Source organism: Hippoglossus hippoglossus, chromosome 4, assembly GCF_009819705.1.
Source record: "Hippoglossus hippoglossus isolate fHipHip1 chromosome 4, fHipHip1.pri, whole genome shotgun sequence".
Classification (NCBI taxonomy): Eukaryota; Metazoa; Chordata; class Actinopteri; order Pleuronectiformes; family Pleuronectidae; genus Hippoglossus; species Hippoglossus hippoglossus.
The window spans coordinates 12,231,733-12,444,032 of NC_047154.1; the positions used below are offsets into that span (position 1 = coordinate 12,231,733).

The 212,300-nt window shown below is 42.9% G+C and overlaps 9 protein-coding genes across 16 annotated transcripts; 5 read left to right on the forward strand and 4 right to left on the reverse strand.

Annotated features, from left to right (window-relative positions):
- Positions 1-82,975: 82,975 nt before the first annotated feature.
- On the reverse strand, positions 82,976-85,445 carry foxd2 (forkhead box D2). Its single transcript, XM_034583677.1, has one exon. It carries the CDS (start codon positions 84,971-84,973, stop codon positions 83,870-83,872), a length of 1,104 nt encoding a protein of 367 aa, XP_034439568.1. The 5' UTR covers positions 84,974-85,445; the 3' UTR covers positions 82,976-83,869.
- A 5,317-nt stretch (positions 85,446-90,762) lies between these two features.
- On the reverse strand, positions 90,763-114,078 carry foxe3 (forkhead box E3). Of its 4 annotated transcripts, none has more exons than XM_034584020.1 (2): positions 113,953-114,065; positions 90,763-92,345 (listed from the first exon to the last, which is right to left on the reverse strand). In XM_034584020.1, the coding sequence occupies exon 2, from the start codon at positions 92,141-92,143 to the stop codon at positions 90,875-90,877; it is 1,269 nt and encodes a 422-aa protein (XP_034439911.1). In that variant the 5' UTR covers positions 92,144-92,345; positions 113,953-114,065; the 3' UTR covers positions 90,763-90,874. The 4 variants fall into 4 exon arrangements, 1 of the variants encoding a protein (XP_034439911.1); XR_004613719.1 differs by lacking the exon at positions 90,763-92,345 and adding an exon at positions 95,604-95,800 and having other exon boundaries at positions 113,953-114,078; XR_004613721.1 differs by lacking the exons at positions 90,763-92,345; positions 113,953-114,065 and adding exons at positions 95,604-95,800; positions 100,204-100,433.
- On the forward strand, positions 109,287-114,284 carry haus8 (HAUS augmin like complex subunit 8). Its single transcript, XM_034584024.1, has 10 exons — positions 109,287-109,557; positions 109,857-109,921; positions 110,627-110,688; positions 110,876-111,002; positions 111,243-111,353; positions 111,437-111,540; positions 111,676-111,834; positions 112,279-112,420; positions 112,926-113,067; positions 113,982-114,284. Exons 1-10 carry the CDS (start codon positions 109,499-109,501, stop codon positions 114,106-114,108), a joined length of 1,098 nt encoding a protein of 365 aa, XP_034439915.1. The 5' UTR covers positions 109,287-109,498; the 3' UTR covers positions 114,109-114,284.
- A 1,181-nt stretch (positions 114,285-115,465) lies between these two features.
- sac3d1 (SAC3 domain containing 1) lies at positions 115,466-119,573 on the forward strand. The gene is given in 10 exon segments (XM_034584023.1): positions 115,466-115,582; positions 116,815-117,040; positions 117,042-117,233; positions 117,696-117,710; positions 117,712-117,778; positions 117,781-117,845; positions 117,847-117,979; positions 118,206-118,297; positions 118,300-118,497; positions 118,499-119,573. Coding segments are annotated over 10 exon segments (1,197 nt in total). The 5' UTR covers positions 115,466-115,553; the 3' UTR covers positions 118,679-119,573.
- A 172-nt stretch (positions 119,574-119,745) lies between these two features.
- Positions 119,746-165,898, forward strand: cpamd8 (C3 and PZP like alpha-2-macroglobulin domain containing 8). The gene is given in 46 exon segments (XM_034584012.1): positions 119,746-120,568; positions 120,570-120,610; positions 124,279-124,430; positions 124,925-124,947; positions 125,628-125,793; positions 126,850-126,902; positions 127,476-127,493; positions 127,981-128,035; positions 128,166-128,279; positions 128,512-128,596; positions 128,787-128,895; positions 129,050-129,277; positions 129,383-129,553; positions 129,659-129,787; positions 129,887-130,085; positions 130,197-130,372; positions 131,869-131,976; positions 131,978-132,019; positions 132,259-132,420; positions 132,519-132,661; positions 133,519-133,581; positions 134,632-134,863; positions 136,447-136,600; positions 138,670-138,800; positions 138,977-139,028; positions 139,445-139,743; positions 140,923-140,991; positions 141,078-141,234; positions 141,345-141,521; positions 143,900-143,981; positions 147,728-147,884; positions 148,757-148,831; positions 150,495-150,660; positions 151,172-151,258; positions 151,361-151,497; positions 151,837-151,992; positions 152,716-152,778; positions 155,626-155,882; positions 155,972-156,059; positions 158,840-158,914; positions 159,217-159,322; positions 159,542-159,652; positions 159,732-159,944; positions 161,802-161,876; positions 163,821-164,022; positions 164,767-165,898. Coding segments are annotated over 46 exon segments (5,604 nt in total). The 5' UTR covers positions 119,746-120,523; the 3' UTR covers positions 164,768-165,898.
- A 1,360-nt stretch (positions 165,899-167,258) lies between these two features.
- odf3l2b (outer dense fiber of sperm tails 3-like 2b) lies at positions 167,259-170,116 on the forward strand. The gene is made up of 5 exons (XM_034584026.1): positions 167,259-167,719; positions 167,807-167,899; positions 168,648-168,758; positions 169,203-169,316; positions 169,572-170,116. Exons 2-5 carry the CDS (start codon positions 167,860-167,862, stop codon positions 170,060-170,062), a joined length of 756 nt encoding a protein of 251 aa, XP_034439917.1. The 5' UTR covers positions 167,259-167,719; positions 167,807-167,859; the 3' UTR covers positions 170,063-170,116.
- Positions 170,117-170,135: 19 nt separating this feature from the next.
- Positions 170,136-172,142, reverse strand: cks2 (CDC28 protein kinase regulatory subunit 2). The gene is made up of 3 exons (XM_034584025.1): positions 171,964-172,142; positions 171,395-171,522; positions 170,136-170,652 (listed from the first exon to the last, which is right to left on the reverse strand). Exons 1-3 carry the CDS (start codon positions 172,098-172,100, stop codon positions 170,609-170,611), a joined length of 309 nt encoding a protein of 102 aa, XP_034439916.1. The 5' UTR covers positions 172,101-172,142; the 3' UTR covers positions 170,136-170,608.
- A 3,096-nt stretch (positions 172,143-175,238) lies between these two features.
- shc2 (SHC (Src homology 2 domain containing) transforming protein 2) lies at positions 175,239-193,009 on the forward strand. Of its 2 annotated transcripts, none has more exons than XM_034584018.1 (14): positions 175,239-175,494; positions 177,125-177,916; positions 181,876-181,946; positions 184,727-184,787; positions 185,079-185,198; positions 186,142-186,195; positions 186,395-186,446; positions 186,672-186,798; positions 188,520-188,697; positions 189,726-189,819; positions 191,017-191,187; positions 191,312-191,649; positions 192,081-192,231; positions 192,973-193,009. In XM_034584018.1, the coding sequence occupies exons 2-13, from the start codon at positions 177,152-177,154 to the stop codon at positions 192,207-192,209; spliced, it is 2,160 nt and encodes a 719-aa protein (XP_034439909.1). In that variant the 5' UTR covers positions 175,239-175,494; positions 177,125-177,151; the 3' UTR covers positions 192,210-192,231; positions 192,973-193,009. The 2 variants fall into 2 exon arrangements, with proteins under 2 accessions (XP_034439909.1, XP_034439910.1); XM_034584019.1 differs by having other exon boundaries at positions 177,656-177,916.
- Positions 193,010-194,759: 1,750 nt separating this feature from the next.
- On the reverse strand, positions 194,760-210,986 carry ankrd24 (ankyrin repeat domain 24). Of its 4 annotated transcripts, XM_034584015.1 has the most exons (23): positions 210,611-210,986; positions 210,240-210,308; positions 208,201-208,331; positions 207,417-207,505; positions 207,246-207,310; positions 207,102-207,159; positions 206,805-206,875; positions 206,586-206,692; positions 205,874-206,046; positions 205,279-205,301; positions 204,947-205,039; positions 204,574-204,654; positions 204,342-204,461; positions 204,087-204,216; positions 203,762-203,925; positions 202,123-202,286; positions 199,885-200,675; positions 199,468-199,784; positions 198,419-198,652; positions 196,951-197,127; positions 196,712-196,873; positions 196,524-196,589; positions 194,760-195,214 (listed from the first exon to the last, which is right to left on the reverse strand). In XM_034584015.1, exons 2-23 carry the CDS (start codon positions 210,273-210,275, stop codon positions 195,152-195,154), a joined length of 3,315 nt encoding a protein of 1,104 aa, XP_034439906.1. In that variant the 5' UTR covers positions 210,276-210,308; positions 210,611-210,986; the 3' UTR covers positions 194,760-195,151. The 4 variants fall into 4 exon arrangements, with proteins under 4 accessions (XP_034439906.1, XP_034439907.1, XP_034439905.1 ...); XM_034584016.1 differs by lacking the exons at positions 210,240-210,308; positions 210,611-210,986 and adding an exon at positions 208,627-209,239 and having other exon boundaries at positions 198,488-198,652; XM_034584014.1 differs by lacking the exons at positions 210,240-210,308; positions 210,611-210,986 and adding an exon at positions 208,627-209,239.
- Positions 210,987-212,300: the final 1,314 nt, after the last annotated feature.

Consider the following 212,300-nt stretch of genomic DNA (forward strand, 5'->3'; position numbering starts at 1 on the left):
TTATACAATTGTGTAAAGTGTAAAAAACTTATATAAACAACTCTTATGTTGAGGTGATAACCAGAAATTATATATTTATAAAACATAACTGGTTAAAGGTCCAGAAGGGTTTTTGAAGAGACAGCAGGTGATGTCATTCTGCCATCTGCTGGTTGAAACTGAGACAGGGATGAATAACGTCACCCTGGGCCTGCAGCACCAGTGTTAGGGCTGAATCAGATGGCAACAGAGACAGCTCTGATTAACTCTATAAACACAAGTCTTAAGATCAATGCACCAAACAATTAAAATCACTTAGTCAGAAAAGGTTCTAAGAAAAAAAAACTGAATAACGATGGGTTGATGGGGAACACGTACAGAAAGTTGAGAAGGTAATGATGACAACAGTTTCTATCTGATTAGAAAACAATATGAGTCACTAATATCAATCATGTTTGCATTATTTGGCATCGATTGATTGGAGTTTGCAATGACAACAATCTGATGACACTATCATTAGTTCAGGACAAGATGGTTCTCCTTATATATGAGTTATATGAAAATACGATGATCCCAGTTTATCACTATTCACAGAAAATGGGGATGGATAATGGTGTCTGGTTGTAAAGGTCAGAGCAGGAGTCACTGCTTTAGATGTGTCAGTAAAAGAAAGATGAATGCTCTCCTAACATACGTCATTTAACAAGAATCCTCTAGCTTTTATTATAACAGACAATTCCACTCTGGTTCTGCAAATTAAATGAATCAGTTTGATGAACTGATAAATCACCTTTGTACAATTATAGTGTTCCTCTCACCTCTTATACAATTTGAATATTTATTAGATATAAGTTTTCCTGTGTTATTCGACACTGGTCAAATGATGGCGGTACTACACTTCTATAGTTCAACCACCTAGTGGCGCTAGAGTCACAGTTTCTGCATCAACACATACGGCTGAAGGCGCTGCTGGTGAGATCCTGTGTAAAGGCCCTGATCCGACAGGCTGAAGACCTGCACAGAGACAGGTAGCCACAACTTTCTGGATATTAACTTTGGTTCATAATGAATTTATAGAGACATCTCAACCGAAACTTTTAGAATAAACGATTGAGTGATTATTCATCACATGAAAATATTTAATTGATCATTTGAAGACAATGAAAAAAACTCAACCAGTTATTCTGGTTCAAGATTCAAGAGACAATCATTACAAAAATATAGACAATAGTATGTTACCAAATATTACAAAATTTTAATATTTACATAAAAAAACTATATATAACTATATATGTACTAATATTTCTGTCCCTGTTTTGTTTAGCTTTTATCACATTACCATATCCTTTTGCATTTCCAAAAACTGAAATGATGTATAAAATATTATATATTGTGTTTTGTAAGTAGTTTACATACCTGAAAATTATATTTTTTCTTTTTTGATCAAATATACATTTACGTTATAACACATTGTAAAATGTATGTGTAACACTATGGCTGAATTAGTTACTTTTATTATGAGTAGATATATTTACTTTTGTTTAACTAAATTTTTTTCAATTTGATTGATATTTTGATCCGTAAATTAAGGAATTAATGTTAAAAGGTTAAATTATATGTATTTTTTTATTCATATATCAATATATATATATGAATGTGTATATTTACACCATTTACATAGATTTTATACTTCTTATCTATTGGTGTGTCAAGATTTATTCACAACAAATAAAGTAAATTAAGGCAAATTTACAGTGGAGTGAGATTAATTTGGATAAAGTGGAAATGGCAAGTTGCTGCCTAAACCTACACTCTTGAATTTTTTTAATTAAATGCTTCTAATCAAAATTAATTGAACAGTTTTAATAATTACTGAGCAAATTTCAATTTTACACTCAGCTCTCTGAAGAGCCTTCCCCTCTTAAACAGTTGCCTCTTAAATGGTGGAAAAAAAGAAAAGTGAAGAGCAAGTTTTTTAGAACAAACTGCTTTTTCGCCCCTTAAGCCAAGACAGGACAATATTTGCCTTAGCTGGAATACCATTTTCCCTGGGCTTTGGGCTGTTGTTTGAGGGAGTGGGGGCCTTGACAGGGCGCTCTGAGGGCTGACCCTCACTCTGCCGGGGACATGCCGCCAGCTGCATATAAATAAAAGATTACAGTGGAAAATCAATTTCTGAGCAAACTCATTAAAAATGCCCCTCACCTTAAATGATTCCCATTTCCTTCCATTCAACCTGTTAACGGCTAGCTGTCCCTGAGACCGACCACCCTACCCCCACATCCCTGCCGTCACCCTCCTATCCCTTCCCTCCCACCCCTCGTCCCTCCATCCTTCCTCTGCCCTGTTGCTCTCCCCTGGTGGTAATTACTTGCACAAGTCGTTTTTTGCCCTTTGATTTGCACCGTTTCACAAATGAAGGTTAAGTTTGTTTAACCGTGGTGGATTTGCCAGTCATGTTAAAGCATATAATGTGGCAGGTCCCTGGTTTCTCCACACTGCTGCTGCACCCCCTGGCCTGCCCCCACTCCCTCCATCTCCTTCCCTGTTGGCCTGCACCTCCTGCGGGAGGTGGGGGGGGGGGGGGGGGGGGCTCCAAGGTTAAGGCTTACCGGGCCTGAGAAAGCCTACAGTGGATCAGGCTTCAGACCCATTAACTTGACTGAAAAGGGACCAGGAAGTTGTTAAAAATAAACTCTGGTAAGGAGGATTAAGAATCAAACTGTCGTCTTTGCCCTGAGAGGACGTTAGCGTGATCCCAGCAAGTTGCTAAAAAAAATGGGGGGGGGGGGAAGAAACAGGAGAAAGAAAGGTGATAATTTGTTTTAAAGATCTCAAGGTCCAGGACCTGAAAACTCCCCTATGGACATCAGTATTCTTCTAATAGAAAAAAAAAGAAGAAATGCACATTGGCACACACACACACGTGTTGCAGTGTTTTCAGCCGCAGCCCCATCTTTGATCAATACCTCACACAGAGTGAAAGTCACCGGAGCCAAGGTGAACATCGATCTCTGGCTGCTGGAGCCGTTAAGAGCATTTCAAGTGTGTGTTGCTTTGATTGTTGAGCCTCGGCTCACACGCTGATCACAGCAATAACACACGGAAGAGTTTTGTTATCGCTCAGCCAACACACCCGATGACTCCAATATTAAAAGCCAGGCCTCGTTGTCTCTCTGTTAATCAGATGTACACATGTGCCCCCCCCCCCCCCGAAAAGCCACCAAAGGAGCAGTGGTTCTGTCTGGTTGTTGCCGAAAGATGTTTACAAAATGTTTTTTTTTTTTTACATTGGATCTGTAATTATGCGTTGCAGGGGACATCTGTCTACACCAACCATGTCCTGTGTGGTGAACGTTATCCCATATTTCACTGAGCTTTGATTCTCTGTCTAGCCGAGGGCAGCCATAAAGCTTTGGGAAAACAAAAGTGTGTTTAGCCCCGCGGCAGATAGCTCTTCTTCCTTCAGATAATCCTGCTGATAGCGGAGGCTGAGCGGTGCTGTTTGGTGAGCTTTGCTAACATCGCAGCTCATCTCTGTTTGTGCTGGTTGAGACATTATTCTTCCCCCTATTGTCTGAGGCCCCTTGAAGATGTGCGTGTTTGGCCCGTGTGGCCTTGAGGTGTCTCAACGCAGGTCACGTGCAAGTCTCCGAGACAGAACAGTGGTGACGGTGTGCTAATGCTCAGTGGGTCAGACTGTGCCGTGCAGTTTTCAGCTTCATTCCTTTTCATTCATTGCTTCAGCTTCGGACATGTTTTCCCCACCATGTCTGCTGTTTGTTGGTTGGTTTGTAAGTCTGCTTTTATGCAAGATTACACAAAGAAATTAATGGATTGGTGGAAGGATGTGGTATTGGTCAGGAAATAATCCATTGAATTTTGGTGCAGATCCGTAGCTCCAAGGGGGCATTTTCCAACATTTTCACAGGGAATGATTAGTGGATCTTGATTTAAAAAATCTGGCACATTTAGAGGATTGCCATGAGTGTGTGAAATTTGACGCAGCCTTATTGACTTTTTTTGGCCTTGGCGGTTGAATGCGCTCCACTGAGTTCAATTCTGGATCAAACTGAAACACATGACAATAAAGGAAAACACAGTTTTCATTTCATTTCTTTTATTTTTCACACTCCCAGAAAACACAAAATCCAACGATTCATTTCTGTTATTTATTTGACCATGTAGGCTATTCTTCGTACAAGATCTATATTAAAAACTTCCTATCATAGAGCTCCATTGAAACCCACAGACTAAAATATCACATTAAAAAGGCAGATTCTGAAAGAAGTCAACGACTGCATGTGTGATCCCTGATAGACATCCGAGTCAGGGACACAGTTCCATGTTTATTCTGCTTCGGAGCTGAGAGAAATAAACTATGGGCTTAGTCTTTGTATCAAAGGAATAATATATCAGCCAATGTAACAATAATGTCTGTGTGTGTGTGTGTGTGTGTGTGTGTGTGTGTGTGTGTGTGTGTGTGTGTGTGTGTGTGTGTGTGTGTGTGTGTGTGTGTGTGTCTAGTATTATATGGACAACAGCAGGCTTCTGTGGCATTGAAGCGATATGAGAAGATATAAGGGAGAGATGACAACAATTCAAAATGCTGTGATGACTTTATTAAATCTACGAAACGTAGCAAATAAAAGCATATTATGGTCGACATTAAAGTTTGTGATTAATAAACACTGGCTTTACTGGTTCTATATTCCAATGTGCAGTAAGGCAAAAATAGTTTGTTTTTGAGTGCAGAGGTAGAAGGAGTGAATGTGTACCAAGGAGAGTAAAGTAGGTACAAAGGAGACAGGAACACAATGCGTGCTTGTGTCTCTGTGTGTCTATGTGCGTGCTTGTCCGTGTGTGTTCATTGAAGGATGCTGGTGAGAGTGTTGTGTTTCACAGTTTTTTGCCATGATGCACTACTTTATTATTCTGCACAAGGGGCACTTCACATGCGGAATGGGTTCTCTTTGATATCGACAGCAGCTTGAGGGAGAGAGTGCACTCAAAAACAGGCGCGGGCGAATTTATTCTGGGAAAAAAACAGATAGTTGTGTACTTCCCTGGCAGTGGTTGCCGCACATGCGAAGAGCCAACCGCTTTGATGCTCCAGCAGTGTCACTCCATACGCTAATGAAATATGGTAATTACAGCCACATGAAAGCCCTCCTAGGCAGAGCTGGAGAAAGGATATAAAAAACAAATATGACTTTATCCAAAGACACCCACTGTGATTAATTCTCCTTTTCATAAACATGTATTTTATGCCGTTCACTTGCGACAAAGAAGCGTAGGCCATCAGTTGACCCAGGAACTGGGGAGGGGGAAAGGTCTGCTGATTAAGAATACTATTGTTCCCTTTTAGCTCAAGACCCATGTTTGGAGAGAGAGAGAGAGAGAGAGAGAGAGAGAGAGAGAGAGAGAGAGAGAGAGAGAGAGAGAGAGAGAGAGAGAGAGAGAGAGATCTCTGTGGTGCTCTAACTTTGGCCCTTTTCTTTGCAGCACAAGATGTTTTTTTCCTGAATTGACAATCACCCAATCTGGACGGTAAAACTAAGTCGACAGCACCGACACTCGGCCCTCAGATGTCTCCTCGGTGAAAAATAAAAGTTGAGGTGAAAGATTTAAAGGAAAGTATTATGTTTAAAGTTTACACAATGGAAATCTGAGCAATGTGCCTGTATTTTCCAGTCAAACTCCAGCAGTCTCAGATATTAGTCAGGGAAACAAATCTGAGTTTACAAGGGGAGGACCACGACTTCATATAACGTCAGCTAGACATGTGAAAATGGAAATGGTTGTGTGATTGTGCTGGAAGCTTGTGAGTAAGGGCAGATTTAGGTGGAGGGAATTTGACAGTAGCTCTGTTGAAGATGATTGGGGGACTTTTTCCCTACAATGGAGAGACAGCAGAGAGGAACAACGAGAAGAAACAGATCAGGAATGGAGGAAACACACAAAACTAGAAAGGGGCACTAAATAGAGACAATACTTTGCCATGCATTTCAGTAAAATGACCTTCCATCACAAACTACTTTGAAATACCCTGAATATTTGAGGCTGTATCAGAGTGGTGTTGATGCCACTAAGGTTGTGACAGCATGCCTGGTATTGTATTGGCCTGTTCTGAATCTTGAAATGGTCATCGCTCTGTACCTATAGAGTGCTTTTCTCATCCTGATGACCCCCCAAAGCACTTGACAGTACAGTTTTGTCATTCATCCATTCACACACACACATGTATAAAGTGCAGCTATGTGCAGCACGTTCACTACCACACATCACACACACACTCGCAGCACAGATGTCAGTAGAAATTTGGGGTTCAGTATCTAGCCCAAGGACACTTTGGTATATGTGGAATGAAGCAGCCTGGGTTCAAACCAGCGACCAGTTAGTGGACAGCCCGCTCTGTGTTTAGATGGCGAGTGAGTCTCAGGGTGGATGTAGCATGACCCACGACTAGCCACTACTACGCTATAATGGAATTGCGACTACTCGTGCTCATGGGTGGAAATGTCAACAAGTTGATGGGTAATATTCAAATTCTGATCAAACACTGACATTTTGTAAACTTGAAATGTTTTTGACAATTAGCTGGAGTGACACAAACAGCTTCATGTCACCGAGGAGGAGGATGAAGGCAGAAACAGAGAGGATGGACAGAAGGGGTGGAGGAGGCTGTGTGTTTGACCATCACTGTTTGCTCACAGTCAGACAGGGGAGGCCGCCCCCCACTCTGTCACACACACACACACACACTCACACACACTTTCGCCTCGCTGACCCGCACTCCCAAGGGACGGAGCTAGAGGTCAGGGAGAAGGTGGAGGTCAAATGGGCTCTGATAAGTTCTGCTAATAGGACAGTGTGTGTGTGAGTGTGTGTGTGTAGGTTTCTAAATAGGGTTTGTGGGGGTCTGACCCGCTAACCGCTGCTAAAAGCTACGCGAACAAACAGCTTTGCACTGTGCTGATCCACAAGAGCACAAAACACACACACACACACACGAACCAACACAAACCATTGCACGCTCTATGCATGCATGCACACTCTTTAAGGTCAGAGCATGGGGTGAGAATGTTAAATGGCCGAGCTGGGGACATCAAATATTTTCCTACCCATCACTATCACCAAATCACCTGCCTGAAATCCTGAGCTGTGTGTGTGTACATGGAGGGGAGGCTGGCCGAGCCACATATAGGCTTAGCTGATGAAACTACCGAGACGACTCTGCTTTATTAGAGCACACACCGAGACAGACAGAGAGATATAACCAGGGTGTGTGTGGGCGCCAGCAGCCATGGCACCTGCAGACAGACAGATGGGGTTTTGGGTGCACACGGCGGCCACTCAGATAGGAACTCATTCCCAACCCTGCGTTTTCTAACACCCCCAGCTCCTTTTATCGCTCTCCTCCAGGTGTATCTAGGTAACTCCAAGGCCAGGCCGCTCTTAAAACCCACGACAGTCAAGGTAACAGGTAATTGCGGAATGACACTCGTAAAACGGCGTGTTTGCTCACAGCTTGGCTCCGCCCCCGCTCGTTTTAGATGCCAAACTTGGAGGGACAGGAAGCGAAAGCTTATAGGATGAGGTGACATGGCGTGGTATCTCTTGCTTGTTCTCTGTTTACATGACTTATTCCTCACCTTTATCCAAGTTAAATCCTCTCTTCATACTAATTCTCCTTCTGCCTATTTCTCTTCTTCAACTCCTTGTCCTCGTTTTCACTTCCCAGCCTTTAATTTGAGTCAATCCATTCCTTTTAATTCCTCTTTTCTGTTTTCTCAGTATCTTTATCTCTCTTCCTCCCCCTTTATGAGTAACTCTGGCTCCCTCCCTCTTTTAATGTTTGATTCCCGGTGATAAGAGAAGACGGAGAGATGAGTCTGACTGCGCCGGGTTGATGTGGTCAAAGGGCAGAGGCTGTGTGGGGGGAGTGGGGGGCCGACTCGTTGTCAGCCGGTCCGAGCCGAGACCGGACCGGCGCTCAGCTTTCGGGCTCGTGAGTTGTGGATGGTGGCCCCTCGCCAAGGCTGTCTGCACACAAGCCAGGAAAACATACATATTGAAGCAATTGTCCATATCTGCCTGAAGAGTCATTATCTGACAATCTATCAAGATATTGATCAAGAGTTTGTATATATCTACTGTCACATGTACTTACCCTCTGAGGAGCGATAAGATTACTTCTTCTCTTTGCACACGGGCCAATAAACACAAACATGCATGCACACACGCACGCACGCACGCACATAAACGCAATGCATGTGAACTGTTGCACGTCTTCTGTGTGTACATTTGGACATTTAGTCAAATAAAAATATTGCATGAAGGCGATCATGTACAGCACACTCGAATGGATGTGACCTCCGTTACACATATACTGCATATACAGTTTACCGTCAAACACAGTCACAGTTCATCTCCTCACTTTCAACAATCCCTTGTTTGTTTCAGACCACAAACAAACAACACACACTCCCCTACACATAGTGGTCATTGACACAGAGTGAACTCTCCTCTCGCTCTTTGCTTTGCCCTCTCTTATGCTCTCCATCTCTTGTCCTCCGCAACCTCTCTCCCTCCCTTTCTCTCAGTTTTCATCTGATTTCACTCCTCGCCTGGCTCTGGCCATTATAAATTCATCGTATGCTGTCGTGGCTGATTGAAGTGATGGGCTGATTCCTCAGAGCTTTGCTGCCTGATGGAGGGTGCTATAGCAAATAGCCCAATGGGTCTGTTTAGATAACACTGACCTCTTGCAAACCGTCGCCGCGTCTGCTGCGAGCAAGCTTTGTGGGACTCTCTGTCGTCCCTGAGTGGAAGGATCAACATAAAGGAGAAGGGGCAATGAAAAAGGGCGAAACAGATTAAATAAAAAAACCAACAACAACAACAGTGACAGAGTTACAGAAGGAGGGAATATGTTGGAAAGATGAAATGAAGGAAAAGAGAGGGATTGGCGAGTGGGTGAGATTAAAGGGGGAGATCTCGGGTGCGGGGCGATGATTTGAAGCGTATTGTAACTCCCACCTGCCCTCTCCATGAACAAAAGTGTTAGTCATCATCAGGGCGAATTGTGAGGGGAGACAAGGGGGCCGCTTCGTTGCCCCCCCCCCCCCCCCCTGATCTGCATTATGCCCATGAGGTTACCAGGGTAACTAGTACAGTACACGGTGGGGTGAGGAGGGTGAGGGGGGCATGGAGAGGGCACTCACCCTTTTCCTTGGAAATGGATATTCATGCCTTTGTTCTGCAGGGGTTACAATCATGTTGATTAGGAATAGAAAAAAAACGCATTTAAACGGCCCCGCTTTCACCGCGGGCCCCAGACATCACGGGGGCCGACAGGGCTTCACCTGCGGCCAGCAGATCAGCATTCAAACGGCAGCGTCAAGTAAACACAATGAATGCAAACCATATATTTATCCTGGTAAAATAATACTGAAGAGGTGATGTTAAGGGGGTGGCTGGATTTCTCCCAACAGGCCATTGACCTTGTCTGTCTGTTTGTCCACTCTCTGTGCACTCACATCTGTTAGCACATCCTTAAATCTGAAGATGCAGCATTCCCTGCTTCTCAAAGACACCCCAAATATTTCTTCAGTCTGTAACTCTCTGCTCTGTATAAATTCATTCGTTTTCATGCAAATGTGTGAATGTGCTGGTAGTCACCCGAGTGTGTTCAGGCGTATGTGTGAAACATGCATCTCTGTCCGTCCGCTCCTCTGCGGCCTTGTGTTTAAGCACCCACTTTATGATCCACATCAGAACACACATAGTCCATCTTTAAGTGTGCACTGAAAAGAATGGCCCCTGGCGCTTACGCAACTCTTTGCACACACTGTTTTGAAAGTTATGGGGGGGTTGGCGGTGATATTACGGCTCATCTTTGAAAGCTGTGGGTCGTAAAACGTCATTGTAACTCCCTCATATGACAAGATGTTTTACAATCGCGCCATTAAAAGCAAATGGGAGAGCAAGGAACATATAGGAGGAGGGTAAACGGCAGTGACATGCACTCTCTCTCTCTCTCTCTCTCTCTCTCTCTCTCTCTCTCTCTCTCTCTCTCTCTCTCTCCTGACGCAGCACTGAAATCAGGGCATTCCTCATGGAGAGGGGTGCAGCCGTCCTAAAATAATGTTGTTCTTTAATTAAACTATCTGTTGCTGTGCAGTGTGAAGGAGCGGGGGAGAGGGCACAAAGCTATGGTAACCTTGGGTAAAATGGCTCAATGTGAACACATGCAAACAATGCATTGTGGGTGCATAAGCGGTAGCAGTGGTGTGTGTGTGTGTGTGTGTGTGTGTGTGTGTGTGTGTGTGTGTGTGTGTGTGTGTGTGTGTGTGTGTGTGTGTGTGTGTGTGTGTGTGTGTGTGTGTGTGTGTGTGTGTGTATGCATTTGGAAAAACTAGAAATGAGTGTGTCGTGTGTGTGTGTGTGCACTTTCCGGACTCGTTGCCAATTACAACAACCTTCCACTCAGTCAAAACATGAAACTGAATCTTGCAATCACAGTTATGAATCGACCATCACAGCTCATTATAGGAATCAGGTGATCGCCCTCTGAAGCCGCTTCAATGCACCAGATTAAAAATCTGGAGCTGAATGTTGTCCTGATTGTGTGTAACCCGGCACTGAGGTCTCGCCACAATGTGAAATAACACCAACACACTGTATACGCATTATTATGCATCACTTAAACAATCACACATGTGATTTTAGATATTTTAAAATGTGATTTTATTGTCTTTATAGTGTAGAACGATTGTTTTGTTTTAAACAGGATATCCACTCCCTGCAAGAAGCTTGAGCATTGAACCCACAAAAAGTCCACACAACAATTAGTCTACAATTAGAGTTTTTATCTGCACTAATTTAGCTGATAAAACTGGCTTCTATTCATCGCTTATAATTGGTGTTAATATTATGGTTTGTGTATTAACCTGCATATAAATGAATATGTCAATCTTGCAGAAATGAGCTTAAATCACTGAATGCATCATTGGTGCATGTTGAGCCACTGGCTTATTGTGGTAACAGTGACTTCCTAAACCCAGAATGCTAAGGTCAGTCAAATGTAAACATAAGAGACAAGATTTATTGGGACTGTTAGTTGGAGCTGGTGTCAGTGTGATCGCCTGATACAGCACTGTAACTTCAGCCTCAGCCTTCTGCCGTCTATAATTTCTCTCAGCTCCAGTAGCGGTAGGTCAGACGGACTCCCGCTGAGAACTGGAGAGGAATAATTCCGCTATCTCCATGTTGATCCGAGTCCTGTGGTTTCGTCCGCCCGGCCCCAGGCATCTGTTGCCTGACAGAAAGTTGGCTCGCACAACAGAGTCCGGTTTAACACTGAGAAACACTGAGACAAAAGGAAGGGCCACCGAGAGTGGAGCGAGGTTCTCTGTCCCGGATCAAACAACAGCCTGTGATTCACGGTCATTTGGAAGCAGAATGTGCATAAAATATCACTGAGAATCACCGTGCTACCGTTCATTCAAGCAGGTTTAAAATGCAATGGTTCAGTTATTGTCGTTTTAAATAAATGCAGATGCTATTTCTGATGGAGTTCAGCATATAGGAGGCTGCTGACCCTGCAGTTCACCCTGCAGTCACTAGGAGGAGATATGAATGAAGACAGACAAGTGTGATCTGCAGGGGGACTGAGCTGCTGCAGCCTGAGCTTTGGACTGTTACAGGCTCCATTAAACTAACAATATATATGCACACATACACACATACACATACCATTACATAAATGGATAGATCTAGGACAGATACTGAAATAAAGAAAAAAAATTCTGCACTTTCTTTTTTCATCTATTCTAATCATAGACTTCTTATTGGATTTCTTTTTTCTTTTATTCTAGATAGAGATAGATAGAGATACAGAGAGGTAGAGAAATATAGATATCTGTATCTATGTATCTCTATCCATCTATAAGATAGATAGATAGATAGATAGATAGATAGATAGATAGATAGATAGATAGATAGATAGATAGATAGATAGATAGATAGATAGAAGCCGTAACCTCCAGGGTTCAGACGGTGAGAAAATAAATGTGGAGAGTGGATTTTAGAGAAAGGTCTGAGAGAGAAAAAATGTCATTTAGGATTCAAAGATTTTCCATTTGCCAGCCTGAAAGAGCCTTCACACTGATTGTCCGGCTGGTCATCTCACTCGATAGGATGCAAATGTGGAGGTCTATAGGGCCCGGTGCGGGAAAGCCATTGATTTGAGATGAATGCAGTGGCTACTCTGAGGCCCTTCACAGTTATTAGGACTAATAGAGAAACATAAAATAGTGAGAGAGAGAAACACAGATCCGCACAAATGCTCTAAATAGCTGGCTACTCCACAGGCCTCTCGGAGAGTTTGGCTTGCAATTTGCATTCCTTTGTGTGACAACTTGTAATCCTCTCCTCAGCATGCCAAGAAACACACAACAGATTTATTGTCCCAGTCAACTAATCGTTTAGGTCATCCCAAACCTATTACTGCCTAATGCAGCGGGAGCCCCCCAAGCCCCCATGTAACGCCTCGGCTCAACCACCGGAGGCTTGCAAACATATAGACACTGAGCGGCCAGGGGCCCCACGGCTCCACCGCTTTGTTGGCCCCCGGTCTATTCAGACGCGATGCACTTCTGGAGCTCTATACCTTCTCCTCTGAGCAGCCTGGGAGGTTGGGAGGGACAGAAACCGTGGCTGGGGTTCAGACAGTTTGGTGTCGGGACAGTGGAGCTAAGTGGACATGAGGTTTTTCACCACGGCAGGCCCACACAAGCTGCGCAGAGAGTTCACACATTTCAAGTGCAAGTTTGTGAAAAACACATGTTTATTGCGGGAACTTCAAATCAGCAACTGTGTCACATCCAACCCCAGTTTGAAATTGATTTTACCCTGAAGTTATGAAAGTACTAAAACTTGCATCTAAATTCTAAATATAGGCTAAATAAAAAGAGAAAAATAACACAAATCACTATTTAACTGAATTCTCAAACTTCATAAAACATCTGTGGGATACCAAATATTGTCTAAACTTCCCTCCTTTAAATTTACTTCTACCTTTGTCTTGTTGTTTTTTCTAATATAGATATATATTTTTTTATTCTTATACAACAAGTATTTTAAATAAATCATGACGTGTCACATTGTTTTTGGACAACATATTTAACACCTGAGTATGACACCTAAGTATGACAGATGTTTGGTCTTGTCATTATATTTGATGGAGCACAAATCACATCCTCAGGTGTGTGTGCAGGGAAACCATAACAACAGACTATTTTTTACTTGTCTGGGACTCACTGACTGCTGTTTGTTGTGGGGCAGACAGATGATTTCATCTTTTTTTGTTTTTATTCTAGATAGATAGATAGATAGATAGACAGACAGACAGACAGACAGACAGACAGACAGACAGATAGATAGACAGACAGACAGACAGACAGACAGATAGATAGATAGATAGATAGATAGATAGATAGATAGATAGATAGATAGATAGATAGATAGATAGATAGATAGATAGATAGATAGATAGATAGATAGATAGACGGATGAATGGATGGATGGACGGATGGATGGATGGATGGATGGATGGATGGATGGATGGATGATAGACAGATTAAATCGAGTTTTTGTGTTGAATTAAACTGGACTGAATTGATATGAATACAAGTGGGACTGAAAGACAGATAATGAAAGAGTGAAAGGATAGACAGAGAGAGAGAGGAGAGAGAGAGACTGCAGCCCATCTGTGTGTCTGGACCTCGCACCGCAGGACTCAAACAGGGGGTCATAGCAGAGAGAGAAAGAGAGAGAGACGGGGGGGGGGGGGGGGGGGATGAGGCTCTCTCTCTCTCTCTCTCTCTTTCTCTCTCTCTCCCCTATCCAGTCATCTTCCCACAAAACTCGACGGGCCTTTGATTCGTTTGTTTGGACACACACATTCATGTCTAATTGTTGTTTTTCTTCTTCAGTCGCCCCACAAGGCGCACATCACGCATGGTGCGGGACAGGCAGCGCATATGGCACCGGCGCTCCTCTGGAAACCGCAGCACACAGGCCCGCCTGAGCAGGGGCCGCGCACCGCTCCCCACGTTGCATGCGGAGCTTGTGGTCCAACGAGAAAAAAAGGAAAAGAAAAGAAGAAGAAGACGAAGAAGAAGAAGAAGAAGAAGCGTCATTCGTTTTCTATGGGGATCAACACATACATAATTATCACGGAAGTCAGTGACTGTTTTAGTATCAGCGAGGAAGAGGCCTGTAAACACGTCCCGCATCCAAGAAGTCACGCATTCGTTCTTACAATTTTTTAGTTTAGAATTGAAAAAGCAGGATATCTGATTTAATTTATTATTGCCTTGATTATTTATTTCGATTTTTCATAGGCTGATTTTCATAACACTAATCCAACGTATTATATGTATTTAATGTGTTTGTTGCTGGGGATTAAGTAAGTGGGAGTAACATATCCACACAGGTTTATTGTTTTATTCATAGGAATTCAGAATGAAGTCAAATAGCTGAATAATGGAAATGAATTAAAGCAATCAGTTAAGTTAGCTTTTTTTTTTATTTCTAGGCCTCAGAATGAAGTAATTTAGCCTGTTTATATGAACAAGTATTCAATAGTGAATCACAGTGATCAGGATCAGGCTGCTGTTCTGCTGCTCCCTCGCTCATTCCACCTCCTCCCACACACTCCCTCATCCGTCATAACTTCACTCACTCAGTGTTTCTCCCGCAAACAAAGGCTGATCTGACCAGCCCCACATTTAACACAGATTCCCAGAGTCCAGCCAGAGGCCACATTTATTTTATTCATTTGCTCTGGATATTTTGTTCTGTCCTAATCCGTCGTTGTCCCCAGTTTCCCCGTCATTCATTGTGTTTTAGGGGGAGAAGAAAAGACGAACATTATGCAGGTGAATGAAGGGGTTAAAAAAATTATTATCATGTATCAAAGCTGCTACACGTGTTCTCCATTAACACACTGCTGCTGATTCACTCACCAATGACATCATTCTTATACATACTATAATAACTTGTTTATTTGATATTCATTTGATTGGCCTGATTATATTTCTTATGTTGACTTTTTGTTATATATTTAAATTTTGATACATGTTTATTTTTTTATATTTCATATTACGTATATGCATTTCCTATTCAATAAAAGAGTATTTGATATAAACGGGGTATACTTTTTATTAACCAAATGAATTGTAAAACATAAAAATAAATATTTAATAAACAATACTAGTCTATAATTGTTGTGGAAATAAATATACAAAATAATAATAATAATAACAATAATAATAATAATATTTCTTGCTCTATTTTCAGTATGAAAACAATAAAATAAAAAAATGCCACCAACTCCATGGTTAAAAAAGCAGAGGAAAAGTATTTTAGCCAACACATCTTACTAATATTTAACATCCATCAGAGTTGAGCCTCACGAGCTCAGTTGAAGTGTTGCGCTGGTATTAATTTATTTTGTCAAATTTGATTTTGTCTCGGAGTGAGTCCGGGCCACTGACGCCTGGCTCTGGTGTTTGTAGTTGTGCTTGGCAGAGGAAACTCGCGCTCGTTTCATCACAGCACCACCTCGAGTTTCAAAGACGACATTTATGACTTTATTTCATTGTTGAATGAAAAATGTCTCGGCTCCTGAGCTTGGCAGAAATCCCCACAATGTGGAGACGGTTGCTATAAACACCCCTGTCGTTATTAAAATGAAATAGTCCATATAGTTTCAGAACTATTTCACGAGGAAAGATGTGCCTTGCATTTTTTATTTTTCTATATGACATATTTGTGAAACTAAATATGTTTAAATTATGTATAAACGTAAACCATCACTGTTCAACTCAACATGATCAGCGAGGCCAGAGATAAGAGGAAGGATCGAAATGGTGTTTGAATCGGGAAGGAGTGTGTGTAAATTAAATATGTTTCCCTGAAGGCACATGTGAAGCCAGAATGACCAAAGCGACATGAATTCATTTGTCTGTCCACACATGCACACATGCCCTTGGTTAGGTCGTCTCCTTCTTTAGCGAGACTTCCCACAGATTCTCCACGTAACTCAATCTGTCGACAATCAACACGCAGCCCAGAGCCTATTGAATAAATACATTATTCAGTTATTTGGAATAGTCTGCAGAGCACAGCCTCTTTTCAAGTCTTTTAACATTCAGCAGGCTTGTGGCACAATTTGGCATCCTCTCCAATCCTGGAAACCGTTTTACTTTCTGCAGACTTTTGCATCATCTCGGGATTAATCCAGGAAGTGTTTTCACATTCAGCAGACTTGTGGCACAATAGTCATCCTCTCAGAGATTAATCCTGGAAACCTTTTTACTTTCAGCAGACTTTTGCATCATCTCGAGATTAATCCAGGAAGACGTTTTACTTTTAGCAGACTTTTGGCACTACTTGGCATCCTCTCAGAGATCAACTCAGAAGTGTTTTTACTTTTAGCAGACTTTTGGGGAAATTTCACATCATATTAGAAAACAATCCCGGTTGTCTTTTTATAATCAGCAGACTTTTAGCACTATTTGGCATCCTGATCAGCAGACTTCCAGAGGAGTGGTCCAGTGCAGACTCATTGTGGTGGTAGCAGAGAAGCAGGTGTATTTTCTTGCTTGTTGGACGGTTCCACCACAGGCTTAAGAACACCACTATCCCGGCCCAGGATCCCTCCACCCTGCAGCCCACGCTTCACCTCTATCCTCTCTCCTGGACAGGCCTGCTGCTGCTCTCCCCTCCCTCCCTTCCTCCCTCCCTCCCTCCCTCCCTCCCCCCCCTGTTCCTGGGCTTTTGATCAAAGCTGGCCTCTCTGCCACAGCTGCCCATCAGGGGGCTCCTCACCCTCACCTACAACAACACAGCCTGCTGGGCGTCCCTCTCTGATGCACACACATGGGTGCAAACACAGGAACCCACACACAGATCGAGCCCCCCCACATTGCCCTGAAATCTATCTTTAATCTTCAAGATGACTTGTTAAATCACGAAATGTAAAATGTGTTTTTTTTTTTTTTGCATGTGAGTGAGCAACAGATAAAAAAATCAATGTGAAAAGAATGTGCATGCGGCAACAGTCCTTCGTGCGTGCTCCACTGTTTGTGTGAATATGTCAGTGTTCAGCAGGTTTGCACATGGGGCCGCAGATTCACACCGGTTCATACGTGTTTTTGCCAAGTGAAAGAGACAGGGAATATTATCCAGAGTACATGCTATGCTTCAACTGAGCAAACACATTATGCACTGGGAGCCGCATTTTCGACATACAAACAGACACCAGAACAAACAAGAGGCACAGCTTGCTTACACATGTACGACTGTACTTATTTCCACCTGTGAGCTTTTATCTGAAAGCCTGGTGCCCAAGTTACTTCCTCTTCTGTACTTGACCTCAGAACCTTACTCATTTGGCATGTGTAGCCCCAATTACAGGCAACAACACTTTTGTGCGCCTTCCAGAGGCACCGCGAGCTCTACGGAATTTTACAAAATCCCATGTTTCACTCAAATGCTGACTCCTCGTCTTTCTTTTGTCTTTCTTGATGGAGAGTCGATGGTTTTCTCTTTCAAAGTCTGCTCGTCTCCTCCAAAACTGGAAGCAATCCTGTTGAAACATCTGGTGATGACTCAGGCCTCATATCAGATACACATCACATGTGATTCATTATCCTGAGGTTGGCCTGTCCCGGGCAAATTGGACTTTGTATATTTTCAGACAGTCCCATACATATACATGGGACCCGGCTGTGATGACACATCGGCCCGATGAAAGTGTTTCCAGTGTTTGTGTCCCGGTTCAAAGGGGCTGATGGGTACCTCCGCCGGTGATGTGACACAGGAAGCACCTTGGGCCAATCCTCTCCACTCTCACCTGTGCCCCCAAACCCCCATCACCCCTCTGCCCCCCCTCCACCCTACAACACTGGGGTCAATTAACTAATTAAGTGCCAATTAAAGCATTAGCTGCTTCCCGGAGGTTGTGAGGTAGCACTGGGGAGGGACACGGAGCAAGTGGCCACGGGGCTGAACCAGAACAAGTTCAAAAGGGTTTTATTTCCTAAAAACACAATGACGAAGAGGAAGGTTGGCGGCCGAGTGGAGAGTGGATGACTTCAGTATATTTAATCGTCGCTGCATGGTCTCAGGATATAAAACACATCTTTTCCAGACATTATATGGAGCATTGTGTTTGCACATATGAGTCATGTACTAATTATGACTTGGGATTTATTTTCTCTATGAATAAAGGAATTAAGTGTTATTTATTTTTTGTTACACAATTAGAATTTAATCAGGAGAGACTTACATGAGAATAAATAAATGAGAATGAAAATAAATAACAAGATGAATAGACGTTGCTGCTTAGACAACAGCAGGAAGTAAAACATGCACCATGAAGCTGTTCCTAAGAATAAGGTACTTTGTATAAAAGCATTATATTATGTTATTATATTATGTATAAGAAGGACTTTCCCCTCGGAGCATTGACACTGGTGGTGGTGATGAAAATGGACCACAAAGTTGGGACGTCTCATGAGGGGCTTCCGATTGGACGGTTTGAAGGGAGATGACCCGGAGACCATGAGGTGGTGCAGGGGTGGAGGTGGGTCGCTCATCGATCATATTACTGAGCTGACAGCTGGATGAAAGGAGAGGGAGAGAAAAAACATTTTCAACTTTGACAGGTGATTGGCTCAAGGCAAGCGTGTCAGGCTGTGATTGGTTGAGAAGAGAGAACGAGCTGGTGGAGTGTAGAGATAGCAAAAAACTGTGCACGTGAGTAAGGAAGCTTGTGCAAGACCAAACTGTCCTTTAGCTCCATTTTAATTAATTATACAATATTGATTACACAGTACAAACATTGCATGGTGTTCATATATCAGTCTGCATGGATCTATTGTGGCAGGTGCAGGTTTGTGGATATTACCAAACAGGACGGAGGAAAAAGTTTAGATTAAGTCTTTGAAAGTATCATCTGAGGTAACTGAGTAAACCCCCCGGCCCACCTGGCTCTTCAACACAGGTTAAATAATGCAATAGAAATCATTTCTGAATATTTGACCCGAGTCTGGCGGAGTTATCCCTCGCATAGACACAACTACTGTTAACACCTCTGGCTCCGCGCTGAATACAGTGTTCTCTCTGTGTGTTTTTTCTCCCACAAACCCCCCGCTGCTCGCCTGGACCGCGCTTTAAAACGTTCGGCGGTCAAAGTTGAAGGGGGAACAGGGAGTCAGCGAGGTAAAAAAGCACAGAGAGCGATATCGATATCATCTTCAGACGGGACGGACTTGCAGGCTGGAGGACGGACAGCAGTGCGTGTCGGTGTAAAGCTCGAATGTCTTCCTCGTAGAGTTGAGGTCAATTTGCTCTCAGTTAGCTCAACATGTAATTTAAAACTGCAGCTGATTAACTGACTTAATCCTGAATCACCTTCTTATGAGGTTATTGCAGCAATTTCATGGTTATTTTTAAGCTTATATTTAAAAATATCGACTTATTAGGTTGAATTATAAGTGAAGAAAACCTCCCTGCCTTGCACGTCAGACACTGTCCCATAGAAAAGTACTTCCTCTATGCAAGACCCACGTCCAAATCCTATCCGTTACCTATACGTCCCTCAGAGCAGCTGTGATCCAACGTTGCTCCCAGTGAGCACGTGTAAGGGTTAGCCTTGGCCCCGCTCGCTCCCCACAGGCCCAGTTATTGGACGTTTTTCCTGCACATTTAAGACCAACAGGCTGTGTCCCTGGCTTCCCCCCTCACAAACGTGTTTACCCAGGCCGAACGCCACCTCCTTTTGCGCAGGTTCACACGGAGTTCTGGGGTTTTGACTGGCCCGTGTCGAGAAATCACATCATCACGACGCGGCAGAGGAGGGTATAGCGTGGAGCAACGCTGATCCTTTAACTTTTTTTCTCACACAGTTTTGCTGGGAGGAATGCTGGGAGAGCGAGGAAAAGAGCAGATGAAAAGGATCAGAGTGAAACATTTTGAATTATGCAATTCTTGCCGAGCGAATAGGTTAAGCTTTAAGATGTAATCTATCTCACCTTTTGGGCATTTTAGCAGGACGGGGGATAATTAATGTGCGGCAAAAGTTTTCATAAGCTCTGTGGCTTCCAAGGCATTCAGACAGGCGTTATATGAGACACGAGGAGAGAGTAAAAGACACCATGGGAGTGAAGACTTGTGAGGAGGAGTGACACAGAAAGGAGGGTGGAATGTCCAAGAAGACACAAGACACAAGTGACTCCAACTGTTATCGTCCCTTTGCGTGGCCAGAGATCCCTGCAATGCACACAAGCACGCTAAAGCACATATACATGCACAGGCATACACAAATGGACAATCCGAGGAATGCTGACAGCAACTGCTCTTTATGCTCCGTCAGTGTTGAGGTGGAATCCGAGGAATGGTACCGTTAAGAATTTCAGATATCTAAAGCAATCTTTCACTTTCCTCCTAGTGAGGGAATTAGAGCTCTCACTGTCTTTTGAAAGCACTCAACATCTGAGAGTCATTCATCAACCAACACCGGCTGTGTGCTGTGCTGAGCCCGTGCGACGACCAAAGCAAGGACGAAAGCCTCTCGCTGCAACGTGCACACATGCAGCAGGTTGCAGGTTAAAACTTAAACTAGGAGCCTCTTTTTATGACACGTCGCCCTCCTGCCCCCCAATCCCACTCTCTCCCTCTCCCGATGTCCCATCTCTCCTCTGCTGCATGTTTCTTCTGGCACTCGGCTCCCCTGTCTGTGTGCATCAACAAACACGAGAGGAGGAACCGGCAACTGTATTAACAGATGGCCAGAGTCAATAAAACACACACAAATCAAGTGTTGGACACATCTGTTGTACGCAGAGCAGACTAATCTTCTCTGTGCCGCTCGACAGGAGTGATGGAATCACAGCAGCTCGGGCCAGATTAGAGGGGACGGGGCAGATCACCCAGGGGGGACACGCAGGCGGCCTTGTAATGGATTTTAGGAACAGAGATAAAGAGCGACAAGAGGTCGTTGGGGGGGGGGGCATGTTTTAGTCAGATAAAAGTGAGCAGCGTGTATACGAGACAGAAATAAATGTCCTGTCATGTGTCCATTAGCTCACTGATAAACTGCTTATTGAGCCTTTATTTAACCAACTCTGTCACCTTGTATTTATTAGACAATGACAACTGAGGAAGACGGCAGCAACACTGAACGTTACAGGTGACATCTGAACTTATAATACTAAAGGAAAGCTAATGAGTTGATAATGTTTACATAGCTTGTTTCAAACGACTGGGTTTCCACGGTTCAGTGGTTCATAAATGTCCAGGTCACGTACCCGGCCATTGGTAAACTGAACGTGGGCTTCCAGAGATTTAAAATCATGACACTGATTTGCGATATTTGCGCTCTCACCACAGACGACATAGCTAGAAAAAAATCTGGAAACATCCGAGGTGGTAAGGCGACAGCGTCTGGAATCTTTTGTGCCTTCAGTATATCATGGGGATCCTGATTTCAAATTAATTCGATTTAGTTGTTTATTAAATCTATTTTCTTTTCAACTATTTTTAAGTATACCTTAATACTGTGGGACGTACAAGATTTATTCATTAGTTGTTATGCAAGTAAGTTGTTATGCAGTCAACTTTCTGAAAATTCACATAAACTTAATAATATGTTGATTTGGCAAATGTATTGAACCGAGAACTTGATACATTTATTTTCTTACTTTGACAACCACATAAATCCAGGTTTGTCTGCTATTTAATTACTTTTCATGCTGCTCCAATCAGTTACCACACTATAAGTCAACCAGTCTAACTGATGACGGATTTCTATTGTGTCACATTATAAATAATCCATCATCTAAATACATAAAAACATGAAACCAGTGGTGCTAAACCGTGATACTTAGAAAATATAGCAGCAATGTCATGTTTAAAAAACCCCAACAAAATTTAAAGTGGCAGATCAGTTAGGCTCATACAGTCCTGTAACTGCTCTGCCAAGTTTGTGGCAACCACCTCGCAAATAAGAGTGTGAAGTATTGTAGCTGCTGGTTGCAGCTAATAAAATATACAAGAGAGACAGTGATTAAGAGAGAGAGAGAAAAATCAGGGATATGGTAAAAGTAAAAAAAAGGAAGGAAAAAAGAAAAGAGAGAGACATGGAAAGAATTGAGAATATTCCTGGTTTGTCTTTCTTCACTATGACAGGATGCATCAAATACTGATGAATGTTTCATCCATTTATGAGCTGTTTCTGTGTGTTTTATACGATAACATCCTCAAGATTATTCCTTGAAAAGTTAAAGGTTGAATCTGTTAATTTGCCATTGTTGCTGGCATGTCAACTGCAACATTTCCTGTGAGATTTAATTGGGTGTAAAGTTGTGACAGGGGAGATGTGACGGGTGAATGCTGTACATTATCAATCCTTCCATTTTCCTGTACAGCAAAAACTGACCAGGCTGAAAAACAATGAAAGTTTGGAAGGGGAAAAAAAGGTAGAAAACATCAAACAGATGTAATCAGATGAGGTCGATAAGCATCCGAGCTCGGTTAATTCCCAACAAATTATCTAATCCAGATGTTGCACTCTTAGTGTAAACACTGTGCCCTGCAGAATCATAAAACAAATAAGCATGAAAAAGGTTTAAAGTTTCAAACAGAGCCTAACCCCCGGACCAGGACCTTTCCACTGACAAAAAAAAGAAAAGAAAAACCAACACCATACATCCCCCGCCCCCCTCGCTGCCTTCTTGAAACAGGAAAATGTAAATATGGTAATATTTAGCACGTGTTTTAAAACAGATCGGTTTTCTCAAGCAGGGAGAAGCACAGAGGGAGAAGGAGAGCGAGGCAGCAGACGGGGAGGAACAGAAATGAAAAGGAGAAAAAAAATGGCCCACACACGATAGAAGGCCTCCCCAGATTTGTGTGTGTTCCAGTCGGTGCGATGTGGACAGGCTGCGGCTTCCTCTGTTTGCACACAGCTCCACCAAGAGCTCCGGCCCCGGCGCAGTTCCGAAACACCAAAACTGGATCTGTCACACTGTGAGTCTAGAGAGTCAACAACAACTTAACAATAGGAAAACACCACTCCGACGGGTCACCTCATCCGTCTGTGCGCCGCGGCCATTTTTCATGGAGCGAAAATAGGGGGATGGAGGGAGGGCAAAGGAGGAGGGAAGAAAGAGAGAGAGAGGGAGCAGTGGGAGGAGCAGAAATGGAAACATGCTGGACATATGGATGTGTTTAAGGACCACCAGGGAAGGGAAACTTGTGCATTTTCGCATAAACCCCGATAAACTCCAAATATGTAATTACACGGGGTTTAGGGCTTGTCTGTTGCCGATTCATTCAGGAATTTCTGGTTACGTCTCTCGGAGAGTTCGGGTGTAACAGGGCTCTTTATCGTTCTCAAGTGGAGGATCTGCTCAGCTTTAGTGCGGCCAAGCCTTCCACACCACACACACTCACACACACACACACACACACACACACACACACACACACACACACACACACTCTCAGCCCTGGACCTGCTCAGTGTGAGAGTGCCATTGTCCCCCCCCCACTCCCACCTATTTAACAAGGCGGTATGTGAAAGAAGAAAGCAGTCAAAAGAAATACCTCCAACTACATAAAAAAAAAGCCAAAGGAGCGGGACCCTCATAAAGTACCTGCAGCACGTTTAAAGATTTCATCACGTCGCAATATTTATAGTTCTTCGATTCCTTGTCAGTGTTTGTAGCCAATTTGTTGTGCTCCAATAAATAGAGTGGTCTATTTATCAGCAGACCACATGGCAGCCATTTATGGCACCTAACAAGAGGCAGATGTGTTTTGTATATGTTTTCACATTCAGGTTTGACGCGCTGACAGGCCGAGACAGATAGCTGAGATGTACAACCCCTGTCCAGGCGGCAGTGTCGGCTGTAAACATCAGCTCTGATTAGACCATGGAAAACACAAACATGCCTCTATGGCCGTCCCTGAGTCGTATTTGTCCTCCCATGACAAAGGCCTTTGATTCATGCACGCGCTGTGTCACTTTGACTGCGAGCGAGACGTGCACTGACAGGGTGAGCAACTTTTCTGCAGCTTGTGAGGCCTGTGCATGTCTCTCCCGGAGTGTAAACACAAACTGTGCCTTATGTGCGTACATTTAAAAGTGTCTATTTCTTTGTACTTCCTTGCATTGTGTGTCTGTGTGTGTGTGTGTGTGTGTGTGTGTGTGTGTGTGTGTGTGTGTGTGTGTGTGTGTGTGTGTGTGTGTGTGTGTGTGTGTGTGTGTGTGTGTCTGAGTGTTGCCAATTATCCCAGCTATAAATACAAGATCCCCATCCGTCACTGAGTTTCTGGGTGGCTGCAGCGCCGCCATAATTGGTTTCAGATGGTCGCCCAGATCTTTCTCTCTCTCTGCTGCTGCAGCGCCATCACACTGCCTGTGTGTGAGAGAAAGCCGCAGGGGAGAGCGAGGTGGAGAGAGAGAGGGGGAGAAAAAAAGATGAGTGACAGGAGTGAATAAATACAGAGTGAGCACAGGAATAAACAAGCGCACGCTAAATGTTTCTTTTGTCCTGGAAGTCTCCCGCAGCCTGCGAGCGGTGAGCCGGGAGGGGAAGGAGAATTTAACTTGTTAACTCAATAAGTGCTCATGGTTTTCTAACTGGTGTTTTCATTTTAATGTGATTTATTAAAATCAGGTGAGGTTTGAGACGCAGGATTTTTGGGTCGGATGTGATATAAATGTTGACACAATCTTTGTCCATTGTCAATATATGTGGAAAAACTAAATGATATTTATTCCAGTTTTAAATGAACACAAAATTTAGCATTAATACTAGTGACACATGGTTCATCATTCTTTATTCTTTTTATCTCTTTTCTCATCATGATGGGATGTTTCCAAAGGATTTAGTTGAACTGGGCTTAGTTGCCCTATCCGGTCCCAGAGGACTCCTGATCAATGGCCATATTAACAATAAATTAGCCGACTAGGCCTATCGATCAACAGAGCAGAGGACACAGTGGCAAGCTGTTAAGTAGCTCGCTCTGAAAAGGTTGGATCAAAGAGGAATTACAGGCAACCAAAGCCATGAATTGTGCCTCTACAATTCAAAGGCCTATTGGCAGAAATATAAATTAAGACGAGGTAGTGTCAAATAAAAGGGAGTGGGTGAGTGAGTGACCTTCAGTTGGCATTACAACGACATTCATCAATATAGAAAAAAATCGATTTGATGAGAGCAAATACATTTCCTTCTTCTTTTATTCAATTAAGGATCCATTCAAAATATAAAACATGAAAACGCACACTATACTGGCCACGTGATCTGCAAAAGATCTGCACTTTAATTGCTAAATTTACATGTTTGAGACCATTGATAAAGTAATAATGTTAGAGATTTTAACAAAAAAAAGATTAGTACACTATATTAGCTTCCGTCTATTAGCATGTAAACAGATTGGTACTTTTTAGTCAGGGGCAGAAAAAAGGTGAAAAAATTACGTTAATTATGAATCTTCATGAAGTGAATCTTCTTCTGGACTACAGATTTTCACACACACATTTTCACACTACTCCCACAACCGACTTCTCACTGCTCAGAATCCGTGTTGGCCTAGGCTACCTGTTTTCATCATGGCCGTGGGAAAGCAGTCAAGGCGAAGCAGTTTTTTTTTCCTCTCCCTCTTTGCTACGTGTTAATGTGGAGGCGGCTCACCAATTATTACAGACGTTTCTAGTCGGCGAAGCCAAGAGCCTGCGGACGTTCAGGAATCCTCCGCCGCTATAAATCCATTAAATCCCTCTCATTAGAGCGACGAGCTTCATGGCTGCAAGGCGGGACGCAGAGCGGGAGCACGTGCTGCTTCTCACACCGGGTATCGCCCTGCCCAAGTGCGCTCCCCCCGCACCACTGTCATTACTGGATTACTGGGGCTCTAATTGCCTCACTTTGTTGACAACAACAACAACGGTATGACGTCAGCACAACAACAACAACAACGCTCTTCTCAGTGCCTGTGCAGCTCAGAGCGGTGGAGGAAGTGATGAGATATCTTGCATTGGTAAATGTAGTGATATCACACAGTAAAACTCGAAAGTGTTACTGCAGTAAAAGCATTCAAGTGTTTAGGAGGTTCAGGCGATCGAATCACCAGTAAACATAAAAGCATCATTTTATCATTAGATTAAAATTAATACTGATGTGCCTCACCATATACCATTTTGCTGTTGTCCAGGTGTTATATTTGAACTTAACTAGAATTCAGGGTCCAACAGTTCCCTCATCTAAATTCATTAGATCCAGATTTTTATTTGGATCTGCACCACACTTGTAAATATCAGTACCCTAGTGACGCCAGATATTTTAGATCAAGATCCATTAATTATTCTCTGAGAAATCAGGAAATATTTTGAAAAACATGTTCACAATGTCAAAGGAAGAGAAATACAATCCTGGATCCACCTCTTGATCCAGATTCACATGGTTGAGTAGTTTTTAAAAAATTCTGCTAACAAACAAAGACGGACAAAAACATAACCTCCTTGGGAAATGTAACTGCAATTTCTACAATGTTTTGTTCTTCGTTAAAATGAACCAAGTTTTCTGTGCTGCGTTAGATCTTTTTGATTGAACACTACATACAAAAAATGGTTTACCAACTTAAAAAACACAAATGAATTAAGTCTTTTCAAATAAAAAAGGATCAATTGTGTTAATATAAGTTTATAACTTTAAGTTGAAGAAACGTATCCTATTAGTGTGTTCCCAACTGAAGTCCTTTTTTAAGTAGGTATAACAATTTTCTTTTTTCAGGAAATAAAAAGACATGCAGTGCAGTATATCAAAGTATAGGCTTGGACATAAATACAGCACGTAACACATACACCACTGCTCAAAGAAACTGGTTAATGTCTTTGCGTACATTTCGCAGCATGGGTTCAGAGAGACAATCACAGCAGTTATTTTTATTAATTTGATAAATACTGTACCTCTCCAACTGTGGGCTGGAGGACGCATCCAGGGACCCATAAACAAAGGTATTTCTTTACAAGCAGCAATCTTAGCGAGGTCCAATTCAGTGGAAAGCTATTTTACAATATTATTCTCTTTCCTGTAATATAGTGTGACACACTCTTATTTTTTATTGTTGGCCTGGAAAGCAAGTGAAAGAGGAAGCTGAAATAACAAACTCTGTATTTTTGCCAGGGCAAATTTATTGCAATCCGAAACATCCAACAGGATCAGTACCCCGTTTTAAAAAGGAAAAGTAAGTTGTTTCTAGAATACATAGCAGCCTCGGACTTGATTTATACACGGGTCCATAAATCACTGTGACATTTTCTTCTGTGTCAGCTGAATCCTGTTTTTCATGGTGCGCTCCACACTCTCTGTCAACAAGAGGATACATCTGTGTCAGGGGGGATTAAGACATCGGAGCCACGCAAGTTGGTCTTTGTGTCGAATATTTAGGATTTTTGCATTCAACAACTGGAGGAGACGGAGAAAGAGCGCAGACTGTAGAGACAGTGGGAGTTCAAGTAGAGGAGAGAGAGAGAGAGAGAAGATGGAGAGGTGGTGAGGAACGTGAAAGGAGGAAGACGGGGAGGTGAAGGAGAGGACAGCAGGCACTCATCAGGAGGAGAGCTGAGAGGCTGCGGGGGCCACAGCGTGGAGAGCGGGCCCTTCTGTAAATGGAGATGCACTAAACCTTAGTTAACCTGGATCACCCAAGATAAAATATTTATATATGCTATTGTGTGACGGAGCGCCGGACTGAGTAGCACCTTAATTTGTTTTTCTCCAGGGTAAATTAATTCCCTCCCCATCATCAGCAGAGTGAACCCATAGTGATTACTGCTCGGTGTCTCTCTGGCCCCTCGCGCAGCAACTTGAGAGATTTTAATGGTCAAAGACCGCGGCACAATTATACTTCATCTGCTCCATACATTTCCACGGATTAAAGGTGAAGCCGAGACGTCGGAGGCAGATGAACGTTGATCCCTCGCGGCCCCGTCTCCTCTCCTTTCTTCTCTTCCATCAATCATTACTTCCTTAACCCATCGCCTCCATCTCATCTTTGGTGTCGATCGTGAAAACGATTCAAAACAACACACTCACCAATGAAACGAGACTGATTTGACAAGTGCAGACAGTCAATTGTTTGCCCTTTGGATGTAGGCTACCATATTGTTGCCAATTGGGTATTTATATGGAAAAATGTAGATCATTATTAACAGCGTATATGTACGCAGTGTACAACTTCTCGTAGACGTATAAAAAAGGATCACGGACTGTAGACGAGACAACGTCTGTGTATGCTAACAATATGTAAAACACGTAGTCAGAGGACAGACAGTGTAAACGACATTTGAAGGCCAGCACAGATTGACACTGATTGTCATGCTATTACAGGCAAATAGCAACACTTGGTCAGCAGTCGACAGGGCATAATCATGTGTGACTAACAGTGATGTAGAGAGCGCAACAAAGGGAAGTCGAGACGGTGGAGGTGCAGGCTCTTTGTCTCCCCTGCCATCTTCCTCGTCTCTGAGTAGCCTGGAGGGGCGAGCTGAACGCGAGATGATAAAAAGATGGAAGCCACTCAGAGTTCAAGGCAGAGATGCCCTTTCATCTATTTCAAGACAATCACGCTTCTACATGTACATTACTCCAAACTACCAATCTGGGCTTCTCACAGGAGGCAAAAAGCAGCGAGTGGTGAAGAGGTGGTGGCAGAACTAACTCCTGTGCATTGTTCTCTTGCGACTTTTTTTGCAGAGGGAAAATATGTCCCCCCCCCAAAAAAAGTCCAACAGCACATTGTCCTCATGTCATTTCAACCCTGTGACCTATAGGAAGTAGGCCTATATGCTAATAATTTGCAACAATTAATGCATATTGACAAAATTGTAAGGATTTAAACCACTTGTTGAAGGAAACATGTTCCTTGGTTGAATACTAAATAAGTTAAAAGTAATTTGAAGCGTGAGACAGGAGATTTTAACTTCATTGATATTTAAGTGAAACCATGGACATGAGTGCTTGTGTTGCCTAAACCACATAATGGATGCAAGACATAAACCCTGTTATCTGATATGTTAAAAAAAAAATAGAAAAGAAAGCTCAGGAAAGAATTAAATTGACCCAAATTCCTAAAATAAATTCTGGTAAACAATCATTTCACATCTAAATTTGAATTTGTTTTTTACTTTTGTAGTATGACTTCCTAATTTGGAGTGATGTCTTTCTATTAGGCCTTTAAAGGGACGATTTTTCAGTCTGTCCATTATACTCTTGACTGGTGACTTTGGAATGGGCTGTTTGCTTGGCCCTTGTTTTCTTTCCAAAACTGTAAAAGTGACCTGCAGTAACTGAACCGCGACAAGTAAAGACCAGTTACGGGAGTCGGGCCGCAGAAACCTGAGGCTGCACCAATGCTGCTGCACAAAGAGCTGTTCACCTGTTTATTCAAAGTTCAGTGAAGCTCGACTCCATACGCAGACCCTCGAACTGGAGAATCAGTTGTTGCTGCTGCTGTCATGAATGTGTCCGTTTGTGAACGCGCTGTTGTCGCGATTGACAGCGCTACGGAACACTGGTCGCCTGTTTATTCAATGATTATTAATATTGAACATATCCAAATTGTACGAAATTCGACACTGCAGCTAACAACACACAAGAAAAAGTGGGAAGCCGATAACATAATGGTTCTCAGGAAATGAAAACCAGTACTAGTGTATGTATGGCATACCTTCTAACAAGCAGTGAAGTAATCTATTTACTTATATACCTGAGACAAAAGAGCCAGTCCCTCCGTCAGTCCATCAGTCAGGCAGTCAGGCAGCAGATAAGTCAGGAAGCCGGTTGGTCCACCACAGCCGACGTGTCTTGTCATTCAGCATTTCTTCAGCACTGGTGGGCCACCGCAGCAAGAAAATTACCAGCGCTAAGCCCAATTTCCTCTGATATGGCAAGTAAGTACAGGGCCACCGTAAAGAACTGTTTTGATGCTGCTACATGCAGCAGAACCACAACTGGAACTGATGGACAATTAACCCTAACTGTAATTAACCCCAGCTAGCACTGCTGCTGAGCTGTCATTGGAGAAGTATTGTTGTCCTGTGTTGCTCATGCTGATGAAAGCCTAGTAGACGTCTATTTTCAACGCTGGAAGAGAAATTGTATTTTTGGCTCGGAGCAAGGTTCGTGTCTTTTGATCTCTCGGCTCGTCACCGGGCTCATCGGATAATCAGTCGGATGCAAGTCGACCAGAAGGCAGGGCGTCAACAGACCGGCGGTCAGACAGGACGCAGAGTTAAGTGCAAAACTGTTCCTGCCACGCAGTCTGATAACGTGTGCATTACACCCTTACAGTGCAGCAGCAGCCCGTGGTTTAATGACGGTAACCTGAGCTCCCTGTTAAACAAACAAGCTGAACCTGTGAAGCAAACCTCCACATCGCCCTTTCTTCATCTCTCATTAAAATCACTCGGACCCACCGTCAGACCAGACGCGATGGCCGCCTTCCATTTCTTTAATCTTTCAATTATAGTTACTGTTGCTATTCTGCATATTTTCATAAGGAAACATTAGACGTCGTTGCTGATGTGTTTTGCCCTTAGCGAGTACGTGGATGAATGAGCTAACTGATTTATCTCGACACCGATACGGAAGGAAAAGACTGTCTGATATAAAGATTGCAGATAAAAGACGTGCACTTTTTCACTTTGCGTCTGTCTGCATCACAATCGTCTAACCTTGCCCAGTTTACTACGCCCTCTGCTGCTCGGACATTAGAGAAAATTCTTCCGGTTCTGGGCCTTTAAAATAAAAAACACTAACATAACTTAGGTAACACTGCCTTTAAACTACAACATTTCCAAAATCTTGAATTTTTAAAGTTGCCTGGAAAAAGAGGGAAGATTTTACAGGAATACAAGACAGACCCTAACCCTTACAGTTCTAAGTACAGAGGGAGAGGGGAGTGATAGTCTAGCTCTGTGGCCTTTAATGGGAAAAAGTAGGACACGCTCTGCCCCCCTCACCCGCCCTCGCACTGTGTGCTTTGCCCCAGCTGCCTATCAAAAACTAATATCCTCAAATTTGACGCTGGTGTTGTCCTTTGAAATTAAAAAGAATCTGTGTCTAATGCAATAAGCCAAACCTGGCTGCTGTGAACTCTATCCTCCGCCCCATGATCTCCATCTCCCCCGTCCTCCTCCTCTTTGCGCTTCATCCTCCTTTGCTTCCCTCCCTGTCCCGTCTGCGGTGCCGAGGCAGAGAGGGAGAAAGGGGATTTAGAGACCAACACAAACCCATTTTCATCCCGTGCCTTTCATGCTGCACAAATCCCTCCAGCACAGCCTCTCCTTCTCCCTCTCTGATTCTCTTCCTCCATCCATCTTGCCTCTGACCCCCACCCGCACCCTCACACATCCACCCTCCTGGTCCAATCGCCAGTCTTTCTTTTTTTTCAAATACAGTAACACAATCTTAGGGAAAGCTGATATAATCTTTTCTGAACTATAAAAGTCAGTCACCCAGAGAAACATCTGCATGGTCAAATTTAAAACAAACTGTCAGGGAGTCCAATGTCCCCATAAAGAGGGAGCGGAGCGGGAAGAGCGGCGGGGGAGAGAGGGGTGAGTGATGGAAAATAGGGAATGATTTTTAGGAGGGCGATTTTAGTGCTTTCCACTTGGCCTTAAGTTAAACAAAAACCTCCCGGAGGCCATCCGGACGCTCGCAGGGTAAAGCTAACTCACCAGCAACGCTACCAGTCTTTTTTTTTATTTTTATGACTGTTAGAATTACAAAGTGATTGTCACTGTTTTTACAGTCTGCTGACACCTGAGACAGCCAAATATGTGAAAGTCCTTATGGCTGACGTCTTAACAGGCCGACATCGGGGCAGAACACATGTTTACACGTGGCTGTGTGGTGGCCAGTGGTGAGAAAAGTGTTCAGACCACATTCACAAAGTAGCGGCATTGAAGTATTTCAAAGAACTAGATCATATTCATGTTAAGTCAAAGTAACTCAAAACTGTATTCAAAGTTGGGGTTGGTAAGTTGTTTCTAAAACACCTTTTATCTTCTTTGTTAAAAGCATCAATAAATAAAGTCGTCTGAAAAAAAAACACAACCAGTCAATTCATTCAGACTGAAAGAAATGATTGACTTACCGACCCGCCTGCCTGCACCCGACCAGAGGTCTCACTGCACATGATGGGAGTCTTCAGCCAGAGACACATACGCAACCGAAGCAGGGACGATAATCAGAAGTTAGCGAGCCAGTGTAGTTTGATTTACAGTAACTAAACATGTGCTCATCGCCACCGATAAACCCAAACTGATCTCAGCTGCTCTAATGAATACACCCTATGCTAGACCGTAATATTTACACACGCAAAGAGAAGCAGTGGCCTACTTCGCCTATAGTGGTAAAAAAAAACAGCCCATTTAAATTGTCCCCACACCTTTATACAATATGGTCACTGACAAAAGTGTTATTCACATCATTTAAACGACTTAATTCATGATTTACACCGCTTATCCTGGTCACAGAGGCATAGAGCCAACCCCAGCTGACATTGGGCGAGAGATGGGGTACAGACTCAACAGTCAATATTAGAGACTCCGGTTAATTTTCAATTAACTGCATGTCCTTGGACTGTGGGAGGAAGCCAGAGTAGGCTACCTGAAAAAAATTCACAGAGAATGGCCCCTGGCTCGAACCAAGAACAGCTGTTACAGTGTTACTCACTTCCCACTGTGCTGTGCAATTAACTAACCCTAACCATAAAGTATGCAGTCTTATGCAGTCATAGTTTAGAGCAGACCAAATGAAGTCTAGGCAGTTCACATCATCTGTGCACATCGAACATTTTGGACTGACCATGCTGGTGTTAAAAAAAATAAAACTCAGAATGGACATATTGTTATTCATCTCAAGGCCTCAAATGAAAACGGCCTCTACCGAAGGCATTATATCCTGGAGTGAGTATAGCTAAACAATCCAACACACTTCAGTCCAATTCCCATGGGTTTTAGGTTAGAATGCCACTGAAGTACACGTTGAGCAGGGAGGCACAGCGCCTGCTCTGCCAGTCTGTTTTGAGCCGAGTGTTGGATTGGTTTAATTAATTTAATGGGAGAGCATGGAGTCACAGTGGGAGATGGGGAACACAGGATGCTTTAGAGAAGTCAAGTGTGTTGCACCACCTCAACTCGATCTTAGACAGCCTGTGTCAGGTGGCAGGAACAGCCAATAGTGATGATACATGATGATAGCAAAAACAAAAAAAAACTCAAAAAAAACGGTACACACAAGCGCGCAGAGAGCTATTTCTCTTGCACACATAAACACACAGAAATTCACACACACTTGTTCCCAGCCTGGAACACCATGCTCCCTGCTAATGGCTTGAATAACACCCAGAGTGGCGTGATAAAGCCTCAGCGAGATGCGTGCATTTGTGTGAGTATTCACACCAGGCAGGGGGACACAGTGGCAGCAGCCCGAGCTAATGCCACCCTGAATGGTGTGTCTAATTACTTGGCCCAGAGATAGCTTTTAGCTAAATCACCCCGCCTCCTGAAGAGCCTATATCAACAGTGACAAGGGCCTGGACAATTACATTAGCCCTCTCCCCATCCACTGGGTCCAGCACTAACAATCAGTGTGATTTGCTGCCGCTTCATTGTTGTCATCCCTCTCTCCATGACAATGATGTTTTCCCTGCTGGAGAGACAGGAGTGAGAAGGACGGAGAGTCAAAGAGAGACGGGGAACAAGAGAGAGAGAGAGATTGCAAAAAGAGAATAAGGCAAAGAGGAAATGTGTAAAAGAGGGTGATATGAGAGGAGAGAGAAATGGAGAGGGGGGAGAGTTGTCAGTAGAGGGCTTAGTTATGTTAATGTTTTCCCTGCTGGTGTGACGGCCGCTGCAGGGGACTGGGTAAACCTGGGTGACAGCAGCAAGCGGAGAGAGCTGGTGACTTTAAATGATACATGGAGACGTGTCTTCTCACAGGTCTCACACACACACACACAGACACACACATCTAATCTTAACCACAACTACGTAACTTTGACCCATCCCTGTCACTTTAAATAATTATTTGGGCCAACATTCACTCACACACACACACACACAAACAGTAGTCACCAGCAAAACACACATAAGCGCCAAAGCTCCAAATCACATTAGAGCCACAAGCAGAAAATTCATTCAGCTCTGCTCAGCAGCTCTTACATTTGCCAACTATAATGTGAGTGTGAGCAGAATGAATCTCCCAAAGTGGCCTTTTACCTCAGATTGCTGTACATTCCTCCTTTTTATATTCTCGCCGCTCGTCTTTCTCACTTACACTTTACATTGCGCACATGTGAGGGGAACACAGACACAGAAAATAAAGCGAACATGATAGTCACCAGGGAGTAACTTCATGGTGTCTGAAAAGGAAAAGTCAGAGGTTCCAGGGTCACAAGATGACCTTTGAACTCGCGGCCAAGCCTCATGCACCAGGAGCCTATGGGGAGAGTTGTGGGGAATGCTGTAATACCTCTGAGAGACACTAAACATCGGCAAGACGTTTAAAGAAATACAAAGACAGGCAGGGATTTACTGTTAGTGGAAGAGAGGGGTGAACACTTTAAAATAATCCTTAACATCACAGTCCTGGTTTATTCAGCACCATTTGTGGTTCCTGGTGGTTATCAGAGGCTGTGGTGTGATACTGCAGCAAAAACTCATAGAGCAGCTATTTTTTTTAAAGAAATACAGCAGCTCACTGTGGCTGTTCCCTGTTATACCTCTACTCTGTGCAGTATACCAAATCCACTGTGAGAATAAAATACAGAATATTATCATTATTTGTTTGTCCGCTTGTTTGTTGGCAAGATTACACCAAAACTCAAGAAATGACTGACACAAAATTGAAGGAAGGATGCAATACAGGTCAGGAAGGAATCAATTCAATTTTGGTGCGAATCCAGATGAGGCTGCGGACCGAGTTTTTTTCTCAACTTTCTCTAGATTTCAAGTTTTTCAACATTTTCATTGATTTCTGTGAGAATGATGGTTTAATCATCTGACTTTCACAATAAAGACAATTAGCCAGAAAGAGAGTGACAGTATGGAGGCCGGTATCAATGAGATATAATTGCTCTGGATCACATATATGCATTGTTTTCTATGTATTGCAGGACAATAGTGACCGAATATACATTGAGGTAATTACTGAATGTAGATACATTACAGTGAATTGTTGTGCAAATAAATGCAGAACACAGACAAAATCAAAAACAGGATTATGTATCACAAACACCATGATACAGAAGTGGTGAAGGCACCCAGAGAAACAGCAAAAAGAAATGGATACATCTTCTCTAATGAACCTGAGAGTGAAGTGAGAAGACACGTCAGAGGCACGTGAAGAATCCTGAGTGGGATACGGACACTATGGGGAGCAGAGTGGTGCCAAGTGGGGTTGGATCACTCGACAACTGCCTGTCCCACCCTATTACCCTCCGAGCTACCCCACCTCCACCCTCTCCAAAACCCCCACCCTCACCACCACCTCGTCCCCCTGCTCTGTGGGGTCACACCACCAGTGAGACTACAATGACACCATCACCGGCTCTTACTGGCTGAATGGAAAGAGAGGGACTGAGAGAAAGAGAGAGGGGACGGTGGGGTGCTCTTCATGTGGAGGACTTTGTAATCACTGTGCATATTTTATGGGTGCACAGTGTCATTGTAGCAGACTCCTGTGGGTTTCTACTGCTCAGGACATCAAGCTTTAATTTTTAAGGAGTTCAACACAGACAAAGCAGGTTTCTTAGATGTTGTAGTTCATGTCTTGCATTGCAAGTATACTCAGGTGATAACTGGCCTGCAGCAACATTCAACAATCATCATGGCTACATCCATACTACTGTGTTTTTGTTTGAAAATGCTTCAACTCTACTACTGCATCTACACCACTCTGCAGTTTTAGAGCCGCTGAAACAGAGAAGTTTGGAAAAGCTGATGGCCCCATTTTAGTTTGTTTAGCTTCTGCTTTAGTCTAAGCGGACAGCAACAGAGACGTTTGGAAACAATGACATAGACACTCACAACCGCTTGCTGTTTGTGTCTTTTGGGTCATAATGTAGCCTTGGCTGTCACACAACCCCCTTCTGGAGGAAACCAACACACATTAACCTCATCTACCAGTGTAGAATGCATCATGGATAATCAGTAACAAACGATGCCGACCCTGTTGTCTCTGCTAACAGCTGAGCAGTTAAATTCTGCACTTACAACAACACAACTGCTTGCATTCTTAGGACACAGTTTATTACTCACATGTACAGTGTACGTTAGTGGTCATGTGTTTTCAGACGTCTGAGTGTGACGGAGCAAATACTGATACGGAGTACACTCAAGTGGATCATTTTAGTTTTCAAACTAAAACGGAGAAGTAGGGATGTAACCTATAGAGAACAACATTATGAAAGAGGCAGAAACAGCAACTTGTTTTATGCTCCCAATGTTAATTGAGACCAACCTGCTGGAAGCAAAGGTAAAATCAAGAGACTGAGTAACGATGGGATTAAAAAAATCCAAAGCAACATCTCATCACCAGATAACTTCAGCCGGGATGGTGTTGGGGTTGGCGGTGAGGTTGAGGAGGCCAAGAGGAGAGGGGAGAGGAGTGAAAAGTGGAGCGCTTTTGGAAGCACCCCGGATCTCCTGATGTTAAGGACGTGCTCCCAGAGGTCCAAGACAATAGTACCAGTCAACAACAGGAGCAGCCCCCCCCCCCCCCATCTCTCTCTCTCTCTCTCTCTCTCTCTCTCTCTCTCTTTCTATCTCTCTCTCTCTCTCACTCTGCTTCGGTGCCTCTTCTCTGTGCCATACAAAAGGTTTGTTGGGGGTATAGCAGAGTAGAAGGGTCGAGAGAGCAGCATGGCATTTTAATGGTGGTGAAGAGAGTGAGAGAGGAGTGGAGGTGGCGGGGCTGGATGGGGGTATAGAGGCAGAGAAGACCCCCACCCAATCCTTCCCTCCTCTTATACACACACAAGCACGCACACACAAATATGTACGTACACAAACATGTGCATACACGCAGGGAAGCAGCATCATTATCGGGGGCTTTTTATCTAAATGATTGCCCTCAATTAGATCTGTGCTCAGATGAGGTGAGAAGAGACAGCAATCTGGAGAGGAGGGGTCGGGGGGTTCAAACCAGCAGAAGGAAAGAACGGAGAGATTGGGGGTTGGAAGAAGAGAAACTGTAAGCCCCTGATGGTGGAAGAGAAAAAGAAGAGCCGACTGGGATGATGTGTCAATGGATACAAATTGATTTAAATCATTTTTTTATTTCAAAATAATATTTTTAATTATTATGATTTTTAAAAGATATTTTTTGAGGGGAATTTCTGTGTGTGACAAGGCAGATCAAGCATCTAAGGGGGAGAGAGACACGGTAGAGTCACAGCAGAGGGGAACAAGTTGGAATTGAATATTTCATTTGTTTTAATATTAATATAAAGTTTAAGGGTGGTCTTTCTTTTAAGCCATAGCCATCTCACTGTGTGTTTTTCATATAATATACCAGTGGAATTTGAAGATTCATAATTTATAATAAAAAACCTGTTTAACGATCCATAGCTTTAAGAGGCGAGTTGTATGGAGCCAAATACAGGCCAATAGTTTTGATTATTTGAAAACTGAAAGCTCAAATTTGGATCTTTCACTTTGAAAAATACAACAATGTATTCAAAAGTTTTTTTGGGTTAAATATAAATTTGATTCACTTCTGGAATAGTTTTGAATAAAATATTTATTTAAATTTTTCACTTTCATATATATTTTGATATTTGGGGTCTTATAGTTTTCAGTTGCAGATTATATATTTTCAGAATGAGATCTTGTTTTTTTGAGTTTAAGATCTTTTTTCACTTTCAAATCGTATTTTTTTTGGTTTCAGACTTATGTCCTTGATCTGGCGTGGGGGCGTGGTATCAACTGAAAGGGGCGTGTCATCTTGAGTGGCAGCATAGATCAAAACTTGAACTTTCAGTTTCAATCATTTTTTTGAAATGATCAAAACTATTGGCTTTGATCTGGCTCCATAGACTTGGCTGCCCGTGTTACATTTTGTTATCAGAGACTGATCACCGACAATAGTGGCGCACTGTCACACACACACACACACAAGCAAACACACGCATACACAGAAACACACACAGGATACAAAGCATTCCGCCATTCCCCTGCTGCCCACTAAAGCCCAATGTTTATTCAGTTTTGTTTTTAATCACAGCAGGCCTCAACTCTAGATGTAATTGTCCACTCTGCATACACCTAAACACAAACACAGACACATAGAAAGATACGCATACACATTCACACGCACCTACACACTAACACATACAGTACAGTACACTCAGCGCTACAATTACCCCTCAATTACAGATAATAACATGACCACTTCCTGACCAATCACCTGCAGCCTTGCTATGACTCACTCACACACACACACACACAGGGTCAGATGGTTTATAAAGTTAGTGGTGGATGTAGAAATTGTCGGTTATTTCGTCCGACCGCCGTGCTTTGTGATTTTCTCTGTATCAGGCAGGTGGAGCAAAACCTTTCCCTCATTTTATGGAGATAAATGTTAGCTTTCTGTGGTTTCCTGTATATACTGACTGCTGTCAAGGCACACACACACACACACACACACACATAGGTACAGATACACTTCCTGACAAAGCTTACATAGCCTTTCTGTCTGTCTCTCTCATGGATGAGTGACAGAATACTGTATTTTCCCACATATGGCACAGCAGGCATTACAAACACTGAAGTTCTTCTCTGTACTTCTGTTTGCCTTAACTCGCCCTCTTCATTGCACCTGAGGTGGGTTTTGTTTTCCCAGACAAAGACGTCAGAGCTTCTATAGTTACCACAACCTTGACCAGACCTCTGAATGTGGAGGCTGCTACCAGGAGGACTGAAACTGGTATTTAATAACTTAACTTATTCCCACTGCAGCCATTTTCAACTTAAATCCTGCTCAGGCTGGGAAACCTGACCCAGAGGCAAAACCAACATTACAGCAGAAAATTTCACTTTGATTTGCCAGTTATTAAAAGTTCCAGAAATACTGGGAATGGCAAACCACTTGTTTCTACACTTATAATACAACGTTATCAGAGGAGAATATGTGAAATGCATGACGACAATTCCTCTGGGTGTAAACTTGCAGACGTGCAAAATTAGAAAGAAAACACCTAAAACGGTTCTGTAGCCTCCTACATTAGATAATTTCATTTGGGGGTTTTAAAACTGGCAATATAATGTTAGACGTTATGGCAGAGTGGACGTAATAGCATGAGTCATAATCGAGCCAATGTTCTGTAACATGTAAATGGAAATATGCACGAAACATTTTATGAGCAACTCATGTAAACACTGAAATAATGTCTTATATATTGGAGTATTGTTGTAAATGTTAGCGTAACCAGTGTCAGGCTTTTACCACAAATAGTTAAAGTGATTCTCTGGCATATTATTGTCTCTAATTTAACTTTATTAACCACAATGGAATAAAAAAGTAAACTAACACTAACAAATGTGAGACAATAATGCAAACACCCACACACACACACACACACACACACACACACACACACACACACACACACACACACACACACACACACACACACACATACACACATACACACACACACACACACACACACACACACACACACACACACACTTACACGCCAACTGTGACAGAATATTGCCACAAATCCTCAAGGAGCCCTCCCCCCTCATAAGGTCATATAGTCCATCCCATACAAAACATTAGCGGATTGACACTATCACACCGGCTATCCGACAGAGCCCCTTTCACACATAATTACAGGCTCTCATTCCCCCACCAAGGGAACAGGTGCAGGGGGAGAGGGAGAATAGTTCAGGCCCACTGTCTCCTTGGGCTTATGGCCTTTCCCCGGCTCTGAGAGGCTTGTATTGACAGAGACAGAGAGGGGACGCCAGCGCCAATAAATCACTGCGAACGTGTAAATGCCAGTGCGCCGCATTCCGCTAAAGAACAGGAGGCCAAACGGCTACAAGTTCCTTTCTCTTTCTGTTGTTTTAAGGCCTGTCTCTTCCTCCTACCAACACACACACACACACACACACACACACACACACACACACACACACACACACACACACACACACACACACACACACACACACACACACTGTCCACGCCTGTTTTTCTTCCTCTCCCTCCATCTCTCTCTCTCTCTGCTCCCCCAAGCAGCTAATAGCATAATTTGAGGAAGAATGTTCCTGGAGTTTCCTGCGAATTCTGCCATTAGTCATCCAAATGACCTCTGTGTTCCTCCCCTTTCCCTTCCGTGTCACTAGCACAGCGCTGCTTTGGAGCAATGGCTGCCTGGGGAGGAGGGAGGCAAATAGGAACCAGAGGTGAACTGAGTGTGTCAGTGTGTGTGAAGCATGTCTTCAAACTGTACATACTGTATGTGGTGCAGCTTTTCAGTTTATTATTGCATGTCTGCATTTGTGTCCGCAAGACTTAGCTTATTTGTATGTGTGCATATGAAAATCTAAGTATGACTGCATGTGTGTGTGTGTGTGTGTGTGTGTGTGTGTGTGTGTGTGTGTGTGTGTGTGTGTGTGTGTGTGTGTGTGTGTGTGTGTGTGTGAGCTCTGCCACTCAATGGGGTGCAGAGGTAGGGCCCCAGTACTTACCCCCTGACACTGAGCTGTTAACTGCGAAAAGCCGAAGAGATGTGCAGGGTGGGGTGTGTGTGTGTGTGTGTGTGTGTGTGTGTGTGTGTGAGTGTGTGTGTGTGTGTGTGTGTGTGTGTGTGTGTGTGTGTGTGTGTGTGTGTGTGTGTGTGTGTGTGTGTAAGCAAGAGAGAGAAAGAATATTTGTGTCACCACCACCAAATTACTTGTTTATGTTCCTTTCAGCTCTAATAACCGAAGCAATTATTTGCTTTCACAGTGCAGTTACTACTTTGGCTGCGTGTCTGTATAAGATTTATTTGGATTGATTAGACAACAAGACAGAGGGAGAACGAGGCCGTTGTTCTGCGAAGTTACGAGACTTACAAATACATAAACATCATTGTCTGGGATAAGATGGCCTTTGCTGTGGGGAGGGTGCAATTAGTTTTGGGGGAGTGAAAGCGAGGGGTTGAAGTCAAAAAGCAAACAGGCATCCACAAATTTAACTCAAGATGATGCAACGTTCGCTGGATCTGGAAATAGATTTGAGAATCTGAAACCAATTATTTACAAGGGAAATTCTGAGAGATTGAGAGTTAGCTTTATAACAGATGTTTTGTTAACTGGTGATTGACTCTGGATAGGATTATTATTAGCAGCTCCGCTCAGGTTTTCTCAACTTAATCCTCAGTGGAACAGGTAATTGGCAGACCTTGTTCCTTTTACTGCAAAACATTTATGTTAAAATCCTCGGTTCATTTGTCTCATCCGGTAGCAGACGATAAAGACGTATAAATTGTGTTCATATTGACACAATAGGGGTATAGATGATATGGATGAGGATTCTTCAAATGCATCGCAGCCACTAACCCAGTAGTGGAATGTAACTAAGTATATTTACTTTGATATTGTACTTAAGTATAATTTCTGGTAATTTTCACATTAACTTAGCAAATATCTGTACTTTATACTCCACTGCATTTTTAAAAAGCATTGTGTTACATGTTCACATAGTTTTTGATATTTTTAAAAGTAATCCATAAAGAGAGGGGCATTGGTCGACTGATCCAATCAGAGTGGGAAGGGAAACATTAGACCCCGCCTCCTGCAGCAGCAGCATCACTGGTGAAGAAGAATCACCAGAAAAGGATTCAGGTGACATCCACATTAATACATTTTCATTTAAAATCAGCGTTTTCACTTGATAGGAGCCTGATGAATCAGCGAAGGCTACGTCGTGACCAAAACTATATTTTCTAGTATTGATTGAGGTTGTGTTGTGAGTGTGAGTGTCTACATCATTGCTTTTGAACATCTCAGTTTCTGCCCTTCCAGAAAAAAATGAGTTGTCAAACTAGGCGGTGACCAGCAGCATTTCCAAACTTTGGAAAATACCGTTTTAACGACTCTAAAACTTCAGAGTAGTGTGGTTGTTGTGTGGATGTAGCATCAGAAGACGCCTCCGCCATAATGATATATTTGCATAAGGGAATAGGCTACACCCAGCATGTATTTTGGGTTTTAATTCTTTACTTACTTTTACTCAAGTGAAAAAGTTAATGTGGCACTAAATCTTAAGTAAAATGTTTGAGTATTTCATCCACTGCTGCAGTAACCTCAACATTTCAAACACGTGACTCACCTCTCAACTGCAGCAACCGTACACTGTGCACCAGAACCTCTGGGCCCCACGGTGGCACTAAACCGGGGTCTTTACCTATCCACGCACTCCTCCTGTCCTCCATCCCTGCACCCGGAGCCTGTGCACCTCCAAACCCAAACCCACCCTTAACCCCCCCACATCAAAGACCATCAATCTCCCACAGTACAGGGGGAAAGGCAAATATTTAGAGAAGGACTGAGCCCCCATAAATCTGTAGTAGGGGAGAGAGAGAGAACATGATACCCACCCTACTCTTCCAAGCCTCCACCCCCCTACCACCATCGTCCCAGTGCCTCAGCGGTGTTATGTCTTGACGGGTAGAGGAAGCCCTGGGAGGCCACAGGAACCGGAGAGGAAGCGAGAGGGAGGTCTGTGCCAACACCAGCGAGGAAGACAATGGAGATTAAGAAGAAGAAAAAAAAAGAGAGGGGGAGAGAGCGAACAACCTCCGACACTTAGTAGAGACATACACACTTAGTCAGTCAAACAAAAACACACTCTCATACACAAAAAAAGCGAGCTCCCACACACAAACTCAGCACACATGCACACAGTGGTGGGACTCCTCTTCGTGGCCTTTGATTTAGTACGGCTCACAGTTCCACTCGACTGAGACTCTAGAATATTAGCGAGTATTTATGTCCTTTTTCATTTGAAAACAATATGGCTTTCAGTAATAAAGAAAGGAACGCTGCACTGACAGGTCAGGGTTGGGAGGTCACCGCGAGAGTAAATTGGGGGCAGATGAGATCCTGAACAAAGCAAGGCAAACTCAGACAAAAAAACTCCCCGGGTGGAAGATGGAGGCTGCGGCAGCTTGAACAGCTTGAAGGGAGGCTGTGCGTACAGAGAGACAAAGCTATTAGTCTATTATCTAAGAAATGAGGTTTCTATAGCGTTGTTCCGCACAAAGCTTAATGTTTCTACAAGAGAATCAAATAACAACAAACAGAGAAAAGAGTTTGAAGCATCAACTATTCTCTCAGGGTCTTTGTTTCAAAGGTTATCCCTTATCCTACTCTGTGACTCATGTTGTAAAACAAATGGGGATCCTTTTTCCTATCCAACCACAATATCCTCTGCGAGCATTAGTCCTGAACACATGTATCATCTCCCTAATGCAATGACTGGACCTGCTTCTGTTTGACAAGGTGTCTGATGTCAGATGGTAGTGATGATGTAACGTTCCTCCTTTGTCTTCGTGTCCATGTTTTTTTATTTGTCGATGATAAGTCTTTTTATATATTGCAGTAAGTGTACATTTTATCAATGAAGATGAATGTGTGATGAATGAATGTATTTGTTGTTTTATAATTGTGATTTTTATACTCCATACACTGTAATGTCCAAGACAAATTCCCCAATAAATAAAGTCAATCATTCAGTCAAACATTATTTGGATATTAGGGCTTAACAAAGTGCAACTTCTGCTGCGCTCAACCTTCAACAAGAGTAAAGAAAAACTCCCCCCCCCCCAAAAAAATATATATTCACAGGGAAAAAACGTAGAAACCTGAGAGAGAGCCACATGTGAGGGATCCTCTCCCAGGACGGACAGAAGTGCAATAGATGCCACGTGTAGCTGAACACATCGACAAAATTACAATATTTACAACATTGATTAAAAGAAACCGTTTTAAGCATAATTGAAAGGTGTGTTGGTTTGTTATTTTTTCTTCATCACAAATAAAGAAAATAATTATTTAAAGTTTTTTTTAAATCTCTGTTGTTGTTTTTTTTAGTTTGTACATAGCCTGTATGAATGTTCTTACCCCTGGCCTTAACAGATGCACACATACCCCATTCACTACGGGAGAAATACATACATACACATATGCTGAAACATGCAGTCTCACACACACACACAAAAGAATGTATATGCACACATAAATCCTGACAAAATAATAATAAAAAAAAATATTAATGAAAGTAACTGCAACTGTGGTTTTTTCCTCTAACAAAAGGACACCTGCACACATGTTGGCATGCACACTAACACACACACACACTCAGAGGTGACTCATGCAGTCAGCTGTCAGAGCCGTGCGAGGGATTTAAGGAGCTTTGTGGGGCTCGGGATGCCCCCACTGACTAAGCAAGAGTCCCAGGGGTGAAGGGCATTGATCCCTGGGCAGAGTGTGCCTCCTGCTCCCCTGACAGACTCGTTGATTGACTTTTCAGCCCCACTGGGAGACAGCAGAGGCAGATAGAGACACACAAATGCCTTAACACCAGTGGGCTTGGTGTAGTAATACATGCACAAAAGCACGGAGAAAGCAGGCGAGAGCGAGGACTTGCATAATTTTAATTTAAAATTCCTCAGACACAAAAGCAAACCTGCGAAGTGAGATACTTTAAACACTATGTATGCAACGCACACAGACGCGGATCCACCTTTACCACAGTCAGCACCACAACTGCCATATTCATGAGTGGGATCTGCACTGAGCTGCATTATCATGGCCCAGCCACGCTGCCTTTGTGCTGGCCTTTGTTGGCTTTGCATCCTGTCTCTGCCTCTGTCAAATGTCATGTCTCTGCAGACTCTGCTTTTTGAGCATCAATGTCAATAACCAGACGCACAGTGTTATGGAGGCCTGTCGACCCCTTAGCACAAGACATTTCATACATTCATACATCTGTGGTTTGTGTTATTTGTTTCTTTCTTTCTTTACATATCCCAAAACACATCTTCACATCTACATTTTTTTTCAGTGGCTGCTTCAGTGTGACACTTTTTTCAAATCTTAAAGGTCTAGTGTGTAAGATTTAGGTGAAAGGGATCTATTGGCAGAAATTAAACATAACAGTTTTGTTTCTTAATTTGTTCACAGAATTACACAGTAACGACTCCACTGATTCCTATGACATGTTGTGGAGAGGTGGTGCACAATCAAAGGAAGAACCCATGAAATTTTGGTGTGAATTTGGATCAGTGAACGGATCCAGGACTATAAGATAAGAGAATACAAATATAAAAAGGCAATAGAATAAAAATACAAAATTTAAATATAAAATGCAGAGTTTCTACATAACATACAACTTTCACTTTAGAAGTGGTTTGTATATAAATGTTATTGAGCTAAGTGCAGTGGCTCAGGATGTTTGCACGAGCAAGTGAAAAATCATGCTGTACCAAGCGCCATGCCAGTCTTTTCAATTAGGTCATGCATCGCTGCTTAGATCTAGTTAACATATAACTGAAGTAATATACTGGTAGTGTAAGAATGAATGGTTTTATTTGTAGGAGGAAATGAAAAAAGCTTTTATTTGAACTGTAAAAAAATATCTTTGACATTAAATTCAGTTTTTGAACCGACCACATCTGGTCAAGTCACCTGTCATCTGCTTTGGTCACTGGCCCCTGGCTCATGACTGCACTCTGCCATTCTTATTCATTCTTTAAACACAAACGCACACACGCACACACGCGCACACACACACACACACACACACACACACACACACACACACACACACACACACACACACACACACACACACACACACACACACACACACGCGCGCGCACACACACACACACACACACACACACACTAGATGTGCCTGGGGAAGGATAAGGGTTTGGGATGTGCTGGGAATGGGCACCTAATTGCTTCTTGTTGATCCAAATAGCACATCAGAGGCAACGGCACTTCAGTGGACCGCCGAAGAGATCTGCTACGTTGGGCCTGTTCATTACCCTCCTAAACCCCCGGCTCGACCCCTCACTCACACACATATTTCACACACACCTCCGCCCCTCACCTACCCCAGTTTATTGTCCCTGGGGTTTAATTGGAGCGATGTTCTCCATTGTGAGAAGGCTCAATGGCAGTGGAGGGCTCCATTGTCAGGTTGAATGAGGGCAGGAGTGTTCATTAGGTGAGTCTCTGAATAAGGCCTTCTGGAGGTAGGCCACTGAGAGCGGGGGGCTGCCGGGGTACCTCCGGGGTGGGTGAAACTGCATGCTCCTCTCTTCCCTCCTGATCGCTTCTCTTCTTTCTCTCATCTCCTCCTCTCTTCTCCGTCCACACAGCTCCCCTGTTCCTCTCCCGCTGTCTTCTTTCCTCAACAGCCTGACGCTTGGCCCTGAAAGGCAGCGGCCGTATTTGTTGGGAGTGCAGGCTTTGTCTGCGGCAGGAGGATGAATCGCAGGAGAAGAAGGGAGACGGGGATCAAAGACGGCCCACAGAAAAAGCAAGGACCCTCTCCTCTGATGGAGGGAGAAAGGGAACCGATGAGCCTTGGCCTGAGAGATGTTTCATCATTCGTCCGTGTGCATTTGGACCCTGCTCCTCACTGGTGGTCCCACCAAACACTGCCGTAAAAAGTGATACTTCATTGATCCCTGTTGGAAATACTCTTTACACTTGCCCTCACCCAGAGCAACAAACCCCAAAACTCCAGGGCTGGCCCTTTCTCCTGGATACTGATGGGCCACCCTGCCAAACTGCAAAATCTATAGGAGCAGAAAAAAACTTGGCAGCGAAAGAAAAAGAGATGACTGTCTGGCCTGTGATTCAACTGACAGGATTAAAAAAAGTTTAAAAATTTCATACTCGAAAAAACTGATACGCGTGCAAAATGAGGCGTCATCACAGTGACGTCTGGTGCTAATAAATATAAAAACGGACAGAGAGGAAACAGGTGGGCATTTCCGTATGTCCCACAGCTGGAATTGGCAACATCCACCCTGGCACACTGCCAGGTCTATACTGCTGTTCTCCAGACAGAATATGTCACAGATTACAGAGATTTACCACTCAAACATATTTCTGTTTCTCTTTTGCTTCCTTTTGGGAATGGACTTGTTTGAGATTAAATTAAACCCATTTAAAATCTATTTAAAAAGAGAAATTTCCAATCAGCTCCTTCTTAATTGACCTTAAAATGTGTAATTTAGCGTAGAAAAGTACACACCATTTACTTTCAGCGCGGCCGTGAAGCTGAGATGGAAAGCTTTTAATGTAGGGATCCGGTGCCAGCGCTCGCTGTGACTGCTACATTTCTCATTCCAGACTGCTGGGCCGAAACATTTAAGCTTCCACAGAGCTGACAGCTTCTGGCAGACCACCGCCGGCCGGCCCTCAAGCCGCTGCCAGTGGCTGAGTGCTCTGTTGTGAGCGTGGCGTGCAGTTGGACGACGTCTGTGTGACAGACTCGACTTTCACACTGACCAGAGCCCCTTTCGCCCACTCCCTGCCCAGCCGCTGATGTCATCATCCCGTCGCCACACACACACACACACACACATGCATACACACAAACACACGCAAGGAACGTCTCTGCTCCTCCATTCTCCCTTAGCCACTACCTTCCGCTGTTTACATTTCTGTTACGGCCCAAAAACAATACCAGACATCTTGTTCACCACACACACACACACACACACGTTCTCACACACAGGCCCAACCTCACGCTTAATGCTAATCTGACATCATCAGTGGAGTGTGTAGGGTTACACAGGCTCATGTGTACACACAGAGCCAAGTCTCGGAACTGTGTTATTGCTGCCACACACAAACACATATTACTGCTGCTTAACAAGGGTGCGTTCAGGTTTCTGAAACAGGATGATTCATCTGTCTTTCAGCTCGGCTCTGCAGCTCCCTGACTTCAAACAGGCTCCCTTTCCTCTGCTCTCCTTCTCTGACACTATTTATTTTTCTGTCTGAACGGCTCACATGACGCCCCTGCATGGACAGTGTAGCGTCTCCCTCCTGCCCAGGTTGTCACAACGCTGCACAGGCGCAGGCACACGTCAACACGCACACACAGAATCTGTAATGCAGGTGTGAATACAAATGCACTCGCAGCAGCACACTGACGCATTGGTCCACCACCCACAGAGCTCGGGACTATATGCGGTCACTTAAAGGTGTTTGGCCGATGGTAATGTTTGCGATATTCATTTAAACACACCAATCCGCAGCGAGGCGGCCTGTGGGTGTGGGTCTGTGTTCTGAGTCCCCGGTGATGGTCTCCTGACCCTTCCTGTTTAGCCTGGGTGCCTGGCCGCACATAAACACTCCCCTGCACCAGGATATGTGGACGTATGGTGGTGTGGGGAGGGGGGCAATGGTCATGGCTTCAATCCCACTGGAAGGCCACCTCCGAGCAGGCCAGTGTCCGGACTGAGAGAGAGACAGGGTGGAGCTGTGTGGAGGGAAGATCCTTAACCGAAACTCACCCCGAAACTAAACTCACACTTTCCTCTCTGTGCGTAAAGATACCATATGGATTTTTGGTGTAAACAAACAAAGTCACACTCTGTTTACATTCAGTGTTTCCTGCATGTCTGTGTGTGTGTGTGTGTGTGTGTGTGTGTGTGTGTGTGTGTGTGTGTGTGTGTGTGTGTGTGTGTGTGTGTGTGTGTGTGTAGCATATATTTCTGTGCCATACACCTATATGTTGTCCACAATAAGTGACATGAGTCAAAATAGGTAACAAATAAGTAACATGCAATGCTTAAATGTAAGGAATATAAAAATATATAAAAACATGAATGGAATTAAACTAATATAAACAGTATAAAGAATGTGCAATAGGTGACATTTTATGTCTTAAATTGTTTTGATTCAATCATAGATACACTGTCTATAAATACTCACGAGCAAAATAATTTATTCACGCTATCTTTGTTTGAATAACTTTAGATTGGAATAAAAAGATTTACTTTAAAGACAGTATATATTTATGAAATAGCTCTTTAGTTGGTTGGTCTCTTCCTGCACTTTAATAAGAAATATTAATATACTTGTTTTTTTTATGTTTTACCTTTTTTATGCTTTTATGCTAAAGCACCATGAATGACATCTGTATATGAAAATGCTTTATACCAATAAATGTGTCTTGTCTTTCCTTCTCATATCATTTATATGGATATTTACTTTGCTTTTGCTCAGTCAACAGTAATTACATAACCTATGTGCTCATTACGTTGTGTCCTTGTGTGCACACCAGAGGAGCAGGAGATACTTACAAACAGGGAACTAAAGGGTAGTTTTGAGTTTGTTTATCATTTCCGAAAAGTAGTTGTGTTTGTCCTTCTTTAAGACACACGGATGTGCCACCTGTTGTTTGTGATTGTATACTTTCAAATTAAATAGACAAAAATAATGATGTTGTTGCAGTTTTTAAAAGTGCAATTTGATGATAGTGATATTTGATCAGGAAGGAAGTGCAATAAGGGGAAGCTAGATGCAAGGGTAGGTGTGTGTGTGTGTGTGTGTGTGTGTGTGTGTGTGTGTGTGTGTGTGTGTGTGTGTGTGTGTGTGTGTGTGTGTGTGTGTGTGTGTGTGTGTGTGTGTAATTGGTTGATTGTTCTTGTTTTAAATAACGCTTTTTCTTGATGTCTTTTACAATACAGTTTTGCCATTCACCCATTCACACACACATTCATACAGTGCATCTATGTGCATCTATCACATATCACACAGTCCTGGCACAGCCATCAAGAGCAACTTGGGGTTCTGTGTCTTGCCTGGGGACACGTTAGCTCAACCCTTTGGTCAGTGGACAATCTGCGCTATCCCCTGAGCCACAGCCGCCCATGTGTGCATGCGTGCGCGAGGGCACCACAGACTGTACAGTTTACAAAGATGAACAGGAAGAACAACTTCCCTGCCCTGCTCTGCCACCATCCTCACTCCGGCTCTGATCACAGGGGCGGATTTGGTCGGAGATAATGAATTCAAGAGCACAAACCCAGCGTCGCCGCGCCCAGCTCTCTCTCATCTCTGACATGGAGGGAAACCACTGTGACACCATGTGCAGGGGCCACAGAGGGACCACACAGCGGAGGCTCAACCAATCCTCAGCGTGAACATCTAGTTATGGTCTGAGAATGATAAGATGTTATGGTAAAGTGCACACTATGGGCTGTGTGTTCCCAGATTGATCATAGTAAAAGTCCCACTCTTGCTGCAGCAATGGACACATCAATGTATCGTTGGCCTTCCTGCCAGGGTTTGAATCCACGCAAGCACATTATCCCAGTAGTTGTCTTTCTGAAGTTTAACATATTTACTGTCAAAAACAATGTACGATTAAGAACCCAAACATGTTTCCAGATCACTGCCACTGTGAATAAGGGATGCAAGACTGTCATTAACTCCTGTGTATGGCAGTCATGTCAAATGTGCTGAAAGGAACACCGGCTCTGGTATGTATGTGTGCGCAGGAGCGTGTGTGCGAATCACTCGCGCATTGGCTTTCATGTCAACGCGTTTCCATGTGTTCGAGTTACAAACTGAGGGGACTTGGCAACACTTGTCCCCTGTAGCACTGTGAGAACGTTTCGCTGGCTGTTGCGTAAAATTCTCCAGTTTGTTTGTTTGCTCATGCCTCGGTACCATAAAAACTCTGGGATGGGCAATTGGCACCGCCCTGTTTACATGCCGAGGCTGCGACCCGAAAGAGAGATGAAGCAGAGCAAAGTCTGGGGAACAAATGTTTCCCCACGCTACCTCACCACAGAAGGGCACTGATTAGGGCCGCCATGGGGAGTCTGACGTGTGAACGACTGGCTGTGGTGGGACTGGGGAAGGGGGGGTAGAGAGGCTGCAGGGATCCCAGTGTGTCATGTCAGGGTCTGCTGTATGACAAGACAACTTCATCCCTCATCTTCTCTCTTCCTCCTCCTCCTCCTGAATCCTGAGCTTAGCCACATCACACAGCCGGCCGTACAGGAAGTACAGGAGAATCTTGAAAGACTGTGACAAGAAAAGAAGAAGAGAGAAAGACGGGGAGGCGGGAAAGAGGAAATAAAAAAGAGAAGGATAAATGCATCCTCCAGCAGCGAATATCCTGTCTGAAGGAGTGCCATCTGGGGACGAACGTTGAAAGGGAGAGGGTAGAAAAGAGAGCAGAGAGCCGAGGCTGGGGTCCGCAAGAGAGGGAAGGTGGGAGTCCAGCTGGGTCCCATTAGAGCTGGACCACATGCGCCTGCGGGGTTGTAGTGGTGGACCGAAGGGGCAGGAGGGAGCAGAGAGGGCAGCGGGGAGGAAGTGCTGAGAGCGATGGGCCTAGACCCTGTGCTGCTTTATTAGGCCTGTCGTCTGCTCTCCTCAGCGGGGCCGCTCACACCCCCCTGCAACACCCGCCGTCCTACCTTAACCCCCTCCTCCCAACCCTCCCCTGCCCTCCAGCACCGCCAGAGCAGAACAGTATAAAACTATTAGAAGGAGGGAGACGGGACTAGACCACCCAGACACACACACACACACACACACACACACACACACACACACACACACAAACACACACACACACACACACACACACACACATAATGGCTACCAGGAGGAGGCCCCAGCATGAGAGTAGTAGCTGGAAAAGGAGAGGGACATTTAGATAGACACACACACACACTACTGTGACACATACTAAAGTGGGGTGCATGTGTTACAGCGACCGATCAGTCTCCCATTCAAATGTCACCCACAGATGTGGATGTTTGTGTCTTTAATTTGAGACAATTTGGTATAAACTCTTACATATTTGCATTGTGTGTGTGTGTGTGTGTGTGTGTGTGTGTGTGTGTGTGTGTGTGTGTGTGTGTGTGTGTGTGTGTGTGTGTGTGTGTGTGTGTGTGTGTGTGTGTGTCTGCCATGACCACCTGTGGGTCTCTCTCCCCTTGTGGATGAGAGAGGTGCAGATGTTCAAGGCTGTGTGTGTGAGAGAGAGAGAGAGAGAGAGAGAGAGAGAGAGAGAGAGAGAGAGAGAGAGAGAGAGAGAGAGAGAGAGAGAGAGAGAGAGAGACATTATTTGCATTTGTATTCTGGTTACACTTCACAGTCTCTCTGCATATCTGACATGCCTGCATCCGCCCCCTGGTTTCCTACCACCCATCCCTCCATCGCTCCATCCCCCCTATCCATCCATCCATCGCCCCCAAGGGGACGTGTGAGAAAAGCCCGTCTGGAATCTGAGCGCTTCCTGAGATGCTGACCGGCACCGTGGATGGATGTGTGGGCTTTGTTGGATGAGGGTGATCATCCTCCGGGGTCGCAGACGGATAATGAGCCTTAAGACGGAGAGCTGTTGGTCTTGCATGTCAACATTAGCATACTGCGCTCAAATTGTCTGAGGGCTGCAGGAAATCTCTGGTTCAACTGCAGGTGTAGTGATCAGAGAAACTGATGGTGCTCCACAGTGGCTGCTCATCAAAAGCTCCTGAAGAAGATAATTATGTTCTCTGCTCATACATGAGAACAAAAGCAAGAAAATATAAGTAAAGATAAATTATAATAGTGTAAATGATGAATTGCACATAATCAAGAATATGTAAAAGCTAAAGAAAATGTCATTATAAAACATGAGCAATAACTTTTAACGTTTAAAATAAAGAAAAATAAGAGTTTTTCTCACATATTTGTTGTTTTTAAAAGGAAGATTTCATTAAAATGGAATTATTTATCCACAACATTGCCTTTATAAAGATCTACTGAGCAACTCCTCTGCCACACTAAGTGTGAGGTGCGTCACACCATATTTGCTTGTTGATGTGTGTGTACACTTAGATTTTCACACTGCACTCAAGTGCCTTTGCCTCTCCCCCGATCCACGTCAGGACACCAGAGCCGATGTTACAAGGGTTAATGTTTTAGCCATTCAATCATTAAGGTGTTTTATGCAGCCAGTCCCTGGACCTCTCTCTCTCTCTCTCTCCCTCTCTCTCTCTCTCTCTCTCTCTCTCTCTCTCTCTCTCTCTCTCTCTCTCTCTCTCTCTCTCTCTCACATAAAAAAAATAATATTTGTCTTTCCAACTGTACTGTGGACCTCAAAGTCCTCATGTTTTATTTCAGTCAGAGCAGTAAAACCCTGCTCTTCCTGCCAACCTACTTCCACCATGAGCTGTTCTGTAACTGCGCATGTGTTTGTGTGGTCAGGGTATATTGTTTTGGGGAACACCAATTTATGAAGTTACATTATGGTTTTCCTCATGGGGAACAAAATGTCTGCATAATCAATAAATTGTAAGGTAAAGAAATGTTTAAATATTAGGGTCAGAAAAGTCTAGCTCTCAGGGTTAGGCACATAGTGATTATGGCAAAGGTAAGTCTCCAGGGAATTCATGTATAGCGTAAATGTAATGATGTGATGTCCTCTGAAGTCCTCTTTGTGCGTCTATTCTTAAATTAAATCTATTCATCTATAAATCTTTATACAGTTCAAGGAGAGGAGAGAAGACTATGCAACAACATGAAGAGAACTGAAAATAATGAGAGTGTGTGTGTGTGTGTGTGTGTGTGTGTGTGTGTGTGTGTGTGTGTGTGTGTGTGTGTGTGTGTGTGTGTGTGTGTGTGTGTGTGTGTGTGTGTGTGTGTGTGTGTGTGTGTGTGTTTGTGTGTGTTGCGAGTAACAAGAACTTAGCTCTGTCTCCTCCAGAGCTGCTGAGTCACAACATCACCAACATTAAAAGTCCTTGTGTTTTGTTGAGGGTTAACAGAGTCAAACCAGGCGATGCGATTCATAGTCGGAAACCTGAATCCCCAGTGTACCCCGTTCTGCTTTACATTCTCCAGGATGAAAGCTTACTTGGTTGTGCTGATTCTCACCAGATTCATTTTTTAATTATGTGGGGTTTTGCATTAATTTACATCCAGTTAGAGTGTCACTGAATCTGTTTAAAAATAAAATGGATTTGAGCAGTTATACATTTTCCAGAGTCCAAAGAAAATCATTGAGGGTAATGTACAGTCATCTCTAATGAGGGGCACGCAGCTGCTCTCTCGCCTTTATTCCCCAAAGCTATAGAGGGGAGATGTTGCAGCTGAACTGGGCTGGACTGAATGAGATATACAGGCTACTGTGTGTGTTATAGAGTAATGCACTCAGCCTGGGCTGAATGAGCTGAGGAGGAGAAGGGAGAAAGTTTCTTTGAAGCAGCTGTGAATGAAGACTCTGAACCCACAGCTGAGATCGACGTGGTGATAGAGAGAAATTGGCCTCCTACCACCGATAATCACGGCTTTGACTGAGACACTGCTGAGCTGAGAGACCCCACGGCTAAAACCTTGTTATTTCTTTGTCACTCACACCTGACTGTGTAAATACAGCGTGTGTTCTTTTCATTATAGTGACAAACTGGTTCCAGGCAACACAATGAAGATAGCTCAACATTATATGTTCTGTTTTTAAGTAAAATGTTTTTACATAGCCAATTATTTTTTTAAATATATAAATGTAGATAATCTTGTTTCATCGTGACTACTCAACAAAATGAAATCTCATGCTATTTGGAATCTCACTCCATAGATTAAATTATCTGTATTTCCAAAGGACTAACTAGCTTTTCCTCAGCTTCCTCTGAGTGTTTATGCACGAGACCACGACATTATCCACAAGAGCATCCTTAACGCCGCCTCATTAACTAATCACAGACATACGAGGGGAGATGCCTCATAGAGACGACAAGATGAGAGAAGAGCCATCTTGTGGATAACTTAAACTGCCGTGTAGTTACGTCTTCGTCCCTGTGCAACAACACAGACTTCAACTGGATGAGTGATCGGGATCCTTATTTATAAAAGTTTCTCATGAGTAAAGTTGCTCAATGTCAAAGTTCGGATTTACAAGAGATTTAAAGAAGTGCTGATGTCTAAATCAACACTTACAAACTGAAAACTACAAATACCGCTCCGTGGTTGTATGCCTCTGCCAAACAGTTTCAGTCTGCATACATCTTTTCTCCAGACTCATATGAGGTCACCGTGACCTTTGACCTATGACCACTGAAATCGAATCAGTTCATCTTTGAGTCCGAGAGACAACGGCTCAACATTTGAGGAAATTCCCTAAAAGGCAGTCTTGAGATATCTGATTCAAGAGACCAAAAACATGTTCTGTGAGTCCACTGTGACCTTGACCTTAGACCTTTGACCACTTAAACTAATCAGTTAATCTTTGAATCTATCTGGGCATTTGTGCAATATTTGATGGGATTCTCTTCAGAAGAAACACGTTCACGAAGCAAGTTTTGTGAGGTCACAGTGGCCTTGACCTATGACCTCCGAAATCTAATCAGGTCATTCTTGTGAACAAATTCCCTATAGGTGTTCCTGATACATCCCATTCAGACATGACGTTATCATGACCTTGACCTACCACCACCAAAATGTAATCAATTCATCTTTGAGTCCAAGTGAAGGTTATTACTACTTTTGAAGACATTTCTGAAAAGTGTTCCTGAAATGTTGCAATCACAAAACCAAACCAAAAATGTGTTTAGTAAGGTCACCGTGACCTTGATCCTTCTTCTTTGAACATCAAAATCGAATCCATTTGTGTCAAATTTAAAGAAATTCCCTCAACGGTTTCTTGAGCTATTGTGTTTCCAAGAGAGGGGCCGACAGACAATCAAAACAAGATGATGCCTCCAGCATTGAGGCATAAAATGGTGACCTCGAAGTTGACCTTTTTGTGCTAGATTAGTTGAATTTTTGTGTTGATTTATTTAATTTATGTGTTAATTATTCTAAAAGAAACTCAAACAGATGACATAAATAACAGCGTTTCATTTTATGGTGAGATTGAGAGGCAGGTTGATGGAGTGTGTCAGGGGTCTGCTTTGTTATGGGTATGGATTTGAGAGCGCTGGCGAACATTAATGACCAATGTGTCATCCACTTGTGCGCTCAAGCATTAAAGTACAGTCACATAATGGAGGAACTCAAGTGTTTGTATCAGGATTTTTCTTCAGAGTAGCTGCTGGTGAATGGGGGCATTTTTGGGTGCAACCAATAGCATTACTTCATCACTTATACCTGCAGAGAGCAGAGTTACATTGTGAGAAAGGTAAATGTTATGCAGCATGTTTGGTGGTTTTATTGTCTGTGGGTTCTTTATAACGATGATGAAATCCAAGACAAACAGCAACTCTCTGGGCATTTTTCTGTTAAACATAAACTCATGACTTGGCTCTTTGCTTTTACCACCCGGATCACATATGTCTGTTTTAGTCTCGTTAGTCTCTCTGTCTTCCCCTAAATCCTCATTACACACAGATCGTTCCTCTGTCTGATCACCTCTTTTAATCTACTTCCACTTCTTCTTCCTTCGTACAGTAACTTTTATCTGGTAAATTGCAGTGTTGGAGGAAGTACTCAAACATTTGACTTCATTAAAAGTACAAATAAATAGACAGAAATGTGCTCTATTAAAATTGAAAATCCACTTTCCTACTTGAGTAAAAGTAAAATAAAAGTACTTGCAGGGTGTAGCCTATTCTCTCACGCAACAGCCGACAAACATCATTAACTATACTATTAAGTACTATTCTGCATATTCTGTTTAATACAAGAATAATTAAGACTTTGATAATAATAAAGAATGCTGCAGGTGATGCTACTGAAAACACTTATAAATTAATCTCTGAGTCTCTTCCTCTTCTGAATCCATTTCACGTGATTTCTTCACCAGTAAGGCTGCTGCTGCACGAGGTGGGGTCTAATGTTACCTGTATGCTCTGATTGGATCATTGGACCAGTTCCACTCTAAATATTGATAAATTTTAAAAGTGTAAAAAAACAACATGAAGATGAAGTGCATTGCATTGTTAAAATCTAGTGGAGTAGAAAGTACAGATATTAGAGTAAAAGTGAAACGTACCCGATAATAATCTACTCAAGTAAAGTACAGACAGAAATTGTGCTTAAAACTGAAATATAGTTGTGTAATTATTTATGTAATGTGTTCAGTGGACGGGCGTCTCCGCTGACAGCAAGACATCGGGTGACAGCTGTCTCCTGAACAGCTCCATCGTCGGTTAACCGTGGTAATACTAAGCTCAGGCAGACTTCAGCTGACACACACACACACACACACACACACACACACACACACACACACACACACACACACACACACACACACACACACACACACACGGAGACTGAAACATGTCTAACCGTGATATGAGCTGTTATATTTCACACCTTATCAGATTTAGATTCTTTGAACAACAGCCATCTGCAGCTACTGCAGAATGAGATGCCAGGCCTGGCTCTCCCTTATCAGCTGTTTTACAGCCAGTAAACATAAATGCCGGCCACCATTTCTACTCTTACATCAATCACCATCATCTCCATCTCACCTCAGAGCTCAGAGCGTTACTCCACAGGTGCTGGTGACAGAGCAGGACCCAGTGCAGCTGGTTAGGACTCACCAACCTGTCCAAGTCTGTGATGGCTCTCTGTACCATGCTGCTGCCCTTTAAAGTCACTGTACTGTATGTTCGCTGTATGCGTCTCTGTGGGTGTCATTTCCTTGTCTCCTCTCTGAGGGACCATACATCTGTGTGGACTAGAATTAGGAGCAAGTGAAGTGATGACTGTGGAGTCGTATGTCAAACCGTTTGTTAAATCCATAGAGCCTATATATAACTCAGACCGGCCAGCAAGGCTAAGCAAACACACGTCCAAATAGACACACACAAGTTAAGAAATCCACAGAAATGCATCTCTGCCGATGGCAAATATCATGCTGTAACTTTTTATGGTTCAGTGAGTCGAGGTTACGCAGCATTCATGCAGTTTTATGATGGTGCAATCTGCTGAGGAAGCACAGGGGCAACAGACAGTAAGGGACCATGGCAGAAGAAGCAAAGGTACAAGAGGGAGTGTTGCCGGCACATCCATTCTGCCGCTGTTCATCAGTCCAACACAGTGTGTGTGTGTGTGTGTGTGTGTGTGTGTGTGTGTGTGTGTGTGTGTGCAGTGGCAAATTCACTTTTTGAGGTTGGCGCCCATGTGAGCAAGATATGATAATATGATATGAGAAAGTAAGAACTATTTTTACTAGTTTCTGCATATTTGTGCACATGAAATAAACTTTTTGTGATTATCTTTCGAGGCTCGATCAGATAGATTACCATGAAACTGTAAGGGTGCAAGATGGTATGGGACAAAACGTATCATATTTTGGAGGAGATCTGGATCCGGGGTGGATTCAGAATTATTATTATTGTAATTTTTTCAACATTGTGAACAATATTTTTTGTTTTCATTGATTGACTGGCATTTATCTGTGTGTTTGAAATCAGGATCTGATGAATTGAGATGTGGTCTCATATGGGAATAGTTAATCATGTGCCCTTCTAGTAGAGAAATTGAATATTATTCAATATAATTACAAGCATATGCCTATTATGTCAGCACTTTGTTAACACCGAGATGATTCAAAAAATGCTGGCAAATCAGTTTTTAAAAAATCCTGGGGAAACAGACAGTTAAGTGGTTATAAAAAAAAGAAAGAAAGAAAGCAAACAAAACAAGAAGAAAGAAGATAAATCATCTCATGCAAGTAAGAGCCACTTGGGGAATTCGGTTGAATTCAGCATTTATTGTCTTCAAACTGAATCCATCAGTATCTATGAAAACTTAAAGCCTGAGCCCAAAAACAACTTTTAAAACAAACAAAGAGACAAAGAGTGAGAGGAGAGGACAGACAGCCAGGGAGGGGGTTGATGTTTGTGAAGGGGAACATAAAGTGGCAGGCTGAGTATTCAGTGTCAGAGCCGGGTTAGGTTTCCAGCTTCAGCGTTGTCAACACTTTCACTCCTTTGCCCGGCTCTGCGTCACTCTGTGGCCCACCACGCACCGGGGCAGGAGTGGGTTCGCCCTAAGAACAGGAGCTGGCGCACAGACCCCGTGCCAAAACCACTCCAACTTTACAGCACATGGAACCTGCGAACATGACACCGGCACTTGGTGGAAAACAGCATGCAGGACCAATTCTGTCACGGCCCAGGCCATCTGAAATGAATGTTCTCGCCCCACATCGCTTGATCTTGTTGATCCGTCCCTTCACTCCTGCCAGGTTTGGATTTCCCTCCTCACAAACACATTTCGTCACACATGAAGTCTCTGGATCAAAGCCTAATAAATTTACAACACTTCACTTCTGACTATGTTTAGCTGATGTAGGACTACTTACCATGTGTGCATGTGACAGAGATATCCGCTGGAGAGACGCGGAGGGATCGAAAGGATCAAAGGTGTGGGGTGTGGATGGAATGAGAGACAGAGCTGGGAGGGAAGATATGAAAAAAATGTTTCTGAGAGTAATACCGAAGGAGCGAGAACATGTGTGCTAGTTTAATATTGGTGTGGGAAGGCGATAGGAGGGTGGTAACAGGATGAGAGGGAATGGTGTCTGTGGCTGCCCGTGTTTAGATTCAGCAGCGTCTGATGACGTGTAGCTGCTCTTGATTGTGGCTACAAGCTGCCCTCACTGCCGCTACAGCCTGAATAATGATTTTCATATAAAGACTGATGGACGGATGGATTGATGGATGGAGGAAAATGTGAATTTCATCTTTAATACTCATTTAATACCACCAAAAAACTGTCTGCTTGCTAAACCACAATATCTCATTTTGTATTTCTGGAGGTTATATACAGATTGAGTCATGTGGGGGTGGGGTCTTTGGAGATGTAATATGTAATTAGTAACTTATTCCATAAATCAGTGGTTAGTGAGAGGATTGGTGATTAATGAGTTTATTTCGACATTAATACTATGTCATCCACGTTTTAGCTTGATATGAAAAGTAATCTCTGCCCATACTAACCATAGACTGTAAATAAAGATGGACGACATTTCTCCTCTTCGTCCCATTATCCAGAAATGAAGCCAAAATATCCTCGATACAAACACAGCCATCTTGGACATTTGGAGCCTTTGCCGTAGCGATCGTAGAATGGTGCTGTGGTAGCAAGGTCCAGCTGTCTCAGCTGTCAATCATGATGTTTCACTCCATTTTTATTGCATCAAATAACTAGTTAAAACCAAACATACTGGTAAAGGTTACACTTGAATGTCAGTGTGCTAAGAACTACCTAAACTGACTGAAACCATCTTTGAGAAAAATGTATTCGAGATGTACTTTGACTTTTTAGCTTGGTCTATGTCCAATCCACTAACATGGAGGAGGCAGGTTTTAGGACCTATACACCAGCCAGCCACCAGGTGGGGATTGAGACTCCTTGGCTTCATTTTTGGGGAGCTGTCAAGTGATCATCTTTATACACAGTCTATGATACAAACACTTATCACATGACCATTCGTGTACACTGGACAGGGAGCAGATTGTCGACTCTGCAGTTGGTTGCTTGGTTACAGAAAATACGACGGACGAGAAATGGTGAAAAGTCCTAGCAGGGATTTCTTTTCTTGGACCAATGATGAGGTCGAACTGTTACTGACGATAAGTGCTGGAAACACTTAGCATTTAATCGTTGTCTAAAGCTTCTTACTTATGACACATGAAAGTGACATCAGTCCTTTTATCGAACACTCAGCAAGAAAGTGAAAACAGAGAAAATGTCAAACTAGACCTTAAACGGTATCATCCCACATCCCTAAACTGAATATAAGTCTCCGCTCGCTGTGTTTTTCTAAGCAAGAGTCTATATGAAGTGAAGCACTTAAGCTTTCAATGCTTGATGCCTTTTTTATTAAGCCTGGGTATTTTATGGTCAAGAGGAATGAATTATATTGGCTAAACGCAGTCTGTTGTTTTAGGACCCGTGTGGCTACGCGATTAGAGTAGTCATTTTGGTCTACACCTCATTCTGCAGCCCATAAAGAGCAAAACCTCAGAGAATGTGCATGTCTAAGCGCTGTGTGGAATAACAATGACACAAGAATAGAAGCAGAAGGCTGCGGGAAAAGAAAACTGATTGAAAAACATGTACAGAAAAAAAAAAAAAAAAAAAGAACGGATCCGACGGCCTTGAGGGGAATATGAGATGCTTTTGATTATTCCCACGGTCAAATACTTAGCATACGGAACCCTCCCTGACTTTCTTATATGCACACACAGCCATTAACACGCACATAAACACACACACAGGTTGCCGATCATGTTGACCACCCAGCCAGTGCCCCCTGGCCCCCACCTCTCACCTCGCTCAGGGGCGCTATAGCTGAGAAAAACTACACCGTTCACTTCCTCTCGCTGCCTCCCCCTCCTCCTCCACTTTTCCTCTCGATACCTAGTTCCTCATTCGCTCCCTCCCTCCCTCTCTCAGTGCTCCCATTCATGTTGTAACAACTCGTAAAGGAAGGAGACTTTGACCCCCCTCAGTAAAAAGTTCTCAATCCCCTCCGTTTATCTGCTGCTTGTAGGAGGGTTAGGCAAACTCAGGCCCGAGATGACTTCCTGTTCAAAGTTCCATCGTAAATGTCCAAACTGTGAGAAGAGGTTTTAGTGAAATAAACTACAGACTTGTACCATAACACTTAAAAACTGTGAAGGACCCTATGGCCGATTGCTATAAAGGAGGGTAAAATTAAGACGCCACAAAAAGTAAATGATCCCAATTTCTAGAAAATAAAATCAACATGACAATGACTAGGTTTACATTAACACCAATATTTCAACTGTTGACCTTATTCTCAACAAGACATTATTTGAATTATGGTGTTGACCTGAGTTGCAAATAGAATATTCACATACATAGAATATATACACGTTACAGAGTATGATTATGACTCATGCTTTACGTTCACAACGCCGTTAGGTCAAATGTTTTTCTGAAAGTTGTATAACCCCAAACTGAAACATATATATATATAGAACATTTTATTTACTTTTCCATCTTATTTACACCCAGGGCGAGCATCATCAAGCATTCAACCGTATGCTGGTGTTACAAAATGCTGTAAAAGCTCCACTAGGACATTAAGACGTATTCATGGCTACATAATGTAAGTTCAGAGTATTCCACGTCTTAATTCGATAAATGTTTATTCGGGTATGACCTTATTCTAGCTAAGGTCATCCAGAAAATGCTGTTTACATGGCATTGTCTTATTGAGACTATTTTCCTGATCGGCTTATATTGGAATAACATGATCAAAGACAACTCTGAAATCAATTTCTAATTTCGTGTATGATGTGTATAATGTGTAATTGTGCAATTATTTTGTATTGACCCTGTGATGTTTTAAGTCCTGGTGATCAAAATGGTTTAAACTGCTTTTCTAAAGAACTGTAACATACTAGTACATCACTGTGCATATTGAGTATATTCTACCTGATAAAAACAGTAAAACCACAACAACCTTAAAAATATGTAAATTTCACATTTGTCCTGATCTGCTATTTTTTTCTAAAGTGATCGGTTGATCCTCTCTTCACTTGTTTAACAAGGTCACTTTCATATTTTACTGCAAATATCTCATGTCAACTTCAGCTCTTAAAAGAGGCTGCATCATAACCTCGCAGTCTGGTGATGCATGTGGTGAGGCAGAGTACGCCTGCCTCGACATTCAACCTGGATGTTTTTCAATTGAGGCGGCGGATGAGGCCGTGTGTGTGTGTTCGGTTTACGTCGTTGTGGTGTGCTGTCGAGATGAGATTTCACTCTTCAGCCTACAGCGGGTGAAGTGCCAAACCCAAAGTGCCTGCCATCGGCCGCGCATGAACGGAGAAGATTTGATGATGCGCATCCAAGTTTAGCCACAGCTCTGTATCAATATTCTCCCTTTTTTAAAGAGCTGTACAGTGCATCCATTTAAGGGGGAGCAGTGCAATGTAACCCACAAAGAGCTGTCTGTCAAGAGTTCAAACTCATCTGAGAGTAAACTTTTCTGTATGGGATGAAGATATATGATCATTGTGTTGTTTAACATCCACCTGGGTTTGCATGCTGAGAATTCCTTAGGTTGCTGGATTTGTTTTGTTGGTGACAGAGGTGTGTCACTTTTAAGAAGAAAATATGTAATAATTATTTATTAAAATGTCATAAAACAACAAGACCTATGTTATCTATTTTGTTGACTTGTGTTCTCACATCATCCAGAGATATCCCAGATTTTATATCTCATTTTGGTCGCCTTTTTATTGCATCATATCCTCTTTACCTGTGGCTTTGACCATCTCTGCTAAAACTTCCGTGGCAAACGACGCATGAGCCATTTAGCCAGTCGGCTGTTTGTAACAGGGACTCATCGTTTGCTGCGTAACGTGTCTAAAACTTTAACTCATGACCACAACTCCCATGATCCCACGCTGTTTCACGTCATCATCAAACTAAGTTTTTTTGTTATGTTTTGATTGACAGACCCCGAGCAGCCAAAGTTACATATTGTGTTTTTAAAGACTCTCGACCTCTCTGTGGATGTCACTAATAAAAACATTGTTTTTGTTGAAATGCTAAAATCTATGAAAGATTTTCTTTCAACATATGGAACAAATAAAAATGTGGATGTTTGCAATGTCTTGATGCTTTTCTCCGCACACATGCACGTAAAGACAAGCTACTAACCCCTCAACAAAGAACACACACATTACTCTCATGAGAAACGATAGTTACTATGACACAATGAAATATGATGGATCTGCTTAACGTAGTTTTTTAACTTTGGATAGAATTTCTTCAGCTTTCAGCCATAGCACTAATCACTTAATGGTTATTCATCCTGGTTCAACTTTGACCTGTACTTCCTGCAGCTGTGTGTTCATGCCGATTTTGTCAGTGCAGTGTTAAGTTATAACAGTTATAATGCATGCATTCAGTTTGGTTCATCTTCAGCTGATAACATATAATGGAAAATTATGTTTTCATTATTGTCCGAGTCATTTCGGTCGGACAGCAAGACGGACGAGCACGGAGAGAGAGGTGCGTGAAGAGAAAGAAAACCCTGCACAAAGAGAGTGAGGCAGACAAGACAAGTCAGACAGTCTTAGTAAAGGCAGCCAGAGCCACATGTGAGAGCAGCAACAGTGGAACCAAACACAGGTCAGAGGTCAGCTGAGATTTGGATTTCCGGCTTCCAGGCCCCAGAGGAGCTCAAACACGCCTCCGTCGCCCCAACGAACCATCGTCTCTGCCTGGATCACTTCTGCACTACGTCCTCTGGTAGAAGCACACCTGTGTTTCTCTGGTTCTTTTTGTATACGTCAGCCAGAGCTGCAACTGCACCAGTTCTGTTTCAGTGACACTGTCTGCATGTTGTTAATAAACTTACTGAGAGTCCGGCCAGAGGGAATTGTTTGTAAGCAAAAAAGTTTTAAAAAAAAGATGTTCAGTTATAAAAGGGTGCATTTTGTATTTTGGGTCAGACAGAACATCATATTGTTAGACATCCACTTAGGATCTGAAATTAATTACTTAAGAAAATAACCTACAGATTCATTGATGATGAAAATAATTAATAGTTGCAGCCTTCATTTTATGCTACTTCTCACCACAAAATAATTCAAATAAAAATAAAGAACCTCTTGTACTTGTACACAAAGTATGCAACGAATCACCTCCTACATTAAAAGGTTTTTTTTCTTTGAGTGACGATGAGAAGGACAGGTATCTGTGTCTCTCTCCTCTCCTGCTGAGTTTCATACAAGCAAACCCTTAAAACATTTAAGGAAAGTGCAAAGACACAGTCTCAACTTTTGCTGTTTTCAGAGATGAACTCCACAGAATGTCGGCACAATGGGGACTCCAGACCTGGTGGGTCTCATTTTGGTCGCGTCATAGAAACGTCATCAACACATTTAATCGCTCTCATGCATCCGCCAGATAATCTCCTGCTATTTTCTCACATGAGCTCACTCGGGCATTATCCACAGTATTTCTAGGGGGCTGGCAGGAAACACTCAGAAGAATGTCTGGAGGCTCTGACTTGGACATTTGCATTCTCACTTTCAGACCCTTCGGAGAATATCAGGAGATTATCCGGAGTTCTGTGAATGTCTGAAAGCAGCTTAGTCTCTATGTATGTTCACACATGTGTGTTATGCATACATGTCATCGTTTGCATGACTTTTGTCTGGATACACGTGTGTGTTTTTGTATGTCCTACGTGTGTGTGTGCGTGTGTGTGTGCGTGTGTTTATGTGGGGGCTGCTCCCACTGCAGCACTCTTTATAAACACATCAGTTGGGCTGACAGTGCACAGTGGGAGGGAGAGCGAGCCTCGAGACAGCCTGGGACAGAGGCCTCATAAAAAATCACTTCTAATTTATTTCCCTCCAAATTGGAAAGTGCACGCTCACACCTGACTAAATCATCACGCGTCAACTGGAGACGGCCCCCCACTGCACGCTGACGAAACCCGATCCCAGTTTTGCCGCGCAGGACCAAGCCAGGCCTGGCAGAGAAAACACAGTGTCACGGTGCATACATACACACTCCGTAATGGCTTCAGCAGATGTGCTGCTCCCGATAGCCCCTCTAAAGCCCTCTCCCCACCACTGCCTCCTTCCTGCGCGCCCGATCCAGCCCCCGCTGGCCAACGGGGCTTTATCAGATTTTTCATTTCACCCCATTTTTTTGTGATGTGCGTGGCCTCCAAATGCCCTCATGCATCTCTCCCACCAACTGTCCCTCCCTTGTCAACCGCCTCGCTCGTCCTTGTAGTCATTTCCCATTTTGATTTCCACCCTGCTTCTTGATCTGTTCTTTTCCTCCTTTGTGTCATCTGTCCATGTGCTTCCAGGACTGAGCTCGGAGTTGAAAACCTCTGTGTCTCTCTCTCTCTCTCTCTCTCTCTCTCTCTCTCTCCTTTTCTCATTATGCACTCCCCTTTCTCTCTCCCTCGTTCTCAAAGGTGGATCCCTCTTGTTCTAATGTGAAACACACGTGTTATTACAGAGCATTAGACATGGCAGTCATAAACTTGATAAACACTAAACAAACAGCAGGGGCCAGTAGTTAGACTGGCGGAGGCCAACACAAGGTGTGTGTGTGTGTGTTTGTGTGTGTGTACACATACACATACAATGTTGTTGCAGCTTCTAGACAGAAATAGTAAGTTTATATCTACCAGTTGATACGAGGACTTTGAATCTGCTAATTTACAAAAAGCTGCCTTTTTTTTTACATTTGGTCTTGTTGGAAAATCCCACAGAAAAAGAGAAGATATGATAAAGGTGGCTGGAAACCATTTTGATACTGGTACCTGATTTAGCTTGAACAATGTTACATGCCCAAATAAAAACCAATGGAAGCACCCTGATGTCTATTTCTTTATAATGGTCCATTTACATGTACAGACTCAATTACTCAGGCAGTGGTAAGATGCTGTTTATTGTGACACAGGACCTGGTGTTACAGAAACTGAAAAGGCACCAAGTCGCACGATAGGGTAAAAATGAGATAAGCTTGGTGTAAGTTGTTGTGAATGGGGGAGAAGACAAGAGCAAGTTATGCTTATTTTGATTCCCCCCCAAAAAAATAGTTGTTTTTTTACTCTCACAGAACAGTGTCAGTCATTTTTGCCTGTTTGGGCTCCATTGTTGTATTAACACAGGTATGAAGGTAAATTAAGGTATGAATGAATGAAAACAGATCTATTTATCTATCTATCTATTGACAGCTGCTGTCTGTATTTTATTGCAGGCAGTGGGGTGATGATGAGATGTTGACGTCACAGGGAAACATATATATCTGGTTGTATTCTTATTTTTAATAATGTGTTTGCATTTATTTCCTGTGGAAGTGTCAGATTATTGAGGATAATCTTAATCTGCACGTCATATTTATGTGTTTTCTTAATTTGAAGAGTGTTGAGCTCTCAGGGCCTTCGTAGTATTTCACATTGCTTGACAAACATTATTGATGATGTCAGTGACGACATCATCAAAAGTCCCGCACAAGCAAAGCTATTTTAGAGCTAAATAGATTTTTAATCCCTGATTTCTACACTGGGACTTGTGCAAATCCACAATAGTGAATTAAATAGATGATAGAATGATAGAAATAATAGAAAACAATGAAATCAAATTAAAGGCTGTGATGCATAAGGTACTTGTGTAGTTAATTATTTAATCAGCAGTGTCCTCTTGATAAATTACATACATTTCTTTAAAGTTGCAATTTATAGTCAAATGTAAATGTTTCCCAGTGACGTCAACATCTGACCATCTGTCTGCTAAACTAATGGGAACTACTGTCATGAGAACATATTGACCTGTTTTTAGGTACAGAGCTCAAATGATATAAAACTCATAACATTAACAAAGAAAGCAGATGCTGACACAGTCTAACTCGCTGATCCTCGAGAAAACACACCGCGGTTGTTTTTGCTGACTCATCAGAGTCCGCATAGCTCAACACGGCTGACCGACCAGTCACACGTGTGTATTCCAAACACTGCTTTGACCTTCGCCTTCCCACCACAAATACTGTTCCCCTTCATTATCTAATGAAGACTGCGGCCGAGGAGTCGCAAAGCAAACACAACAACAAAATCCCAGCACGCCATGTAAAAACAAAAAAGTGGTCAAAGAGAGCGAGAGAGAAGAAAAATCCCTGAACCGTGTCGCGTGCACTCCCAGAAAAGTTCACAAGTAAATATGAGATGATAAATGGAGCAAGGGCTCGCCTGCGTGCACCCACATACACACACACAGCGCCAGGCACGGACCCACACACTGGTCTCCACACAACATAAATTCACCATAAAAATGAGGAAGTACAAACAGTGGTAGACAAGCGAACAGTGGGATAACATACTGTTTTTTAGGAAAGGACTTGTCTGTTGAAGCGGACTCGGCTTGTTGGTCTTGGCTGATGTGGTTGGCTGACGTTGTGAGTGCTGCTGCCTGTGTTTTATTGCAGGTAGGGGACAGAGTGGTCAGATGTTGAGGTCACAGGGAAACATTTTACAAACTCACCCCAAAGCCTGGAGGTCAGGAGCGGAGGGCAGCGAGGGGCCGGGAGGACGGAGCAAAGTCACACATTTGTTTTTTCCACTCTTTTTCTTGCTCTTGTTTTGTTTCCCTCAGTTCTCTTTGTCCCTCTGCTCTCATTTAGTCTTTGTAATGTTCTGGCCAGATAAACTGCAACAATTACACATTACACATTGCACAAAACATTATAGTCACCGTAATGCAAAAACATTTCTTTTGGCAACATTTTGAGAATCTTTCTGTTGGATTTTGATCAAAAACAGTCACTCTTTATAAAGGTTGTGTCAATGCATTGCGTGTTCCCCTAGTGACCCGTAACTATGTTAATTCATGATAATTAATGTTAATTAATAACAATTTAATAGGCACAGTAGTGTTCATTCTCATTTTTAAAAAAACATTGTGTGTGGTGTGTGTGTGTTTTCGACATCAAATGAAACCGTCCTTCACCCCTCGATGTGCTGTGGCTCTCCAGAGGAGTGACCCGGCAACCCACGGACCAATTCCCTGTCCCCTCATATCCTGGTGTTTGTGCACAGAGGCCAGTGGCCATGCAGGCCAGGCCAGGTGAAGCCCTGAACTCCATTACATAACAACTGAGGAAGTCATCCGTCAGTGTAGTGAAGTGGCGTGGCACTCAACTATGTCCCCTTTTTTTCTGCTCTCACTGAGGGAGCTGCCGTTCCCAGCGAGTGAGGATGACAGCGCAGTGAGCCAGAACTGTTTGTGTAAGCCTAAATCTGTGTGTGTGTGTGTGTGTGTGTGTGTGTGTGTGTGTGTGTGTGTGTGTGTGTGTGTGTGTGTGTGTGTGTGTGTGTGTGTCCGCCCCTAATGATTTATTGTGACAAATGATGCAGCCATAAACAAACAACAACCAAGCCACCCGTCTGTCCACACAAACAAGCAAACAAGCAGAGGCGACAGACAAACAGTGTTTCAGATGATCAGTCACAGATCGACAGGAAGAGATCAGTGACGGATTATTCGGCTGTGATCAACAACAGAGAGTGCAATTCTGTGTGTGTGTGTGTGTCTGTCTTTGTGCGTGTATAAGGGTCTGCATGTCCATCTGCGTGCATGAACATGTGAACATGTGTTTTTGTGGGGGGGTATAAATTTGTGGGTGTGTGTATGTGGTTGCCACTTCTCCACTCCTCGTCATATGCGTGTGTTTCTGAGTGAGTAAGCGTGTGTGTGTGGGATGTAACCCAAGCCGGAGCGGCACAACACAGCAGCCTGTTCAAAGGCCTGTTTGTATTATTACAGCTTGTCCAGCTGCTCAGGACAGACAAACAAGACTTAGAGCTCCGAGCAGCAAAACACAGACCTCCCACCCTATCGCAGAATCCCCCATGCGGCCCGGCCCAACCCAGCACTGTGGCCCAGAAATGGACAAACAAACGCCTACAACTAGACAAACTGCCAGACATGAGGGGAAGTTTGGACCGAAATGGATGAAGGATGGGTGCAAATTCAAAGAGAGTGTGTTCCCTTGTCTTTTGTTCTTTCACTCACTGTGAAAAAAATTATCCATCTGGGACGTTTCTCCTGAACTTCAACCAATTTCTGCTCTTTATTTCACACTCAGCTTCCTTTTCTCAATATTTCTTCTAGTCGAATGAATACGGGAGTTTCCATGATGCAAAGCTTTGTTTCCAAATTGATAATGTTCATTTATTTAAAATAGATATGGTATACTTGTGTCAACATTTGTATAGTGAGGGCCAGTAGCCCCTTCCCTGCCTCATGCTCTCCCCATGACCAGTATGGAAAGTGCCTATACATTTCTACAGCACGCTGTAATGAGTAATGTTACCTCTTGTCAAAATATTGAGGCTCTGTTCCACATTTGCTTTTCAAATCTCACATACTACACTGAGCAATGATACTAAAAACAAAATATTGCCTTATACACACAATGATTGACTCAGAGAAGCTGAGGAAAATTAATGCCTGTGTTTTTAGTGCGTACTTTCTGCGGGTAATAACTCTTCTCGGTGTGTATTCAGCGTGCACCTTGCCGCCCTCTGAACAGCTCTCCCCACTTGAGATCTCCCCAAATGGATCTGATGGTGGTGATTAGGATCAGAGTAAGCGAACACTCTCGCCACCTCACACCTTTCACTCTCCCGCCTCCTCTTGTCCTCCACTCTTTCACCTAATCCCATGCCCATTCTTCCTCCCCCCCCCTTCGTCCTCTATCCCTGTCACCCCATCCTCCATCCTCCTCACTCCTCCACTCCCCATCCATCCCTCTCTCCTCCTCCTCCTCGCTCCCCGTGCTCCTGATCCCTCTCCCTCTCCGGGTCCCTGTGTGCCTGTATGTAACATCAGTAAAGCTGTCAGGCAGCCAGGCCAAGGTAAACAGCCCAGCAATGGGTTCAGGGGTGATGGGGGCCGAGATGTTTTTCCTCAGGAACCCGGGGACCCCCAGAGTCTTTTGGCTGGGGCCAGGGAGGGGCAGAGGGGGGAAGACGATCCCCTCAGTTGCCCCCCACACGAACGCACACTGTTGGACAATCTCTCTCTTTTTTCTCCCTCTATCTCCATCTTATCTTTCCCCCTTTTGTCTCCCATTTTCCTCCACATCCCTTTTTCTTTGCGGTTTTCTGCATCTGTGTTACACAAAGCTCTTCAGCAGCATCTCCTCCAGTCATTTGCAGTAACTCATCAGCACTCTCACACACTCCTGCACACACTCTTTCTGACCTAAATCATTGTTGTCACAAAAGGCATATATACACATGTATATGGATTCTAATATATCCCATATGTATAGTCTGCAGTACACTGGAGATGCTGAAAGCATAAATATCCTTTTATTTCCATATACATGCCTCTCATAGCAAAATGACATTTTTAAACGGAACAGCATTCTGGCTTGATGTGCTTCTGGGGGTTTTCAGCAAATCAATTATGTCATTTAGAGAAAATAGGAATAAGAGGGAGGAGAGATGTCAAGAGAGGAGAAGCAGGAGCAAAGAAGGGAGAGAGAGAGATAGAAGAAGAAGAGAGGAAATAAGTTAAAAGGTGAATAAGAAAAGGAGAGAAAGAGATAGGGGGGAAGTGATATCCCTCACCCAGGCATGACCCCTCTCAGCCCAAGCGAGCTGCTCCCTCTGAGGGAGGCAGACGGCCCGGGGAAAGGGAGCAACACAGGGACCATCCAGAGGTTGCAAATCAGATGCAGCACTAAGAACATAGCAACTGGGAGCAAGGGAGAAAGAAAAGGGGGGAGAGAAAAGAGACAGAGACAGCTGGGAGTTGAAGAAGAGTGGGAGAAGAGGCAAACGAATAGGTTTGAAAAAAAAACAGAGTGAAGATGGATTTAATGGAGCAAGCAAGTCAAGTCGGAGAAGAAACGCAGGAAAGAAAGATTATTGAATGAGGACAGGAGCCGGTCAAGCCAAGAAAAGCATGTTGAATTGAATTAGGGGAGGGGGAGCCGTCACCGAGCAAACCGGGGAGGAGAGGGAAGCAGGGGTGCAAGGAGGAAGAGGAGGGCCATTACCCTTCGTACATCAGCCGTTACATCCCTTGGCGGCTGTCGGAGGGGGAAAAAACAGAGGAAACAGCGTAGTGGATGGAAGGATTAGGATAATTGGAGAGGGGTAAGAAAGGGAGAGCAGATCCAGAGGAGACCGGGTTAAGACCAGACTTTATTTGGAAATAATGTTTGTTTTAACCTTCCTGAAGTAGCAGGTGGGAGGAGTTGGGACTGCTGCTGGAGGTTGAAGGGTCTTGGAGGGATTTTTAGAAGAACCAGAGCTGGACAGAGTTTCTAAAACATGTCAGGGATGATATCTGTCAGAACATCTAAACTCCTGGAATAATGACTAGATTTTCTTACGATGGCCGTAGCATTTGTCTTACAATCAGTAGAGTTTATACAGTCCTATGTATTACAGTTATGTCAATAATTCACATAACTTCATCTAATTTGGGATGTTTTTAAAACAGTATGAGTTATAAGCTTGTGTGATTTTTAAAGGGATTTGTCTCCCCATTCGTCGTCCACCACACATGTTCATTTAAGGAAACACATTATTCTCATATTCAGGTTCATTATTTTAATTTGTTTTTTTTTTAATAGCACAAAGTAAAAAGCAAGACAAGAGCTTCACACCAAGAGAACATCAAATTTGTCATTTGATCAATGTCCAGTAGACAATATGTCCCAAAGCAGTTTCCATGTGTTTCTGACGTGACACTTACCCCTCATGATCAAACAGTCATAGCTTGATTCGTTTCTGCGAAGCGTCACATCTATAATTTTGTCTCACTTCATTACATGCAAATTGATTTCTCTTCCTCCTCATCTTCCTCCTCTCACCTCCTCCTCTTCCTGTTGCTGTTTCCCAGCAGCCCCTCAGTCTTCCTGCCGCTGCTCCTCATCAATCGCCCGCTGCCACAATGGTTTGTGGCAGAGCTCTGACAGGCCCGTGACAGGCCTGCCACCCGGGCAGCCTGTCCCAACCAGCCAGCTCACAATACGGGAGAAGACTAACAGACATGAACGTGCACAACTCACTTCCCTCCCTCCCAGAAACATGTTGGCGCCCGGCAGTGTGTCTCTCCACCCAAGAAGCCCCTTTCATTGAGGAGCAGCCACTGCCTGCCTACCTGCCTGCTGGCCAGGATCATGCCTTCCCACATCGCACTGCATATAATCTTAACATGAGTTTAGCCTGGCTCAAAGGATGGCGATGTTTGTCAGTTAGATGGCACGAAGAAGAATTATTATTGTGCTAGCGTGATAAACTAAGCTACCAAATATGGCTAACATGCTGAACATGATGTTAGCATTTAGCTCTGACTACCACTGAGTGTGGCCCATAGACTGTTTATATTGAAGGAAAACACGACGGCTCCCCAAAAGTGAAGCCAAATCGTCTTGATCGCCTCCTGGTGGCTGGCTGCAGGACAGGTCATAAATCCTGCCTCCTCCATGACAGAGATCGGGACATGAAGCAGACAAAGAAGTCAAAGTACGTCACAAAAATTCTCAAATTTTGGTTTCTCTCATTTTAGGTAGTTTTTGTCACATTGATGTATGTCCATTAGTGTATTTCAGTATGTTTTGTTTCAATTAAATGTTTGATGCTACAAAGAACAGGGTGAAATGTCATGATTGGTTTAGTGCGTGTATCAGTGAGAACTCACTGCTGCGCCAAAAACCAATCTCTGATTTGCATGTTCATAATATGCAAGGTAGCAGCGTCCATATTTGGAATATTTTTGCTTCATTTTCAATACTGGGAGGAAGTGGAGACTATTAGTTTTGTTTCAGTGTCATTGTGTTGAACTGTCCCTTTTAGCTGCAGGTTTTTGACAAGAGTCCAATGTATGTTTCCCAATTTGACATTGTTTCAACAAGCTATATTAGCAAGATGCTAACTGTATTACAGCTGTTTTCTCTTCTCTTGTTGTGTTAAATGATTCACCTCTGTTTTACGGTTTACAACAGCAGGTGTTCTACTGTTGGTTAACTTTTAATTTTCAGTGAAGGTTTTAAACTATTATGCCAAACCATAAACGCATCATAAAGTTGTACTTCTAAAACATTATTCTAACCTATCATCTGGTTTTATGGATTCTTACTTAGTTACATTTTCAAATCAGTAAACAATGTAATTACACTTTATAGTAGCATTATGTTCGCCAATTAACATGTGAACTTCGTCTTTGGGCCTTTACTTGTAGGACTTAGATTTTATGGGCATTTGTTAGATAATTAGTTTGCATTTATCAAATCAACGGAATAAAAGTAAATATGATGACTTGAGACTTAACCATGAACCTTCTCTCCCAACTTTGTCATTGACAGATGCAGTTATTGCTCATGAAACAGACCAATATCTGAAGTGAAGTTTACGGGTTGGATTTTTATGGCTGCCACTGAGCAGGAACAATTTTCACATGGCTGACAGGTTCATTGTCGCCCTTCCTCACTTCACTTTTTGACTTGAATAGACTTGTAATAAAAAGTTACGGTGGACACTTTGAGAACACCTTGGTGCCACCGATTGAACACTAATCTTAAATATACTGGCGTGAAATTTATCACAAATACAATATTGATGCTTATTTTGTCTTGCGTGCTCTCTGTATATATAGATATCTCATTCTGCTCTTCCTCCCTTCATCACATGCTCTCTGTCACTCTCGCTCTCTACCTCTCACACACACACACATACACACATGCTCTCCCCCACTCTTGATCTACTTAGATCTGCAACATCTAACTTCCACTTAACCTCACTTTCTGTACTTACCCATCTGCTCACCCCTTCAGCTTCCAATCCATCATCCAGCCGTGCCTCTAGCCTGTGAAATGACTCTACTAGTCACAAGCAGCATTAACCTACTCCCCATCCAAATGCACACACACACACACACACACACACACACGAGCAGATGCCCCTTTAGCTCTACTCAGAGTACAATCTCAGGCTATTTCACCCGTGTAACATGCAGCCTCTCACTCCGGAGGGTGTTTCTCTTCTCTGCTTTCCTTTCTTTATGTTTGACATTTCTCCTCTATAATGAGCCTGAGATTGGCCTTATCATCTTTGGCCTTTTCATTCGGCTCCTCTTTCAACCAGGGTCTTCTGTGAACTCCCTTGTACTCACACACACACACACACACACACACACAAACACAAACACACTCACATACAGACACTCCCAGATGTAAAAATACACTCCATTATGATGCATCAGTTCTAATTGGATTTCGACGCTCAGCCCCCGGTGCAATGAACACACACAGTCACACAGTGAAACACAGTAAGGCGTCTGTCTCTGTCCATTTATTTTGCATGAACTGAGTTTAAGAAAGTGAAATGTAAAAAGAGAAAATAAAATAGAAACGTAAAGGAAGACCTTGCACGTTTTATTCCCTCACAGAGCCAGTTTAATGAGTCTGTGTGTGAGTTGACATGTGTGAGGTATTGGAAGAGCAGCTCTTTGTAGCGGCTGCTATTCATAAGATTTAAATTGTGTTTTGTCTACCTGCGCTGAGCAAGTCGAATATGAGCTGATATGAAAAGCCTTTATTAATCTAAACCTCCTGACACACGTTGAATTTATCAACTAATCCATGTTATAGTAAGGAAAATAGCAGCGTGTGTGTGTGTCTGTGTGTGTGTGTGTGTGTGTGTGTGTGTGTGTGTGTGTGTGTGTGTGTGTGTGTGTGTGTGTGTGTGTGCGTGTGTGTGTGTGCGTGTGTGCTTGTGTGTGTGTCTGCATGTATATTTACAGAATATGAGTGTGTGTGTGTAATATGAAGATAATATTTGTCCTTATAAATAAACTGTTCTGCGCTATAAAAATACCACTTTACACTAAAATAACACACTATAAAATAACATGTATATCTTATTTTAACTTTCTCTTAATCTCTCTTCATCTTCATCCACCTCCCTCCGTGCCTTGACTCTTCCTGTACACTCTGCCTCTCCATGTGAAGTGGCTGCTCGCAGGCTGTGATGCTGCCGACTCTATAACTGCCATTGTGGATCCTCAGGGCTCTTATGTGCTGGGGAATCATATGGGCCTATATTGTGCGCAATTGCTGCAGGCACTTTGACTTGATAACTCACATAGAGGAAGGTGTCCATCTTTGAAAACTGGATACTTCAGTGCTAACCAAGTTTGAGCAAGAGGCTGTTATTACACAATATAAAACCAAATAACAGTTTTTGTTCAAAAGGACCTTTTGACCTTTCATTTTGAACTTTAAATTTACGAGTGGAATTTGCATACATTTCTATTTTAACCCCGTTAGATCCACACAAATATGCTTTGGAATTGTTTGATGTACTGGTTTGATTAAATTTATGGAAGGCTGACCCACACATTCACTCTATGTGGAAAACAACCTTAACCACTTTCAGACAAATCTCTGAGAAAATTTCCAGAAAGAAACAAAGTGGCCTCTGTGATTAACACTGTCACTTGACACACGTTCCTGGGCCTACATGAGATTTCCTGTGTATACACAGGGTACACTGTGTGCACAGTGCGCATGCCCATGATCCACGGGCCTGTTGCACTCCTGTCCAGTCAGTGTGTGTCAGATCATCGTTGGTGGCGGAGTGTGATCTGCCCAGAGGCGGAGAGAAAGTGAGGTGTTGTTGGGGGGGGGGGGGGGGGGGGGGGGGCCTGGAGTGGAGGTGGAAGGTTGGTGCTGTTGGTGGTGGAGGGGGGGCTGTTAGAGAGGAGAGATGGTAGAGATAGAAATGGACGGCAGGCATGGACACAATGTCTAATGGCAGTTCCAGCTGAGAAAACAAAAATACCCGAGGAGCACTAAAACCTGAGGGGTGAAAAATATGCGGCTCTGGCGAGAGGTCAGATTCCCCACCGTATCTAATTCAATTTTACAAACTGTAAGAAAACACGCTGCTGCTCTCCAAGCACCGAGGAAATGCACTGCAAATATGCCCCTTTTTACACTTTATAATCAGACTATTTTCATATTTAAATGCTTTAAAACTGTGGATGTGATGATGAATAACTTTCTTATAAGGGAAATTCAGAAAATTGAACAGTAATATTTGGTTTTTAGGGTAAATTAAATAGAAGATTTTTACTCAATACTATGATGAGGCTTATTTCTGAAAATGATAACAAAAGTACCACCAAAGAAGTTAAAAGGTTTTATCTGGCAGCTTCAAAATGTGAAGGAGCACGGATCAAGCAGAGTTTCTAGAAACTGAATAGAGCTATTTTTAGGAAGATATTTTTGATATTTAATATTATATATAATATTTTTTATGCTGACTTTCCATTGCATTAGATGATTTATTTGTAAAGCAGCTCATCCATGGAGATGTTAAACTATCCACTTAATGACATCCAGCCTGCAGTCTTATGGTTTAGTGAGACTAGTAGGACACAGTAAGCTTATCTTCTATCTACATGATATGCACTGGGTGTAGTGGTGTTTCAGAAAGGCCACAGCATGACTGCAGAGCTGCAGAGAGTCTTACTGGTGGTCTGCTCCGGCCTGGTAAAGACATTAGTGCAGCATTCTGGGAGAACGGGGAGTCCCATAGACAGCGCTCACTTCTCTAAATAAACATTAGTCTTAAAAAGTTTGGCCCCACGACCCCGGCATGATCGCATTTCACTCTGGATAGTAAACTTCAATTTTATAGCAAGGTTTTCCCCCTTACTTTTTCTGAAAACACTTTCACGCTGAAAAAGATTAGATGTCAACTTAAACAAAGTTTCATTTTCATCTTTCTTAGGGGACACAGGAGGCGGAGGAGTGTCCCTGGTATTTCTAATATATATATCACACCCGGAGCTGGCTTTTTGTTCAACTTCACTATAGCATATAATCATTACACCCTTAAAAACCACATCAACACTGGTGCTTATGATAGTTAAAACAGCAGACAAATTGAATTACGCATAATATCTCACATGAAAACGCATCTTGTGCACGATTTGAGAAAAAAAAATGAATAAAAAAGAAATATTTGTGATTGTTCATATAGAATAAGGATTTAACGTCTTACTTTAGAGAAACAAATTATTGTAATATTTTTATATTTTGCACACAAAACGAAAAGCAAATTGTGTCAATGATCCAGTGAGAGCACGTTCAAAGGTTTATTGAGGACATTCAATTCAAACAACTTCTTTTTTCACCTCTGAGACTCCTCTGAGAGATTGATGTCTTATATAAGCACGATCATTTTATTTTGCCCAATATGGGAAGAAATTTGTATAATTTCTCTCAACATTGAAAAAGGAATTGACATGGGATTACCATTTAAATATATTCGATAATTATCAATAATTGTGGAGTATACTAAATGGGTTAGGAAGCTGCCAGTGATCGCAGTGGATCCTGGCTGTGAGTGTAACGCGCTGGCAACAAAAGGTCAAATGGAAGAAGCCTGCAGTGAAAGCGCCCGCATGGCACAAGAGAGAGGAGCCAGCAGCAGCTGCGCCTCTCGATCACAGCCGCAGAGTGAAGCCACTGATCTTCCTTCGTGCGTAAAACCAAACCGACGACACTCGTTGATAAGCGAGAGGCATGGTGCCCAATCTGAGGTCCAAGGACCACCAGGGGACGCTGAAAAGTATTCTGTGGATTCGTAAAATTAGATTTCATTTCATTAGATAGTAGCAGAGAAAGTGAGCATATGATTATATGTTCTCAGTAGTCAAACACGATACGTTGATTTTCACTCACACCCCTGTGAGTTAGACGTTATAACGTGAGCCAGAGGGCGTCTCAAATTCCCTAAATAAAACCACCTGAGCTTCCATCAGTGTAATATAGTTCAAGGGTGAGGGGTCACACAACTAATATTAACCGCTATCATTCCCCTCGCAACGTTATGGAAGACATCTGAGATTGTGTCCAATATATTCTCAGTAAGTGTTTCTGCGCGCTTTAGGTTTATAGCCACTCATGTTGAGGAGCTTTTATTGTTTTCTAATCTGGATGTGTGCGCTGCAACTCTGTGTGTGACCTGCTGACACTTATGCAAATCATCTCGGTTAATGGATCAAGACATGCCTCATGTGTTCTATAGCCTTTATCTGTTATTATGCTGTTGTAGTGTGATAGGTCTACTGTAAAACCCTGTGCGTAATTTGGATCAGGTGGCTGATCTGACTCATGCGTAATCATTCCCGTGCAACTTGTGTGGAAAGTCAGGGTAAGATCGTTCGCATGTGAATATCTGCGTGTTTCTTTGTCAGATAAAAGCACACGCGGATACTACTGCACACACACTGCTGCTGCTGTCTGTCTGATGGAAAAAGGAATTGTTGTCAAAGGGGCAAGTTGTTCCAAAGTGGCGCACAAATCACGCACCTGCACGAGACAGCACCAAAGACAGATTTTATAACTGTTGAATTAAAATGTCATAGTAAATAGATATGCAGTTTTTTTTTTCTCTTTCTTAAAAGGCCTACACGATCCAGACTTTACGGTAAACACACATTCACACCTCTAACTGACGGGTGTAGCATCACCTGCTATCATGTTCTAGTGAACTTTGCAGGATATAACACCAGCAGTCATTAATACCCTTGCATTGATACATTGTGTGTGTGTGTGTGTGTGTGTGTGTGTGTGTGTGTGTGTGTGTGTGTGTGTGTGTGTGTGTGTGTGTGTGTACGCGCGCGCCCTCGTCGCTTTTCTCTCTCTCTCTCTCTCTCTCTCTCTCTGCAGCAGGTGTTCGTTTAGTGCGTCAGAGTCGGCGAGGCGAAGATCTTCCAAAGTTAATATTGTGTTTCCAGAGATGATGGGGAGTTCACTGTCCGCGGTTTATTTACACATTCTAAATTAATTAAGCGAAAGATTCCTCTGTCTGTTGCAAAAACACGGAGGCTGCAGGGAGACAGCGAGCGGCGAGGGGAGGCTGTGATTTATAGCGGCGGTGCAGCCAGGGCCGCGGCTCGCCTCTCCTCTCCTCCAGGCCGGGGAGCCGCGGAACGGGCCAACATTCCTCTGCGGGGGCGCGGAGGCTCGTCTGCCGTGTGCACGGACACAGAGAGAAACACACACACACACACACACACACAGAGAAAATGTTAAGATGTATTCCCTGGGCCATAAAGGTAAAGAAGTGCACAAGCGTTGCAACAGTTTTACAAGCTCAACAAGTTGCAGGTTTATGAGGGGAAATGATCAGAGGGGCTCACAAGGATGTGTGTGTGTGTGTGTGTGTGTGTGTGTGTGTGTGTGTGTGTGTGTGTGTGTGTGTGTGTGTGTGTGTGAGAGAGAGAGAGAGAGAGAGAGAGAGAGAGAGAGAGAGAGAGATGGGTATATGTCCCCACCAAGTAAAATAAGGTTCTGTTTTCAGGAGTGGCAAAACCAAGTCCAAAAACTTGGTCTCTTCGAGTATAGGCCTAATCATCAAAGTCATAACTTAAATCTAGTATATTAATACGGTGTTATTGGCCCTTATGTTAACTTGGGCAACTTGCTTTAGCACCTGCCACCTCCTTTGTCTATATTGTCCACATAATTCTTTAAAATGTAGAATAAAACAGTTTGAAGGGGCCACGGTCAAAGTCAAGTGGAATAAAATGATAGAAATAATAATGATAATAAAAATAATAATGGATGTCCCACAATGTCTATGTGCATAATATAATATAATATAATATAATATAATATAATATAATATAATATAATATAATATTATATTATATTATATTATATACAGTTTGTGAATAATGATTTACTGTTTAATTTGACGAGCGACCTTGAAGACCACCCTGACATCGTGCGCACACACGCACACACACACGCACACATACACATGCATACATACATACACACACATACACACACACGTACGCATGTACAAACAATCTTTCCTCGTGGTGTCAGCACACCTTCTGTCTCCGTGTCCTTCAAGACCCAGAAGTGTATCGATCAACGACCTAACGTTATTGACAATGAAAGATCGAAGCGATTCCATTTAACTTAATTCCCCTTAAATGAGACAGATTAACGAATAATACTACTAATAATAATACTAATACTACTAATAATAATAATAATAATAATAATAAAATAATAATTATAATAATTATAATTATAATAATTATAATAATTATAATCACTTCCTGTCCTTTTTTAGGGAATCCTAAAAGGAGAAAACATTTAGTGTGCAAACACGACAGAAATTTATGTTGACATCTTGGTCTCTAAATAAATGGTCGGCACCAAATACGGCATTAAGGCTGCGCACTGTGTTTACGCCCCAACAGCATATGGAAGCTTTTAAAAAGACATGGTGAATTTATAAATGTGTTTTTGGTGACTCTCGCGTCATTTGGCTGTCACTCCACATATCACTCAGTTTTGAATAATGACAAATGTCTGTGTCTCCTGTAACTAAAGGCGCACTCTCTCTTTGGTGCAAGCTGTGTGTGGTCTCAGTGTGACAGCCCGCCACGGAGGGCAGGGTCTCGGAAGTATATTAATGTGTCGATACATGGGCAGTGATGATATCCCATTAGGACCTGGACGTGAAAAAGTATAGGGAGTTTTTGGAAGATGCGCCTCCGGATGTCTAATGTGTGCACAGTGTTTGTGGTGGTTTGAGGAAGAGCAAGTTCCAGGTCTATTCTGGTCACAGGTCTGTAATCTCACTGCAGACAGGAGACACTATTGAAGATCTACACAAATGTGCTCAGTCTCAAATCGTCCATTTTCAAAGTGTGTATCTTTGGCTGGACCTCTCCTCCGTGGCAGATCCAGTGTGTGTGTGTGTGTGTGTGTGTGTGTGTGTGTGTGTGTGTGTGTGTGTGTGTGTGTGTGTGTGTGTGTGTGTGTGTGTGTGTGTGTGTGTGTGCGCGCGTTATGCTTTGTGTCTAGTGATTTTTATTGGCTTGCTACTCGTTCCTGTCGTTACTTAAATGCTTCTTTAACCACCCCTGCAAACGCTCCATGTGGATTTTAATGGACTGATGCGGTGCGTAATGACTCCCTGTCCGAGCGGCTGCGCTGAGAAAACTTCAAAAGTCTGCTAATGTTTTTTTCTACCTCATTTACTTTGCAAATTATATATGCAGGATATCAATTAACATGGCCGATTGAACAGAGGGAGGACGGGCTTTGATCAAAATTGTTTCTCAAATTTATCAATTGGCCCAATTTGCGCTAACAAGGAGAGAGAAAGGAGGGAAAGAGAGAAAGAAAGGCCGGTTGCGCATAAAGAAAGTAGTCATGTGTTAGTTTTCGTTTTAAAGACTTTCAGTGAGCTGTGCTGAGGGAAAACAGAGGAGTCAGCCCTCCCACCCTTCATCCGTAATAATCATCTGTCAAAACACCCACAAACTAATTTAACCATTTACGCACAGGTCTGGTGAATAAAGGGGGCTTTACACCCTCCTTCTGTCTGGAAACATGTGCTCCAACAACTCTGGAAAAAAGACCAATGGGCCTGTTTTCTGTGGCCGGACGAGTCCCACTGCTTCTTTTATACGTGTCCCGAGACAACACACGATGACATGAAAGCGAGGCAAAAACCGAGGGCCTTTTGAGAAGATTGCTTTTCATGGGGTCTGAAAACGTGTGTGTGTGTGGCTGGGCTCACATGGGGGGACCGCTCGCTGCGCGCACATTCTCTCCCCAGGGCCAGGGGTCCGCGCTGACAACATCAACAAACGGCCCAGAAAGCCGCATTATGGTGGATTAGGGAGACCGGTGAAAAATGCTGCTACAAATTAGCAACGAAAGTCCCAAAAGGACCGTGGGTATATCCTTGTTCACTTTCAATTACGCACCGCCGAGGCCCGCTAACATGCCCCATTCATTTAGGGGGGGGGGGGGGGGGGGGGGGGGGTGACTGTGCTTTACAAAGCGAGCGAGACAAGAGGGATACTTGCGCACTGTTGCGTGATATTCATGATGTTATTTACATCGAGTCGTGTTTGAAATATTCAAACTGAATTTCGTGGTGATCTTTTGATGCTTAACTCACTGCAAGTCTAATCGAGTTTGTCTGATCCTTTTGTTTGCAAGTGGTCACGTCTGCATTTATTATAATGGGGAGCTGATTGGAACAAGAATTAATATTAAGGTTTGGCCTTAATGCGTAAAGAGTAGCCTTCCTCTTCGTGCGCATGTATCCAATGGAAAATGTGCTCAATTGAAATCCTGCAACACTGAAATACATTTCAAAAGAATTCATTTTGAAGGTTAAAACATTAAAAAACAACCAATAATTTGATTTAAGCGAATTTAATTCGTGCTCTTCTGTTTACTCCATTATTTGTTTAACCCTTTTAGAGGAACTACATCTCTTAAGCACCAACTTTTCATGAATTTTTAAAAAAAAAACGATTTTCTCTCTTTTTTCAAATTCACAAACATTTATTATTCTTGTCATTACAACAAAAATGACCTATGAACATTTAGGATTCTCTCTCTCTCTCTCTCTCTCTCTCTCTCTCTCTCTCTCTCTCTCTCTCTCTCTCTCTATTGGCAACACATGACATACGTTATGTTTCACAGATTGAATCGTGAAATAGATAAGAACGAACAACAGTTATAAGGGTTGAGAGAGGTAAAGCGCTCTTTTTTATACCAACAAAAAAAACCACACAGCCTAAGTGTCCAACAACATGAAATGATATTGTCACAAATTCACCATGTAGGAGATATTCAGAGGGGTGGGTGGGAAATGGTCATTGTGTCAGAAGCCCACCCTCCCCTCTTTCATCTCCATGTGCTTTCTAAGAAAACCTGAGTTTGCCGTCTCTTGTCAGCCTAAATATGTCAACAACAACAGTGCCATTTTTTCTCACGATGCACAAAAAGAAAAGGAAAAAAAAGCATAAATCATGATAGAATTCTCAATTATAATTTTTTTTAAATCGTGAATCATCCCCCATATAACCACGGGTGACACCTTTAACTTATAAAATAACAGGATCGTTGTTTTTTTTTGTTTTTTCCTCCCACTGACAAATGAAGGCCACATGGCAGATTGCAGGCCCAGCATTGTTTGAAAAAAGATCCCTCTCCTTCTCTTCCCTTTGTCTCTCCATATTATACACATATTTACAAGCCATAAATAAAACTTTCTCTCCTCTCTTAACATTGTTAGCAAATTTGGAAAAACACTCTTATGTCAGTCAGAATGTTCCGCCTACCTTCACGTGGGACTGTGCCACAGGTGGCTTTTGAATAAAATGTTTTCAACGGGCATTTTGTTGCTTTTGTGTCTCTTTTTTCTTTTTCCTTTTAGAAAGGACAAGTGTTCATGTTCGGGGGTTTGCTGGTAAAAGTCTCACTCTGTGGCCCAGGCTGTAATATGCTGTCCTGTGTTAGGGTCAAGTGACTGGAAGCGGAGGCCAGAGCTGGGGTCAACATGGCCAGGATCTGCGCCTGGCTGCCCGGCTGCGCGCTGTAGGAAGAAGCGGAGGAGTTGGCTGCGCCGATGATATTGTCAATGGAGAACGAAGGCCGGCTCGGGGTGCTGGAGTCCGTCTTGAGAGGCGCAAGAGAAGGGCTTAGTTGGGGGTAAAAGGGTTTTCTTAAATCAGCGCCTAAAAGCGAGGGCAGGGGATGCGGCGCAGGGAACAGTGCGGCTGATGAGGGCAAGGTGCAGGGCGCGTTGGGGAACGGGAAGGAGCCACCTGTGTGGTGTGGGTGATACGGGTTGTGAGCTGCGTGGAAGCTCTGCAGCTGAAGTCCATAGTTGTATCCATACGGGCCGTATCCAAACCCGGGTAGGAAACCACCGACGTCCCTGAGGATTTCGTTAGTTTGATGCCTCTTGAAGCGCTTCCTCCTGCGCAAGAAGCTCCCGTTGTCGAACATGTCTGCGGAATCCGGGTCGAGGGTCCAGTAGTTGCCCTTCCCGGGATTGCCGGGCTCCCGCGGGATCTTCACGAAGCAGTCGTTCAAGGAAAGGTTGTGGCGGATAGAGTTTTGCCACGCAGGGAACTTCTCCCGGTAGTAGGGGAATCTGCTGCTGATGAACTCGCAGATCTCGCTGAGAGTGAGCCGTTTCTTGGGGCTCTGCAGGATGGCCATGGTGATGAGGGCGATGTAAGAGTACGGTGGTTTCACAAGTGCACTTTTTCTGGCTTTGTCCCCGATCACGGTGCCAGCCTCTGCGCTGGACCCCATCTGCTCTGACGGACAGTCGGAGCTGCTGAGCCCGGGAGAGGAAACCCTCTCTGCCGCGTTCTGGGAGTAATTATCGTCGGAGTCATTGTCCAAGTTGAACTCGTGGTGAATGTATTTTCCGTCTTTCCCCACGGATATGTCACCCCCGACCACGTCGATGTCCACATCTTCGGACAGTGCTGAGCTATCGGACATATCCGTCCCTAAAGTCATCCTTGGAGACGCCGCTTCTCTTCCTCCACTCTCCCAGATTTCCTCCTCCTGTGGTCCGGTGAGGCTTCAGAGCGAGAGCGCGCGCACACACACACTCCCCCGTACAACCACACCAGACTTGTGCTGCAGCTTTATCTCCAACTATTGAATGCACACATGGCTAGAATCTATTCAAAAATAGAAATAACTCTTTGACCTGTGGCTTGGGCGATTCCTGGTCGTCCGTGGCTGGTCAAGCGGGGCCGTGCGAGGTCCTCATCCAGCGAACAACTTCTTGGTTTTCACGCGTAAAAAAGACAATCAGAGATCATCGATCTTGCACCGATACACACTTCAGTTGTCTTCAGTCCGCAATTGATTCCGCCCGCGATCGGTTTGTGCTGTAGGTCAATTTATAAAGCTACTTCTGGAAATCCAAGTATCTTTCCAAAATATCGTTTACGCACGGGATTGGGTAGGTATCCAGCCAGACTTGTCACACTATCCTCCTTAGCTCTCAAAAGGTATTTATAGGGCCACGCTGGTCACGTGGTCTTTGAGTCACCGTTACCAGGAACTGGACGCGATTACTTTGCAACAAGTAATATCAGACCATGGTTCTTGAAATCATGTTTGGTTTGAAACAAATGAAGTTAAAAATAAAAACAACAAATCTGTGGATCTCGTCGGTTGTTCGGATGTATATAATAATTTCGAGTTGACATTTATTTGGTATTGTGGAAATCACCTTTACTCTGTACTTGATCAATATATTATCGACCTAGACTGTTCAAAAATAGGAATATGTATAAAAATGCATTTCAAACAAATTATGTCTCACTGACCAAATTATGACACTCATTATTTTTTATTTTTTTATTTTTAGTGTATTAGTGGATGATGATGACTGAGATTTTTATTAAACAGCCAGCAAACACAATACTGAGTATTCAAATCTCGTTTACGTTGATTTGTTTATAGGGATATATTACTAACATACAAGATATTATTATATTATTATTATTATTATTATTATTATTATTATTATTATTATTATTATTATTATTATTATTATTATTATTATTATTATGTCCTTTTCAAACATTATGTATTTGGTAAATTCAGAAATGGATATTTTCTCGTACTTAGTGTATGCATATAAAAAGATATTGCCATATTTGCTTTGTTTGACGTTTAATTGATATGTTTTTACTTTTATTTGCACCCGTTGTGGGTCATTTCTGCGTCTCCTTTGGTCCCTAACAAAATGGTTGATTTAGCTCGTTTTAAATTCCTCCGTATAAAAGATTTTGGCCCGCCGTCTGTTCCCAGATCACTTCTCACGGGTTTTGTATTTTCCTCGTTGAAAAGTCACAACATTATCCATGTGCATTTTCTGCATGGTTCTGCAGGGTGCACGGGGGCACAGTCCGCTGCAACCTGCTCCAATTCGTCTTCGTCAGAAGAGAAAGGCCAGCAGATGACAATGTGTAATGTGTGCGTAATGTGCGCGTAACGTGTGCGGGCTCATTTGGAGCAGGGGGGGACATTCCAGTTCATTACACCGCAGAGTTATTGTACTGGCTTTACATCAGCGCCTTATCTATCTTGCTGCTTGTCATTAAAACACGTTTTTAAACAATAACTACAATCCTCATTGTATTTGCTTTGCTTTTTTTTTTTTTTTATTGAAGAAGACGACTGCTGCACTGAGGAATCCAGTTGAAGTGAAGCACGCCGCACCTTTAATACCCAGCAGAAGCTCCGACTGAGCCGTGTGTCCTCCTCTCTGACCTGCCTGTCACAAGCCTTTTAAAATCTGAAATAGATCCTGACACTTTCCTGTCAACTGCCCCACAGGGAGTACACTCTCTCCACGTCTCACAACAGGCTCATATAATTGCATATTTTTTATTGTAATGCCTTTATGTGGCAGAGGGTTTGTATTGTATTTGTTTACTTGTTTATTTGTTTATTTGTTGATGTGTTATATTGTTTACTTTGCCTCCCACACTGTCTTCTGTTATGCGGCTCACATAATAATGGGATGTCTTCCTTGGATATCAAAGCTGTAATTATTTATGTCTAGACTTGTTGATGTTTTTGCTGTTTTGCAAACCAATATTGTATCTGACAGTAAAACACGGGCTACGTCACCCATTCAAAAATACACGGGCCTATTTTTCTGTCCTAATCAGTCTTTAAACTAGATTATTAAAAAAAAGGATTATGAGTGTTCGTTTACATTTATTCAGGAAAACTGTGTAGTTGCTCAGATTTACTTTTATAATTTCTAATGAATCAAAATCTTCTTATTATTCAAATTTAAAAACGCAAGCAGCTGAATATAGTATTTCAGGTTCTACAAGTTTTCAAAGGCTGACAATTCATGAGCCGTCATCTGCCTTTGAGCAAGGTTTCCTGTCACAGCAGTTTGTGGTGTTGACGCGCCCCCTGGTGTTTGCAAAGTAATAATACTCGAATTGAATGGCATTTGACGCAAGAGTAACTTCCCATGTAAAACTAGAAAAATAGTAAAACTGTTTTGAATGAGGTGGAATAACTAACAGCTGCGGAGATATTCTAAGATAACAAGAAATTGGCAAATCAAAATTAAGTCAAATGGCAGTTATGGGGTCGCTCCATATTAATGTAATCCAGAAAGAAATGTGGAAATATTGTCTCTATTTAATATGATATTGTCTATCAAGGTCAAATATAAAGTACAGCAATTCTTAATTGAATGAAATGCACAAGAATCAGAAATTAAGCAAAGTTTATAGCACTGTTCACAGGCGCTAGTTAAAAAGTGATTCACAATCAAAGTGATAAAATAAGAAAAAAGTTATAAAGACAAACCTTTAAAGGTTCAGTGTTTAGAATTTTGTGACATCTAGTGGTGAAGTTGTAGGTTGCAGCTGAATACCCCTCACCTCACCCTCCCCTTCCAAACATGAATGAAAACCTGTGGTAGCCTTCAGTTGTCATAAAAACTCCAAATGTTTTTAATTTGTCCAGTCTGGGCTATTGTAAACAACATGGTGGCGTCCGTAGAGAAGACCTGCTCCCGATGTAAAAAATTAAGTATTTAAATATAAAGGCCCCATTCTTGGGTAAAGAAAACAACAATTTGTACAATTTAGATGAATCACACAAGTGAAAACATCACTAGGATTACTTAACATTCAATTTCTGCCAATAGATCCCTTTCACCTAAATCTTACATACAGAACCTTTCAGCAGGTTCTTAAATCTATTTAAAACTTATCATAAACTCCACCAGTTCTCCCCAATAAAAGTTTTCTCTCTCTTGCCCTGTGTCTATAACCTTTAACTCTTCATATACGGAACCAACGTTTATTGAACTAACACAACAGAACAACACTGGGAGAAAGATGAAATCATTAATTTAACGATGAGTAGGAAGCAGAAGAAGAGAGTGCTACAACAAACAATAAAACTAAAGTCAAAGATTTAATAGCAATATCATTTCAGGTTAAGACTTTGTTAGAATTGTTGACATATATAGAGCCAACCAACCAGATCCTTCTTACAAAATTAACATTTGGAACATTAATATCTGCTTAGTTGATTGAAAAACTTATTTGCAACAAATGTACAAACTGCAAAGCAAGCCAATATTTTAAGAGTGAAAATTCAACATCTTTTTGCTTTTGCTTCCATCTAGTGGTGGGAACTTCTCACCTGGAGCAGCCGTTTCCTCCAGGTTCTCTGTGCACATAAGGCAGCATGTAGCCCATCGACTGCTTGTGATGTGGCCTCGAGGATTTGATCTGATTCATAACAGTCGTCAGACAAGCAACTTTCAAGCAACCTGTAAACGTGTTGCAACTTACGCATGGAAATGAAAAGTCACATTATGGATTGATGGAAATGCTGATCACCCGCATGTGCAAAATTATATCAGAGGAGTTTTTTTCTTGTTAACAATTGGTCACAATATAATTTCTTTATTGACTTGTTTTTAACAGTTGTGTTTTCTTTTTGTTTTGCTTTACATTTTTGAATTCAGACAAGTACACCAATTTGGAATATGACTTCATGTTGCACATCATCCAGGCTTCACCAATTAACTATGATTAATGTTCAGTTGATATTTTCATTTTCAACAGAAAACTAATTAAAGAAATTCAAATCGGAGTAGTTGTTGATAAATAGATTGATAACCAATGATTTGTCATTGTTTTTTTTTTTTTATTATGGCTCCTCAAAATATTTACATGTGTTTCCACAACCACTAAACCGAAAATTTAAAGATAGGAACTAAAAGTTATGTAAAACATATTTTGGTTGTGGCAAGAACTTCATGTGATCTTATCTTGTCCTGTCCGTGGATGTGCAGTGAAGTGCTGGTGCATTACACAAGTGTGTCATACAAATATTGTAAAAAATACTGTATCAGAAAACCATTTGTCGTATATGACTGTATGTTAGTGAATGATTGTCCTATAACAAAGCTTAGAAATGAGAATTTCTAATACAATGATTATTGCTGAAGTGATCCTGAAAAGAGCAAAAAGACAAATTGAGTTAAATAAGACATTTTTAAGTGGAAAACAAAAACTAATTACAAGGCAAAACTCTTAGCTGTTACCGTTCAACCTGCAAGTTAAACTGTGATAAAGATTATTATTATTATTATTATTATTATTATCTCTGAAGTGATATTAAAAGTGTAAAAGAGAATTTACAGGCTACTTGTGATTCTTTTACATATGTTGTTTGTACTGGCAAGACGATTTCTCCCAGTTTTTAATGACAGGCCTTTATTTCAGGTTTCAAACCAAGTTAAAGCTGAATAGATGGTTTTGTGTTTTACAGTTTGAGAGGTTACAACTCAACAACTACTCCGGTAGTCTGTAATCTGTTTTTTAGTGAGATGATGATGATGATGAATGTTGTTATTTGTTTCTAATTACTGACTCTACTAACTTTTACATCTGTTCTGCTCATAATAGCCTATTTGCTATAAAGGTTTAATATGTTTTTTAATATCAAAATTTATGTGACACACATGCCATGTGTTTACCTTGTGTTAGTGAAACAAGGCTAACATTAAACATGTAATTTGTCTTACCACAGGCCAATATTTAAAGATCGGAAGTTGGGTGCAACACTTAAATAATAATCATAAAAATACCTTATTTGTCTAAATATGATTTTTTATTTTCAGTTCAGATTTGTAGTCCTGTTGCCAAAATCTGAATAAACTTTATACAAATGATAGTTGTTACTGATCAGTGGAGCAATATATAGGAAAAACGATTTGAATCAACCTTCTGGAACGGAATCACTTAGAATTACATTTAAATAGTCAAAAAACAAAGACAACAATTATTTAAAAAATGCATTTATTTTCAGAACACCTGTCTTCACCAATAAAAACACTTGTCTTTTACTAAAGTTTTTATACAAACTATTTACATGAAAAAGAACAACTGACGAATAATATAACGAACTTTTTTTAAAAAAAACTGTAAAACACAGGAAATATGAACGAAATGTGTCACAATAAAAAACATTAAAGTCGACATACAGTCATGGAATGTGTCAAACGGATTTAAATGGCTTTACACCTTTTAAATAGGAATGTATTTGCATGAGGCTCGGTCATTGTGAGTCATTTCGTTTCTACTTTTGGAAAAAGTAAAATTAAGTCTTACAGAAACGTATATTGAGAAGCAATATTCAGCAATTTAAGACATTTTGGAATATATATAATATCCCAATAATATTCTGACAGGGGCCATTTATGTTTTACTATTCACAATTAGGCCTGAATATGGATTCAGGCCTAATTGTGTTTCATTACGCATGGACTCACTGGGCATCTTTTTCAATGTGGGACTATTTAACCCATATTTCTGTGAATAGTTTGGACCTTTTATCGCAGATAAAGTCTCACATGTACCGGTCTAACCCTGATGCAAAGTTGGCTTGTCTCATGTAGGTGTTGTTGTAGGAGTTCATGGGGCTGGAGAGGCCCAGCAGCTGCTCCGTGTGCTCGGCGCAGGAGCCCGGGCGCAGGGCCGGCAGGGAGAGCCGGTTGCCGGAGCAGTAAACCTGGGAGCTCCCCGGGGAGAACCCGGACTGGTTCATGGCGGGCAGGTTTGGAGGAGAGGCCGAGGATGAGTAGGGGTACCCGGCGACCAGATTGGAGCCGATGTTCCCGCTGTTCCTGCCCAGCATGTTCCCCGAGGGGTTGATCGACTGGTTCTGGAAGCACGCAGACGGGTCGGTGCCGGTGACCGAGCAGCTGGAGGTCATGTTGCCCAGGTCACCGCCACCCAGCCCCAGCGCCTGGGAGCTGAGGTCCCCCCCCGGGCCGCTCTGCACCACCGACTGCTGGCTGATGATGTTGTCGATGCTGAACATGCGCGGCTGTCCCTGGCCGACCCCCGCGGAGGTCTGGTAGTGATGCAGCATGGCGGGATGATGCGGGGATGTGGCCGTCAGCTGGGAGCCATAACCAGACCCTATCCCGGCGTACAGGGTGTTGGGGTACGAGGGTCTGCCCATTGGGGTTGGGGTAAAGGCGCTGGAGCTCTGCATGTACCCGGGGTAAGTGCTCACATCTGTGCGCTTGAACCTCTTCCTCCTCCTCAGGAAGCTCCCGTTGTCAAACATGTCCTCGGCGGCGGGGTCCAAGGTCCAGTAGTTTCCTTTACCTGGTCGGCCGGGCTCCCGGGGGATCTTCACGAAGCAGTCGTTGAGGGTGAGGTTGTGGCGGATGGAGTTCTGCCACTTCTTGGAGTTCTCCCTGTAGAAGGGGAACCGCTCCATGATGAACTTGTAGATGCCCCCCAGGGTGAGCTTCCTCTCGGGGGAGTTGGCGATGGCCATGGCGATGAGGGCGATGTAGCTGTAGGGAGGTTTCCCCCTCTGGACGGGCCTCTTCCTCCGGCGGCTCCCGGTGGGCAGGTGCTCCTCGGTCTGGCCCAGGGCGGCTCCGTCCTCCGCGCCGGGGCTGGTCCCTCTGGGCTCGGACTTGATCAGGATGTTGTCCTTGCTGGTCCGGGCCTGCAGCATCAGGGGCGGCGCAGGAGGCAGCGGCGAGTCCAGGCTGACGTTTGGAGACAGGACGACAGGACTGGCCTCGGCGGGCGAGTGCTGCGTCTCTGCGGTCATGTTGCACATGCCAGAGAAGTAAGAATAATTTGCCAGATTCATAAAAGAAATAATGTAAAGGCTCCAAATCTTCAGCTGAGGGGGGGAAATACCCGAATAAAAAGAAAAGTCAGGCACGGACTGGTCCTCTTCTGTCCAGTAATAGCCCGGACTGTCGTGCCCTGGTGTTTGTGTGTGTTAGTCCAGGTGAGAGAAAGGCGTTGACAGCTTTATAAGGCAGGGCAGGAATGACGCCACTGGCTCTCTGGTGACGATGGAGGCAGGAGGACAGAGCCCAGAAGAAAAGTTTAATATTCCCTCTGACTCATAGGAACCTATAAGTTCTACTGTGATATCATGTTAAACTCTAAAGTACATGATTTCGCAGTTATGGAGTAAAATGTTTGAGGTATTATTCATTGTTGTCTTATAGTAGTTAGTTTTCGGTCCTATGGTGTCTTGGGGTTTAATGGGATTTTTAGGAATTAGTTAAAAAAACAACTTTATTTTACAAAAAGGCCTTTTATCATCTCAACAGTCCAGATAAAGAATTATATCCCTCAGCTAAGGGCCCCCTACAAAAGTGGTGCCCAAACTGACCCCCTTGAGGATTGTGAGACACAGAAGGAGGGTGGTGATGATTAGGAGATGATTTCCTAAAATCAAAAACAATTTAAAAACAATGTTAAATATCTTATTTAAACTATTTAACACTCAAATAATCAATAACCCTCTCGAGTTTCTTCATCTCCACGTGGCCCCTGAGGTGATTACGACAGATCGGCGACAGCATCAGTTGCAGCAGGTTCATTTGACAGCACCACAGGAAACATTGAAACGTGTGCACGTAGGTGAATTTTTTATGAACTCGTTCAAATGAACATCCTTTGAGATAATGGGGGTTGCAAGTCTCTGGCACAGTTATTTTGGGGGACGGGGGCAGAAAGGTTCCAGGAAAATATTCCAGGAACCCCCCTCATGTATGTCCCTCAATTTGACATATCATATTTACAATGTAAGATACATGTTTTAGAAAGATATTCGACATGTGTGTATTATAAAGCTTTTCTCACCAGGTCACAACTGAATGTCGAAATATAATAATTTTAGTGGATGAATCTGGAAGCTTTTCACAGACCTTCTACAGGAGTGAGACACAGAGCCCCACATGAGATCCACTGGCCTATATTGCTCATGATAATACCTGCCGTAGTGATGTGGAAAACCACAGTGGTTGCTATTTGGAGCCTTTAATGTTTAACAGAGATCCATCGACGACCTCTTCTATCTCCGACTCTGCCGCGCTGCTGTCCTCTCCGGGCTTTCAGCGGCCGCTCTGTGTCTATCCAGGGCAGAAACAACACCCGCAGAGCTGCTCTGTGCTACTACAACCCAACTGCCAATCCACCAATTGAAAAATAATAACAAGCCACTGAAAACAAGCAATTGAGCTATCAAAGCTTTTGGGGAAGAAAAGTAAATATCCCTTCATTTCAATTTCATTTTTGGAGAGTGATAATCAAACAGCGCCCTGGCCCGGAGAGGAGAGGTGTTATCTTATGGATTTTCGAAGTGAAAACATAGCTCCGCGCACAATTGGTATGCAGACAACAGCCTCCAAACACAAGCATGAGGATGGTGCTTCTAATTGATTATTTAGGCAAATGGAGGGTTGAAGTTAATTACAAAGGGTAAGATACACACAGAGGTGACCTGCTGCCATCACTTTCAACAACACAACACAGGGAGAGGTGCTGAGGATTGTCGTGAGCGATACCACGATGTCTGGGTTGAGTCCAGCAGGCAGCCTCAAGTTGCAGGGACGCTTATGAGCCTAATGACAAATCAGGATAACCTGAAAAACAATGAATTAGGTAGTTTCCATAGACAAAGACGAAAGGGACATTGTAGTTTAATGGGTCTTAAAATGATGTGCATCATATACCACAGCCTTTATAGTCCCCATCAATCTACTTCATTACTTCGAAGAGATTTTAGATCAAGTTATTAGATCAGTTTTTTCATCTGCCATTATCAAAACACCAAAAAAGTGAATATCCTGAGGAAGAATGATGAAGAATCTATGTCAAAGTCCCTTATTTCTTGACAATATAGCATACGTATACTGACCAAACACCTGATTTAAGTTTATGCTGACGTTTCCTTTAATTTATCACCAATTTGAGCCTCTGCATTCATACAGGTTCATTGATTCATGATTGATATTTGAGACGCTATTGTTATCCGTCCCTCTGGCAGGGATGATGCAAAAATGATCCAACCAAAGTCATTAGTCATAACTGCTCACTGTTTCCCCGACACCCTCGCTCCACCAACACAAAGTGCCTGGTAGCCACCCACCCACCCCCCCCTTCCACCTCCACACTCACAGATGACTGGACCCCTCCCCGACCCAGCCGCAGCTCAGACGACACTAAGCCCGGCTAGCTACTCATGGCTAACAGCTTCAGACAGGCGTGGGAGCGGGACTGTATCCAAGCAGGATCTGCCCCCAGAGCTGTCAGGTCAGGCAGGACAAACAGGGGCTCAGGCCAGGAAACAGGCCCTCTGCCTCGGGGCCTGCGGCCTCTTGTTAATCCCCTCCCCTCCCGAACCGCCCCACCACCCGCCCAGAGTCTCCCCTATACACACCTCAACGCTCCCTGTACCCTCGTCCTGTACTGTGGTCAGTGTATGTGTTTACCATTTTTACCCACAGTATTCTACACAACCATGAACCAACATGCACGTGCATATGTTAGTGAATGATTGTCTCCAGTTCCACCAAGTGTTACTGTAAAATAAAGATGTCTGATATCTGCTATTTTACTGCCAAATTATGGGCCTGTTTGTATCCTGTAAGAGCCGAGAGCCAATTACAATGATGGAATGAAAACTCCTTTACTTATCCTCAAATATAAAAAAATATTTCATCCTGTGAGAATCATGGTAAATAGTCACAATTGGGTTTGGTATTGCTGTTATATAATACAGCTGTAATCTTGTAATATTCCTTTATTGCACAAAAACACATATTATTGTCTCAACTGGTGTATTAAGGATTTCTAACTGTTGCCTTAACCCCATTTTAATGTATAAACCTGATCAAAGAATAGAAAATAAAAGGCAATGCCAAAAACATATTTGTCTGAATAAGCGGTTTTGGTATATTGGTATTAATAACAAAATTATCACCTAAATAAATGATGATGCATAGACCAACATATGAATATTTTAAAATCCTGCTCATGTTCTGATGAATTTTGTAGATAAAGAAAATTACATTTAGTAAGTCCTCATTTTCTCAGCCAAGTTCTACACCAAGGATACTTTTAATAAATGACTTCACTCCAAAAAGAGACAGTTTCTATTTGGATTAAATTCTTTATATATTTGCTTGCTCTTATACAGAAAACTAAAAGTGCGAAACAAAAACAGAAGTTTTATCTCAACCATTAGCTTGCAGTTTCTATGACAGACAGAAACCCAGTAAGACATTGTTGCAATAGCAGTTGGATGTTTGTGCTTCTCCTAAACATTGCAACCAACTCTTTCATTGGTGACCCTAAATATTGAGTCTTCTTTCAAAATTGCAGAATGCAGTCTACGTCTGTGCATTTGAAGGCTTGCAGGGATGTGCGTTGCATTCCCTATTCTCCAGTTTTCTGTATGGTTTTCTCTGGTGGTAGTTGGTCTGCAGCTTCTCTTCCCCTTGAAATCCTGAGAAATATAAAGGGACAGAGCGACAAATGGAGTTGCTGAGCAAACACTTGGGCTCCATTCATTCGCAAAGTGGCTCCAGGGGACGGCTGGGGGGGGGCATGAGAAAAACAGGGGGAATAAAAGAGTGACAGACAGAAAGGGAAAGAGAGAGAGAGAGAGAAACACACGAGAGAGTGCAACCTTTTTCTTGCTCAAGCTCATCAAGTACGGGCCAGGGCTCCTGAAAACGTAGGGATTACCAGGGTACAGGGGCTGCGCTGGACAGGGCCGCCTCTGCTCACTCCTGCACTGCACGCTACACTGCCCTGCTAAAGCACCGCACATGGTTCTCACACACACACACACACCAACACCCACACACACACACACCCACACACACACACACACACACACACACACACACACACACACACACACACACACACACACACACAGCCAGTCATGCTTGCTTATAGGGTGCTCATCCTTCATTCGCAAAAATTCACATGGGTGCTAGGCATAGAGATACGAGTACAAAAGACACAGACTCTTATATCACGAAGCAACACGTGCAAGTATCTTTAACTTAATTGTCATTTGAATGCCTCATTTGAATGCCACATGCCACATTTAAGATTAATCAGTGAGAAACTTCTTCGACCTGGTATAGAAAGATGCTGCAGTTTCTTCAATTCTCTCTCCGCTGAGGAACATGAACCTTTGACCTGCACTGATGTAAGGAAATCCCCCAGCATCCAGCACCTCAAGCAGGCATGCTGCAGGGTTCATCCTCAATAGTGAACACCAAGCTGAGGTCACATCCTGAGAAGATAAGCACTGTCTTTAAGCAATTAGGAGGTGAGCGACACACACGCATGAGGTGGAAAACGAGCCTTCGGGACATCTGATGGCTGTGGTGTTTCTTTGAGACTGCTTTCAGCCCTCTATGAGGACATGGGGTGTAAGAAAGAAATTAAGTTCAGAAAGGATACAACAGCATGCACATCCAAACTTGAGGTGCTGGACTGAGGCGAAGAAAAACCAGAAGTTGGGAAAAGTTCGCCCACAAGTTGAAATGTTTTATTTGACCTCCCAGGTGGTAACGTTTCGGGCACAGGCCCTTCCTGACCAATCTACCCAAATGACGATGTTGTAAAATGAGAACAAAGATAAATAAAGTAAGATAAAATTGATGTAATGTTAACAATAAAACATTTCATAAAGGTAAACATTTCTAACTATACTGATTACATACAAATTATAATGATCCAATTATAATATTATACATTATTACAAATATGTATGGTGTCTCTCCTTTGTCCTTATATCTGAAGAAGGGCCTGTGCTGGAAACGTCCTGGGAGGTAAAATGAAAAGTTTGTGAGAGCATCAACTGATATGCAGACATTTCTCATCTTCTAAGAAATACAGAGAATCATCCAACTCTTCTTTACACATGTACTCTTACATCGTTTTCAGAGTGACTATTGGCTATTGTCGTTTGTCCATTCTTATAAAGCTGTTGCTGTGGTCATGTGACCCCCAAAGGAATACAACCAAAGTGTGCAGATTTGGAAATTTGTGTGAAATTAAATGATCAGTAGAACCGCCATTAAGATTTAATGAAGGTAAGAAGTAAACACTGTCCTAATACTCCACTGCTCACCACAGTGAGCTAACACAGAGAAGCTTACTGACTTAACACTGGGAGCTTCAGGCTGGGTGCTTAGATTTCTCCTCAGTTGCTTTCCTGTAGCGAGGGCCACTGGTACAATTAAGATCAAACACATGAAATCGTACACCTGTCTGCTCTTCAGAGGTGAGGTGGCCAAAAATAAAAGGGCACTTCTACACCAGGAAAGGACTGAAGTGTTTTTGCTGCAGAGTAAGAAGAAACAGACCCTCTGTATTTTAGGATCCTGATCAAAATGTTCCTTTTTGATAAAGCTTACATGGAGCTGGCTCAGGTCGGCTTTGGAGCAGTTATGCAGCTGTTTTGAAGTATGACTCCTAGAGAATCAATTGCCCAGATGCTGACTGGCAACCACCACAGCATGTCCTGTAAGAACACTATGAGACAGTGTCCTCTACTAAAGAGGTTTAATGAAACAAGGCAAGTCTACAGTCCTCTTCTCGTTCCATTATAAATGGTAGTTATGTGTGGTTTCTACAGAGAGAACAGGAAATGAATCCAGGAGGTCAACTAGTACACTGAATCCAAAATAACAAAAATCATTTGTAAAGATTTGCTTGCAATTAGCATGACAAATATCTCAGAGAAAGAAGGGGCACTTGACGACATCAGCAATACTCAGCAGTAACTGCAGCTATGCAGCGACTCTACTGGAACTTGCAATGCTACCTCGCACCCTTGGGCCAGAGCTTGTGTGTGCATGCATACGTGAACATGGCTCCAGGCAGGAGAAGATCAGTGGACATTTAGGCTAAAAACATGATGTAAATGTATCCTATCGAGTCGAATTTGAATGTCAGGGCTTACGGACACTTGGATGACACCACAGGAGCAGTATGGAGGCATTTTAGTTTTATTTGTGTGGTCCCCCAGTTCCTTCAATTGTATTGGATTTGGCTGCAACTCATGAATGTTGTAAATATTGTTATTTTGTACATGTGACGCCTATTTCACTTCTGTCCGTCTTGGGAGAGGAATCACTCAGATTCCTCTCCGGAGGTTTCTGCATTTTTCCTTGTTAAAAGTTTTTCCTCACTCTCATCTTAGTACAGATTGTCGAGTCAAATTGTGGATATGGGCTGTAAAAAAAATATTTTAAATACATTATAAGGGTAAACTAGGGTAAATGGTCAGAGGACTAAATGAGATTACAACTATTTCTTACATGTACCCACAAGCAAATGCATAATAATCGGATTTAGAATGATGGGTTTTTTCTCAGATATCCAACTAAATGCTGCAAATACTGTTATTTGGTTTTAACTGTATAAGGCGATGTTTATCCAAGGCATTCCTGGATGCCTATGTGGACCAGACTGCCCGACTGGGTAGTGATGAGTAACAGCTTACCGCAAAGGGAAGAGGGGCTGGTGTGTGGGCTGCACGGCTGGTTCGTGTGAGTGTGCATGTGTGTGTATTCATGTGTTCATACATGTGTTAGGAGAGCGCAACACAAATTTTCTTTCACTTCACCCAGAACACGAGTTAAGCTGTTTCATCTCACATTTTTATCGCCCTGAAATGTGGCAAAATTGAGTATCAGTGAGGTCACAGTGACATAGACGGATCGTTCATCGGACGTCAGAGTTTCGGAGCAGAGAGAGAGGCACGAGAGGTGGGCTCAGAGAGGAGACAAGGACCCTCATTCAGCCTCTCCGTGTCTCTATACTTCTGTCTTTCAGCGTGCACTTCTCACTCTTTCATTTCAGCTCCTCAGCCTTGGACTCGATCTCATCTTTTTACTCCAGAGAAAAGTAAAAGGAAACCACGACGCCAATAAATAGGTTTATACTGTAAAAGCAAAAAAACATCAATATCAAAATAAAGGAGTGAACGCTGCTCGTGTCGGGCTCATCATCAACAGCAGCAGTTGTTCACCTCAGAGCAGCTACTGGTCGGGGCATTGCATGGTGGTGAGAGATGGACAGCCAGCATGCAGTCACGCAGCAGCCTGCCTCAAGGCTTTATTACACTGAGAGAGAGTAGAGCGACGATAGCACCCGGCCTTTACACAGGCTGATAAAGTGGGACGGACACACACACACACACAAAATTACAATTATTGTGCCAAACGTAAATGTTCAACCTTCATCATTCAAGATTCATTAAAGCTGAAAGGTCATGTTATCCAGAGAATAGAAAATCTGATTCATCTAATTAAAAATAATAGCATATGTAAAAAATATTACAAGATAGTGAAGGATGCAGAGTAAAATTCCTGTTAAATTATTACTTTACATTTTCAGCAACCAGTGTTTTCCATCTCTAAACCCCGGAGGTTTAACCATCCAAGTCTGTGGAAGTGACTTGGGACAGAAGTAGTGGACCAGTGTTTACCACCCAGTCCCACACCCACTCTCCGCCTATTGTCCTCCCTGTTGTCCAAGACCAGCTCAGACCGGTGGGATCAGCACCCATTATGTCCTTTAAGACTTGTATACACAGTCACCCAGTAAACTTACAGGTAGGAGAATTTGCTGAGCTGATGTGCACACAAACGGGATGAAGATGCATACATGCAGGTACATGCACATGAGGGGTTATCATCTCCACTGGATGACAGTGATCAAAATCAAGGCTTGAAGTTGCACTTCTCCTCTGTGTCTGTGTGGGTACCCTCAGGGTGCCCCAATTACACACATGTAAGTTAGATGGACAGGGGACAGTATTTCCTGCATGTACTAAATATCAGTCAGTCGTCACTATTATTCCTGTGATGGTCTAGTGACCTGATCAGTGTTTACACAGCTTTCCAAGGACTCACTGGTGAGGACTGGTCTGATCCTGCAGACTCTTACACCCATCTAGTGGTTACTAGGACAACTGTGGGTTTCCACGCCACCTGAAGTCAACGCAGAGCAAATGTTGCATTCTTTCTCTAACATTTATTTTCCAATCATGCAGTAAAATGTCAAATGAACTGTACAACAGAATCCAAAAGCTGTGCGTATATCATATAGCTCCCACGAGCATTTGTTTATTTTGTTTACAACTTGGATGATTAAAAATACATTACTGCAGGAGGAGAGATGACATGTGAAGCTAAAATCGAATTCACTATCTATCCATCTGTCTATCTATCAGCATATTCACTACTTTTGCACAGAATTCTCAGCGTGAAAAGCCCTCACAATCTCACAATGGGGTTAAAACAGTGTATTTGAGTGTATTTCTGTGTCACATCCGAGTTCTGCACTGGGCTGGGTACCTGGAGTTAACCTGCAGACATTAAGTGTAACAGGTCAATTTACATATTCATGTTAATTAATAGTTAATGGTAAAAATTAACTAGGTGTGGCTCAGCTGTGGGTAAAACAAACATGAGAATGATTTTTGTCAGGCAGGTTAAAAAACAGAGAAGTGTAAAGTGTAAAAGACGCATTAATGATATTTAATTTTGTTCCTCTCAGTTGTCTCTTTAAGAGCATGAAGACTCCACTCATCACCACGATGATTCACACACTAATTGATTCACAACGATATGTGAACTCCTATTGTCGACTTGTGATGTATTTAAATATAGAAACTAACAAACAAAACCAACACTATAGTAATATATAAGAATCATGAATCATTTATTTATATTCAGAAAAACACACAGGTAAATGTTATACATATATTATTGTATTATATTATAGTAGGGAGTGGGTGGGTTAAGAAGGGATGAAGGGTACAAGGTTTCAGGGCAAACGTCCTCTCATTCCTCTCTTCTTTGGAGGATAATCTGTCTTCTGTTTCAGGAGTTCATCTTGGTCCTCCACCTTCTTTGTCTCCAGCTGCTCCACCTTGCTCCTCCACTTCCTCTTTACGCTGTCCAGCTCAGAGGCGAAGTACAACTTGGTAGAAGCTTGTCTTTTCCTGAATTCCTTTTTCACCAGCTCCTCCTTATGTCTGACTTCATCCTGGAGCTTTGTGTGTTCACCTTTTAGTTTGTGAACTTGAGTCTCATTTTCTTTTTCGACGGCCTCCACCTCACTGCTGCTCACTCCCTCAGTCTGAGTCATCTCCTGCCGCAGCCTTGCCTCCTGTGTCTCTGCCTGACTTTTGTTCACCTCCTTTTCTTTGACCGTGAGCATGGCCAGGCTGTCAAGGTAGGCATTGGTTTGAATACGCCGTCTCTTGGTTTCGGTGACGATGAGCTCGTCCTTCTTTTTCAGCTCATCTTCAAGCCTCCTCTGTCCGGTCTTGAGCAGGTTGACCTGCTTCTTCAGATCCTCCGCCTCTCTGCTCCAGCTTGTTTCAGGCTGAACCGGCTCCTGGTGCAGACGGGTCTCCAGAGTCTCACATTTGGCCTGATACTCAGTGAGCTGGTTCAGGACGTCCACGAAGGCCCTGAAGCGAGCACGCCGTTTCTTGGTCTCTTTTCGTAAGAGTTCATCTCTTACTTTCAGCTGCTCCTGGAGCTGCTCAACCTGCAGTTCATCTTGCTCCTCCACCTTCACTGTCTCCAGCTGCTCCACCTTTCTCCTCCACTGCCTCTCTACGCTGTCCAGCTCGTTCTCCATGTCACTGAGCTTGTGCTGGGAGGCGAGGTACGACTTAGTAGAAGCTTGTCTTTTGCTGATTTCCTTTTTCACCAGCTCCGCCTTCTGTCTGACTTCATCCTGGAGCTTTGTGTGTTCACCTTTTAGTTTGTGAACTTGCTCCTTCAGAGTCTCATTTTCTTTTTCGACGGCCTCCACCTTACTGCTGCTCACTCCCTCAGTCTGAGTCATCTCCTGCCGCAGCCTTGCCTCCTGTGTCTCTGCCTGACTTTTGTTCACCTCCTTTTCTTTGACCGTGAGCATGGCCAGGCTGTCAAGGTAGGCATTGGTTTGAATACGCCGTCTCTTGGTTGCGGTCACGATGAGCTCGTCCTTCTTTTTCAGCTCATCTTCAAGCGTCCTCTGTCCGGTCTTGAGCAGGTTGACCTGCTTCTTCAGATCCTGTTTTTCCTGGTCGACCTCCACCTCTCTGCTCCAGCTTGTTTCAGGCTGAGCCGGCTCCTGGTGCAGACGGGTCTCCAGAGTCTCACATTTGGCCTGATACTCAGTGAGCTGGTTCAGGACGTCCACGTAGGCCCTGAAGCGAGCACGCCGTTTCTTGGTCTCTTTTCGTAAGAGTCCATCTCTTTCTTTCAGCTGCTCCTGGAGCTGCTCGACCTGCTCCTGCAGAGACGAGTTTCCCTCTTCGAGAACCTTAATCTGACCGTTAGCTTGGAAGAGTTCCGCTCTGAGGCTCGTCACACTGTCTTGGTGCTGCATGGTCGACAAAGAAAAGCACGTCAGAAACTTGGGCTCAAGTTTGGTTGAGGATCGTGTAGAGTTCAAAATGCTTCTGCTTTCTTCAGGATCGTGGGTGCAACTGACGTTTGTCTGCAGCTGATGAAAGTGCAACATTGTTTTTCCGAACATTCTGATTAGTTGTCATAGTAACCTCCTTTGATCTATAGCATCACACTTTTTTATTTCTTTTCAACTGTTTTTATTTGAATTTTCCAATGACATACAATGGTCATAAAAAGTAACTGATACAGCAGGAGTGTACAGTAGTATGTCAGTAATATCCTTGACCCATGCCCCCCACAATATGTGAACTCCTATTGTCGACTTGTGATGTATTTAAATATAGAAACTAACAAACAAAACCAACACTGTAGTAATATATAAGAATCATGAATCATTTATTTATATTCAGAAAAACACACAGGTAAATGTTGTACATATATTATTGTATTATATTATAGTAGGGAGTGGGTGGGTTAAGAAGGGATGAAGGGTACAAGGTTTCAGGGCAAACGTCCTCTCATTCCTCTCTTCTTTGGAGGATAATCTGTCTTCTGTTTCAGGAGTTCATCTTGGTCCTCCACCTTCTTTGTCTCCAGCTGCTCCACTTTGCTCCTCCACTTCCTCTTTACGCTGTCCAGCTCGGAGGCGAAGTACAACTTGGTAGAAGCTTGTCTTTTCCTGAATTCCTTTTTCACCAGCTCCTCCTTATGTCTGACTTCATCCTGGAGCTTTGTGTGTTCACCTTTTAGTTTGTGAACTTGAGTCTCATTTTCTTTTTCGACGGCCTCCATCTGACTGCTGCTCACTCCCTCAGTCTGAGTCATCTCCTGCCGCAGCCTTGCCTCCTGTGTCTCTGCCTGACTTTTGTTCACCTCCTTTTCTTTGACCGTGAGCATGGCCAGGCTGTCAAGGTAGGCATTAATTTGAATACGCCGTCTTTTTGTTTCGGTGACGATGAGCTCGTCCTTCTTTTTCAGCTCATCTTCAAGCCTCCTCTGTCCGGTCTTGAGCAGGTTGACCTGCTTCTTCAGATCCTCCGCCTCTCTGCTCCAGCTTGTTTCAGGCTGAACCGGCTCCTGGTGCAGACGGGTCTCCAGAGTCTCACATTTGGCCTGATACTCAGTGAGCTGGTTCAGGACGTCCACGAAGGCCCTGAAGCGAGCACGCCGTTTCTTGGTCTCTTTTCGTAAGAGTTCATCTCTTACTTTCAGCTGCTCCTGGAGCTGCTCAACCTGCAGTTCATCTTTGTCCTCCACCTTCACTGTCTCCAGCTGCTCCACCTTTCTCCTCCACTGCCTCTCTACGCTGTTCAGCTCGTTCTCCATGTCACTGAGCTTGTGCTGGGAGGCGAGGTACGACTTAGTAGAAGCTTGTCTTTTGCTGATTTCCTTTTTCACCAGCTCCTCCGTATGTCTGACTTCGTCCTGGAGCTTTGTGTGTTCACCTTTTAGTTTGTGAACTTGCTCCTTCAGAGTCTCATTTTCTTTTTCGACGGCCTCCACCTTACTGCTGCTCACTCCCTCAGTCTGAGTCATCTCCTGCCGCAGCCTTGCCTCCTGTGTCTCTGCCTGACTTTTGTTCACCTCCTTTTCTTTGACCGTGAGCATGGCCAGGCTGTCAAGGTAGGCATTGGTTTGAATACGCCGTCTCTTGGTTGCGGTCACGATGAGCTCGTCCTTCTTTTTCAGCTCATCTTCAAGCGTCCTCTGTCCGGTCTTGAGCAGGTTGACCTGCTTCTTCAGATCCTGTTTTTCCTGGTCGACCTCCACCTCTCTGCTCCAGCTTGTTTCAGGCTGAGCCGGCTCCTGGTGCAGACGGGTCTCCAGAGTCTCACATTTGGCCTGATACTCAGTGAGCTGGTTCAGGACGTCCACGTAGGCCCTGAAGCGAGCACGCCGTTTCTTGGTCTCTTTTCGTAAGAGTCCATCTCTTTCTTTCAGCTGCTCCTGGAGCTGCTCGACCTGCTCCTGCAGAGACGAGTTTCCCTCTTCGAGAACCTTAATCTGACCGTTAGCTTGGAAGAGTTCCGCTCTGAGGCTCGTCACACTGTCTTGGTGCTGCATGGTCGACAAAGAAAAGCACGTCAGAAACTTGGGCTCAAGTTTGGTTGAGGATCGTGGAGAGTTCAAAATGCTTCTGCTCTCTTCAGGATCGTGGGTGCAACTGACGTTTGTCTGCAGCTGATGAAAGTGCAACATTGTTTTTCCGAACATTCTGATTAGTTGTCATAGTAACCTCCTTTGATCTATAGCATCACACTTTTTTATTTCTTTTCAACTGTTTTTATTTGAATTTTCCAATGACATACAATGGTCATAAAAAGTAACTGATACAGCAGGAGTGTACAGTAGTATGTCAGTAATATCCTTGACCCATGCCCCCCACAACCCACCCAGCTCAGGTCAGGTCCTGACCGGGACAAACAACACTCCATCAGACGTCCACAAACACACACACACACACACATACAGAACAACGGCTGCCGAGCAGCACAATAAAGGCTTCTTCCAAGTCCGGAGACAGATTAAGGTCGTTAAAAAAGTCCAGGAAAGGGCTCCATGTATCTTGGAATACCTTGGTAGATCCTGAAAGTGAAAATCTAAGTTTTTTCGAGTTTTAAATTACAGAGAACTTCCTTAATCCAGCGGTCGTGTGTGGTGGGACGGGTGAGCTTCCAATTGAGTAAGATCAGTAGCATCACACTTTTAACTGTGCTTTGAAAATGAACTACATGATAAACATACTTTAAACAGCAAGAAAATATAAACATTTTTATCTGAGTTGTTTATTTGCACATATGTAAGTACCTCAAAATGTAGCCAACTCTATCTATCTATCTATCTATCTATCTATCTATCTATCTATCTATCTATCTATCTATCTATCTATCTATCTATCTATCTATCTATCTATCTATCTATCTATCTATCTATCTATCTATCTATCTTTCTGTCTATCTATCAGCATATTCACTACTTTTGCACAGAATTCTCAGCGTGAAAAGCTCTCACAATCTCACAATGGGGTTAAAACAGTGTATTTGAGTGTATTTCTGTGTCACATCCGAGTTCTGCACTGGGCTGGGTACCTGGAGTTAACCTGCAGACATTAAGTGTAACAGGTCAATTTACATATTCATGTTAATTAATAGTTAATGGTAAAAATTAACTAGGTGTGGCTCAGCTGTGGGTAAAACAAACATGAGAATGATTTTTGTCAGGCAGGTTAAAAAACAGAGAAGCAAATTCTTCTGGGAGTCAGTCGCCTCTTCTCAGTGGGTTTGGTGTAAAAGACGCATTAATGATATTTAATTTTGTTCCTCTCAGTTGTCTCTTTAAGAGCATGAAGACTCCACTCATCACCACGATGATTCACACACTAATTGATTCACAACGATATGTGAACTCCTATTGTCGACTTGTGATGTATTTAAATATAGAAACTAACAAACAAAACCAACACTGTAGTAATATATAAGAATCATGAATCATTTATTTATATTCAGAAAAACACACAGGTAAATGTTATACATATATTATTGTATTATATTATAGTAGGGAGTGGGTGGGATAAGAAGGGATGAAGGGTACAAGGTTTCAGGGCAAACGTCCTCTCATTCCTCTCTTCTTTGGAGGATAATCTGTCTCCTGTTTCAGGAGTTCATCTTGGTCCTCCATCTTCGATGTCTCCAGCTGCTCCACCTTGCTCCTCCACTTCCTCTTTACGCTGTCCAGCTCGGAGGCGAAGTACAACTTGGTAGAAGCTTGTCTTTTCCTGAATTCCTTTTTCACCAGCTCCTCCTTATGTCTGACTTCATCCTGGAGCTTTGTGTGTTCACCTTTTAGTTTGTGAACTTGAGTCTCATTTTCTTTTTCAACGGCCTCCATCTGACTGCTGCTCACTCCCTCAGTCTGAGTCATCTCCTGCCGCAGCCTTGCCTCCTGTGTCTCTGCCTGACTTTTGTTCACCTCCTTTTCTTTGACCGTGAGCATGGCCAGGCTGTCAAGGTAGGCATTGGTTTGAATACGCCGTCTCTTGGTTGCGGTGACAATGAGCTCATCCTTCTTTTTCAGCTCATCTTCAAGCCTCCTCTGTCCGGTCTTGAGCAGGTTGACCTGCTTCTTCAGATCCTCCGCCTCTCTGCTCCAGCTTGTTTCAGGCTGAACCGGCTCCTGGTGCAGACAGGTCTCCAGAGTCTCACATTTGGCCTGATACTCAGTGAGCTGGTTCAGGACGTCCACGAAGGCCCTGAAGCGAGCACGCCGTTTCTTGGTCTCTTTTCGTAAGAGTTCATCTCTTACTTTCAGCTGCTCCTGGAGCTGCTCGACCTGCAGTTCATCTTGCTCCTCCACCTTCACTGTCTCCAGCTGCTCCACCTTTCTCCTCCACTTCCTCTCTACGCTGTCCAGCTCGTTCTCCATGTCACTGAGCTTGTGCTGGGAGGCGAGGTACGACTTGGTAGAAGCTTGTCTTTTGCTGATTTCCTTTTTCACCAGCTCCTCCTTATGTCTGACTTCGTCCTGGAGCTTTGTGTGTTCACCTTTTAGTTTGTGAACTTGCTCCTTCAGAGTCTCATTTTCTTTTTCGACGGCCTCCACCTTACTGCTGCTCACTCCCTCAGTCTGAGTCATCTCCTGCCACAGCCTTGCCTCCTGTGTCTCTGCCTGACTTTTGTTCACCTCCTTTTCTTTGACCGTGAGCATGGCCAGGCTGTCAAGGTAGGCATTGGTTTGAATACGCCGTCTCTTGGTTGCGGTCACGATGAGCTCGTCCTTCTTTTTCAGCTCATCTTCAAGCGTCCTCTGTCCGGTCTTGAGCAGGTTGACCTGCTTCTTCAGATCCTGTTTTTCCTGGTCGACCTCCACCTCTCTGCTCCAGCTTGTTTCAGGCTGAGCCGGCACATGGTGCAGACGGGTCTCCAGAGTCTCACATTTGGCCTGATACTCAGTGAGCTGGTTCAGGACGTCCACGTAGGCCCTGAAGCGACCACGCCGTTTCTTGGTCTCTTTTCGTAAGAGTCCATCTCTTTCTTTCAGCTGCTCCTGGAGCTGCTCGACCTGCTCCTGCAGAGACGAGTTTCCCTCTTCGAGAACCTTAATCTGACCGTTAGCTTGGAAGAGTTCCGCTCTGAGGCTCGTCACACTGTCTTGGTGCTGCATGGTCGACAAAGAACAGCACGTCAGAAACTTGGGCTCAAGTTTGGTTGAGGATCGTGAAGAGTTCAAAATGCTTCTGCTCTCTTCAGGATCGTGGGTGCAACTGACGTTTGTCTGCAGCTGATGAAAGTGCAACATTGTTTTTCCGAACATTCTGATTAGTTGTCATAGTAACCTCCTTTGATCTATAGCATCACACTTTTTTATTTCTTTTCAACTGTTTTTATTTGAATTTTCCAATGACATGACATACAATGGTCATAAACAGTGACTGATACAGCAGGAGTGTACAGTAGTAAGTCAGTAATATCCTTGACCCATGCCCCCCACAACCCACCCAAAACCCACCCAGCTCAGGTCGGGCCCCGACCGGGACAAACAACACTCCAACAGACGTCCACAAACACACACACACACACACATACAGAACAACGGCTGCCGAGCAGCACAATAAAGAAAATAAATTAAATTAAATTTTTAAAAAAGGGGGGGGATAATACTAATTACGTATGTATGTATATTGAATAAATGGATAAGTAGAAGGGGGAGGGAGTGGGATTAAGGGGTGAGCAGCTACCACAGTAGTACAGGAGTGTGGGGTGTAGTAGGAGTGAGTGAGAGGCTTCTTCCAAGTCCGGAGACAGATGAAGGGCGTTAAAAAAGTCAAGGAAAGGGCTCCATGTATCTTGGAATACCTTGGTAGATCTTGAAAGTGAAAATCTAAGTTTTTTCGAGTTTTAAATTACAGAGAATTTCCTTAATCCAGCGGTCGTATGTGGGGGGACGGGTGAGCTTCCAATTGAGTAAGATCAGTAGCATCACACTTTTAACTGTGCTTTGAAAATGAACTACATGATAAACACACTTTAAACAGCAAGAAAAATAAACATTTATATCTGAGTTGTTTGTTTGCACATATGTAAGTACCTCAAAATGTAGCCAACTCTATCTATTTATCTATCTATCTATCTATCTATCTATCTATCTATCTATCTATCTATCTATCTATCTATCTATCTATCTATCTATCTATCTATCTATCTATCGACCGTCCATCCATCCATTCATCCATCCATCCATATTTCGTGGATTAGGGGCGGCTGTGGCTGAGGGGAAGAGTGGTCGTCTTCCAACCAGAAGGTTGGCAGTTCGATCTCAGTTTTTCCTATTTGCATGACAAAGTGTCCTTGGGCATGTATTTAAACTGCTGCTTTTCATTAATAAATAATCAGTTCAGCAGACTGGAGCTTGATTTAAAGTTGTATGGGAAATAATAGTATGCATTCATTTATTCATTTGTTTGTTTATTTATAACTTAATGTATGAGTGTGACAGTACACACTCCAGTACACTAGATGTCAGCATTCACTTTCAACATTTGCAGTCCGCCACACAAGTGCAGAGAAGAGGAAGAAGAAGAGCGGAACCAATGTATCACTGTTTGTTTCTGGGGGCTGACTAAGCTGGCGTACAGGCGGGTCTTTCTCAAACCACTCCGTCCTGTGTTTGTCACTCAGCAGCAGAAAGAAGCGCTTCTCATGAAGATGTAGCTTCAGGACAAGTTTCCTTCTCTCCACCGAAATCTTTCAAAACAAAGCATTATGGCGTCGAGAAGAACAACAATAGCACCAAGTGCTTTAAAAAGCACCGACGCTTTAAGGTAGTCATTTGATTTCTCCTTCTTTTAAGCGAGTGCCTTGTAGATTTGTGGTCAGTTTCACTTTAGGAGAAGTTCATATATAGAAACGTCAGCAAAGGCTGCGTCATTTTAATTAAAACATTAGGTTGTACTGTTTTTATTTAGCAGTGAAGTCCCCTTTTATAAATGGTGAACAAGTTGCCTGTCAAAGCAACAGTTCTTTTTGTGAAGTGTAACTTACAGGAAGCGATGCTAACATGTTAGCTTAGCGTTGGGTCGGGACGGTTTCTAACAGTGCGACCGTTTTGTGTCTGTTCCAGCTCGAAAAGTGGGAGCAATGCGAATAAAACCAACACCAGCGGGACCGGGAGGAAAAGTGTCAAGAGTAAGTATTTGTTTTAACTTCATTGTTTTTCTGAGTTTGTCGATTGGTTGAATTAGTTTTGATAATGCTGCCACCTTGCAGATATGACATACACCCCACAAATTCTTAAATCTCTCCACGATTCCTCTTCAAAAACGACTTTATAGTGACACTCATACATCAAATCTGCCTGAATTGTGCAAATTATGATGTTTCATTTGCTCTATGTTGTAACCTTGCCTCAGTGTTTTTGTAAATGTTCTTGGGATGCAAAGGAACTGTGTCTACGATCTGGTATTGTGATATACTGTAGGATGAAACCACTGTGACACTTTAACTCTGACTTGAGACAAGCTATGTGTTTTGTAATCATTATACTTTACACCTTTACTATATTGGTCCATTCCCGATGGAGTGATCAGGCCTGCTGTACAGCCAGTTTAATTTGTTGAAGATGTATAATAATCTTGAGATGGTGGACCCCTGGGCAGTGTAGGAACATTTTGGTTACTCTCCCCCTCCCACCTAAAAAAACAACAGTGGATTTGGAAAATAATTTCACTCAGAAAATGTACACATGTTGAATGTTTTTATTTCCATTAAAGGGGCGTTTGCAGCTCACATGAGACATGACATATTTACTTGATGAATCATAACAGAGCTCTATCAATTTTAATACTGTTTCTTTCTGTCTATTATTGTCAAAATGTCTTCATCAAACTTTAGCAAGTGGAACCATAGTCAAGTCTCGATATATGCAGTCTGCTGAGAAGTCATCACTTTCGAAGGTATTGCTTCTCTTTGTTTTTTGTTGTTGTTTTTTTACAGTTTTCGTATTTTTGCGATGGTTATTTCTCCGTCTGTATGACCTGTTCATATGCAGTTCAAGTGAAGCAATCCCTCTCAGTTTGTCGCTGTCGTACCTTCGATGATACACATCTGTGCTTTATTAAATAATCTCCTAACCATTGACAGAGTAACTCGCTGACCAACGAGTCTATTGCTGTGCCACTGAGGCCTATCTCACCTAAGCCCAGTGGTGTCAGACCAAAGCTGGGCATGTCACCAAGACGCTCCATGGCCCCACAGGCTCTTGCAACATGTAAGTGGTAATAATTATGAATTTGTATACACACATTTTATAACAGATCCTGAGAATTTTTACAGCACATTAACTGCTTTAAAGAATGTGTTTTGTATGTGTAAAGTTATATAAAGGTGTATTATACGATTTGTTAAGAAGTGCATAGTTCTTTTCTGACAACATGTTTCCTCTTAGTTTTGGGACTATGAGATTATCTTTATGATATAGATAACATTTGCATATTCATTTGTCTTATAGCCATCATGTCACGTGAAACAGAACCGTCAATACTCGGGGAAAGTATTCTACAGTCTACTTTCTCAGTTGGATCCTGCTTTCGACCAGAGTTTGATATTTCAGTCATTAAAGGTAAACAGATTTAAACCCTTTAAATTTCAATTACAAAAGGGACAATCCAATACGTTTTCTTTCAAATGTCTCTCTTATCAAAGAGAAAACAGTGATGGAAAATGCAGCAGAACCCGAGAGAAACCCAGAAGAGGAGAAGAGGGACATTGAGTTGCAAACATTACGACTGGCATACCTCACAGCTAAGGTGAATCAGTCATGTGTAAACTGTTTTCAACGTATCTGCTTAAGTCAAGACCACTGTTCCATGGGGAATAGAAATCTTGCCAAGTGTCCCATGCTGTGACTGATTTGCTTCTGTCTCTTTGACATTTGACTGAAGATGGAGAGCAATACTGCAAAACTCAAGGCTGAGGCAGAGGCAAAGATCCTGCAGATAATGGAGGAAGACGAGGCGCTGCATAAGGACGTCCATGAGAAGAAGCGCCAGTACCTGCTAGCAGAGAAGAACAGGGTGATGAATGAGTTGCTGGATTTGCAGGTCAAGAAACGTTTTCTTTCGTACTGCACTGCCTTTTTCATTGTGTTACATTAAACTATATTGTGAATGATTTGTAATGAAAGACATAAAGAGAATGTCACATTTTTGTCAACCAGCAACAATCATACTGATCATAGCTGAATTTGGAACCTACTTCAGAAATGTCTTGTTGCTATAAATCATGATTTTGCTTGTAATATAAATATAAAAGTCCATCTGTACGGCAGAGTGTCTTAATACTATAACTGTATTTATTGCTGGAGACACTTCGCTACATTGTCATACTCATATTGAGGCTTCCTTGGTCACGACTTTGCTGATTGATAATAAACAGCTGGTGAATTGGTGGTTGTATAGTTTTTTTTATGTAAAGATCAGTGTTTGTGTATAAACACTATGAATGTAGGATTCTCCTCCTTCTAATTTTATCATTTTCCATCCCAGATTGCTGCACTGACTCCTGTGGCAGGAGCTGCGCAGCAGTTCACGGAGCACTACAACTCTTTTGCAACCGCGGTTGACACCACCAGACATGAGCTGCCTGTCAAGAACTTCTACATTGATGGAGACCGAAGGGAATTTCTAGGTTGTAGTTACCTTGTTTAAAAGATAAAAAATAAAAACAAAAGATGAAATAGTTAAAAGCTGTAGGTACAAAAAACAACATTGTTAATAGCACAAAAAAAAACTAACATTGGAATCACATTATTTTTACATTGGTAAATGAATTGGTGTATGTTAATGTCTATAAAATTTTACCAACATAGTCATGTTATCTTCAACAGCCGACAGGCGCATAAACCAAAAAATACACTACAATACAAAAATCGTATGGTAAATACCCTGTGTTATTGTCGCTTTGGCAGATACTGGTGTCATATCGGTCACTGATGTTTAGATATTGTTTATTCACTTTTAAACAATGCGCTTCTGGATTCTGACAATTTGTTTCATGTGCTGATTGAAATTGATCTTATTTATTAGTATTATTCCATGTGACCTAACCAGTGTGAGTAACAAGAAATTATGTGATGTGTTACGAACTTATTCTAAATTGTATGATAATCCTTTTGTCCTGTATCTACCCATAGATAAAGCTGAGGTTTGCCTGAAGGAGAGTGAGCAGCTGTTGCTGGGCTGTACAGAGGGAGATTATAAGGACAACAGCACCTCTCTTGAGTGCCTCAGGAACATCAAAATGACATCAAAAGACATCAGCCAGCAGCTTTCAGGGTAGGCACATATGCAGAGGACGCTGTATATACATGGCCTCCCTTGTTAGTGTTTTGATTCATAGCTCTTTTGTTATGTCACAGAGGATTTCACTGTTTGTGTAACTCAGCAACACTTTGCTCTAACTGGCTGGCTCTAACAATTCCTTGCTCTGCTTTGATAATGAAGAACATTATGCTGCCATTTATTATCTTAACAGGAATAGAAAATGTACTGGTTAATTATGCAGTTGGCTTGTAATAGGCAACTGCCACCCAGCACATCCTGGTCCATCTCTCATAAACTGGCAGTGTCCCAATACAGCCAAGTATAACAAATACAAGAATATGTATCTGGCAGAATATGTACTGGTCAGTCATATAATTGGCTCGCAACAGGCAGCTTGCACGTGGCACACTACTAAAGAACGTTATTTTCAGCACATAGGCGAGCAAGCTAACTGAGAAAGTGTAACATGCCTTTATTTGAACATATCAGCGACCCACTCATAACACTTCTTATGATATGTGGTTAACATTTATGTGACTTACAGTGCACATATAATCATATAATGGACACACACATTATTACATACAATCTGTACACGGGGCTGCACTGTGAAATTAACCTTGGGGCCGTCTCATAAACTGGCAGGGGCATTTACCTACTACCTCTAAGGGAGGGCGCCCTTGAGCCAATAATACACACAGATATATGGGTATTACAATAAAAACACTGTTACATACATGTATGCTAGAAGTGCTTGGTTTTGACTGTCCATTCAAAACGTTTTCATTAAATAGCTAAATATTGTAATTCTTTCTAAAAAAGTAAATGTATTTGTAAGGAATTGAACACAGCCAATTAATCAGTAGAACCGAAAGGTTAGATTACACCTGTACTCACACATTGCTGTTGCATCCATTTTTGTCCAGTGCATTTTCAGAGCTGCTGGAGCTGTCTTCATCAGCCTGTCGACATACAATCCTCGTCCAGCAGGCCGTGGAGGAAGAGCAGCTCGGTCCTGCAAGAACCCACGAGCTTTACTGCCCCAAACAGTGAAAGATGCCACACAGCATGGGATACATAGCAAATGCACTTTGATAACCCCAATTGCCTTTGTGCCATTTGTGACATTTTGTGTGCTGTATTATGAATTTGTAAATGTAAATATGAAGTGCAAAAACAATGACTGATACTGTGTATAGATAAAACATTGTTAGTAAATAGAAAACAATATAAAATATCAATTGAACAGTCAACATGGTAAAAAAAATGGTGTCTTACTGCTGGGAGAAAACACATGAGCAGAGTTGTATGTTAGGTTCTAGGCTTAAATGTTTTATGTTGTTTACGTAACATGAAGATGCTTTCAAAGCTGATGTTTTTATTATCAAACTAACTTGACATGAAGTTTTGTTAACAGAAAAACCTTAACCAAATAGTTTGTGTGGCCACCCTTTGCCATTTGTAATGACTGATGTGGAGATCAGGACTCGGTAGGGGCCACACCCACGTTGTCACCCTGTGGAATGAATTTGATACTGATCAGATGCCTTTTGGTATTGTTTAGGAAAAGAACATGTAGTATCACAACATACCTAAACCTGTTGGACAATACTGTGTATTCACTAGATAACTGAAAAGAATCAAAACAAATTGGAAGAAAGATTAATTCCAAATTTATGTATTTCTCTGCCAAATTTTGCCTCGTGTATTAATATTATTCACTCACCTAACCTTTAACTAGGAACACTCCAGTACACCTGATTATTCTATCATGTGACAGTGCAACACAAAACAATAATGCAGCTACTGGTCAGCAGCTAAAGGTAATGTTCACATTAAAAATCACATAGGGGGGAAATGACTTTGATATTATTGATGGTGCCAGAGAGCCTGGTTTTTGGAGAGCTGGATTTTCATGTACAGCACTCAATAGTTTAGTGAAGATAAAACATCAAGTCAGAGGACTGGTTTGAGCTCAGGGAAAGACCATGGTTCATTCCGTAGCCTTGTTAAAAATCCAGGCTGCTGCTGAGGGTTGTAATCAAGAAATGATTCTTGGCAATTCTGGCCCCTTATTACTAATCAATCATGGTTTAAATGTCACTGCCTCTCCTAAACATTGTTGCTGATCATGTGCATCCCTTTATGGGCACAGTTGTAAAAAGACGTCTCAAACTGGTTTCACTAAGATCCCAGTAGGCTCAGTGAACTTCAAGGCCTCCACAGTCACCACGCGTCTTCAGGTGGATTCCCATGTGGTGGAACAGGAGATCTGCATCATGAATGTGCAGCGGATATTTCCAACACCCTTTGAGAGCAAAGAGAAGAACAACCCAACGTTAGTTTGGTGTTCCTAATAAAGTGCTCGGTGATTTGCAGACAGCACACGAGAGGGATAGACAGTCAGCCCACAGACCCGGATATGACGTCACATCAAAACAACACGGGCTCCTTCTTATTGGACGACGCTGGAAAGTGACGTCCTGCCTGAAGGTCCAATGAACCGCAGGAGAGCGCCTCGTCGCGTGTGAGTACAAACATGAGTTTTACTTCGCGTTAACTGGACTTTTCGTAGAAAATACTTTTCTATGCCAGTAGTTGTGTCACATGTTGGCAGTTGGCGTAATGAAACCTACGTAGTGTGATTTGGAGGAAGCGGCATTCACGCGTTATCTGTCTTTGTTAGCTAGCTAGCTAACTGTCGGTTCTGGCTAATGGTTAGACATGAACGGTAGCTAGGTGGTTAGCATCACTATACACTTCCACATACTACACTATACAATACATTTAATGCTAACGGCTGCTAATGAGGAAGCTACTAACCAAGCATGACAGACGTGACAAAATAATTTGCTGTTTAGCTCAATTCAACAGGGATTTCGTTAACTTAGTGTCTCGTGTTTTTTAAAAGTAATTAAAAATAACTATTAGAAGAATGTTAGTGTTGAAAGGTGATTGTTCTCTACACTTCAAGGATTGTCCTTTAAAGGTTTTAGAGTTATCAACTGACCTGAACACAGACTCGTCACTGTTTTAGCTTAAAATGTTTGGAGTATCCCACTATACTGGAAACCATTAACAAAGGGGTGCAATGGTTGTTTGCCATGTGTCTGACCATACACTGATCACTATCTGTTGTTCAACAACATTGTTCACAACTAGTGATGTCACACCATGTTAAAAGCCCTATGAGACAAATTGTGATTTGTGAATATGGGCTATACAAATAAAATTTGATTGATTGATTGATAGTGATGTGGTGACACTTCAGATGAGTGATGAAATCTCCAGGAGCAACTCAAAATCCAAAGATCTTGACATGATAAGCTAACTTTGAACATTGGACCTATTTTATAATGGTTCTTTTCTAATCGCTCATAAGTGCAGCTATTTTTAAGTCCAGGATAACATACTGGTAAGATAAATGTCGAGCTGGAATAGAGCTTTAAAGGATAGGACCACATTTCTCGGTGTGACAGAGTCCCCCCCCCCCCCCCCCCAAAAAAAAAAATTCACACTTTGTTAGCACATCTCCCTTAATTATGATCACAGACACATGAAAATTGACCAAAACGAGCATGAAAACTTTCAATGAGATCTGGTGATGGTGCTGCTCAAAAGTGTCATGATTTAACATGGAAAGACCCCAGGTTTGATGAGGACCATCATAAGATAAGCTGGTGGTCTTTCCCTTTCATAATGGTAGATCTGTGTGTTGTTTAATCCACATGTTCATCTACTTCTTACCTCCTCAAACAGCTCTCACTCACAGAGGAGGGATGCACCGACAGGAGGAGAGTGGAGGCCGAGGAACCAGGAGCAACGGCGAGGCCCGGACAAAGCCTGGGTGAGACGGGAGGAGGGGGGCGAGAGACATGAGCCGCAGGGGAAAGAGACGGTGCCCAGGGGGACCTGCCAGACCATGTGCCCTGCTCATGAGCTGCAGGTTCGTGAGGCACAGAACTGCTTGCACCGTTTCGAGATTTTTAGCAGGTACAGAAACAAATCGACCGCCCTGTGGAGACCCCTTACGCGCTGTCAAGGAGTATTCCAGGACCAGCAGCTGGCAAGACGCAACAACCCCCACTGACCTCCGTCCACCTGCTGTGTTGCTGAAAACTGTTTGTTACCTTATCGATGACATCGCTGCTTCCACCAATCTGCATCCGTGGACTGAGGCTAGTATTATTACACATCTATTTTGCAGTCCCTTCAGTTTAGTATCGTCACCTATATTAATTGAATGTTTACATAGTGTCCAAAAGTTTGGCATCATTTACACAACCTTTTATATCAGTTGAAACTTCAATGAAGTTTGAGTTTACAGGCAGTTTTCCAGCACAGCTTGTTGTAAGCCTCTGCCGAAACATCATGAACCTAGTGGAGATGTCAGCTTTAACACACATAGCTCACAATGGGTTATTGTGTCATCCAATCTTTCCCTGTGTAATCTGCATAATGTGTTGGATGAAAATTATTAATTCTGAATGTGTGGTGGCCATAAAATGTCCTGAAATCAAAAATCTGATTAAAATTGGGTTTCAGCATGCAGGGCTTGTACAATTGATTTTGCTGTAGGTTAATTTTCATTGAAATGATAGATGCATATCTTCTTATTTTTAAATCATTTCATCTTTTAGGTGTACGGCTTTGTTTTTTGATCGGCTGCGTGGTGTGAAGCAGGACATGATTATCCAGCGGGTGTCTGGTTCGGACTGTGTGTTAATTTAGAGCGAACGGTGCGTTTCCTCATCTATGCCTCTTATCGTCTGTGTGGTGAGCCGCTGCGTCCTCTACGACCCACGTATCAACGACACACACTTACAGGAGAATCTAAGCTGGCTGCTGGATTGCTACAAAGCAGGAACAGAACAGCATCCGAACCAGGAGGAGTTTCAAGCTCTTGGTCTTCTCTACAACTTGGGTTAGTTATTATATGCAAAGTTAAATGCTTAACAGGGTTTTTTTGCATTGGTATATTTAAATGTTTGTTGAGGCAATTAATAAAAATGCTAGTGCAAATTCATTATTAATTGCTCCTCTTGTGCACTGCAGATTCATTACTCCTTTGTCCTTTTTTGGATGTTACCTAAAAGTGTGTTTAGAAGCCATGTTTGCTGATCATTTTCTCTTTTCCTCGTCTCTGCCAGGTTTATCTCGTGCCGCGCGCCACATATGGGAGCTCCCTGAACAGCTCCGCAGCAACCCCCGCATCAGCCTCGCTCTGTCTATCAAACCGTGCCTTATCTGGAGCGAAACCCTGTGCGTCTGCTCCGATTGGCTCAGAGGTTTGAACTTCCTGCAGAGCTGCTGCGCTCCACCGGCACCTGGGTGACAAGTCGTAGAGATCTGCTGCACATATTCAGCCACGGATACAGCAGCCGCAACTGTCGCTTTCCTCTCCACAGACTAGCTCAGCTCTTGTTCTTAGACAAGTCGCTCCACAGTCCAGCTCTGCCTGTCTTACGGAGTGGAGGTTACCCAGGACGACCAAGTGGTTTTCTCCAAGACTGCTTTCAATGAGCGGAACAAGGCAAACCTCACTGGTAAACGATATCACAACATAGTGGCTGAGAAACAGAGAGACCTCACTGTCAGGAGTATCATTGATGGTTGTTCTTGAGACAAGGGGGGGGGGGGGGTCAACTAGAATGGTGCAAACCTCCAGTAAGGTCCAACTGTCCCCTTAAATTCAATCAAGCTGAACCAAATTTCACACACTCTCAGATGTGTAGATATTTCATCATGTGTTGTTCCTCTGTTTTAAATCTGTAAAAATGTCAAGAAACGCAATGCTAGAAAGATTTTAAACATTTTGTATTTTACTATGGAGCCCCTAAAGTCCTGATTTGGTGATTTTTTTTTTTTAATCTTGTGCACACAAGATAAAATTTGTCTGCAAAGTTCTAATTGGATTATACTTACAAAACAAAGGTGGTATGTTGCTTTTATATAGCCTTTAAAAGTTTGTTCTTTGCAGATATTCAAAGGTGAAAGCTAGATTAACCTGAGTTCTTCAATCATGGTGGTTGCTTGTGGGAAACTGAAGTAGTTAGAAATGCAATCAATTGTCAATTGTGTGCAACAGATAAAAAAAAAAACATCACAATTTGGTGCTCCATATTTTACTCTTTTCCTTTGGTTGAATTTCAGTCTTGGTGCTCCCTTCGAGGACACTTAATGTTGATTATGTTTTACCAATGAAATTCTCCAGATTATATATGTTCAAGACTAAATTATGGACAGGATTCTGATTGTGCCATGGATTTGCCATATACTTACCAGAGTGGCACCAATCAGAAAATTAAGATCTCTCTTGGTTCTAAATGTTTTTTAGTTTTTTTTTGTATCCTCGTAAAGCACTTGGGGCCCTGAAAGATGTGAATTGTTTTTATCATGTTACTGTGTTATTCAGTATTTCAGTTAACCTACTGGAAACTACTGTGCATCGGCCTTTATTCACTCTTAAAACGCTGTACCTCAGAGTATGTCAATAATTTTGTTATGAAACAGAAAAACGCCTTTTTCCCACTGTAATTTGAACTCGTTCCTCTGCACCTTAGCTTATTCCACCACTTGAGGGCAGCAGATGTCTGTCCGCATTACGGGCGTAATGCAACTAGTGGAGGAATAAGAGGCTAAATCAGACATAATCCTGCTCTGAAACAGTGTTTGTGTTGTGTTGCACTTTTTAGCAGCGGACGTTGGAGGTTGTTTTCCAGTGCAGGAGGAGCCGGCTGCAGCTGGTGGCTCATTGTTTCAGAGATGGCAGCGGAGGACCAGAGAGTATGTGACATGTGCAGGTAAACTTGTGAGGAGCTGCAGGGTCCTGTGCCTCTTACACTGGGGTTAGTCATGCTCCCATGTGCAGAGAGAGGAGGCATTGGAAGAGAATGAATCGCAGCCTGCAGCTGATCGTCTGCTGACTCGCTGCTGCTGCTGCTGCAGGAAGCGGAGGATCGAGAGGAGATCAGCAGGAAGGATCGGACATGTCCAACTTTTCTTTACTGTGATACAGTCTTTTCTTTGGCGCGCTGCAGTGGGAGGACGCTTTTACTCTATTTGTAATGCTGAAATATGATGAGAACGGAACCGGGGCGGGTGAAGAAGGCACATGGGAGAGGACTGTCTGTGTACTCTGGGCTCTAGAAGGAAAAAAAAACACTCACACACACTAAAGGGTTTTTTACTTGGAAGTTTGATTTTGTTTTTTTTGGCGATGATTGCAAAAAGCTGATCTTTGGTTTCCGGGGACTCTGAAACTCTCTCGCTCTCTCTCTCTCTCTCTGCACACCTACAACCAAAACCTCAATGGATACGTAGACGTGAGAGAGCCGCGGACACACCGGTGCTGTTCAAACTTCCATGTAACTTCTCACTCGAGCTCACAGATCCAGCCTCCTCCTGGAGAGCGGAGGACCAGGGAGCCCTCGTACCCGCAGGATCTCGGTCACACTGAGGCCACGACATGTCGCGCTGGTCTCTGACAGCGTTGAGTCTCTGCTGGACTTTGTTTCCTGTGCAACGTGAGCACCAGTTGTGCACAAGAAAGACAGTAAGTATAAGCCAGGTGTGTTGCATGTCCTGCAGTTTGCTTTGCTACAATACTGTAACTACTCCAAGTCTCTCCTGTTCACTGCAGCTCATCCAAACCTGCAGGAAAATACTGTTTGATTCTCTCATTAATCTGACCTGTAGCCATAGCAACCCGATTATCTCATTAAGATACGTGCAGGGAGCTTCTTTGTAGCGGATCTGTGATATTTACTGCATAAAAACACATGCCCCTGTCTGTCACGTTGTCATGTGAGGAGTTTAATGCCATTGCACGTAATGACATTGTACTATCACAACACATTGTCAGGCATGTTTTATTTTTAGACCTCTCATTCCAGTAACATGTTATTGAACTACTGAGCAGATTAGTAAGCAGTCATACATGTTGTTGGACTAGTGATTGGTTATACATGTTGTTGGACTAGTGATCAGTCATACATGTTGTTGGACTAGTGATCAGCCATACATGTTATTGAACTAGTGAGCAGTCATACATGTTATTGAACTAGTGAGCAGTCATACATGTTATTGAACTAGTGAGCAGTCATACATGTTTTCGGACTAGTGAGCAGACTCGTGAGCAGTCATACATGTTGTTGGACTAGTGATTGGTCATACATGTTGTTGGACTAGTGATTGGTCATACATGTTGTTGGACTAGTGATTGGTCATACATGTTGTTGGACTAGTGATTGGTCATACATGTTGTTGGACTAGTGAGCAGTCATACATGTTGTTGGACTAGTGATTGGTCATACATGTTGTTGGACTAGTGATCAGTCATACATATTATTGAACTAGTGATCAGTCATACATGTTGTTGGACTAGTGATCAGTCATACATGTTGTTGAACTAGTGAGCAGTCATACATGTTGTTGGACTAGTGAGCAGTCATACATGTTGTTGGACTAGTGATTGGTCATACATGTTGTTGGACTAGTGATCAGTCATACATGTTGTTGGACTAGTGAGCAGTCATACATGTTGTTGGACTAGTGATTGGTCATACATGTTGTTGGACTAGTGATCAGTCATACATATTATTGAACTAGTGAGCAGTCATACATGTTTTGGACTAGTGAGGCAGACTCGTGAGCAGTCTTACATGTTGTTGGACTAGTGGAGCGGTCTTACATGTTGTTGGACTAGTGATTGGTCATACATGTTGTTGGACTAGTGAGCAGTCATACATGTTGTTGGACTAGTGATTGGTCATACATGTTGTTGGACTAGTGATTGGTCATACATGTTGTTGGACTAGTGATTGGTCATACATGTTGTTGGACTAGTGATTGGTCATACATGTTGTTGGACTAGTGAGCAGTCGTACAGGTTATTGGACCATTGAGCAGTCACACATGGTATTGGATTGGTGAGCACACTTGTGAGCAGTCAGACATTCAAGATTCAAGAGTTTATTGTCAAACTTGAGCTAATGCTACCACTGAAGCAGTCATACATGTATGACTGCTTCAGTGGTAGAAATGGTAACCCTAAACCTAACCAATTCAATATGGCTCATTTAACAGATTTTAATGTTATTGAACCCTACATATGTTATTTAATTAAATAAAAATAATAAGTACAAAATATATGTACAGTAAACGTAGGAATATATAATATATATATATTCTTGATTCAGATAAATTAGTTTTGTGCAACCGCTTTCAAATAATTCTTTTTCAGTGCAGTAAGTTTACTGACATACACTGAATATAAATGATTTGTTGAGATTAACTGCCCACCGACTTGATTATTATTTAAAAAGACAAATATTAACTCAAAATGAACAGGTTGTCTCAGTGTCCCCATTATATTAGGATTATTCCCACAAACCAGATTTAAAAAAAGATTTAGTTTTGTTTCTCCCATGCCGTCTGTGCGGCTGTTGTTTTAATTCTGACCTTGAGAGATGTGTTGCTAATAGTGAAGAATTGTAAAGAATTCTTCCAGGTTGCCCAAGGGGGTAAAGGAGGTAAAGAATGCAGCTCAATGTAGGAAATAAACCCCCAAAATACCAATTTACTCATAAATGCTTGATCTACAAAAGAGAGCTCACATTGTTGTCATGTATTAACCAACTCTCAGCTTAAGGGTGAATTTTGGGCAGAAGGGCTAAGAACATAAAACCATGTGACCGAACTAAAAAAAAAAAGCAAAGAGCTGACTGTTTAGGACTTCACCTACAAAGGAGAACATAAATCCTTCTCAGGCAGCGAGCAGCGGCTCTCAGCTGAGGACAAAAGTTGGGCAAAAACAATGAGAACTTGAGCACATCAGGGCCATGTGACTGAAATAAGCATGGTCTCCACCACCTGATCCGGACTCATCCGAGAGCTGGTTAAACCTCACTGTAGATCAAACGCACAGAGTCAATTTCCTCGTATTATCTTCCTTTTTTTTCCCGAAGCCTTATTTTCCAGGGGATTTTCTCCTGACTCTCTTTCTCTCCCTCTCAGGAACTGCAGTTGCCTCTGGCTGTAATGCAGCACTGCTGTAATGCCAACCACCTGATCTTTCAGGCATGCAATTGGGTTTGTGCTCGAGGCTTTTGCTCACTCCTAATTTGTGTGATCTTCGGTTAAGTTCTTCAGCGGGTGAGCGGGCCTGTTTGCCTTTAAGAAGTGGAGTCGGTGTGACTGGGACAGAAGTGGTTTGATCAAACACAGAGGTACTTAGAGTTAGATTGGTTCAGGTACGCCTGCAACATGTGGGTGGCATAACAGATTTGGTTTTTACTTTAGTCAAATCAGTACATGCTCACAAATAATAGAAGTAAGTGAATGATGATCACTTTTATCATCTACTCCATCAAGCTGGTTGTGCAGCACCATCCCTAACAAGAGCTCCTATTTTTTTACCTCTGTTACCTGAGCTACATGCCGCTCTGTGCCAGATGGCATATTCTTCTTTCCCCCAAATAAAAGTTAAAGTGGGCCTTTTCTCCCCAGACTTTTTTTTTTTTATAATCATCAAAGAATGACCTTTGCTCCGTGACCTCAGTGACAGGCTCCTTCCCTCAATTAAATGTCAGAGCGACTGTGTGGAATCTCAGTCGTTAGTTTTCAAAAACAGACACTGAGGGTTCTGTCAGAGGTGCCAGACCACCCAAAGAAAACACTCGGGGCAGAAAGCTCATTGGCCGACAGGTAACGTGTCCCTGGTAACTGTTGCAATTAAACCTGATCTCCCCACACAGATCCATGTGGTATGTCCCTGTTTGTATGTGCCGTTGTCGTGTGCGTGCATCCTGTTTGCCACAAGTGAGCAATACTGTGTGTCAACCAAAGGTCCCGAATTTGTTTTCTGCTATTCTGGCCATCTTCAACCATTTACCACATGAGCCAATTTAGGTCCACATCCAGATTACACCTCGCCTGGAGTAACACATGTTTGCCAAAAGAAATGCCAAAAAATGTGGCCACAAGAAGGCCAGAAGTCCTGTAGCATTGCCCGAAGTGGCCCACATCCGTATCCTTTCTGGGAAAAAAACCAAAATCCACATCCATCATATGTTTACCCTCTTCCTGTCAAATGTCCTTCTCTGACCGCTGACCTCTCCCTTTTGTTTCTCCTCCTCTGTTCACCCTCGTATCCTCTTCTCTCCTTCCCTTCTTTTTTTGCTTTCTCCATCCTTCTCTCTCCACCTTGCCTTCTTGTTCCAGGGGTTATTTGGTTGCTGCACCCTCTGTGTTTCGAGCAGGCGTGGAGGAGAGTGTGAGCGTAACCATCTTCAATGCAAAGGCAGAAACCCGCGTCCAGGTGCAGCTGTCGGTGAAGGGGCAGACGGTGGCTCACGGCCACGGCTCAGTGCTCGGTGAGAAGAAATTCTGAAGCTACAGCGCGTTATTACTTTTGAAGAGAAAACTTGCACTAACAGGTCGAGCTGTGAGATACCGTGCCTTGTGTGATTTATTCAGAAGGATGTTGAGATCACACAGGCAGGTACGCAGGCAACAAACATATGAGGAACCCACACAATGTCTTCCCCCTACTGTGTGCTCCTGACCAGCCTGAGTTCTCATTCACATTATCTATGATTGGAGGCTTCAGTTATAGCTCGTCCCACCAACCGCTTAGTGTATACAGAGTGTGATTTGTTTGACAGCACCATTAATACATGGTGCTGGCTCTGCCTTAGAGTGGCATGGAGATGGGCTGCAGCTGGATGGCATGCTCACCCAGGACGAGAACCTCCAGGCAAATATTTATAGCATCATACTGGTGATTACACTGATATGGGAGAATAGAGATGTATATTCATGTGGCAAAAATATCCCTCATTAAATAATCTCATTGTTTCTCTTTTAGACAAAGGCACCATCAAACTAAAGGTGAGTCAGCTCCTGCAACTTGGTTTACATTTGCTTCCTGAGCAGTGTCCCACATTACGTGCACGTTGCTGCTCTCAGGGATGTTTCAAATGCACGACGCTGTTTAGCGGTGACAGCTGCACAGTAGTGAGAACCTCTCGAACGCTGTGTGCACATTGCTCAGGCAACATGCAAATCAACACTAACATTATTTGTAATGCAACATCTGTCTCAGCTCATTCATTGGGAGTAAGGTAACAGCCTCAATATAATATGCAACAGCTGTTGACGTGCATGTATGGTCCGCCGCTCCCGAAGGCTGGAATAGATAATCTAGTATGCACGACTCGATTCTTCCCCTCTGCCTCCCTCCTCCTCTCCCCCTTGCTCTCTCCCCCCTGCCTGTTCTCCCCTCCCTGTAACCTCCACCCTCATTCTCGTGAAATAAAGTCATGTGGAGTGAGCAGTGTTATAGCTTGGCATCTTCCTCTGGTGTTTAAATGTAGTTCTCTTGTTGTTCTGTTAGCTTGTGTTCCCTAGAAAAAAATCTTAAATCTTAAGTCCGGTGGAATAATTCCTGATAGAATGCAACCATCTAGAGTAAACACTCAATCCTTTCCCCCACTGACCTAATTAGGTTCTGGTAAATCCAGTCTCGATCCTTCCTCTGTTTGCACTCATGTGTGTGAATGTGCCACCAGGTTCCCTATGGGCTCAGAGGCCAGGCCCACCTGAAGGTATGGGGAAACCGTCACCTCACCGAGGGCGGCTACATCTTCCACAACTACACCACCGTCACCGTGGAGAGCAAGGGCACGACTGTCTTCATCCAGACCGACAAGCCTGTCTACAAACCCAAACATAAAGGTTCCCACACAGTGCATCTGCTAGATAGTCAGTCGAAATTCAGAGAGTTGAGGATCGGTTAGTGGAAATCCGTGACACAGGTCAGATGAAGTAGTGGCCATGCTTTTTTACAGATTTCTTTGAAGATTTCTTTAGTCTTTCTGTCTTTCCTCGGGCTGACACTGAAAACTACAAGAAAACAAACATTTTAAGACGAACATTGTCCTAAAAGTCCAGCGACAAACGCTTACTTTACGACTGCACATCCATTCTCCACTTCCATGCCAATTCTTACCCACAATGCCACAGTCCATCAGTCTTTTTCCAAAGCCGGTCATTTAGCCCAGTAACATTTGTGTCTAAATATAATCCCACAGAAAGCGCACAGGAAATTAAACCAAACAGCAGTTTAAGGACATACATTTTACAACATTTACATCCAATTTACCTCGTTTTAACAGCTTATTTATTACATTTCAAATCACTTGGTCACATTCTAATTGCTCCAAAAGCTGATTCAACTCAAAGAAAAATGTAATATTTCCTATATTTACAACTTAATATGATAAAGTAAAACTGTCACAGCATCCTTGTAACCGCGATATGGGAACTAGAATGGCAGACCCCTGCCAAGGCCCAATAGTCCCCTTAAATTCAAACAAGCTGCACCAAATTGTACATACTGATAAATATCAGTCCCCTAAACAGGACAGATATTTTAAATTAAGACCCATGAATCACTCTTTAAGAAATCAATGACAATGTCTAAAACGCCCTATCTTACAATGTTAAAGAAAACATCCTGGATCTGCCCCCTGATCTTCTTCCCTGACCCATATCACTTTCGACCAATAACTTTTGTGGAAATCAAGTCAATGTTTTTTGTATAATCTTGCTTACAAACAAACATAACCCCCTTGGCAGATATAATAAGCACTGTGATTATGTGTTACTGTAGATATTATGCAGTGTCTTGATTGGGACATAACTTTGCACCAATTTTGTTGATCTGGTTCAAATGCATCAAGGTTCTCGTGTTGAGCTGATGTAAACATTGTGTTCTTTTTCTGCCTTTAGTGCTGATCAACATCTACACAGTCACCCCCGACCTGAGGCCAGTAAATGACAAGGTAAATGGAAGATTATGCTGTGGAAATAAAAATAGAACATGCCTCAAAAACCACTGCAAACATTACTCATCAATCTGGATGAATGTGAGAAGAATTTATTTAAGAAATTCCACAAAAAATTATTTGGATTGTGGCAAAATCTATAATTCTGTAGCTCTTTAGTGCAAAAACAAATACAAATTCTGAATCTGTTATCGTTTAACAACACAGACAAACTTCTCCGTCTCTAATCGGTGAAATTCTGAGGAGAAACTTCGTCCTCTCTGAGCGCGAGCGAGAAATGTACAGTCACCTATTTACAGAAGCTCAGGGAGAGTCATTTCTCCTGGAATGTTAGCAATGGCTCCAAATATACTGTGCAACTGTGCGGACAGATGGTTTATTGATGTTTGCAGCTATAAAGGTCTGCTGCTGGTAAAGGGCAGCGCTCACTTTCACAGATGGATGATTGTTGGATAAGGAATGAGTGGGGAGGTGAAGCAGAGGATCCTCTGGACTTTAAAGATTTTTTTTTTTTTTTTTCAAATCTAATTCATAACATCTTGTGCTTGTCTCTCTCTCCTGTTTTTGCAGATTGAGGCGTATGTTTTGGTGAGTGGAGGCTGGCAGGGACCACCCAGGGTTGGCTGAGCCGTGTCCGGGAGGGGACAGTGGCAATTTGAGTTCTCAGACTAGTTGGAGATTACAGAGCATAAGTCCAGGCAGCTCACCTAGATAACAGGGTGCTCTATGGAACAGTGCAAGGATAAACAACACCAACAGATACTCCTCTTCTCTTCTCTCTCTCTCCCTCTTATGTACTTGCTGACCGTGCTAATTTATCGTCTCTCTTCTCACATTCTGAGACGTCTGTAGGGTTGAATAACAGGTTGTTGTTCACGTAGATGTTTTTGTTTACTACCTTCGTACCTTCAGCGTATTTCTCACTCGAGGACGGTATTTTAACAGTGGTCGGAGACAGGAGCTAAGTCTCCGGGTCAAGTTCAGGTCAATGATTGTTAGGCCTGCCATAGTTCAGCACCTTAATGCAAAATGTAAAACCTGAACAAAGTTTTTGTCTCCCAATTCGATCTTTCAGGATCCAAGAGGATCCAGGATGGTTCAGTGGAAGAATCTGAATTCTGTCTGTTGTGGTAAGACACATCTTCTGAAGTGTGTTGACACCGTCATAGTTTAGCTCCTATGTTCATATTTCATTGTAGATTTCTCTTTGTGTTTCTACTGTTAATAACATGTTTCTCTCCTATCTTCTCTCTGCCATAGGGGTCGTGAACACCAGTTTCCCTCTGTCTGACCAGCCTGTGTTTGGAGAGTGGTTTATCTTTGTGGAGGTGCAGGGCCACACCTATAACAAGTCGTTTGAAGTGCAGAAATATGGTGAGAGCCTGCATGTGTTGTTTTTTTGCACTGTGGGTGCTTTCAGTCATCCTTAGTTGTGTTTTGAACACCTATAAGTGATATGCTAATGATCTATGTTTCGAGAATGTTTTACTATGTTACTATTGTATATAACGGTTGGATTTAATACAATTTTATACATTTAAAAATGCGGGTAGCATGAAAGTAGGTAATGTAACTGGAAAGTAATCTTCTGCTGCCTTGTTCACAGTGATGCCCAAGTTTGAGTTGATGATAGATCCGCCACGTTACATCCGTGACCTGAACTCATGCGAGCAGGCGACTGTCAGGGCCAGGTAAGTCACTTAACATTCATCAGAGAACATATCGCACAGATGTTCTATAACAGCATTTCACAAGGGAGACTTTTGTTTTGCTGACCAACCATAAAATGATGTTACCTGCAGCTCTGTTTTTTATATTTCTTGGTTCACTGACCTTGGCTGTCCTGTAGATGTAGCAGTCTGACATGTCAATGTTGTACAGGTACACCTTTGGGAAGCCGGTGACGGGGAAGTTGACGGTGAATATGACGGTGAATGGAGTGGGCTACTACCGTCATGAGATGGGCCATCCTGTGATTAAAAATATGGAGGTCTGTTCATTTATTTATTCAATGATATCTTAATGCTCTTATTTATTTGAGATCTGGTATTGAAACAAGTTTTTGACTTTAGGTATTTATCGATGATTGGTACTATAACTATGTTCTATAAATTCTAAATATGTGTATCCTGTGCTTTTCTCAGATGAACGGCTCTGCAAACTTCAGCCTGTGCGTTAAGGACATGATGCCCCTGGATGTAGCCGATCACTTCAGGGGCACGGTGAGCATCTGGGCGTCAGTGACCAGTGTAGACGGCAGCAGGCAAACCACGTTCGACGATTCGACGCCCGTCCACAAACAGCTCATCGACATCAAGTACTCGAAGGACACACGTAAACAGTTCAAGCCCGGTCTGCCTTACAAAGGGAAGGTGAGACAGCGAGAACCGCTTTGACTCACTTTTTTTTATCACCTGACAGATAACGATCAATCTCGTCATTATTGATTGTCTATTTGTCTTGTCCGCTCCTTATAGATCGAGGTTACCTACCCTGATGGAAGCCCAGCTGATGGGGTGAGGGTGCGTGTTAAGGCGGAGCTGACCCCCAAGGACAACATCTACACCAGTGAACTGATCTCCAAGGATGGCCAGGCCACCTTTGAGATCCCGTCCATCCCCACTGCTGCCCAGTATGTCTGGCTCGAGGTCAGTGGTCTTTAGATTTATGTAATTTCCACAGGGTGAAGTGAGAAGGTCGTTTTAAGTAAATATTATGAAGAGTTACAACATTTTTTTCTTTTCTTGCCATAGACCAAGGTAACATCTATTGATGGAAAGACAGTAGGAGACCAGTATCTGCCCAGCTACCTGTCCATCAGCAGCTGGTACTCTCCCAGCAGGTGTCACATCCAGATCCAGAGCCCCAGCACCTCCCTCAAGGTAAGTGTTGCCCTCCGAGTGTAGTGTGTTTTGCATCATTGTTACATCACAGGGCCATCAGTGTCATTACAGCACAGTTGTATATTTCTGTGTGTGTAGATCGGCCAAGTGGCAGAAGTGGCTCTCAAATCCACCTGTCCCTGTAACTTCACCCTGCACTACGAGGTGGCGTCCAGGGGCAACATCATCGTGTCGGGCCAACAGCCGGCCAACCTGACGGCCTCTCACAGAGGGAAAAGAGCCACCGTCACCTTTGATAAAAACATTCACACCACCGACCTTCCCCCTTCTGCCTCCAGTAAGCACATGGATCATATCCCATTACGACAATTTTAACTGTATCTTTATTCGCTGGATTGTATTCTCTGGATTTTGGTCACCTTCCTTTAACCTCGCATCTCTCTGCCAGGTGTCGCGGGCTCTTCCTCCCAGGCCGAGGTGGACAGCTGTGTGACGTACCTACGTTTCCCTGTCAGTCACAGCATGGCGCCCCTCAGCCGCCTGCTGGTCTACTACGTCAGGGAAAACGGCGAGGGGGTCACAGACAGCCTGCAGATCCCTATCCAGCCCGAGTTTGAGAACAAGGTTTGGAAACAGTGACACATATTCTGTTTTTATTTACCCAGAAAGTATTAAATCTGTATATTTATTGGTATTTTAACACATGCTGAGATGTTAAACTTAATTATGGCCTTTTTTTTGTTATTGTAAGAATAACTGCCTCATATATTATTTATTAAAACCTGGAGAAAATGGTGCGCACTCTGTATACATTTTGGAGCTGAGCCCAAGTATCCGTGCACCAGCTCTGTGCACAGTGTAATGTCTGTAAACAAACAGCTGTGTCGGCCTGGGAGAGATCCCCCAGTTCCTGCCTGCATTCGGTGGAGTTAACTCCCTGAAGTATTTACAGCTCCCTGGTATGCCATTACAACACCTGTGTGTGTGTGTGTGTGTGTGTGTGTGTGTGTGTGTGTGTGTGTGTGTGTGTGTGTGTGTGTGTGTGTGTGTGTGTGTGTGTGTGTGTGTGTGTGTGTGTGGGTGTGTGTGTGTGTGTGTGTGTGTGTGTGTGGAGGGTGGGGTTGCGAGGGCATGATGAGACAGAGGCCATGCGGGCCGCAGCCAGATGAGTGGGGTCGTGACAGCAGAGGATGACAAGTGACTGAGTGGTGAAAGGAGGGCAGTGGAACCGATTAACGGGGCTAATTTGTGGCCACAGGGCTGTTGAAAAAAGCTTTGATGGGTGAAAGTTTACGGCCGACTCTCACATCCCTCCTCTTTCAAAGGCTGTAGTTTTCCACTCTCTCCGTCCTGTTGTTTTTCCAACCATATCTTACTCAACACTACTGAACTGATGTTGTTCCCGGACGACACGCAAATTGCCTCTCTGCAAACACAAGTGCTGCCAACAAGTGCTGACTTGATTGAGGAAATTAAATGAACGTTTGATCCGCGGAAAATTAATGACGGCAATTTTACAAATTGATCTGTCACTTATGTAATTTATCAGGAAAACTGCAGTGCACTGGTTCCAGCTTCTAAAGGTGGGGATCATTGGACAGTTATTTAGACAAATCAAACTAATTGAACATGTCAACTTGAGCTCTATGAAATTCTGCACAGGCCTTTTAACTCTTTTCTGACATTTTATAGCCAATGAGTAATTTAAGTAATAAAGAAAAACATTTAAAAATAAATAATAGTAGAAAAGTCCCTTTTTTTTAAGCCACTTTTTAACACACTAGATCCAGATTTAATTTGGATCTGCACCAAATTGCACATCAGTCCTATTAACATGTCGGAATGTTTTCATCAAGATCCATGTAATGAAAATGTCCTACCTTCGAGGAAATCCGTCCAAGGGTTTTTTCATAAACTTTCTTAGAAACAAACAAATATGCAATCGTTAAATAATTATTGTTCGCAATAATTGTTCGTAGTAATTGTTCATGTCAACCCTACTCACTGGATTGGTTGAATCTGTTTTTGTGGTTTAGAGAAAGTGATTTTTAAATGAATGCTTGTCTCAAGAAAAAATAAAATGCCCATCAGCTGTGTATGTTGTGTTGTGTGAATTGCAGGTGTCTGTTTCTCTGTCAACTAATGAGTCCATGCCAGGCGACCCAGTGACCCTTCATGTGCGGGGAGAGACGGGCTCATGCGTCTGTGTGGCCACTGTGGATAAAAGTTCTTTACTTGCTGAAGCCCGACTTCCAGCTCAGCATTGAAAAGGTTGGTCGTTTAATAGCTAAATTTCAATTAGATGTAATTAAATAGAATTAAACTACAGTGTAGCTATAGTTAAATTTGACTGTGAAAATGCTCATCGTGAAAGAATGAATGTATGTTTTGTGTCACTTTATCTAAAGGAGTTGACTTTTCTGATATACTGCGTCACTAGGTATACGTAACCATGAGCCGTGACTGTGTGTGTGTGTGTGTCTTGACATGAATATGTTTCCTTTTTGCAGGTGTTTAAGGAGCTGTCAGATTTTGATGTGTCGGATGCCTTCGGAATTCCTAAAGATGACGGACACTTCTGGTGGCCGGGGCTGTCGTCAAAGAGACGCAGGCGGTCCTCCGTGTTTCCATGGCACTGGGACATCACCAAGGACGCACGCTTTGCTTTTACAGTGAGAACAAACACGTAGTTGAAGGACATTCAGCGACGGTACACAGATGAAGAAATTATAATGTTGTGTGTGTGTATTGCTCTGTATGTTCAACGCAGGAATCAGGGCTGGTCGTGATGACAGATGTGGTGAGTTTGAACCATCGGCAGAGCGGAGGAATGTACACAGACGAGGCCGTCCCTGCGTTTCAGCCGCACACCTCCACCTTAGTGGCTGCCATGCACTCTCGCCCTACAACCAGGTAACGCACCTGATATAGAGATGTCATAGCTGCTCTCTGGGCATCAGCTAACCTCGCTGAGAAGCCTTAAAATCCTAATATTGTCCTGTTCTCGGCTAAAGACTAAGGGGGACAGAGCATTTTAGCACCCTGCCTGAGGAAGTACAGCAGATTGAGTCAGTAGCTTCTTTTGAATCAAAGCCTTTTACTTTTTATGTATGTGTTTTTGTTTATTTTTATGTTTCTTATGTACTTTTACTTTGAACTGTCTGACTTATAGCTTTTAGAAAAGTTTATAATAATAAAGTTCATATTAACTGATAAGTAATTTATAGGAAGCAAGATATTTGTTTTTGAATTCATTCAACAAAGGTAACTATGTGTGACTGAATCTCAACAAACAGTGAGCTGGGTTGAGGTTCATTCAGTTGTTGATGTTCACATATTTGCTGTTTAGTCAAGTTATTGATGAACGTTTGCTGTGATCTCAGACTGGACCACACACAGCTCGATGGTCAGTCCTCTTTCTGAAAACGCTGAAATTGAAACCAAGCCCACGAGAGAGCAGTAATTACTTCATGATCCCGACAATTATAAACTGGCTATACACATCTCAGTCCGTGTCATGCTTGGTTTAAATAAGGTTTTAGATTTAAGGAATAATGGGGGGAAAAAAGTTGATTTGTTGCTTTGTCCATATTTTAAGTCGACTTCCCTCAAAGACAATCCTCCTCGTCCGAGTGATGAACGTTAAACACATGACGTGACTCGGAAGATGTCAGCGTGGAATTCAGAAAAATACACTGTCCAATTATGGTGTTGTTTTATTGTGAGCAGCTGAAGCCTTTTATTGATGTCAGCTTGTGTTTTGGTTGCAGAGCCGAGAAGAGGAGGCGTACATTTTTCCCAGAGACTTGGGTGTGGCACTGCCTCAACATCAGGTATTTAAATCTCTATATAAACATTTCTCGTGTGTGTGTGTGTGTGTGTGTGTGTGTGTGTGTGTGTGTGTGTGTGTGTGTGTGTGTGTGTGTGTGTGTGTGTGTGTGTGTGTGTGTGTGTGTGTGTGTGTGTGTGTGTGTGTGTTACATGCCTGTGGCAAGATATATCAGGTGCACGAGAGAAGAGAAGAGGAAACGAGAGAAGAGACGGGAAGAGGAGAGGAGGGAAGAGAAGACTGGTAGAATTAAAAAAAAAAGCGACTCAGAAAAGGAGATAGATTCGTAGAGGGTACGAAAACATGTGAAGTGAGGACAAAAAGAATGTTGGAAAGGAGCGAGTGAAGATAAGATAGATAGTTTTTCGGGAGAAAGAAAGGAGCGAGCAGAGGAAAGGTGCTAGTAAATGTGTTCTTACGAAGACGGATCTTCCATCGTGTAGCGACATCCAAGATTTCCCCCCTCTGGGTGTGAATGTGCCTCATTTAAATTGGGCAATCTTGGAACGGACTGTCGCTTTCTCAACAGCTCCCTCCATTCATTTTCAGCCAATATAAATGAGTCGCCCATAGATTTCCATATGCTTGATTCCTTTGGATGGGGCTTTCGGCCCTTCCCTAATTTCCTGTGAAGTCCGAGGCTCGGATTTCCCTTAAAAGTCTATTAAAGTGGATTTTTGGGCAACTTTGATCAAAAGGAAGGGCGTACATGCAGTTTTTCAAGTTTATTATGCTCTGGGACCATTTGCCAAGACCAACATTAAACGTGTTGCCAATAATGATCTCAGTCCATTCATTCAAAGAAACAAACTGGGTCGGCACCTGACCGTCCCTCACACCTTCCTATCCATTTTACAGTGTTTGCTGTAGTTGCACCGGTGCAGGTGCTGTTGACACAGGTGTTGCTGACATAAAAGTAATCCACAGTGTTTCATCAAGCCCATCTTTGTAGTCTGCACCTTTTTTATTGCTCAAGTCCAACCATGAAAGGATGCTGAGATCATTTTCTTTCTTTCCCTGCCTCTCAACTTGAATCTCTACACGTCACTGGCAGCTCTGAAAGCGGGGAAGCTGAGCTGCGATTGGATGTGCCGGACTCGATCACCACATGGGTGACGGAGGCCATCGGCGTGTCGGAGGACAAGGGGCTGGGCTTGGCGAAGAGCATTGAGCTTCGGACCTTCAAGCGCTTCTTCGTCGACTTCACGTTGCCCTACAGCCTAATCAGAGGGGAGCAGACCAAAGTGCCCCTCACTGTCTACAGCTACCTGCCCACGTGTTCGGAGGTAAGATGATGGATGAGAGGCCAGGTGGACAGGAAGAGAAAATGTGTAATAAGACTTAGTTAGCAGTGGACATAACAAACAAGTCAACCGAGTACCAATAAATCCAGACTTTTATTTATTTCTGTCCAATTGTCCTTCAGTTTTCTCGACGACTGCTCATCCAATCAACTTCAAACGTGCAGCTGTTTTACTGTGTGTGCATATTCATAAAATATACAAAAATTACAAACTTCTCTCAAAAACATTTTGACGGTGTGGTCAAAAGATAAACTAGAATGGCACTTAGTAGAGCACATACCTTCACCAAGGCCCAATAGTCCCCTCAAATTCAATCAAGCTGCACCAAATTTCAGACCCTCATAGATATCAGTCCCCTCAACATGACTTACTTCTTTTATGAAGCTCAATGAATTATTCCATGGGAAATCAGTGAAAATGTCAAAACACTCCCAGTGATAAAAACTATTCCTGAACCCACCCCTTGGTCCGAATCCGTGCCAACATTTTATGGTTTGTTTCGTGGCCCATATCCCATCCCTCCAGCAAGTGTTGTGGAAATCTGTGCAGTAGTTTTTTTAATAATCCTGCTGACAAACAAACAAACAAACGGACAGGGGTGAAAACATAGAAAGAAACAAGGGAGCTCTCTTCCGGGACGGATCGATGAGCTGCATTTACAGAGCAGACGAAAGGATCAGTACTAGAATTACATACGGAAAGATAGAAGTACAATATTAAGTAAATGAAACCCATAATAATAAACATGATAAGTTTAAGAGTTCTTGGCAAAGTGTAAAAATGTTTAAACTGAGTGAATGACTGCAGATCGGAGAGAAATGATGTGCTGTATTAGCTATGGTCCTTTTAGTATATTGAATTCTGTATGAAGTAGAAATGGTGTGATCATAAACTGTGTGATCAACAAGAAAAAGGTGGTGGTTTAGGCTCAGGTGTACAGAGGGTATGGATGTTGTGTCCAAAGGAAGCAAAGGTTCAAAATGTGAACATATGGTATCAGCCCACACAGTAGGTATGTCTCAACACTCTCTTTGACTTCTCAGCTCCACCTTGGCCTCAAATGGGTCCATCATGCGCTCCACATAGATGACATCATGATGTTTGCAGATGAGCCTGTTAAATGGCCTGTGCTCGCGCTCCCCTCATGTCATGTTAGGTGAATACGCAATCCCGAAAATCCCATCGTTTGATATCCAACCCGGCAACATGTGATTCCTATATTTTTCTGCTCCGTTATTTATGACTCGTGGCGTGTGGATGAGAAGCAGTTAAAAGCTCCCTGTGCGTTACCGAGCCCTCTGTGAAAATTGGACGATGAGTGGAACTAAATCCTTCAGGGAGCTGGAGAGGCATGAGTCAGTCAGCATGGAAAATTCACAAAGTGATTTTACAAATTCTCCCTCGCTTTCCGAGCTTTGAGGGGAACACGCTAAATGAGGGAGGGGCATGTCTGGCTGAAATGATGTCACTGGCCTGTCAGAGGAGATCGATTGCCTCTGACTCCTCTCCTCTCCTCTCTCCTCTCCTCTCTCACCTCACCTCTCCTCTCCTCTCCTCTCTCTCAGGTTCATGTTAAAGTATCAGTTCCAAAAGGCATCAAGTTTGTTGGCCATCCTGGACGCCACCACCTTACCAGGAAGAAGTGTGTCGCGCCGGGAGAGGCTACACCCACATCCATAGTGTTGTCTTTCACTGAACTGGGACCTGCTAACATCACAGGTATCCACAGAGCACAGGCACATGTCTCAGGTCACCATGAAGTTCTTGATCTCCACAGCCATTAGTGATTATCCTTGTAAAGTTGATATACTGTAAAACATTTGGAACTGAACAACTTTGTCTTGATGCAATGCCATGAAATAGATTATTGTATAAATTGAGGAAGTGCTATTCCACAGTACAGTGCAGTATGAGTTCTTTGTCACAGGAGCCTTTTTCAGACATGAACACCAAGTTGTTTAAATTTGCATACAATTTTTTGGGGGACTTTTCATATATGAAGAACGCAGCAGGAGATGTCCGGGTCAGACACGTTCACAACAATGCAGCAAAATGTTTTGAACGTTCAGGCGAAGGGTGGCTCCTGGGTGAGGCATGCAGGAGGCAGGCAGACATGTCTTTCAAACTACATACTTTTACTCTTCGTTTGATATTTGTTTTCTTCGAGTTTCACGTTTGTAGCATGTTAGAAACACCATCAACACGCCCATTCGCTCATTGTGAATTTTCTGAAAGTTTTCCTTCCGTATTCTCACATGGGCTCTCTCGGACATTATCTGGACATTTTAAAGGGGGGCTGGCAGGAAAAGTTCCAGAAAATATCTGGAGCAGCTCACCCGGATACGGCCCAGCCTGTCTGAAAGCAACAATATAAAGACAGAAGGAAGTGGATCTGGGCTTGTTGTAAAAGAATGGGTTTTGATGCTCATGTAAACAAAGCAGCCGAGGACATTCTGGATAATGAAATTTACATCATTTGAGTTCTTAAGTGGTCTGTCACTAACCAGGCCGTGGCTCCCCTGTGTGATGCCTCACAAAAAGTCGAGCCTGTGCCTAAGGAGAGCTCTGCCGGCCAAGGAGCGGAGCTGTGTGTGATCTGGTCACCCACCCAGAGTTACAAACAGTCCCCTCCAGAGCGCATGTGAGAACAAAGCAGGCTGGCAGTGGGGGAGCTTTGCTGTGACACTCAGTGGCATGTTGATGAGTTTGCAGGTCACTGGCGGTCAATGGGCCCCCCATGGCCCCACTCCTAGTCCCTTGGCCCCTTGTGTTTCCCTCTCAGTACACACACACAAAGAGACGCTGTTGGCACGGGGCCACATTTCCAATGTGCTCCTCAGCAAGAGAACTGGGAGTCCTCTTACAGACATCTTTGTCCTGTGTAATGTATGTTATGAGCGATGACCACAAATGCGTGAAAGACAGATGGGACAAGGCCTCACCGAGCTAATCGCGATTAGTGACTCACAAACACGTGATCGTGTTTTCCTCGAAACCTTGAATAGTTTGTTATGATTGTTATGATATTTTTTTATGAAAAACACCCATAAAGCAGAGACTGGCTGATATGGATATGTTGGGGTGGCTACAAGTATTAGGGAGTAAAAAATGTCCATTATGATATGAGCTGATATATATATATATATTTAGAAATATTAGAATTGCTGAGATGTCTTTATCAAACTCTGACCAAGAAGTGTAATTGAGGTTTGGTATTTTACAGTTTAACCTAAAAGTTTGTCATAAAGAACTATGAATGAAAAGAGAAGACAAATACATATGGAACTTGAATTAAGAAGATGAACATAATTAATATTTTTATATGTAAATTGAAAATCTTTTCTGCTTTATTGACAGTTTTTTTATCGGCACAGATGTGCCTGTGAAAGGCTCATATCGGCAAATATCAGATATATACAGATATAAGTCGGGCTCTACCATAAATAGTGATTTATACTACTACACACTACAGAATACTACGAGTACTATGACTAGAACTACAGATGAATGTGCCACGGGATTAAAATTGGTGCACATTGAAACAATGTATTCTCTAACGGCAATGTACATGTCCGGTTTTTTTGTTAGGAGTTTTTAGCTTTCAGTAACATTAATGCAGTTTAAAGTGTCAGGACAGCCAAACTGGTTCTGACTCACCGTTGTGCTGCATTATTTGTCAATCATGATTCTACAGCGAGACAGACATCGTAGACAACTGAAATTGGTGATATCGCACTGTGACAGAATTGAAAGACAAAAAGCTGATTCTGTTTTGTGCTGTCCGATAGCTCGTGCCATTGCCTACAGTGAATCAAGCTGCTGTTCAGATGGACTCCAAGCGGGCAAAACAGGCAACGACGTGGACGACAGAAGGACCCCAACTGGCCTGGACTATGTTCGCAGGACTGTCCTGGTGGAGGTATGAGAGCTGATGTTGATCAGTGTCACTTTATAAGAGAAGACTTGCTTAATATTTGTTCGACTTTTATTGATATAATGTGTTCAAATTTGTTCTATTTTCTTAATGTATCCAACTTTTCTTTATTCTTTCTCTTTCCTGTGACCTCGTTCTTCCTCCCCTCATCATTCCTGCAGCCAGAAGGCCTACCCAGAGAATACACCTACAGTGTCTTCTTCTGTCCCAATGGTCAGTGCACACACATTTTCCTCTCTAACATACTGTATCTATATATGATTATATTCAGGAGGTGATTTGGTAACTTTCACCAGCTGGATGGTCTACACCCAGTTGTATCCAGAGAGTTAAAGGGATAGTTCACCTGCAAATTAAAATTCCCTCATTATTAGATAATAAGTGAATTTTCATTTTTGGGTGAATTGTCCCTTTAATGCTTAATCCTGCCCGCTAGCCGAACATGGTAAAATCTTTATAGATGTTTTCATCAACACAGGTAGGATTTCGAGGCCATTCCGTTTCAACTTTTGAAAATATACTGTGTAGCTGTATACATTGTATGCATAATATCTACGCTAGTACACTGTTGATATTGTAAATTTGACAAACCTTAAGGGCCTGAGAGTATTTTGTATTTCCATTGCCAGAGAGGATCCACATCTCCACCCCCAACAAGTACGAGTATCAGTACGTGAAAAAACCGGCCAGGATGAACCAGTTCCAGGTCGCTGTGAAGACCCACAACGACGCCCACTTTGCTCTCTCTGCCAGTCCCCACGACAGCGCAGAGATGTTAGAGATCGTACTTGGGGGAAGGCAAAACACTCGCTCTTGGATCTCACTGGGTAAGATGGGCGAGCCCCTGGTCAGTGCCTCCACGCCCGGCATCCTCTCCTGGGACGAGTTCCGCAGCTTCTGGATCAGCTGGAAGGGAGGCGTCGTACAGGTGAGATAGAGAAGATAAAGAGATAGTTCAGGAAAATATTCTTCTGCACCATCAAGTGCAACAGATTTGTGTTCAGATCACGAGTGGACACTCTGACTCTAAAAGAGGAGGGGGGGAAGACTCGGCAGGCCATGGGGTCTGTGTGTTAGGAGAACTGGCGCCACTTTTACTGGCATGCCTTCAGTAAGGTCACGCTTAACGGGCTAATGTCACCGAGGACACCCTGTGATCCGTGGTGCGGTGCTCGCATGGCCCTCTGCGGCTGGCACACTCGCCCCCCCCAGCCCCAGCCCTGGCATTAGCTTTGCACCGTTCACCAAAGGCAGCAATTAAAAGCCCGCCGACGAGCGAGGCATTTTAAAGTCCAATAGGATTCAATTATTTTCTTAGGGATGATGGCATTTCAGGGTGAGCGAGCTGTGGGGCTTGGCCACGCATGCTCTTTGGTTTAATGTGATTACAAAGTTAAACTCTAGCACCAGAGAGGAAATGCTCTCTACATGGGTCTGTTTGTGTGTTTGTGTTTGGGACTGTGTGTGGGAGGTGAGTGAATCACACTGGCGTCACTAACACTTGGCAGAGGGACATTATGAGTGCTCAGTATGAGGATGTCCAAAAACAGCACCAGCTGCTTTCTAATGTGCCCTCACTGATGTTTTCTTGGTTACTGATGTCAAACTGTATACAGTTATATTCATGTTCTGATTCTTAGAGGAAGGAGTTTTGATGCGATCAGAGTGCAAACAGAGAATATCTCCGCCAAGGCTCATCAGTCCCCTCATGAAACCACATTTAAATTCACTAGATCCACACTCGTGAATATCAGTCCCCTAAACAGGCCTGAATTAAGACCCATGAATTTTCCCTGTGAAACGAAAATGTTAAAAATGTCTCACAATGTTAAAAAAAACGTTTTAAAATATCCTGGATCCACCATCTGATCCAGATCTGCACCAAAATCCAATAGGTTCTTCCCTGACCCATAACACATCATTCCACAACTTCTGTAGTCATCTGTCTTGTAGGTTTTGCATGATTTTGCTTACAAACAAACAAACAAACAAACAAACGTGAAAACAAAACCTCTTTGGCAGAGGTAACAATGTGATGGACTGCTCATAATGAGTGTGTATCGTCTGGCAGTGTTTTACTTTATCCTCTCTGTTTAACTCTCTGCAGGTGGGACATGGTTTACATCCGTCCAATGAATCAGTGATCCTCCACTGGGCGGGACAGTTCCCTGGACAGGTTTGTCTCTTTTGTGACATTTATATACTTCTTAGAGTAATTTTTCTTCAGAGATCATTTAAACAGTAATTTGTTTTTCCCTCCAGGTGCGTCACATAGGCTTCTCAACAGGCTGGGGTTCCGTTGGAGAATTTAAGATCTGGAGGAAGGAAGACTCGGATGAGAACCACAACGAGGCCTTCACTCTGGGCGTCCCTCACAACATGGTGCCTGGATCTGAGAAGGCCACAGCATTTATGATTGGTATGATTGTGTGGCTGATGTATTATTTCCATTATACTCTTGTCTAGTGAAATTGGAATACAGTCTGTTGTGCAGTGTGAATAAGTAATGTATCGATGCACCTGTATCAGGGGACGTCATGGGGCCAACTCTCAACAACCTGGACAAGCTGCTGCGTCTGCCCTTTGGATGTGGGGAGCAGAACATGATCCACTTTGCCCCCAATGTCTTTGTTCTGAAATACCTGCAGAAGACCCGGCAGCTGAGCGCAGAGGTCGAGAATGAAGCCACTGACTACCTGCTGCAAGGTAACAAAACTGAAAACCAACGGCATTCTGGGTAGTGCGGCTTGAGCCACAAGTGTCTGTCTGATTTTTGTTTTATTTAGCTGTGCACAAAGCGGTTTCCTGTTGAGAGGATGTTTTCTAATTGCTGGCAAGTTGTGTACTGTTGGTGGGTTTTCTGGAAAATGTGGGTGTTTCCAGAGTTTTAATTCTCTGGATCATGGAACATGAAGCTGGATGTTTTTACTCAGTTACCCACTTGCCCTTTTCTCCATGTCCTCAATTTCCTCCACTTACCCATCGGAAAGATCACTCACCTTCTCTGTCACCTAACCTTTTCCTGGTGTGCTATACAAGGGGCCGCCCCCTCCTGCAGAGTCGAGCACAATCCTTCAAGTCTAAGAGTCATTTTATACCATCATGACATTGGAAATTAAATTGAGGTTCACATTAAAAATGGACTGAGGTAAAAGTCAGAAATAATGGAGCAAGTTGGGAATTTAGCTAGTGAGCTGTATAATGTACAGGAATAAATTTATAAAGTTATTATTTCCATATGAACCAAAAGTTAATTACTATATTTACTGTTTATATAACCAAGCCAAAGCTAAGACAAGAAATTAAGAGTAAGAAATGGCAGGAGCATCATATAAATCATACATATAGTCTTATCATTCACCACACAGATGATCACAGACAAAATGACTCTTACTTAATTGAGTTATAAATTATAAATTTTAGACAAAAGTCTCGTATCAGGCTGATGTCATCGATATCATGCGCATTCCAGCATTTTATTATTTATTTATCTTTCCTGATTAGTTGAGTAAAGAGGCCTCAAACTACATCTACCTTTTCTCGGATTTCTTTGCTTGGAGCAAACACACATTTATATGAATTTTTTCAGGGTGGGGTGGCAGGACATAATCCTAAAATAAATATTATTGAATCAATGGGTAGTTTAACTTCAAGCATTTTGTGTATTATATGTGAGATTTAGTACCAAAACCCTTCAATCTCTTATTCACAGTTTGTTTATGTGCCTCAACACACATTGAATCTCAGTCATGCAGGGAAATGTACGTCTCCTGCATATCTTCCCTTCAGGCTTGTAGCCGGTCACTCGTTACTCTGTTATACTTGCATAATCACAATGACGTGTGCAATGTGCTTCATCATGTGCGCAACAACAACAAGGGCATGTCCAAGCACACTTGGTATTTCTGTTCATATACTTCAGCGCAGCTGGGTATGTACCAGAAAACAGGGTGAAGTTCACTGAGATTCACATCAGCTCAATTCAATTGTATTTGTATCGCGTCAATTCATAACATACTGTACATCATCTCAGCTTTACACAGTGAGTTTGAGGTCTTAAAGATCATGGAGAAACCCAACAATGCCCACAACAAGGAAGTCTTTGGTGATCGTAGAGAAAAAAGCATCCTCAATTAAATCAGAAAAGGCATCTGGACTTTCATGAACTCTTCCTTGTTGCAGCACAAGATTGATTTTATCTTCACGTCCAATTTAATATGAATGATAATGTCCATCTGACAAGGCAACATATAGACACAAGCAGCCACACTCACTTGCTCGAATCCACCATCCAGGTTTCATTCTTTTACAACTCACATTCCATTCCCAAGCTCAAAATTGCAGATTTAACTTGGGTGGCGTAAAGAAGTGGTTCGACATGAGTCTTCTTTGCAAACCACTGACCTATAACCAGTTGTGTGATGTATGTACCAGTGGTAGTGGGGAAGTGACTAAGGAGGGAATAGGGAAATCATATGATTCTATCTTCACCCATTGTGCTACAGGTTCATGTGAACTGCCATCGACCGCAGATAAGATCAGAATTAGAAAAGAGAATTAAACAGATTTTTTGGAATGAGTACAAGAATGTTCTGAAAAAGATAAAGGAATTTACTGATCTAATATGCCCGGTCACTGATAGTGGTAATGTGCGTCACTGCTCTTTATCTTGTTTGCTTTTCTCAATTAAAGGAGAAAGTTTAAGTTTGTATAAAAGCTCGAGGAATCATGAAACCCCCGTTATTTCCTTGAGTTGTTCCAGTCTGCAGATGTTTTTTTTTTGACAATTATGTTTTTGAATTAATTATGTTTTCAGTGTATTTGTGTGTCAGATGCAAACTTAATTTTTACACTGGCAGACCTCTTCCAACCAAATATTTACGCTCAGGACAAGTTAAGGCTGTTTACTAAGATACCTTTTTCCGGTGGCGAACATTTTCAAGTATCTGCAGTGATGGATAGAAACGCTGGATTTCTTTCAGGCGGGCTCTGTAAAACCTGAAAAAAGCGTGTAAATACTTTGCTAATTCCCCAGTAACTCCGAAGAACTCCCATCACCTGTCTCATTCTTTCTTCTCATCCAGGCTACCAGAGACAGCTGACCTACAAACGGCAGGACGGATCCTACAGCGCCTTCGGAGAGAGGGATTCCTCTGGCAGTATGTGGTAAGCCATCGTAGGGGGAGCTGCTTCAAGCTTACTCAACTCATACCAGCCAAGCTACACCTATAGCTGTAGCTTCATTCCTCCAGAGTAATGAAGTCTTTTTTTTATCAGTAAACTGTGCTCAAATGAATCTATTCCTGTTGGTGTGTTTAAATCACTGCTGGGTTTTCCCTCGGAGTATCTATTTCATGTTTACACTCCTTGGGGCTGAGCAAGCAGGCACGACCATCTCATAATATTTATAAAGATGAAATCAGTGCTCTGGAAGGGGAGCGCCGCCGCTTGCATTTTGAGGCCGATGCACTATACGCGCATACCTGTGGTTCATTTATGAGCTGAGGTGGGTATTATGATATTTAATAGAGCTAACACTGTGAAACAGCAGGTTACATAAACCACAGAGAATCGTAAACAAACTACACAATTGGATCCCTGAGGAAGCCCAAGTTGTCGAGATTTATTTGCAGTTAATCGGGGGTTCATATCCGTCGAGTTGAGCAGACCCAGGCTGCTCTGGCCCCACAGACCAGCTCTTAATGCCCCTATTGGAGACACATTTATAAGTCGTCTGCAGCCACTTCACCATGTCTTGTTTTTTTCGACATGGCCCAGAAAATAGAGGTGGTGCGTCCCTCTTAATGACTCACCACCTGGGTGTATTTGGTAACTGCCACGGAAACCTTGAACTCTTCCCCCGGTTGACTGCGAGAGGATATGAGGATGTAACAAGCAGCGGTCTGGAGGTTTCTTTCCTTGACGCCCCGCGGCGACAAGTGTGGGATTGTGGGCACAACACAGATGGTGAACCCTCAGTAAACCTGCATCAGACACATTATGAATCCGTCAACAGCGACGTCTGCACCCAAAGGCAGGCCCCGGCTTTTGTTTTGGTTCCAGGGTTCACAAGTGTTAATGTACTCCAGCTCGTAAAAAATGGATCTGAGGGGAAATTGACAAGATCCGTTGAAAAGTTTGAACATAATGACAAGAGTTGGCAGTAACAGTTTGTTGTGCAATGTTGGCCATCCCTGCTGCAGAGGCTGTTACCACAGAGTCGAGCAAAAGCTTAATGACTTAATGTCGTTCAGGAGAGAGGAAACAATGACGAGGAATGATGGGGGGTTAGAGTGAAGGTTTTTAACCTCTTGCTGCTTTTTATAATGAACCAAAACTATTTTGGAAACACAGCGACACACACTTTGTTGTTGGGTGTTAGTGCATATATGCATATTTGTGGAGCCATTTCATTTGACCTTTGGGAGAGTGCTGGTTACACGTCCGTTGAATGCTTAACCGCTTGAATGCTTAAATTGTGAAGTATAGACTCATTCTTTGGATTTTATGTTTCATCATATTAAAACCTTCATACACTATTTTGAAATTCCAGTCCCCTCCCTCGATCGTCTCAGAGTGGGACAGTATATATTTCTCTCCTTTTCTCTGAGGTCTCAGTGCTTGGCTCTACATGTTGAGGCTGGCATGGCATTTTGTGTCTGCCCATGGACTGATCTGACAGCGTAAGCAGGGTTCGGGGGCTGAATACCAGAGATTGAAAGAGCTGATATCTGCTGTATTAACCTAATATCCATTTACAGTCTTGTTGCAAAGCAGCAATGTTTTTCTTTTCTTTTTTTGCAATAGCTTCATGGCGACTGAGTCATTGATTGTGGATGTGTTAATTTCTAAAATCAATCGATCACATTTGATTTGTTTAGCCCAATTCATGCTTTGTCTCATAGGGCTTAACAAGGTGCGACGTCCTCTGTCCTAAACCCTCAACAAGAGTAAGGAAAAACTACCCAAAAAAAACTATTAATAGGGAAAAAACTGAGAAACCTCTGAGAGAGTCACATTTGAGGGATTCTCTCCCAGGACGGACAGAAGTGCAATAGATGTCACATGTAACTGAACCGTACAATATTTACAACATTAATTGGAAGGAACAGTTTTTAGCCTAGCGGAAAGGTGTGTCAATGTTTAAAGTATTTATACATACTGTTTACATACTATTTGTACATACAACTGTCTGATAGAGACAAGGGAGGGAGCAGCAATGGTAAATTGAAATGAAGGAGTTATTGCCAGTAATGGTACAATATAGTATAGTATATGGTCCAAGACAGGCCTGAACCAGTGACATCATTGGATGTTCACTATATATTAAGTCATGATATTAAGGCATGTAAGCCCGTCAAAAAGCCTTCAAAGCAAATCCTTAGCATTGAAAATATAGACTTATCCACCAAAGGTAATAGAAAAACCATCAGCTATAAACATTTTACCAATGTCTTGATTTAATTTCCTCAGTTTAGTTGCAGTAGTGGGAGTAGTAGCATCTATTTCATGATGTCAACCCTAACTCTAACCCCTCGTCGGTTGAAGTAATGCATCACTGCAGGAAAACTTTCTCCAAGTCCAACTCATAACATTCCCCTTTAAGCTTATCAACCATGGCTTTATCATGAAGCGTATCAATGTATTGTCTTTAAAAAAGACTTCATATCAACCCTTTTGAAGTGCGGAGCTGGATAAGGGTGGATCATAGAGGGGATCAGAACGGAAGGTAGAAGTAGTGGAGAGGGGAGAATTGGGAGAGGACGGCCCAAGCCAAGGGCTGAGCGGTGGAAGGGAGCCTCTCTAGTGCTTCCTTCCGTCCTTCCTTCCTCAAACTAAATCATATTTACACTTTCTAAAACCTTTCCCTAGGGCTCGACATTTAAAGGCCTGTGACATGATATTTACTTTTATAAAAATTCCATCAGGCTTGTGGCTTCATCCCTACTTTTGTCTCAAGGGAGTAAAATCCTCCAGGTTTGAGCCAGGGAAGATTTCATTGTTTTTGCTTTACGAGAGCAAAGTTCCTTTCCTACTCATCTTTCTTGGATCGTGACGCTCGCTTACGAGCAGCATTGAGAAACCAGAGCGTGACCTGTTTGTTTATTTCCCCATTTCCACCTAGTTTTTCTGTCTTTTTACGGTTCCGCAGCTTGCCTCATCTTGTAAGTCAGTTGCGGTCAGGGGCGCTGTGGTGGAATGTCACTGAGGAGTTGTTGTTCAAAGGCTTGAATCTGTTTCGACCGCTACCAGGAGGTCTGTTGTTTATGGATGAGCGTGTGTTCTTTAGCTCAGCGGCGTCCCTCAGGGCCGAACGGGTTCTTTCTCAGTGAATCCCCTCTGCTCAGTCTCAAACGTGGCCCACTAAAACCACGGCTCATAAACTCTCAGATGCTCTCCCGGGCCTGCCAGATTCACAACCTCCGTCCAAGGGATCCGTGTTTGTATAAGTTGCAAAATGTTTTTAGGGGGAATCTCCGACGCACATGCAGAGACGTACTTGATTGGCCCGCGTGAGATTTCACATTCTTAAGAGCGCAGCTGCCGCATTCTGCAGCGGCGATCAAACCCTGCCGCACCCATTTCCTCCCCTCCTCGCTTCCTTTCTTTCTTTTATTTCATGAGAAACATCCACACGTACCCGTCCTCTTGATAAAAAACATCCCTCCATCCACACTCTTCACTATCAATCCCCCCTCCCTGTCTGCTGACAGACTGAAAGAGTGCAATCCGTTGAAAAGCTTCTTGCTTCCAAAGTCTTGATAGTTAAGTATTTATTGGGATGTGCCAGCACACGTTTTAAAGAATCTTTAATTATCTCTCCTCTCTTATCTCCTTCCCCTCTCCTTTAACCTCACCCGTCTTTATCTGCCTCACCCCTCCACCGCCGCCTCCGTCTCTCCTTCCTCCAGGTTGACGGCGTTTGTGCTGAAGTCCTTCGCTCAGTCCCGGGGTTTCATCTTCATCGACCCTGAAGAGCTTCGGGAAGCCAAGTCCTGGCTCATCAAACACCAGCGGGATGATGGCTCCTTCCCCGCTATGGGACGCATCCTCAACAAAGACCTGCAGGTAGGACCATGTCTAGTTGGATATAGGGCGATAGAAAATCTTGATGAAGAGGAAGTGCTGGTTCTTCCTCCCTGAGACAATGACAATATGGATTGGGACTGGAATTTTATGTTTGGAATTCCTGTTCTTTCTTTGTGTGAGGTGAAAACGTAATTTTCTTTCAGACATCTTTCAACCAAATATTTACAGTCGGGACAAGTGAAGGCAGATCTGCAGTTTTATGTTTTAAGATACCTTAGTCAGAGGTGGACATTTTCAAATTCAATGCTAACTTTAGGTGCTTTAAAGGACACATATTATGCTTTTTTCATTTTTTCTTTCCTCAAGTTTGTTATACAGTTTTTTTGTGTATATAAAATGTTGGCAAAGTAAAAAAGCCCAAAGTCCGCGGTAAAGGGAGCAACTCACAGAAAACACTGCTCCTAAGCTCCTGAAACCCGTCAGTACTGATACTTCTGCATCATTGGGATGTCATGCTCCACATTTGAATAATTCACAAGGCTGACATTTCCTACATGTGCTGGAAGTGGTTGGCCAATCAGAGCAGACTGGGCTCTATTGGGACGGTGGCCTTAAAGAGACAGGAGCTAAAACCAAGTGTTTCAGACAGAGGCTGAAAAGAGGAGCTTTAGCAATGAACAGTATTTTCAGATCATTAGAGCATAAACCCGATTTTTGAAATAATAATCCAGATTGAAGTTATAAACTTGAATATGAGCATGATATGTCTCCTTTAACATGTGCCTGATTAGATGAAATAGATAAAAACAGCTATTCTTCAGATTTAGGGGAATTCGACAAGATGGAGATCTTGTCATTTGAGATCTAGGATGTAAAAGTAACTGAGAGCTTATGTGTGTTTTTGTCCACAGGGAGGGATCCATGGGAAGATCTCACTTACAGCTTACGTGGTAGCAGCTCTCTTGGAGACAGGAATCACCACAGAGGTGAGCAGTCGCACAAAATAGCACATCACTGCTGTCTGATCCTCTCACTCCACAGTCACTCCTCAGAGTGGAACTTTTCCATGAACCAAATAGTGTTTAATCTGGTACTTAAACCCACTGGAAAAGGTCAATTTATGATTTCAGTTGCTAAAAAGGAGAAAGTCTTTAAAACTCCAAGAGCAGCACATAGTGCGCGACCTGTTCCACTTAAACCTCTTACTCCTGTAGCCCGTCCTACCAGGCCGAGTCGTGTGTGGACGTATCGCTGCATTCCTGATAGTTGTGAAGATGGATGTGCTGGCAGTCAGCCTACTCATATTTGTTATGCCCCAGTGCTGCTAATCTCATATCTAATCACATTCAGGCTGATGTGTAAGGACAACTGAGTCCCATAAAAGGCACATAGGCTGCTTTAGTCTCTATATCCTATATACTTTTCTCTCTTTTTGGCTTCATGTTTCTTAATCTAAATAATTTAACAACTTCACCGTATGTGCTACATTCAAAGATATTGGTAAAGGAAGAATTACAATAAAAGTCTGCTGAGATTTTCTTCGGCTTTTATTGGAGATTCATGCAGCATAAAAGCTGCTCAAAATCTTTGCTCTGCGTTTGTCCACATAGTTGACTCTTTACTTAGCATTTCCTGTCCCTGGCTCCTCTCCATCCATCTGTCTCGCTGTGTTTCCTCTGCTATCTATCGCAAAAGACTTCTTCAGAGAGTCTGTCCTTTTACAACTGATAAAAACTGAAGAGGTGTCCTTCACTTCAAAGCAGAGCCCCCCCCCACCCCTTCCAATTTCACTTAATTAAAAGATGACTGCTGCAATTACAGTGAGGGGCTGTGGAGGCCTATCATCTCGTGGATGAGAGGGAAGGTCACATCTGCATGAGATGAAAGTGAACCCTCGACTTTTTAATGGCCGAAATGAATGTTTATTCAACAACTGCATGGGAGTAGAGGAAAGGGTTGTGAGTTTGGACAGGGCAGCTTCTAAACATGATGATAACTATGGCGTGTGTGTGTGTGTGTGTGTGTGTGTGTGTGTGTGTGTGTGGTGTGTGTGTGTGTGTGTGTGTGTGTGGTGTGTGTGTGTGTGTGTGTGTGTGGTGTGTGTGTGTGTGTGTGTGTGTGTGTGTGTGTGTGAGAGAACTTGTACTTATGTCTTTGTGAGGACCATTTTGAGTATAGATCTTACGCAGTGAGGATATTTTGGCCGGTCCTCACTTTTTCAAAGGGCTGTTTGAATGTTAGGACTTGGTTAGGGTGAGGCATTCAGTTGTAATGGTTTTGGTTAGAGAAGGAATGCGTTATGCCAATAAGTATCCTCCCTTAGATAGGGTCAGGGCTTGTGTGTGTGTGTGTTAACCTACAGTTACCTACCATAAACTATAGATTTTGCCATAGAGTTGATGTATATAGCAAATAATTTAGAACTTGCTCAAATAATCTTGTGAGCATTCTTACAAATGTTAATTCAAGAGAAGAAATAAATGTGTCCATGCATGTAAATATATCACTAATATGACCATGAAGTAAATGTGAGTTTGCCATTAATGTTTGTTTTGGATTTCCGTCTCTGACACGTCCTAAAAGCTGTTGATCATTTCTGCTCCCACATGTTCATCTGTGTTTGTTTTGCATGCGGTTCATCTGATCCAGGAAGAGAAGGTGGCTGTGGCCAAAGCCAAGGATTTCCTGGAGAGCAACACCTACTCCGCCGACGACCCTTACACCACGGCCCTGTCCGCATACGCCCTGGCTCTGCTGCGCAGCCCTTACGCCCCCCTGGCCCTGCGCCGCCTCAACCACATGGCCATCACTCAAGGTACCTGCCACACTCATCACTGTGAGTCATTCATTCAGAGCTAAGTACTGGAGAAGAGATGTTTAAACAGGTAACAAGCAAAGACCAGATGTTGAATGAGAGTTACAACAGGATGAATGCACCATTTTAAAAAAAAAAAAAAAAAAAAAAAAATGACAGTGACGAGCTCTGTGCAGTCAGAAAATCAGTCTGTGAAACAGTTGTGCTGTCGTCCTCAGTAGTTCCATCCCCTCCTCCCCTTTCCTTTCTTTTTCTTATCTCACTCTAGGTTTCCTCTGGCCGTTTCCTTCTCTTCCTCTCCACTGCAACTCTCTGCAAGTTTTTGTAGAGTTGAGCGGAATACAAAAAAGTGTTAATCACAATCCTTTTAGTTGCCAAGTGCAATGAAGGCACAGGGTTTGGTTGCATAGTCACTGAAAGATTTAGCAGTTTAGGATAATGATACAATGAGTCATAGGGTGCAGGGTGTTGGACCCTCTCTGTCTTTATCTCACTTTGTTTGTGTCTGCAGATGGACTCACCCACTGGAGCCTGACAGGCAGCACGATGACAGACGAGGACACTTTCATGGGCTTCAGCGATGGCCTCTCCCAGTCAGGTACACTCATCATCCATCGACATCACCTCCCTATTGGAAATACCTGATTTAAAAGCACAGTCCAAATAAGAATCTTCATAATAATTTCTTGTTTTTCCCCAGTGGTGTCAGCGGAGGTGGAGATGACAGCCTACGGTCTTCTGACCTACACTCTCTTGGGGGACGTGGCCTCTGCCTTGCCTGTGGTCAAATGGCTCTCCCAGCAAAGGAATGCCTTGGGCGGCTTCTCATCCACACAGGTTGCTATGGGTCCTATCTTTATTGAAGAGCGTGGTCTTATTGATGTTCAGTTTTGTAGTGCTTTCACTCAAAACCCTGTGCTTGCACTCAAAAAGCCCCTGCTTATGCTTAGATTTGCTCGGCTTGTGCTCTACCTGTGTGCTTGCACTCAGATCATTTGTCGCTCTGACACATTTCCTGCACTCCAGCTTAGGTTTTTTTTCTCACGCTGCTTCTGTGGATGCGTGAAGCTCGGATTTGTCCTCTGCTCTTGGACTTTTTTCTCCTGAGCTTAAATTGTTTTGTGCAAGAATTCTGTCAAAACTGTTGACTTTTCTCATTGCCCCTCTCTGTGCCAGGACACGTGTGTGGCTTTGCAGGCCCTGTCAGAATACGCCATCCTGTCCTATGTGGGAGGGGTCAACCTCACAATCTCGCTGGCCTCCACCAACCTCGACTTCCAGGAAACCTTTGAACTCAACAGGGACAACAAGAAACTGCTCCAGAGCGCCAAGGTATTCACATCCGTGGAAACAGTGAACAGAGTAAATCCTTGGTGATGTTTGTTTAATGGCAGGGCGGCTCCTTGTTGTTTTTGTATGGAGATGAGTTGCACACTTCGGTTGTTTGTGTAGGTCGACAGCAATTTATCAACATTGTCAAGGCTACTGATGAATTCTCACTTAAGAGAAACCCCTGCATTTAAATGCAAGTTTAAGAAAGTTTTCCCTCCTGATTAACAGTGATTGATGAGTAGCTGTGTTTCAGAGCCACAGTCTGGCACCCGACTTAATCTCTATGTTTCCGTGTCCGGCTCTTTAGTAGCCAGAACCTTTCCCACTCTGCCAAACCAAACCAGGCTGGATTTCCCAAGAGCACCTGGCTGATCTGTTGATTTAATAGCTGTGCTTTACTGGCCCGTGTGCTCACACATTACGAACTTACGACAGCGTGACCACAAACTACCTTTGGCCACGGCATCGTGGCGCTAGGTCAGTAAAAGGGCTCCATGAGCTGGAGCAGTTCAGGTGAGAGCGCAGAACGTCCTCTCTGCCAGGCATGTTGCTCCGCTGTGGTGTCAGCTATAATTGGGGGCAATTAAGCCCCGCTGGTTAGTAGCCAGGGACCCACTAGTAGCGGCGCAGCAGCCTCCAGCATTCATTCACTTGATAAATGACTCACTCACCTCTCCTTGCCCCCTATGACTCGCTTTGTTTCTTCTTTTCTTCTTTTTCCAGATCCCCAGTATCCCCACAGGCCTTTTCGTGAGTGCTAAAGGAGAAGGCTGTTGTCTCATGCAGGTATTGTACCCCTGCGACTTTTGTATTCTTGAATGTTGCCCAAAAAGTGGGACTGTAATACTATGCTTACTTCACTGGCTCACAGCGAGAATCTCCCAGCAGGGGAGAGTCAGTTACCGTCACCCAATGAGTCCCAATTTTCCCTCCCACCCCCCATAAATTGGAATAGTCTGGTAGAGTTTAGCCAGTTGTTTTGGAATGTGTTGATCATTCCGGTTGATTCCTGCGGCCCCCGGACGGGATGTTGTTTACGTATACCTTGTGCTACTTCTACCAGAGGCAAACAAAAACCCTTTTCATAAACACCAGAAGTCAGTTTTCCTCGTTGCTGGATGATATTCTGTTCTCTCGTATTATAACCAATGTTTAAACATTTATCCACTTTAAAACCAAACAGGGCATAAATGAAAAAAACAAAAGCATGCGTTATCAAAGTTGTATGTTTACATTCCTGTTTTTAGAAACCTACATGTGAGATAGAACTTGGTTTGACCGAGGCAGAGGCAGACAGCCCCGTGGATGTTGTGTTCACACTGTGCAGTGCCTGAAACGTCTTCCAACTCGTCCACAAACACACAGTTCCTTTCTTCACACCTCTCTCCCCTCCCCTCACACACACACACACACACACACACACACACACACACACACACACACACACACACACACACACACACCACACACACACACACACACACCTCTCTGCGTCAACACACCTCCTTGACAGCCCCTCAGGCCAGCAGCACCTGGGCTCTAATGAAATACAAGAGCGGGGGCCAATCAAAGAGCCCAGCCTGTGTATGTGTTTGTAGACACACTGTAAGTGATGAGTCTACGTCCCGTGCCTCAGGATTATTATTTAGTAGCTTTGCACAGGTCTCAAATCACGACGGATGATTTATTCAGAATTTGAAACAGTTCTGGCAATAATAATCTCCTGTGGAATTAAAAAGAGCGTCAAAGCAGTGACTTGTCCTCAGGCTGAAATAGTCGTCTGCTGAATGCATGTCTTGTGTCCAGTGAATATGATTTGTGGTTTATGCTTCAAAGTTCTGCCTAAGTCTTTTTTTTTCTTGCTTTACTCGACTTTTCAAGGCCGGAGGTCTTAAATATTTGAACTCTTAAGTAGTTTGTTGCCAATGTTTGATGCCAAAACGTGTCTTTCATACTGCTGTCAGCAGCACACACACACACACACACACACACACACACACACACACACACACACACACACACACACACACACACACACACACTCTCTCTCTCACACATTCACACACTCACATACACATCAGCTCGGTGTATAGTCTGTATATAAAAGTGCATGTAGACTCCGGGTCTGGAAAGTGAAGCCAATGCGGAAGGGCTTGAAACCTGTTTTTTCTTGAGTGACCAGCAGAGGGCGACTCCACAGTTTTCAAAAAGATCCAGTTTCTATAGAAGTTTATGAGAAAAATTACCTTATATCTTAATTGATTTATAACAACAGTAAACATTTTCCTGAAAAGAGTTTATGGTCGTCTTCATTGCAACATGTTCAAGTACATTTAGTAAATTATGGCCCCATTTAAAGGGAAATAGATGTTTATGTAGGGATGGGATATTGTGTGATTGACAGTTACTACTATCCAATGGGTGCAGGTCACAGTTATAGGTGGGCATGCAGTGTTCTTTAGCTCTCAGTCAGGCTCCGACTCCACTCCTCAAAGTATGGTTACTTCCTGTTTCAGAAAAGCAAGATGGCGCCGACCAATATTCCAAACTTGAGCCTTCAAAAGGCAGTTCACAAACCAATGGGCGATGTCAAGTGGCTCTGTGTCTCTGGTCATATCCTCATAGTAAAGCTACATCAATTGTAAGGTGAATATTGGGAGCAACAATCCAAGACCTAGGCCTCTATCTTAGTTTATTGGCGCAAATCAGCAACGTGCAAGTCAAGTGTCTTTGCTAGTTTCAGCAACGCAGTTGTTACTTTTCCATTAAGTGCCCATGTTTTTTAATTAGAAATCTGACTGCCCATGGGTGTTTTAGTCTCAAAATGAGGTGTAGTCAGGCATATCTCCAGGTAGTGGGCTAAAGTTAGGGGGGGAGCGATTGACCAAAACCTGGTCTGATGATGTGATGTGGATTATTTTAAGGGTGTATGATGCACACACATATGTGGGTTCACAACATGCATACACTCTGCTTTTTACACACAGATGGTCTACTTGTGTTTCTTACAATATACCAGGCTTTTCAAGGGAATTGGAGATGGCACTCTCTGATTGATTTATTATTTACACTTGGGAAACACACCCATGATTAAATAACAAACTAAGTACAGCTCCTAGTGAATCTGTACACGCCTTAACCATACTTGTGCTTAGATCGTTGAACAGCCTCTGGTGTTCTGATCAATAATTCAACACGACTTACAGTGTTCACCAAATTGTGAAACAGATTTTATGGCAGTTAATCCAATATTATATCCCGATAAACCACAAATATAAACATTGTGGTGCCAGTACAGGAAAAGTCAATAAGATTCATCCTCTGGGAACCATGAATGTCTCAACCAAATTTCATGAAAATCCATCCGGTAGAGATAACTCGTTAAAAGTCAAAAACATCAACCTGTTGGTGGTGACAAAGAAAATCTGAGAATAGGCAAAGTCAATACGTAAGTGTCTCTGTACAAACCTTCATGGTAGTGTGCCAGTGTCTGGCTGTGGCATCGCTAGAGCCATACCAAGAGCAAGGCAGAATAATTCTACCAAAGCGACCAAGACGGTGACAGTAAATGTCAATGTTGATTCTGTGGGTAACTTTCTTTAACACTACACGTCCATTGCTCTCTCTCTGTAGATTGATGTGAGTTACAACGTACCTGACCCAGTATCCAAACCAGCCTTCCAGCTCAAAGTGGACCTGAAAGAACCTTTTCAGGGGCGACACCTGCAGCACCCCTCCTCCTCTTCGCGCCATCCTTCCTCGCGCTCCCGGAGCCGTGCGGACAACCGCTCTGAGCTCAACCGGAAGCGGCGGGCACCCATCGATGATGACGACCCGGCAGCCCACCAGGACAAAATGGACTTTCAAATCTCCCTTGAAGTTTGTGCTCGGTATGACAAACAATCTGTGTACAAATAAGGAGTGGGTCTGCACAGCTCCGATTCTCACACTGTTACCTTCATCCCGACTCTCTGCTTAGGTGGCTCCATTCGGGCTCATCCAACATGGCCGTCATAGAAGTTCCCATGATTTCCGGTTTCCGAGCAGATGTCGAAAGTCTGGAAAGGGTAGGTAATCACATGAACACACCAGAAAATACTTTGTCAAAGGATTAGAGACTGTTCTTCATGGAATTTATCTGATAATCAGTTCAGACAGAGAGAGAGAAAGAGCGAGCGGAGTCAGAAGGGGCTAAATGAATGAATGTGTGCAGCTATGATCAATTTAAGAAAAGTATCAGTCATGTGTTGGTCAGTGCTGATATTGTGGCGGTGGCTACAAACAAATGGACGTATGGACACGGAGAGGCGTACAGAAGTGCATTTAAACTGTAGCGGGTCAGTGGACGTCAGCTGAGTAGGTGGTCCCTTCATATGTGGCTCAGAACACATGAGCAAGACTGGTGCTACATCTGTCCCAGACCACCTCCGAATGTGTCGGAGTGATCTGAACTCAGGATGCATTCAGGAGGCTTTCGAGAGCTGACCACTTGTGATCATATCACTTGGGACGGATGTTAATACCAGAACTGAACAGGGTCTCAGAAACATAGAAGAGCGTAAACAGGATGCCTCCTTAAACAAACACACGCATAGTTTGGATTTGGTTATTCCTGTGGTGCCGTGGACGTTGTTTTGATGTAAACCTGACATTCCTTTCATTGCTGTTTAAAGTTGTTGTTCAGACCAGCTCCTGAAGACTTCCTTCAACTGGGGGACAGTTCCTCTGAAGTGTGTTTTCTACACGGTCAATGTGAAGCTGTGTTTCCGTGTGTCTCCGTGTGTGTCCATGTGTTCGTCACGGTCATGAGAGCGGTCATGAAGATGAAGGTCCTTTTTATGGTGGGTTTTCCAGGTATGATGAGAGGAGAGGACCAGCCAGCTCAGGCCCCGTGGAGTTACAATGTTTCAGGGTCAGAGGTCATTGGGCCTCCCTGGGTCTACAACACCAAACACACTCACCTCACTGGGGCCTCATGAGGCACAGACTCAGAGGAAACTTGTATAGTTTGCAAAGGAGAGAGGAAATGGATGGATTTAATGTAGTTAACATGGAACTGAATGAAAGGAGTAACACTGGATATGGAGGGTGAATTAAAATACGACGACACTGATGGATAATAATAGAAAGTCAGGGTAAATTTCAGGTCTAGATCCAGGTCAGCTCCCCAGCCCCCCATCACAAGCTTGTCCCTCATTACTGTACAGTTATGGGGCCTTGGTCTGCAGGCGTTCACCTCTACAAGAGCCACCTCTCTGGCTACCTGGGGAGATGTTAAACACGCACATTCGCATACAAAAACCTGCACACACACACACACCGCTGTGAGTGTGTCAGTAGAGGCTGACCTGAGCTGCAGTGGCTAACAAGCTCAGTTTACACCCCTGCTGGCCTCCCTCGGAGTTTTACTGCTGCCTGCCCGGCTGCCACTTACATTCCTCAATTTATGGTGGCAAGCTTGGCCGCTACAGTCATGTCTAGTTGCCTTCACGGATGCTGCAGTCATGAATGATTAGCCCGATGACTGACTGGGAACTCCCACGGCTTCTTATCACCCAATATAATGAGCTTTGTTTAACGGCCCAGCGCACGTTGCGACATAACGTCTGAGCTAATGGGAGTTCATTGGCAATTTTTTGTAGATAGATTGTTGATCTTGTGGTTTTTGTGTGTGTGTGTGTGTGTGTGTGTGTGTCTCGGTGGCGCCAGCTCAGGCTGAGCACCTCATAAACCCCTGCTGTCTAAAGGCTGCCACCTTTGACAGAATGAAAAATCTCCCTGTAGGGGGAATTAACTCTGCCGGCTCTCTGTGCACACACTCAACATTTCCTCATTACTCATTGATATACGCTCCTATTTATTAGAAATAGCCATGCACGTTAACCCAACTGTACACTTGGGCACCATGTTCACCAAATACCAGAAACTCACTGATAATAAAACTCTGATCGGGCCTCTCACTGATCCCTTGTTGATTTGTGACTCATATAACCAAGTCCATGATTGGTGCCCTGGTACATTTTCCACCCTCGCCTCGCCCGTCATGACATGGTAGATTGCATATGGTCTGAATTCAGGTTTGTGGACTCATGGAGCACATTGAAATGTAGACCATATGGACTCTGACAGTGTGGTAAGGCCACTGCACTACATAGTGTTATGTACTGTACGGGCAGACAAGGGACATCCACCAGTTAAAGGATCTCTGACAGCTGAGATCCAGGATTGTGCGAAATGAGATGCTCTTCAGTGTGTTCACGTGGTTTGTGAGACCATTGGCACGAGTTAACCAGTCAACACTTTGTATTAATCCTGTTGAACAGTAGACCCTGATTAGCATGAGTGGAGCTGTCCAGTCCACGTGGTGCTGATTAGTGTTCACGTCCATGTCCGTGGCTACTACAAACATTACGCTGGCAGTTTATTTAGGTACACCCAGCTAAAACTAATGCAGTATAGTACAACAGCCGTGCAGTAAGTCCCACCTTTATGAACGTTATAATGTTTTTAGAAAGGTGTTGCTTCAATGTTTCGATCTTTTTCCGAGGCTGCGGTTTTTGTTGCTGTTGTTGGCAAGAGCTCCTATTATTTTGGAATAACCCTCATTTATATAAAGGAGGGTTGGCTCAGCTGGTTTCTGACACCCAGTTCTCAAAAAGTATCATTAAAGACTTGTGTGAGGGATCTCATAAATATTCCTAAAATATTTCCGACCAAACAGATTCAGCAAGGAACCCGATAGCACACACATACTCATGTTTATTTAAAATCCTCAAGTGTACAGCAGATTTGCTTCGGTTCTTTTTGTGTGTTTTCCTACACACTTTACTTGCGTCTCCCTCTACAGCTGCTGATGGATAAGAGAGTGGGTCTGAAGCGATATGAGCTGAATGGGAGGAAAGTGTTGTTCTACTTCGACGAGGTGAGTGGAATCCTCATTGTTGTGTCACATGTCACTTAAGTAAAAGTACAAATAAATAGACAAAAGTAAAAGTACCACTTTAACCCTTCTACTTAAGTAAAAGTGCTATTAAATGAACTTAAAGTATTATAAGTAAAAAGTACTTGCAGACTGTACCCTGTTCCCTAATGTAAATGTTTTCACAATAATTGGAGACTATTGTAAGTGTGTGTGAAAGTATATCAACATCCATATTTGTCTCTATTTGCATGTGTGTCTGTATGTTTTGTGAGTTTATTTTTCTTTTTGCCACCTGACCTTAGATTCCCAGCCAGTGTGTGACGTGTGTGGCCTTTCAAGCTGTCAGGGAATACATTGTGGGCAAGACAGCGCCTGTTCCGGTCAAGATCTATGACTACTACGAACCAGGTGTGCCTCTGATGAATATTTTAAGTGCCGCTCTTTAAAGAGTTACAGAGCAGGAAAAACGTCTAACTGGTCATGATTTACGAAGTGACTTCTATTTTATGGAAATTGGAAATTTTCTTTCTCTACGTTTATGACCTAGTTATGGTGAGCGAGCGTCATCTTTGTTTTGTGTGTGTGGGTGTGTGAATGTGCTGGTGTGGGTCTCTGCTTGTTGTGCAGCCTTCGAGGCCACACGGTTCTACAACGTCAGCGAGAGCAGCCCGCTGGCTCGGGAGCTTTGTGACGGCCCTACCTGCAATGAAGTGGAGAGCTCAACCAATCACTGGATAGGTGAGAGTCATTCTACGCCCCTTCATGATACACAGGCACCGTGTTTCCTTCAGTCACTTCTATTTATTATTTCGTGCAGGTTTTGTGCAGGCCAACCAGTGCAACAATGTGTTCGGCTGCCTGGAGGAGGAGCACTTTGAGCGCTGCACCTGCTACAGGGACTGTGGTTACGACGGCGAGCCGGTTTGTGGGTCAGACGGGCAGCTCTACCAGAACCAGTGTCAGATGGAGGTGTTTGCCTGTCGAAACGGGACACGTATCAAGCAGGTTCCAATGTCCCAGTGTCCTCACAGTAAGAGCTCGCTTATCGCTCACAACGCCTGACATCACCTGGAGTTCAGTCTTTCCATCAGTCACTCATCCTGCTGCTCGTTTTACCAAAGCCTCGGTTCTAGATATCTGAATGTTTACCCATGTAGCCAAGCCAACACAGCTCGACTTATATAAATAAATCTCTCAGTCCATTATCAGTCATGAACTCCGGAAAATGGCCGCACAGTTTGGTCCCGACTCTCCACTGCAGAGATCACGTGTTTTTGTTTACAGCACATCGACACCGGCAATGGCCCGTATCACCAAAAGCTTTCAAATCTTGTTGTGTTTCTGAGTTGACATCTTCTTCTGCGTCTTCTACGTGTATGGCTCCTATTTTTCACCCTGAAATAGTTGTATTTTGTCTGTCGCCTGTTAGAAACGTCATCAACACGCCCACTAGATTTCTGTGAATCCTCAGGAGAATGAGCTCACTCTGACATCACCTGACGAGGAGAAACTCTGGAGATTGTCGGCAGCAACGGATTCACACATTTGCGTCTGCACATGCAGCCCCTCCGGATAGTTTCAGGAGAATATAGAGTTCAGTCTGGAAGCAGCTTATCTAACATGAAGGACATCAGCTCAATAAGTGAAGTGAAATGAAAGTCAGCTAACGTGGCTTGAATTTTGAAACAGCCACAATCTCAACACTAATATTGTTTGTTAGGGCCCGGAAATAAGTCAAAATCGGTAACTATGGCAGTACAATTTTCCTCAATAGCAATACACAAGGGTTCAATATATATCGGATGTATTTCTTATGCACTTGCACAGTGAGAAGGTTTGACACATAGTTGATCTACCTCAGATTTGTAAAGTGTTTGTCATTTTCTGCTCATAAAGAGAAGAGTTTAAAAGGAGCAACAATCAGTCTGTCTACCTAAAGAAATAATAATGTGACACATATCATGATAATTATCAAAATCGACTGATATAAAAATATATTTGTTTATGATATAACTTTTGGCCTCGTCATCCAGCTTTAGGTTTTATCATCTCTTCCTTTATAAGAAACAAGTGTTTGTCTTCTTCCTTGCGTATTTTATTGGATACACATGTTTGACTTTGCTTTGCCATCAGCATCTCCGTGGAACCGTCCATCGCGCATCGCTCATGCATCTGGTACACGTCTGTGTGTGTGTGTGTGTGTGTGTGTTCGCCCCTCCGCTCCTCTGTGTGTGGAAACAGCTGTTCAGGTGTTGAGCTGATTACTGGAAGAGTTTTCTCCCCGTCGCACCCCCTCCGCCCTCTTTTGCTCCCCGCTGTATTACAGGGCTCCGTCCAAATGACAGAGTGCTTTTGTCCAGCCCTTTGAAATCCTTGTCACATTCCTTTCCGACGCACAGCCCAACAACAAAGGAGCCTTCATGTTGTGGAGCGGATTGGGGGAAAAGACATAGACAAAACTTTGGTGGTTAAAGAGCCGCGGTTGTGCCAAGTGGTTTGTGTTGCGTCGATCATCAAAGGAACCGTGGTTTTGTTTGGTGCTCCCTGACCTTGTTTGTTTGTGTACAGTTGCGTGGGGGGGACATTCAATGCCACCATTTCCCCCCTTTTTGAATAGGAAAAAGAGATAATTTGTTTCCACACATGGCCCCCTCGGCCGCGGTTTGGCCCCTGCTATTTTTGGAAAGTCTTTTTTAATGCAGGCTCCTGTTGAGACAGAGTGTACATCAGAGGTGTTGCTCAGTGGGGTGGATAATGCTTCTGGGCAGTATTTAGATTATGCAACACTGAAACTCTGTTTAATTCATAACTACTTTTTTTCTCGTATGTGCCGTGGCCACCGCATAAACGTGAATAATCAAACGTGTGTGTGTGTTTGTCTTTCCAGTGGAGACCACGGTGGAGGACAAGCAACCGACAGCGAACCAGGAAACTGAGCAGCCCTCAGTGCCTGTACACACAGGTAACTTCATCTGCCACTATACTAAACATAGCTTTAGATGAACTCCCGACTCCTACATACAGTACACTCCTCTATATCAGCCCTGTCTTGCTCTCTAACCTTCCCTCCATCTGCCTGCTGAGGTCCAGCAGCAGAGATAGCGTTTACTTCTTCACCAGTTGTTGTTGCTATGCACACGTTGTCTGCAGCATGTTCCATCTGCGGCTTTTAATCTATCTGCTTCTGCATCCACGATGGCTCAGTCTGAGAGTCTGTGTCAGCTAAATGTAAATTTAGAGTCAATATTTCAGACACATTGGTATCTAATGGTGGCGTGTGCAAATAAATGCAATTAGATTGCATGTCAAGTGCACGTTATATTTTAAATATAATGTATTTGTGTGTTTATGTGTGGGGCTTTTTTATCATGCAAAGAATGGGAGTTCAAAAGGGTAGGAGGAAAAAATTGTGAGAAGAAAAAGATGAAAAGATGTGTGGGGTGTAATAAAAAGACAAAATACAGACAGATCAAAAGGTGATGAGAGGAGAGAAATAGAGATGGAGATGGTTTGTGTGGCAGCACATTCCCCTGCTGCCACATCATGTCTACAATCGGTGTGATAAATAGGTGGATAGGTTTCACGCTGCAGGCTTGATTGTTGCTGTGCCATGAGCTTAGATCTGCAGTCACTTCCAGGGAGGCAGCCAGAGAATTCCTGATAGGATGTTTGGCTGCGTGCGGAGGGAGGATGTAGCTGTGTTACATTTGGCAATGAAAACATAAAGAGGCGCTGCAGCCGTTTACAAGCTGCAAGAGTGTGCATGCTGCACATACATGCTGCACACGGATGTGCATGGATTGCATGTGGTATTGTGTGAAATATCAATGATATATCCCACTTTAGTGTGTGTGTCTGTGTCTGTGTATGTGTATGTATGTATGTATGTGTGTGTGTGAGTGATGTGGCGCAGCCTGCACGGACTTGTTTCCCAGCCTGCAGCTCCCAGTAGCTCACAAAGCTGCTCTCAGGGAAAGGTCTCCATAGTAGAAAAACGCTTTACACTCACCACAGGAATTCTGTTATGTACTCACATGCACACACACACGCACACACACACAAATATACCTAAACACACACACCACATTTCTTTATGTGTATATATATATATACGATAATATGAGGATTTGTGCACGAACACGTATGCATACGGAGGCAAACACGCACACAGCCTGACATGCTCACCTCCAGCATGATAACCACAGGGGAGATTAGGTTGAATAAGCACTGTAAAAACACTGTCATTGTAAACCATTAGAAAGTTGACGACATGCCCGCTAAGTGCACCGAGAGTGTAATAGGTGAAGGTGGGTTGTGCCAAGGAACTGACAGTTTCCACTGGAACAGTGGAGGAAGCTGTGGAATTAGCTTCCCTGTGCAGACTTGTCCTATGAGCGAGCTTGTACCAGAGGATACAGTAAACTGGATACACAGACTCACTGGCTTCGGGTTGAGTTTCCTGTCGTGTGCGTGTTTTCAACTCGCGTAAAGTTTACATTTCCCACTTTGTGAATTAAAGGTTTACATTATCTTTTTTGGTTTGCGTGTTAGAACTCACCATGAAGTCGAATGGTCATCACAGTGTTTAAATAAGCTGAATGTGGTTGTAGAAGAGTCATAATAAGTGCAAATCTAATATAAGCATTTAATGAAACCATGCCCTCATCCAAATATAGTGACTTTAAAGTAGAACACGATGGTGTTGCAAAAATATTTTAAAGTAGAAGTAGAAGGACCCCTACTGTCACTGGTGGGGTATTGCTGCTGAAGATGTCCAGGCCACGCAACACTTCAGAATTTAAATCCAGTGGCCGTCATTGCGTATCAGATTTTGTTATCAACATTTCAATTGGCTTTATCTCTTGATGTGTCTGTATCTGTCACTGACTGAAACCGATGTGTCCAGGTGAAGAGGAGCAGGGGTCCATGGCAGAGGTTTCCTACTACTCCTACGAATACGACCCAGATTCGGATCCTTTCCTTGCTGACGCAGAGGCGGGGGAGCATTTCTACCTTCCTGAAGGTGGGGAGGACGTGGAGCAGAAGGTGCTCATCACAGCAGATACCCAGCTACCCACACTGGACACAAAAAACACCCCTGAACGATGGTATGTGCATAGAGGAAAAAATAAACAGCCAATTACACTGGGAATACGTGTTCTCATCACCGGGTTAGAATTTGACTTATTTAAAATGAGAAGAGGGAGATGTTTATTATTACATTTTGCATTTCCAGAATAAAGGCAAAAATATTGAGAATAAAGTCAAACTAAATCAGATAATTTTTTTCATATCCATTATAAAGTTGAAATAAATTTGAAATTTCAAGATTAAAGTGATCTTCAAGAATATATCAAACTACCAACACATGTGTCCGCCTCCACAAAATGCCTTGCGTAGATGAATTGATGAAATTGTATTTCAGAATCTGTTTCAGTAACAAGCTTATTATTATTATTATTTTAGCACACAAATACTTAGTGGTTATCAGTATTAGGTCTTTGAAGGGATTGTGCCTAAACTGTCCGTTCAGGAGAAACCACACAAGTTTGGAATGATGGAATCTCCCACAGCTGTCAGTAGCTCAGCATTTCAACTTTATTCTCGAAATGCAAAAGGAAAAGAAATCTCCCTCCTTTCATTTTTCTTATGCCTGACTCGAACAGTCTTCCGCAATTTTCTTTATCCGTATTTGATCCATGGTTATAATGTTTAACAAAGAACTGTTGCCTGCTGTTGGAAAGTTAAATAACATTGTCACTCCACAGGTTTCTTATTCAGAGAAAGATGTTGTAACTGTGTCTGAGATAATGTGATATTGAAAGTTTTTTTGTTTTTTTGTTCGTCCACAGAAACCTTCAGAGAGCGAAACCATACCTTCCTCCAAATTGTACATTATTTGTGAATATATGTTAGTGAATGGAAAGAGAAGACTTGGGACTCCTGAAAGGAAGAGATGGTGGGGTCTGGAGAACGAGAGTGACTCTGTGAGCGAGTGTGTGTATGTTTGAGCGGATGCATTCATATATGTGTGTTTGTGTGCAATCGGATGTGACTGTGCGTGATTGTTATTAAGCTTGTGTCCTCCAGACTCCTACTGTTCTTCCTCCAGACTCCCGGTCACCAATAGGCACCATAGCGTCTTTGTTATTCACTGTACTGCCTTTATAATCACTAGAAGAAATAATCAAGTATTTATGTTTGTAATTACACCTGACTTTAAGCAAAATATTTTTGTTATATTTTCTATCTGTGGTATTTATTTGTAGCTAGATGTCATATCATTTGTATTTTTTTTTTTTTTTTGTCATTGTCTGCCCACACAGTCGACTTTTTACCCTTGCGGTTCTTTCGGTTCAAACAAAAGATACAGTTTGTGCTATCAGATGCATTTTTTCCTTTCATAGCAAGCTTTAACCCAATAATTGACTTGATTGATGAATATCTGGTGCTGGAAAAAGACATATGTTAACCATATGCTTTACAGAAACATAAGCTGACATGTTTTTCATTCTTGAGATTTTTTTTTTTTTTTTGAAACAGCACATTAGAGATTGACAGGAAACCTGAGGAGTGAGAGACGGGGGGGCTGACTGACATGTAGCGAAGGCCTCTGGCCGACTCACACCGTGGACTTTACAGTTACAAGAGATGCGTCTTTCGACCAGCGGTGCACCAGGACGCGCCGGCTGACATGTTTCTGAAACTATCGTATCAAGACACGACTATCACCTACTCTCAAGTCGCCTTTCACCTTACCTACCTTGAGATTTGATTGTACAGTTCATAAGCTATTGTGTTTTTTTTTTTCTTTGTTAAATTTTGATTTGTGAAGCAATCAACTCAAAAAAAAACCCAATCAAGAATGAAGTTTTAAATTTGTGTAAATGTACCAAATTTGATTAAATGTAGCCCCCCCGAGATTCATATCAAAACTTTGTGCTTTTTAAAACAAACGAGAATAAAATTTGTATACAATCCAGGTGTTTGATTCTGTCGGATTTACACTGTGGTTGATAAGCAGACGAGACCTGATGAGTCGTATGTGTTTCCTGCATTTGAGTCTCTGTTTATTTTGCATGTCCTGATTCACTTTGTAAGTGTAGCAATGAAATACCTTTTACCCTGTTAAAACGGATACGATTTCTGTGGGTTTCTTAATTGTATGACTCAATTTCTGTACTTTTGGTCATTTGAAGATGCTCCGTGAAATGACATCACACAAAGCAGAAAATACCATTGTCACATAGAGTTGAAAGGGTTAACTCGTACTACTTCTCCTCTACCCCTACAGAGTCATTTCTGCAGATGCAGCGCACTACATGCGAGTGTTCCTCCAGCAGAGCAGCTCCAGTGCAGTTGTTTATGAAGACTCCATTTCCTCTGAGGAGCTAGTTAAGTCTGGAGATGATTTCCTGCCTGCAGTGAGCTGCGTTTCAGCCCTGCTGCTTCAGAAGGCCCTTTGCTTTGATAAGTGACTCTGTGACCCCTGGCAAGCTGCTGTGTCAGAGACAGAAAGCATGCACGTGTGTGTGTGTATCAGTTTGTACATACTGTACACACGTCTAGGCTTGAGCGTGCACTGTGTGCGTTTATGTTGCTGCTGACACCAGATTTGTGTTACCAAAGCAGCAGCAGCAGCAGCGGCGGCAAGAGAGTTGGGGCCTGTAAAAGTTTAATGTTTGTTTTCTGCACGTCACTTGTCGACCCTCTTGGTTACCATGGCCTCTGGCGACCGGCTGCTCAGAGGCCTCCAAACCAGTCTTTCAAATCTCAACCCCAAATTATCACTGGGATTGGAGGAGATGAAAGAGGGAACTGTAACTGCATCTAGGTAATCAGTTTGACCTCGAGTTAAAGATGACAAACCAGAGGGTTGCTGGTCCAATTTCCAGCACTGTGTTCCAGCTGTATGTCGGCAATTTATGACCAGATCAATGGGGCCTGCTGAGTGAAGGTAGTAACTGCTCCAGGTGTGCTGCACTGCCTCTGACCCTGCATCTGTGTTGGGGCTTTATGATGTCAGGGGGGAAGACAGTGTCAAGGTAGTGCTGTGCATGCTGGGAAATGAAAATGACCTCTTGTTGTTCTCTGTTTGAGATAAAAGTGATGAAACAGCACAAAAACTTTCCTCCCTCCCTCCATCCTGAGCCCAGACAATGATCTCCCCATCCAGTCCAACTCCTGTTGTGACAACAAGCCAACAGTGCAGGGGACCTGTCTGCAGCAAAGTATCCGCAGCAGTCACCGTGGCAACTGCATGCACGGCTGAGGAGTGATATAGCGTCTCCACACTGCGATGAGCAGAAAGACTGAAAAGAGAAAGGAGGGAGAGAGAGGGGGATCCTGGTTTCATGGTTTGCAGGGGAGCTAGCGTTACATGAGAGTGAATCGGAGTGATGACATTGTTCCTACACAACAGCTGAGTGCACCTATACATGTACCTGTGTGGAGGAAGGGCCCCATTCACCTGTCAGGAGCCACTGTGGATGGAGCATTTGACAAAAGCAAAGGGGCAGAGGCCGCTCCGCTGTTAACACTTTGTGTGTTATAGGTCTCAGGTTTCTTGATTGTTTCAGAGGAAATTAGAGATTGATTCTGGATCATCCAGGGTTCTGGGTTTCAGTGTCAGTGGAGGCACGGGGGATGCTGGATCCTGGATAAACTACACTGTGATAATTGAAGACCACAGAGGTGTTCATGGATCGAGGAGTTTCCTCCAGTGCTCCCCTGATGACTGTTTGGATTTCTGAGGATGAAACCTGCCTCAGGTCTGGCTGAGAGGAGGAATTTCCCTGTGGTAAGGTACAAAAAAAATATTAGCTTCAAAGTTTTTATTTTCTATAGTTCGATTTGTCCTGTTAGGGTCAACGTGTATGAATGTTTCTATAGTTTTGCTGCTATTGAGGGATTCCTGAAGGATCCATCACTTCTTCAAAGAGTCAATGGAGAAGAAATATCCAGCGATTGCAGGAAGAGAAAGAGGTAACTTCATCAAAATAAAGTTTTACCAAAAGCTACTTTTCCTTTTACACCCTGCGTGAAGACATGAACATCATTACCTGAGTTGCAGCCGGTCACTTTGTGTCATATGACGTGTCATCATTTCAAAGGGCAACACTGTGTCAGAGTGGAGGATTTCTCAGAGAGCAGACCTGCCAGGACTCGCTCCTGTCTGTGAAAAATGCTCCAGCTCGCTCTGCGTGTGCACATGCCTCCGAACACTTGTACGCTGATGTAATCCTAATTCTTTTCCCTGCAGCACCGTCCTGCTCTGATCGGATCTGCTCGCTGTTTGTCTGACCCCGTGTGCACAGCAGACAGAAATCAGATGCAGAGGTTTAATCACTAATAGCTGCAGGCTGATTGGCTGACAGACGAGAACAGAATGTTAATGAAGCACATCGGTTTTGCTTCTCACGTTGTAATAAATCTAAATGTTTTTAAGGTTGAGTGAAAGACACTCATTTTGTGACTTTGTAGATATTTATTACTCACGGACTTAGACCTTTGTTTTTCTGGCAACTGATGAAGGTGTAGAAATACTTTACTCTGGCACATGAAGCTTCATACGTGACATTTGCCCTTTCAATGGAAAACTAATTGTTGCCACTCTGAATCCCTTTATGCAAATCTGTCATTTGAGCACTGCAGATGTAATTTGAGGCACCTGATGTTTATGTGAAATAGTAAAGAAGTGTGCAGAGACCCCACAGTGCCCCTCTGTGTTTAGGGCCAGGTCCTGGTCGCTATGGGCTTCCTCCAACCATCGGATTTATTGGCCATGACTTCACCAAAGCAACCAGCCCTGCCTACTCTTTCCATGGCAAGATGAGCGACAACAGTGAGACACATTTTATTTCTTACTTTTAGATTTGGTCGAAACTTAAGTATTTCTTTTTTTGTTACTGTCTTGGTCTGAATGAACTTTAGTGTCAAAGCTGCTCATAACCAAGAGCTAATCTTTACAGGATAATTACTCTGAATCACATAAACTAAGTCAGTGTTATCGCCATGATGGTGCAATATCAAGCTATATCCAGTAGATGGAGACAAAATCTCTTTATTTACCAAGCAAGTCTAATTTGAAGCCATTGCTTGATCAAGTCAAACACAGGATGAGACATTATATTGAGTTTATCAATCAAACTTTATTTGTATAGCCCATATTCACAAATCACAATTTGTCTCATAGGGCTTTAACAAGGTGTGACATCCTCTGCCCTTCACCCTCAACAAGAGTGAGGAGAAACTACTAGTTTATAATATATGTTTACATTCCCTGCAGTGTATTGTGTTGACTCCAGTCCGGGGCCTCGTTACCATGTTGATGCAAAGATCACTCGCTTTGGTAAAGATGGCACGCCCTCGTACTCCATGTTGGGCAGAATGAAAGAACAGAGTAAGTTTCTACCCCTGCATTGTGAAAAATATATATTTTTTAGTGCATATTTTCCTTTATATACTGATATTTTTAAAATTAATGTAACGCTACAACCTTATTCACAGCTCTGTTACAATCAACCGTTATCGAAAAACACTTGTTTCTGACACTTGTTGAGATTCTTTGTCAGCTGCTGAAGCTTAAAATCGGATGCTCCTCAACCGTATGGTTCTGACTTGAAGGTTTTATATTATTCAACTGTTCTCTCTTCATTAGAGGAGCTCTTGCGGACACCAGGACCGGGGGCCTACAGTCCTGAGAAAGCTTCGCCATGCAACGTCCAGCGTAGACCACCGTCCTACACAATGGGCTCCCGCACACTCTACCGCAGCGTCGACTCAGTACCTGCTCCTAACAAGTATTGCCTCCCTCCACTCATGGGCCCTCAAGTCCCAAACAAGCCAGCCAGTGCAAGCTACACACTGTTGGGTACTTACAGCACAGGAGGACCATCTGTGGATTTGGCCAAGACGCCCGGGCCTTGCAGGTACAACAGCACGGACCCAGGTGTGTATTTAAACCGACAGCCTGCGTATTCCATGCTGGGACGACACAGTTTACCCAGAGACACCACCAAGAAGCCTGGTCCTGGAACTTACAACCCAGAGAAAGTGACAGTTCACAAGGCCCGGGCGCCGGCCTTCTCTCTGGGCATCAGACACTCCGAATTTGTCACCCCACTGGTTGTCCACATTTCTGACTGAACATCAATCACTTGGAGGGAATGACAGAAACATCATTATGCATTGGAAGGAGAATATGTTTGAGCAACACATGTAAAGAAAGTACAATTTATTTTGTTCTTTCAAAGTGTATTTTGAATCAATCCTGACTCAGTGTCAAAATGTGTAATACCTAGAAATTAAATATGTACATAACACAAACATTCAAACACCAGGTGTTAACCATAGGCTTAAGAAAAAATAAAACCCTATGTCTGTATGACCACTCAGTAAATAAATCAATCTTAACAAAACGACTTCCGAAGACATTTAAAAACATTAAAAAATGTACAGTTGACAGACAAACGTTCTCCATATCATTAATCATCATTCACAGCAGAATCAAGATAGTTGCCTCTAATTACCTCTAAAAATTGAGGGACTTAGAAAGAAAAAAATAATACAACTAAGGGTTTGCTACACAATACATTTACAACAAATGTAGAGATGTACGCAGGAGCGATGTACGGTCCAAAGACGATACTAAGAAGCAGAGATGATAGCAGGTATTTTACAGATGGTTCCCGTTCAGTCCTGTGGGAGAGGCCTTCTGAAAAGCAGTATGTGGGGCTCTGCAGAGTGAAAGCAAAGGATCAGTGCATCAGTATCATCTGTGGTCTGAGCTTTGACACAGTCCAATGGCACATGCAAGCAGATTTTAAAGCAACATTAGTTTAATGGTCCTGTGATATAAAATGGGAAGAACAGTGCCCGTTCTTGCTAAATGTAACTTTGGTGAGCGGGTACGATCTCCTGTGAGAAGTGTGCAACTGACTAATAGTCTAAACTGCCAGAATCAGCAAGTTGAAGAGTAATGTTGAACTGCAGATCAGTTAAAAAGACTTAGAAGTCATTATAAACCAGCAGTTCTCTCCGATATCTAGAGAGAAAAACCTTTTCAATATCACATATTCTAAACTGTTTTGTGAATTTGTTACAGCAGCAACTCTTCTGGTTCAGGAAACTGGGGATCATGGATAATATCCACCATTCTCTTGTGTTTCAGTTAGACTTTATTTTGCAGTCTTCATGCCATTATTTTGTGACGTAGGTTTTCCTCGAAATTCCTGACATGTCTTCCCTCCCATGAGCACCAGTGGTTTGAGGGACACCAGTAGCGCTGCTGCCACCTCTTTCTAATACATTAACTTTGTTTAAATATTTCTAAATAATTTTTGCTTGTAACTAAGACTGTGGATCTTTTACGATTTCTCTTACACTCTTCGTCTCGACCTGAGGGAATGACCCCAGCTCTCTCTCTCTCTGGTATCATTACAGTGGGAGCCTGTCCTCTGGGCTCCATGTGGGACTCACCTGGCTTGTGGATCATGTAGTGAATCCAGCCCTGGCTCTGTTGCACCCCCATTCCCCTCCACTCGTCCTCGCTCATCAGGTGGGAGGAGGGCACCAGTTTAGACAGCTGCTTCGGGAGCACGACATGCCTGTGAGAGGAAGAGGAGCTCAAGTGTGAGGAAGGACCCACTGGGGCCCAGAGAGTAGCGTTGTGAGGGAAACGACTTCACGTCAATCACAGGTTAATTAAATGCAACGTAAACACTCGGCAACTCCATTTACAACATCAGAAACGGGGCGTTAGCTTGTTTCCTCCCATTTTACCTGCGGCAGCTACGTAACGTTAGCATAACGACTTTACGACACACGTAAGCAATAAGTGGAGCATAGGGTGGTTTCATTAAATAGTATAAACGAGACAATAACCTTACACATTCATATCAAACTAAACACACAGGGAGGGAGTTGCCAACGGGCGTTAACGTTGTGTTTAGCCCCGGAGCTAACCTCGTCTCTCCGAAGTTAGCTAACTATCCGCTGGAGTCAAAACAACGGACATTTGAACACGTTAGCGTCATCGGTAGCCGCACCTGTACTCGAACTCCTCGTCGGTGTACTTGTCAGAGTAGTAGATCTGTTTCTTCGACATGTTGGGTGTGAAGTCCGCAGATGTGTTGTAGAAAAGTCCGTCACTGCCGCTGGAGACCAGGAAACAAGCTTCTGTCATCTGCCGCTGTTTTCTGACCGGGATTCAAACCTCAACGGCTCCGCGCTGTGATTGGTCCACGCAGGAGACCGACCCTTCTAACACAGATCGTCTATTTCATGAGAGATGTGCTTCTGAGGAGGAGGAGGAAACGAGGAAAAAATGATTTTGGAACAGTTAGTGCATTTGCTCAAAATAATTTAAAAACACGTACATTTAGTTTTAATAACACGTTTTATGCCACGTGGGTTAAGTAGATAACGTTTAAATAAGTTTTAGGTGTTAGGTGAAATATATCTGATGTATTTTGAAAGGTTTTCTACGGTGGCTGAGAGAGATCAACGCACTGCAAATTAAGAAAACACATGAAAGTAGAATAAACATGTTAATAGAAAAAAACACATGAAAGTAGAAGAATCATGTTTAAATGGAGAAAAAACACATGCAAATTAAGAAAAAAATAGAAAATAGAAAAAACGTGTAAATAGAAAAAAACATGATTATAAAAAAAACATGTGTAAATGTAAAAAACACGTGCAAATTAAGAAAATAACTTAATCAATATGACGACACATGCGCTGCAACACATGCAAACACAACAACACGCTGCAAATTGCGAAAACGACAACGGAAATGTTTCCAGATGAAAAAGTGATGAACATGGCTGTATTCTGTATTTGCATGTGTTGTGAGTTTTTGCAGCGCATGTGTCGTCAAATTGAGGAAATAGTTTTTTCTATTTGCATGTGTTTTGTTAATTTGCAGTGCGTTGAGCTCTCTCGGCCACCGTAGATTTCTGGTTCTTTTGCAGGAGCTTTTCTGAAAACGACAAACAGGCGCAGTGGGAGCTCTGCATCTCTCCACTCTCTGCACAACACGTACGCCTCCATGATTCTCCGCAGTGAATTAAACTGAACTTGTTTCCCTCTCGACTCAAAGCTCAAACGGAAGTTCACTGAACTCCTCCAGGGGGCAGTGAACACAGCACTGACGTAATCACTCCCCATGTTTGCTTTCAATCATCAATATGTCAAAATAGTATGAAGTGTAAATACATAAATGAATACAGAAATAACTGAATACATGTAGAAATACACAAGTACTCTTTTTCATTGCAAACGTGTATTTTCATTAACACTAACACTCAAGTATTGAGTTATTCATTACTGCATTTTTTTTTTTTTTATACCTATGCTTACTTAAAGGTCCAGTGTGTAAGATTTAGGTGAAAGGGATCTATTGACAGAAATTTAATATAAAATAATCCTAGTGATGTTTTCATAATTTGTTTCATCTAAATTAAACAAATAGTTGTTTAATTTACCCTAGAATGGGCCCTTTATATTGAAATACTTTATATTTACATCGGGGGGGGGGGGGGTCTTCTCTATGGAGGTCGCCATGCTTCTTGTAATAGCCCAAACTGGACAAACTAAACACCCTTTGAGTTTTTATGAAAACTGAAGGTTACCACAGGTTCTCTTTCATGTTTGGAAGGGGAGGGTGAGGTGAGGGGTGTTTAGCTGCAAAAATGCAACTTCACCACTAGATGTCACTAAATTCGACACACTGCAACTTTAAGTAGCCTTAATGTTCATTTGTTTGTACTTCGTAGTCTAACATTACACACAGAATGTGACCACTTATTTGTATATATCATCAAACATCTTCAAATGTTTCAAATATTTCACTTGAATCATATAGTAGGGTATTTGCAATAATCTGTCAATAATTCAGGATTTGGAAAATTTCCCATTTGTCTAATATGAAAGACAAAAACATGACTTGAGTATAAATAAATAAATACATGTACAAATAGAGAAATACATACATTTAGAAATGAATAAATATAGAAAAACAGAAATACCTTTTGTCATCGCAAACTGTATGTTTTAATTTATTTATGTATACTCAATACATCATTGTATTTGACAATACAAAGAAAAAATATTTTAGAAATGATTATAATTAACAATTGGACAGTTACACATTTTCTATTTTTCAGGCTCTGTGCTTCAGCATACTCAATTAAAATAGATAAGGTATATAAGTCATTTACTTACTACCTCATTTGAGTATGTTTACATCAATATAGAAATAACAATGTGGGTTCAAAAGTGAATGGAAAGACCCATAGTGCATGAGAAGATTAGATTTCCCCTGATACATTCAGCCATCAGCTCTTCAGCAGGTGGAATGCCATTCAAACAGATTGAGGTCTTGGGGCGATGTGGAAGGTTCAAACCCCAGCAATGAGCGATGTGGCTCTTTTCACTGTCATTAAAAAACCTTTCTTCAAAAGACATGGTCACAGAATCGACCACATAGTTCAACTCCCGAACCTGAAACTGAATTCCTCATGACCCCCAGCTTCCACAAGCAGAAGTGCTGCCAAACTCTGTTTCTAATTCTTGATAGCTATAATGTATCCCTTAAGATACAAATAAATCACTTTCTTATTTTAATTTTACACAGATTTGACTAAATCATTTTCTTTTGTTGACATTTCAACATTAGTGTTGTGATGTTAAATACAGCCTAAAGTGGTGACTCAGTTCTACACACTGATCTTTTTCTACACTTTCTCTAAGCTTAACTAATACTACTTTTCTCAATCAATGATTTGTAAGTACAAACTCTCTTTTTACATTTTAACCAGACACCATAGTTCAGGGTTTGTGTCCTGCAGCTAACTGGGCTGATGTTGTTCTAAGTTGTAATCGCTGTAACAGCTGCTAATGAGTGGCAGTGTATTCACAGAGTGGTTTGTTCCACTTGTAAATGCAAAGCACCAAAGTCAGAAGGTAAATATGTTAACTCTTCACATACAGAGAAACACTGCTGTGTATCTTCAAGTGCAATTCAATCATAAATATTAGTCTGAAAATTAAACCAAGTACCAAATTATAATGGTTGCTTTTGTATCTATTTCTTTAAAATACTCCATTTAATTAGGTTTGAGTAAATACATTTCACATTTATTTTTGCATGTGTTGACAGTGCAGTTATTTGTCAGGATAAAAAGGACAGAAAGTACAGATGAAGGCCAGCTTCTCGCGCGTCTGTCAACATGTATCGATTACATCTGGTTTATCAGTAACTTCTTATACTGTGTGGAAAACAAACGAGTTTGGCTGTTTGGAGGAAGGTGGGGTAGCAGTGGAGGTGGTGTCACAGGGCTTCTGAGGGTGGTTTGGCTCGGATGCTTCGTTTTATTTTCGTCAATATGTGCGTTTTGTTGTAATATGGTTTCCTGACTAGTGAAATGAAATAGTTTTTATATTCAACCACAGCAACAGTTGTTTTGTGCTCTGATCGTAGGATTATTCACATAGTTTATCTCTGAAAAAAGCCATTGGACATTTACTGGGTTGGATCTCATTCGCCCTTTTTGTCTTCAGACTCAGACATATAGGTAAGCTTTGTTTCTCTGATTTCTCCTGAATTCTAGTGCACCATCTGTACATATTGTTTGGAAAGATTCATTTTATTATCTGAGTTGTTCTTGAGTCACAACAAAAAACAAGACGATACTTTCCAGACTGATTAGCCAACTTAACAAATTGTAATAACTTGCTTGATTGGATTTACACTATTGACAGGAACATAATGAGCCTTTCCTTGTCTGTGTGGGTGGATTATTTATTTAGTGAAACTAATGACCCCTGCCTCAGTTATTTCACAACCATTCTAAATGATGTTTGAAACCACGTTTATATTTCCTCTTCATTTAATATCAGTGGTCTCTTTTTGAATTTTCCAAACAACCTGAAATACGTCTGTGGTCATCGTGGCTCATTCCTGATTCTTGGGTTATTTTTCAACACCTCAGTCTCACTCTTACCCTGTGGCCGTGATCTGACCACCACAAAAAGAAAAAAGAGAAAAGAGAAAAGTTGTGCAGTGTCAATCCCTGCTTAACCAAATGTGTGCTTCACACTCTGAATCTTGCCCGTCGAAGCACATACCTTACATTACCTTTGTGTGATGAGATGGGGAAATACAAGTGTGAGAGGGGTAGAAAAAGACATGAGGCAGGCTGCAAGTGAGGATCGTGCTGAGATGACTGATTGCTCTCCGGGGAAGGAGTATGGGAGAGAAGTTGGGAAGAGAATTCAGACAGATGGAGGAGGGTGGATTTTTTTCAGACGTAGTCGCTCATGAGGCTGCATTGTTTCCTTTGTTACGTTTTTTTGTGTATTACCAGGACAAATGGAATCACACTCACATGACTCGACACGACTCTCACAAGAATCACTTAAAATAATTGGATTTCATTTGTGCCTGTATTGATTCACTCTCAATTATTCTGTTAATATTTCTATTTTGTATTTGAATATATCAGTGGGTACTGTGACAGTATATTATGTTTGTTTTTCTGCATGTTACACCTGAAGAGAAATATTGTTGTTTGTACATTTATGTATTTATCATTTTATTAATCAGTGAAAACTAATGTAACCTTAAATATAACCTCAAGATTTTTGCTTTCTTTTACTTGCTCGGGTTACAGGTTTCTTCGTTTGTGTGTGTGTGTGTGTGTGTGTGTGTGTGTGTGTGTGTGTGTGTGTGTGTGTGTGTGTGTGTGTGTGTGTGTGTGTGTGTGTGTGTGTGTGTGTGTGTGTGTGTGTGTGTGTGTGTGTGTGTGTGTGCGAGGGCAGGGTGGATCAGGCAGATGTGTTTTAGCTAATAGAGTCTGAGAGCAGCTGGGCAGGGCAGGGCTAATAGACCAAATGACATCATCTAGAGAGAGAGAGAGAGCGAGAGACACTGGGAGTATAAGAGCGAGCGAGCCTGAGGCAGTGAAAGGAAGCAGGCCAGCACTGATAGAGAGGAGAGCGGCATGAGAGTGGGACAGTCTGTGTGCGTGAACGGGAGAGGACCAGACGTTTGTTTGACTTTGACCGGAATATAGGCCTCTGTCCGGCAGATTTTTTTCCTTTAGTTTTCTCCCCCTCTTCTGTTACACCTTCCCCTCCTCCCCACCTCCCCTCTCCCCTCTCCCCCATTCATCCTCTTGACAGTTATCCCCCCCCCCCTCTCAGCTCCTGCTTCAGGCGGCTCCTCCGGGCATGCTCCTTAAGCCAAAGTATGACCGCTTTCGCAACGAGTCTGTGACCTCCTCCGACGACCTGATGCAGAGCCTAGCCATGAGCGGCAAAGTCGTGGCCACGCCGGTAGTCCGCTCCTCCGCCCAGAGCCTTCCTCTGCCTCCCCTGCCTACTCTGGATTCCAGCGCCAGGACCTCCTCTGCTGGGGCTACAGCCCTGGCTGACTCCCCTTGCCTGGATGGGGAGCAGGAGGCCACCACAACCTTCTGCATGCTCATCCCGAAGATGCCCCAGTGGAAGTTCTCCAACTCCCTGCTCAGCCGGAGCCCGTCCAACTCCAGCTCCAGCTCCAGCTCTAGCAAGGACTCGGGCAAGGCGGCAGCAGCTCCTTCCCAGGCCTCCAACTCCCCTTCCTCAACATCACACAGGCACAGTGGCGCGACCCCGGCCACTGGCCCAGTGGCAAGTCTTGCGGCAGTGCTTAACTCCTGTGACCCTGTGTGTGTCACCCCCTGTTCCTTACAGGCCATCCGGGGCCAGAGAGCAGTCATGGCAGCAAGCTCTGCCAGTCCAGGGGGTCAAGGATTCGGGGCTACAGAGGCCATGGCGAGCCCGGGTGTTTCCGGCAGCTCCAGGTCAGGAATGAACCGCAGGGCGAGGGTGGAAGGGATGTGGCTTGGGGGAGAAGACTTCAACCAGAAGGGCAGCTTCCTCCACAAACCCTCCCAGGGGTGGTTGCACCCTGACAAGAAGATTGCAGGACCAGGAGCTTCTTACATTGTCAGGGTGAGTCACTGGCCATCTTATAAATGCATGCAGTATATGCATTGTAAGTCAAACATCCAACTATTGTGTGTGTCTTTTTGCTTCAGAAGAAAGAAGGAGAAAAACTTTTCTTTTGCAGAACAACTGCCTTTCCACAGCAACCAGCAAATGCTTTAATATTGATGACCACATTTACTGGTCCCTCTATCTGGGTTAGGAAACAAAAGGACACTACAGTGCCAGACAGTTTCTTATGCAGCTCATGTGGCGAGGGCTGGGGAATACATAATTTAATCCAGATATATGGCTTGGTGTGGCTGGTAGGGGGACTGCGTCAGGATGGCGCACAGGCATCAGGGTGGACAGAGATAAGGTGTGAAATTATGTGTGGTCGGATTGTTATTCTGCTGCAGTTTACTGAAGCTTGTCTGCAGCATACACAGCAGTGTATTAACAGCGCATGTAACCTGTGTGTGATAGTGCGCTGCCGCTGCTGTGGGAGTGGTGCTCTTTGTGCGGTTCTAGGATTGTTTACATCGTGTTTGCAGTGAGACGTTAAGAGTAAAGTGTGATCCACAACCCTCTTCATCGTGAATCCCATTCATTAATATCATTATAATAAGTGTGCATGATGTTTTTAAATATTACACTTAAATTTTTACACAAACTCTTTCTAGTAAATAAGATAAGGCTGCATGAAGAAATTGACGGTTAGTTAGTTGATTAAATGAAATCAAATAGATCACTCTGTGTGGTCTTTATCTGGGTGTGCTTGTGATTTGTGTTTACAAATGGTTACCATCCCGAGCAGACTGCTTCACGTCAATGTCAATGATCTCCCCTCAGCGATCCCCCGGCTCCCGTTCATCTCCCGCCCCTCTTGGCACTGCTCTTCTCCCCTCTGCCCCCCAAACTAATGACATGCTCTTGATTAGCACAGTCTGGGGCCCAAGCATGCTTTCTAATGGCATTATACAGGCACCATTCATTCCTATATTCAATTAGATTTAATCACAGTCATTTGCATCATGTGATGTGGAAGAGGACGGTTGGATCAGTATGGGAGGGGTCCTGCGATAAGTACAGACGAGTCCTCAATTCCCGTGCAGGTCTTTCCTACGAGTACTGCTGTCGTACGCTGGTTAATTGTGAGACTTTTAACTGTTTATTCTTTTTTCTCTGAACGTGCTCTGCAATAAATGTAGATGACCCATGTGAGCTGATGTTGGCAACGCACTGTGAATACAGACGGCGGCTAAAGCAGAGGAATATGTGCAACTCCGCTGCAAATCCATGCAGGGAGGAGTAGTCGCTGCATGTATTAGTGTCAAAGTGACACTAGGTTTCTGCTGTGCTGTGCCATTTTTAATCAGCTCTCTCCCTCCCTCCCTCTGTTTCTCCTCTCTCACTCACTCCTGCACACAACCAAACACGTCCGTCCACAGTCACCCGTCTGCTGGGATGATGCTCAGCATAAGTTTCCTCCTCCTGAACACTTTCTGTGTCCTCGTGGTCGAGTCAGGCTCCGTGTGTCTGGTCTGTGTCTGCCATCTCTGACACAGCAGCAACCATCACACATAGATGTCCAGATGCCAAAGCCGCTATCATTTAGAGAGCTATATTAAAACCAGACTGCTGTCATCTTATTCTGTGCACTCGCAATCTGGTGCATAATATATCCCCCATCAGATTAAATATATCTGTAATATGATTTTGGGATTTTTGCTCTATCTCTCATAACATGAATTGCAAAAAGATGAACTAAAGTTAAAAAAGAGCAGTCGGTCTGCTCTCTGTCAGCTCTTTATTGTGACACACCCCACATGCTTCCTGGTCTGGACCTCTTTGTATACAGTCTAAGGTCTGGACCTGCATTAGTTTGAAAATTAGATATTAGATAATAAAATAATGAAATTTACATTTTCTTCATTGACAAACTAGAAAAATGAACTGACCAATTTCAAAGCCACAGAGAGAGAGAGAGAAAGAAAGAATCAATGACTGAGAGAATGAGAGAAAGAAAGGAAGCGTTATATTTCTGAGGAATGCCTCTTGAGCCCCTTTCACACTGGACAAAAAACCCACTTACACCCACTAACATCTGGCTTCAGTCCTCAGTGTGAAGGGGGACAATCAGCTTTCTTTCCCAAGTGAAATAACTGCAGCCGTCGGCTTTCTGTTCCAACTCTGATCAGTTTTAATGTAAAGATTTAATTTTCAGCCTGTTTCCAAGCTGTGGCATCTTTCATCGCTCACAGTGCACTGTAAACAAACCTGTCACCTGCCCATCGTGTAGCCGATAAACCATCAATACTATTAAAGGTCTTATCATTATTTGTATACAGTCTGTGGGCTACACACAGCCCAGCACAGCCATGCCAATGATGCTAGCCACGATTAGCCCTATGCATGACTGAGAGTGTGCTCTGCTCACTGCTCTCACTCTTGCTGCCCCGACAGCTTGAGTCTTAAAACACACATTTACCGACCTCAGCACCGACCTACACATGAGATGTGACAGATGTGTGCCTGACAGCTACCAGCTCACTGTCACTCAGAACCAGTTGGCCCAAACAGAAAGGCCTGCATATATGTATTCATTTCGGTGTAAACCTGGTTATTGGAAAGTCAGTTTCCCAGTAGTCTCTGGAAGAGTTGGAAAGGATAAAAGTGCAGATAGAGTGATAGAAGAAGGGATGCATTGCATCAGCAGATGAGTGAATGACAATGGAGGCATTGGTTGAGAGAGTGGGAAGGGAAAAAAAGAGACAATTTTCCTGATGGAAACACCCCCGCCTCCCCCGTCCCCCCTCCCATGTCCAAATCTGGTTAGAAAGCTCATTAAGCTCTCAGCTCAAAGGTCTCTCTCTCTCTCTCTCTCTCTCTCTCTCTCTCTCTCTCTCTCTCTCTCTCCTTTCTTGTGTGTGTGTGTTTGTGTGTGAGACTGCGGTGTGGTCTGCCTGCTGTTGGTTGTACTCTGTACAGTAATAACCCTGGACAACACACTGATGGGGCATTGATTGAGCCTGTAGTACTGTAGTGGACAGGACGTCCGTTATGTAGCATCAAGTTAGTTTGACAAAGACTTTACAAATCAGAAAAGTTGTTTCTTTTTCATAAGAAGTCTTTTTAAGCGGGACAAGCACAGAAAAAGAACACTATTGATACATAGATATAAGATGTTTTACAAATAGTGATAAAATGTATTGGATAAATAAACATGTGGTTTCTGTGGGATTGATTTAGTTGTCTATTTTATCCATGTATTGGCTTATTTATTTTTATCAATTACATAAATGCCAGATTGTATTTTGCTGTATAGATAAACAATTTTACTTATGCTATCGGAAAAGTTATTAGTTCAATGTTCAATTATTTACTACATGTTTTCATTTAAACCTGCAGAGATGTACAGAGCATGGCAACATGCAGTGATTGAACACAGGACACGAACACACTCACACCCTCAGCAGCCTCCAGAGGACGAAAGAAGCTGCAGTTTGTCCAGTATTTGAAGCTCTTAGTGCTGACAATCTAGTTAAGGTGCCATTAGCACCTCAACCTGATGACCATTAGGAGGCTGCTCACTACAATCATACACGTTAATGACCAACATGTGGATTTGAGCCAGATTATAGCGTTTCGTTGGAAAAAGCCTTGTTTGCAATAGAAGATTTTCACAAACATTATATAATTTAACATAGTAGGGTTAACACAGTGCTTGCGGTGTATTGTTGTTTGTAGTTAATATTTTCCAAGATGAGGAAGCTGACAATATCAATAACGTTCCATGAGTTTGTGTTCGTCTTTCAATTTAACCTCCAACTTGGAGATAGTCATGCTTTCATTTTTTAATAAAACTCTTCATTTTTATTTGTGTAAACATGGAATTAGACTTACAGTATTTCACATGCTGTTCACTTCTACCCAAATCTGTCGGCCATATTTAATCTTGTTTTGTTGTCTGTTTCTGTTTGCAGTACATGGGCTGTATTGAAGTGTTGAAGTCAATGCGCTCCCTGGACTTCAACACGAGAACTCAGGTGACGAGGTAAGCTGCCGGTAACTGTCTCTGCTGCTAGCGATTAGTCAGGAGAACCTGATCCAACATGTGTTGGAAATAGCTACCAGCCACTATAATATCAAATTGCCATCAGTGGTGTGTCAGTGCCGGGCTGATACATGACTTATTTTCATTTTCTGATCATTGACGTGTCAGTATAACTGAAGGAAAGATCCTAGATACTGTAACAGGTGAATATTAATCCCCAAGCTTTGATGTAAACACTCTAACCCTTTATCAACTGACAGCAGCACAAATCTGAATTTCTTTTAGTTTCTTTCACCAAACCTTGATTGACTAGTTGCAGTAGAAATGTGATGCTGATGCAAGTATTAAAAAAATGTTCTCAAATCTAAAGTGACTAGATTCTGCATGATGGTAGCAACATGGTATCTCGGATGTTAGTATTGTTCACAGTGTGAGTTTAGTGGTGCCCAAGGTTATATGTCTACGTACGAACCTACACCTCAGGTTCTTGGTGTGCTCTTGTTATCAAACCAGGGTTCATCTCAATCCTCACCCACATGGGAGAAGTGCACACTCCCGCTCTCCCTCTCCGTCTCTCACCCTCGTCTCTCTCTCCTCCGCAATCGATCGGTAGTAACCGGAGCCCACAGCTTAAGTGCAAGAGGAGGGAGGGGGTGAACAGCAGAGATGGAGTGATGAAGAGAGGGAGAGAGGGGAGAGAGATCCATTATTTATGATGCTCGCTAATGACAGTGGAAAGCTGCAGTGGTCCCCCTGAACGCACCCTGCTGGATAATGTCTGTGGCTGTAACTTCTTGAGGAGGAGGAGGGATGCGTTCAAAACACAACATTAGCAAAGGGAGGAATCACACTGAGCCTAAGCTGTGTACATCAGGTTTGGTTGTTGCATAATGACATTTTAATCAGGAGTGTTTTTGTGCAATGATGATGAATCAGTTTTGATGGAGCCTTGAGCCTAATTTCCACTGGTCACAAAAACCCACTAACATCTGGCTTTTGTCTGCAATGGGAATGGACACAATCGGCATTCACTCCTGGTTCAAATTGATTCTGCTGTATACACAGGTTTGATCGACAGTGATTCAATTGTGATACACAGGTGAACACACTACTTTGGTTAGGACAGGCGAGGTGAGAGAGCGCCTCAGTTGTCGGTGCATTAGTGATGTCGAAAAAGACACACTGGGGAAAAAACAGAAAGGGAATCAGGAAGGAGTCAATCGCCTTTTTTTAAGCAAGTTTAACCACCTTTAAAGAAAACCTGCATATACCTGCTAATTTTGGTGTAAAAGAGATATTTGTCTCTGAATCAGTGGCGGATCTTGGATTTTAAGAAATCAGGGGCCACAACGGTGTCACAGTTTATTCAGAGGGGCCCCGAGATCCGCCCCTGCTCTGACCATGTTGCGGCTCCTCTGTCATACAAGGCCCAAATTCAAGAATCAAACCAAAAGACATTGTTTTAATGTTATTATTGATTCTGTGTACTTTATAAAGTGCGGCTGCATTTGATTCAAAAGTCAAAGCCTGTATTTCTATAGATAGGGGCCTTTTTCAGCTTCATGACTATACAATTTAACAGAGTCAGAGAAAACTGCAACAATTCATTGAGTGGTCGTCAGAATTTCAAAAATGCCCCTCAGCTCCTGGATTCCAAAAGAGTGCATTTTACAAACAGTACTCACGGTGTCACAGTGTTAAACAGCAACACCAGTGATAATGAAGCCCAGCAGTTTATTGCAGGGAACTTATTGAGCAAAAAAACAAAACAACAACAACAACCCATCTCTCTTCCTCCTTCTCCTCCTCCTCCTCCTCCTCCTCCTCCCTCTGCCCTCTCATCGGCATGAGTCATTCGAACATCGTGCTGTTTGTCCAAAATCCCTGAGAAGACCTTTTACCCGAGATGGGGGCCCGGGATGCTGCTTTTTAAATATTTACGAGCCACTTGATAGGGGCAGCTGGGTTCTTTGAATGCTGTCCCTGCCGTCCCCTGGCAGAGAGAGAAAGAGAGAGAGAGAAAGAGAGGGAGAGAAAGAGAGGGAGAGAAAGAGAGGGAGAGAGAGTATCTAGCTCTCCAGCCTCAAATCCACATTAAGCCTCACTCACCGCTATCGTCCTCACAGGGAAGAGGAGCTTTAAACGCCCATTAAGCAGACGTTCCCAGGAGTTAGAGCAGCTTCAACACAAAATTGTGACAAATCTGCAGAGATAATTGCTCTGTGGAAAGTAAACGTGAATATTGATGCCCTAAAGAAGCAGTAGAAAATTGTTTTTTTAGCAAATTATGTCTCTAATCTAACTGGAATTTAAACACGAGATAGCTAAACAATCACCCATAATAAATGTTGTGTTTTTGTAAGATCTGTGCTTTGGTGCGTTGTTAACAGGCCCTGCTGGGACCTTCTCTTGAGCTTTGAAATGTGACAGGTCTGTGGCCTTTGACTTTAGCCCAAGGCATGAAACACTAAGCTTCTGTTCATGTTTAACCTTAAAATGTTTCCATCATTATGATGCAGCAAAATTGTCTGTAGCCCCCGAGCTGAACAGTTTTCATCTCACCATCAACCCAGCGACCGTTTTATTCATTTGCCCTCAATTAAACCAGGAAGGTCCCATTTCGATACAACATCTCCTCTGCCAGGCAGTCCTGGTTAAGAGTTTATGTGGCTGCACAGTCGCCATAAATCCACATGATTTGGAGATCATGAATATGTCCTTGCACCCAGTATCTCCCCACTTTATTTTCACCTTTGACCTGTTTTCATTTCCCTGATCAGGGAAGCCATCAACAGGCTCTGTGAGGCTGTGCCAGGAGGAAAGGGGCAGTGGAAGAGGAAGGTGAATAGGAAACTTGTAACTCTAATGTGCATGTTTGCAAATAATTCTCTCACACACTGAAATGGTTTTAACCTTGTTGGAGAAGTATATGTGTAGAATTTACCACACAGGGTATAATGTCTGTGGTTTGGTACACATGCAACTTGTGTGACGCTTCCTGAATCATTGAATATGATTGAAGATACCCACCTTTTATTGTACAGGCTTTCTATACTAATATATAAACAATGAATACAGGATGACGTTTTCTGAAATAACCACAGTTTAAAATATGTTTTGTCTCTCATGCAGGCCGTGAACAAAGCTCTGCATTCCGTAATGGGAAAGAGTAACCTGCGATTTGCTGGCATGACCATCGCAGTCAATATTTCCACAGACGGCCTCGGTCTGCTCATCCCTACCACACGACAGGTTAGACGATGCTACATTATGATATGTCCATCTCCTTCAGCTACTCCGGCTTCCTCCCACAGTCCAGAGACATGCAGATTGGGGTTCAGGTTAATTGGAGACTCTAAATTCTCTGTAGGTTTGAATGTGAGTGTGAATGGTTGTTTGTCTCTATTGGCCCTGTGATACGCTGGTGACCAGTCCAGAGTGTAACCCGCCTCCCGCCCATTGTCAGCTGGGATTGGCTCCAGCCTCCCCACGACCCTCAAAGGAGAACTGGTAGAGATGATGAAGGGATGGATTGGAGGGATAAAATTGTCCAAATATACTTTTATTAAATGTTAAAACGACAGCTCATATGACTACAAATCACCATCTGTCACCATAGTCACATTAAAATCCTACAAATGTGTGAACATATTATTTTAGCATTTAATTTATTCCTTCAGTTCTTCAATTAAAATAATGATATGTGTCAATTGAGTAAATTCAATGCTAAATAGCCGAAGTTTAGTTTTTATTTAAAGATTTTTTTGTATCAGTTTCACTTGAGAACAAAATCCAGTGGAAGTCACTGAATTCTTCTTCACATGGAAAATGTTAAGTTTAGTTTAGTCCGTTCATTTCAGGGTAATCCAAAAGCAGAATATACTGTTACACATTCCATGAAAGGAGGAAGAAGAAAAATCTCACATTAAATGCCCCTTTTATATAAATAACAATTATAATAATCAATTATATAATAATCAATAGCTGTCATCATCACATAATGTTTAGGAATATGTATGTCAGTCGTGTATGTGATGTTTTAGTTTGTTTATGTTTTAGTTTTCAAATTGTGTATTGGTCAAACCCTTACCCTTTACTTTAATAGATTTTGGCACCTCATGTCTGTTTGCCGTTTTATGTTGCTGTTTATCACTGTTAGAAAATACAAACCTCCTCCTCTGTGTGTCTCTTCCAGGTGATAGCACATCATCCCATGCAGTCCATCTCCTTTGCCTCAGGGGGAGACACAGTGAGTGCAGTATTTCTCTCCCAGCTCTCTCTTCCACCGGTGTTGTTGCTGCTGGAATGGACATTTTTGGCAGACATCTGACTGGACTGCATTTGACTAGTTTCCAATCTCATGACCCGGGAGTCAATGGCGGCCTTAATGTAGTTACATACATCTAATTTATGTGGTCTAATTGAATTTTTCCTCCTGTCTGTTGCAGGATACGCCTGATTATGTGGCGTACGTGGCCAAAGACCCAGTGAATCAGAGAGGTATGGCCTTCTTTTTCATTAGGAAACTAAATCATTCTCCTACGAAGTTTCGCTGGATGAAAGGGTCGACCTCTCCATGACACTTATTACATTTCTTGCCTCATATCACCCCCATTAGCATAAAAGGTTTGGGGAAATAATGTACATAATAGGATTAATATTAGCTCATGCTCATAAAAAGTATGCGTCAGCTTGGAAAAACCACTTTTTTTCTGTCTCCCTCAGCGTGTCATATCCTGGAGTGCTCCGATGGTTTAGCCCAGGGTGTCATCAGCACCATCGGCCAGGCCTTCGAGCTGCAGTTCAAACAATACCTTCACAGTCCTCCCAAAACCATGGCGTCTATAGAGAGGTAACACACACTCCTGCCAAAATCATGGCGTCGATGCACAGATAAAAACAAGCCCGTGACATCTGTGGAGCGGTGTCACAATATTAAATTATACATCTGCAGGAACAACAAGAACCAAGGTGCTAAGAGATTACGGGGTATACATTCCTTACACAGCAAAATGATGATAGAATACAAATATAATATACAAATTGTAAAGAAAATGTCAATCAGAAAGAGACATTAAAGTTAAATGGTCTGTATTTAACGAGAGCTTTTCTAGTCTTGTCGACCACTCAAAGCTCTTTACAGTACAGTTTTTTCCATTCACACAGCGCATCTACTTTCTAGTCGTTTTTAGTAGTTGATACTTACAAATATCAATACAGACTTCAATAGAGTGTTATCATTGTAGACAAGAAGGGCCCTGAGAGAGAGCATACTTCCACCAAGCCTGATTGGCCACTTTATCACTTGATATTGCATATTAATGACATTTTCTCTGATAAAGTTGAAATTATAGTTCAACAACTAGCAACTAACTTAAAACTCAAGCATGAGTATCAGTATGAACCAGTGAAAATAAACATTAACAGAGACCCATAAATGCAGATATTTTAAAAGCTTAATTTGTTTCCTGACAGTAACTGAATAAAGATCATATGGCTAAGAATGCTTCACAAAATCTGGATTATTGTCCACATCCACACCATATTTCACATGTTCGTAGATGTTAATGCTCTTCATGTGCCGGATCTTTTTCATAACGATCTCTGCATTATTTGTCAAGAAATACACAAAAATGTCCTAATGTTAAAAAGGGTGAAATAACAAATTCCTGAATCCACACCCTCAATCAAATCCGCTCCAAAAGTTGACAGGTTCTTCCTCGGTTCGTACCCCACCCGTCTATCCAGCTCAGATAGATGCTCAGTTGACTGTGTTTTGCATAATCCAAACAGACTAAACACAACCTCTTGGTGGAGCTAGATGTTATTTTAGGAAAGATCGACACAGGACGAGTTAAGATTCTGGACGTTTGCTTCGTGACATAATCAGTCATGCATAGTTTGACAGTATAAATATGAAATGTTCCCTAAAGAGCTCAGTTGCAGTTTCCCCCAGTGAAAACCTGATGTACTGTACAAATCTCAGGTTTCTTGTTGTTTCATTACAGAACGACATGTTAGACTGTGGCTGCATAATCTTTTTTGCAATCTTTTTTTCTTCATAACTGAGTGAAATGACTTGGAAGTATTGAAGTTGCAGCCATGATAAGAGCTTGTTGAATTCTGCAAATCTTTGATCTCCTTTAGAATATGATACGAGTCCATTCTCTACGAAAAGGAACAGAGGTAATGCTGTCCCACAATTCCTTGCAGCAGCAACACGCGACTCACCTTTGTAAATACTGAAAGAACAAAGCACCTTCTTTATGCTTGTGACATGATCCAAAACGTATGGAAGCTCCAGGCTGTTGTTCTCCTCTCTTCTGGTTTCCAGTGATCTATATAAATATCTGGCTGATTTATAGGGATCACTTTCGGATACAGAGATGACATCTGATCTGACACGATCCATCCGAGAACCCAGCTCTCCTGATCGTTATTTTTATGATAAATATCACTCAGCACAATTCTTTTTTTCAATTATAGGAGTAGTTGCGTGGATTATTCATCATATTTTCTTTAATCAAGTAATGCAGCTCCTGTCACTCATACTACATCTATGTTCTTCCTCAGATCTGTCAGGCCAGAGGAGCCAATGTGGGGAGAGGAGGAGGACTTCTCTGAGCACGATTACTACAACAGCATCCCGGGGAAGGAGCCTCCTGTTGGGGGTGTGGTGGATTCCAGGCTCAGGCCCAGTGGGTCTCTGCTGGGTCACATCCACACACAGCCCCAGAGCAAGAACGCACTGGTGAGTGCTTCTGGAAACAATGTTATTCTGGGTCAGCTTCTGGATTCTGGCAACCTGGCAAACGTGCTACTGTAAAAACCATAAAAAATGCCAACATTAGCAGCTCAGTAGTAATCACAAATTTTTTGTTCAGGAAGATGTCAATCTGTTGAATATCAATTAACTTCAAAATCTAAATATTTTTCTAGAGCCTTATTAAAGTAAGTTCATTTGAAAAAAAACAAACATATACATATATATTGCTGTACTTGGACTAGAGTAGCAAAATAAAAGCACATTCATCTCACAGCAGGAGGCTTGTGGGGTTGAATCCTGGATGTGTATTTGTGTGGGTTTTCTCCAGATTCTCCAGCTTCCGCCCACAGTCCAGACATTTTAAATTGTCCGTAGGAGCAAGTGTGTCTCTGTATGTCAGTCCTGCAACACGCTGGCAACCGGGGTCTACCCCCCGCCTCTCATTCAATATCAGCAGGGATTGGCTCCAGCCCCCCTGTGACCCTCACTTATGTACATAGGTAACATAAGCATCTGAACAGTTGTTCCACCACTGCAGTAAACTGTATGTAAATCTGAGGTTGTAACATCACAACATGTCAAGATCTGTTCTTTATCACGTACTGAATAACTCTCCTTTAACAGAGAATGAAGCCAGACTCAAGCTAAACTCCCATATCTCCCTTATGAACTGGTGACTAATGTATTTAATCCTCATTGTTAAGGAATTAAACAAACAACAGGAGCATGACAAATATACTCCATCTCGTCCTGATGTGCCTGCAACATAATTGCTAAAGACAGATTTGATTAGAAGAAGAGCCTGAGCTCCTCTGTTGTTTACCAGGTGAGAGGAAACACTGCTCTCTCTCTGTCTCTCCTTGAAAACATGGCGACACACTGTAGCTAATGTTACAAACAGAGTGCCTCAAAACATTATTATGCGCGGACGAGAGAGGAGAGTTGTCCATTCAGTTACAGAGACAGTAATGTGTTTATCATGTGTTCCTCTGGTGTACGATGTGTGTTTGCAGATGGGTTCCCCAGCGAGGAGGGAGCAGGCGTCCTACCCTCCTGGTCAGCTCTGTTATGAGCTCCACTGGGACACTGAGACCAGCAGCAGCTCAGGTGAGTCCCCCTGTGGCAGTAAGCAGCTATAGCAGGGAGAAACTTCATCACTTGTTTTATTAGAGAGAGGGATTGTTTGTTTAAAATGCCAGTAAACTGCTTTATATTTTGAATCGCCCTCTGGGACAGATAAAGTTGTTTTGAATTTGAATATTTTGGTTCCAATGTTCTATCTTTACTTAGGCCCCTAATCTTTGGGTTCGGGTATTTTTCCATTGGCTTGTTGGATGTTGTTGTTATTGAGTTGCCTGCCCCTCAGCTCTCATGCTGCTGATTTCTATCATGAAATTTGCATACACTCTGGTACAGACAGAAGAGCAGTGTTTGGTCTCTTTACAGAATCACTTGATTGAATCCTTAGGAACTTTAATCAGAACGACCTTTCAGATTAGAGGCTGTAATGTAATGTAAAGGCTGGAGCTTGTGGTTCTTGTTGTTTGTCAGGAGAGACGCTCAGACCGTCCTCAAGATTCTCTGAATTCCATTTAGATTATTACAGTAGTTGATCCTGAGAAATCATTTACATTATCTTTGTGGAAGAATTTAGTGCATGTGAGACCATCCATGACACAATGGTGATGTCATGTCTGTCAGTTGGATAATTTTGTAGAGTTTATATGAATTATTTGTCTTTTTTAAAATGTATTTATATATATATTTTTTGTTTCTTCTCAAGAACCACTCGTACAAAACACGGCACAGTCGTTGTAGTTGTTAGATTCTTTTATTCAGGTTATCGAGTTCAAAGATCTTAATATTAAATGTACAAATCAATAGTCCAGTAACCAGAGAAAGGAAGTTATGACACAGACAGTTCCCGACAACACATTGATATGATGAATATGGTTCAGACCACTTGTTGGAAATCTGTTTTACATTTTGACACTGAAACAATTTTTTTTGTAGCATTATGATAATCAAGACATTATAAACATCCAGTTCACACTGCAAATGCTTTCATCATCTTCATCAGCTTGACTGTGGAAATATTTCAAATTGTGATTTCAACTATTAGAGGTGGACAAAAAGTTTAACCTTTTCACACATATATTCAGATACATAAGCCTACACACACACACACACACACACACACACATACACACATACACACATACATACATACATACATACATACATACATACATACACACACAGTCCTTCGTGTCCCTGAAGTCAGAAAAGCTTTGTCTATTTCAGGCCTGACATCAGATGGTTACCTGTGTGCTGATGGCCAACCACCTGGCAGCAGAGACTATGAGGAGCATCAGTATGTCAACACCCAGAGTCTGGAAAACCTGGAGTCACTGGCACAGGGACAAAGAGGGGGGAGGGTCCCCGAAAGTCCCAAGAAAGATCTCTTTGACATGAGTAAGTCCTGAGATTTTGGCTGACATATTCTGACACATATAGTGAGGATAGTCTCACTTTGTTATAAGAAGAATACATTTATATAAAAATATTTTTTATTTGTGAAACATCGTTGATGCTGTAGGGCCCTTTGAGGACGCCCTGAAGCTCCATGAGGCCAGTGGCGGAGCTGCTGGCTCCAGTATGTCCACCACAGTTGGAGGGGGAGGAGGTGTACGGATCCTGGAGGACCAGTGGCCCAGCCCTCCACGCCGCCGAGCGCCTGTGGCCCCAAATGAGGATCAGCTCCGCAGGGAGAGCTGGTACCACAGCCGGATGAGCCGACGGGACGCGGAGAAACTCCTGGTCAGAGACGGAGATTTCCTCATCCGGGAGAGCACGACCAACCCGGGACAGTATGTGCTCACAGGCATGCACTGTGGCCTGCCCAAACACCTACTGCTAGTGGACCCTGAGGGAGTGGTGAGTCTGATAGCAAGTGATGCAGCTGTCAAAACTATGTCAAAATAATTCATATGAAGCCAGGGAAGGGAAAATAGACTCAAATCAAGCTATTCAATGAAACACTGACCATTGATCATAGGGTCATGTATAATCAGGGATGCTCAGAGTAGGGGGATGCTGGCTCAACTAGGTGAGCTATTTGCCCCCCCCCAAATAATAAGTGATTCTTGAGTTCTCTACAGAAGCAGGTTCGATTCCAACCCAGCCCCTTTGCTGCATGTCTTCCCTGCTCTCTGTCACCCTATCACATTCGAACTCTGTCCTATCAATAAAGGCCAAAGTGCCCAAAAATATATATTTAAAAGAAAAGTGTATTATAAAACGTTTCATGCAGTTTATAGTCGTCATGATTATTTACACCCCCGCTATCTCTTGCTGTCATTGCACAGGTCCGAACCAAAGACATGTTATTTGAGAGCATAAGTCACCTTATCGCGTACCATCTGAAGAATGAGGTGCCTATTGTCGCAGCAGAAAGTGAGCTCCACCTTAAACAGGTGGTCAGGAGGAAGCAGTGAGCCACCTGCCTCTCATGGGACGGTAAGAACATTTATGATGGTTGTGACTGGAAATGCACTTTGTAGTGTCCCTCAGTAACGAAGCCACGTGGCCTCTGCTGCTTATGTCAAGCTTTTTATTCAAGGACACAAAAATCACAAAAGCCAAACTAATCTTTCATGTGCTCTTAGTTAGTATTTCATCCTACTCCCTCCATAGACAGGAAGTATAACAACACTCCCCCTGTCGGCTCTCTGCCAATCACATGCTCACCTAGCTCACAGTCATATCTAGCTGATGTATAACTGATAGGCTTCTGACATGTTCACAGACAACCTGTACACCTCAGTCACAGCAATATCAAATATTTTAAAGTTATTGAACATGAATCTCTAACACAGTAAAACTAAACATAACAGTACATTTCAATATAATCAGGGATCCAGGAAACAGGAAACGTTTTTCAATATTATATATATTTATTTAGAAACTAGATTTTTATATCTGATATAAATTCATATTATTTTATATTGCCATTCTATATTGTAAGGAGAGCTGTGCATATTCAATTTAAATTGTATGTTTTCTAGTCATGATGATCAATCAAAATTTGTAAGTTTGCTCATTAATTATTTGTATTGAATGGGAGCATACAATCCTGCATGAATCATCTCATCTATTGTAACCGACATGTTATAAACATGTTGTGTGACGATTAAATCTCCATCACGTAACTATACTTGTATTGACTTTAAATCTGTGAATCTTTAATTCTTATTCCAGAGTTGGATTATCGTGGGCCCATGCAAAACAATTACAGAAAAAAAACTCTTAAATGGAAATCTTTTATCCCTGATGGATATTCATCTGGAGGCTATCGCTTTCTGTCTTTCCATGACCAACAAGGAGAGAGAGGCGTCTGGATTCTCCTCGTACTTCCTCCACATGTTTGCCGACCAGGATCAACCAACCAATCCCTCGTCTGGTGTAGACTCCTCAGCATGCAGCTATTAAGCTATTAAATCCATCACAATCCAGTTTGACTTGACCTGCAGCTCAATAACTGTCGACCAATGTGATGCTGTTCAGAGTGGACCCAACTTCAGGAAATCACACAAGGATTGGATGCACAGTGAAGAAATGTCCTGCAATGCCTGTAACAGTGAGGAGCTTCCGGCCCGCCATGGTTTGTCCAACCATTCAGCCACAGAACAAAACTCTCACGTCAAAGATTTGATCGCCAGAACAAAACTGTCACTGGTTATGAGGATGTCAGGTTGTGTATCCAGTGGGTTTTCAGTATTTTAAGAGACAATTTAGGAAAAGTCTGTTTCATTGGACTGTGAAGAGAGTTTTTGGTTATGTGTGCAGGACCTGACGCTGACATGGCACAATGGAAATACTGTTATTGTTGGGTGTGTGAAAGAGCCACATGTCCTCCTGTCGTTTTTTGTTTCTTCATAATCCAAGCGCCATATCCCTTAATTTAGTTTTTCAATCCTGCAGTCATAGTATATCTGGCAGACAGAGGTGGACATAAAACACATTCACCATGGATACGAGTTGTTTGTGCTGTGTGTGTGTAAGGGCTGCTCATAATTTGTTAAAGACATATTGTATGTATTGTATAGTCCTGTGGAAACTCTTGTTCAGTACTCCATCCTGGGCTGGAAACACCATCTGTGCATACAAACCTCAGTATAACCACGCCTGTATTTCCTCTCACCCCTCCCACGTCAGTGCCTTAATAACTACTGAGACAGGCATTTGTGTCTTGAGTGTACATAATGTGCATTTCCTGTATGCTCCTAATGCAGAGGACTAGGTTCCTTGCCATGCCAGTGAACGACTGAACAAACATCAGGATGATTAAGCTCTTATACGTGTGAACAGTAACCTAAGCTGCTCTTGTTTTAGATGAATAATGTTTAATACTGTTGTCTAATTGTGCTCATGTTTGTCGTTTTTTAATTGTGTCGCCTGGTTCAATATTTTTGTTTTCTTCGACACAGATAGAACTCCTCTGAATCGATCGACATTAGAGACTTAAGGGGTTTGGACTTGAAATGAAATCCTTTATTTGTCCCGGCTGAGGGAAATTCATCACTTTCTTCCTTATCTCTTTCTACCAATCTAATACTTCATATGTCATATATCTTTTTGTTCTTGCATTCCTCTCTGTGTCTAATGCAACATACTGTATCTCTGCTCTTCTTACTTACGGCCTCATGTATGCACAGTGAGATGAGGTGAGCTGCAACGCCTTCTGGTGACGTCCGAATGATCAGTGTAACTCTGTCAGATGTTTCCCTTTTTGTGTTCTCAGGAATTTCATGGATTGTTTTTCCCCTCCTTTGATTCATTTTATTGGCTTTTTGTCGATAAAATTAATCGGAGTTGATTAAAGATGAATCAAAGAAATCACAATGGCATCTTGTCATATGTGAGTCTGCATATCTGCTGACAGCTGCACAGTGACTTCAGCAGTCGTGCACTCATACTACAGCCAAATCAAATATTTCCATCTCCCAAAAATAGATATGAGACCTTGTCGAAGCTGCTGCTTCAACAGTGTGTGTGTGCATGAAGAACGGGATCAACAAGCGAGCCATTTGTTTTTCTGTTTTATTATAACAATGCCATATAAAATCAGTCATCTTCTCTCACAATCAGTAAACATGATTCTACTAAATCACCACTCTGCTGCATCCACAGTCACCTGCTGCTGCAAACCCCTGACATGTTATAAACTCCACAGGTCTGTTTGTCACTGCTTGGTTTTCAGTCAGTTCTCTGTTGATTAGGTTACTGTATTGTACGCATGCAGCTGTCTGATCACGGATCAGTTGTATTTGGCTTTCTAGAGGAGATCTCTCTTATAATAGTCCCACAGATTGCTGTCCTTTATCCTGAGCTGTAGAGCAACTGGATTGTGTAGAGAGACTTGGTTTAAGGATCAGTTTCACTGTTGCGTCATCCTCAGGATTTGGCGTAGCATGCCCTGCACTTCTTCATCCATTCGACCCTGTTGGGCAGCAGAGAATGATGCAAAGTTGCTGCAGATTAATCCTTGTTGCATATGCACAGGCAGAGTGCCCCTCTATAGGACAGACCCACCAGCAGCACCCAGGTTATTACCTACACAAACAAAACCTCTGATCCAACGCCAGACGCACCAGGTACAGACATCAGACACAGAGTGCTGCCTGTAACAACAGCGCTGCCCCATATCTTTACAAGATAGGCTTGAAAAGTTGAAGCACAAATCATGTACGGGTCTGAATGAAACTGTAATCAAACTGCCAAACACAGCAACTAGAAGCAATTAAGTAGCCAACAGATTTCTTAAAGATGAACATCTAAACAATCTCTCATCACCATGAACATAAAAGGTAATTAGAATGGCACTCAATAGATACTGTACCTTTGCCAAGGCCCAACCATCTGGATCTGCACCAAATTACAGACACTCATAAATATCAGTCCCCTAAACATGTCTAATTTTTAATCTAGATCCATGACTTAGTCCCTAAGAAATCAAGAAAACTCACAATGTTAAAGAGAGTGGGAAAAAATTAACTGGATCTGCACTGAAATTGTATAGATTTTTCCCTTACTCATACCAAAACTTCCAAAGGTTTGTGGTAATCTGTCCCCTAGTTTTGTGAAATCTATCTTAAAAACAAACGAACAAACTAGAATAGCTCTCAGTAGAGCACATACCTCTGTCAAGGCCAGACAATCTTAAATTCAAATCAAGCTGCACCAAATTACACACACTCATAGTTAACAGTTCTTTAAATGTGGCAGATTCTTTTCTCATCCATGAATTATTCCCTGGGAAAACTGTAAAATAAATCTTGGATCTGCATTCAAATTTGGTTTGTTCTTCCCTGACCCAAACAACATCCTTCCACCAAGTTATGTGGAAATCCATTCAGTGATTTTGTGTAATCTTGCTTACAAACAAACAAACCAACCCACACACACACACAGACGGGTGAAAACACACCCTCCTCGGTGGAGGTAATAATTAATGTGTACACCTCTGTGGTGGAACTGTACGATGAAACTGTCTGAGCCCTGCACCTCCTCTGTAATTTCATCCCCTCTGTCTGGTAAACAGAGATGTTGAACTGTAGCTGCCCGCTTTTTATTGTTTGCATTAAAAACTGGAGTGAATTCAGCCGTCAGTGCTATAAGTGGTTGGTCCAGCCAGTCGCACATAAAAGAATGTAACAGATCCAATGTGACACAGCAACCCCCCCCCCCTCCATAAAACTCAGGAAAAGTCTGAATTTGAGCTCTGGCATGTATGTGTGCATTCAACTGACCTGTGCAGCTGCCAGTAAATGTGAGCGGTACACAGTCACCACCTGTTTGTGCTTTCTCTCCCAGTCCTGCAACAAAAGGTCACAGAAAATGTTACTGCCGTGCCATTTTACATATTTGTTGATATTTAATGGTGATGTAGAAAAGAATCATGATCGTGTCAGCAGTCTCGTGTCAGGTCTCTCCTCACCTGGAGCTGCTGGGTGAGTGTAGAGATTCTGTTCTGCAGTGCCACTTGTTGCCCGGGGTTACCGAGATGCGTGGATGAAGAGGAGGACGTGATGCCCAGAGGAAGTGAAAGAGCTCCCAAGGCCTCCTTTAGCCGGAACACCTCCTTGGACAGCTCTGTGATCTGCACAGGGACAGACACACCAGTCAGCGGATAGTTTCCTCATCAGCAGAGATTTGAACAGCCACCCTCCCTCTCACCTTGCGGTCCTTCTCCTTCACCAGGCCCTGGGATTCATGCACGTTGTTGTGGAGCACCTGGATGTGGTTGGACTGCGCCTGTAGCTCGGCGAGCTGCTGCTGCACCGTGGCCAGCTGGGACTCTGCCACCTGCCGCTCACTCTTGTTAAAGAGAGCCTCTCTCTGCACCTGGAACACCTAAACCAGTAAAACCACCAGTGGCATCCTGACATGTTAAAAATGCTGATTGGTTATATGTCCAGTTCAGATGCTTTTCTGCTGATAAACAATCTCCCATTCATTCACAATTATCGCTCACTCTCTATTCACTGTTGGGGTTTACAGTGATGCGCTACGACCCTGCTCCTCCCCAGTCACCTCCAGTCTCCATATCCAATGCCCTGGTCGAGCCCATCTCATTCAAATCCTCCCTCCCTCCATCCCATCAACCTCCACCGGTGTCTTGACCCCGGGGGAGGTTCCCTATACTATGCAACCACACCCGTTTTTAACCTTGATGACATCACAGGGGGTGTGAGCGCCGATGACCTTTCATTTATATCACTTTTTTCTGTGCATGGCAACAAATGTTCTTTTTTCCATTGAAGTCTCCCCTGATTAAACTGAGGACTGACAGACACATTGGCAAAAAAATACACACGAGCAGAAAAACTGTCTTCACCATAAATCTCACGTTATACTTTCTCAGTCAAATCTATTCCTGCAACCATTTTTCTAAATGTTTTGCTCACGGGTATTTCCCATGGTTACAGTTGTCTCTTTCATCTCCCTACAACCACTCTGCAGTGAACCAGTAAATCTACACACCAACCATAAATGTGTTTCTGTTTGGGGCAAGTTTGATTTTACATGCTAAGGTGTGTGTGTGTGTGTGTGTGTGTGTGTGTGTGTGTGTGTGTGTGTGTGTGTGTGTGTGTGTGTGTGTGTGTGTGTGTGTGTGTGTGTGTGTGTGTGTGTGTGTGTGTGTGTGCCTACAAACGCTCAATTGCCAAACAGCCTGTTTTTGTAATAAAGTGACCTATTTTTAGCAGGACTCAGTTTATGAGGTACATAAAAGAAATCCTGCTCATGTGGCCCCCCTGATCAGCCTCTGTGTGTTTGCAAACCTGAGCTGGAAAAGCAGTTACTCAGTTTGCAAAGTGAGAGTATTTATAAATGCCCCGACACACGTGACATGGTCATCAGGATCCTATAGCGCACATACTTCAGTGCATCACCAAGCACATATAGAGAGGGATCAGTGAGACAGACGAGGGCACTGAATAGAGAAAGTAATACACTTATGAATAATGTAGAGGCAGGAAAGAGGCCTTCACGGAACATGGCTCACTTTGTGGCAGACACAAACACATCTAATGTGGCTTTAGACGGCATCAGAAAGGATTTGAGAGAAGCCAGAAACAAGAACACACATGCAAGCATACACACACACACACACACACACACACACACACACACACACACACACCTCGGTGCAAGTCTTCTCATGTTTGCGGGTGAGGTCGTTGAAACGAGCCGTGATGGCGTTGATATCAACCTGCAAAGAGAGCCGCAGGCCCTCGTGGTCCTCCTTGGAGATGAGGCCCTGCTCTGCGGCCTTCTGGGACTTCAGTTCTCTCAGCTCCATCTCTTTCTCAGTCAGGACGTCCTGTGCTGCTGCTGCACTGCTCTCGCTGGCCTGCAGGGAGCGCTGGAGCTCTGCCTGTGAGGCAAGAGGCAGAGATTGACTGACTGAAGCACATGTTCCTGTCTAGTGACAATTTGAAAGTTTGTGATCAAAAGGCTTTTACATTTAGCTATTTACAAGCCTTTTCACATTTCTGTATATACTGTGTATGTACCACAATATGAGTATATCATTTACTTTAGCTTTTTACCACATTTTTACAGTTTTCTAATCCCTAATTAATTTGAAAACAATTATTTTAACAAAAATGGAACCTTAGTGAAACTTTGTATTGGGTTTACTTTTATCGTGCAATTTCTAAATGGTAGATAACTTAGGTTTGACCAATAAACTTTAACTCAGGGTTGGAGTTTAACCCCTCTAGAATCAAGAGTGTGTTTTAAGATGGAATCCAGAAGTGAATCTAAAATATCCTGGATACGAATGCCACCATCTTGCGCATTTGGAGTCAAGCCCCAATACACAAGCTCAACAAATTACAAGTCAGTCTAAAGCTGTCAATCATGATGTTTCTCTCTGTTTAAATTGCTTCAAAAAACTAATTAGAACCAAACTTAATGGAGACACAAACACCTGAACATACATCGCTGTGAGAAGAACTACTTAAAATAGAAATCACAAACCATCTTTGATCTTAACACGTCCTGTTCTGGGGACCCCTCTTACCAGATCCAGAAGCAGTAGCCCAGTGAGAAATGGCCTCAAATCAAGTAAAGGCCAGACTCTATCCAGCCCCTCTAACTTATGTCTGCCCCCCTGCCCCTCTCATTTAAAAATTCTGCCTGAGTTGCTTCATTTAATCATTCTTGTCCTCTCCTGTCCTTGCTGACCTTGATTTTCTCATGCTCCTCTCTTGTTATGGCGTCCTGCATGGGCTTGAGTTTGGCCTCCAGTGTGGCAGCCTGCTCCTCAGCTTTGCAACGGAGGGTCTTCTCCTCCTGGAGCTCCTGCAGCGTCTGGGCCAGCTGTTCCGACACTGCGGAGAGCGCCTCCTTGTGCTTTGAGAGAGGCACCGCATCTTGCAGCTGCAGGGCGTCCAGTGCCCTGGCCTCTCGCTCCGCGCACAGGCAATCCAGAGCCTGGGCTGCTTCCTGTCGTGCCACCTCCAGCTCCTCTGTCACTGCTGCCAAGGTTCGTCTTGAGGGATCTGATTGGAGAGAGTCATGAAAATGGATAAAGAAGTCCCAAACTAACATCTAAATATTATACATATACTTTTTTTTTTTTTTTTAAATGGCACTACACACCTAATATGACTGAGGGCTCCGAGCTCTCCGAGTGTTCCTCCTCATCTTCCTCCTCATCATCACCACCACGTGGAGGAGGCCTGAGTCTCTCCAGCTCCAGCAGGGCATCGTTGAGCCGTCTGGCCACTGATACCCTCTCCCTGGCCAGCTGCTCACACTGGAGCCCCAGATTCACCTGCACCTCCTCCAGCTCAGAGCGTGGCACACACTTCCGCAGCTCCCCCTCTAGCTCTCCCAAACGCTCCTGCAGACGACGGACCTTATCTCCATCTCTCCCTGCTCCTCCCTCTCTGCCTGATACGCTGCTCTCTGCCAGGGCTGCCTCCAACTCAGCCACTTTGTCACGAAGGCCCTTCACCGTTTCCGTTTCTTTCCTTTCTCCGTCTTTCGCCACTTCTTCTTTCACAGACTCTTTCTTGGCCAGAGCAGCCTGAAGTTTTTCTACTTTCTCCGTCAGCTGTTTGATTGTGTTGCTGTCCTGGCCGCTCTGACCCCCCTTCACGCCCCGTGTCTTGGCAAGCTCCTCCTCTAGCTCCGTCACCCTCGCTCTCAGCTGCTGCGCCTCTTTACTCGGACCCTCCCCTGCAGCCCCAGACCCGCCTTCAGTGCCAGCACCTGCCATGGCAGTATCCCCCTCACCACACTCCACAGAGAGCACCCCGAGAAGCATCTGCTCCTTCAGCTCTTCCAGCTCGGACTGGGAGGAGGCCAACTGCTCCTCTAACACACTCAGCTTCTCCTTCAAAGCCTCTGTACTCTCTGTGGTTGCACCTCCTTCCTGAGACTTGCCACTGCAGAAGAAGATAAGTATTATTAATCTCAAGTAATGCCAAAGTTACATTTCTAGCATCATACTAGTCGACATTGTTTTCATCAATCAGTTTAAAGCAACACTATGCAACTTTTTTACTGTGAAATAGCAGCTTCAAAATGATTTAGATGTTACACTGTCAAAAAATATTGAGAATGGTTCTGCTTCCATTCCCACTCCTCACCCTAAACATTTGTTCTTGCTCTATGTAACTAAAGTGAGCAGGTAAGATCTCCTGTGAGAAGCGTGAAAGTAATGCTGAACAGTAAATCAGTTCAAAAGACTAAGAGGTCATTGAAAATCTAGCGTTTATATCCGATATTCAGTGAGGAAACTTGAAATATCAAGATTCCTCACTGAATATCACTGAATGGTTTTGGTGTACTTGTTGCAGCGACAGTCTTCTGGTTCAGGAAGCCGGGGATCATGAGTGTTGAGGAATTTTTGACCATCCTCACACATTACTGTATATGCCACTATATACTATGTATATAATGTATATTGTATATTACACATTATATCTGTACAGGAGAATAGTGCCTGTCTAATTCCACAGATACTCCCTTCTCTCTCTAAGCAGTACCAAAGGTCAGGTTATAGATAAAGGGCCAATCAACAGTACATTGTTGTGTCTATGTTGTGGGACGTTCATATGTGATCTAGGAATGCATACTTTAGGCTTAACTATCCAATAGGATGCGAACACCTACGTGTAACATGGAGAGTGACAGAAATTCTAGCCATTCATGGATGTGCTGTTATAATACAACAGAATGAATCACCACGTGTGGCTGCAGAGGGCGCTGTGGCTCCGTAAAAGTTACATAGTGTTGCTTTTATCTTTATGTGCCAAATGTTCCCAAAGGCCCTGGTGATGAACAGTGCAACAACTCACATATATTCAATTTACAAATATAAAAAATAAAGACAAGAACCAAAAGTAAAACAACGGACATTTTTCTCATTAAATAAAAAAATTAATCAAAATAAACTTATTATTGATCACTTATTACTTACTCTAGGTGAGATATTTCACGTCACTCTATTCTATTGTATCTACTAATTAATTATTCTACCAATCACTTCAGCATTACATCATACAATCTTGAAAACACTTGCTTATTGAAGCGTCACAATGTACATGTATTTTGATACATATATATTTCATCAGTCCTCAGTATAGAAGATAAATAACAAAAAGAAACCAACAAACCAACAAATCACAACCTAGATGACAAACATTTAGCATCTAAGCCTTCATGCTTCAGGAGAAATGTAAAGGCTCAGCACTTTTAAAAATGGCCCTGTTCAAGGCAGCAACCAGATACTGCTGAGGCTGACATTAGCAAAGGTGTGCACATCTCAGAATAAATTTAATACAGGGGAGTTAACCCGTTTGAATGGATAAATACATGAATCAGTCTTACCGCTTGTCTGCCACGCTGCAGGTCTCGTATGAAGCCTGGGCCTGAGAGAGGCGCTCCTGAAGGGATTCAAACTCCTTCCTCAGGGTCTCATACTGAGCTAAGGGGACGGAGTCCGGGCTGGAGGTCTGCATGTCTGTGTCGTCCTTCTCAAACATCTCCAGCATCTGTATAGCACACAGAGGAAATCATTTAATAATAATAATAATAATAATAAAAATAATAATAATAATAATAATAATAATAATAACAACATCTAATTTAATCTTTATTTGTAAAACAATAGCTTAAGAAAAAAAAAAATTAATAATAATATGGACAATGTCCACTTTTATAATTTATCAGCCAGTGCTGGGTAACTATGTACATTGCAATGAGGAAACTAATAATGTCATTTCATGAGATATTTTCTCCCTGTTAAATCTCCACATCTTTTTAACACCACACTCCCAGTTTGTAACAGGGTTTCTGTTATGAACATAACTTATTTATACATGAAAGCCTAAGCACATATAACCTTGGTGATATCACCCTAGGTTTCTTTCAGACAGAGCTCCCCCAGAGCCACAGAAGACTGTGCCTCTGTTTCCACAGGCTCAATAAAACTCCCAGAGAATAATAAACTGACCTTTATGAGTAAAATCACCAGAGCTCCCTTTAATTAACCTGAGTCATTATAAATCTTATTCTGTTCTGCATCATTTACAGTAAGTCACAGCAGGAGATGTGGTTCTGACCTTTCTTTCTCACATCCTCTCTTAAATTTTACCTTCCCCACTTTCCTGTCTGGTTCTTCTTAAAACACAGCAGGACAGAGCTACATCACAGCTGCTCGTGCAGTGGTGCAACCCACAACACGAGAGAATACTGTTAAAAGAAAACTTTAACCGTTCATCCAGCGTGACCCAGTTAGTGAGGGATGACTACAAAATGCCCCCATGTCTGCATCCGATGTTGTGTTGTTCTATTTATACTTGCGTGAACACAAGTGGCTCAGTGCATTAGTGCACCAGAGTGCAGCGTCATAAACTTTAAGTGGTCATGACTAATGCTCCGGCCGGGGACACTCAGCTCCCCACCAAACAGCATCTTCATCTTCTGCCAGGAAAACATTTAATAATCACTTCACTATCGCTATCGATTTAAACTCTCTTTAAAGAGACTGTGTGGGTTTGTAAAGTCGTTTTCAGACATAAACTCTGTGGGTGGGGTCAGGGAGGAGCATGCAAGAGGCAGGACATGACGTATGAATTCCACTGTGGAAATCACATTTTTTTTCGTTTGCAGCACATCATCACCAGCGTGGGCCCTTATCTCCAAAACTCTTGAACCTCGTCTTTCGCAGATGACATTTTTTCTGTGTTTTCCACGTGAATGGATCCTCTTTTTAATCCTGAGATATTTGTATTCTTTATTTGTCCAGTGCGGCTTAGAGACATCATCAACAGGCCCACTCGCTCTCCGTGAACTTTCCTTCTGTATTCTCACATTGGCTTACACAGACATTTTATCAGGCGGCTGGCAGAAAAAGCAACTGACTCAGACATTTGTATTCACACACACTCATGTGTCTCAGTAGGTGTGAGTGTGTTATGTTCATTAGCTAAGTGTATTTATGTATTTGTGTTCTCCCTGACGTTACCTGTACTTTGAGAACAAGCTCGGAGTTCTGCGAGGTTAGTTCCTCTATTTGTTGACGCAGCTCAGCAACAGCTCCTGGGTCTGCGGGGCCAGGGGAGGGACTGGCTGAGTCAGTGTCCTCATCCTGAGCAGGGGAGGCTCTGGAGCGCTTGGAGAGCAGCTTCTCTAATGGGAATGTTCCAAAGAAACCCACCAACAGGAATAATTATTCAGTAGTCAGTAATACACGCAGGAAAGCCCACATGGTATAGCAGGGATACTAGCTTGGACATACATGCATGCTCTGTGCCAGGGCCCGGGGGAGGACATACACACAGATCGCCTACCTGGGAAGTCAAACATTTCATCCATGTCCTCAGAGTCACTGGCCTCAATACCATGATCTCCCTTCAGCTCCTCAAGCAGCTTGTCTCTCTCTGCCTCGGCCTCCTCTAATCGCTGCTTTAGTTGGGACAACTATTGTGCACACAAAAACCCACACAGAGGCAATATGTTATCTGATGTGGATGCAAACACACAGAGATGTAGTGAGAAAGTTCACATGAAATCGTTAATTATTTTTCAAGGTGTGTCTGCAGTACCTCTTCCAAGGCAGAGATGGCGCTCTGCTGCTGCTGCTCCAAGGCCTTGATCTTCTGAAGCAGGCGGCCTCTCTCCAGACGGAGCCGTCGGATCTCCTCAAACACCTCCTCGTCTTCCGCCTTACACAGACAACCACAAAAAATATGACCAACCTCACAAGTTTGTATTGCATGCACTACAAAGTGTAAACATCAGCAATGAATAAACAATACTCAAGATTAGAGAGCCGACCTGGGCTGGTTGCTGTGTTTCTGGAGGAGGGGTCTGGCCGGGGGGAGCAGGACTCCGGGGCTGAGGAGAGGGAGGCAAAACCTGCACCTTTGAGACAGAAAAACAACCAAATTTAACTTTATTAGTCATTACAGAGATACATGAACATGCTTGGCCTAATGTAGTGAAAAAGACATTAAAATCTGGGAGTTATAAAATAAATCTTTGCTTTTCTTGGTTGTATCACTTTGAAAATGACAGGATCTGATGAAGAAAACGACCAGGTTTAATCTGATATGTTATATGCACTGGTGATTCTGGTGATACTGTAAGGCTGGCCTTTAAGTGCGGGTTAAATAATGGGTTTTCCATCCACTGATGGTTCTTTCAGTACCTGGAGAGGAGAGCGGGGTGGTGGAGGAGCTTTCCGTTTGCGGGGGGTAGTCCCCCCCTGCACTGATGAGGCGCCTGAGGGGACTTGCGGCGGCTGTGTGTGAGTTAGGAGGGCGATCACAGACAAGCAGAGGTCAAGCTCAACTTAAAATGGAAAAGCAGAGGTAACTGAGATAAAGACAAAGGGTCAGCAATAAGCCCCCCCAAAAAAAGAGAGCTGCACACGAAAAACAATGACCTCATATTGGAAAACATGCACAATATGATCGGCCGGAATGGGGCATGAGCTCATTGACGGAGGGAGTGATGCAACACAAAGCCTTGCAACCTTACCTCCTCGCCTGCGCCCTCAGAAGCTACGTGTGCAGAGGGAAAAGACACACACAGCAAAAAATGTAACCTCGACAGCAGTGAGGTTCAGGCACATGTGAATATATCCACACAGACACAAACACACACAACTATACACACTTTTACTTCCATCCACTTTTTAAAATAAAGTATATCATAGTGGTTTTCATGTATCTTGTCGTAAATCCACCAAAATGTAGAATAAGAACTAATGTGGTCATGCATCATTCACCTAATTCTCTCTTTCATCTCCTTTTTCAACCAGTCACACATCTGTTTCTCATATAACAACCGAGTCTTTGTTAGGAGAGAAAAGTGGATCGAGCCTTTCGTCTCCTTTCTTTTCAAACCCAACTTTACAATCACATCCAGCTGCCGTCCTGATCTGATTCCTCTTATTACAGTCTTATTACAGCATAACAACCTGTATCTATCTAGGATACACTGATGGTACGTTATTTGTTTCTGTCACATGTTGTGAGCTGTTTCATTTAGAGAGCTAACGTATATTTATAATTATCCCATCCCTTCTATCTCTCCAAATCAAAAAAAAGCTCAAGCGGGCCTCATACTGTACCTGGAGGAACTCCGTCTTGCAACATCTGTGAGACACGCTGGTTGCCCGTGGTTACGCTGTAGTCGGTGGCTTTGTGTCCAAGGGCGTCGACCAGCTGCGTGTTGGCCCCGCCTCTCAGCAGAGCCTCTACAGTTTCAATACTGTCACTCTCACAAGCCAACATTAACGCAGATCTGCGATTCACATACAGGATCATGACATAGCGAGAAAATACTGAATCTACCATAAAACAACTGTGAAGTCCTGTAGAATCACATGTCATATTCATTTTAGACTTGTATGATTTAGTATCGGTGTTGCATTTAGTAGTGTATCAGAATCAATTATGAGTAAATGTATACAACAAATCAGTAAATTGTTTGTATCTCTATCTGTAATGATGGAGCCTATAAATGTTGTCTTCCACCTTGCAAATGTTAACTACTAGATAATTAATCTCCTCCTAGAGGTCATCTAAACCCAAATTAAAAGCTGTTACTCCCTGCTGGGGGTCCTGACCTTCATCCCTTATAATCCCCCCCCCAAATACCCTCAATGACTGGAGGAATCCACCCTGCGCCCTGACCCAGACAAACCTACTGCTGGGACAATAATCTGGAAGAGGTTTTTATCTGAGCTAAAGAAGCTGCATCGTGTCCCAGTCTGCCTCAAGTCATTCAACCTTTCAGTATTGAGATGGACAGAGGATAATCCAGCTGCATCCCTAATTTACCTCCCCTGGTTGTCCTGAATGTTTGCATTGGCACCTCGTCCCATCAGGAACACACAGAGCTCCACTCTGCTCATCTGAGCTGCTAAGATCAGAGGGGTGGCCCCGTCCTTACACAGACAAACAAGATTATACAAACATCATGCAGCCACAGCAACTTTGGTTGTAATCAAACCAAGAGTAAATAAAAAGTAATATACAATCTCTGTAATAATAACTTACACTATCCTGGACATCCAGATCGGCTTTAAAGTCCCACAGGGTCTCAGTGCAGGACAAGCAGCCACTAACCGCTGCAGACAATATTCAGAACTATGGTTGAAATCCAGATAACATAAACTTACATATAGAAATGATGGATAAAAGATTCAGTGTCGGGGGTTAAATGTTCATAAACACCTATTTGCTTTCAATATGCTACTTGAATGGGATCTATATTAGTGTGGGAGCGTGTGAACTATGTGAGTATGTTACTGTTTGGCTACAGTAACCAAACTGCTGTGGTTGTGTAAGTGTTACCTGCATGATGAAGTGGTGTCCTGCCAATGCTGTCGGTGCAATCAACTGCCAATCTCTCCTGTCAGAGAAAACTTAACATTAAAAAACCCTTAAAATTTGTTTGCCAAGCTTTTAATCTATTTACCAAGCAACCAAGTAGTTTACCTGTAAGAGTCTCTTTAAACACTCTGACTGGCCGTTTTTGGCTGCGAGGTGGAGGGCGCTAAAGCCTGGAGTCAGACAGTCAGAAATAAAGGGACATTTATAAACAATCCATGACATTCAGCAACCTTGGCTTTAAGGATAAAACTCTTATTGGGTAATGAAATACCGTACCAGCCCCGTCAGGGACGTTGACATCCGCTCCATGAGAGATGATAACCTCCAGACAGTCCAGTCGGCCTCGGGATGCACTGAGGTGGAAACTGTGACACAGAGGAAGGACAATACTTGTGATTAGAGATGAGAAATGAGAAATGTTTTCTCCATTTAAAATGTCTGATTCTGTGGAATTGTTCCAAAACGGATGGTTTATGGCAGTTCAGCTCGAGCCGGACCGATATATTGGTTAGCCTGTAATATCAGCCAATATGGGTATATTTGGCCTTCATTTTAATAAGACAGAAAACTAATGGTGAAAGGGAGGCAGAGAGAGTCGGGACGACATGCTGCAAAGGGCCACTATATACGCATCGCCGTTTATGGCATTGGCCCTTATGAAAAAGTTTCATTTTACAGTTTAATTTGTTAATTCAAGTGCTACATAATGTTAATGGTTAAACTGTAAAAAATCTAAACTCAATTACAAACAATCTCTTAGGAATTGTTGCCATTTTTTTAAATATCAAAATTGGCTGATGTATTGGAATCTTTCAGTACCGAACATTGGTATCGGCACCAAAAATCCATATCGGTCGGGCTCTATTTACAGCAAAAGAGAGAAGGTGATAAAACAAAAAAATGTCATCAGTGTTGGGTAGGTCCTTCCATGAAAAATTACTTATGTTGCATTAGAAATTATTTGTTTGGTATTGTTAAATATATTTTACACTTTATTTTAATATTAAAAGTCATTGTTAAATTTCCAGAGTAAATAAAAAAACGTTAATGATTAACTTACGCCGACTTGCCCTCAGCGTCCAGCTTGGTGGGACAGAGACCTTTTTTGACGATGAGGGCAGAGACCTTGTCGGGTTCATTCTGCTCCACGGCCTGCAGCAGCCTCTCATCACTCTTACTCCAGTCCTGACTCTGGGGGGGGAGAACAGGTCATCACCCTGCACTGCCCCAAAGGAAACTGATACCACACTGCATAACTCACAACATACCACAGAGGGGATGGGCTGCTAAAAGAAATATGAGGAAATTAGAATGTGCGACAACCGATTATGATGAAATACGTTGTTTTTGCCTGAGATCATTGAGAGGGCAGTTTTGCAAGTCACATACTTTTAAGATAGAAATATCAGAAGCAGAATGTGAAAACTTGTCAGTATTCTTGCCTATTCATTCATTTGTTTACTGGCTCTATAGAGAAGATACCTACTGGCAGTGGCAGCAGGCTGAGACAAGGACAAAACCGCTTCATCAGGCTAAAAACAGGCTGCTGAGGATCCATACTGCTAACAGGACGTCACACACTCAACTAAATACAGCCACAGTGTACAAACCCACCGCCGTGTGTCCTGGCTGACAACATACACTGATGCCCGGCTACAGATCAAGTCCAGTATAACACCAGATAGTGCAGAGAACTCAGCTGAACATTAAGTTTAAATCCCTTAGAGGTCACAGCATCACATCGGTGATATACATACCATAACATTAATTCTACACTGACATAGAAAAGCTTGTCACACATAAGCTCAGACACACATCCATACAGTAACACTGCTACTCTCTGTGCTCTCGTCTGCCTTTGCAGCACCTCCCTGTCCGCATCCAACACAGCATCCTGTCGTCCTGATCCTGCTGCTAGCAGGGACACAGACAGACTTACCATTGCACCTCATACACAAACACATGCACATTGCCACCTCCTTCTTTTCATCCCTGTCCTCTCCGCTCTATAATCTTATATCATTTATCTGCCTCCCTGTAGCAGCAGCCTCTGTTTTCTCTATAAGTTTTTGTCGGGTCCTGCACGGTTCCCCTGCTGGCAGCGTCACAGATCTGTTCCTCTGCAGTTACAGAGCGGAGCGGGGCCTGTGTGATGTGAGGACTCAGCACAAAGAGGAGAAACGAGCTGGACAAGCTGCACTCTGTTCTGCTGGATAGGATGGTTATTTATAGTATCTAATATCTATCTATCAATCAATCATTCAATCAATCAATCATTCTATCTATCAATTAATCTGTCTATCTATCTATATATATCTATATCTGTCTGGCTGTTAAGTGAAACTATGTATCAGCATCATCCAAGACGACCAGCTTTGTCACCATTGTTGTGCGGATCACTTAGTGTGCAGTCCAAGGTAACAGGGAGGTAGAATTTCCCTTTAAGTCGACCTGACAGTAAATGGTGCTAAGAGCATCGTCAGGATCTAAATGCTCAGACCACACTGTGGAGCCAGGAGCTGCAGGTTTATCTGTGTGCACCTCTGCACCGGCGCTGCAGGGGTGCAAGGTCTGTGACACCAGTTAGCCAGTCTGCTACACGGAGCAGGAAAAGAATCTTAAAATGTAAAAAATGCAGCACATTAGAGAACTAGGTTGACCCCCACATTATAAAGCCCTTCAAGGTAATGTAGTGGCAACAGCAGGGAAGTAGGAATTCCTTGATTCCTTGTGTGTGTCTGTGTGTGTGTGTGTGTGTGTGTGTGTGTGTGTGTGTGTGTGTGTGTGTGTGTGTGAATAATTAAAGGCTACCTGAGATATCTGGTTATAGCAGCAGTCTGGAGACAGACCTGCTCTCCTGCTGCTGCTCAGTGACACTGAATCCCAGTTCCCCCCATAAAAACACACACACACACACACACACACACACACACACACACACACACACACACACACACACACACACACCCACACCCACAGTGATATCTTTACAAAAACCTATTCAGGTAAAACACCCCTTGAAAGGCTTATTTCTCTCCACAGCCTGTGGACATACAGTCAGAAAACAGGTATAGTACATGTTCAACAGATGGCTCTTACCTCATTCTTTTTAAACTTTGCCTTCAGACTCTTCATAATCACTCGATAGGCACTGTGTCAACATGTACACTGAAATAAACAAGAGAAATAAACAAATGTAGTTATTATAGATGTATGTAATGGGAAGTTACAGCTTATCCAGTTGGGTCAGTTGGGTTTTTCTATTCCCCCACTGGGTTCCACATATACACTGAAATAAATAAGATAAATTACACAAACTTAACTATTAGATAAGTATGTTATTGAAAGTTAAATCTTATCCAATGTGTCTCAGGTGGTTTTATATTTACTCCAATCAACATGTAGGTGTCAATCCTTTTTTGAACATGCTATGTGATGTAGTTTATGAGCAGTAGCAGCATGCAGCCTACCTGTGGAGGACGGTCCTGCTCCAGGTGACTTTCTCCTCTGTCCCATCAGCTGCTGCTCAGTAGAAACACTGGAGTCACTGCTGCTGCCTGGAGGAAGCACCGATGCGCCCGCCTCCGTCGTAAATCAGCCAATCGGCAATGCGCAAATACGCCGGATCAGCGTTTGATTGGCAGTGAGGGTCAACATATGTGTCGCGTGCAGTCTAGCCCGCGGGGCACTTCCTGAAAAGTGACATGTGTTCATGTTAAACACAACGTAAAACGCCATTCCAGCAATTACACTGAGTCATTGTGTCGGGGTTCTCCATTACAATGGCTCCTCTTTAGCTCATCACACGGAGGCGGTGCGGGGACAGGTTCCTCTCTTTAGTTTGGACTTTTTGGGCCAATCACCTAAACGTAAGGCTGGAGTTAACCAATCACGTCGCTGGAGGATCTGAACCCGGAAGTTGTCACTTTCTAAGCACATGAGAGGTGAGTGGTTCCTTTTTCTTTTTTTTAAACGTAAGTTTATACCACCACTGAATCTGATGCTGGTTAAAGCTGGAGTACACATGGAAGATAGAAACCTTGCTTTTTTAGATGAATAACCTGATTGTGTTATGGAAGCACTTAATTCACAGATGTAAATAAACTTTTTTGTTACTGTACTTGTTTATGCTCACTGAATAAGACCCCTCAGTTATCTATTTATTTAACTTTTGCAACTCTACTACTAGTCTACTGTTATTTCAACTTTGATAAGCGATGCCTGGCTTAAAGGGATACTATTTATCTTCCCACCACTATGCCGATGGAGGGGTGGGTGAAGGGTTTGAGTCCACACAACACTTTTGGACTTTCATGGGTAAACAGCATTGCAGCCAAATCCAATTCAATAGAAGTAAATGGTGACCGATTCTTCAAATGTAAAAAAAAAACACAGAAAAAACAAACATAACATGTCTCCATACTGCTCCTGTGGTGTCATCTTAGAGTCTGTAAGCTCCGACATTCATATTCGACTTGATACAGCGTAATTTACACTGTGTTTTTAGCCTAGATGTCCGCTGATCCTCTCTATTGTGGATCACAGCAGACATTTAGGCTAAAAACACGGTGTAAATGATGCACTTCACCCACCCTTCCATCGGCACAGTGGTCAGTAGATAATGAGTCAGTTTTCATTTTTGGGCGAGCTATCCCTTTAAGGTTTGTATTTGTAACAAGTATTTTCAATAAAAAAAAAACTTGAGAGGTGAGTGAAACCTGAAAAGTTAAAAAAAGTAGTTAGGAGGACTAAATTAACTAAAACAGCTAATTATTATATAAATAATTCTACTATTCAAGGTGCTAATGAGTTTATACACTTAATTAAACTGATAATTTACTGTGGCACAGACATTAACACATCTATTACCAGAAATGGATGCTGACACAAATTTTCCCACAAACTATGAAGTTATATGAGACCTGCCTCTAGGTTTATTTCTAGACGAGGCATGCAGTACACTTGAGCTGTCAGCTGAGGGCAGTAGATGTAAGGCAGATCAAACTACATAAAAATAATTATTCCTTCCAGTCTGTGCAGCCTCTTCTCCAGCCCCCGACTCATGACATTCATGACTTTCAAAGATAGCCTTTGTTGGTGAATGTCTACCGCTACTGATCTGCAACAGAAAGAAAAGCTTGTTTTTTGATTTACCTTTTT

Bases quoted from the DNA above. Each gene is read 5' to 3' on its own strand.
- foxd2 (XM_034583677.1), bottom strand. From the start codon at position 84,973: ATGACTTTAGGGACGGATATGTCCGATAGCTCAGCACTGTCCGAAGAT.
- foxe3 (XM_034584020.1), bottom strand. From the start codon at position 92,143: ATGAATCTGGCAAATTATTCTTACTTCTCTGGCATGTGCAACATGACC.
- haus8 (XM_034584024.1), top strand. From the start codon at position 109,499: ATGGCGTCGAGAAGAACAACAATAGCACCAAGTGCTTTAAAAAGCACC. The intron at 109,558-109,856 runs GTAGTCATTTGA...TGTCTGTTCCAG, and splicing joins AAAAGCACCGACGCTTTAAG to CTCGAAAAGTGGGAGCAATG. The intron at 112,421-112,925 runs GTTGTAGTTACC...ATCTACCCATAG, and splicing joins AGACCGAAGGGAATTTCTAG to ATAAAGCTGAGGTTTGCCTG.
- odf3l2b (XM_034584026.1), top strand. From the start codon at position 167,860: ATGGAGAAGAAATATCCAGCGATTGCAGGAAGAGAAAGAG. The intron at 167,900-168,647 runs GTAACTTCATCA...CTCTGTGTTTAG, and splicing joins GATTGCAGGAAGAGAAAGAG to GGCCAGGTCCTGGTCGCTAT. The intron at 168,759-169,202 runs GTGAGACACATT...CATTCCCTGCAG, and splicing joins TGGCAAGATGAGCGACAACA to TGTATTGTGTTGACTCCAGT.
- cks2 (XM_034584025.1), bottom strand. From the start codon at position 172,100: ATGACAGAAGCTTGTTTCCTGGTCTCCAGCGGCAGTGACGGACTTTTC. The intron at 171,523-171,963 runs GTGCGGCTACCG...TTCCTCTCACAG, and splicing joins GACGAGGAGTTCGAGTACAG to GCATGTCGTGCTCCCGAAGC. The intron at 170,653-171,394 runs GTGAGTCCCACA...TTCACTCTGCAG, and splicing joins CTACATGATCCACAAGCCAG to AGCCCCACATACTGCTTTTC.
- shc2 (XM_034584018.1), top strand. From the start codon at position 177,152: ATGCTCCTTAAGCCAAAGTATGACCGCTTTCGCAACGAGTCTGTGACC. The intron at 177,917-181,875 runs GTGAGTCACTGG...TTCTGTTTGCAG, and splicing joins GAGCTTCTTACATTGTCAGG to TACATGGGCTGTATTGAAGT. The intron at 186,196-186,394 runs GTGAGTGCAGTA...TGTCTGTTGCAG, and splicing joins TTGCCTCAGGGGGAGACACA to GATACGCCTGATTATGTGGC.
- ankrd24 (XM_034584014.1), bottom strand. From the start codon at position 208,698: ATGGATCCTCAGCAGCCTGTTTTTAGCCTGATGAAGCGGTTTTGTCCT. The intron at 199,785-199,884 runs GTGTGTAGTGCC...CTCTCCAATCAG, and splicing joins GGAGCCCTCAGTCATATTAG to ATCCCTCAAGACGAACCTTG. The intron at 195,215-196,523 runs GTCAGTTGAATG...GCTGCCCAACAG, and splicing joins ATTTACTGGCAGCTGCACAG to GGTCGAATGGATGAAGAAGT.